The sequence below is a fragment of the Numenius arquata genome, chromosome 2, assembly GCF_964106895.1.
Source record: "Numenius arquata chromosome 2, bNumArq3.hap1.1, whole genome shotgun sequence".
In the NCBI taxonomy this organism is placed as follows: Eukaryota; Metazoa; Chordata; class Aves; order Charadriiformes; family Scolopacidae; genus Numenius; species Numenius arquata.
The window spans coordinates 34,719,356-35,007,713 of NC_133577.1; the positions used below are offsets into that span (position 1 = coordinate 34,719,356).

General features: G+C 41.5%; 2 protein-coding genes across 4 annotated transcripts; one reads left to right on the forward strand and one right to left on the reverse strand.

Moving 5' to 3' along the window:
* The first annotated feature begins 697 nt into the window (after window positions 1-697).
* On the forward strand, window positions 698-190,372 carry DAAM2 (dishevelled associated activator of morphogenesis 2). 2 transcript variants are annotated; one of them, XM_074144494.1, is made up of 26 exons: window positions 698-846; window positions 66,792-66,994; window positions 91,245-91,334; window positions 111,368-111,442; window positions 118,534-118,628; window positions 126,098-126,431; window positions 134,726-134,836; window positions 135,871-135,974; window positions 138,163-138,229; window positions 139,162-139,279; window positions 140,648-140,786; window positions 142,235-142,293; window positions 142,711-142,895; window positions 143,851-144,168; window positions 151,016-151,123; window positions 153,908-153,940; window positions 157,497-157,603; window positions 166,469-166,553; window positions 168,280-168,386; window positions 169,101-169,189; window positions 169,950-170,118; window positions 171,888-171,995; window positions 173,447-173,507; window positions 178,063-178,194; window positions 186,171-186,341; window positions 188,330-190,372. In XM_074144494.1, exons 2-26 carry the CDS (start codon window positions 66,821-66,823, stop codon window positions 188,543-188,545), a joined length of 3,255 nt encoding a protein of 1,084 aa, XP_074000595.1. In that variant the 5' UTR covers window positions 698-846; window positions 66,792-66,820; the 3' UTR covers window positions 188,546-190,372. The 2 variants fall into 2 exon arrangements, with proteins under 2 accessions (XP_074000595.1, XP_074000593.1); XM_074144492.1 differs by lacking the exon at window positions 698-846 and adding an exon at window positions 9,847-10,205.
* A 16,235-nt stretch (window positions 190,373-206,607) lies between these two features.
* On the reverse strand, window positions 206,608-237,533 carry MOCS1 (molybdenum cofactor synthesis 1). 2 transcript variants are annotated; one of them, XM_074167876.1, is made up of 11 exons: window positions 237,381-237,533; window positions 228,988-229,120; window positions 228,135-228,302; window positions 224,326-224,490; window positions 219,478-219,539; window positions 218,082-218,193; window positions 217,654-217,766; window positions 216,446-216,556; window positions 215,525-215,645; window positions 214,009-214,071; window positions 206,608-209,965 (listed from the first exon to the last, which is right to left on the reverse strand). In XM_074167876.1, the coding sequence occupies exons 1-10, from the start codon at window positions 237,513-237,515 to the stop codon at window positions 214,016-214,018; spliced, it is 1,176 nt and encodes a 391-aa protein (XP_074023977.1). In that variant the 5' UTR covers window positions 237,516-237,533; the 3' UTR covers window positions 206,608-209,965; window positions 214,009-214,015. The 2 variants fall into 2 exon arrangements, with proteins under 2 accessions (XP_074023977.1, XP_074023970.1); XM_074167869.1 differs by having other exon boundaries at window positions 206,614-209,965; window positions 214,024-214,071; window positions 237,381-237,494.
* Between the last annotated feature and the right edge of the window lie 50,825 nt (window positions 237,534-288,358).

Below are 288,358 nucleotides of genomic sequence, written 5' to 3' on the forward strand. Positions count from 1 at the left end.
AAAGACTACAGTTTCTATGAATAATCTTAAGGCACCCACGGAGGAATTGACAATTTTAATGATGTTTCTCTTAAAACAGCTTAGTTAAATGCCATGGGAAGCAAACAAGGAAAAGGTCGCTTTAATGGTATTTCCTACAACGACAGAACAGCAGCATTTGTGGAATGTCCTGGAGCACAATCATTTGGCTTTAATAAAAAATAATGAAAAAAACCCAACAACAAGAAAATTAGCTGAATGATAAAAGTAAATAATTCATAACAGATTTCCTCCTAAGCCTGGAAGTCATCTGTCTAGAGCAGCTGATACAAAGAAGCTGAAGCCAATAGTTCTGCATCAGCTGAAAACCATCTTTGTATATGTTAATCACACTCTGTGCAGACAAATTTGTTTCTTTTTCTCTGTCAGTGATCGCTTATGATCCCCAAACTCAATGTGTAGAGCGACCAATCAACGATTTGTCTACAATGCAGATGCAATCAGTGTTGAAGGTACAATGGTATGTGTGAGATACTCATGTTGGGTTTGATTTTAGAGTGTATTAAGAGCACTGTTGAGTGCTTCAGCAAAGAAGCCTTTAAGTGTGTTCTTGCCTTTATGTGCCCAAATAGTACCTACTACCTTGCATTTTCTGACAAAACATTGGAGATGCACTTTATATTGATAGAAAGCTAAAAGGAACTATTTATTTGCAGTTGTTTCTCCAGAAGACCATCTCTACAGTCAAAACAGCTGTACTAACTCATCTGAAGGTGGGCTCTTCCTACGCGGTGAGGACCTGAACTGAACACAGAGACGTACACAGAGAGAGAGAAGAGCAAATCAGAAACCACACATACCATCCAGGTTAGTTCCTATTTGCATGTGGGGAGTGGGAGAGGAACAGAATACCAGGGAACAGGATTTTAGGTATTGCTATTCTCTTAAACTTCTGTGATGTTACCTACATGCACCATGCAAGAAGAATCTTCCACCTATTGCAAGGTTGTTTTCAACTTACAGCAACAGTGCCTCACTGTCCCCAACTACAGACAAACCAGGTGTGTTTAGAAGCAACATATATACTAATAGCATAAATATTGTAACCTCCTACCCCATCTGTTCTCTTTACCACTTCAACAGAACAGAATTTGTATCCAGGCTGTGCTACAAGTGTTAGTCATTCTGTTACTCAGTCTGAGGGCCAGCATATGAACTTGGTTTTGATTATAAGTATAGTCTAAACTGGAGGCATTTGTTATATTAAGTTAGTAAATAAGCTTATTGCAAATGATAGTTTAGTGATGTTCTTGATTTTATGCTCTTTTTCCTCTTTCTTTCTTTATCCTGTCCTTCATTCTTCCAGAGTGGCCACCAATTAGAAGAAAACTAGTGTCAGCATCTTCCTCCTTGCTGCAATTTAGAATCCTTCAGGGCTTTAGTCTATTAAGAAGAGCTTGTGCATTCAATTTGTGCTTGAAGCCTAATTACACCTAATGTCTCATCCTTTTCAGTGTCCTTTCAATTTCTCTCCTAGTGCTTGCAGCAATCACTTGCAGAAACAAAAGAGTGTGAAACCTTTTCTTCCTATGGGATTTCCACTTTACTGGATCTGAAATGCTGTGAAGTCATGTCACCCAGTTCCCTGCTGCCATGCACTCTACAGCAGTATTTACATGAGTGCAATGGGAGTGTAAAATGCGGCGGAGTTAAGGTGGTGCATGCTTCACCCTGATGTAAATGAGTACACCAAGCAGCAGGGCGGTGATGAATCAGTTGTCAGGGCTCAGGCTCAGTCATACTTCTGCTGAAGTGAGCAGTAAGTTTCCTGCAGTTGTCTCCATAGGCATGATCCTGCCCCTCTGTCAGTATCCCCAATAGTTCCCACAGCTGTTAGAACCTCACAGACAGCCAATACAAAAAAATACAAATGCTAAACTTCAGATTCTGTTACCTGAAACAAAGTAGGGTGTTTTGCTCACAGCTCCAGTTCTCTAGCTGTGTATGAATATGTATTCAAGAGGAACACATTTACTCTCCATAATTTTAAAATATTACCATTTTACATCTGTGAAGTCTTCTTGAAAACTGACTGATTCATTCTTGATTAGCTACATCCCTCAAGATGGTCACTTTCTTCTCTGGCATGTGCAGTGGTTCAGGAGCAATGATTTTAGGAGTCCAGTTGCTGTGCTTAAATATCTTGCACGGAATCAGGGCCACTACCTAGTTAAATATGTGTTGCTCTCTTGGCATATGCCAAGTCTCCTTCTGGCTCAGACTACCGCAATGGAATTAAACCTTGCAGAATCTGGGCGTGCCCTTCTTCATAACCCAGTCAACTGTTTCACAAAGAGACCAATGTTTTTTTTTGTCTCCAGAGCAACTCAATCTTTCTGGTAATGACACATGTACTACTTAGCACCCCACTGAAGCACCGGCACTTTGCGTTCCCAGTGAACTGAACCATCCTGCCAAGTACAACAAAGATGGCTTACACCTTTCTTCTCCCCTGTCCTCACCCTCACAGTCAAGCAGATTTCCAGGAGACCAATTCAGCATCCTTTGCCTAGAAGTAGGGAGCCACCTTTCCGTAGGAACTTTGTCTTGTTTCCAGGACTCTTAAACATACAGGAATTCCTGCAAAGAAAGTCAAGTATTCTCCAGGAAAGTGTGTGTCACAAAATAGGACAGATTCTATGTGATGGAGGTTATGGCCAGGAAAAATCAGGGTGGGTTAACAGTGGCGTAATTAAGGGAAAAAAAAACAACCAACAACAAAACACCAAAGCCAGAATGAAGAGCTTGGCCATCAAGTACTGAAACAAAATGTCATTTGCAATTAATTGCTATAATAAGGTCTGCTGCCTTCCTAATTGATTCCAACTTCTTACTAAGGGATCAGTGCTGCTAATTAGTTTGCATGTAAACTTCAGAGGACATGAATAATCAGAGTTTAGCAAGCCACACCAACCGTAACTAATCCTTCTAGCTCTTCTGCAAAGAACACACAGTAAGCAAATGTTGTCCTCTGCCCAGTATCACAGATGGAGCCAGGACTTGTTGCTCCAGCCCTTTTTTTTCCACTGAGATGCTACAAAGCACTCAGAAGCACACAGAACTGGCAACCTTGAAGTCCCTTTCGAAGGAAGTGAGTTTCCTAGGTGGAATAGGAGCAGTGTGATAGATCTGTCACTGGTGCTATAAAGAGGATATTAGCAGGAGCTCCCTGCCTGCTAAGCAGATGTTTCAGGATCCATGAGTAGCCAAGTATCATTTACAAAAACCCAAGGCTGTTCTAAGTTCACATCAGAGTCTTAACATACCTCGATTAGCTTATAGAGCGCAGAGTCACAAGGACCATTAAAAAACTGCCATTACTTCTTCACTCTGGTTTTGTTCTAACTGGAAGTCAGAGTAAAAGGTCTGGCCTAGACCCTGTATCAGGAAAAGAAGTAGAAGTAGCCTTTCCCTTTCCCTGTTCCTTTGTATAGACATTGCTTTGATTATTGTGGAAGTCTCTGAGGTCTGCGTGTTCATGGCTAGAGACTGACTTTATTTCTGACTGTTTTAAAGCTGTATTCTTGATTGGAACAAGACATGATCTAGATCATCGCCTAATTAAATGATGGTCAATACAACATCAGGCATTTCCTAAACAATTCCAAAGTTTAAAAAAGCCCACACATCCCTCCCTGCCATGCAACCAAACAAATCCATACATATAAATCAGCGAAATAAAAGGAAAAAAAAACCACACACCATTCAGAGCCCAAACTAATTTTAAAATTATTATTAGTCAAAGCCTAGTTTGCAGTGCAGCCCAAGGTGGTCTTTGGATTTTTTTCAAAAAGGCAAGAAAAGCCTTCAAATGAAAAATGTTGAGGAATGTTATTATACAGACTTTTGTTGGAGCAGCTGCCTAGGCAGCTCACTCCAGCCCTCCTTAGTTCAGCTATTTAGTATACAGAGCCAACAACAAGTGGTTACTAATGTTTGTGATACAGATCTCCTGTCTGCATGCTGCACTTTCTGGAAGGTGACTATTTGCGAGAACATAGATACCCTTTTTTAAAAAAAATATTTCTCTGGAAGGTGAGAAGATATATACAGAATAGATTCATAGATTCATAGATCCATAGATTGGTCCAGACCGGAAGGGACCTCCAAAGGTCATCTAGTCCGACCTCCCCGCAGTCAGCAGGGACACCTTCAACTAGACCAGGTTGCCCAGGGCCTTGTCGAGCTTCACCTTGAATATCTCAAGGGAAGGGGCCTCAACCACCTCCCTGGGCAACCTGTTCCAGTGTTCCACCACCCTCATGGTAAAGAACTTTTTCTTAATATCCAATCTAAATCTCCCCTTCTCCAACTTAAAACCATTGCCCCTCGTCCTGTCACTGCAGGCCTTTGTAAACAGACCCTCCCCAGCCTTCCTGTAGGCCCCCCTCAGGTACTGGAAGGCCGCTATGAGGTCTCCCCGGAGCCTCCTTTTCTCCAAGCTGAACAACCCCAGCTCCCTCAGCCTGTCCTCATAGGAGAGGTGCTCCAGCCCCCTGATCATTTTGGTGGTCCTCCTCTGGACCCGCTCCATCAGGTCCATGTCCTTTCTATATTGAGGGCTCCAGACCTGCACACAGTACACACAGTACTAGTAATAGAAGTAAGCATTCAAAAAATTATGGGGAAAGCAGAGGAAGACTCCATTTTACAAATCAGTGCCGTCTATTTTGCTAACTGAAAAGCAGGAATAAACTGAAAGAATCTCAAGTTCAGCTGAGTTCTTTTTTTTTCTGAAAGTCTGGTCTGTTATTCTCGAGAAAGCATTACGAGTATGTTCAAAATGGTCATAAGGTGTTAGATGAGAACACAACCCAAGTTCCTTCAAGGCAGACAAATGAAGTCAAGGTGAAGTTGCTGGCTACAAGTGTTTACAGTAGTCAGGGGCTGGTAACTATCTTTAATTGCTGGCAGATTAAATTTAATCTAATTCTGGCTCATTCTGTCTCCCTTGCTTTGAGGGATTTGGGTTTCAGTTGGGCTGTTATCTGAAAAGAGAGTTGCACTTTCAAAATGTTTGACAAATGCAAAGCAAAACTAAAGGGAGAAATGAGACAATTTCCACATTTTTTTCTTTTTCCTTCAGATGGAGTACTCTCTGACTTTTGCTTTCTAAGAGCTTGTAAACCTTCTTTCTGAAGAGAAAATGTCTCTTTCCTCTTTCCATAGCTGTTACCTGAGTTGCAGCAAGTGGCTTTTCTTTTGGTCTTCACTGTTCCCTTGTCAGCAAACAACTTGTGCAGACCACTCACTAAATCTTGACAAATACAAGAGAGTGGGTTAATGGGCTTGAGAAGCCAATGAAAGAGAAAGAGCTTTGAACAGAAAATACGCAGGATGAAATTGAAATGTGCCATCTCCAGAAAGGTCCAAACCAACATCTTACATCTTATGATGATGGATACAGATTTTGATGTAGTTGTAGTTGACAAAAATTCTGTGGTGTCGGCCACTTTTTAATATGGAAACCAAATGTTTTTATTTAAGAACAGTCGGTAGAAGTAGTTTGATAAGTAGTACATCGATTTGAGGCATTGTCAAGGAACATTATCTTCATGTTGAAGGCCATAACTTTTATTAACTGCACAACTCTTACGGATCTGATAAGGCTTAAGTTCTAGGAACCAATTTATTTATTTTTAACCATTTTTTTTTCAACTGAGAGAACAAACCCACCAAAAATAGATGTTTGTGCTGGGTTTGTATTGGCAGCTAACTAAAACGTATTTTTCCATGGTGTCAGGAATGTTGCAGAAAAGGAAGTGCACCAACAATACATCAGATGCAAGCTAACCTTAATAACAATAAGTAAGTTCTGTCACAGTTTCACTCAAACATTTGCATGCATGCACATGTGTAAATGCATATATGTACACAGAGGTGTGTACAAGCATTGTGATTCATTAAATGGAAAACAACTTTGCAGCACGAATAGTTCTAATTTTTAATTAGTAATGAACATTATTTCACATGAGCATTGTCCAGGTCCCTCCTTTTTTAAAGTTCAAAGCAAGTTCTCAAACTGTTGTATTAACACATTAAAGATGTGAGTTAGGATGGAAAAGCTTTAATCTGCAATTTATATATCCCTGAATTGGAGGGTAATTCCATTCTTATTCATCAGGAAGTCAGTGGGAGTGGAATCCAGCCCTTAGATCTGATGATGTGGTTTGAACCCAAAGTTAAAAAATAATTTTAGAAGAATTATATTAACTAAAAGAACATATATGCATGTCTGCATTGTATTGACTATATATGCCTCATTTCATCCCCTCAAAGACAGGGGACAGAATTTCTTGTGGCTTTGATAAGTAGTGTTAGTGCTGGTTCCATCACCATGTTACATCCGATGTCAGTGTACAGTAGTAATACTGCTCTGTGTGTCACACTCAGGAGATGCTCAAAACATTGTGTGGCATTTCGGAGACTGGGAGACGTGCAGAAAAAATCTTTGTAGGGAGGGTATGAAAGTCTTGCTGGTTCTGTAGCCTGTGGTGACTGAGCAGAAGTCTTTGACCCTGTAGCTGCACTGGGTGGTGGTGTCAGGCAAGGCATGCAGCCCAGCTCACAGAGCTGTGGTGTTTAATCTCATTGTCAGATGGAGCAGGCAGCCTGGCACTGGGTCTCCTCTCACAATGGGCACTTTTGTTGTTAGATTACTATACCCCTGTCCTTTTGTTTTGACAAGGGATCTAACAAACAGTTGGTATCTCCAGAGGTGGAGCAACATCTCACAGAAGCTTGCGCTTCTGCGTTCTATAAGGAATCTGTTTTTGAGTAGCAAATAATCTATTTGTTTTGTATGTCCCTTTCCCCTTGTCTTTTCACTCATTACTATTAAGGGCCCTTATACTATAGCTTTTTGGTTTCAATCTTGGTCATCAGAACCTAAAAATTCTTATAGAAATAGGCAGGTGAATTCTTTAATGGTCTTATTCCTAAATTCAAAATGAGCTGCCTTTGTAAGCATGTTTGTGCGGCCTTGGGATGTAGGCCTTAGGTGATACACTGTTTAGAAAAAGAAACAAACCTTTTTTCTTTCTTGGTAACTTTGGCATAGCTCTTGCTGTCCCCTATGAGCTAAGCCACCGAAATAGCTCCTATTAAATGTCACCTCTTGTACAAGGGGATTGCTCTGCAGAATCAAGCATTTTTGCAAACTGCAATGTTTTTCAGTTTGCACTGAGGTATCTACAGTTCAGTATTTAATAATAAAAAGCTGGTTTCTCTGTCTGTTACTAATACAAGTGTTGAATTACATAACAACATAGCTTAATGTACTTTTTTGTTATTGGGGAAACAGAGTCACAGAAAGAATCAGAGATTTATCTAGTTTCATTTACTGCTGATGAAATACCGAAGCATGCAGCAGAATTCAAATTCTATGTCCTTTATTTTATTTAATATACCACACATTTCTCCTACAGCCAGTAATAGAAACCAGGAGTTGTGCTGTAACCATTAGACAATGCTCTGTCAATGTCAATCCAGATGCTGCAGTGAGGGGGGGGGGCAGCTTTCACATGGGATTATAAGGAGTGTAAGGAGCAACATATGTAAGGAACAGCGGAGACTCTTTTTTTATCTTAACATTTATGGTGGTTAGATCATTCTGGGCTAATGGCACAAGCCTGTTTCCTGCTGGGTACTTTCCTGTGTTTTGCACGTTCTTGTTTTGTGCGTGTGGAGCAATGGAGCATCGCTTTAGCTCTCCCCAAGCCCTGGTTTCTCTCCATCGTTGGTGTCTTTGCCATTCAAATCCCCATCCACTGCAGCACTTTACCCTGTTGTCTTGTAGACAGACTTCGCCTGTTTTGAACATACCAGAATAACCTTAGCTGAGGCATCAAATGGATGACCAGCTTTGTCTTAAAGATGAGTGTTTTGTTAACTTTTAACTAATGAACAAGACAAGGGCCATTTATCTTGGTTACACTGTGTCATAATAAATGGTACAGTGTGGTAAGGTGAGAAGGGAGACAGTGCCAGTAATGCAAGCCTACCTGACCCTTGTCCCTTGGCCTGCTCCTGCAGGTTAGTTTCTAGGGCTGGGTGCAGGTCTCTGGCTCCAGAACCTTGGCTGGAGAAGGAGAGGGAAGCAAGAGAAGAAATCAGTTAATTCTTCCCACCTCTCCTTTCAGCTCTTCTTTCCTCTTCCAATAAGAAACTGAGAGTATAGAGAGGAGACGGGGAAACCGAGACAGTTAGGTGGAGCTCTGCAGTGGAGATCAGCTGCAGAAGTACCTGGCATGCAGAAGAGGGAAACAGGGAGTAAAGGGGCAGGGACTTGGAGGATGAGATGCAAAAAGTAGTAGGCAGACATGTGAGTGGAAAGTGAGGATTAATAGACTAATGGAAACGTGTGAACAGAGGGGAGGACTGCTGGAATTATAAAATCTCTTCTACTGTGCATCACATGTAGTTTACATGTGTAAATCATGTAACTTTCCCATGTAAATCATCTAAATCATAAAACTTTCCCAGGCTTTATGCTGAGAAAGGCAGGAACATAGTACAGCTCATGCTAGAGGAACGCTGATGGGTCCCTGTGGTTTAATACAAGGCTAATTATGCTGAAGATTATGATTTAGTAGTGTGGCTAAATGGCTACTTTGCTTCAGGATGGAAGGTATGCCAGTAGTTAGCGGATACCTACTGAGCCTGTTTGTGAAGGACCATTCGCATTAAAAGGGCTGGATTTACCTTTTGGGTTGTACCCATGTCCTTTTACCATAGGACCAAAGAAATAGAAGTCACATTGACTTACTAGCAGTTTGTACCCGTTCTGTGCTTATTGTACATTAGGGTATGAGAAGGCAGAGAAGACAGGACAGTGGTGACTTGGTCTCATCTTGTTTGTTTTAGCCTGCCAGTTTGAAGGTGATATTTTTCCTCTGTAGCTTGCTTTCTCTGGTTGTGCCATTAAATATATACATATTTGTATATGTATGACTTTGCCTTGTGATATGTGTTGATTTGTGTTGTCATCATGGGAGTTCAGTTGGTGTAATGATAACAAATGACTTGCATGTATGGAGAGCAAACCATATACTTCCAGGAGTTTAAAAAGAGAGAGAGAGAGATATTTTGCAGATGGTGTTACTATCTCTGAATCTCAGTGTCACTGTTTAACAGAGGATGCGGTTTCTTTACTGCAGACAGCAACATACACGAGGCAGACAACTCCCCCATATTAATCTAGCTATTAATATCAGATATAGTTGAAAGTGAAGTCAGAAAACAGAAAGCATGCTAGAAACAGGGGTTTACATGGGATTAAGGCTATCTGGAGAATGACTGAGGAGGGAGAACTAGGAAATGAGGGCTTTTTATTTAGTTAAGTCATATCCTCTCCGTTACAGGGAATAAAAAAAAATCTCTTAAGGTCAAAATGACCCGAGTTGCCAGGGGCTATCCCTAATTCTAGTGCCGCTGCAGCCCGGGGGCTGGGGATGCTGTGCCGCAATGTAGAGCACGGAGCAGGGGAGCGGGTGGAGTGGACGCATTGCACCCACCGGGGTCCCCGCCGCAGACCCAGGGTCCGCAGAGACGCGGGGCTCGGCCGCTGTTGCCTCCTCCTTCGCCGTGTCCGTGATTCCCACCCACGGAGGGTTGCGGAGGGTGTGAAGGAAGCAAAAAGAAAAAAAAAAAAAAAACCACAACCGCAACACCTGAAAGCCTCGAATGAGAAGCTGTGTCGAAGAACGTTGTTCTTGTTCCCAAGGCACGTAGGAAACCGCCTCGTGTTGCGATGGTTATCGCCCGGGTCGGAGGCGGTGAGCCCACCCCTCCCGCCGCTCCGGCTCCAGACGCCGCCCCGGGCAGCCCCGGTAGCTCCCGGTACTTGTGCGCTCCTGCCAGGCCGGAGCTTGTCCCTTTAAGAAAGTGCAGCACAGTAGCAGGGGCCGGCCCTGCCTCCCGAAGCCTGCAGCGCTGGAAGCGGGGCTGGGGAATGGGAAGCAGTTCCTGGTCTGGGTCCGAGCGAGCGCACGCAGCCGCCGCCGCCGCAGCAGCAGCAGCCGTCAGCCCAGCTCCTCTCGCTCAGCAGCATCCAGCCCGGGGATCAGCGCTCTGCCTGGCTCCCTGACACGGGGTGGACGTTCCTGAGCACTGAGCTCAGCTGCTGTAAAAAAGCAAGTAGGAAAATATACAGCTGGATAAAATTGGTAAGTCAAACTAAAGTCACATCCTCCTCCTCCTCGGGCTGCAGTTTTCCAAGTCTCTTAATTTGTAATGTTTTTTGCAGGCCGGTTTTTTTATTGTCTTCTAAGCAGAGCAGCTGGGAAAACATGGAGGCAAAATAAAAGTGTAAAAAAACTTTGAGGATTTGTCAGCGTTTGTGCTCCTATTTCGAAATCCTCTTTCCACATTGACACTTTGCTGCAGGAGTGGGGAAGGGGAAACCAGCAAGTGCTTTTGTATGTGGGGGGAAAGAAAGCTGGTAAGAGCTGTAATTGGCTTTTCTTGCGGAGATGATTAAAGAGGGAGATTTGAAAAAAAAAAAAAAAAGACTTTCAAAAAGCTTGGAGGGACTTGTCATTTACTTTTCCAGAGCAAAACCAAATCTCGCGTTAAGCAGTTTTAAAACGCACTGGGATGTGTGCAAGAGGAATAATAATCTTTTTAAAACTGCGTTATCAGTGGAAGTCGGGTGGCAAAGTATTGCCGAGCAAATGTGTATGTTTGTTTAAATTTAACTAAATACATTGGCAGCTCTGGAAAAGCAGAGGCATTAAATGCCACTTTCTGTGCATCGGACAGAGGGCGCTGTTGCTGCATCTGGCATCACCCTCCCTGAAACGGGGAGTTGGTAAAAATTCAAGTGAAGAACTGAGTAAAGATAAGATGTTTTAAACAATTAAAACAGAAATTATGCACACGTACAGAGAGCTACAGTATATAGCATCCAGTTAGAGCAGTCAATATTTTTAATTTTTGTTCCCTTAAGTTGTGGGGGTAGTTTTGTTTGTTTGTTAAGTGATGATCTGAATTATAAAGAAAAAATATAAAGTCTGTTGATCAGCTTCAGAAATTAGACCCTCGATATGATCGTGTTATCTTTTCTGGAATGTCTTGTGGGGTCAGCCTGGCTAAAGAAGGGGAGGGAAAGTGTGGAATCTCTTGACAGAAATGTTACTTCAGTAATGGTGTGGGAGATGAGGAAGAACTCTCACTCAGTGTTGATCAAGTTTCAGGCTGGAATTTGACATCTGATATGGGAACATATCCTTTGTATCCAGCACAGATGTGTAGCAGAGGATGGAGATCTATAAACTGCATAATAAGACCCGTAAACCCTAATGACTGAACTGCATATTGTCAAGTTGTTTGGGGAAAGGGGGAGGCACACGTTCAGGCAGGCATACAGCTTTCTTCATAGAAATCCCAATACCACTACTGGTACAAGAGGCTGATAATTGTGCCGTGTTCTACCCATATATAATGAAGAGTTAGAGAATACAGTAAAAGACTCTCTTTACCTGTGTGTATGTTTATACTTGCTTACGGGTATCCTGGTGTGTATAATAATATTCTGCTGCTTTGTGGAATAGCAATTTGAATTTCCTTGAATCAAAGGCTTTAAAAGGAACGAAGGTATTATTTTAATTATTGCACTTCTGTTGTGAGTAGAGAAGGGTCAGAGCTGTCAAGTTCCTGTCTGATACAGCCTCTATTAGAAATTGGTGTTTCTGTTGTGATCTGGGGCTTTGGTTGTGCCTAGAACAACAAGATGTTTCTGTCTGGCTTTTTTTCCTATTACTTACAAATCACGTGCAGTGGAGTGGAAAGATTTGCAAGTTTTGAGTCCTTAATGTGAGACATGCTGGGCAAAGCAGATTAAAAGAACTGAATGACCATACTGAATGCAGTCATTCAGACTCCTAATTATTATACCTCATTGAAAAGTTTACACTGCTACTACCTCTGCTGAATCAGTGGAGTGTGTGAGCAGGAGTCAGCTTTCTTACCTGCAAGAGACAGTAAAAAAGTTATTGTGAGGCAGTGCATCCTTGGGATGTTAGGAGTTTTTCAGGAAAAAAAAAAAAAAAGCCATTTCTTTATAGTCCTTAGGATTCATTAGACATCCAGGTATGAAGGGCCCTTGGAAATTATTTCCCTCTTCAGTTCATCTCTGAACTAGCAGGCACCAGTCAGATGTCTGATTGCTGCTTCAGTAATTTATTGAGGAATATTTTTCACTTTCCTTTAAGCAGACTACTTGATGGGATTACTCAGTTTTCCCTGTGTATTGTGCAGGACATGCTGGACCCCTGGGCAGTGGAGCAAGTTCATTGAGAATCATAGAGCTATCGGACATCCTGAGACATATTTGACCCTAGCAGATACTTGTCTTGGTAGAAGGCTAATTTATTTACTGGAAGTGTGTCTTCTCTGCCATCACTCATCAGTTGCATCTCCCCATGTATTTCATTTGTCTGCATGACATGTTTAATATGGTAGTTGAAGTGATTTCAGTTCGGTTCTCTTAGCTGCCTATATTTCAAATTAGAACATTTGCTTTGCAAATGGAAGAGATAGTTTGATATGCCTGATCCTATTTTTACTGTATTGTTTGGAAATTCACTTTAGTATGTGTTTTGTTTTGCCCCTGAGTGTTTTTCTTTGAGGTACTTTGTACCTGAGTGTCCACACTGTAGGACTGTCCATGGCTGATGCTCAGGTCATACAGTTAACTCCTTCAGAGTCTCCAAAACATTAGCTTAATGTGACACGTGTGTGATATTTAAAATGTGAAGAAATCCTCCACCTATATTTATGCCAAATTAAAGAAACAGAGCTTCCTTGAATATCTTTTTTCATTAGAGACTACTCTTTTTATCTGCCAGTAGACACAATGTTGACGGTGCTATGAGTTCTGTGCCTGCTATTGGAGTGCTTGTCTACTACTTGCTTACGCTGACAGTAACTCTGTTGAGTGAGTCTAGCCAGAGCAAGACTCATGCTTACTCAACAAATTACCAGTGGTTTGGTTTTGAATATTATCAGTTTTGGTCATTGTTTTGCAGAGCTTCAGGTTCTTTTTGTTAATTCATCTTTGAGCATCTTATCATAGTCTACTTAATGAAACCTACTGCAAAATCCTTTCTCTAAGAATGTTTCTGGCATCATGTAGTACAGGACGTTACCACAGGTTATGAAGGTGTGTGATGCTCACATAGCTGAGATGTATTTGGCCTTGTTCTCTGTTGTAGGTAAAGCCTCTTTTTGCTTTATATAACAGAAGCAGAATCCCAAACCTCAGTTTCATATCGAAGACTCGCCATGCTGACAACATAGTACCCTGCCTTGTTCTTTGATAACATATTTCATAGACAATTTTTTACACTGAACAGGGATAGATGTGGTTTTATGTCTGATTTATTTGCCTGTCTCTACTTTTGCAATCATTTGGAATGCCACATTTTCCATTACACAAGAGATATCTTTATCAGTATAAGTGGAGACCTCTCGAGACGTTGTCCTGTGCAACATCAAAAATGTTGACTTGTAGAGAAGGTGAAGGAAAGTAAATAAGATTTAATAGCTCTGAAGGTGGAGATGGAAAGGAATTATTGCAGGAATGTGTTCCCCAAAGAATAATTTCAGTGGAGTAGATACCCATATGCAGCTAGTACTGATTCTTCCAGACAGAATACCTCAGATCTGCCAATGCTCATGTGCATGAACATCCTCCAAGAAATTAATTCATTTCCATCTTCACATATGTACAGCTGTCATCTTGTGACTGAGACAGCTGATGACTGAGCTGTTCCTTTTTCTTATCGGTAGTTCCAAAGTTATTTTCTTCTTAATCAGATTAATCAGAATCTGTGGAAAACTTCAGTCTCTCTTTAATGTCAATCCATTATTGAGAGTATTATTTCTTAAATATAAAAAATAATGAACAAGAAGAATTAAAAAAACTTTCAGGCACCCTACCAGTTTAATTATACTTACAAAAACGTGGTAGTGACCTAATGTATCATTAAATAATCACATTTAAATACTGCACTGACCTTGCCAGCCAGTAAATCAAAGCAATGGTGAAATCCCTTTTGTTCTCTTTGCTACACCCTGAAACCTGTGAAATCATCTTCTGAGCACATAGCAAAAGTATGTATCGAGTTGATGTGTTTTGGAGCATGAAATGGGGAAAAGAGGTAGGAATTTCTAGATTCCTAGGGACCAAAAAAGGCCTTGCTGGTATCCCCCCTTCTTTTTTTTTATAATTGGTCAGTTCAAGAGACCATGGATTGTGAAGATTCCATATGAGAAGAAAAGACAAAGTGGCAGTTGGCATTGCTGTTATTTAGTATGAGCTGCAATTCTTAGTGCCTTCATTGGGAAAGATAAGTTTTATACTCAGGGCCGTTGCTTACCATCTTGTAAATTTGTCATTTTGGGGAGGGATGGAGAGGGTAACTGATTCACAGTGGAACTGCTGACTTTTAAAGTGGAGCATAGAGCAAACTCAATTCTGAAGTCTTTGCATCCTTTTTAATTTCCTGCTCTCATGCATTGTGCAGTTTGAGAAACTTGACATGGTGAGAAATTGTGGATGAGCAGAAGGAGCATCAAATAATGAATTCTTTTATGCCATGTGCTGTATAATACAATATCCAGGTGCAGCAGGTAGGCCAAGGGCCCCCTTTGCAACTGCCCTTCCCAGTTCTTTTCACTGGTGCTTCACATTTTTTTTAAACTGGGCATTCTGTCATTTAGCCAATATGATGTGTTAGCCAGATTGTGTGTCTAGCTCTGCAGCCTCTTTCTAGATGTATCAAGACCTGTAACTTTACCTACATCTGTCTATTAACTGGCACGATCATATAGCTGTGTTTATTTTGAAATCCATGGAAAGTACTTGGAGAAACACTGTAATTTCATTTCTTCAAGAGAATCTTTTCCAGCAGCTGATGAAACCCAAGTTCATGCCAGATGAAAAGCTCTTGTGTTATCATCTTCAGTTAATTAAAAAAATAAACCCTAAATCCCTTACAGTGGCAGTTTTATAAATACTCTGTGTGTGCATACGCCTGTGTGTGCATGCCTACACTAGTGCTTCACTCTCCTGTTGACAGCTTGTGCCTTTGACAGCAGGCTGGGCATTAACATACACTTTCAGGTACAGGACTCAAAGATGCAGGGATGCAGGGGATGGATGGAGGATTTTGTTTTGTTTTGATTTTCTTTTTTAATACATCTTACTGCAGTTAAAACAGACACAAAATAAAGTAAAAGCTTCAATGTTCGTATCAAAATGGTAATTTTTTGGTTTTGAAGAAAACACGCTAAAGGCTCAATTTTATATTTTCATAGGCAACCCTCCCCCCCGCCCCCCCACTTTTCTGGCAATTTGATGCTTTAGTAAAATGAACAGTAACTTGATTGAGCGTGCCTAATTTGTGTGTGCTAAAAGCCAGGAAGCTAGGTTTGCTTGAATAGAAAGGTGCACTGACAGCTGGGGTGGAACTACATCTTGGCACCCACATCTATATTAAGTGCAGATCCCAGTAAACTGAAGGTTTATTATCTTTCCAAAGTCTTGGACAGCTTCACTGGTGAGTTGGATTTCTTTTGTTTTCATTTTAAGAAGGCAAAATTAATTTGGTTTGGGTGAAAGCTGTTAAGCTGACAGCCCTGGAAGACCACAGTCCCTTTGTTCAGCCACAAAACAAGTGATGCCTTGGACCGTGGCTGAGTCAACTTCCCCAGTGCTGCTCTCTCGCTGTCCATTTTGGTCTAGTCAGACGATCAAAACTGAAGTTCAGCGTATTTCTGTTCAATTTCATTTTTTTGGCCAGTGTTGTCAGGTTGCCAATAAAGGCAACAAAGGCCTGACTAGTTAGAATTGGGATGGCTGCTTCTGTAATTTGTTTAGGTTATGCCAACAGAAGTCCTTGCGATCTTTTTGTTTCAAGTGACAAATAATAACGTGACAAACTCACTCGCTTATCAGGACAGCTTTGATCAATTCATTTCACATTAACATCCATCAAATGGGAATGGGTTTTGTTCGTTATCGAGAATGGATTCAGCCTAGTGACCTGGTGGAAGGACGTACTGTATTCCATTACCAACCCCTGAATCATTCAATCACCCAATGCAGTTTTTCAGTACTCCACTTGCATTACTCAAGCCCTGTGTTTTTAGGCTCTGCATTCTTTGCCCGATTCAGAGGCCCTTTGGAAAGTTGCGCGTGGGCTTTTGCATTAAGCTCATCTAGAAGTCAAAGATTGTGAACTGCAGACACTTCCTTTCAGACTGGAAGGTGGGACAAAGGCACTAGGTATGACAGTGGCACAGAGGTTGTGGTAGTAACTACAAGGATATGTAATAACTTTAGCACAGACTAAACTTTTTGGCAGGATTTATATTTTTTAAAAAAAGAGATACTGGTTTAAAAAGTTATGCAAACTTTGTATTTTCATGTTTGTATATATGTCTTCTTCCCTTTTTAATGAGATTTAAACAATAGCTGTCTTTTAATCATATTCTTTAGAAAAAAATATCTTTGATTTCTGTCTATGGAGCATTTGGTCATAAAAGTACATATTTGTACTGGAAGCTGCTTTTCACTCTTTGTGCTGGTTATTTTTTAATTGCACATAACTCAGGTTATAGAGCGAAACTTGGCCAGGTAGTTCCAACTTCCTGTTTCTTGTTCACTTCGCTAACAGTTCTTTCATCGTCTAATACTGTACAGTGTTTGGATTGGAAGCCCTTCGGGGATTTATTAATACTGAACAACCTTTTTTTTTTTTTTTTTTTTTTTACTTAAGAAAATACCCGAGAACAAATAATGAGTTCTAGCGATGTTAGGTTTTTAGTCAATAATGTTGTGCTTTTGCCAACCATCCAGTGTCATGCTTAAGGTGGCTGACTTGTAGGTGAAATTAAAATGGAAAAATGAAAATGTACTCCAGCCAAGTTATTTTTCCCTGTTTCATTTATCTTTTCAGGACACCTTAATTAGCTGGAAAGAAGGCAACTACTGCAGAGCTTTGACTTTGGGCGCAATAGAGAGAGAACAAGAAAGTGTGGCTGTCAGTGTTTGGAGACTTAGGCTCGTGCTTGCTGCTTTGACTTTCTTCATATCCCAAGGCCCAGACAGTCAAAATAGCTCAGAGTTACATTTTCAGTTTCTCAGCCTGAGAACCAAATGACATTAATAGTCAGGCATCTAATGTGCAAAATTCTTTAGGTAAATATAGCATCCTGTACCTCAGCAATATTTGGACTCTCTTGAAAGGCTTGTCTCTCATCTTTACTCAGTGGTTAACAGGAGTCTTTCCATATTTCAAAAACATTTGCTAATCTGCACAGGGTGCTGTAAGATGCTTTATTAAGAAAAACTTTTTTTAAATGCCCTTGCATGTTTTAAAGTTATTTCTTTGGGAACTAGAGCAAAGATCAGCGGGACTGGAGTTCCAGTATAGGGTGCTTGCAATATGGTTCGTTTTCCAATCCAACCTCTAAGTGGTGGGGTTTGTTTTTTTTTCCCTTCTAAAAATTTACTTAATTCACAAACCACTTTGACTCTAAAAATGTGCTAAACCAACAGGGGACCAGGACATCATTCTTAGCACTCAGAATTTCTTCCAGGACAGCAGTAATAGGAAACTGGTAGGTTACCAAATAGGTCTAGTGACTCTGCTTCTGAGGACCACTTTGTATGGAACACAGCTGAAAAACCACTGGAACAAACCAGCAGCATCAAAAGAACTTTCTGCATTAAAAATTTATGTTCTCTTCTGCTTCCTCAAATCTGAGGGATCAGATCTGGTAAACAGTCTTGGTGTGTGTGGACAGGGTTAGATAGCTACTGCTACACAACAGTAGGTAGTAAACAATGTGTATTTAAGAATATGTATTTGGATGAATAATAGTATATGGAAACGTAGGTATGAGAGTGATCGTTGCTTTGTAGCTGTACAGTTTGAAGGGCCTTAAGTGGATTTGATTCTACACATGGCTGCGTGTGTGGAAGGGATATACATGAAGTTATCATGCTACTTGGTTTATTGAGCCCCTTATCCCAATGTCTGAAACTGTGATTTGTTATGCTGTGATATGATCCAAAATAGAACCACAACTCACTGTAGCGGGTTCTTTCAATCCCCTGGGAATGTTTGTCTGGCTTAAATGCATGAAACTGAAATGTGTAATACAGAGCTGCAGCTTATAGATCAACACTGACTCCATTTGTGGGAATGAATGAATACCTCATGTTTGATGTGCTACAGGAGAGTTCACAGATGACTTCTTATGTTACAGTACTATATTTTTCATGCTTTTTCAGCTTCATGTGTTTTGCTTTTTCTTCTGTGTGTAGAATAGGGTGGTATTATCCTGGGGTTTTCAATATAGAAATAGAATGTGAAAAGATTTCTCCCTGCTGACTCTTTAATGGTTTCAGAGATTCTTTCCAGTAAAATTTTACTTAAGTCTGAAAAAGACAGGTGATTGTTTCTATACCCATCCACACATTTCACAGCTATAAAACTTCTTTGTTTAACTCGGATTCTTCCTGAATGATTTGCTATTTTAATTTTCTCACTTATCTACCCCTTTTTACAGTTCTTCTGACAGCTTTAATCCCTGGATGCAGGTCTGCAAAGGTACCTTCTCACAGTTTAGTCTAATGATTGCATGATAGGTGGAAGGGTTCACCATCATACTGTTCATTGCAGGTGGTCATAGTTATATAGAACTTTATTGCTGACTCATTCTTCTCTTATGACCCAAATTTTTACCTGAATATATCAAAGTCCCTACGGGTGGATACATTCCACTCAAAAAACCCCTATAAATTTGCTTAATAAAGAGAGCAGACTCACCCTTATATTAGCTGCCCTGCTAATATTCTGGTTTTATTGGACCTCTTCTCTGGATTTTATTTATTTATCCAGTCTTAGCTTAGTAGGGGATGAGGTGTGCAAAGCTGAAAGAGACCTCCTGAGTCACAGAGTACAGCATTTCTGTAATTGCAGGAAACTATGTTGCAGGATTCCCTTCATAAATTTATCAGTGTCTGTCTCAAAATTAAACAGCTTTTGCTCCTGTTGTGTCCTATTGGGAAGCCATTTAAGAACCTCATTCCTCTGGTGTTTAGAAATCTGCTTCTAATTTCCAAATTAAATTTGTTTGTAGCCACTTCATGCCCATTTGGTTTTGTGCCAACTCTGGTCTTCAATAGTTCTTCTCCTTTCTTACAATCTTCCTCTGATCTGAGAGGATTCTTGACTTTCTCTCCTTCTGTTTTTCCCTAATAAGGGAAGATAATTAAAATTATGCTTCGCTTTGCAATGTTCTTCATCAGTGTAACCGTGCCTTGGTTTGATAAATTCTTTAGTCCTGAGAGCTTTTTAGTCTTTCCAGTCAGTTCTCAGACAGAAAGAAGCAGGAAAAGGTGGCTATTCACATTTTACTAGATAGGCAGAGAATATATGTAACTGTCTGTTAACTCTGGGGTCAGGAAGGTGAGATGGGGAGCAGGAGAAAGTGGCCTGCCTGTTTTTGCACCTGTTAAAAGCATTCACTTTGGACTTTGTGAAGAATGACTTGGGTTTGAGGATCTGGTGCCTGGGATAGGCAAAGGCATTGATCCAGTCCAGCTCTCCCATCCCTCTGTAAAACCTGTTTGAAGTGAGCCAGCTGATAAAACTTTTGGAGGGAATGCAGCTCACAAATTAGTTTTTCAGGGCAACTTTCCAGCTGTTTCCTCAGAAGGAATGAGCAAGCAGCTCCCAGAGCCCCAGACGAATGCCTGGGATCTTTCTTCTTTGGAGCATGTGGAGAGTCCCTGAGAAGAGCTGAGAGTCCGGGGGCTGATGGGGAGATGAAGCCAAAGGCCTGTAGTGGGAACCTCCTGCTGTCAGGATCCCACGCTAAGCTGCAGCTGAGGGCGGGCATGGCAGGGAGAGAGAGCTAAGTAAGGTTTGCTGTGACCTTGATATGTTCCCATGCTGCTTCCCTCTCTGGGCAGTGCTCAATGGCATCATTTACAAGATTCCTCTAGCACCCTTAAACTCAGTAGAAAAAAAACATGTGTCCATTCATCATGCTACTGTACTTTATACTATACTTATCAGCATGATACTGATCTTAAAATCATATGATTGAGGTTAGATGTCTCTTATAAGACAGCTTTTAATTTAACGGAGTGTATCAAAACCAGAGCTTTTTGCAGTGAAGTACCAGACTCGGTCAAACTGTCTGAAGTTTAGGGTGGAATTTTGGGGCAGGAGGACAAAGGATGGAGAGAAGGGAGAGCCAAACAAAAGACCTGGTTCCTGGATTAGAGCAGATAGTGTGAGAATAGTGGGACTTCAGTTTGGATCCATCAGATTAAGGAGAATACAGATGTTCTGAGCTCTTCTGAATTTGGGGTCTGTATTTTTCTGTGTATGTTTAGTTATTTTTCATTAACAAAGAAATTAAAAAGTGGTGGGTTTTTTTCTTTTTTTAATCTCCCCCCCTGCCCCACTCCATGATACAAAGGCAAGGGAAAAAACATTTCTCACCCAGCTCTAAGTAGAGCAACTGCACTCCAGGAAAAAGATGTTGCAATATATCTTTAAAATTCAGCAGGACTGGAGCTAGTATAACTCTACCCAAGCAGTTTTTCCTATTTACCCTGTTTTATTGTTTCCGCTGCTTATGTGGTTAGGAGGTATGTACACACAGATATGTCAGCTTGCTGTGTTGTGCACTGCTTGTATTCCCTCTCCGCCAGGAGTTTACCAAGTAAGATAGCTCTGGAATCCTCCTGGAATGAAGGTGCCTGGGACTGGTGCAAAAGAATATTTCGGACTTGTTTGCTGATCAGTAATTCAAGGTAACTGTAGTTTCTCTCCCCCAACAGATCTTTTTAAACAGTTTTAATCATTCATTGCATGAGGTGCTAATTCTCTGGTGACCATATGCAAATATGTTTTAAATTGCCTTGATTTGACTGTATGCTAAGAAGCAGAACTTTTCTCTTCCATCCTACTGATCTCCGTCAGGAAGAGTCTAAGCTTACAGGTAAAGCATATCTCTAGTCAGTGGCAGCACAAACTGAGTAGAGCTAGCTGGAGGTGCCCTGCACCTAGTAGATTTTTCAGAGCCCAGCATATTCTTCTGTTTTTATGACAGGCCCCTGTAGTCCCTCATTGGTTCTTTGTTCATTCATAAAGTACGAATGGTAATGATCGGCCCTACCTAAGAAAATAGGCTTTTCTTACAAAGAAAATAGACTGGTTGAAAATCTTTCAATTTTTGGACTCAGATTATATCCTTATACTCTGATTGCATTTTGTGGTGGTCTCCCAAGAAGAAGTGGCATTAATTGTACTATACTTACACTTCTGTTCTCTCACTGAAAATGTGGGACAGAATTGTGAGAGGATGCCTGACCGGGCTCCCTGTGTTACCCAGGCACTCCTTCTCCCATGGAGGTAATGCAAGTTCCATGCAGCTCCCATGGTTCAGTCCAGGAGGCACAGTGAGGACTCTGGGAGCTCTGTGTGTGGGCAATAGGTGTTAAAGGAGTTCTCAGGACACTAAAAAAGAGGACGGTCCTTATGCTGTTGGTGCTTGGTCAGTAGCACTTAGGAGGCTGAAGTTCAGCCACTCACCCAAACGCGGACTTTTCCTGGGGACTCTAATCAAACATCAATAAACAGTCACTCACTGTTCTCTCTTTTTGGCTCCTCACTTACTGCACAGAAACTGAAAAAGAGGGTCATGACAAGCAAAGGTTGCTCTCTGAGTCCTGCTGGTGATTCTTGTTAGAGTTCCTTCATCAGGATTAGTTGTACTTTCTCCTTCCAAAATCCTAGGGAGAGGGTTCATACTGGACAGTCAGAGCCAGAAATAAATGTGCTTTTAAAAGGCAATAAAATGTCCATAGAAGGAAACAAATGGCTGGATTCAGCTTGCAGGAACCACAAAATTCTTTGCTATTACCTTCTGCCCCAACACTCACCCCTTCCCAGCAAATGTGACATTGAATACATTTAATAGGCTCAAACTTTGAAGGCCTGATGCTGAGAGTTCCTTCTATCTTTTCTTTAGTGTCTTAATAAACATATACCTTTGTGATACACTGAGCATACTGTGCATAATGCTGTAAGGCTCGCTTGCAAATGCAGTTCAGTTGTTTGTCTGCAGCGCACAGTTGTCGTTCATTCAGAAGGCCAAGGCAAATGACCAAAATCGTCCTTTTCCAATGAGGTAAAACTTCCAGGAAGAAAAGACATACCTGAACGTTCCTAGGCATATGGTAGCACTAATGCTGGGCAAAGGGGAGTCTTCAAAAGTAATGCAATAGGTGGTTTAAGCAATGATGAGGAAGAAGAGTAGTCTGGTTTGAGAAGAAAACATATACTTTTTAATTTAAGAGGTCCCCAGATAATGAAAGTTTTCTGTTGTGTTTTTGTTGGGTTTTTTGTTGGTTTTTTGGGTTGGTTTTTTTTTGACCATCTAGCATTTGATTCATAGCCTTGACGTAGCCTGAACAAGAACCTGATGGTTTGTTTTAAAAGAACAGCATCTCCATTCACCAAACGAAGTTGTAATGCTTTAAATTGAAAGGCTAGTTAAATTGTCAAAAGAGAGTATTATGAAAGTTTCATTGTTAAAGAGGCTTTCAGTCACAATGATGGTTTTAGTAGCATTGTTTTTAGACTGGGATGATTTGGGGGTTTTTTGGCTCTCTGAGATTTAGTTTCCAGGTGATTTTTGTCCTTCTGTTCAATGGGTATCTTTCCATTCTGAATAAGGACATTTTGCTAAAATGTTTTGGTCCATGCCCACCTTGTTATCTTTCCCCATTGTGTGTTTGAGATATATTCATGGGAGCTTTGTGCACAGCTGACTGCTTGGTCACTTCTGACGTGCTTCCTGCTAACACCACCAAAGGCATTTAATGTTTGTAATGTAAAAGGCAGGATTGTCCTTGACTTACTGACAGTAGTCAATGCCAAGTCTGGAGTCAGAACGATTACAGCTGTTATCAGGTGTGGAGGAAGGAAAAAAAATTCTTGGTGGATCTTATGCAGGACTTTATTTAATGTGCGCTTTATAAAGATCATTCCTCTTAAATACAATCGAATTTCACAGTTAGATGGGAAATGGACTGGATCTGTTCATGGTGGCTAAGGAAAGAATTGGCAGTCAGACAAAACTGGTAACAATCTGGTTCTACTGATATGCTTTAGAGCTTTGCCACTGACTATTCTGACTATTTGTTATGCAAGATTGAAGTTTAGATGTTTAAAGATTATTATCTTCTTGATAGATTTTGTGAGTCTGACATTTAGACCTTGCTTTTGCTTGAAAATATTTCTACAAGGATCCCTGAGCTTGCAGTATATGCTTAACACATAAGACAAAGATCCAGAATATACATAGCACTGTTGTTAGGTTAGGAAACTGCCTTTTAGCCTGGACACTATTCTGATTTTTCTTATGAAGCAGGAATATTGGTAATTCTGGAAATGAACATGTTGCCATTTCAACATTGTACAGATGGGTACAATTTCCTTAATTAAGTTCTCTTGTAATCAGCATGTAGTTGTGCCTCTGATCTTTTTTTACTCATTACCAAGTCTTAATTTGTAGAGAGTTTCCTTTTTAAGTGGTTTTAAATGGAGTTCAGCTTTCCTGTGGCAGGCTGCAGTGCCACTTTCTGGGCAATGTTTGCTGGATCTTTTCTTTATCAACATGAAGTATACCCTGCCCAACCTGTCTGAACACAGTCCGGTTCTGGGTGTGTTCTGTAACCAGAGAAGTGAAAAATGATGGTACTTTTACCCTTTCTTACATATGAGTAAATATCTCTTAGTGGCATCTCTGGGCCCAACCTGAAAAAAAAAAAAAAAAAAGAAAAAAAGATCTGTCTTATCCCAGTTCCTTTCCACAGCCTCAAAGCAGCTCTTCTTCTTTCCCTCTTGTTTCAACTTTAAACATAATTATAATTTAATTATAAACACGTTCTCTTATGCAGAAAGAGATCATGATGAGTAACAGATAGTACTCCAGTCTTACCTTTCCAATGCAACTGGCAGGAAAAATTATGCATTACTGCACTCTCTGGTCATTCCTCAAGAGAATAGCAGAGGGACTTGGGAATCCTGACTAGATGACTGTATTCTTGGCTTTGGGATAAGGTAGGAGGTAGTTTACCAGTTAGAGCAGGGGATGGGTTACTTGGATTTCTTGTGCATTGAGTATATCCTCTGTGCCTGTGTGTGTGGTATGGCAGAGCAGTGTGTGATTCTGAAGACTGACTCACTGAGTAACTTTGGTGAATCACCTAACTATTCTGGGTGGAATCCAGACCTCATCAGAGTCAGTGCCTGCACCCTTATTTTGGCTTCTCTGAAAGTCTATTCTTTCTCAGTCAGTGAGATTGATTTCTATGTAATCATTTGGGGGGGGGCTAGACTTTTATCAATCGGTCATCTTGGCTCTACATGTCACAGACGCATGGGGTATTTTCCAAAATTTGACAGTCTGCTAACATTTGTTTCTCTGTCTCTTCTTTCTCTCCCTGCAAGAGTGGGTAGCCTTAAACTGGTGGATCCAATCCATCAAACTAGGCAGAGTTCCTAGGATGAAAGAAATATAATGTAGCAATGCACTTCTCCATTGGCTTCATATATTTCTATTTCTGTGGATTTAAATTTCATTTAAAGTGTCCTCACCTTCTTTGTTGCTTCCAAAAATCTTGAACTAGATTTTTCCCTTGTCACGTCTCAGACATCGTCTTGCCTCTATGGCATTTTTGTCTTGAGCTACCCTCTGCTGAAGTTTCACAGGTGTCAGATTCCCTGCCAGGCAGTGGGAGAAGGGTCTTTGAGAGCTCTGCCTCTGAGCAGTACCACAGCTTTCTCAGATAACTTACTTGTCTGAATTTTACAGCTTTAAAATACATATTCATCTCATGCATGTTTTTCCCAGGACTGTTATCTCTTGAGTTCCATATTCTTCTGTTCCTGACTGACTCTGGCAGTCATTACCTTATGGTTTATCATTTGTCTTTGATCTCATTCTCTATTTTCAGCTGTCTGTTCTTTTCCAGGGGTTATCTTTCATCTGAACTTGAGTAACTACCAATTTTTTGCTTTTCCACATTTAACCTTCTGATTGGGCCCTCTTGAAGTATTTGTCCTCCCAGAATTTCTGGCTCTGGTTAGTCTTCCATTATCACCTTTCTTGCTTTTCTTCCCCATTTGACATTTTTCCCAGATTATGCTTATCTGTTTGTGCATTCAAGCCTCCTATCTCAGCCTTCCGTGTGGAGGAATAGTATAGATTTTCCAGAAGTTCATTATTCCACAGGAAGAAAATCCCCTTTCACATGTCACCTTCTGAGACAGTCTTCTCTTAATCTGAGCTCCTAATTCTAAGGCAGTCTGTGATACAATAGCTGAGAAGTATCTCTGCTGTGATGTCCCACCAAGAATGAGTTTGAATAAAAAAGAGCTTCTGAGAGCATCACTTGAGTGGATGAAATTATAGAGCTTGATGATTTAAACAAGCACTTGCTCTAGTGAACATTGCTAGAACATAAGCAGTAATCTTACTCTTGGCCATTAACTTTTCATCCTGAAGTACTTTACAAACAACCAGTTAATTTGGTGACATGGCACTTATCTGTGAAATGAAATTACTGCCACTGTAGAGAGGCAATACGAGTTGACTCTGTGCCATGACAGGTACGGTACTGAATACCTTACAATCTCCTTTTCTTCCGTCTAACCAGTAGTATGCATGTTAGCTGATGATGACATGAAATTATGGAAAGCAACAGCAACTTACTGGTGTAGTATTTTTACACCACTGTTTAAGACAGACCTAAGCTAAGTTTAGTCTGGGGACCTTAGAAATCAGTGGCAGTAAAGCTGTGGTGTCTTGGACTTGGGAACATGTTAGCCACTTGGGTAAGTAACCTGACTTCTAAGCAGGCTTAGCTTCTGCAAAAGGCTCTGCTGTGGTCCCTCAGTGTTGTTTTACCCAAGAAACCTAAGCTAAAGTTAGAAGGACAGGGCTTCATGTGCCACAGTCAGACCTTTCATTAAAGCTAGAAATAACCATGATTTGTCATATAGGCAAGTGGGTTTAAAAATACTTCACTGTCTTTTTTGGGGGGACATATTTCATACATCTGTCTTTGCATTTCCTTACTCTTACTCTGCATGAAGAGTCTCTTGTTCTCTGTACTCCTGTACCTTGGTTCCTCTATGTACCTGTATCTGTGCACCTCTTTGTACCTTGAAGCTTCAGAGACACGAAGGGCTATGGTCAACTGTGGCATAACTCCTCTGCAGTAGCCTAGTTTCACCTACCTAGCCTATTCACCAACACTAACCTCTTCATCTAATGATTCAAGCTGTCTCAGCTTCTCTGTTGACATAGCAGGAAATGTATGGAGGAGGGTTAGAAATAAGTCACTAGAGGTCGGCAGAACAAAGGAGTGTTCTGCATAAACTTCCGTGGTCTAGACTTAAAGACTGACAATTGGAAAGCGAAAGATGAAATAACCAGTCTGCTTGTTTGGTTCCAGCTGTACAATTAAAAATCATAGTAATATAGTCACTATAGTCCTGCAAGTAGAGAATCCAAAACCAATAGCGGTAAAGCTGAAAGAGCACAGACATGAGCACAGACATAAATGCCCAACCAGTCCTAGGGACAGTGTGAAGTAACTTTGGTGTTACTACTGGACAAATGTCACATTGAAATCCTAACAATGGTAAAAAATCAACTGCATATCTTTTTAGCAATCTTGGTCCTTATAGGTGGTTCTTCAGGAAGTAGAATCTAGGTTGCGCTCAGCTGGTTGTTAAGACTCAATTGGTCTAACTAAATCCTCAGTTGAGTGGTCATAGACTCATTAAACAGCCCAGATTGGAAGGGAACTTGAAAAATCATCTGATCCAACCTTTTTATGGGAGAGGGAGCCTAGATGAGGTTATCTAACACCCTGTCCAATTACATCTTGAAAACCTCCAGTGGTGGGGACTGTACCACATCCCTGGAGAGGTTGTTCCAGTGATTAATTGCTCTCACTGGGAAAAATGTCTTTCTTATATCAGAAGGAATAGGTCTTTCATTTGTATTTGATGTCTGATTCTGGTAAACTTTAAGAATTACAAATGGGTCTCTAGACTTGCTCTTTTCTTCTTCTGAATATCTTTATTCCTGTGCAGATTTTTTTTTCCTTCTCCCAGTGCTGAGAAATCCTTCAAAAGACAAAAATGTCCTTAAATCTTTACCAAACTCCTGGATGGTCAGAAGCTGCATTTTCTTTCCCTCTTCCCCCTTCCCTCTTCCCCCTTCCCTCTTCCCCCTTCCCCCTTCTTCCTCCTTCCCTCTCTCCCTCACGATAGCAAAGGTCATGAACAGCATATAACTGAACTGAGTGAAAGTGAAACAGTTTAAGCAGTGCACATCTCTTCCCTAAACAATGAAGGGTGCTTTTGGAACTGGCTGGTCTGCAAACATCCCCTTGATCCTGAAAATTGATGTCTTTATACAGGACCTTATATTCTTGGATGTTTTGTTATGTTGTTTGTCCATGATTCTTGCAGTACTCACCAGTAACAGTGAAAATGTTGACCAACACCTTTACATTGTGCCACTAAATGCAAAGGTCTTAAGAAAAGGCTTCAGCTTCAAACTTTTCACATTAAGAAAACCCTAATTACATGTTGGGTGTTTTTTTTTTTTAATATGGCTTTCATATCCTCTCCACTGAAGTTGTTCCAAAGCTGCCATCCTCTGTAGAAGTGGCATGGAAGTGATGACATGCCAGGGAGACGGGCATTAAAAATAGCATGACCCAGGGATCATTCCCCTTCTCCTGTGGCATCTGAGCTTTAAAAATTGTCTGGATTCCTTGCAGTCCACAGGCTTCAGAATAAAAGGGAGTTGTCCTCTTTAACTGAGCTTTGCTCAGAAGACAAAACAAATGAAAGTGCTGCTTGTGTGATTGAGACCAATGCGTCAAGTTGGAGAATCTGATAAAACTGTTCTTGTATTTAGAGTTGCTCTTGATCCCTTGATAATCTGTTCTTTTCCTGTCTGTGCATGTGGCTAAATATATTTAGGAAATAATATCTGTCGTCAGTTTGCACTTTTATCTGAACATTTTGGTGGCACTTTAACCCTGCTTTAACGAAGCAGGAGTTTCCAATAGTAGACCTGCAAGATTGGCATAGGTATTATTTGGTGCATTTAGTTTCTCAGTGTTTGAAGCAATACATAGTGTTTCATTTTGCTTTCAGTCTAAGCCCCCCAAACCCACCAAAAAACAACCCACCAAAACTGCGTGGCTGGAAACAGTGTTGATTGATGAATAACTATCATCCTTTAGCTGGTTTGACAATGAGGAGTCATAGCTTCAGAGAAACCTTTCTTCCCGGCTTCCTCAGGCTTGCCAGTGTAATGTTAGGGTTGCCAGCCCAGGGCTTAAGATGTATCAATATTTGTCAGTGGTAGGGTTCCGTAATATTTGATTTCTGCTGGGAGTTTCTTGCCTGTTCAGACTTGATAGAGATGACAAAGTCATTGTCTCTTCCTGCTGCAGAACATTTGTTAGCTGGAATAATTTCTTGTCACTACAAAGAAAAACCAGCTTTTAATTCTCTGCCTGGAATTCTGGTGGTGCCTGCTGAATGCTGCTTTAACGCCTGAGGCTCCTATCATTCTGTTGGTGGGTTAGAAGTTGGAGGGACAGGATATGGATCCTATGGCACAGCTTTGGGAAACTGGAGAAGATAGGTTCTGTGGTTTTAGGGTCATTGAAAATCTTAGATTGGTAGCAGCACTGAACAGACAGAGTAGCTGTTCACGTTTCCAATCCTTTGTTTCATCAGATGGTCGAGAAAGCTATAGAAAATAATTAATGTCTGTGAAGGAAGACCCATCACAGAAAAACACTGTTTGAGTTCCAATTGAAGCAGTCAGTGGCTTGAAAGCATAAAGAAGCCATCCAAGACCCACAGCGTCGCTTCAAAGCCCCTCAGTTGATGCTGTCATATACAGTGAAATGTACATAATCCTCTCCTGTTTTTATCAGAAATGACTGGATTGCATTATGAATGTCAGAAGTCCCAGGTTATTAATACAGTGCAGGCAAACTGGATAAGAGCCTGAAGAAGCGTCTGTCTTCTTCCACAGTAATCAAATGACCTCACTGTGGTTTTGACTCTGCTGGTGTTCACAGGAACACAGATTCCCAAGATTTCTCTTGGAGGATGGTTGTTCTGCAATTAAAGCATCTACATACCTTTCAGGATCTCAGTCTTCATGGTTTAAGCCAGTTTTGGTAAAAATGCCACTTTTGCTTCCTTAAAAAAAAAAAAAGAAGAAGAAAAAAAGCTAGAGGTGTTCCTGGAATATACTATGACTTCATGTCGGCATGAGGTGCCAACATGCCATGGAATGGAAGAGCAGCAAGAAAAATGGCTTTTGCAACTTGGGTGGTATTTTCTACATGAGAAACATCGCTCTTTTCTGACTGCCAAGTTATTGCACAGGCTCTAAATCTCTGATTTGTATACAGAGACGAGGTAAGAATTGCATGTGTGCGAACTTGTGTTTCTGCCTTCATCCTGCCTGATCAACATGTGTATGCCTGGGTATGCCAATAGGCATGCAATCACACGCTTTTCTCCTGGGCTACATGAACACATACTCATGCTCTTCATCATGGATCCACAAGCTTCCTAGCGTGATGCTGTGCATGCACGTCATTGTACAAACCCACAACCACATCCAACTCTCTCTTCTCCTAAACAGTGGGAACAGACAGTTTTTATTTTGAGCAGAAATCATGTATCTGGGACCTTAAACATACTTTGATGTTTTTGCTGTTTTAAAAAATCCTTACTCAGCTGCTGTGTTGTGAAATGTGGCTGTGTAAGAATCTCCTTACTGTGAAATATGAGGATTTTTTTTTTTTGCTGGTCAGCAGTGGGATTTTGTGACCTCCATTTGATATCTGTACAGTACATCTTGTATGTGTGTGCTAGGGAGACAGCACAGTGCCTCCAGGAAATGCATTCTTTTGCAGTGGGCCATATGGGTAGCTTTGCATTTTTATGATGAAGATGGGAAGATAAGGTTTGTTGCTTGCTCTTTTTCCTTTCTTAAAACTCTTTTATTGCGTTTTGTCCTTGCACGTAGTTGAGGCATCCTTAAAGCATGCCTGAGATAAAGCAGAGCTTAGCCCCTTAACCAACATTTGAAACAGACTGCTGAATTTTTTGAGGTGGCTCCCCAGTTTAGAAAGACTAGCTTTTCGGTCTTGGGTATTGTTAAAAAAAATTAATAGCAAACATACCAGCCTAACCTCAACAGGTAGGGAGTTGGAGACCGAAGTAGTTTTCAACTGTATCAAGATGAGTCTAAAGCAAATATAAAAAAAACCCCAAGTAGTCTTCTATCAAACTGCATGCAGGCACTCGTCCTGTGTTTCTGGCATGCAGAGATCTTAGGATATCAACATGAAAATGATAAGCTCCTGATAAAGGAGTAACTTGGCTAGTTACTTCTTCCCACTCAAACGAATCCAGGTGCTGTATGGAGAGAAATGTTCATGTGCTAAGCCATTATATTTCAATAGAAAATGGGGAGCTTATGTGGCAACTTGGAGAGTCTTCCTCAAACTCAGGGGAAGTAATTAGTACTGTAATAGCACAGGAGGCTGGTTCTGGCCTTTGTCTTACAGATATTACCAACTGTTGCTTAAAGATAGGCAAAAAGAATACTGCACAGCAGATGATATAGAGAGGATAGTGCTATACCAACTTTGAGAGGAAAAAAATCTGAGATCTTTACTCTGCTTCTAAAGTCTTCTTGCCTGACAACCAGCTACCTACCTTAAGCATACACCTGTGTAATTTGGGGACCATTTCGTTCTTCAATCATTATTTCAGCCCCACTTCATCCTCCTTTATTCAAATACATTCTCTATGGAGGAACTGCTGCCCCCAGACTAACAGTCAGGCTCTCAGTCTCCCACTTAAAGCTGACTGTGGATAAGAACTACATAAAAAACCTCCCTTATTTCTGTATCCTTGCTTTCCTATCCATGTCCCAAATGGTATTTTGCTGTCTTTCTCCTTACAGGAGCAGTGCTTAAATCTGTGTCTAGCTACCTGGAAAAATGAGCTTTCTGTGGCTGCTTCCCCCTGCCTCCCCGCCCGCCCCCCCCCCCCCCCCCCCAATTTTATAAAGGGAATCTTTTCAAACTGTGCATGAAGTGAACACAGAAAACCAGAACTCGTAGTTCTCTAGGACATCCCTGTTTTCCTCATTGAGAGATTTTATTACAGTTGATAATCCAGGACATTTCTGGAGACATATTCACAAGTTACTTGTACAGCCAAGTACAATGTTCTTCTCTGTGTTTTCTTTAACCCCTCCCTGGTTCCACTGTACCTTCTTTTCCTTCTGGCTGTGGTGGGGCCCAGTATTTTGGGACCTTGCATTGGCAGCAAGTTCAACAGAAATCAATATTAAATTGGTACAGAAACAGTGAGGTTAGAAAGTCCTGTTACAGTAGCAAAATGTAGCAGTTTAACAACTGTTGTGCCAAAGGGGACCAAATAGTCGTTTCAGCTGGAATCTCATCTCTAATGGAAGCCAACGCATACTCCCCTGCATTCCTTGCAGAAATAACAAGGGTAACCGTCCCTGCTCTCAACTTTTGATCAACTTACATCTTGAAGAATAATGACTTTGGCAAGGGAAATAGAAAAGCATTATGCTGAGGAACGGATGAGCTAAACTTCACGGTGTTACATCCTCTTCATCCTATACAAATCACACAGTTTAAGATTCCCATATTTCATACTTACTAGTAGAGATAATGTTTCTTGTCCTGTGTTCTGGAGTCATTCAATATAGTTCCAGTCTAAGGAAAACATCACCCCTTTTTACTTTGTTTTTTACTTTTTTTTTTCTTTTTTTCAAGATAAGAAAGATGGTGGAGAGGACATATTCTTCCCAACTCCTGTCAGAGGTTATTTTACAGTCCTGAAGGCTACAAATACAGTTAATTGAAACATGGCTTTTATAGCTTTTATGCGAGTTATGGTGTCTACCTCGCCTCTCTAGATACTCTTCTTTTCCACTGTACACCCATTGAGCATGCAGAATTTCTTTGGCCCTGGAAATACTTGTCTGTGGTAGAGATCACAAAGAGTTTGTACCAGGCAGAGTGGTGGAGCCTACTTGCTGTTTCTGAGAGAAGAAACTACATCATTACTAAGTGAAACTTAATGGGATTCAGGTGACTAGTACCAGAGTGCTTAGATTTGTTCAAAAGCAAAGTAAAGGAAGAGACTGTATCTTTCTCAGAACATTGAATAGGGATTATGATCAGTCTGGAAAATGAGAAGGAATTGCCTGAACAGGTCAAAAGGAAAGCCGCTGGGTTCAAGTGGTGTTGATGGGAACAAAATAATGGCATAATAAAAATTAGCGGAAATTAGCTACCAACCTAGTAGTTGGGTCTTAATGACTGTAGGCAATTTTGAGTCAAGTTCTTGGCTCATTTACATCTTGCACCTCATTGGAGGCCAAGGGCACCTTTGAAATACTAAGAAAATCCTGCTGAAGGCCAGCACGTTTGTTCTTCTATGACTGAGCAAAGAATTTGGCCAGAGGTATCAAACTTGCAGCTATTTCTTAGCTTTGTGGTAGCGTAGATGTTTTCTGATTGCCTCGGTCACAAATGCTTACTAGACTGGGAGGAAAATTATATTTGAGCAGGATTCCTAAATGTTTTCCCTGCAACATTTGAAAGTCACAGCTATCTAGACCTGATGAACTGCTATTTGGTGATCTACCAGTGAACTGGATCTACCAGTGAAGTCAATGTTTGCTAAGATGTAGAAAGAAGTCTTGTGGTGAAGCTTGTATCCTGCAGATTCAAAGTTGTGTTACATTTACACAAAGGCAGGAGACCTTTTAGAAGTACTCCAGTACAATGAAATGTCTTGTAGTCTGGAGGGGGTTTTGTTTGTTTGTTTTTAATCTTTTTTCCTTTCTTTTTTTTTTTTTGTTTTGTTTTGTTTTCTTGAGGCTCACTGCTTCACCCCAATCCCCTGCCTCTGAAAGGGAAAATCCAAACAACCCTGGCTTGTCTGCTTGGATCTTGTTTGTCCTTTCATGTTTAGAAGGTGCCCCATGCTAAAAGATGTGCTACTTTCTCTATAACTGAGCAGTCCTACCACGCCGTTATACTACTGCTGGGAGAAATTCTATAACCTGTTTTGGTGATGGACAAATTCTGGGTTTTGGGGAAGGACATGAGAAGGCACTTGTTGGGCAGAGAAGCTTTCATTGCTGCTGTTCAGTATAGTGGAGGTCACAGGATGTGATTGTTATTGTCCCTTCTGGGCCCTCCTATGAAAAACAGTGAAAAAAAGACTAGTTTTCTGCATTACCTGGTTAATTTAAAGGAAACTGGTGTTCAAAAAAATGGGCCTGATCTTGACAGTAGAAGACTTAAGTTCTGTTTGTAGGTCTACAAATCCTGCTCTATATAGTTGTAATTTTTTGATTTCTAATTCTGTGAAATAGGGGAAAGAGAACTCCTTTAAGCCATGACCTGAGACTAAATTCACTGATGCTGGTAAAGCATTTACTGATCCTTGTGTAAGGAGGGTCAAGTGGAAAGCTTGATCCAGAATTTGAGTGGTTATCAAATATGATTTGATGAAGTGTCTTTGGCTGTTAAGAAACATCTCCCGGCCTTTTGTAGATGGGAGTCAGAAAAAAAAATAATTATACCATGCAGTGACAGCTCTGTTTCCACCTCTATGAGAGAGAGTGGGTGAGAAGTTGTTAGGTGAGATTCTGCAGTTTGTGCTCTACAAGAGGTCAGGTTTGATGATCCTAATGGTCCATCCTGACTTTGTTTTACAGGAATACCTTTCCATCAGGTGCTGGGGAATGTGGGCTGTGCATTTATCCATATAGCAGGAAGCTTAAAGCTGAGTTATTGTATGAAACGAATCATCTCCTGAACATTAATCATCTGTATTACAGTGTTTAAATTCTTGGAATGGAGGACCTTGTGGCATAACCCTTGTGTGTGTAGATATTGTAACCAATAAGTAGCAGTGCTAGTCTAATTTGGTGAATTTGATGTCTAGTACTTCGTATTAATTGAATTTGTTCATCCCATTATCCACTTGTCCACTGTGATACCATTCTGAGTTGTCCAGTATTAGCAGTATTTTGGGAAGGCGTTGGTATGACTATATGATCATAATCAATAGGTTCAAAGGCAAACTCATCCCTCTGAGGTGAACGATGGCTGTAACTGAGAACGCAGAGCAAGCATAGGAGAATATATTTCAGGTCACAGAATTTCTGATGCTTTCTCTGGGCTTGACGCTTGACCATAGAAGTTGTTGCCAATGCAGATTTGACTAATTCTTTGTAGCTAAGCTCCAATGGGGAGCAAAAGGAGAAGCTGCTACTGCTCCAACAAACTTTCAGTATAAAGAAGCTGAGGATCTGATACAGGAGAATTTGTGGGACCAGTACTACTTTAAGAAGAAAAAGCAGGACTGGGTTTGTCTTATATGCAAGAGATGTTAACACTGTTTTACCACTTGGAAGGGCAAAGGACTAGTGTTTCATGAGCCTTGTCCAAGTGGGATTTCAGGCTGGACAAGGCTTTATTGTGAGTTCCCCAAACACTTTCTATTTAAGAAGACTGTCCTGGTGCATAACTGTTCCAGCACACTGCTTTGGTGGAACGGAGGGTTTAGCTCCAAGGTAAGCACTTGCTGGCTTCCAGTTTCCTGGGGAAAAATGTTTTTCATTCAGTACTGAATTGCGATTTACGCCTAAGTTCAGTAGGAAGGTGGAAGTGAATATTGTGCCGGTCTCATTTCCCAGGGCTGAAGAAGGCAGACATGCCACAAATGAATCCCTACCCTATCTCCTCACTCACTCACGCAGCCCTCTCTGACTGTGGAAGCCAGGGACAGATGAAGCCTGAGTAGTCTCACTCTGGAATGTGCAACAGGGCAATGGCATGAAAACATAAGCATATCTTCATCCACGGATAGGCTCAAGATATAATGTTGCCTCTGCTCTCTCCTCATATTCTTTTGAAAGACTAATGTGTTCTCATCACGCAAAGATGGTGGTCAGGGATGACAGGATACAGGAAAGCAGTGAGGCTTTCCGCTTGTCTTTGAGGCTGTACCTGTTCTGCTGGTGACGTTATGTACTTGCTTTATGCTTGCCTGGTAGCTTTAGGATGTCTGCAGCAAAGAGCTTTTAAATTGCCTCAGTGCCTGTCAGTGGTGGTCAATCCAGAATTTCAGTGGTTAGCATGAAAGTATATGACACTGAAAGGTAATGAACTGCTGTAATACTTCAACCTGCTCCCCTGTAGAAGAATCTACCAGTGGAGTGTGCGTGGGATGCCTTGTTTAGGGTGGCTAGAAAGTAATTAAATAAAGAATATTTCCATTTGAAAACATAGAGAAATACAAGTTAGGGAGCCAGATGTTGTTTCTGCTAACACTTGCTGAACAAGAGTGAATCCAGCTGCAGTTTTCCTAACGCCATCTGCCATTGCCTTTTCAGAAATGAAAGAGTCCTAGGCCACTATAGTTGTTCCAGCACTTATATTCTAACTGAGAGGAAAAAATGTTCTGGCTTGCTCTGTCATTGCATGGACCTGTGATGCACCTATCTTTGTCTCTACTCATGTACCACCACATACTGCTGGTTTTGGACAGCTTATTCTATTTGCTTTTCTCCTCTGCAAAATCTCGGTTCATAAAACAAGCTAAGGAATGTTGACCGGGGCTGCTACTCTGACAGCTGTGTGATATGCTGCTATCTTGTGTGTGAGGAATATGCATGGAGTCCTCCAAAGTTTGTGTAGACGTGATCCATGTGCCTTGTGAAGACACAGGGGAATTATGTTATAAGTCTCACTTTCCAGGAAAAGTAGGATCTAAGTCCAGGCTTAACTTCTGCCTTGCTGGCTTTATGTTCCTTTTGTGTCTTTCATCCTCATAATAACTAAAAGAGATCTTAACTGGAAGTTTTGGCCTGTCATTATTAAGCAATTCTGGGGTAGAAATAAAGGAGCTGTAGCCTAAGAAGGGAGGGAGGAAAATAGTATCCAGCAAGTACAGCAAAACACATTTTGATTATAACACAATGGGTTTATTTTGTAATTGGACCAGAATACAACAGATATATTCTTGGTTGTCCTTTGTTCAGACCCAGAAAGACATGGTGATAATCAGAAAGCACTGATAGGTGTTCTGTGTGCTGTATAAAAATGCTTTTGAGTCACTCTTCTATTTACTTTGCATGAATCTAGGAATCACAAAATCTTTCCCTGCAATCTTACAGAACGTTGGGGTTGGATAGTCCAGGATTAGTTGTTTAGGGAGCTGGAGAGAAGTGCACGTGGCTTTGGCACATGCATGTAAGATGTATCTTACAATGCTGCTGGCCACAGGGGAATTTCTGTGGGTAAATAAGATTTCTGTCTCAAGGGCTGTCCATATGGCCCCTTTCACCAGCACTAATTCCACTTAGATTAACTGCACAGCATGAATATGGGTCAAAGCCTGGATTGTTGGGAGAATGAGTTCCTGCTTGCAAACTGCTTCCCGCAGAAGTGCTTGTTGGCAGCTGAGATCATAGTGCTCACACTCCTCGCAATAACCCACTTTGAAATGTATTTAAAGAGGGGGTCTTGGCAGTCCGCTTGCTGCTTTTTCATACAAAGTGCAGGGCCTGGTTTGTAATCCCACTCAGCATGTCGAGGTATTTGCTGCTGGGCTGTCATCTTCTCTGACTTTACGTAGCACAAGGCAGGGCATCTGCGTTTGGACCAGCAATACTAACCACTTTGGGTAGCATTTTTCCCCTTACTCTTCAGCAAGAGGAGAGGACTACTCTTTGAAGTACTGCATTATTTATTATAGAAAAAAAACTGCTGGGTTGTTTCTGTGAACACTATGTCCTGACTGCAAGTGGTGAAAGGAGATAGAAAGAAGGAGAAGGGAAGGTACAGATCTCATGGTGTCACTGGCTCATGTGTGTCCGTGGTTCCAGTGAAAATTGCTTCTTGCTTTTCTTTCTCCTTTGCCTACTCTACTGGTGGCAAAGTCCCTGCATTGCAGTCAGTCATTCCTGAATCTGCGGCTAGTTTGGTTGTCTCCTATCGTGTCAGGATTCCTTAAGGGGGAAATATAAAGCTCAGCCATAAATGACCTGCTTTATAAAGTGGATCAAAGCTATCAGGTGAATAAACTCTTTTGGGTTGGGGTTTTTTTTTTTTTTTTCGTTTGGTTTGTTGGCTGTTTTTGTTTTAGTCTGAAGTGATCTTCAGAGCCCAGTTTCTTCTCATGTGTTCTGAAGTTTTTCCCACATTCATTCCTACTGTTCACAAAGAGAAATGCCTTTGACCCAGACCTGGAGGTGCTTTAAGCACAGGCTACTCTAAGCAGTTAGAAGTATAGGTCAGAGTCTAGAACCTGCCCACGCTGCAAGGAGTACAGAGGTGAGATTGTTCCAGTGCCACTAGCCCTCCCATGTTTGTCACCAGTCTCTTCCTAGATAGACATAAATAGACAAATTTTTAACAATTGACTGGAAAATGAGTATAAGTCGTCACAACACAGGAAACTGCATCCCTTTAGATGCTGATGGCGGGCTACAAGGACCCAGTAACACAGGCATGGTTTTGATGTGAAAATGCTTGCAGCTCGTGTAGCGTAGGAGGTTTACATGCCTATTTCTGGGACTAATACTGCAGTACAGAAATAGGGGAGACAGTGAAACAATTCACTGGAGCTAAGGGCCTCGTGGACAAAGAATACAAGGCAGGTGTTTGCTTCTTGCCTCTGCTACCAACCTGAGTTTGGACAACTCTCCCAATCACATTCTGCTTGCACGTACAGTGCCCCCCACCTCCACCTTTGTAGATTAATAACATTGAGTATGTATCGAGTAGCTTAAAATTAAAGTGGACAGAGCGAAGGTGGATGCAGTTTTGAGGAGATGGTGAATCGCTCACCTTTTTTCTGGCCTCATGGTCTTGTGACATTGTGAAGCTTCTTCCCATCCTCTGCCCAGTTCCATTCAGTGACACAGGGCAGGGTGTCCACAGTGGAATTGCACAGGCTCCAATTTGCTTTGGTATCCTACCTTCCAAGCAGTGCAGACACAGAAGTCAACATTTCTGAGAAAGTTTTGTTTACTTATTTTAATACATGCAGAAAATATGATAGCTGCTTGTGCTGCACGCAGTCACACTTGCAAAGGGATTCCTGGCAGTTGTGAGAAGTTGGGTAGAGAGAGGTGTTCTAAAAATCTGAATGGTTTGCATGGCCTAGAAGATGAACGGTCTTATAAAATAATGTATTTCCTATGCATAGTTGTAAAACACATTGGGATCATTAAAGGACAAATATTTTGGGGCTAGTTTTGCTTTGCTTTCTTTATGAGAGTGCACTTTTTTCTGAAGACTTCTACTGCTGTTTTGAGACCCCCATACTAGGAACTTCCTTCAGTATTTTCCCATCTCTTTCTCCTTATGAATGCAGGAAGCACAAAATATTCTTCTGGCATTTGAGCTGCAGTTATTTTGAATGGCTCCAAACAGAGGGAAATGTGTTTCTGCGGTAGTTGCTGCAGAGAAAGAATTTTGCTGAAATGTCTCTCCCCCACCGCCCTTTGGTGGCTGCAGAAAAGAAGCCAGTGTTTGAGGCCCCAGCTCTGTGCATCTGCTGGATCAGTTTAGGCCAATTTTCCCCCCTCCCCTTCCCCTCTTTCCATTAGCAAACTAGATATAAAACAGAAGCCATTGGACAAATAGGAAAAATGTGTAGCAGAGGAAGCCCTTGTGATTAGGGAGCTGTTAACCAGTTATTTCATGTCCGGCTTTCAGTATATTTATAAAAATGATGCTATTCAGTGACACGTTGAATTACTATAAATGGCATTGGCTCGGTTGCTTTCTCATGGAAGCCAACTTGCACTTTATTTTTAACTTGGGCCCACTGATTATTTTTAAAGTTAGTGTACTATTTGTTAAAGTGGTAAAAGTGGCAGGCAAAGTGTGGGCAATATATATCAAATTTGCTCACGGTCCGTCTTGCCAGTGCACTCCAGAGTCCTACAGAAGCATGTTGGGAGAAAGCGGCTTGGTCAGTGTCTGTCCGTTTGCTGCTTGGCTCTTCTGGAGACATGGCTGATTGATGGGACTAGTAGCAGCTGCAGTATTTGTGATGTGGAAGCTTGTCCATTAGGAGCTGGCTAAACTAGTAAACTCCTCCTCCCCTTTTTTTCCCACTGATCACCAGCAGCCATCACATCGTTACGTGTGTTTATAATGTCCTTGTTGAGACTTCACTGTGTGCACATGGTTTAAATCAACGGCTTCCCAAATACGGGGAGCAAAGGCACCAGTACTCCCTACCTGCCTCCAACAATGTGCTTGTAAACTTCAGGGACAGGGAGAAAGAAAAATACATCTCATGGAAAAGCGCCAAGGGAGTTCTGAGTCTACAGTTCACACTATGCTTTGGACAAAAAGATGAGTCTTGCCTCATGGTCTAAATGTGGCTTAGGCTTCCATACATTTCTTCTGGAACAAACTTCACAGAACAGAAAATGTTCTGCATGGCATTGTGGCACCTGAGGCAGATTCTCAAAGCTGTCCTTTTCATATTGAGGCATCTGGCAGGTCTAGTCTACGTGATGAACAGTGGCTAATAACTGACACCTATAAAGCGGGAAGGACACCATTGCAAGCCTAGGACACAGGTCTTATCTTCCTTGCTTTATTTAGGGGTTAGATTGCAGCTCTCATCACTCTTGCTGGAATTTCCAGATAGTCTTCAGGGCTATCACTATCAGTAAATGAGATACCTGTGGGTCTAAAGCATTGTACAAAACTGTCTTAAAGGCAGCTCTAGCCTGGGTTGCCACTTGGGGATGAGAATCTTACACAAGTGCTAGGGAGCTCTTTCCATGCCAATTCAATCCTAAACACTAAGCATTCATTCCAATGGCACAGTCTTCTGGTTTCCAGTTATGTTACCTCAAGGATCAAGACTTGTACAGTAGCTTTACTGTGTATAAAATGGCAACACTTGAAATCTAGATTGAACTGACCACTCAACAAAATATTGTCCAGCACCGGAATTTTGCAGTGGGACAAACAGAGTACACAAGCTTGGTATATCTTCCCTTCTTTGCTCTCTCTGATTCTGAGAGATCCAGTGCATCATAAAAAATGTTGCTTTCAGAGCATTCCAGCCTGTCCTTGGTAGCCATCCAGTTTGTGTGTCTTGAGAGATCCTTCTTCATAATATTTACATTCAGTATTCTGATTGGAATGGAGAAGACCGCATTTGCTCATACATTACTGGGGTGAGAAATGGAGAGTTTCTAATCATACCACAGGCCAGTCTATTTGCTAACAGGCTGTTTTCTAGTCTGGAAATTTTATAACCTGCTTAAATAAAAAGAAGTCTCTTTTGACTGAGATTTAATAGCAAATACATTTGTGATGTTTCCTCTGATTATTCAAGTATTGCTATTTAAGTAGGTGAAATATGGTTAAGAATAATTGAAATTATTTTATTTTGACCTTTCTTTAGTTTTACTGCTGCTGTAGTTGGCAGCAGAATTTAGTCCTTACAACCATCAAACTGGAAATGGCTTTGCCTTATCCATCTCTCAATTTTGTCATCTGCTGGGTGGAGGGATGATTATGTTGCTTTGAAATTCTGTTTACTAAAGAAATAAAATCCTTTTTGTGATCCATTACCCTTTCCTTGCTTGTTGTATTTATTTGCTGACTTGCTGATTCCCTTGATTTAGTAACTTTGTGATTGTAAAGACCCTTCCAACATGTTCACTACTTGCATGGACTGACTCACTAGAAGGCGCTCTCCGACATTTTGGTTAGGTAATGGAAGTGTAAGAAAGAGGAAAGAAGATAAAATAAAAAGTCAGACCATACTTGGTTCAGCATCCTGTTTGTAACCCAGCATGGTTGCGCTGGAATCCTGCTGATGGAATGTCCTGACATTATGGTGTTTATTTCCACCACAGCCCTGAAATGTAAACAGGACATCGTTGGATGCTAATCCGAGGGACAGGAAATGACTGAGAATCCTGGACTCTTGGGCTATTGGTAGGACACAAGGAAGTGAATTTTACAGGAGGACTGGCATACAGTACCAGCAGTGCACTGGACCCCGCGTCAGAGGGAGTGTTTTCAGGAAAGGTGCCTGATGTATGTTTACAAGGAGGAACAAAACATAGCACTAGTGACAAAAGAAGTGCATCAATATACGCAGCAACTTGCAGGTCATTTGGCATGTTAGGGCACTCTGAGCATCCCATCTTAACGCAATGAAAGATAGAATTTGCCTTGAGCTTGAAATGTATACAGAATCAATGGCAGTGTATCACTGTGGTATTTATTTTCACCTGTGCCTTATAACACAAGAGTGAATTCAGCTGAGGAACATGAAAGTAGCAGGGAGGGGGCCATGTAGTATCTCTTACTCCAGCCTTAAAGCCCAGAGGGCATGGATGGGAGGTCATAGCTAGAGAAGCATTGGTTTAAATGGTTTGATGCACTAGAAAGGCATCTGTGCTTTTTTGTAGGCAGACCTAAATAAATTAATGGAATGAGGATGGTACTGAACTTCCAGTCATGGCTCCCTCCCCCCCCACCCCGAAATGGAAAGGGGCACCTGCAACTTATATGAGATGGTGCCTGCTGTCTGCATTTGGGAACAGGAAGATGAGCCACGACAAAGCTATTGCTACATGTTGTGGGGCGCTTGAGACTCTCATTGCTGCAAAGAGGGTTGCACCCCACTTTTATCCTATTAGAAGACCTTGACTCTTTCAAGGAGCAGCTGCTAATGCCTCCTCTGTAGCACCCCTTGTAGTAGCAAAGACAGAACTGTGTTGTAATGAATATAAAGGGGGTCCTTTACTGAAGTTGCTGAATGCATACAGACTCTGTAATTCACACTGACTCTCCAGCTTCCAGACTGGCTGACTGCTGCCTGATGTTGCCACACAAGGTCTCCCTAAGTCTTGGTCTGGCGTCTGTAGCAAGAAAGCGACTGGCTAAAGAGAAAATGAATCAAGTTTTCTGTGCTGTGAGTGTTGTGCACTGTTTTTTGTAGTAACTCTCCACGCACTCTGCTGGACGCCTTTTGCAGGAAGGCATAGTTTTATGGTAGGCATCATCTGGCTGTTTTCACGAGCATCTTGCTGGCACAGCATTGATACTTTTTGAACGAAGTCATCTGAATTGTGCCTCTGCTGTGCTGCTTGGGCTAGGTTTCCATCCAGATCTGAAATTGGAAATTTATTACTTGGAACTGGTTTTTAAAGGTGAAACTGACACCGGTTTCTTATTACTTACCAAGTCCTGAGGGCAGAGTTACATTCCTGACGCTGCTGTAGGTGTTAATGATTTCATCAACTTGAGAAGCACAGAGCCCTGAACTCTGCTCTTGGCAGCTAGTAAAGAAGGGAAACTGGCTTTCGAATATTTTGTTTTTAAAGTTGTTTTTTTTTTAATGGTGTTTACATTAGCAAACTGGAATTTGTGGGACAGACTTACAACTGGAACTAAGAGAATTTGTTGACTACTTAGTTCTTAGAAATCAAATCAATAGTAAAGCCTCAGTAGGCTGCTGAAACTGGTCTTGCCAAGGACCTCTGAAGTTGCAAAAGAACAAGAATCTGTGAGTGGGCCTGCTGTGGATGCAGGCCTAAGAGTTTCATTTACTTGGTATGTTTTCTATGCCTCAGAATAATCAGGAAGGATACTATTATGCAGATCCCAAGATTTTTTTCTAGATTACTTTCAGTTGCATGCAAATAGCTCAAAAACCTTGCTCTAAATCTGGAGAGATTTCAGGATGTGGTTTTTTGTTTTGTTTTTAGAATACCTTCTGTCCTGTGTTGTGCAGGAAGATGGCATTGGGAACAAAGACAGGGATTTAAAATCAGAATTAACTGACATTACTCTGGGCTCTGCCGCTTACTTGCTGTATGACCTTAAACAGACCATCATTCTCTTCATACCTCTATTGTGATATCCTTGTGCCTTGCCAGGTTGCCATGAGACATAACTTGTTCTGTTTTAAACTTGAATAACTCTTTCAACCCAAGAGCTTGCTGTTTTTCAAGTCACCACAGTACATGTGACAGATTGCTGCAGAGGCAGTAAATGGAAGGTTACAGAATTTAACATTGATTAATCCTAGGTATTGATGGATGAGACTCAAAAGCTTATCCTGTAATTATTTATAGAGGTGCTTAAAAGGTGACTTGTTGATCACCATTTATAATGAGCAATACGGAGAACATTCAATGATAGCATTCTCTAATCTGGGAAAAGTAAGTGAGGGCCCAGGCTCTGGGAATTGGAACTTGGCAGATGACGCACAAATTTCTAAAGTGAGAGAGAGTTTATTGAGGGTTGTGGTAGATTTTTCTACTGCTGGAAATCTTTAAATCAAATGAGATGCCTATTGAAAAGTTATATTCTACTTCAGGCAGGAATTAATTTATGGCAATCCTGTGGCCTGTGCTATGCATGAGGTCAGACTAACTGATTGGTACAACCCTTTCAGCTTTATAGTTCATAAGATTGTCTATCAGATTTGTGAGTGTAAGTCTCACTGAGGTCAGTGGAAGCCAACTAAACCTGAGGCCGGAGTTTTACACTGCCTTCTGTCCTGGGTCTGGCAGGGATAGGGTTAATTCTCCCCAGGACCTAGCAGGGACACAGGTATTCCATCCCATGTGAGTCATGCCCAGGGGGTAACAGGAGCTAGCCGGGGAAGGGGAGGGGCAGGAAGTCATCCCCCAGGGGAGCGGAGCGGTCGGGGGGCGTCCCGGGTGCGATCGGCAAGCGGTGGTATCGTACTCGTGGCTGTGTATTCCTCTGTCGGTGTTATTATTGTTGTTGTTTCTTGTTCTCCTTACTGTTCTGTTAAATTGCCTTTGTCTCAACCCACGAGTTTTTGCCTTTTTCTTCCGATTCTCCCCTCCCGGCCGCGCTGGGGGGGAGGGCCCCATCTGAGCGAGCGGCTGCCACGTGGTCCTTTGTTGCCGTCTGAGGCTAAACCACGACAGTCCTTTTTGGCGCCCAACGTGGGGCCACTCGGAGGGTTGAGATAAAAACAGATCTGACCAGAGTGTGCTAAAAGGAATTTGTTATCGGTATTTATTGTATTATTTACTGGGGACAATGTTGCTTCGTTTGTTTTCATGGCTGTGTTATGTAAACTCTTACATGCTCTATGTACTCCCCGTGATGATGTTTATCACTTCTGGGAGAGGGATCAGGATTATAATTTTGCTGTCCTGTGCGATATCAACTTATGATATGATAGCATCACTGTTCAGATGGTTATGTTGGGTTGTTTATTTGGCACTGCTTTCCTGCCCATATCTCGGGGAATTTATTAATAAACACACTGAGTCTATAGGGGAAGCAGGGGGGGATGCTTTTCCCAGCTCTTTCACCTCCCTTTTCTCTTTCGTGCTGGATATGCCAGTTTTTGAGAATTTTGAATACTCTTGGGACACGCAGACCAGCTTGGTCCTATTGCTCGGTCTCCTAAATGTTTTTCAGTTTTTGTTTAGGGTTAAGCAACTATTTAAGACTACCACCCCGAGATCTGCCCCAAGGCTGGAGAGTCATGGATGGCATGGCATGTGGGAGAACATGGGCAGGTATCTAGAGAGTTTTTCACCTCCAATGGTCTGGGATTTCACCACCGAACAACTACAGAACCCCGATAAAGTGATAGAATATTTGAAAGGAAAATGCTGTGGCTATTCCAGAGAGGCACGACTCACTGCATTGTGCTGGGCCCTGGCCAGTATCTACCAAGCATTGCTCAATGGTGCGCAGCATCCTCAGGAGGAAGAGATGGAAACCAGGCTGACAGGCAGTGTGGCTGCTCCGGCCCCTGCGGCAGGCGCGGTGGCTGCTCCGGCCCCTGCGGCAGGCACGGTGGCTGCTCCGGCCCCTGCGGCAGGCACGGTGGCTGCTCCGGCCCCTGCGGCAGGCGCGGTGGCTGCTCCGGCCCCTGCGGCAGGCGCGGTGGCTGCTCCGGCCCCTGCGGCAGGCACGGTGGCTGCTCCGGCCCCTGTGGCAGGCACGGTGGCTGCTCCGGCCCCTGCGGCGGGCACGGTGGCTGCTCTGGCCCCAGTGGCAGGCACTGCAACTGAACCAGAAAACCAACCTGTGCCCATATCAGTTGCCCCTATCCAGAAGAAGAAATACACCAAGAAATCAGTTCGCTCAGCGAAGGATGACGATGATCCAGGGTTGTCACGAGAACAAGAGGAAGAGGCAGAACCAGAGATAATCACTCGATCCCTGTCCCTGAGTGAGCTGCGGGACATGCGAAAAGATTTCAGCCGACTTCCAGGTGAGCACATTGTCACCTGGCTGCTCCGGTGCTGGGACAACGGAGCTGGTAGCTTGGAATTGGAGAGTAGGGAAGCCAGGCAGCTGGGATCTCTGTCTAGAGAGGGGGGCATTGACAAGGCAATTGGGAAAAGGACATCATAAAAAGGACTGTCGTGGTTTAGCCTCAGACGGCAACAAAGGACCACGTGGCAGCCGCTCGCTCAGATGGGGCCCTCCCCCCCAGCGCGGCCGGGAGGGGAGAATCGGAAGAAAAAGGCAAAAACTCGTGGGTTGAGACAAAGGCAATTTAACAGAACAGTAAGGAGAACAAGAAACAACAACAATAATAACACCGACAGAGGAATACACAGCCACGAGTACGATACCACCGCTTGCCGATCGCACCCGGGACGCCCCCCGACCGCTCCGCTCCCCTGGGGGATGACTTCCTGCCCCTCCCCTTCCCCGGCTAGCTCCTGTTACCCCCTGGGCATGACTCACATGGGATGGAATACCTGTGTCCCTGCTAGGTCCTGGGGAGAATTAACCCTATCCCTGCCAGACCCAGGACACCTTCTTTTACATCCTTCATGCTTCTAGCCTGTATTCACTTGTTGCCCAGCTAACACATGGAAATGTCCTCCTGAGTTACCTTCATCTTCTCATCACTGCACGGTGCCACTTAGCTTCCTGTGTTCCAATCTGCAGTACTTTCCACGTGTGCCTTAAAGTTGTGGGTTACTTCTTTTTTGTATTACTTGTTTTCTTGAAATGGGAATTGAAAAGTGAGAAGGTTTGAGCGGTTCTAAGAGGCAACATGTCAGGTTGTGGACACAGCTCGACATTCCTGCTCTGCTGTCCCTTCGGCAATGATGGTCACAGGGCATTCACATGTACTTATATCTATGATTTTTTTTTAAACTTTGTTTTTCCCCCAAGCATTGTACCATTCGAAATTGTTCAGTAAAAGAAGAGATCTTTGATTGCTGAGTTGCTATCCATGCTTCACACACTTCTCCGGCAAGTCAGATGGATATCTGCTGTTAATTTCCCCCCTGTACGTTATGGCACAAGGCAAGTAGCCCAGTGGATCTTGTTTATTCTGTCTGTGTGCTATGCTAACTGTTCATAGTGGATGAGGCAGCTCAGGGATAAAGGAGAGCTCCATATTCCTGACCATACTAGCAGCTAAATGACTGCTATTGCTGAAGGACTGCAACTGGTAATAGCCTACAGGTGTTGAAGCTGGAGAGGATCCCCCCCTGGCTGTTTGAGTGACTATTCTGAGAAGACAGGCGAGATCTTGGTAAGCGTTCATCTCCTTTACTGACACTGGTGGTTAGACTTTCGAAAGAGCTCAGTATGTCTCATGCAAATTTTTCCATTAAGATTTTCCTATTAAAAGGTCTGTTCTCAGAATTGCCAAATTTTGAAGACAATATAGAGTTTCCCAAATGTTTCCACATTCTTATGATAGCTGGATATTTCAAAATTTGTTATAAATCACACCAGAAACATGTATTTATTTGTAACTATTTCCTTCTTCCTTTTTTTCCAATGCTGCTGAATGCTATGCAATCAAGAGTGATAAATTCTTCTAAATTCTTTTCTCTGTCCTGTTCTTTTCAGTAGAATGTTCAGTAGAATGAGAAGAGACATTAGTGAAAGGGGAAATATTTTTGTTTTTTCTTTTCCTTTTTTAAAAAAAAAATAATCCCAAAAGGCATCCATAGAATTCCCAACACTGAAATAGCTTGCTTCTTTTCCAAATGATTTTTTTCTATTTCAAGAGAGTTCTTTTTACCAGCTCTTTTCAATAAGTTGCACTCTTTGGAAATTTGCTTCCTGTTTTGCACTGAAATGGAAGCTGGATAGTTTTGTGAAAATATGGTCTTGGTGGCAAGGGCCAAACTCTCTTTAAAACTAAATTCTATTTATTGAAATTCAAGTGTGTCCTGTACACGCATGGCAAGTGAAGTTTGCAGATTATACGTATAACCCTCTTCTTATAAGCCACAGTGGTGAAGGCGGCTAGGCTGCAAAGCAGACTGATAAGATCAGTGCATTTAGAGAGAGGATTTCCTGCACTTCCTCTAAATAGTAAAATGTTTCTTTTATGGCATGCAGTTGAACAGAAAAAGCATCAACTAATTGAGATCTTCTCTTCAATTAATCCCTGTTTTGAATGAATGCCCCGAAGGGCCACATACAACTCGGAGAGGCCAAGCTAGCTGTCTTTGCAGGCATCATTTCAGGTAAGCCTTTAGAACTGTCAGGCACTAATTCCATGAGGCTGCAACGTGGATGTGGCTGGATAAGCTCAGCTACTGCATGTGATAGGCCTGGCCCCAAGGGAGATTGAGCAATTCTGCTGAAAGGAATCTTACTCCCAGCATCTCCTGGGTGTAGTCTACCAGGCGAGTGTCCTGAAGAGACCAAGCAGCTGCGTGGTAAAGGATTGCCTGAAGAGAGAGGACACCTGGTTCCTAGTCCTTGGGGGCTACATTGTTTTTCTGGCATAGGGGTGCACGCAGCTCTATTTTAGGTTAGCTTAAAATGTAAGGGTCGCTTTTGGATTTTCCCTGTCTTTTATGTCTTTAGAGAAAATAATCAAGCTGTCTTGAGGGGAAGCCCTTCTGATTTTGAAACGGTTATGAAAAAGACATCACCCAAGGGCTCTGTTGGAGGCTTATCTGATAGATAATGTCTACAGCGCGGGAGGGTGGCAAGTCGGGGCCAAGTGTACACTCGTTTGGCACATGATGTTTTGGTGAACTGGAGAGTGTGTTTGATTTCAGGATCCTGGGGGAACGGCTTTATCTGCAGCACCGGTGCATCGGTGTGGGAGTTAATACCCTTTCCTTCAGACCTGAATGGGAGGAGGTATGCAGTATTTGGCATACTTTAGGAGAGCCACAGGAAAGAGAATAAAGTTAGAAAGTAGTACAGGATGGAGAACGTGAGGGAGTGAAGATGAGCTGTTTGCTACCGGAAAGCTGTAATTTTCAGCATCATGGTCTCTCTAGCCAAGTTTCTGTGGAGACAGTCCCTAGCACATAAACTGTCAGATGTTTGGGGAGCTACATGCTGCTGAGCAGGAAATCATTCAAATTCCTTATCTTCCACACAACAGGCTCAGGAGAAGTCCTGCCAGAAAGCTTGCACCTCGGCCTCGGGGATTAGGGCTTGACCTCTGGGAAAGGGTTTTCCTGGGGTTTTGCTTACAAAAACTGAATTCAGCTACTTTCTAAGCATTTGCCCTGAAGAGCTTCTGAAGGGCAAATACTAGATGGTAGTGGTTAGCAGTCCTGCTGTGGCTAACATCCCATACTGTTCCCACAGAAATCAGTGGTCAAACATCCACTGACTTCAGTGCAAGCAGCTGAGGCTTATAAAGGGAACAATTCTGCAAAGCACTAAACTTCTGGAGAATTCAAACTCTAACCCAAGGGTGTGTTTTTTTTTTAGTTTGGGTCATCTCCAGTTACAAAGACTTATTCCCAAGAAATGACGTAATGAGACTGTAGACTCGCATGGCTAGGGAATGTCTTGGAGCGGGCCAGTGCAATAGCAATGGCATTACCTGGTATGGGAACCAGTAGATGTACAGGTCCGTTGTGTTTGTCACTGTCACTGCCTGTGTTAATGCAGGGACAGTGTCTATCCTGTGGATGGTACTAGAACTGGGAACAGTAGTTTGATAAGTGTTACCAGTCAAGAGCTTTTCTTTAAGCCTGCCTCAAATTGTGAAATCCTCTGGGGAACCACAGCTTTTAACATTAATAACATTTTTGTTATTAACAAAGTTTGATAAGCATTACCAGTCAAGAACTTTTCTTTAACGCTGCTTCTATTGGTATTAAATTATCTGGGGAAATCACAACTTTTAATGTTAATGACAAAATTGTGTTGTCATTAACATTTGGTTTTGAGAAAGGATGGGGCAGTTACCTAATGCAGTGGAGTAACAATCTGTTGAAGACTCACCTTCCACAAATATGAGGAGTCTTTTTTTTTTGGGTGATTGACACCCTGTCTGTGAATTTTTGTGGTGTGAGAACCTATAATGAGTTTGATTTATGTGAAAATGCGGTGGTGTGTTTATTTCTAACATACCTCTTCGATGCATGGATCTTTGTTCTGCAGCTCGTTCTTGTCTGTAATTAGCAGATATTGGCTAATAACAGAGCTTCTGCAATAGTCTCTTGTCTTGCAGCCAACCTAGATCTGTACACAGAAGTCCCCTAAATGCTTACGTAGAGCAGGGGCTTTGCTGGTAAGAGGACTTTTGAGAAATTTGCCTCTTTGCCGAAGAAAGGTGCATTCTTTTCAGTGGTGCCCAGTGACAGGATAAGGCAATGAGCATAAGCTGAACCACAAGGAATTCCATCTGAACTCACAAAATTTTTCACTGCGAGTGTGGCTGAACACTGGCACAGGTTGTCCAGAGAAGCTGTGACTCCATCCTTGGAAATACTCAAAGCCCAAATGGACATGGTCCTGGGCAGCCTGCTGTAGCTGACCCTGCTTGAGCAGGGGGCTTGGATTAGAGAGTCTTAAGAGACCCCTTCAAACCTCAACTGCTGAGATCAATATTGCAGCATTTTCTTAGTAACCAGCTACATGCCTGGCTCAGCCTTATCTCAAAAGCAGCAGCTGGACTCATGTGAATTTGTTGTCACATCCAGACTGTGAACCACTTTCTAGTGCTTTCCCTTTCTTCAGCTCCACAAGGTGTGTGGTGTGTGTCTTTTGGCTCTTGACCATGTGAAAGTTTTCGGCGTGTGGCTTCTGGGGCCAGGAAGTTGGGCTTTTCCAGAAAAGATTCTTGGTAGTACACATTGCTTCTAAATGTTCTCTTTAATCCCCTTTGCAGACCAAAACTATACCTTTTTCTTAAGGGGGATATTTTGACTCATCATTTCACACTTGCCTTTTCTTTCTCTCTTTTTCTCTGCCTCTAGTAGTTGCTCAGAACTCGTTTATCAACTTCTGAAAGAAAGGTGCGTCATGGCTCACCCCACTGCTACCTGCTCCAAGAATTGTTCAGTCTGCCTCTTAAAGAAGACCTGTCAGATCTTTCTTGTTAATCTGGGGATTGTTTGTTTTTAGTTTTACACTGTAGTGTTTGCAAAGAAAGAAAACTCTCTTTGTAAGTGCATGAAAGAAGCATCGTTCCTTGAAAAAGACATATAAAGTTTCTTCAGTGAGGCTGAAAGCAATGTTTTCATTTTTTGTCTTCCCTTCATTTTTTTTCCCCTTGTTCCATATATTTCATGTAGATTATCCTCTACTGCCTGGTAAAAAAAATGTGGACTTGTAACTTTTTCTACTACTTTTCAGAGATGGACAGAATAAAATGTGTGGTTTGGGATTCTAATGTCTTTTTACTGGAAAAATATGGATGGAAATATAAAATGGGGCATTGGAGCCTTGTGAGATGGGGCTCTGTGTGTGTAAAACCATTGTGGGATACTTGAGGGAGCCCTGATCACATCTCACTCAGGCTTTGAGGGGACGAAGGCACTCCAGCTATTCTGCTGAGCTTATTTCAAAACCCTCAGGTTGCATCCCCACCAACTTCTGGATCTGATGAGCCAAAGTGGTTAGTCACCTCTGCAGCTTTGTATGGATTCCTCCCCAATTACTGCTTGGGAAACCACATTGATGAAGGAAGGCGGGGTGTAGCACACCAAGCCGGGAGATGACTCAGTACAGAGGGATGTACGTACACATAATTATTCTTTTCTGCACTGGATAAATTCTGTTTTCTTTCAGGACCATTGGGATGCAGGTGGTATGGAGAGAAAAAAAACAGGCCTGGACCTTCAAGCGGGACTTGTTTAAGGAAAATTTTAGCACTGTGACCCTAGTGGGGCTGTGCATCCAAAATACTGGAGGAGAGCCATAAAACAAACCAGCATAAAATAAACTTGTTGTACATGTTTTAATACTTACGTCCCCAGCTACTTTTGGTGTGTTTATCCAAACATTGTGAGCTTTTGGATCTGTTTGGTGGTGGGAATGAGGACAAGGATATGAGATAGATATATATCTATGCGGACTGTAGTAAAGCTTTGTTTTAGGCCCTCTATCTTTAAATCTCCCTACTGAAGTGCTTCCTTGGATGGACGAAGATAGGAAAGATGTGTTGCAAAAGTCTGTGCTTTCAGTAGTGTAATAAAGCTGCTGGAAGGGAATTCCTTGGACTGGTTGCAAATCCTCTCACTTTTGCTTTATCTAGAGGGGACAGAGAGCTTGAACTAAGGTGGAGTATTTGCTACAATGGCTGTCGGTGGAGTTTAGAAGAGGGGGCAGAAGTCTGGACTGAGGCTGTTTCATTATTTGCAGATAGGGAAGAAAGGAAAACTTGCAGAAAGTTTTCTGGTTTTCTGGTTTTCTCTTTTAGAACTGCATTGAGATGTGTGTGTTTGGTTTTCTGAGCCTGGAATCATTCACTGTGTAGAAACACCTTGCACTGAAAACCAGGGATAAATGACCAAGCAGCTTCCACTGTTTGGAATTTTGACTCATCTTTCAATAGTCAGAGCTTAAAGTATGCGTTCTACTTGCCAAACTTGTTATTCATTTTTAACACGTTTATTCGTGGGTTACCTGCGGGAGCTTAACTGACCAGCAGAACAGGAGGACATTGTTTTACTCTTTGCCAACTGACTGACAGTGCCTCAGGTTGTGAATGCATGTATGCTATTTGTGGATGGCTAATGCTGAACTGCTTATGTGGTTGGTGAGCAGCACCTGAATGTCAGTGCACTGGCCTTGGATTATTTCCTTGGGCTTGTCTCAGAAGTGGTAGGCAGGTGAGAAGGATTTTGTTTGATGGACTCCAAAGCTATAGCTGGTGAAGAGAATCCGCCAATAGAAGTAAGAAAATAACATAAAATGTTCTTTTGAAACTTACTGAGAGACGTGCAGAACACTGGCATATCCCAACAAGTTATTCAATCAGTGAGGGAAAAAGTCTGCATCTAAAGTCACTTTCCCCTGTACGTCTTGTGTTTCATTATACTCTCCAGAGTGAGTGCTGCTTATCTACTGCTGCTCTGTGACATGTTGAAAATCTATGAGTTAGGAGGAACAGTGAGCAAGCTACTTCTAGGTCTTTGCTGACAGGGGTGATGGGGGTGCAGGATGGATAGACCTGAAGGCTGTTGCTGTGCAGTCCATGATGCACAACTCTCCACTGTGGCACTGTCTGGGAAAGGGGCTGAGCCTCTGCTCCGGGCGCAGAGAGAAACGGAAGCTCTGACTTTCTGCACAGCTTGAGAGCAGCTTCTGCTTAGTGGTGTCAGTGCCATCAGTTTCTTTCTAATTTGAGGCAAGCTGGTTGAGCTGTTATAAGCAGCGTGGAAGAGTATTCCTGAGTAAAGAAGGTTAAGGGGAAGCGTGGAAGTGTAGTTGAAGCATAAAACTGCTACTGACATACAGCATATGTTGCTTTTCTGAATCTGTCGTCAGACACTTTCACAGAGTTAGGATTAAGGATGAAAACTAAACCTTTTTTGAGTACAACCACCCTGGCAAGAGGTCTGTGCAGCACTAACCAAGTACGTATATGCTTTCATGTTCCAGTCTGAGGTATTACCACCAATTTATATTTAGCTTTCTGCCTCACTGTGTTGCCCACTTCTTGAAGTGGAGTGAAGAAAACATTTTTACAGCTCAAATGAAAAGGTGTTTTATCTTTAATCTAACCATTCATTTTAAATCTCAGTTGTTAAAAGAAGAAAGTTTCTCTGCCAGCTCTGCTCCTAGCACCATCGGATTTTCTTTCCTTTTTTTAATGATAGCAACTGCATGAGCAAATGCAGTTAAAAAGAGGCATTCATACTGGCGGCTACAGAAGTTTGTGTATGACTTGGAATACATTCCCCAGGAGTCAGGAAATGATGATTTGGATGCTCTACTTTGACTTTGCTAAAATCAGCTCAAAAGACCTTTGGAGAAAATGAAGTATTTTGAGGACTAAAAAAAAATAAAAATATCTCAGGTGCCCACCTGGCACAATTTCACCAGAAATGAACTGAGTCTGAGTTCCGTTTGGAAGAGTTGGTCTCTTATTCTATGAGGTTACATGTTTCTGTTGGAATTAATAGGAGTCTGTTATACTCATGGAGACGAAACTATATAGGGAATGTATGTTGTTCACTCATCTGAGGAATGAAAGGCTCTTGTAAAGTCTCTATAACCTAATTCCAATAGTATGTTCACCCTGGCATTACTGCCTTGATAAGCCAAATGGAATTTTGAGGATACCTTCCAATATCTTTCTGAAGAAAAGGATAAAATGCTTTTTAGCTTTTTTTTTCTTTTTCTTTTTCTGCTGACTTTGCCTACATAAATATGACTTTTGGGGGATTCCCCGGCAAAGGTGTGAAATACTTTGCTTTACAGAATATGAGACCTTTAGTATCTGATAAGAAAGAGTTTTCCTCTGACCTCAGCCTAAATATTTGAAGAACTGAATACAAAGGCATAAATTTATTTTCTTGACTGAAACTGGTTGAGGCACTAGCATTGCCTCCACACCAAGGTCCTTCCACAGCACGAGACTTGCTATAGTACTCCCACAGAGCACAGCATCCTTCCAGTTAGAAAACTGATCTTTCCTCTTGCCCTTTGCTCTATTTCCCGTGTTAAGTGGTTTCCCTCTATTCAGCTATTTAGTAACTCAAACTCAAATTCTGGTCCTTAGAGACACTCCTTCCAACTTGGAGAAATGCTTTATTTGGTCCGGAGTGGTCAGTTAGAAGGGGCAGAGAGATCTTTTTTCCAAGATATTCTCAGTGTCAGTTTCTCTCTATTACATGAATGAGACAAAACTTCTCAAGGTGGATCCAGTCCCAGTACTAAAGTTTTGGGGTTTTTTTGGGGGTGTTGTTTTTTTTTTTTTTTTTTGTTGGTTGTTTGTTTTTCATTTGGGCAATGCTATATTTTATCCTCTGTTGCATGGAGGTTTCTGAGGTGCTGTGAAAATCACTTCCTTGGAACGCGCTTCTATAAGCAGCTTTCTGAAAAACAGGTTGCTTGGTAATCATCATGCTGGAATCTAATGATTGAGAACTGTTTGCCATGCAGTTGTACCATTGCAATTTAAATGGAGAGAAACTCTGACTGTAGGAATATTCCAGTAGATGCTGGATATGTGTCCTGCAATATTGATATGGATACGAAATGTGGTTTGGGAATTAAGGAGAGTTAGTGCTACTATTAGTAGGCCCTGTAGGACATGAATTGTTTCCTTATCATGCATGACCTCTTAAAAATGTAGAAAATTTTTGCCTGTGTTTGAAATCTCAGCATGAACAGGATATTATAAGACCTTGTGGACTTGTTCTTGTCTAAAGAACTGGTTTTTTTCTTGGAAACAAAATAACGTTCCTTAAAATTACTTCCCACACCAATTCCCCTCTCTAGGCTTGCATTGCTTAATGTGTTTAATTCTGAGGTTGTCCCAGTTGAGCTTTTTGTGATTAATAGCTGATAACACTGTAAACCCAGCACGAAGAGCATTTCCTGGGCAGTAGCCATGCTGCGTTTGACTGATGTTAGGGTACAGACAGAACAAGTACTGGGGAAGAGGTCACCCTGAAGAGGTGTGGGCTCAGTGTTTGCATTATACATCTGCTAGTTTATCTTCTTTTCAGACATTTGGAGAGGGAGCCACTTCTCTGTACAATTCTCTCTGTTTTAAGCATTGCCAAGCACCACTGCAGTGTGGTGGACCCTTTGCTTGTAATATATCTGACTGTGGGGAAAAAAAGGTAAAACACAGGGATTCGGTAGTGTTAGTGCCATTTTAATCTCATATTTACTGGTCCAACAGCCAATAGTTAAAAATCAGTGATAGGCTGGCAGCTTGTGTGCAAATTGCTGGGTTACATATAATGTATTTCTGCTTGGACTTGCCATCTAGTCCAAATACGTAGTTGGTCTTGATGTTTCAGAGATTCTGACGTTTTGCTGGGAGGTAGGTGCAAAATGTTGGGTGAAAACTGAGAGTGCTTCCTTATTCAGTTGCGTTTCTGGGCAGCAGGAGGGTCAAATGCTGCTGCTACTTCTTGTTACTGGAAAGACTTTGGTGCTGGTTGGCTGTGTCTTCTCTACAGCAAGTAGAAAAATGGGGATAACAGCAATTGCAGTCTTTCTTGCAGTGGGAGATATTCTTGCAGAATATGTATTTATCTTATAAATGTCCCTGCTTGACATTCAAGACCTGAACTTGTTGTAGGAAGCAATGTATGACTGCTTACTGTCTTTATTTGTATGTATTCCATCCATAAATTTAAAATATAAGATGCAAGATTTGTTTTAAATATGCTTCCAAAGGGTGAGACAAAACAAATTGCAGCAGGTAGTGTTTTGGATAAAGCCCTATACAATCGATCAAATAAATCAGTGCTGTACAGAACTAGAGACAGCAAGCAGTGATATCGGTACATGTTCTGCAAAGACATACATCACTGCGTATAATAATAATAATTTTTGCAGCTCTAAGGGGATAAAGAAGATGGTCCATCTCTAACAGAGGGTAGACTTCTGTTCTATTTGTATATGATGGGCCACCTTTTTGAATCACGTCTAAGGAATGTGTGCACCGACCAAGTGGCTGTTTAGAAGCAGGGTTGGGTTTTTTGCTGTTTTTTTTTTTTTTTTCTTGTAGTGTGCAGCTGTAGTGGGGAGCTGAGGGAGTTTTATACTTGCAGTCTGGTTTTCTGTGGAGTGTGCTCGAATCTTTGTCAACAAGATACAAGTAGCTTGGGCTCAGAAGCTGAAAGAACTTGCTGTATCTTCAGGCAGGCTATTGAATTGCTATAGATGTTAGAAGTCCAGAGATGGATACCCAAACATCCCCTGTATGCAGCTTCTCTGAAGTTTTCTTTGGGTATCTGAACATTCATTGAAGCAAATGACTTATCCTTGGAGGAGAACAGTGTGTTGGTCAGTTACAGTTCTAGGAAATCTTCCCTAGATATACTTTGATACTTAAACTTTTCTTAATCATGAATACTAAAAGGCCTTGATGTGGACCATGACCTCTTGCCATGAGAATCTAGGGGACAAAAACTTGCTATCAGCAGTAGAATAGAGCTGCTAGCAATTGCCACAGACACCACACACTTGTGTACCATGTGCTTCAGACTACATGGATGTGCATCACTTTGTAGAGAAGATCTTCACATTTGGGTCTTTTAGGGGGTTTCTGCCTGTCCCTCCTTTTACTGCGTCCTTTGCAACATACTGCCATTGGCCAAAAGCACCAACTGACCATGCAAGGAAGGTGGCTGATTTTAGGCAGCGCTTTCTTTTCAGACTCTCATAATTGATCACTACTTGTGTCACTCAGAGCATCAACTCTGGAATTTGACCTTAGTATAGATGAAGCCTTGTTCAACCTAATGTCATGAATCACTTAACAGCCTCAAAACCTAAAGCAGTAAGTCAGGGCTCTGAAACTAGCTTTCAGTGTTGGTGTAAAGTCTCCTCTTGTAAATATTACAGCAGCCAGAAAATATATTTTATCTGGATGCCACTTAAAAATACACACAGAAAACAACCCTAAATCCTTGAACAGAACCCTTTCCAAATACCCATTTTTCATGAAGATACGTTAGGTTAAAAGTTCAAAAATTTCACCAAGCTGCTGTCTTGGAATCCAAACCTACTTGCGTAATGTTGAGGTTTCAGGGCATTGAACCCAGAGTATCCCTTGTCAGAATGTTGAACAAAAATAAAAATGCTGGAATAAAATGCTGTATATGACCTTTTCTTAATTTCTATTTCTAGATTTATTTTTGGTGCCAAATTGACAACTCTAGCTTAAAAAATAGGTATATAAAATCAATGACACATTTACCCTCTCTATGCCTTGACATACAGAAACAATCTCCTCTAAGAGGAGACAGCATCAAAATCCCAAGACCTATTCCCTTTGTGATGCATCTACTGACTGTTTCTTCCATTTAGTGACTCACTTAAGAAGCATTTTAACTACCATCCCCATCAGTGGCTTTTCAGTATATGGACTGACAACCACCATCTTTATTATTTACAAGTTCACAGTAACATGTAGAAATATACTTTGCCTGGGGCAATAAGTAGGCAAGTGGCAGATCTGCAGCCTGGAACCTGGCTTTCCGAGGTGGCATTGATGAACACTAGTTTTGAAGAGATTCAATACCATCCATGGAAAACATGTAAAAGTCCAAATGTTGTCCGTGTTGGGTTTTTTCCCAGTTATATGCATTTGCTATGAAGACTGAGTTGCTTTTTCTAATGAGAGAACTTCAGGAAAATTTTACCGGTGCAGGTAATTGATTTGCCTGTCAATAGTGAAGACAGTACTTGTACACATACATCTGTGGCTAGTTTCCAGTGATTATAACCAAGGTGTATTTCCAGTCAAGTTGAGCTTTAATGTCCTGTAGTGGCCCTGAACCCAGTGTTAGAATGGAAATAAATTTTTGTATGCTGTGATGACATCGGACAGCAGATGAAACATTCTTCTACTAATTGTCTGAATAAGAAAATAGCATTTCACATGGAAATAAACTGGAGTTTGGGAAGATGTAATTGGACCTTTACCATTTGTTTGTTTTTCTTGGAGCACACTGGCAGTTCTTACAGATTATTTCTCTCTGAGCAGAGGCACTCCAATGCCCTCAGCTGCTTATTTTGTCTGGAAAAATCAGGCACCCAGGATAACGATGACAACAGCAGCAACATTTTGACTCCTAAATCCTCTGGCAAAATAGTTACATCATGTCTGGAAATAATTGGGCAATGACAGAATGGAAAAATTACAATGACTGAAACAAGGCAGGGAAGCTCTTAGTAATGGGGTTTTGTGTGTTCATTCTTTTGAAGGTGGCAGTTCTCAGTGCTACTGGGAAACTCTGGATTGACATCCCTTGTACCTACACCCCAGTCTTCCCGATAGAAATATTGCAGAGATTTCCAGTCCATAAACCAAGCTTTAGTGCTAATTTGCCCTACCAGTATTCCTGGTCTTTTGACGTAGAGGGTTGAGTGAAACAGCTTGTTCTCCAGATCCCTCTATCCTTGACTTCTTTCTTGAGGTGATTAAAGATTTGGCTCTAGGGTTGGATGTCTTATGGATAGAACTGACAGACATTACTTACTAGGTCCTATTTCAAACCAATGACTTTAAAGGCACTTCACACCTTAAGACCTGTAAAAGGCATGGGACTAGATCTTCCTGTAGAGCAAAATAGTCTTCTGCACTAGAACTGAAGGAGCAATGTGCTGGTTCTGGCTGTCAATGTGTATGTTGGCTTGACTAATGTCGCCATGATCTATTTCATCCTCAGTCTATGAATTCTTATATTGAACAAAGGCTTCATCTCATTCTCCAGCTTCCAAGACACTCTCTCCTGTGAAATTGCATCACAGTGTTGTACCCACCACCAGAAGAAAGTCAAGAAAGTCAGAGGGTCTAAGCTGGGCTCTGCTGTCTATATCCATAGCTTGCAGAAAAGGCAGTTTGGACCTGCTCTGTTGGGTAGCACAGACACAACTTAGACTGTAGTCTTGTCCTGAATTCATGGCTCTGAGATTACAGTGTGTTCTTGGCAAGTCCTAAAAACAAAATTTTGAGCATCTGATTTATTTCAAGAGTAAGATCTGGGGATTGTAGAGAGTGTTTGAAAAGATGTCCTGCTGGATGGTCTTACCCTCTGTTATGACTGGATGCTGGGATGGCATCTTTGGGGTTTGTTGGCTTCTTTCCCCGTGTTTTCTCTTATGTAGTGTATTTCCCACAAGCTTTTACGATCACAGCAATTTGAAGAAGAACAATCACATAGAATCATAGAATGATAAAATTGCCTAGATTGGAAGGGACCTTTGTGGTCATCTAGTCCAACCGTAAACCTAACACTGACAAAACCATTGCTAAACCATATCTCTAAACGCTGTCTACCCATGTTTTAAATACCACCGGGGTGGTGCATCAACTGCTTCCCTGCGCAGCTTGTTCCAATGCTTAATAACCCTTTCAGAGTAAAAATTTTTCCTAATATCCAATCTGAACCTCCCCTGGCACAATTTGAGGCCATATCCTCTTGTTCTATTGCCTGTTGCTTGGGAGAAGAGACAGACCCCCACCTCGCTACAGCCTCCTTACAGGCAGTTGTAGAGAGTTATAAGGTCTCAAATGACATAACAAACCAACCCATGTAGTGAAGCTAATGCTGTGGTAGGGGAAATCATTGCATAAATTCAATTATTTCATAAAGTACAAATTTATCCACACTGGATTTGCGGATGCTGCTAAATGCTGCCTCTACAGCAGCATCATTACTGGGGTGTGAACCATCATGTCCTGGCCAGATTCCAGTTGGGTGATTACTTTTTGCTCGCCTACTCTTTTTATTACTATTTATGTAGTACTGTAAGTCTACTTGGCACTGTATAATAACTGGTTTAAGCAGATAACTAAGACCCTGCACTGGAGAACCTACAACTTCAGTGCCACAGCTGGAACAATGGAGTACAATACAACAAAAAAAAAACATACTGGTTAAGTATAACACAACAGAAACAAAACATACACAAAGCGTGGTGCAGTCTTTACAGCTTGCGTCATGCAGTAGATGTCTCTTCAGAAGTTTTTTTTCTCCTTAATATATGCTTTAAAAAAGTTTTGCATTTTGAGGCATAGGAAGGGACTACTAGAAGCCACTCCAAGTCTAAGAGTTGTCATGAAAGAAAGTGAGGATATTGCAACGGAACAGTGAAAAAAATGTAGGACAAAACCAAAGCCAATAGAAAAGAAAGAAAAAGAGAACTAAGGCTAGAACTGGAAAGTGTCGATCTTCTCTGCCTGTATGAAAAGCTTGTTTGGTTTTTTTTTGGGGGGGGTGGGGTTTTTTTGTTTTTAAATAAAAGGGAATGGGGCAATCTTTAGTGAGGTATATGAATAGAACAAATGTGGTCCATGGTGAGGAAGACAGGAGAATTAGCCTTGGTAACAGTCCAGACTTTCTGGACTAATTTTACTGAAACTGCAGTGCTGCAACACTGGAAAACTTGGAAGAAAACTGGGAGGTGGCAAGGAAAGGAAGATGTTACTCCAGATTACCACGCTCAAACCAGAAAGGTTGCTTATATTTAGGGGCATGCAGTCCCGTTAGATCCACCGCCATGAAGGTTTGAATTGTTGGCAAGTTTGCTTAAGAGTGGAATTGATAAGTTAGGATGGGAATCTGTGGTACAATAAGCGCTAAGCGAAATGTATTCCTGCCTCCAAAATTGCTGTTTAGTTGGACATCTCTGCCTCCCCTCTTAGCCAAATACCTTGTATGCTTAGACACTGAGGAGATGAAGGACATATGTATTGTGGATAAACACTTAAGTTGTGAATTTTACTTGTTTTGTTGGCAGTTTAAGCTTCTTAGCCAGTAAAAGAATGAATGGATTGTTCAGTCAGCTCTGTTAGGTATAGAAAATTATTAATCTGTACTTGATTAAAAGGTGGGGAAAAAAAGGTGGAAAGAAATAACAAATGATTTCTAGCCAGATTTATGATACTGACTCTAAATGCTTTGTTGCTCTCTCCACTTTGTATTTTGAATCTTGATTTGACTGTGTTCTTTTAAAATAGCTTTTCTATAAGTACAATTTGGATTGATAAATGGATTGGGAGGAACACGAGGAACCTCTGGTATCTCTTTTCTGTTTTCTTTGGTTGTTCAGGTTTTGGTTTTGTTTGGTTTTTTGGTAGAGGATTTTTCCCCTCATTCCCAGGTGAAGACAGAGAAAGTGTTGCAAACTAATCTTTCAGAAGGGAAAGGCCTCTTACAGTTCTTCAGTTTTTTTTGTCTTGTCTTGGTGTCAGGTGAGAAATATTGGATTTGTGAGCATTAACAGACTAACATTAGTGGTCATTAGTCATCCAGCACATCCTGAGCATCCTTAAAGTATTAAAAATAAACAGATTTTTGACAGACACGCATTAAGTAGGTTCATGGATATAGTTACAGCTGACGGTCTTCAAATAGCCCTTGCCTTTTCTCATATCTCAGGACATATTTCCTAGGCAATAAATGAACAAAAATTAAAAATTAAATAAAGTACTAATAATATATAATACTATGTATATAGCAGGAGACAAGCTTTAGATCTGTGGAATGCATTGACATTTTCAACCATCTCAGTTTTGATGGAATGGTGTGTAAAACAGAGCGAGGCTGAGTGCCTGGGCTGGCTTGTGAAGTCCTTATTCCACCTTGAGATCTGCACCCTTATTTTGATGTGTTGTGGGAGGGAAAATCCGTGAACTGGCTTCAAAATGCAGAGTGCTTTGCAAGCTGAGCTCTCTCTTCTGGTGGAACCGGTAAGCATGGGCCATGGCTCACCAGGACTGAGTGCCCGTCGCTGCCCAGGGCCCCGCTCCTTTTCCAGGATTTTCTTTCCTGTGAGATGTTGATCCATTTTGGCTCTGATGCCTTCCTGTCCAACATAGTAGGCAGGTGCTCTCTTCAGGAAGGATGACCCTCCTACCTGAAAGAAAGGTTTTAACTTTGTGGAGTTTAAATAGTTGGTTCTTTTGTTGCTGTTTTGTGCCCTGGAGATCAGGAAGCTCTGTAGTATGGTGACAAATTCAAACCAAAGGAGCTGGGTTACTACTGCAGATGTAACAAAAGGATTGCTTCTCTGCCTCTTTCCCCATCCCCCATGCTGCAATTGCTTTATATTGTGTCTGACATCTGCCACATTACATGTGACATACATGGAAAGTTCCCACGGTAATTGGAACCTGCCATGAAGCTCATAGTTTCACCATTTGTGTGCTGGAGAAGAAATGTGGTCCAAGGGACTGAGCATAAGATCAGTATGGAGCTGTTTAGTTTTACCCAATGTGTATATTTTGACAATTATGAGCACGGTGCTTATTTTCTCCATTTCATCATCAGTAAGCAGTGATGAAGGTAGCTGTTATAATACCATGAAGTTCTGGTGGTTTATTATTTAATAGTTGAATAACATAGAGATTTAACTTGGATTTGGGAGTGGGGGGTGAGTTGGCTTATGTTCCAAACCAGACCAAATCCAGGTTTCTTTCTACTTCTGTGACAATATATCACATTTATATGTTTTATACTGCCATAGAGAAAGATACAGATTGACAGGGAAATGGAAGTGATTTTACTTTGTTTCCTCTCCTGTTAGAATAAACCAGTGTGGACAGCGATTCTTCATCACACATTTAGTCCCATTCTTCCCACTCAGGTGAGACCTGTGGCTACATCCACTGATATTGTGTGTCTGCTGATGATCAGTGGAGATACAGCTCTGGAAGTGAGCACATCAGTGTTTTCCGTTAATGCTTCCTTATGTTGCAAACTGGTTTTACAGGACAGCGTGTGTTTAGTTAGCCCACAGAGTTCTCTCTTTCTTCTGTTTTTCCAAAGGTGATGATACAAAAGTAATTTTCTCTATTTTAATTGTAGTTGTGCTCTGGCTGTTCACTGTGGTAAAGGACAGGGTAGTGAGATAAAAACTGTGATAATCAGCTCTCTTGCACAGGAGAGCTGCTGGCCTAGCAGTTGATTCAGGTGTCTTACTCTTTGTGGAACGTTGCTTACTTAGGATATGTTTGCTTGAAATTATAATTTCTGAGATGAGAATGAAGAAAAGAGTAAGACTAAAGAAACAATTTAGAACCTGCAATTGAAAGAGGATCCTTGTGTACAGTTAGCATGGATCCCATCCCATGTGGCTAAACCTTCTGATAAGATTTGGAAAAATTGCATTAGCTTAATTATGTTTGGTCACTGGGCCAAATGGTTTAGAAATGAACACGTACACCCTGTCAGAGGAAGAGGACGTTGTTATAATTAGACCTCGGGCAAAGTTCCAGATTGTGACTCCTGACCTGAGCCGACCCACAGATGGGGCTGGTGAGCGAGAGGGGGTGTCTATGGGGAGCGGGTGTGTGGTTAGCTATTGAAATGACGGCAACTTGTTTATGTTGTGCAAAAGGCTAAAACAGTGCAAGGGAGAAGAGCTGTGGGAGGGAGTTATGTGTAATAGTGGGATTCCCTCCAGAGAGAGATTCCCCATTGATTCTCACTGGAGGTATATATAGAAATAGATGATTGGACATGTTTCATTTTTACAGTCACTTTACTTGCAAGAAGTTGGAAAGCAATAGAGCTTTTATTAGAATAAAAAAAAAAAAAACTACCTGTTGTTATTTTCATAAATTCTTATGACAACTTTATTATCAGTACCTCTCAGAAAAATGAAATATGTTCTTTTCTTCATTTTCTTTGTTGCTTCCCCCCCATCCTTTGGAAGCACGTTTCCCCCAGATTTGGTTCTTGACAAAGAAAAGGCAAAACAGAGAAAAAGAAAAGGAAAATATTATTAAGTTGGAGGCTATTAGGAAAAATTTATTTTGTTTAAAACTGTATCCACCAGCAAAAATCAAGGAGTTGTAATTGATTCTTAAATAGCATAAACAGTGCAATTTAAGTAAATGTCCCTCAGCATCCGTGACTGGCAGGCTTAATGTTTAGAAACACAGTGCTCCCATTTAGAAATATTAATTCATTCAGTGATTCAATTCTAAAATACCTGTGCTGGATTCCGCTCTAGCAGTCCTCAATTGTTCTTACTTTAAAAGCGTCTAGACACCTCACCTATCTACAGTTACAGTGTTGTGGCAATACAAAAGTGGCATTTCACCCCTCTGTGTCAGTATGAATTTCCTGTATGCCACTTATAGATGGACCTGGAAAATGCCAGTGTTAAGAATATGAGTTGGGCAATGGAATGATGCTTTGTGAAACTGAGGCAATACAAGTTTACTCTTCATTTGAGCTCTGCGTGCTTTTGCAGAGTAGTAAAAGCTGAGTCGCTTTTCTGAGTTTCTCAAGTATGGATCTCAAGGAACAGATGCCAATTTCGTAAAAACACCACAGGAACAAGCACTAACTTGTGGGTGGGGTATTTTTTCAGTGTTATGGATGAAGAAGGCCTGGAGACTCACTGTTCACATCTTTGGTGAAGTTACTTAAGATGAAAGCTGAGTCATGAAATGTCAATACAGGACAATCTGTGGTGACCTGATCAGGGCACTACTTACCCTGTAGAAAATGTTGGCCTCTGTATCCATTCATGTAGTACTCATTTCCTGGTAAGGTACCTTTTTTGGAGGAGTGCTTACCAAAGTCCTTACCTGAGCTCATAAAAGAAGATGTCATGGTCCTATCACTTCAATGTCTCAGCCAATTTTTCCAAGGAGGTTTCATTGTCCATGCCCCAGATAATTCTGGTTGGTTTGAGGAAGCCTCTAGACAGGGGGCCAGAACTAAGTTACAACCGAATTGATGCAAATTTACTTATATTGTATGTAAATCAGTTTTGGCTCATTGATTTGACTTCTTTCAAAACAAAGTTTTGTCAAACTAATGGGTTCAAGTGTCATCCACAATTACCATAAAGTCCCTGAGAAGATGGTCTGTGGTGGACAAGTTCAACTTCTGAGGCTCTCTTGTGAAATCTTTTAAGAACTGAATCTCTTAAGTCTCCACCACAGAGAGGAAACAGAAGTTGCTGTGCATGTTGTTGTGCTAGATTTGAGGGCATTTTGGTTTTTCTGACAGAACCAGTGTCAGAGACAGGTTCCAGGGTTAAATTGGCCTTTGGCATCCACTGATGAGGAGAATCCAATGATCTTATGAATGTGCTTTTGAAGCCAGCTCTAGGGGCATGGCGAGCAAAGGAAAATGAGCATGCCAGACGGCATGGGCATGAGAGCTGCAGCTGAATCCCCTCCAGTGCGTAAGAGGAGGTGGTAGATAAATTAATACCAGCATAAGTAGGGCAGGTGATTCCTGCCAAACACATAGTGCCACAAGGATGTAGTTTGGCTGGTTTGGGATTTTTTTTTTGTTGCTTAGTTTTTTCTTAAGTGAGCATGCTGATTTCTACACAAAAAGTCCCTGGAGAGCTTCTGTCTGGGTGCAGTATGTTAAGTCCCACTATGCAACTGATGTCCTAAAGGTGCTTTTCCGAGCACAGCTACTTAGTCTTTATGAGAGCTCAAAGCAGCCTTGTTCTGGCAAGCAAGCAGACCAAAGCACTGCGGGGCAGGTTGAGGCAGCAGCTGCTCCGATGACAAAGCTCAGCTGTGTTGCTGCTGATACAGCATCCAGCATCCTGCGGTTCAGTTCACCTGCCACCTCCCTCCCCGCTCCCCTGCTCCACGCCCGGGGAGCCAGGCTTCCCAACAGGCTTTAATTATTTACTCTCTAAGGATATGGCTTATTCTGCAAATTAAGTGAAAAAGTTAAGTCCTTAAAAAATATAACACAAATAAGCCCCTGAGCTGTCAAACAAGAAGTCCCTTAAAAGGGCAAAATATGCGGCTCTCTGTGGACTGCACAGATCCCTCCTTTCAAACTGCTGGCAGGAGACTTCCTGTTTGGATGGGCCTCTCACAAATGGTGTTGTATGGTGAAATCAGTCACTTCCCAGCCTCTCCTTCAGGCTTCCTTTTGTGTCCCTTTACACTCCTGATACCAAAGCCCCTCAAGCCTGGGTCCTGTTAAGATGGGATCTGGCAGCTCAAATGTAAATCTGAAAGCGTGCGTTGGCGCTGTGCAATTTCTCCCCTGGATACATAAAGCAGCCCAAACTAGTTACGTGTGTTTGAACACAGGATAGACAAAGTGGTCCAACTGCGATAGTGCTGTCCATAAAGGGATAAGTGAATGTTTGGTGGTCTGGCTCCAGGGTGGTGGAAAATTGATTTCTCCTTCATTGTTTCTTTGTTTGTTTAATTTTGATCAAACGGGATACCTTTAGTGGATTCTTCCATTTATTCTGCGTAAATTCTCCAGGATATGCTTTTGCTTCTGATGATACTTTGGTTCCTTTACTGTAGTAGTGAGAGAAAGGCCAATACTGGCGTTCAACGGTAGCATTCAACCTTGGCTACTGAGCGTTACTGATAAATCTACTTGCTGGGAAATCCCACACTGAGTTTGTAAAAACTTTTGGAGAAACTTTGGGAGAAGTGATTCTACACTGCCCTACAAGAACATGTTAATGCCATATTAAAGCTTAGCGACCTTGTCTAGCTTGAGTGTTTATTTTGCTCTTTCATGTCTTAGATCCTTCTGTCCTCTCCCAGCTGTTACACTAGTGATAAGCATTGTAACTACAGAGAGCCGCACAGATCCAACAGTCTTATCATTTAATGTCCTTTTTTTTCTTTTTCTTCCTGCAGAACATGATCAGAAGATAGCATCATACAACATGATCATGGCACCCCGGAAGAGGAATCGTCATGCGTTGGGGTTTCTTTGTTGTTTTGGGGGTAATGACCTCCCTGAAATCAACCTCAAGGACAATAACCCCCTCCAGTTCCTTGAGTTTTCTGTCCCGATCCCACCAGCAGAAGAGCTCAATGCCAGATTCTCCGAACTTGTGGTAAGTTTCTGCTGGCAGATTGATATATTTTAGGAGATTAATGAACTTCTCCCTTCAAAGGAGGAGTAAAGGGACATAAGGGACTTTTTTGGGATAGGAAAAAGACTTCTGTTGAAGCTTCCCCCTCCCAGTCTTCTATGAGTCTTTTCTTCTTATGAGAAAATCGGCAAATGACAGGATGGATGGCAGTGGCACTGGGTATAAGTACAACAAAATGCTTAAATATGCTTATTTATTCTTACAAGCCTATGCAATTGTCTAAGTGTAGGACTGGGCATATTAGAAGGAACCTCAAAAGTTCTCTAGAGAAAAAATCCCTGACAGTCACTTTCTTGCTAACTTCTGATAAAATCTGCTGTATAATATAGTGCAGTGGAAAATATCAGGGTTTGTGGGTCTCTGAGATAAGGATGATACTGTTCTGTTGATCAGTAACACAGTGCTGGTGAGGTACAAGAATCAGGTGACCATGCTAATTATGTTTCATCTGCCAGCTGCCTCTGAACCATGAAATGGTGCTGTTGCAGCAACAGACACAAACAGGAAGGCAAGCAGTTATTTCAGATGAACTTTGTTGTTTGCTTTTGTGGTAAATGTTGCGGATCCCAGTAGCAGGCACTTGCTATTTGTGCCTGGCATCAAATGACTTCTCTGTCTTTGCACTGTTGTCAAGCCCACAAGCAAAACACAGGCAGAGGTCATAGGGCTGTGATGTTTTGCAATCTGCATCGTAAAGGTGATACCCATTTGATGCAGTTAATGAGCTGTCTTATTACCATTCTGAGATCGGAGGTTATGTAAAGTCACGTAAGTGTATATATGCCTGAATGGTGCTACTGAGATGACAAATAGAACAGAATATTGAATCTCAGAATTAGAGGAATTTGCCAGTAGTCTTTCTACATTACACTTATAACATTAGCCCAGTAAGTTCTTGTTCATTGGCTTCAAAGTGCTGTAGGAATGAAAATAACTATATAATTTGGATATGCAAGTGGAGGTTAACATATGGGCAACTACAGTATGTCATACCAAACATAGGGACAGCTATAGTTTGTCAGATCAGTGGTCTGACAACCTATCCTGGGCTCCTATTTCAAGATGGGGTCCAAAGCAGATGCCTAGGGAGGAATATAAGATGTTGCCATAGGGGTGGTCTTTTCCAGGATACTCTCTAGCCCTCTAACAATTTTCAGCTCAAGGACTTTCTCAGCCAAAGTTGCTTTCTGTGTACGTAATACATTGGTATGGATTTCTTTTCCATTAACTGTTTCCACCTTTCGTAGCACCCATGACAATTTTTTAGCATTTGCAGTATTCTATGGCAGGGGTGTGGGAAGGAGTCAATAGGATTTGCAGCTGTTTCGGGAAGAATAGGGTGTGCAGCAGAAGAGAGTCTACTTGCTTCTGACTAAGTAGCACATGAGGAATCTCCTTTTACGGAGATATCTCACAAAATTCTGGTCTATATTTAAGACAGTTTGCCTTTTATGTGAGACTACTTGAATTCCTCTCAGAAAGTGCGGCTGTCTGACTGTGGTGAATTCTGCTTAGTGGCAGGTATCTCTCAGGAGTAAAAGTGTAATCTGTAATCTGCTCTGCTGTCGATTTATTTGTGGATACTGCTTAAGTATTGTTTTTCACATGCAAAGCTTTAATTGCTGTATCAAAGCTCAGCTCTCTCCAATACTTCAAGCTCCGTTGAAGCATTCAGTCCAGCCTTCCTGAAGACGTCACCAACAGATGTGCTTTGCTCCTGAACTTGGCTTGCTAAAACTTGAACTTGTTTACCTTCGGGTCATACTGAGAAACCTGGTTTAGTTGCTGCTGGGCTTTTGCTTACTGAGGAGGATATCAGTTTCTACAAGGAGTTTGAGAGTTTGTGGTTGCATAGCTTTTTTTTTTTTTTTTTTTATGCCTGGCAAATACTGCTTTCCACATGCTTGTAGCAAAACAGCTCACAGCTGCCTTATGGAAGTCTATTAAACAGTATGATTTATAATGGTTTTGGTGCAAAATTTAATGACAAGTATACATGATGATCTGTAAAAATTTTTGGCCCCTGAAGTTTGTGAGTCGTTGGTCTATGCTATAACTTATTAAATGTGCTGACAGCCTGTAACTGGCATATACATTTCAAACAGATGAAGCCATTGAAATGAAAATAGATCATATTCATGTTCTTATTTTTAATGATAGTACCCTAGCCATCGTTTCATGAGTAGTGAACTGGGAGAGAAAAATGCTATTTTTCAGAAGGTTAATGATGTATATCACACATTTTTATGAAGCACTCAGATAGGATGGTGATGCATGTCCATAGGAGGTCCTGGGTAGCAGGTAACATGAGAGCAAGTTCGGGCTTTATGAGTGAGAGAACCTGGGCTAGAAACCAGGCTGGCAGAACGCAGAATTCGCCTAGAAGGACTACTTTGTCCACAGGCCCGGGTTAATGCATGCTCTACGAGACACTAAAATACAACAGGCTACATCTGTATTGACAGCTCAGATGAGATTTTAATTGGATTAGAAAGAATCAGTCTGTAAATGCGCCAGTGTAAATCAGCGACCTGGAAGTGCCTGCAAGGGCTCTGTGCTGTGTACCAGTCTCCCCGCTGCTTATCCACTAGGGTCTAGTCTGCGTGCACTTGTACTATATAAAAAACAGATTTGAGTGTAAAGCCTTTTGACCCAAATCCCCTAGCAAAATGATGACCCCAACATCATCTGAGATCTGTAGTGAGAAGAGCATTTGTGTTAGCTCCCTAAAGCAGGCCCAGGAGGTATAGCCTCATCTTGCCATCTGCTCTGCAAAGGATACAATGAAACATTGGTGTGCTTGAATGAATTTTTAAAAGCCTTATTTTTCCCCTTGTTGCAGTTAAAATCTGGGGCATTTCCCCCTATAAGAGTTAATGACAAGAAGAGCTAAGCCTAGCAGTGCTGGAAAAGCCTCTCTTGTGACGAATTTTCCAGTCCAGTAAATATTCACTATGTTTCTACCTGCCTTTCTGAGGAAAATGGACATTTTCAGGGCCAGAAGCATGCCTTCTCTTATTCTTGTGGTCCTTAAATTAATATCATGAAAAGTGAATTTGGAGATGTCCATTTTGCAAGAGGAGGAATTAGGAATGTGTTGGGATCCTTTGTTTGTGATAGAGACACAAAATAGCTCCAGAGCTTGCAAACTTGCTTGTGTAGACTCCAGACTGAGGCAAATATATATGTATGGGCTGCTCTGTTTAGAGGATGCACCCAGGCAAACCAGCTGTGTAATGGCAGCTGCCTAACTGGACTCTTACCAAGGCAGTGGTTGTCAAATGACAAGTTGATGTTGATTTCAGCTGAAATATCTGCTCTTGATGCCACTCAACCAGAAAAACAGTTCTAGGATGGATCCCAGGCATTCGTGTTACTTGAAGCTGAATGCTGTGTTTAGGTCTTGTCTCCTCAATTAGAAAATTAAAATAGAAAAAGAAAAATACTCCTGATGTAGGCCAAATTCAGTCGTGATTTATTTCATTGGGAACGTGCAGGGAGTAGGTCTGAAAGAAGACTGTGGCTCAGGGTGATTTGGTCTGATTTTGCTTGGGCTAAGAGACAGGAGATGGACTAGCTCTCAGGCTGTCTGCTGGCAGTGATTGCCCTGGGACTAATGCAGTGGTAACAGTACAAGTAAGTCCAGAACAGTACAAAAGTGTAGATGCACAGGACGCAAAGCAAATGAATACTTGTGACCATGAGCTTTGCCCCTCAAAGGGCCACTTTCATGCATCCAACTCAAAGAGGACAGAACAGCTGGCTTTAGTGCCTCTCCTTCAATGAACAGGCAAGGAAGAGAAGCTCTAGAGAATAAGGTGTGTGGAGTGGTCTCGTACCTCATAAATTGTAAAACTGTCCCTACCTAACCATCAAGGCTGTTCTAGACAGCATCACTTCTGATTTCTTCCTCAGTCTCTCTTCTTGGTTGGCACTGTGTATGCTACCATGTAGTAAAGTGCTGCTGCAGTTGGCAGTCTATTGGTGGGTGCCAAGCTGGTTTTGTGCCTGCTGGCAAAAATAGCTGTGCTAAGAACATGTGTTTTCCTTGTACAGATTTATTGACTGAACAGGAATTGCAGAAGAATCTAGAAGAACTATTGCAAGGCAAGGGGAAATAATCTTTTTCATCAAACAACATCTCTGTGTTCAACTTTGTTAGCAGTGGTGTGTTCTTGTCACAGTGGATTCTGATTCCTTTTGCTCAGTATTAGAATCCTGGATTCTTCTTGTTGGTTAAGGATGGTATGCTGCTTGACACTAAAGATTTTGCCATCTAGATCTCTCTTACACCAGCAACCTGATACCAGATGTGAACTCAGACCATCCTAAGAAGGGTAACTTAAACGCTGGAAATTCAGGGAAAGCAGAAAAATGTAAAGAATGCTATCACAGAGGAAAGAGCAGTGTAAAGAGCTTGTGCTTTTATTGTTTCTCTTTTTGTTTCTTTTGTTAGTGGCTCTCTTGAGATGGTCATGGTATTTGAGAAAGTGGAGTTCAAGATTGTCTATTTTAGGATGGAAGGTCCATGGGGAAGAAGTGGAGTTTCAAAGTTGATCATATTATTATAGTCTTCAAGCTTGAATTATAATATCCTTGTCTGAGTTACCTGCACCACATCAGATTCTTACACTGGGAAAGATTTGAGAAATGCTTACTGTTATCCCTCGTAACTTTGGCTGCCTTTGAAGTGTTCTGATACTTCGCTCAGGTGGGACATTGACTGGATTCTCCTGTCATGGTTTATTTCTTTTACGTTGCGTTTGAACCCATTTCTTTTTCAGTTTTGGTTTGTGGGTTTGTTTTGGTTTGTTTTTTTTTCTTCATCAGAGTTCCTAAATAAGGGGGTTTGTTGACTTTATAGATTCACAAAAGCTTTTTATCCATATTACTATTTACCATCCTCACACTCTTTTCCATTTATGCCACCAAAAGTACCAAATTAAGTTACATAATTTACAGTTCAGGAGTAGCATAAATACTTATGAACTCTGTATTTGAAAACTTCAGAATTATCCAGTATGTCTTTTGGCCTGCCTTTGTGCTTCTTCTTGTCCATTGAAATGACAGCTTCATATGATGTCCCATCATTCTTTAGTTGCCAAAAGCGGTAGGTTGCTGCTTGGGTGAGGCAACATACACTCTTCTCTTCTCTCCTTTCTTAAGAGATCTAGTTTTCTGACCTTACTGGGAAACCCTAGCTTTTGATGAAAAGAAGATGCACATGGAGCTGCTATGTGTTTCTGAACAATGAGGCCACTGAAAATCAAAAATGTATTTTCCCTTGTCGTATTAGCTGAGTGTGATGAAATAAAGATTGAACCAAGTGCTGAATCAAGGGCTCTGTCCTTCCCTTGGGATCAAACACCTTCAGTGTGTTCAGCCCATGCTGGGAACCATGATTGAAACCTTAACCTTGATTTCTGTCTGCAGTGCTCTCTAACACCAACCACAAGAATGTGGAACTATGTTCCTTCCTGACATAACCCTAAACTCGACTCTTAGTCTCTCACCTTGTCACCTCTGATCCCATAATATTTAGTAATGGCTTCCACAACATCACAGTCGGCTCGATTTCTGAATTAAAGATGAGCTAGCTCAGGTTTCTAGCTGGAAATAATGGCAGTAACTATGACAGTAAATAGAAGAGAGAAAATGAAGATCATGTTAATTCCTTCTCCTTCAGTCTCCTTGGAATAAGAGCTGTACAGAGGGACTCCCATGAAGGTGAAAAAAATTAGGAGTCCAAGCAGCAGAGGCAGCAACTTGGTAACCTCTGAATACTCTGGTAATTTTTGTGACTGTGACTAGAACTTTTAATGCCTTGTTCCACCTGAGGAAGGAGGATACCTGTTGCTTTACTGCACCTTTTAACTCTTGCCTTTTTACTCTGTCTGCTCCCACCACATGCATCTCATTTGATTTTTCTGCCAGTTAAGCTAATCACTTCCTAAGTAAATCAGTGTCTTCATCTTGTCCTCAAACAGAACTATGGAATTAGTGTGAAATTTTCTTCTGTCACATATTTTGCTGCGCTTTTTTGATTTCTCAACCCTCTAGACAAGTAGTTTGCCGGCACTTCCATGCCAGAATGCTGAAGAATGTGAAAGGAGTTTGTTGGTCTACTCCAAGTACGCGAGCCATCCACACGACTGGGATCTTTGCTAGTCCTCTCACGACAGAGACAAAGGAACAGTGGGGTCACCAGGGACACATTTCTAGTAGCATTGGATGAAGTGATCAGTAACAGAAGGCTTGGGAAATCTCTGCTCTTTGCTTACTCTGTGACATCTCTCCACATCTGTTCCTTCTCTACTTCCACAGAGCATAAAATTCAGTGATAATAGTCTCTCTTCCCAGAGTAAAGTTGGGGGGGGGAGGAGAAAAAGGAGTTTTATGCTGAAAGAGATTAAGGTACAGCATGGAAGTATCTAGAATTCATTTATTTATTTCATCAGAGGAAGCAAAACAATTTCTGAGCAAGGCATCAATTTGGCACATACTGGATAACACACCTTCATCAAGAGCCACAGGGATATGAGATCCCAACATAAATAACTGTAGTAGCAGTTTCCACTGCAAACAGCTGACTTGAAAGTAGCACGTTTCCTTCATGCTTAGTTCTCTCTTGCAGGCCATTTAATGTAATGGATACAACATAAACCTCAGATGAAAAATAGGCTTCACCACATTGAATAAGTGCTCCCATATATCACCAGTCCCACTCAAGCTTGCCAAGTCCTAGCTGTGGTAGTGTTTGTGAGGCCCCTCTTTGGCTCTGCAACCTACAAGAGTACTTATGGGGTAAAAACTACAAGAAATGCCTCCATTGTGGGCTTTCATGTGAATATAGACTGCCTTAAACATTAGTCAATGTATGTAGGCACAAGAGGGCATCAGCTGTGTTTCTCTGTGTGCGTTGATGGGCCTGGAGAACAAAGTTCTCTATTTCTCCCTCAGCTCCCTTGTAATACTCTGGGGAACAAATACACAGTGCTGCCTCTCTGTCTCTTGGCTCTCAGTGCGGAGCACTACCTTCCCAGAAAAGTGTCCTCCATGTCTGAATCTTATTTAGTCCTTAGTTTCTCACTGACAGTTTGTGGCTTAGAAAGACATGCATTTTAGGTCCTCACTTCAAACCTCAAACACATGTTGTATGTATTGATAACAGTATTTAATCACATTTGAATTCAGGCATGTTGCCAAGATTTGAGTATTTCAGTTTCAAATTATCAGTCTTCTGAGTAATTCTGTCCTCTTCCTGCGTTCTTTTTAATACAGGGATTTAATTTCTGTGTCACTTGCCCTGCATGAAAATCATAGTTTCAGACTACACCTCTGCCAGGCCTGTGGCTTTCAGCTGTTGATCAATACAAATTTCTCTGCAGCCAGAGTTTAAAAGTGCCTCTATGCTGTCCGTAAGAGGAAGTTCTTTTGTTCCCTGTGCCCATCCCCTCTATGCTTTTCTGTAATGAATGATTGTGCCTAATTAGTCAGGAAGGTTGTGTAGCGCCAAATGCAGTTAAGATCTTGGGAGGTTCTTCATGGTTTTTTTGCATATGATGAGCTTGGACTCCAGCAAAGTAGGAGGCCTTGGCTCAGTGGAGACTCCCCACCCCAATTATTGCTTCTGTTCTCTTAATGAGAATGCACCAGTGGAAGTTGTAAGAACATGCTGATGATGAGACGAAGCTGGATTTTTCATGACCAGAGGCTCATATCCAGGAAGAAGACTTAGCATCATCATTGGAGTAGAAGACACTGTCTCTGAAGGCAGAAAAATGCAAAGCTTTGAGGCATCAGATTGCTTTCCTCGCTGATGGCGGCCAGGCCACAAAAAAATTCCTTTCTGTTCGGTTAGTTTATAGTTGTCAGATTAACTTTTTTTATGCATTCAGATGCACTTGTCTTCTATTATAATAATAGCAGAAGTACTGGGTGGTTTAAGATTTCCAAAGCAATTAGGGGACTGAGGCTTGGGAGGCAAAAGCTGTTCATGGTATCGTAGTCTGCCTAGTTACGCACAGGTGTTCATTTATATCCAGCACAGTTCTTCAGTCCAAGATTGTACATACCCAGGATACTTTTTTTTCTTTTTAATTGTCCATATCAGGATACCTTTTTTCTTTTTCTTCCTGCTCTTCAAAGAGAAATTTTTCATAACATTGGGTCTGCTTTACACGTGTCCCATGTGCAATACATGTGTATAAGTCCCTGATTTTAGTGCACATATCACTACAAACGTCTTTCTATAGTTGCTCCAAGTCCCAGTACATAAGAGGTATTACATTTCAGGCTTCGTGGCAGACACAGCTTCCCCCTTCAGAGACTCACCTATATATGGACTCCTGTGATAGGGGCAGGCTTGTGGCACAGAGTGCAGCACCAGCACTTTGTCTCTCTAGGCTTCCATCCAGTAGGTGCAGCTGGTTGGCAGCTCCCAGCTCCCCGAGCAGCTGGGTAAGAAGCAGCAGTTGCTTTGCTGCAAATGTGTGAGACCCAGATGCTGTGAGAGGAGCGTGAGATGGGAGCCAGGTCTTGCACTCCGTGTCTGAGAATCAATAGGGTTGTGTAAACAAATGTAAATTCAGATCTGGGCTTACATGCCAGATTTTGGGTGTGAAGAAGCTGGGGGAGTTACCAAAGTACCTATAAGGCTTTTGTGCAGGGATACGCTCTTTTGTAGATCTTGTTGCTTTCTATAAAGCTTATGGACAGATCGTTATCTGACATAAAGCAGTTCAGTTCCACTGAAGACAGTAGTGGAGTTATATTGTTCTACATTGCCTGAAATTTGGCCTGTGTGGTTGTCGTGGTGATTGTTGGCTTCTGAATGCCACAAGCAGAGCACAGTGACCACCTTTTTGAAAGGTGGGGAAGGTAGTGGTCATCATGGGAATACCTGAAGGGAATGTTTGCATGTGTTCTGAGTATGATTTACTTACAGTAGACATGAAACACCTGAGAAAGACCTACTTACTGGACTACATGTTTTTAACAGGATAATCCTGATGTTCCCTAATGAGGATATGCATGTAGTCCATCTAGGGCATAAGAGGAGAAGTACTGGATTTTGGACGCACAGCAGATATATAGTTTGGAATGCAAAAAGAAAGGATAGAACAGATCCTGCCACTAGAGAATGGATGTGCTAAGATGTCAATCTTGTGTCCTCCCTCTGTTAAATGCTTGGAAGCTGCATGATATTCTATCCCCTAAGCCATTGACAGGGAGGATGTGCTTACTGTTCAGAAATCTTGTGTCCACATGTTTCTAATACCTTATCAGCTGATTTGATAACACTATCTTGTTTTGGCATAGCTGCAAGTAAAAGAACAAAATAATGTAAAACTCTATTATGGCCTTTTTCTTTAGTAAGACATCACTAATATTTGTATGGTTTTTATGTTGCATTATGGCTATAATGAAGAGCCAGGAACTTTCTGGATTGAGTCTGAAGGCTGCTAAAGTGATAAAACACCGAGATGATATTGATAGTAAGAATCATATTTGCTAGCTGGAAGGATCAAATTAATTTATCTTTACTTAAACATTCTGGGGCTTTTGCAGCTTCACTTGGATGGATACGGAGTAGACAATTTCCTACCTTCTCCTAGAATTGAAGCAGCATTCTCATATAGTTCCTGCCATTTTGATGCCTGCTGACTTAAAGTAACAGGGTCTGCCCCCTCCAGTAGAAACAGAGCCAGCAGCAGCCATACAGGAATGTCCTATCACTCCACTGCTTTGAAATGGCTTCTCTGAGTATGATTCCTGAGCTTCTGCAGGTTTCTATCATTTCTTTACTTCTCTTCATTAGTGTCTTATGTCATTCAGAGCTGTATTAGATGACTTACAATTCTATTAAGACCTTATTCCTTACCTTCTAGAGAGGATATTTGAATCTAGATTTGGTCAGCTGGGGAGAGGTGGGAGACTGTTATGAACCAGGTTGAAAAGGTCATTTGGGATGAGACAATGACCTCTGGAGATGCATCTGGGAGAAATGGCAGAGGAAAGTACCAAATCATGCAAAGAGCATGATGGCCAGATTGTAACTGGACAGGAGATTGTGATAAGGAGGGACAAAGTTTTCCAAAGCGTTGAAGAAAAAGACACAGCAAATGAAGTAGCTGTGGTGCTGAAGGCAGAGCAAAGAAAGGGTGCAAAGATGGAGGTGACATGGGATGAATGATAGGCCAAGATGATCTTTTAGCTATTCTTTTGGAAAAAGCAAGCTTGTATGTTGATGAAGGGAGGTTGAATGACAGTTGTCTGTTTCTTCTGCGGCTCACAGAAGACAGGACAGATCTGAGATGTTGTAGGAGGTATGATTTGACATTTAGCCTGATTTGAGCAAGAAAGGAGGAGCCAGGTCCCTGTGATGATGAAGACCTTATAAAATTTATAACAAAATAGCAATGTAACAGTAACCACCTGCAGCTAGGGAAGCAGTGAAATTTTCCAGTGAGGAGGAAAGGTTGTGAAAAAGGATGGGATGCAAGTATTTTGCAGGATAGGAGTTATCCCTGCTGAGGTAGAGTGTAGTTGGGGTTTAGTAGGAACTGTTAACAAGATAATTGAAATGAGAAGTAGATAACAGTCATGAAGGATCATCTGTTTAATATGTTGATTCAAATTAGTTTCTGTATTTGCTCATCTAGGAGCAATATATCAGATATAATCATTGCTCAGATACCATACAGCCAGAAGGAGAGTTGGGGGAAAAGGGTTTAAAATTATGTCATGCCTTTGTGTCCTTCTGTAGGCAGATTGTGTCTTCAAATAGTGCTCAAGTTTGTTTATCACTCAGGGGGCCTGTTAAGGTAATCTGGGATGGCTCTTCCAGTGTTGGAGGGAGATAGCCTTTTCTTGTCAGGTACCTGGTCTGCAAAACTCCGAAGTGGGAAGCACAAGGTGTCACAGGTGAGGCTGAGTAGATGGAGTAGCACCTTTTTAGGGTACAAAGTTTTCAGGTCAGCAGTTTCCTGGCACCTTCCTATGCACTGGATAAAGAGGAGCTTTTGGTGTCACTCAATACAGGAGATCGCACCAGGCTGCCTCCACAGCAGCTCTGTCTTTGGCGTGTATTTTCCTGAGTACAGACTGATGCATTCCACTTGGAACATCACTGACTTGGGGCTTTTAATGCTAGGTACCTCGTTTTCTGTAAAAGGAGAAGTCTGTAAACTTGCTGGGAGGAAAACATATTTCAAGAGCATTACCTCTTTTTCCTAGGTACCCGTGCAAGCTTATACAAATAATTTCATGCAATTGTGAGGTTTTTTCCCTAGTGGGAAACTGGGAATAGTGATGCTTCTTAAACCAGTTTTAGTATAGAATTGTAGCCAGATTAAAAAGGTGCTGAAAAGATGCAGCACCTGTAGGTTACAGGCAGTACAGGAGTCTTCCAGAAGCAAAACATATTGTATTTAAGATCTTGGGAGCAAATCTCTACTACTGTCTCCTGTCATAGAGGTTGCCCTGCTCTTATCTACTTGTTCTTTTTTTTAGCAAGAATCTGATACAAGACTCTAGAGCCTTCCTGGGCAGACTCTCCTTTCTTTCACATGTGCTGTATGCAAAAGGACCCTAGTCAACATCTGTATATTCTATGCACTTCTGTGTGAAAAAAACACTTAAGGGCATCTTTTCATTTTGAAGTTTCCCATCATTTGTTGACCACATAAAGGGAAAGGCTGCCCAGACTAATAAGGCAAACACCTTTTGAAAAGAATTTTGCAGCACGCACAACAATGTTATGCAATGGTTTACTAGGTGGAGGTTTGAAGAATAATTTCTCCAAAGGAAATTACAAGGGGAAAGCAGATTGCAGTTTCCCTGTTTGGAAGGTTTCCAGGGAGATCCCTGAGTCATGGAAAATCCATTGGGATTGCTTTAGTGGCTGTGTTTCAGCATTACATCTTGTACAGAGAGCAACAGCTGGATGAGTTTGTTGGTCGGTGTAAAGTTGTTGGCTTCTACATTAATGATGCGAGAGATCTTTCGGATTACAAATACTTAACCAGATAATAAATGCAATTATGATTTGCTGTTAGGAGATGAGTTCGTTCTGCAAGGCAAATACTCATCCTTCTTTTATTCCTTTTGCTGTATTTTGAGAAAGCTTCTTATAATTTATTTCTTAGAAGTATTTAGAGAAAAACATCTTGGCTGGTATTTTCTTAAGCCCAGTGATGTCAGTGAAGTAGTTGCTGTTCTGATTATCAGAATGCTTGAGCAATGAGACAGGACAGGGTGTGAGGAAATAACTAAATATCCTGTCATGCCTTCAATTCAGTGTTTGACTATGGAAATACTCGGTTTATGTGAGTGAAGAGCATTGGGGAATTGCCCTCCATCTCACCCCAGAGGAGATAACAGAAGCCTCATATATGGGTGGTTTTTAGCTGGGCTGGACTGATTAGTAGTAAATACAGCTCATCTCCATTTATTGAAGTAGAAGATGATAGTAAAAAGGGGACTGATAGATTGCTCAGTATATTCTATGTCTGAAATTGTGCTGTAGACTGTAGAACCTGTGTTATAGGCTGTCTAGTCGAGAGGTTTAGTCTCTGTTTCAATTTTAAGCAGGTAATTGATTAATATTTTGCACTGGTATAAATCCAGAGTAAGCCCACTCAGTTTAATGGAGTTAGGGACATTCTGATCTCTAGTTTGCACTACTAAATCTGGAGTAATTATTCAGAGAACAAGAGAAGAACTAAAGCCAGCTCCTGGTTTCACTTCTATCTGGGTAAACCTGAACTCATGCCAGAAATTATGTTGATTTATTGGAGTTCCTTTCAGTTTACCCTGCATATAAATTTGAGCATGTGTGTCTGAGCTGCACAACCAAAGCTTGATAAGTTAATTTTGCTCATTTAATTCTTAACTGACCTCTCAGTTCCTCCTGCCCTTTTACGTAATATTTTATCAGAGATTTAAAGGTCAGCCAAGCTCTGACTTATCCTTGTTTTCCTCCATAGGGGCATATGACAAATAGGACACACACAAGAGGATAAAGCTGGGAGGAGAGGAGTAGGTGGCACTGATGCCCCTGGAAATTCAGCCTGCCTTTGGCACAGGGCTGCAGCAGCAATTCCCAGCCCACATTTTGAGGGTTGAGCCAGCAGGACTGTGTTTGGGCAGGAAGCTATCAGAGAGGTGTGTGCCTGTGTGCTTTGGCACAGTCCAAGCTGTGAATTGCTCCAGCGTAGGAACCTCCTCTGAACTCATTAGTATTAAAACAGAACAGAGGAGACTTTGTAGGGAGGGAGAGGGTGGGGAAGCCGGAAAGGTAGCAGTTTAGATGGCTGTTTCCTAATAACCTTTCCCACACCTACCTTCCCATACAGGGTCTCATCTAAAGGACCTTGGCATGAAAAACAAACCCTGGCACAAGGAGGGGGAAGGGCGGGGGAAATGAGGGGAGGAGAGGGAAAGGAAATGGGGGGGTGGGGTGGGGTGTGAATGGGCACTGTGCTGAAACAGCAAATTTTATTGTTATTTAGTGTTATGTTTGGTGATACTAGAAGCTCTGTGTGAAAGTGCTATTTGATATACTGTGTATAATCAGAATGCGGAGGTAAATGTGGTAGTTGCCCTAGAGGACTTGCAACCTGTCACAGCAAAAAGATATATCAAGCAGAGGTTTAATGGCCTCAGTTCTGTTTGGTGTTTTCTTTTAATTGACTGGATAGTGGAATACACAGCATACCTATTAACTTTCCAGGTGTCACTAGACTGCAAACACTATGGATACGTTAAAAGGTAAGCTTAAAAGAAGATGGAGAAATTGTGTGAAAAAGGATGGGATTCAATGGGGACAGTTGAAACATGCTCCTTTTAGGAGCAAGTCTGGTAATGCAGAATGGGAAGCAGCCACGTGGGTATACTTATTCAGAGAAGAAACTAGGGATTATAGTAGATCATGAGTGAACATAAGTCATGCAGGTTTTGAGGTTTTTTATTCAAAACAAAACAAAACAAAAAAGCAGTCGTTGTCTTCATGGAATATATGACCAGGAATGCGGTCTGGAAGATGCATGAAGTAATCTTTACACTCAGCGTTGGTAAGGTCTCAGCAGAAACACTGTCCCCACTTTTGAACAGTGCACTTCAAGAAAGATGTACTTGGACCGTGGAGAGCCCGGAAGTCAATTAGAAGAGGAAGGAGAGGTCCAGAGAACATGACCTCTAAGAAAGACTGAAAGAGCTGGACTTGTTTAGCCTCAAGAAAGAAGACTGTGGAGGGACATTACAACAGCCTTTAATAGGCTTGAAAACTGTTATCAAGAGGAAGGAAAAAATCTGCTCACCATGTCTGTCGTTGATAGGGCCGGAAGTAATAGGCTTAAATTGCAGCAGCAGGGATTTAGATTAGACACGAGCCTGACTATTCAGTTTTCATCCCCATCCCTCTCACTGGGTTCATTCCAAATCACTGGCATCACATGCAGCCCACCTTAACAGAAAAAGCAGTGATGATAGTCAACTGTTTGCATTATTGTCCTCCTATACCCACCCATATCTGTGGAGTGTCCTTCTTGCTCTGCCCATATTGTAGCCCTGCCCATATTGTAGCCCTGCATATGAGTACATATCTAAGCCGTGATCTATGTCTCTCTCTCTCTAAACATCTGTGTGTATTGTTGCATAAACAGGTACTGGTTTTCCTCATTCTTTCTCTTTCTCTTTGGCCCAGCAGATTGTTGTCTCATGCAGGCAGTTTGCCTGTGAAGGGCAGAAAAATGAATAGCAGATGCTGCTTCTAGTGGCCTGTGAAAGGGCTGCCACAATAAGTCTTGCTGGTTTTATGTACTTGCGCTGTCAAGTCACAGAGAGCTTTGAGGAGTAGGAGAGAGACAAGAAACTTCTCCAGGAAGCAAAAAAGGAATTAACCAATGATTAAGGAGGAAAAAAGGAAGCAGTATATTGGGGGGTGTGTTTGGGGCTGAGAGGAAGGGATGTTAATTGACTTTCTGTGAGATAAATTTCTCTGCCAAAAAGCAGTGCCCTTGATGGATGAAAGCCTTACTCTGCTGCTGAACCTTGAGAATGAGTAACTTCTGTGTTGGAAGAGTAGAAGAGAAACACATCTTCCAGTATGTAAACATCAGGTGCTTTCTGTCTTGTACTGTTATGACTGAGAATCAAGAGATTTGGGCCCTTAGTACTGAATGGGTTTTAAAGCCACAACTTTTTGAAAAAAATAGAAGAAAAAATAGTATAATGGGAATCACAGCCTTTTGTTTGTCCGCTTTTCTGCTTTACAGTCAGATCTATGGCAGTACCTGAAATGTAAACATTGCTTCCTATGCCAGCAGTCTGTGTGAACAACTCTTGTGTGCACAGTCGTTTCATCATGCATGAATTTATCAATAAAACATTGTAGGTATGGGCAGATGTTATGTGATTATGTCTTATGTATATAGTTCTTGCGTATGTAAGGCGCAAGTGGCATACGTATCTGCACAGACACATACTATGTGTATGCAATTGCATGGAAACCCAATGATGTTTTGCAGTGATCTACCTAATTCTTATCAATTGGGAAACATCAAAATGCTAATCCTTAGCCTCATATGGCGTGTTGTTTCTGTGTGCTTTACAAAGGCTGCTTTTAATTCCAGGGGCCAGGATGAAATGGAAGAGTTTGAGGGGAGGAAAGGGTTTATTTGGGGGGTTATTTTGCTTTTTCCTTGTGGGTTTTCAGTGGACTTGGGACATGTATCAGGTGCCCAAGTAAGAACTTTTAACCAATTTGCTGCATGTGGAGATGTGCTAGCTGTGTGGGGAATAGTGCTATTGCCTGTTGAAAGAGCATCTGCCATCAAGTTGTGCTGTGGGTACAGCCATGCAGTTGTGCCAGGCACAGCGCTGAGAAGGTAGAGATGGGAACTGCTCGTTATCTAGAGAAGGAGGCTCTGTTTCACTCGATGCCTGCCTCAGTCACACTCCAGTGTTTGCAGTTACATATTAGGTAAAACCTGTGAAATGTTTCTCTTTTTCAGGGAGCTTTGCTGAGCAGTACTTTTCTTGCACTGCTCATTGCTCCAGTTTGTAAGTGAGTGTAGGCAGTTTGTGCAGTCGAATGAACCTCATTCACTGACAGTTCAGACAGGCAGTCTTTCAGAATGTCTTATCGACCTACTCAGTATTGGAAATGCACACTCTTCCAGCAGGATGCCTCTTACATGTCAGCCTGTTGAGCTGGATTGAACAAAACAATGGAAGGAAAACTGTAGGGGAACAATCCTATACTGTCCCCTGGAGGTGGACACAGTGATTAAATAGGGAAGGTTTGCAAAGAGACTGAGATCTGAAGAAGATTAATTTTTTTAATTTTTCTTTTTATTCACTCACTGACGTTATCTCTGAAGCAGCTTTTTGGACAGCTGCCTCTGGACCTGTAATGAGATTGTCTCCACTCCTCCCCAATATCCCTCCCTGGTGGGCAGAGACACAGCTCGAATGTGAGCCACCAGACTAACCTGTTTGTTATTTGCCAACAGAACCTGGCATAGGCAGTATGAACTGGAAAATAAAGGTTCCTGGGACTGTTGTTAGTGTAAGAGTGTAGCTTTCAGGCAATACAAGTCACATGTTAGCAATGTAGTCCTGTTCACTTGTTAAAGCTATAATAGCTATGCTGGATTGGATTCTCTATTGCAAAAACTTGTAGCGTGCTGCTGACAACCTCCTCCCTGATCTCTTTCCACTGCTTCCTCTTCCTCTACAGTCCCAGAGTAGTCAGTGCCATTTATCTTATGTCAGCTTGAGTTGTACTTCAGCATTGATTTACCCACCATCAAGTGTTCTCTCAAAGGGATTGCACGTGAGTGTGAACCTTCTCTGGGGCCTGGATGCTGGGTTGGATCCCGTGGTGTGTCATAAGCACTGTTTACTTTGTACAAGATTTAAATAAATTCATCCAGGGCGTAAGGCCGTCAGCTGTGCTATGCCACTTGGGAGCATCAGTGGAACTGGAATATGGCCCTTTTGGGCACATGGTGACAGACATCTATAAATGACCTTGGGGAACCTGAGGCAACAGGTATCATACTATAAAGGGAATTTATTATACTGGCAACATTGGATTATGCTTCATTCTGTAACTTGGGTGGGTTTGATACTGTTAAGAGACTGAGAGAGAAGGACTGATGAGGTGGATAATGAAGAGTGCATTTATGCATGACAGGGAAGAAGGGTCAAAGGGAATGAGAAAAAGATTAAACAGGGGAAAACAGAAAAGGTAAGTGTGTGGAAGAGAAAGGAAGAAAAGAAGGAATGGGAATATAAGATTATTGCATTCAACTAAAATTCATACAGTGCAAGGTCATATCGTAAAAATGAACGTACCCTTGGAACCTAAATTTTTGAGGTGAGTATGCAAGTAAATTATTCAAATAAAGAGTCTTCAAATCATGAGGGTTTTCTAGAGTGTGTAAAGGCATCCTTATATAATTCTTATTTTCTCAGTTTTGTTCCCGATTGAATGACTCACAAAGTATCATTAAGGATAATACTGGTGTGATTGAGCAAAAGGAAAACTTCGCAGCTGTGCAAAAAACTATTTGCAAATACCAATGCTATCCCCATCTTGAAAGGGACATTAACTCACCTGCATGACAGAATCATCCGGTTTTTTTGAGGCAGGGAGTTGGGAAGTGTTTGACCATCTCCAGAGTTTGCTCTGTGGCTTTGTACTTGCAGAGCTTTTGCTCAGCCCTCTGAAGATTTTGGTGCTGGTCACATGTCAGATAGCTGCCAGTCTTGTTTGTTCTGGAAATTCTTAAGTTTACATGTTGAGTTTAACAAGAGAGAGTAAAGTTTGACCTTTCTGGAGAGCTTTGCGAGTTTGTGCCATCTGAACATTTGGTTCCCGTGGTGCCTGTTGATGCTGAGACCTGGCTGTCCTTTTGCTTGATCACCCATCCACTGCTAAAGAACCAAGCAGTGCAATACAGCTGTAATCAGACAGCCAATATACGCATCTCTAAACAGCAAAAATGATGAAGCCTATTTGCCAATGTATTATGCCTTAGTGTTTGATTCTGTGGTGTAAAATAAGGATTGATTTCATGCCAAAGCTATTCCCTCTGGGGATGGTAAACAGATTTCATTCTTTAATAATTCTTTAATAGTTGCCTGAATATGTTTGTAGGCAGAAATAAACATATAAAAAATGAGAATGTGTTTTTAGATGTCATTAACTTCTCTCAGTCATAGAAAAAAACCCCACCGTTACATGTGAAACGCAGGGCTGGGATGGATACTTGTAGAAGGGATGTGCTTTCAAGAGCGCTGGAAGAGACACAATTAAAAGTGTAACTCAAGTATCTGTAGCTGAAACCACAAGAAATTGATGAAACACGATGGGTATCCAACTAAACATAAGAAAATAATCAAAATCTCCTCCCTCTCCTGGCAAAATATTTGTTATGCCCATATTAATCAAGTTATTGCCTGCAGTAAACAAAACATATCATGTCAGAATTCTGTGCCGCATCGTGCTGGAAATGCTATACATGATTCCTTAAACTTTTATGAAGACAAAACAAAACCAAAAAACTAACAACAAAACCGACCCCCATAAAAGACAACCCCAGCCTTTGAAGGCTGGTTGGTTGGTTTGAGTTGCTGGTTTTTGTCTTTTACAAAATGAAGCAGCTGTCTGACCTTAAGTCAGTGGGAAGCTCTCTGGTGACCAGGAAGTCTGACAGCCAGTGGAACTGGGACAAGTGGAATGAGAAACTGGAACTGAGGAAATCTCCTGTGAGTGTCCAAATATCCCTGGAGAACCATGTTTGGGGTTCTTGGTCTCCAGCCTTCTGACTTGAAGTCAAAAGGTGCTGGAGCCCCAAAACCCTGATGCTCTGTGTACTTATAATCTTACCCCCGCTGTGGCTTCACCGTTGATATGTTGAAAATGAGAAGTCTCATTGTGTCTTTGAGTATCTAAGTTTGCCTTTCAAACCATTTCAGGTTTTCCCCATTTAAATTCCAAAATTCCTATGGACTGTATAAGCCTTCTTGCAAGGCCAGGTGAAGTAGACTAGTGAAGGAGCAGCTATCCTGTGATAAGCTTTCCACAGATGACTGGATGGTAGAGATGCAATAGACTTTTCAGTACAGAGATGTTGGTAGGCATTAATGATTCTCCTTCAGAGAGGCAGGCATGTTGGTAGGTGTTAAAGGTTCTCCTTTAGTGGTTCTCTCTCCAAGTGAACCACTCTTCTATATTCCCAAAATATTACTTTTTCTCTATAAATTTAATTTCAAATCACTAAGAAAAGTGCTGCCCTGCCTAGGTGAGAAATACTTTTCTGTTCAGCTTTTTCAGGGCTTTGAGTGATACCGTTATCGAGCTGATGGCTACCCAGCATCAAATCCAGCTTTCACACTTCAATGAATGTTCCCAAAAGCAAGGGACATAATGTGATTTTAAATCCCTCAAAATACTGGTTTTATGTTTCCTACCCATTCCTCCTTCTTCTTCCTTTTCTTTCTCTTTGTCTCTTATTTCCTTGGGTTGTAGCCATTTTGAATGGAGGCCATCTTCCCTTTTGGCCTGAGAACTGGACTGGAAATATTTGAACCTCAAATCCAGCTCCAGTATATTTTAAATGTTTTATCATTGAAATTCAATTTGTGTAAGTAAAAAAAAAAAAAAAAAAAAAAGAATGCCCCCATGAAAGTGAAATTAGCTCAATGTATCCCTCTCTCAGTAAATAAAATAGGAAATAGATAAAGGAGAGAAACTTAAGGAATATTAACTGGAGGTACTTTACATCTCCCTCAGGCCAGCCTGGCAAATGTCTTTTTAATCTGTGTTTGATGAGAACACTTGCAACTTCAAGTATTTTTATGAGCCAGGAGGCTGATCACCATTGTGCAGGGTCATGCTGGCATGAATTGCTGGAACTGAGCCACCCATCCAAGGCACAGAAGAGGAGTTATTACATTTCTGTTGGGAAACTGGCTCAGGTGATTGAGGAGAGCATTTTCCCCTCTTTGTTCTGACCGACCATTTTTTCTTGCCCTTTACATTTGCTCCCTGGGCGTTCGGTCACGTCAGCTTCCTTAGCCTGGCTCCAACCCCAGTCTTGATGACTGTATTCAGAGTTTGTATTTCTTTCCCTCTCCTGCCAACCTTTACAATTCCTTTCTCCTTCGATAGCTGCTTGCCGTCACTGAGCTAACTCTAGGATCTGAAGTTCTACAGACTGACAGATCTACCTCTGTTGTTGGGTCAGAATGACCTATTCATGAACCAAATTACCCTTCTGAAATTTATTCTTTCTGTTGTTCCTCCTGCTTCCCTCCAAGGCAGCAAGTTTCCTTATGCGCTTACTGTTAGGATCCTGAGTCAGAATAGCAAAACAGTCTGTCTGATCCAGGATCTTCTTTCTCAGCTAGATCCAGGGATTTCCTGTGCAGTCACGGTGGTCTTCTGATCTTCTTCTATAGAAAGGGGATAGGAGAGGAAAGATGATTTGGAGGGTTCCTGTATTTTTCAGGGATGTCTTGGTTCTTTATAGGGTTGGATTTGATTAAGGGAGGGGGGTGTGTGTGTGTGCATGTAAGCCTCTGGTTCTTCCCACTCCTTTCTTCCTCTCAGTGAAGGAGCACACTTGCTGAAGACTAACTTCGGGATAGGGTGTTGAAGAGCTTGACTGCTGCTTTGCATCCTGGAGAAGGTGTCTCTTTCCCTGCATTAATATTTTGTTTGCTACCTGCCCATCTGACCTGGGGGTTAGAATCCAGGATTTTGCCTCCTAACAAAGACAAACACTAGCTATTCAAAAGGAAGGGTAATTCATCCTCCATGTCCTTTTCTAGTCAGCTGTGTTTGGGTTTGCCTCTGGTGATCATGTTATGCCTGGAACCCTAAGCAGTTTCCTTGTCACTGTGCTAACTGAGCTAATGTGATGACTTCTAATGTTCTTCCGGTTTAATCTACCCTCCAGAGTCAAAATAAAGTAAGGTGTGGATGCACATTGCTCCCACTGGATCTTCCATCCTTTCAAACTACCTTTCTAGGCTTCTGTCCTGAAAAGAACGCAAAATTACATGACTGGAAGTTGCATATTCGTATTGCCCCGTTGAAAAGTGCTCTGTATGTCCCTGATACTGCAGGTGTCCAAGGCAGTGTCTAGAAACTGCTAAGTGTCAGCATCTTGCCCTCTGGGTGGTTTTAGTGAATAGGAATGAATAGGAACCATTTTGATGAAATGGTTGTCTGGAACTATATGGTTTGAGATCATCATTCAGGTTTGTGCACAGCTTCTGGGAAGAGCTTTTGCTGCTTGTCTGGTCTGCTACCAGACTCCAGAAAGAACAGAATGAATTAGAAAACTGGGTTAGTTGTTCTAGATTAAAAGAAAGAAAGAAAAAAAAAAAAAAAAAAGCGCAACTAAGATCATTAAGCAGTTCAATAAAACAATCATAACTTTTTAAAGAATTTAGCTGAGCCCAGCCAGCTCACTTCAGATGTGTATTCTGGCCTCTTTGGTGGTTCTTCCAAACCTGGCATTTTTGATTGCCTGTCTGCCCCTCCTTTCCCTCCCACATGCTTGACCTCCAACAGAATTCCTTCGCTTGTCTTAAGACCTTACATGTCGTTTCATTCTCCCTCTCCCCCCAAGAATGTGATCCTGGCCTGAGCTTTCTAATTGTGTGTAGCAAGGATAAAACTCCTTGCCTCGCTTGGCTGCCCCCTTGTTTGGAAACTCACCCTAAACATTTCCACATGGTTTGCACTCTTCTTGCACAGCTAAAATTCTTTTTTCAGAGGTTTTTTGCCTTTAAACTTTTTCTTGTTTAAAAAAACCCTCCAGCTTCTTCTACCTTGGGCTGCTGGCACTGACCTCGCCTTGTTACTGTTTGCATTTCTTTTGTACCTTTTTGCAGCTGAAATCTCTATGGGCTTTTAAATCTGTCAGCAGCCGCTACCAGGCTCAGTGTGCAATTTAGCTCACTGTTTTCACAAGTTTCCCAGCCCTGAATGCTTTCCAAATGAGCCATTGTTGGGCTGAGTTAAAGAGGTATTGTCTCTGCTTGGGCTAGGTTAGTGTGGGTGCCAGAATCTGCATGTGTAGCGTTCTTAGCACTGCAATGTCATTTTGATATTGGACCCCTGGACACTTCCTTCACCAAACACTTGCAAATATATAGGAAAAAGAAAACCCTGCCAAAACTGATTCATTGAAATGTTATTGGAAGCTTGTATTTATATTGCTGAAACTCTCATTTAGACATCTTCGGCTGTCCCTGCTCATGCAGACTGCTTGCTATGAAGACCATTCTTATTTGTTTAATTCCCATTAGCACGTGAAACTGACGGCTGTGATTGGAGGCCTGTTTTGGTCAGCATTGAATAAACACAGAGCAAGTAGCAATCTTTGATGATTTTAGAGACATATTGTATAGGAAGGGAGTCTATTATTATCCACCTTTTACAGAAGAGAAACCAAAGCTGTGGAATTTGGTAGTGTATCCAGAGGGAACTTGTGACAGAGTTGTGAGTCAGCTCCAGATCACAGCATTATAGAATCATAGAATGGTTAGAGTTTGAAGGGTCCTTAAAGATTATAGAGTTCCAACCCCCCTGCCATGGGCAGGGACACCTCCCACTAGAGCAGGTTGCTCAAAGCCCCATCCAGCCTGATCTTGAACACTTCCAGGGATGGGGCACCCACAACTTCTCTGGGCAACCTGTTCCAGTGCTTCACCACCCTTACCGTAAAGAGTTTCTTCCTAGTATCTAATCTAAATCTCCCCTCTTTCAGTTTAAAACCATTACCCCTTGTCCTATCACTACACTCCATGATAAAGAGTCCCTCCCCATCTCTGCTGTAGGCCCCCCTTCAGGTACTGGAAGGCTGTTATAAGGTCCCCCTGGAGCCTTCTCTTCTTCAGGTTGAACAGCCTCAACTCTCTCAGCCTGTCTTCATAGGAGAGGTGCTCCAGCCCTCTGATCATCTTTGTGGCCCTCCTCTGGACCCGTTCCAACAGGTGCATGTCCTTCCTGTGCTGAGGGCTCCAGAGCTTGACACAGTACTCCAGGTGGGGTCTCATGAGAGCAGAGTAGAGGGGCAGTATCGCCTCCCTTGACCTGCTGGCCACGCTTCTTTTGATGCAGTCTGGGATGGGGTTGGCTTTTTGGGCTGCCAGCATGCACTGCTGGCTCATGTCAAGCTTCTCGTCCACAAGCACTCCCAAGTCCTTCTCCTCAGGGCTGCTCTTAATCCATTCTCCGCCCAACCTGTATTTGTGCCTGGGATTGCTATGTCCTAGGTGCAGGGCCTTGCACTTGGCCTGGTTGAACTTCATGAGGTTTGCACGGGCCCACCTCTCAAGCCTGTCCAGGTCCCTCTGGATAGTATCCCTTCCCTCCAGCATGTTGACCATGCCACACAGCTTGGTGTCGTCAACAAACTTGCTGAGGGTGTGCTCTATGCCGCTGTCCATGTCTCCAACAAAGATGTTGAACAGCACTGGTCCCAGTACTGATCCCTGAATTATCCTTCATTTTACAAACGTAAGCTTGACTAGGCTCTAAAAGGGTGTGTTCCACTAAACTCAGTTTTCTTAACGGAGACTGAATTTGCTGGTCTGTTCAACCTGATGTGATGCTGTGTGGAGATACATCCTTTGTCTGAAACACTGGTTGTCTTGCTGGAGACTGTGTGGTTCAGAGGACAAACAGTTCAACCTGTAGGTTGCTGTTGACATTACTGACACTAGAAAACTGTCTCCTGACCTTTGTTTAAAAGATACAGTGGTTTCACAGTTCTGATTCCACAGAAGACCAAGCTGGTACTGCAGGCCAGGAAAAAGGTGTATTGAAGTTTTAGCTTTTCTCTAAGAGTCGTAAGGAGTGTCTGTGTCACACAATCCAATGCTTTGGGTTTTTCACGTCATGCCTTTCACGTGATCTTCCCCATCCTTGACTAAACATTAGTAATGGAAGTTTGACATGGGAGTTGTTCAGGCTGCCTGTCCTCATAGGTTTGCTCTGACAGGGAGCACTTGAAGTAGCAAGGTAAAAATTATGAGACCAATAGTCTTTGGGAGCCAAAGTTCACTGCCTTTTGATTGAAGGCTAGTTAACATACCTGGTCCAGGTTCCTCTCAACCTACCAGAAGTTACCAATGTAGCTGTTGACTGACTTTTTTCTGTTGTTCTTTTTCACAATCCCAGGATGAATTGGATCTCACAGACAAGAACAGAGAGGCTATGTTTGCACTCCCTCCAGAGAAGAAATGGCAGATTTACTGCAGCAAAAAGAAGGTATAGCTGTTGTCCTGTTTGAAGTAACTCTCCAATACATTCTGTGTGCATGTGCATAGTTACTGATATACATCTAGATTTGAACTGTGTATTTATCTACTATTTACACAAGAACATGATTAAGTGATGTAAGGATTTTTATCAGCATGAATGTGGCACAATTCTCATATAACTACTGTATGCATGTGTGACCTGCAGAGAATGTTCACAAGTTTAAATCATATGTTGTCCCATTTTGAATCCTTTACATGTTTGGTTTTGGAGTTGTTTTTGTTGTTTTTTTTTTTCCTTTGAGCTGGAAGAAGAGCTATCATAGAAATGTTTTAAAGAATTTATAAAAGCTTTTGTAAGTTGCTTAGAATAGAAAATGTATTACTGAAATCTTTCAGAATGTCTTCAAATATCTGTAAAGTATGTAATAACAGAGATGTCTTAAAACTTGGTAGTCCAAGGTCTTCTAGAGCTTGTAGGAAATGTTCCATATTGCAGTGGAAAGTGAAGACAACCAGCTCCTATCAATTTCTATGTAACACTTCTCTATTCAAGGTCTTAAAATTTCTGACAAACCAGGGAGAGGGGCACTACAGAGGCTGATGTGTCACATTGAGTGTTTTGTCACTGGCAGAAGGAGGAACAAGTGAATTGACAAGTTGTATCACTCTTGCAAAACTTGTAAAAGAGGAATTCCTGCAGGAGTGGTGGTATAAAAGTTTTGCTGCTCCAGGAAGGAAACAGTCAGAAACAAAGATAGCCCTGACAGCATGTATTCGTTAACAAAAAATGTTAGGCGAAAAAAGGTGTGGTGAGTTTGTTGGTTAGTTTTATTTCCCAAATGTGCAAGTCATGCCATGAGAGCATCACTGTTTATACGTAAGTCTGCATAACAGAAGCTGAAAGAGTAGGTTTAGATTTCAATGCTGAAGATGGCAGATTGAACCCCTGATGGTGGCGATGGTCCTAAGGTTGCATTTGATGCCTTTCTTCCATAGAGTCATAGAACGTGTTGGGTTGGAAGGGACCTTTAAAGGTTATCTAGTCCAACCCCCCTGCAGTAAGCAGGGACATCTTTAACTAGATCAGATTGCTCAGAGCCTCATCAAGCCTGACCTTGAATGTCTCCAGGGGTGGGGCCTCCACCACTTCTCTGAGCAACCTGTTCCAGTGTCTCACTGCCCTCATTGTAAAGCACTTCTTCCTAATGTCTAATCTAAACCTACCCTACTCTAGTTTAAAACCATTACCCCTCATCCTATCGCTACATGCCCTTGCAAACAGTCCATCCCCAACTCTCCTGCAGGCCCCCTTCAGGTACTGAAAGGCCGCTATAAAGTCTCCTTGGAGCCTTCTCTTCTCCAAGCTGAACAACCCCAACTCTCTCAGCCTGTCTTCATAGGAGAGGTGCTCCAGCCCTCTGATCATCTTTGTGGCCCTCCTCTGGACACACTCCAACAGGTCCATGTCCTTCTTGTGCTGAGGGCTCCAGAGGGCTGCTGAGGTCTCCTCTCCTTGGGAGAAAAGTGGGGGGGGAATTTAGCTTTCTTACCATGAAAGCAAAACTCAGTCAAACCAATCAGATGGGTGCTTTGCATGTGTGTTGCTTTTGGCTGAAATGCATCACACAGGGAAGTTAATAGCAATAAATTAGTTACAGTGCCTGTGAGCTACCAATAATTCAGGAAGTACGTAAGAGCAGTCTAGGCTCAGTTGTCTTTGGTGTTCCCTCCATTCTTCTGCCTGCTGGTACACAGAGCTTGCAAGTGGAGCGAAGGTGCAGGCTGCTGTGATTAATGTCTGCTTTACATTTTTGCTGGCTGGCTCAGCTGGCTTTTTCAGCTCTGGTGGGAGAGGATCTATTTGTAGCCGTCTTGGAGAACCACACATTCCAGCTCCTGGACCAGTCTGCCTTGACGGGAAGATTCAGACTTTAATAGGCTTTAATGCATTTAATATGTTGGTTGGATTCAGTACATAACAGACCTCCAGAATTAAAGAAGTTGTGTTCTGAAAAATCTTTATAATGCATTTATAGCGCAGCCTCAGTTAGCTCAACTCCAGATATCCAAAATGATGTACTAACTGGAACAGGATACTGTTGCCAGATGTCTATTCATTACATTGTAGATACTTTCAATTACTTGAAACCTTAACTGTCCAATGTTATTCATTGTTTCCCTCACAGGCAGGCAGATGATGGGTGATGACATCTCTCTCTCTAGCCTACTACTTAATCCACCTATCATCGTTGATTTACAGTGACAGATAAGCTTGTTGTAGGCTTCCCTTTAGAGGAGAGCTGTCTTTTCCCTGAAGAATTTGTAATGTAATTTTAGCCACATAGGGCCCAGTTCCTCACTTGGCAGAATCCTGTCAGCCATCCAGGACAAGCCCCCAGAGAGCCCTGTCTTGCGTATGTTGGGTTCTTTGAGTTTCCTGGGAAGCGAGGGCTCTACGCTTTGTAACGTGGCAAGTGAAAACACTATGAGCTAGAAGGTCAAGAAGTGCAGGTTGAGGCTACTGCTCACAGTCATTAATCTCGGATACCCTTTCTAGTCTAAAAGTAACGGAAGGTCAGAGCTTCCTGATTTGCTCCAAAGGTGGTGAGATTAGTAGACTATCTTAAGTAAACAAATGTCACTTGCCAAAATGAAGATCAGTCATTGTTGTAGGTGCACTGTCCGTTTATCTTGGCAGTTAGTTAGACTTTGGATATAATCTTTCTATGGTACTTGTTTCCAAGGTGGTAGCAGAAAGTCATTATAGTATCAAAAAACTCATTCCACCTGTTTCTTGTACCAAGCATTCTTGAAGAAATGGGGGAAGACATGTATATCTGTGCATTTAAAGTTCTATGCCAGGGGCACAGCTTGCCAGTCAACGTTCCACAGTACTCAAAGGAGATTCAGTTCTGGATTGAAATTCCATGATTGTGGGTAATATCTCCAGAGGAGCATTCACACAGTATTATACAGGCATGCTTGTGTTGATCATTTTTGGCCACTCTATGTTCATATCTGAAACCATTAGTACTAAAAAAAAATCACCCATGATTTGATCTAAAGCAGTAGCTTCAGCTAGCAGCTGTAGTGAATGCTTCACTCTCATTTGTGGAGTAACTATTTGCAAGGAATTAAGGTTGCTATACTGGAAAATGTTAACGTTCTTAAATAACTAAAATGTTCTTAGTCTCAGCTGTCCTCTACCTTGCCATTAATGAGTACAGAATGGACAATGAGAGATGCAGTTGTCTTAATTTGCATCAGAAGAATCATTAGTCAGTCACCACTGGTGGCACCCTGACCCTCTCCTCAAAACACTAGTACTACATGGTTTAGATTGCCTCTTTCTCGGTAGTATTAACTTCCCCTGATACCGTATTGAGTTATAACTAAAGCTACATCTAGGCAGAATACATATGATGATATCCTCCCCCAGTTCAGGTACTTTATTATGGTTTTGTTTAGGATAATCTTCATGTCTCACCATCAGCTGAAATTCAGGCTTAGATAAAACATATAATCCCCTTCTGTAATTCTAATTCCTTCCTGTACAATTGTCTAGATTTCCTACTAGTTATATGTTTTGCAGGAATTAGATTAAGCACTAGACCATGGTTTCAGATGTATTTATTTGTAAATTTCTGGTGTCAAGGTTTAGAAAACCACTGTCATCCAGTGCAGTTTTACCAGGAGCTGGTACTAAAGTACATAATCTCATTAAATATTGAACAAATAATGATATGAAAAGAAAAAGTTGTCAGCTCAATTATTTCATGTGTAAATGAGCTCATATTTGGATCCCAAAAAGGGTAGAAAATGCACTGGTTCAGCACACATTGCTTTGGATGCAGTCTGTGTTTGTAAGAATGAGGCCTCTTTGTGCGGGCAATAGCTTGTTGCCTTCTGTACAATCCTACAAGTTCTTAGACTTATTACTATTGGAAAGCAAGTCAAGTTGTTTTCTTTTTATGGCCTTTCCTGCCTCCAGAGACTAATTTGTAAGCCTTCAGTTGAGCACATTTTAGTAGGAAGCACACGCGTTTTGCAGAGTAAAACCAGTCAGGTTTTTTTACTTGTGTTTCTTTGAGGGAAAAATTGGTAGCAAATCTCTTTCCAAATTATAGTCAAACTGGACTAGCTGTATCATACAGCTTCTCTCAAAATGAACAAATCAAACTGACAGAACACTCAATCCTAATAACTATGTTGAGCTTTCCTAGGTATTTTGGGGTTATTTTGTACTCTTCTGATTTTAGTTGTACCTTAGAATACCTGCTTTAAGTTGATTGTGCTTTGCCTACTCAAGTGAGATTATTCAAACTCAAGTAGTGAAGCAATAATCAGCGCACTGCAACTTTCCGGAAAGAGGCATTTATGGCATCTGAAAAAAGGGTATATGCTTATAATACTTAAATTGATTATATTTTTTTTCTATCATGGGAAACAGATCTAGAGAAAGGCTTCCTCATAATAGCAAAATAGGCTTAAAAAACTGAGAAAAATTTATCTGAACCAAACACTATAACAGCTAATATGCAGAAAAGAAAATTTACTTATGATTCCATCCCCTGAAATTATTTTTTTTAAGATTTGTCTATTATATTTTTCATCTACCTGATGAATAAAAAAATTTAGTAAACTGAATATGAGAATAGGAGTCAGGAAAATCCTTGGTTCTAAAAGTCTTTGATATAAATAGTTGTATAATTTCAAAGAACTTATCATTATTATGTTTATATGTAAATGCATTTCCCTCTACCTGAAAGAAAGAGTCGCTAAGTTAGGAAACTTTGTGCCAGTGTTCTGGCCATGCCATCCTCTCACAACTTTTCCATGCACTATATGAACGTGGTTTGGCTGCATACAACATTCTTTTTCCCCTCTTCCCCACTCCTCTTCCCCACTCCTCTTTCCTCCCTCTTTCCTCTTTTCCCTTTCCTTCTTGAAACTGTTCATTCTGTTTCCTTTCTGCCCCTATCTGTCTTCTAAGGTACTCTTGTAGGAATGGATTTTGTGGTGAAGTCTCTGGATTCGGGAGAGCTCATTGCAAGGAGCAGGAAGGATGGAGTGGAAGGCACGTTTGTGCATTACGCAATCACTAAAGAGTCCGGGTCCTTTGGACTGAGGTTGCAGGCCAATGTCGAAGCCAGTGAAGCTGAAGTCCAGGTGCAGAGCACCCCAGATGCCCTTCTAGAGAAGGTTTATGTCTCTCCCACAAAGCAACAGCAGATACTGCTGCATCACCTTGTGTTCAGTTCCCTTTTCCTAAATTGAGGGCTGTCTCCAGCCCTACATTAGGCTTCAGAATGCCCTGGGGAATCCTGGCCTTAGTCAAACTTTAGCTTTTAGTGGTTTTACTGCAGTCTTTTTATACCATTTGCAGCTCAGTTTCACAAACTCCCACTTTGGTCCCATGCTGGCTGTCTAGTAATGACGAAGATAATGTCTACACGTCAGGTTTTGATTTTTCCTTTCTTTGAGAGTTTCTCTGAGCTTTTCCCTTCAGGTTTGCATTGTCAGCAGAATGTCACCATAAAAAGTATAGCTTGATATTGTGCAGCTGGATACAGAGTAAGATACTTCTGTCCTCTACCCCCATGCCCACACCTGCCTTCAGACTCTTGCAGAGTTGTAAGCAAAATTTGCAGTCCAAAACCAGACTATATTACTGCTATAAAACCTGCTTGAAACCCAGCTGCACTTCCAGCTTCTAGAGGGTGAAATTCACCCTGTGCCTTGGATTCATCCTCCTCTTAATACTTTAAATATAAAAATTAATTCATATGTACGATATAAATTCATATATGTATGTGTGTATACTAAAAAAAAAAAGAAAAAAGTAAATCCGCTGGAGGAATCTAAGCTGTATTTGTAGCTTTTGATAAAATTACTTTAGCCTAGCAGGGATGACGCAGAAGATGGAGGCAAATGTAAAAGCTGGAGTCCTACCTGCCTTTGGGGAAAACTTTAAGAAGTGAGTGAAAGTTCCTGCACCTACTGTTTGTTCTTGAGTTGCTCTGTTCTCTGTTTTTGCTGTGAAAAGGCAGTTATTTTTCAGCTAGAGTGAACTTGCAGGGCTTTTCTTCCAAAACCCTGAGGTCTTTTCTTTGCATTTAAGGCTTCATATGGAGGCTCTGTGAGCAGGAGGCTGCAGTACATCTGTTGTATTTAGATAGGAGTTCTGTAATTTGTGCTGTAGGAAAGTATTCATTTCTTTGGGTTCCTACTTTAAAGTAGGAGATATACATGGAGATAGTCAGAGGAAGATAGATATTCCCTAAAGAAGAGAGGAAAAGGATCTTCATCTGGTCTCATTTAGTGATACAATACACCAGATGAAGATCACACCATTGTGTTGTCTGAGTGTGGGTTTTTGGGTTTGTATTGTCTGATCTGAGCTATGAAAGCCCTTTGGGGTTCATCCTTTCTGTATGAAGAGTGCCAAGCACGTGGTTGTCTCATAATAAATGAAGTGGGTGGTTTGAAGTTGTATTGTTTTCAATTCTATCTTCTTGCAGTATTTTTTCCTCTTTGAAATACTCTTGGAGTCTGTTATTGATTTGGAATATTAAACTGTTTTGTTATGGATTTATAGTTATAAGGAGTATTTAATGTGTCCCTTTAAGTTCCCTTCTTTAGAGCTGTTATTCCACATGCTGTGTCTGGGAGCAGCAGACGTGAACACACAAGATGATTTGCTGCAGTATTTGAGAAGCCATTTGTAAGGAGTCCCGGTTTGATGAGGCTTGGATGTGACTTTATGAGAGTTTTTCTCCCAGCTTTGCATGAAGTGTTTAGGGGGGGGAGTATGGGTGGGTGCTTCTCTTTCCCTGGGAAGTCTGAAAAACACAGAGTAACTCTCACAGCACATGCAATAGCCTAAAAGCAAAAGCAGCTGGTAGACAGTAGGAGGCTGAAGAAGCTGTGTCAGACTTGGAGCGCTTAGCGCAAGTGTATTGCTGGCTAAACAATGAGGATACCTGATGACCACAGGGCACAGCCCTTGCAAAGCCACATTGGAGCTGAAGAATTAGACTTTATCTGAAGTCTTTGGTCCATAAGAAAATTGTTTCTCTTCCTACCAATGCTTTAGAAGTTTGTGGCAGGAGTTCAGCTCTTCAGTCAACATTTTAATTTAATTCAGTATTCAAACCTAGACAATGACTTGAACAACCTGATCTAACTTTGAAATTAGCTCTGCTTTGAGCAGGTCCCTTCTGCCTGAGGCTCCTTCCATCCTAAATTGTTTTGTGATTTTCTAAGCTGACCATAAATCAAGCTAGGAAAGCAGCTGTACAGCCCTGTAAAGAAAGGGGACAACAGTAAGGCTCTGTGCAACTTACTATCTCCTGTGCTACTGCTGTGAGACCAACTCCTTGAAATAGGCTGTAGCAGAAGATGTTATTTGGTTCCCTCTCAGTGCCTGGAATCCATGGTTGCTTTTGGTCTGAGTGACTGCATGACTTCCTTAGCTCAGGAGACTGCTGATGAAACAGTCTGAAATGTGGAATTTCTCAAATGAATTCTCTGAAAATAGACTTGCTTTCCGTTAGCCTATGGCTCAGTGGAAATCTCATAACACTGGTAAATCACAGTGGGAGGATTTGCCCTTTGCAAACCGCGGCATTCCTTCAACTGGATGTTTGGAAAAAGCCAGCAATTGTGGAGTTAACTTGCTTTTTTCCCACCAGCATCTGTTCCTTTTTTTGTTAACAGAATGACTTCATGCTCAGATGTTTGGGATGATTTGTTAGCCTGACGCTGACATTGGGTCATTCCAGTATCTTTAGTCTAGGTATGGAAGACAAGCACATGGCTTCAAAAATTACTTTGTTAGAAATGCAAGCAGGCTTTAGAGCAGTAAATTCAGAAACTCTGGCCTATGACAAGCACAGGACATAATGGGAAGTAACAAAATGCAGCAAGACTCACTAATGCAGCAAATGCACACATTTCCAGATTAGTGGTATACTTGGGTCTTTTCAGTGTGAAAGACTGCAAAAAGTGTTTGATTAATGGCACCTGTTAATGTGTGTTGAGGGCTGAAGTAGTAGCTCCCAAATTTGGGCAACATGGTTAGTACACTGTAAAACAAGGCCTAAAACAATATACATTTCCTTTTACGTCATGTAATGCAGAGAATGTGTTCTTGCTGGAAGAATAAAACTTGAGATTTATATAAGACACCATGTCATTCTTTTATAGTTCCAAATAATGAATTTAGTTTTTTTTTTCTCCTCTCACATAAGTATAAATTTGTTGATATTGACCCCATGATTCCTTCTGTAGGTCAGTGTACCTAAGAACAAATACTGGCCATTTTGTATGGTTTATCATTAATTTCCTGTAATTGTGTCTTCATGGGCTTTTTCCTTGATATTTTCCTTTCTATAGCAAGTACTCCAAAGTGGTTACTTTGAGAAACAATATAGGAGGCTTAATGATGTGAGAGACTCCTCTTAAAAATATATTTCTTTTCTTGGAGTCACTCTTGTAGTGTTTTAAAGGATGAATTCAGTGTCAAGGAGGCAAAAATGCTTGCACAATTCAGCTGGTATACCATTATTACAGACTGGAGTCAGGATACCTAAAAGACGACATTGTAGCAGACATAAGAAGAGATAAGGAGTTTTTAAAAATCATTCATTTTACTTGGTTTATGTTTTCCATGCTACAATGCTAACAGTTATAGACTCATTTATTTATCTTGGTGTAAGAGGTTATTTTGGGTCAGGGCCTTGAAATTATATATTTATTTATGTATAATTGAAAAGTCTTCTCTTCCCCACCCCCCCATGGGAACGGGATGGAATATTTTTAGTTTCTTCCTCCCTCTCTCTCTCTCCAACAAGAAAGCTTAGCTATTGCTTAGAAAATGCCTTCCCAGCTCTTTTGTTCAAACTGCTGAAGACATAAACGCCATAAAATTGCCATGGTATTTGCTATAGGTATTCTGAGTATGTAGGATTTGGGTGTCTATCTTGCAGTTCTGCATTTTTCAGGTGTGCTACTAATGGTCCAGTTGAAGTTAGCACTCAACACTTCTCAAAAATCAGGCCCAAAATAGTCCTGAGTTTATACAATGATAGTTGGAAAATTGTCATCATCATGCCTAATGCTGTGTTTTGCATTTGGCTTGCATTATGTGGGAGCTTGGGAGAACTCAGTGGGAGCAGATTTGACCCTACCATGGAAAAAAAAAGAAGGAATAAAAAAAAAAAAAAAGAGAAAACATTTATCCAGCTGTCATCCTACTAGAATGGTGTAATTTGCTGTACTTAAGAACAAAAATAATGGTGAGCAATCCAATTCTGCTGTATGGGAAGTGCGTGTAAATGCTGATTCTGTGATTTAGTTGCTGTCACTGCATTATGTTCTGTCCTTGTCTGTCCTCTTGCAAAAATTCTGGGTCTTCACAATCTAAGTATGAGTGAGTCCTGCTGATGGTATGCAATAATAATAATAATATATACTGTGTACAATGCAGTTCTCACCGTTCAGATTAGTCTTAGGTGAATAAGCAAGAGCAAAAATATGTAAATGACTGGTGTATTTCTCTGGTATGTGAGAAGCAGATTTGGCACAGACCAGGGCTCACTCTTCTCTGTGTTCTGAATTTCACTGAACAGTCACCAGCCTTTCAAAAGCCAGTGAATACTGAGCAGGAAGAGTTGCTGAATTCCCTGTCTTTGCAGTGAAAAGTTTAGAAACAGGCACAGTAATGAATTGTTGCCAGGGTCTAGTGATAGCCATGAAGAGGAAGAAAGAAATTTCCTTCTACTGTTCAGGAGAATTGTTTAGCATTCACTATATTCAGGTGTGACAGTTTCAGCTGCACACCTGAATCGAGGAGAAAATCGTGTTGTCTTCCATGATATTCAGTCATCTGTTGAAAGGCACCTGGCATCCCAAACATTTTGCAGGTGTAACAGGTGAGAGAAATGAAGGCTGGGAGAAAGGAAACAGTTTTACCTGAGTTTATGGAAAGGAGAGAGAGACACAAAGCAACTGAATGATACACTCAAATACCAGGTTAGCAACTTAAAAGCCGTGGGCCTCTCAGTCTATATTTATTCCCTTTGTTCAGCTGTCCAACATCTCCTAACTTACTGGGTTTTTTAATAGTGACTGTGTTTAAATGAGGGAGACAAATAGAAAATACATGACTGCTTTGACTGTCCAGCTGTCATCGCTCTTAGGAAAGGGCCCAGAGTAGAAGTGAGCTGGAGCAAGCAGCGGTGTCACTGGAGAAACAGACACTAGATGGACATGTTGTGGACAGTGAAGAGAAACCTTTTAGAGTTTGGCATTAACAAATTCTGTGTGTGCTTCCAGAAGGACTTGTCCTAGGTAGCTGTGCTGGCTCTAGGTAGGTGAGTTCTAGGTAATTCCATGTATCTTTGAGCATGGTTAGTGGCATTTCATTCCCATCATCAAGCAACATGATTGGGTGATTACTATGAATGGTAGGTGACTTCATTTTATTTAGAAAAGATTGTAAGTGGTTGCTTGCTGCAGATAAACAGAGTAGGACAAAAAGATAAACTTTCAGGGCAGGCATGTGGCAGACAGGAGGCCCAGTTATGCAGGCTGGGCTCTTCTGTGGCTTTTCAGATTGCATAAAGAATGCCAGGAGGAGAAGGAAAGGAAGTGAGGAAGGAGACTGTCCAACTGACGTAAATACTGGTGGGGTAGGGATACAGTTGAAAACAGTGATGTTGGAAAGGGAACAAGGTAAGATGGGTGGGTGAGGAAAAAGTCCATTTCTGTATCCACAGCATGTTGACTGTAAGCGGAAGAGGGTCAATACTAGAAAGGAAATGTACACGCAATACTTTTACATAACACAGAATAAAAAGTAGTAGGGACAATGCAGAACTTGGATGTTAATGAAACAATAGAGTACGTCCCACAGCTGTTTAGGATTTGTTGGGATAATGACAGATTGTTGGCTTCACCTGCCACAGGAATTACTGCAGAACTTTGATCCTGACGTTAAGCTTGCCACAGGTTTGTGGGAACAGAGCTCTGTTTCAGGAGTACAATCTAAGGCCACAGCCACACACCTGGAGAGTGGGTTGTGTCTATGAGACATGTTGTCTTCTCCTGAAGACCTGCTGAGTAGACTGATCATGAACTGACCTCCTGACTGGTAGGATCCTCCATAGTGGACATTTCCCTTCACCTCCAAAAGAAGTATACAGAATGGGCTGAGGAAAGGTAGGCTTCTGAGAACTTCTTCATTGGGAGTGCAGGCAATTCATGAATTGCCTTATTTAGCAGCTCATTATTTAGATTATACACTTATCAACTGCAAAATATCAGTTGATTGATTTGGGGCTTGTGAAAAGTAGAGTATATGAGAGGTTTTAAACATGAGTATGGACTTCAGCTAATAGGGCAGAATGATCTTTAGGCAGCAGTGAAGTCAGGAGAACATATCCAACAGGAGATCAACTTCTATGACAGCAGTAAAACATTCAGTGGATGAATAATGCATAATACTGGGAGACTTCAATTTGTCAAGTAAGCTTTGTCCTGAGGGTTGAAGGTGCTGGATAATTCAGTGTGGCTTCAGCTGTACGTTTTAGTAGTTCTGTAAATATAGGAAGAAGTTATCCTCTTGGTCACTGCACTATACCCATAAGTTAATGCCTGGTGGTGGGTGAATCCCCATCCTACAGCAGGGCTAAATATGTTTGAGGAGGGACAAGCACGTTTGTACAATCTGTAAATGACAAGAGGAAGCTGATGCAGTCAGTGCTGGCAGCAGTATACATCTGTCTGTATTGAGGAGGATGATAACAAGCCAACAGAAGAGGAAAGATAGGTTCTTAAAACTAAAAGTGTATTATGCAACCCTGCTATAATTTAAAGTTCCTTAAAATGGGATTCTCTCCATCAGTAATCTATAGTAAGTCTTGTGCCAGACATGGTTATTGTAAAGCTTAATCTTGGTTTAAACACTACAAATATACAGTTCATTAAAATCAGTGGTTGAGACTTATGAGACCTTAGAAAAAATTAATTTTTATCTTCAGCTCATAAGACTGCACAACAACCTTTCCGCCTGTCAGGTGTGGCATTCCAGTCCATTTTCAGTGAGAAACTATGTATCTCTGTGTGTATATGCAATGGATCTGGCATATTTGCTGGAAGATAAGAAATAAAGGCATGGCCCTCATCTCCATTAGACTGATACCAATTAGAAGAAATTAATTTGAAGTGGTTTTGAGTGTTGGATTAGGTTGGAAATGACACATCATGTCTATACAACTTCTGGAGTTGGTATGTCTATGGGTGCTTGGGAAGCCAAACAAGTGATGGATGAAATAAGCAGTTCAAAACAAAGCATGTATTTAACTTTATTTGAAAGTTTTTTAGCCTGTGATAGGGCAAACCATCTTTCAGAAATGACTGTTAGTCTGTTTTAATTTCTAAAGGCTGGGGAATTTCAGCAGCATTGAAGCTTCTCTCAGCATTATGAAAAGATTTCTAAGAAGGAATCCTCATCCTTCATAAATGTATTCCATTTTCACTTTCATGCTTTTAGACTTTATTATATTTTGTGGCAGTGAGTTTCACAGTTTGGCAGTATAAGAAATTTTGTGATATAAATAATAATATGAAGCCTTTGAGTTTTCCTTTGAAAGGCTGGTTAGTAACCAGCATCAGAGGTCATTGTTAGGTCTATCAAGTTACTGGCAGTAGACAGAGATCAGGCTAAATGAAGCAAAAAAATCAAAAAAAGAAGAAAACCTCCACCCTGTGGTCCGTTAAGTAGAATATTCCTGTGTCATAATCCAGTGAACTGGAAGCATGTATGGCTATACCTGACCTTTATGAGAGGCAATTAGAACTCCCTAGTTGCATGCTCCAGCTGGCAATTAATGAATATTCCCTTTTAATGACTTATACAGTAGACTGCTTTTGTGGCAGAAGGGTTATTATCTGCACATCAATAGCTTAATTCCAGGGAGAGAAGTAATATTTGTTTTTCTCACTCCGGATAAATTGTGCTTAAAAGGCTTGGATATAGCTCCCTCCCCCAAACCCTGAGAATATTTGTGTAAATGCTAGTTGTGGAGTCTGGGAAATGGAGTAGTGACCACATCTGTGTAGTGAGTGGCTCTGTCCTATGGTCTGTCCTGTTTCAGAATTAGCATCTCTTGGGACATGGTTGGCTTATTGGCTTAAATGTATTTTAGCTCCAATTCTGAATTAGTATTTCATCCCACAGCAGATCAAACACATTTTGTGTCTTTTAATGAAAGGCCTTTTTATTCATGCAACTTTGGCTGCTCTGAACTGAGACATAGCCAATAGGATGGACAGTGTGTTAATGAACAGGTAGATGTTTCTTTGAAAGTTGAACTTCTTGGAGTGAAGAAAAGTCAGTAAGTCAGTCAGTCATGGAAAACGTGGAGAACTGTGATTTGGATGAGAGTGCAGTACAACTTCAGTGTGGATTGATTCTTGGCTGTACTACAGATTTCCTGTGTAACTGGGAGCTGCGTAATTGCATCCCGTTTTCCCTGTTTCTGCTGATCTCACTGAGGGAGAAACTGAAAAACCTAATATGTGAATTTCTTTAAGGACCTTTGACAGTGTAGAGTGCAAGGTGTTACAAGATTGTATTGTATTCAGCATTAATAGCAGATGTTGCGGTAAGCCGAGTCTTTTTTTTTAAAAGTCTCTGAAGAAGAAGAGTAGCACTTGCAGGAAATACAGCACAAGTGACAACCATCTTCCATGCTCCAAGCAAACAAGAACCCACCTTGTTTATAGTGGCCAGGATATTTGTGTGGAGAGCAAGGACTGTGCACCTCACTTAGAAACAGAGCACGGACAGGAGTCTGAATCCTGCACATCCCAGATGAACATTTTACCAGTGAAGCTGTTGTTCTGAAGAGTGGGGGAGGGGAGGGCTTCATCCAGAAGCAGAGAATCTGTATCCAGCAAAGCTTGCATCTCAGCTGATGTGAGTTATGTTAACAGGTAAAGTTTCAGTGAACTGGCATTAAAAAAAAAAAAAAAAAAACCAAAAAAAAAAAACAAAAAAAACCCCACACCTGAAAAATCCCCAGATACTTGTAGTCAGGTTCCCAATTCCCGTTGCCATTTAATGGGAAATATGAAAAAAATAGCTACAAGGACTTACTCGGTATGAGAAATAGCATCTTTCACTTTTTCTTAAAAGGTAGTAGTTACTTGTAATGACTTCAACTCCATGATTTATATTTTCTGAACTGGATGTGATGATGCTGACCCTTCACACCGGGTAAAATAAGCTGTCTTTCACCTCTGTGAGGTACTAGAATGATGCGTGCAGGCTTTTGAGAAGAGGAACCATGCTGGCCTTAATGTGGCTTTTGCAAGAAAATACAATTCCTTATGACCTAAATATGAATTTCAGCATGCGGTGTCCGGACACTATACAGTGAACAAGCTGGAACAGGAATTTGTATTACAGTAGCCTCATTTCATATTCTTCATCTGTGTTTGCACACTGTTTTTATTGGTGTAGAGAGGAGGTCAATGAATGGTGGCATAGTTCCTTGGCCAAGAAAGATTTTAAACCCACATTTTGCAACAATTGGGTATGTGGCTTGTTCCTATTCTGTTCTGAACAGTGCAGAGCAGTAAGGTTGGCTGTCTGCAGTTCTGAAGAGATGGGTTTGAGAAGGAAGTCAAGTTGCCGATGAATAGAAGTCATCCTAATAGTACCCATGCTTGTTGTGTGACACCAATAACATACAGTGTATTTCTTGATGCATCTGTTCAAGGAGGAAGTGTTATTTTAGTTTGCATGTTAGAAGGCTTCATGAGGCATCAGCCCTGGCAATTTATCACAGGAGCATGTGTGCAGGTAGTGGCAAAGTGCATGTAATGGTTGGACACCCAGAGATGCCAAGTACCTGCTGGTCCCAGGGCGTTGGGATTTCAGAATCAGAATCAGAATCAGAATCGTAGTGGTTGGAAGGGACCTCAGAGATCATCGAGTCCAACCAACAGTAAAAAAAAAAACAAAAAACAAACAAACAAAAAAAACCAACAAAAAAAAAAAAAACCAAAAAAAACCACCACAAACAAAACCACCACCCACCACCTGAACACACAACACAACAACCAAACCAAAAACCATCACCCACCCACACAGCACCCCACCACAAACCAGTAATCTTGGACACTAGAGCATGCCCTGAAGAACCATGTCTACACGTTTCTTAAATACCTCCAGGGATGGTGACTCCACCACCTCCCTGGGCAGCCCATTCCAATGCCTGATAACCCTTTCAGTGTAGACCCTTTGTCTACATTGCATAAAAACAACCTGATATACATAATAGTGGAAATAAGAGAGTGCAGGATTCAGTGTCAGATCAGTGTCTGTTTCTAACTCTGCCAATGATTTCCTGGATGTGTTTTAATTTTCATGTCACCATATATGTCTCCAGGTCTCCATCTGCAGGACAGAAGCCTTGTAAAGTTGCTTATTTTGTGGATGTATTTATTAATGCTTTGATGTGCTCAGATTTTCAGGACACACTCTAGAGAACTGTTCAATATCGTCTGGGGTCTGTTTGGTGCAGAGTAAAATACTGATGTTTCATCGCTGGAAACTGAAATCCAGTGTTTGCCACAAAAGAGCTTCGATGCTGGCAGTTACTGTTCAGGCTTTCCCTCTGCTGTTTCTTTCAAAACTGAAACCACCTTGAAAGAAGCACCCAGCATATAAACAGTGTCTTTCATTTTCGTGATCCACTCAGCCATGAATATCTGGCATTTCCACGTGATTTCTGTAACACTAGTGTTTGGTACGTCTTTGTAGAAAGTTTTGCAACAAAGGCAGTGGTCTATAAATCTTTATTATGTCTGTTATGGCATTCTTTGTATTGCAAACACTTGTCCCACTGGCATGGCATCCACTAAAGGTCTCTCCTCTCCAGAGGACAGCTTGCCCAATGGATCAGGTCTCCCAGGATTCGCAAAAAGGCTCTAAGGATCAGCTGAGCTCTGTGCACAATACTTATGTTTTATTTTGTTTCCTTTTGATTGGTTCAGATGGTCCAAATATTTGCAGAACTCCATTAAGTCCTATTTGGGATGAAGTCATAAGTTCCACTTTACACCAAGGCATGGACCCTGTCCAAATTAGTGTCAAAGCCTATATAATACCCTGGCTATATCGTAGGCTTGTATAGTATCAAGATCCTGTTTTCACAGCAGTGACATAGTTGTTACTCCAGTGAAGAATGATATGGCCCCTTATAAAGTCCACAAGCTGACGTCTGTTTTTTAATGTAATATTTACACTATTCAAGGAGCTAAAAGAAGGCTTTGCTTTAATAGATTCCTTCAGCTAATGTTTTTCCTTATACAGATGGGTTATTGTTTCCAGCTTTTGATACCTCTGTGGCTTTGTATATTAGGGCCCCATTTTTGGTTTGGCTTTTTTTTTCTTTTTTTCCTTCTGGAGCAAGGGAAGGGTCTTGCTATTATCATTAAGTTGCCTTGCAGTTTTCTCTGAGGTTTTAGTTGAGGGTCAGAACACTGAAGACACTGAAACTAAAACATTCAGAAAACCTCGGCACCCTGTTGCCTCCCTCTTCCCCCTGCCCTGAATTGCTTTCTGCGTTTGACGTATCTTCCTGTCTCCAAGAGGAAACATGGTACAGCAATTTCTTATCACAGGCAGAACTCACATAACTTAAGCAATGAAAAGGGTTTTTGCCAATGGCTCTGATGCTACAGGCGTGAACTTGTCTCTTTTTTGAAAATATTTCCCAGATGATTGCTGTAAATAACACTGTGCCACCTCATGATTTCATGGGGCTAGATAAAAATCTACATGTTCATCGCAAGTATAAGTAGCTTTCTGGGGCTTCATAATGGAAATAGAGTGCCAGGTTTTAAGTACATAATCACATTTATTTTAGTGATGTAAAACACACATTGGCAGCCATAAAATTCTGGTCTGAATAAGGAGTGTGGAGGACCACTGAAATTAGATGGACTTTTCTGCTTAAGATGCTTCTGGGTCAAAAGAACTTCTGAAAGTGGGGATTGCATAGTGGAGTATCTGCTAGAACTTTTTTAACCTCAGCAAAGTACAGCTTCAGTCTAGGTTTTAGTTCAGGAAAAAAGCTTACGCTTGCAATGTTCCTCTGAAACCATTTTTCTCCCAATTCTAATTAAAACCAAAATGAAAACCAAAATGTACAGACTCAGAGTTCGGACCAATTTGTAGGGGACAGAGAATGGTCAAAAGCAGGATATACCAAGGACCTTATCTCATTTGGCAAGCTAACCACATATACAGATATACTTTACAGGATCAGAATCTTCTTATCTTTGATTCTGATTATGAAATTTCTAATGGCTTGTGTTCAGGTAGGAAATTATTCAGAATTCTGATTTTTTTTTTTTTAGTTTATCAATCCTGATGCTATTCATCCTACATGTCTAAAGTAGACATCTAGAAAGGTCAGTTGCAGCATTCTAGCATTTATGTTTTTTTCCCCCTAAAGAATTTTAAGGAGAAAAAGCATTGTTGCTTGTTTTGGGGTATAAAGGATAGATCCAGGCAGTCCTTAATTTACGTGTGTTTGTTTCTTTAGTTGGAGTTCAGAATGGAGGCAGGGGATGTATAGGGAACATATGTATGCCCTGTTCTGACAATGTTCTTGTGACTTGTACTCTGCAAAAAAAATTACAGTTGTCACTTGGGCTTTTATAATTCTATACAATGAAAAATTTCACAAGGGCGTATGAGCACACCTTGCACTTCAGATTGCTGGCTCAACCTCATTGCCTCCAGAATGACCTTACTTCACTACCTCTGGATTAGCTCTCTATCTCTATTGTTCTCTTTGTGTATGATAAGATTATCTTATAAAAATAATACTGTATTTATCTATGGTATGTTTTAATTTATTTTTCCATCATCAAGGTCATGTATTGACTTTTGCACAGGAGGCTAAGGTCTGCTGAGTGTGAAACTGTTGTCAGAGCTATGATTGCCATTATATATTCACAGAACAGGGGCAGCAGAAGGCAGTCAACCCATAACATATAGTCTGGCAATTCTAACTGGCTATTGGTAGGGAGCTGCGTATTTCTGTAATGTGCCATTTGACATGGATTTGGGTCCATCACATTCCTGCTGAGTGTGGCCAGGAAGGGGAAGTAAGGAAAATCAGCAGAACTTCTCACTTAATTTGAGAAAGGTCACCTTGTTCTTAATTGCACCACTTATTATCATGAGGTGGTGGGTGCATAGCAGCTGTGGATGCAATTGGTATCTCTTGCCACTTTGTCAGCCTCTCATACCTTTCATACAGCGGTAGTCTACTATATGATGCTGTGTTTGAATCTTCTGCACTTCTTAATTGTTCAGTTGGATGCAAGGGCTGAATCAAGAGTTGTGATCTGTCCAGGATGTGTCTGTACTGCAGTCCTTTGCTAGATGGGGACAAGGCTGTTTTGTGGGTGTCATGAATAGAGATACTCCTTTGGTTTACATTGAAAGGTCAGTGGAACAAAGAGCGGGGAAAGAAAGATACAAGTCTCAGTTGTGATTTTGTTTTTAATTCTAAATATGAAGTTTTTGATTTGTGCAGAATTGTTGCCATGTCTTGGTATGTCACCTGGCAGGCACTTGTCAGGTAGTAAGGTGTTTTCTGAATGTGGCTCAGCAGGCAGCATGTAGACGTATTTCGGTATTTCTCATCTCTAACCCAAACAGTGCTGGAGTAGCTGAGGTACTCTGATAGACCTGCATGTTTAATATTGCTCTCTGTATCTTCCAGAGTAACTCTTCTAGGATGAGTAAGCATTCATACACAGACAACATACACCTTTGGACATCCTTAGGATGAGTCAAGTGGTTCAATCTTTTATCATGTGCTAGGAGTCTTAATATGAGTTATTTGTAGTTTATAATGGGAGATTAGAATCCTAGAAACCAATCCTCATTTTGTTGGTGACTGTTACACCTATCTAGAAATAAAAGACTCATTAGAATGAAATCTCATTTCCATTGAGCAGCCAAGGAACAAGAAAGAATTGGTTCCTGAATAGGGTTATGTCTTCCTTTACAGAAGTTGAGCTTGGTTGAGCTTAGTCTAGTGAAGATGATTTCAGGCGGTTTATTTGGATTATAGAAGGATTAATACTACTCCTACTGTAATTGAGGGGATGCTGTTCTGTTCCTTTGGATGTTCTGAGGTTGTGCTTAACTTTTTACAGTAGAATAGAATATTTCATTTGGGAGAGACCTACAATGATCATCTGGTCAAACTGCCTGACCACTTCAGGGCTGACCAAAAGCTAAAGAATGTTATTAACGGCATTGTTCAAATGCCTCTTAAACACTGACAGGCTTGACACATTGTCCACCTCTCTAGAAAGCCTGTTCTAGTGTCTGACCACCCTCTCAGTAAAGAAATCTTTCTTCATGTCCAGTCTAAACCTAAACCACTTCTTCGTTTATCACAACAAAATGACGCAGTCTTTTCAGCTTCTTTTCAGGTTCCTTGACTTGATTTTTTTAATTATTTTTTTTTTCACATAGCAAATGTTAAATGCTTTTGTTGGTAAATCCCAATATCACTCCAGCAGCAGAGAGGCAAAATAATTTATAAGATCTGACAATATAAAGCTACAAAATGTTAACCTGTTTTCTGTATATGGGCTATCCTTCTACTTGGAAACATAGTATGTTTAAGGGACTGAGATTTGCTTCTTAGATGCCAAAGATAACTGTGTCTTGATCAAACTTTATTATTATGTGTTCAATAACCTTAGCTGAAAGGGGATTCTTCTTATCTGACAGACCATGGTGATAGTGCTAACATTAAGCTTTCAGAAATGTTTGTAATAAATGCTATAAAACACATGTATGTGCATTATACAAGAATATGAGGGGAGATACCATAATAAAGAACAGAGCAGTGAAGAATCCCAGGAGGTTCTACGGTGGCATTTCATTCTGTAAAGGCTCCTTGTGTAAGCTTGTTTAACTTTCTGTTTCAGGAACAAGAAGATCCTAATAAACTCGCTACCAGCTGGCCAGATTACTACATTGACCGCATCAATTCCATGGCAGCAGTAAGTTACCTCTCCTGCAAAGCCAGGAAGATTTCCTACCATAGAGATGTGTCTCTTTAGGAAGAATTCCACAAAGGAGAGGAAGGTCAGCCCAAGTGCATGACTGATTTAAAATAGGACTTTGGAAAGAAGATGAGTAGGTGTATTAAGAAAGAGCCCTGCTCTAGCAGAAGAACAGATTAGAAAGCACTGTAAGCATTTCCAGTTCTTATTTATACAATGCTGAGCATTGAAGGCAATCAAATTAGATTCTAGAATCAGAATGTAGATTAGATTCTGGAATTCAGAACTGGAGTAATGAGATTGGCACATAAATATTTTTAATCAGCAGCTGTGAAGGCTGTCATAAAGTATGGCCCTAACCCTCACATCTCTGCTCATTGGCACTGGTCCTGAAAAGAAGGCACAGAAATGGCTGTGGGCCTTGTTTGAATTCCTGTACAATTAAGCTGGCTTTAAACTGTGGTAGACCATAATGATCTTGAAGAGATTGTCATGCTCTTTAGTGTTGTTGGAGCACAAAGGTAGTTCATCTATGACCCCTATTTTGGACATTTTGAGGAATGTTAATGCAAATCTAGCTTTCAGCACATGCACACACTCGTGCTTGTGTCTTGGCAGGACTAGCCATTCTGAAACTGTGACAATTGAAAGCATCTTTTTCCAAAACTATACTTTTAGCTGCAGTTAGCATTTTTGGAGATCTGTGTGTCATTTGGGCCAAGTAGAGGTGAAATAATTTGGTTCTTCAAGAGGAATCTTGAGTGCAGCCTGTAAGTGAGGATTATATGAAATCATGGACAAGAGGGAGCCAAGGCCCCTATTTATCCCTTCAGAATAAAAGAGCAAGAGAATATTTGGTGAATCAGAAAAGCAACTATTTGTAAACTAGGTAAAGTTTTGTTATGTGGTTTCAAATTGATTTCTAACTAATTACAAAATAACGCTGAGGTTATTAGTCCAGTAGAAGAATTAAAGAAAAGGTAGTTGTTTATGTAAGATAATATCCACTTATATAAGAGCAGATAAATAGAGGAACATAAAGCTGTAAGACCTTAGACATCAGATAGAAGCTAACAAAATATTTGAGGAAAACTTTCTGTAATTATCCTTGTTCAATAGCATTATACATTCTCGTGGTTTGGGCTCAAACTAGGACAATAATATGTCTCTTCCTCTGAAGCATCCAGTAGAGCTGGTTACCAGCAGAAGCAGAACACCTGCATATAGCATCCACTGATCTCCTTTGATATGGTAGATTTGTATTTTGAAATTAGATCCTTTTACTGATTTTATAGCCAAATTTTGCCTCCAGTTATTCATGTGCAATGTCTACTCAGTCTTTTTTGGCAGTTGTGCAGAAGTGATGATAGAATTCTGTTTCTAGCATCTTAGGGAGCACACCTTATTTGTTCACTTGTGCTTTTATGTTTGATATCTAAAGGCTTCTCTGCACCTTTTGTATCCTGATTATGAACTATAAAATAATTTCATAAAAATAATGCCTTGATGGATGCTAAATGTGTCAATACTGATGCATTTCTCATGGTGAAATATGTCTTGCTCAGTAAAAAAAAAATCAAGATTTACAAGTTGTTATAACTCACTGTTAGAAGATAAAAGAAAAACTGCTTTCTACTGTGAGTCATGAATAACCAAAATGATCACCTTCCTTCATGCCAGATTTTCTTAGGGCAGAGTAATGAAATATAAAGAATGTCGACTTGTTTTGAGAAAAGAGGTTGAGCTTTTGTGACTGGCATGGTATTGTGCTTTGATTTCCTGACTGAACAAATTTGCTCTACAAGGACCATTAAGGAAAAAAATGAGTATGAAACCTTGCGATGTCACTGAGCCAAATACTTCTGGTAGGATTTGATCCAAGGCCTTTTGAATCCACTGAAAGTTTTTCCATTGATTTCAGTGTCTTTTGGATTGGGCTTTAAATGATCTTGATGTAAACCTGGAGTGAATATGTACACGCCACTATTGTAAATCTGGAGCAGTTCCATGGAATGAGACTATATTTTGGCCTATGTTTCTAATTTTAAACATGTTTTAAGAGCACCAATAAACACCAGCCCCGTAATGTTGTTTGCATGCCTCAGCACTGAATGATTGATAACCTTTTATTTGGCTTCAAGCCTCATGATTTATTCTTACGCTTGAAGTGTTAAGAAGACACACTGGGGTTAAAACCCCTGCTTCTGATTTACCACTTAGTTGCCTCCCTTTTAGGCAGGTGAAACTTAGTTGACTTGATTTCACAGGAATTGTATCAGTGGAAAACTGGAGTAATCCAGCTGAGAACCAGCTCCAACACACTTTAAAAGACATGTTCTATTCATTATTATTTAGACCTCTGAGATTCTTAACTTCCAAACGGTTATTTTGGGTCCCTTATAATTTCAGTTCTAAATTTAGTGGTGGGGGTTTTTTTAATTTTTTTTTTTAAACTGCATCCAAGTGGAGTTGGCTCAGAAGTGGTGAAAGAAAAACATGTTTCATGTTGCTTCCTGACACTGTCTAGTCTATTTCAGTTTGCCTCTCTTGGGCACTATCAGGTATTGCGATATTTTAATTAGAAATATTACAAGAAGTATTAGAGTTGAAATGGTAGCAATAATCAAAAACTGTTAAAATGCCTTAAGTTCTGTTTTTTTTAATAAAATTTAATCTTTGCATCTCCTATGAATTAACTGCACAAGAATCTTTTTACATGCGGCTTTCACATAGTTTCCTATGTCCTTTTGTTTAATTATGAAATTATTTTTCATATATTAGCTTGGCAAAACAGTTCTCTCTACCCGCTGATGAAATGGAAATGGCACCTTTATCGTGCTGATATCATTAAGTATCTTTCTGTGCATTTCAGCAGTCCAAGGCCCCTGTACTCAAGGATCATTTTCTCAGAAGACCCTCTGCAGTGTTACCCCGTCATATCTGCCCCTCACAGATTATGCTTGAGAGCAATGTGGTGATTCCTGACATGTTTGACATTCCCTACTTGTAACCTTAGACCACTATGTTAGGAAGCACTTTAGGTCACAGATTCCTGATCCAGTTCAAGAAGCCACACGTTTTAGGCACAGTTCTGTTCCCACAATCGTTTCTGTTGCTGTGACTTTTTAGATTTTAATAGTTTAAAAACTTAATTCTCACAGGAACGTATGACAGTAAAACTGGATCTCTTTATTAGTCTGTAGTGTGCATTTCCTGTGGTGGGACTGTCCCATCCTTCACGTAGCCTGACTGAAAGGAGGAAGCTGTAGATATGTAGAGGCCAAGTAGATCATTGGTAGAGTATCTTCTAGACCAGTCCTTCAAAGAAAGGGACAGCTGCTAATGATGTCTAATTTAGAAAGAGGAGCCTCCAATTTTTTCCACTTTTCTGATGTCTACATGCTATAAATAATACTGGTGATTGTGGGTGGGTTGCACACCCACAGTCAGAGACCATTTCCATTGTCAAGGTCATTGTCATCTTCTGCTGATTCATGAACACACAAAACTTCTTTTCTTAAAAATGCAGCACATGTAAAGAAACCTCTCTGTGCTCCTCCTGCCCTCCTCACCCTATGATACTGTCTGCTTGGCAGCACAAATAAACACAGACCTCGCTTTACTGGGAGGAAAGCTTCTGACAGTGCTGTGTGGCTTTTATGAGCTTGGCTGTGGATGCATTACCAGAGAGAGACTTTCAGGTGAACAGTAGTTGCAGATCCAGCTTTTCTGGAGAGATGGCTTGGTTGAGAGTATGAGACAGGGGTCAAGATTAATAAATGCAGGTGTAATCAGGCCCTTTTCCTTTCCTTTTCAGAAAGCGTTTGTTCAGGGCAGAGCAGCTTCACACGATGTTAAAATTATATATCTTTCAGCAGAATTTAGCAGGTAGATGATAACTCCTCCGTCTGGGTTAGGTGACATCTATGTTACTTTATATTTGTTTGCTTTAAAGCCCAGTTTTAAAGAATTAACATCTATTCGTAGTTTATGATTCATAGTTTATTCTCTTAGTTCAGCCTTAATGTAGATAGAGATGTGGTGCACCTTGAATTTCAACTGACTGGTTCCTTTGAAGAAATGTTTTAAAGTAGTATTGTCCAGGTATGTCTTAGGAGGCATGCAATACAATATTTTTTAATCAAATTTTTATTTTAATTTTAGTGAGGTTTATTTGTCAAGTGGTAGTGATTTCAATAATGATAACACTTTGTTAGTTATAATTTTAGACAAGACCTGAAGAAAGATCTTGGACTATAATGAGAAATCAGAACATCCAGGTTGCTTTTTCTCTATTTATTCTATTTGCTTCTTTCTTTTTTCATTTCATTTGTGTGAGACTGTTAAGTAAAACTAGGTCCAACATACAGTGTGTTGCTGATGCTAGTTCATGCCCTTTTTTCCTTTTTTCCCCCCCTTGCTTACACATACATACCGTCATTATGGTCCTGTATTTTCTTTCCCAGACATTTAGGGGAACTAATAGCCATTAGGATAAGGTGTGGGAATTAATCCGTGCTTTTTAATAAAATTAAAATATTTCATTTTAAATGGAGCCAAATTTTCAAAAGCAGTTTCTTGGACTACCTGAAGGTTTACACCTAAAATTCCATGTGAATGATTGTTTTCACAAATTCGTTTTTTTCAAATTGGCAAATCAATTAACTAGATGCTATACTTTCCTGGGTGATGCACTTCATCTGGAAAACTTTATATATGCAAAATGTGCTTTTAAAGGAGAGTGTTATGTATACCACTTTTTAGGGACCAGATAAGAGCCTGGCACTGTTTTGCTTCCTCTTCCTAGTATGTTTGTTTAACTGATAGTAACTAGCTGCATCCTCAGCACAGCAGACATTAGTCCTCAAGTGTAGTTTGTAGTTCAGGAAAGCAATTCACCAGTCAGCCACATTAACGAAATCCAGCCTCAAATAATGACAGTTCCCTCCCCTCTGTCTCCCAGGGACAGTTATGTTTTCTATAACTCTTGCCGAGAAAGCTATTTCATAATACAAACGCGTGACCAGCCTGTCTTTAGAGAGGGCATGAGGATTTGAGTTCCTGGCCACGCACAGGAGTGAGAAATGAAAGGCTCTTGGCTTCCTGCAGCTTTAGAAAAGGGGTTTTCTATAATCACCCTCTGTTGTAAAGGCAGGATTATTTGTATTTGTTTCATTTGGAAATGGGCCTTTTTCACTCTGAACGAAATACTGTTGAGCACCTTCCTACCTCCATTTGCTTTCCCCCCACAATGGCTCAGAGGAGAAATTAAGTCATTGGAGGAATGGGAGCTTTTCAAAGGAGCGCTTATAGGCCAAAGGAAAGATGACCAGATGGGCTGTCACCCAAGAAAATACAAATCAAGCCCCAAATCACACCCCAGGACTCTGCCATTGAGATTCCATAATGCCTGTACAGGATTTCTGTTTATTTTTCGAAGAGAGGGATCATATATGGCTTGGCTTAAGCATTTCAATTTATGTTTCTGGCTGTCGGGGGATGCTGGCAAAAGATAAAACATCATCAGCTCATTTTCCATCAGTAGCGCTCTGTCATTCCATTAGGGCAGGAAATAGCTTGCTCTGTTACTGAGTGAATTTGACTTTAGCGTGGATCAGAGAGAGGACCCCTAGAGTTAAACACATCTCCCTCTGCCAGCTGTTCAGCATAAGACAGCAACGGCATGGAGCCAAGTGACCACCCTCAGGATCCGACATGTGTTGGCACCACATGGTTTGCAAAAGCAGAGCAACATGGGAGCAATTCCAAGGGAAGTGAGGTGTTGGGGAGTTAGGGGTGGGGGGGGAGGGCGGTTAAAGGAAGTTTCAGTAAGAGGAAGGTTTTCTTTGGTGCTTGCTGAACAGGAAAACGGAGACTTAAATATTTCGCTGTAATGGGCCATAATTGTAGCTACTCAGATTCCACCACAGAGAGGTATAATATCAGATCACTGATAGATGATACTAGTTTAATCAGGTTATTCATTTGAGAAGGGGTTCAGAGCTGCTTTCCAGATACCACTGAGTGATATTCCCCAGAAGTCCTGCCAATAAGAGAGACATTTATCCTCTCTGTTTTACAGTTAAAGTGACTAAGAAGGCATAGCTATAGGCTAAGAATTTCCAGCATTGAGTCTTGACTTCTTAAAAAGTCACACATTGAAGTTTTGAGCCTGAATGGTATAAGCGATGGGGACTGCAGAGTCTTGCTTGACATTACAAGATTGCAGTGGTGCTAAGTGTAAATCTTGAACCCTGATTTCCTGATATACTGCTTTTTAAGTAATGTTTTCTGACTTTGAGAATCACATTTTTTGCATGCATTCCACTCATTGTATCTCACTAAATTACAGTGACCCACAGCATCTCCAGTTCCCGTTGACTGCAAGCTCTACTTATCTCAAGCTGCTTGCTTACACTGTGTCGGTGTGCTTCAGTTTACTTATTAAAAAATAGAGACAGGGATTTTATGATGCTCCAGCTTTTTGCAGTAAATGTTCCTAATCAACAAGGGCAAAGTGTATAAGGAAAACCAGTCTCTTAAACCCAGTGATATACTTTGGGTGGGGAAGAAAAGTCAAACTTAGATGTACACAAGCTGTAATTCAGGATACTTGCAGACTGTTTAGTCACTTGAAGAAAAAGCTTTTATGCTTTAAAACCTGACACATGTGGGGTTTTTTGTCCCCCCTCCCCTTCCATCTGTCAAATCCCTCCAGCCATGTCAGTCTAATAAAAGATATTACCTCTCCTCCCTACAAACTTTGCCTCACATATCCATAGATTACCACAGCAGATCACTGTTCCAAATTAGGTACAATTTTCTGAGGACATACTGGCAAGTATGATTTTTGGGGGGGTAATCTGAAACCCTATTGCCAGTGTGGCAAAGCCAGTGGGCTGCTGCCAGTCCACATCAGCAGCCTCATCTGGATTCAGTTTTGTAGCTGAGGCGCTGCTTTCACAGTGAGAGGTCAGCAGGCACCTCTGCATGGCTTGATAGGAGAGTTGTTTTTCATAATTCCTGGCCTGTCTCTTAGCTTCCAGGCAGCCCGAGCTGTCCTGATTGTCATCTTCTTTTCTGAACAGATGCAGACTCTCTATGCTTTCGATGAAGAAGAAACAGAAATGAAAAATAAAATAGTTGAAGACTTGAAGACAGCTCTGCGGACTCAGCCCATGAGGTAATGTTGTTCATCTTTCATCACAATTCACTGCCTCCCTATGGTCAGATGTGACACGGGAAAGAGTGGCAAGGACAGAAACTTTATTGTCTCGCCTCACACAAGCCTCTCTGATATTTCAGACAATCCACAGAGAGCCCTACAGTCCCTGGTCTGAACCTGCCTAGTTGGGAGGGCACACTAATGCTGAAGCATGTAGCTTCAGGAAAATAAAAGACAAAGTCTGCTGTGAGAAACCTGTGGCAGATCTTTGCAAACACAGGTAATGACTATGAAGATTAGATTTTAGACTTCATAGCCCCCTGAATATCCCACGTAATTTGATTCATGTTGGGGAAAATCTCAGCGTCTGAATTCAGGCTTCCCCTTATCTTTAGTAATGTGAACTGTTTGGTACAAAGCAGCTAATCCATCTGACATCACCTGGGTTGGCATTCTTCCTGTTCTGTGTGTAACTGTGGCACAGAGAAACATTAAGAGACTTTATTGTGTACTGTGTCTTTGAAGGTAAGGTCATCTTTGTTGTTCTGGGAACAAAGCTCTGAACAAAAGCAAACTAACTAGCATAGAAATGTTTTCCATTTAACACTTAGAAGAGCATTGTGCAGAAGTAATACTATAGCTGATATGAACTCAGGAATCACTCTGTCAAAAAGTTTCTGGGCGACTTTGTAATGAGTCCAAAACAGGCCAAATGTGTTTGCATCCACATATGCTGAAATCACAGTTCCAGAGAGGTTCAAAAAGGGTTATTTTAGGGGGAACCTAACCAAACAAATTAAATATATAAACAAAAAACACCCAAATAATTATCTCAAAGAATTTACATTGCAATTATGTTGACTTGAAATGAAGACGTTTCTGGGACTTATTGCAGAGTTAAGTGCTGATTGTGCTTCTCCCCTTCATGATGTTTAAAACATTGACTGCATGCAGCTTCTCGCCTCATGGCAAGTATGAGGTAGAGCGCATCAGCTTAAACCTCAGGATTTTACCTCTTGTTATGATGGGCTGTAAGAGAGCACAGAGCCAGATCCTGGTGCTTCTCTGAGGCATAAAGATTCATCAGGCTCTGGTAACTTTAGCGTGTGGGTAGAGGTGAGTGCTGTTAACATGGAAGTGGAGAAGGAGTGGCCTATATTGAGGCCTAGCCCAAAGGGATAAGTTACTGTTTGATCCTGTTTGTTGGTATCCACAGTAAAATGCAGCTGGACTTTATGTTAAAATGGAAGCTAAGACAACTGCCAAACTTCCAACTCTCGCAAGGATTTTGAACCAAAGTCCTGTGCTGTGGAGATTTGATGTAGCAGCTCTGTTACATTAATGTGGAACTGGTTTGATGCTTCCTCTGTGAAAGTGGTAGCTTTCATTGAGCATAAGCAGAGCAGCAAGGCCTCTCTGCTATGTCCAGCTAAAACACTTCCGTGGCGACCATTGGTCGTTCTCTGTCATTTTGAATAGGACAGCCCAGCCTCCTTGTGAGAGCAAGGCAAAAGAGAAGAAGAAAGAGAAATGTCTTTTGCTCAAAGCCCTGCAAGCTTTTTCTGCTCAGACCTATATTGCTTCTGCTGGATTCCCTTGACAGCAGCCTGTTGCTTCATCTGTTTATAATAACCCTAACAAGCTTCAGTACAAGCATCTATGAGCTGCCCTGTAAAGTGTTCTCTTCTAAATCGCTGGCGATCGTTATGGGGCTTTTTTTCTTTTTTTTTAAATAGTTAAGCCAAGCCAAATTTTGAGTTAAGTCCTACGTCTCAACTAATTTCCAGCGACTCAATTCGTTAGCTGCCAAATGGGCTGTATGCCAATACCTGATCAACAAGCCAATTTCTTCTTGATGGAAAGGTTGCAGTAGAGAGGCCCTCGGCTCCATCAAATCCCACTCATAAGCAGTACTATACCCAAGCCTTCAAAATACTAGTCTTTCTAGTTGAATTTGGACATCAAATCCTATTTTCCTTGCCACTTCTGTTCATCAGGCCTCTGAAGAAAATAGAGACCTAAATTCACACAGAATGGACTGTCTGTAATACTTTTGTGACTGTAGGGTACACAGGGGCTCTGACAGCTTACCAATAGGCTCCTCTGCTTGAATTCTCTGATCTAGGGGAATCAAAGGAAGAAAAATGCATGTGTTTGGCTCTGTGTTTTATTTTACTGTAGAACCGGGTCTCTCTTAGTATAAAATGCAGAGTAATTGTACTAATCTGCACCTCTATTCCAACCCACCAATTCTAACAGCAATAAAAACCAAAGCAGACCTTCCCAATCTCAAGTTCCTCTCCTCTTTGGAGAAAAGGTGATAGAAGCATCCCTGGGCAGCTAGTTGGCCCCATTTGAGCAAGTGCATTTTTTTCTGAAATAATAAAGACAGGTTACTTCCCAGCACGCAGGAGCAACCCCAGCTTTAGAGAACAAAAACCCCACATCTGCATCTTGTAAGGAAACACATTTTCTTTTAGGTTTGTAAGAATTTAGGACTATAAACAAGTGTGATGACAAACTGTTGGACAGAAGCAGTGAGAGAAGAGCTTTTCTTTTGGTATTTTAGTGCCCAAAAATGGAGGTTCAGAAGTGCAGCAAAAGTAAAAACTTACAAGGGACTGGAAAAAAAAAAGATCACTTTTTGGAACCCCAGAAAAATACCTCCTTTAGTCTGAATCATCACTAACTCTCTTTACTGTCTGCTTTTCTCCTTTTGTTTAACTCAGGTTTACCTCCTGTTATTTTTGTTTGATTTAGCCATGTTGCATTCAAGTACATACTAGAGATGATCATTTACGCATCCAGCAAGCAAAACCCAATGTGCTGAATTTTTCAGCGGTTCAGTAGTTGTCTGGATGATGTGCGCTCCCAGATTCAAAAACTGATGCTGCAGGGAAGTGTAGCCTTAGCTGTTAACAGGGTGGGAACATCCTGCTCTCTGCACACCCACAGCATATGATCTCTCTGTCTTTCCTGAGCTGGATCAAGTCTCACAGGGAGGCTGTCCCTCTCTATGCTTGGAATCCATCAGTGGGTCATTACCTCTCAGGCTGCACCGCATCTGTGTTTGGATGAAAGGTTTGTTATTAGAGCTAGCTAACTCATTCTGATCAGCACTCTCTAAAACTTGAAAGACTAAGAGGCGCCCTGCCTTTTAAAGTGTGCTAAACTGGTCAAGTGAGAGTCTGAGGTGAGGTTAGGCTTTAATTTGCTTGTTTAGCACCTATTAAAACACACCCTGCTTTATTTACACTTGAGTTTTTGAATGTGTTAGCCAGAATGCATTGGCAAATGTGCTTAACTTTACACCTTCCAGTCTAGAACAAGGCCTTATTTTACAGCCTACAGGACGTATAGGATGGCAGTTCGTTATACACAAGTATATTGTGAGGAAGAAGGTACTTTATTTGTAGGAGTTGTGTATGTGCACAGGCAAACACCACACACACACACATCCCTGCTTACAGACATACAAGATGCACAAACACCAAACAGTGTGAGAATTATGGCTCTCAGCCTCTCAGATAAACTCCCACTTATTTTTCTCTGCTGTACAGACATTTGCGCGCACACACCTCCCCACATACATGCTCACACCAAGCAAATTCTCCTACTTAGAGTGTCTGTTGGCTCAGAAACTGCTGTTGCCATTTTTTTATCTTCCTTTTTGCATGATTTCTGGCTTTTCCGGAGAATAGTGAACTAAATGTTTTGGAAAAGGAAGGTGAAAATCATCATTTGATTTTTGCTTCTGATGTCAGCTGAAATGGAAAGGTACTTGATTTTGCTTCCTATTGAGTAATGAAGTTTACTGTTTGCTCTCTGGACTAGGAAGAGTGCAGGAAAATCCCGACATTGTTTTAAATTATGTCATTAATCAAGGTCTGTGACACACCACTTTCCTGCGCATGCCTCCTTTTTGGAATGACCTCATCCAAACAGTCTGAGAAAAATTGCTCTGCCAGTGAATTTAGTAGGGATTGTACTTAATTGGGACAATGTGACTTTTGTGGGTTTACCATTTTTTCACATGGTCATCAGAGCAGGCTAAAATACATGAAGGTTGTAATGCCTTGTATGTCTTGTCATAAGACCAGGTGTTCCATCTGAGAGTATATTTAAAGGACCCTTTGTTCAGCTGCTTCTTTAGGATGTTTTTCTTTCTGTCATTAGAGCTCCATATCTTCAGAAAAGTACGCATCTAAAGTCTTCCCTCAGCCCTGGAACTGGAAAGAACAGAAAAACATCAGCTTTTTTTGTTCCCCCCTTTTTTTTTTTCTTCTCCGTCCCCTAAAAGATGGAGGGAATAGCTAAGGTATAGGATGGATTCATAGAACTGAACTTTGGAGGTGAGGAGGAGAAGGACATTTTAAACTAGTTCCTCTACAGTAGAGGCAAAGAGCAACTCTGCTCTTGAGGCCCAGGGTTAGAGAAATGCTCCGAAGTCATTGGTACCACATTGGGAACAAGTTGAGTTTGTGCTTATTTTAGTTCCAAATGCTTCTTTAGCAGCAACTCTTTTAGCCATGAATGCACTCATTTTGGTCTTCTTTGGCATGCTAGCAGCTAAATACATTACAAAAATGAAACTAAGTTTTAATCTTTCTATAATCAGTTTAAATAACAAACTGCTTTGAGTGAGTTACCAAACTCCTGGTGCACAATGTTGATCCCACTCTCTGGCCTGGAGGCAGAGAGGCTTTTGCTCCTATGATTTGTTAGCGTAGACAAGATGATGCATCCAAAGAATGTGCAATCAGACCTGTGTGAAACTTGGCAGATTGTCTTAGCAGGGTTCAACTAAATCTTGTTTTCATTTTTGGTGTGCATGTGCTCCTGTATGTGCTTGTAAGCTCTGATATTCACTTTGAAATTGATTTTTGAATGAAACCCAAACCTCAGACTGAAACTCTGTTGAAAGCACCAGGCTTTGCCACGTTTCTGGTCAAACTGCTGGCCCAAACAAGCTGCAAGTTGGCAAATCCATCAGCATAGTGAGCATAGCTTTCAGGTAGGCCCTGAAAACTCCTGTGTGGTGTGGGGTGTAACCACCGGAAGACCATACATACGTCAAGTCCATATGAGCCAGGAAATATGTAAGTATGGCTCAGGTTTGTCTTGCTGGTGCAGAGACATGAGCAGAGGCCAGAGCAATTCAGTCTTTCAGTATGGTGCTTCCATTACTGATGCATACTAGGAGCAGCATCTCACTTAAGGATAGAAAAGAGATAGGTAACACAATAGGAAGTATCCAGCAGGTAAGAAGAGGGGCTGGGTAAAAGCAAAATGACACAGACTTGGTATTCTTAATTTGTTACACAGGTGGCAATTGTTAACAACCTTTTCATTTGTTTGAAGCGTCTTTCTATATTACGCTCTTTAGACTGTGGTCATGGACATATTACTGTTGGTGTACATTTTGGTAGACTGAAAATTCAAATGTAATTCACATGGCTTTGCATTTAGACATTCTAAAAAAGTGCACCTACCTGAACAACCTGTTAGAGGAGGCAGGAGGTAAACAAAGGGATCTAGAGAAATTATTTGCAGCCCTTTTCATATCTTTGAATCCCCATTTTTAAGCCTGGGAACTCTAAATGACACATGGCTAGAATGATTGGTTTTAACTGACATATAATTCCATTCATTTCTATTGATTTATCTAGGAGGCTGTCTGCATGGTCTAATTTGACCCATCTGGATTTTTTTAAACCTGGGTTTCAACAAAACCTTAAACTTTTCCAAGGACTTTCTCCTATATTGTTTTCATCTTCAGTTTCCATAATCTTAACCTGAAGACAGAGAAATTTTATGGTAGAATACGATAGAAACACAACTCTAGTGTCGTGGTTTCAGCTGAATTTACCGAAACCAGACCAACAGATGGCCCTTCCCCCCCCCCCCGCCAAAAAGAGAGAGAGAGGAGAGAAAGAGATAAGGAGACTCAGAAGTTTAAAATGAACTAAACTACTTTAATGAAGAATTAATATTAAAATAAAAATAAAGAAGAAAATAATGAAATAGATACAACATATACAAAACTGTATCAAGCTCTCAGGATGACAGTCACGTCACCAGCAGGCACTGGGGAAGTCCCAGACTGGACTCAGTGACGGATGGGAACTGGATTCCAGCTCTGGAGTCAGGAACACGCGGATCGGGATCAAAGGCAGATGAACAGACAGAGTCCTCTCTGGACGTCAGCCATCGCAGGAAGAGGGCTGACCCTTTGATCCCTCAGCTTTTATACTGAGCATGGGGCAGATGGGATGGAATACCCCAGTTGGTCAGGTTTGGGTCACCTGTCCTGTCCGCTCCTCCCCCCCGATGTGACCCCTCTACGTTTTTCTGTTTCCGACCCTCGAAGGGGCAAATAACGAAAATGGGCTGCCCTTGGTTGTTAAGGCAGTAAGTATAAGCAAGGGCCTCCCTGCATACCATTCCTTGGCATGGAGCACAAACGTTGGCCTTATCATTCTGAGAACGAGCAGTTTGCTCGTTGGAACAATATGCCATTAATTTCAGACAATTAGAAGAGGCTTAGCTAAGATGCAAAATTACAGAACAGAAAATTGGTTCGGTTTTACTTCAAACCGGGACATCTAGTAATGTCAATAGTCAAAAGAAACCTGTCCTACTATAGGTTCAGTCTTCAATGTGTCATTTGGTAGCTGATTAATTCTGTATTTCTTCTATTTATGATGTTTTTACTGTACATTTTGCTACTGTAGGTTGACAGTGGACCTGTTCCATCTTTAATATACCTCCTCAAACGAAAAAAACCCCAATCAAACAACAAAAAATGCAGCCAAAGCCATTATAGGAGCTTTGCCTTTTACAGTAGAACATGCACCTTTTAAACTTTAACTTTATACGTTCCTATATGTATATCACGGGATCAGAGTGTGAAGTCAGTCCAGCTGACAGACACAGTGGTAATGAGTTTGCCTCTGTCAGTGTACCCGCTCCTGGAGGTGGCAGCCTTATAAGTAGTATTGGCTAAAAGTTCGACCTAAGTCTAAAAATGGTTTTCAAGATAATCTGAACTCATGAGTGTGGTGATTAGTCTCTATGAAAATATATCTTGTGTGTATAAGCATGTGTGTAAGATGCAGCAATTTGAAAGAATCCATTCAGCATTGAAAATGCAGCAACTATTGGGGTGGACCACAGCAGATGTGTGGTGGTAACTGCAACAAAGAACACAGAGACCCAACAGTGGGGTCATAAAGTGGTAGAATATACTTACCCTGAAACTGTGCGACACACCATTATTAGCTGGTCTGTTTTCTCTCTTTTTTGTTTGTGTGCTTGTTTTGTTTGATTTTTCTTAAATGCCTGGGAATTATTCTGTGAACTCTAGGATAAAAACTAGCCAGCTTTTACAGATACAGGGTCGAATAATATGGTATCATTTGAATAAATTGTCTTTGGTCTACTTTCCTTATTTTTCCTACCTGTTTGTTGTTTGGGATTTTTTTCAGGTTTGTGACAAGGTTTATTGAGCTGGATGGCCTGAGCTGTTTGCTGAACTTCCTGAAGAGCATGGACTATGAGACCTCAGAGAGCCGTATACACACATCCGTTATAGGGTGTATCAAGGCACTGATGAACAACTCCCAAGGACGGGCTCATGTCCTGGCTCATCCAGAGAGTATCAACATCATCTCCCAGAGCTTACGGACTGAGAACATTAAGACCAAGATTGCTGTGCTGGAGATCCTAGGAGCTGTCTGCTTGGTACCAGATGGTCACAAGAAAGTCTTGCAAGCCATGCTTCACTACCAAGTCTACGCTGCAGAGAGGACAAGATTCCAGGTACAAGGAGAATACTTTGCCAGAAATACCCAGTATGATGAATCTCTGCAGGGGGTGATTTTTACAATGCATGTATTGCAAACTTGCTAGGTAATAAAAAGGAAATACTCATTTTGTTTTAGGAAGGGCACTTCTTCATATGGATTATCAGCGTATATACTTTTTTTTTTTTTCCAAGACCCGATTGCTTGTCATTAATGCTAATGTAAAATCTCCTATGTTTTACCTTAAAATGGAGGCTTGCTGTGTTAAATGAAAGCTGCTAATTCTGTTCCTACTCAAACCTGATGGTATTTCTGGGGTGGTAATCATTTGTTCTACCCTAGAAGCCGAAGCCACAGAATTCCAGGAGCCTCTGTCCTAATTTTAAGGCCTTAAATTAGTAACAAACAAGTTGTGGATTAAATAATAGAGACAGTGGATTAAATAATGGATAGTGGAGGCACTTCAGTTAACACTTAGCAATCAACTTGTGAATTGTCACCACTTAGCAATTGTTGGCTCAGGTATCTCCCATGCAGGACACAGAAGGGTATCTCAGTCTCAGAGACCTTGAGCTAGGTCAGTAGATCATTGACAGGCTTTCATTGTGGATACTGCTGGCTGCTATTAGAAGATCCTCTTCCTGGTGAACTGAGCACCTTTACAAAAAGATATAACAGAATCTGTTGCTGTGTATGAAGCTGTAGCTCCTAAAATTTTTTTGCTCTTAGGTGAAATGATAAGTGCGGTGTTAGGCCAACAGGTCCTGGATCCTGTTTTCTGTCAGCCATTATCTCCTGCCTCCTCCCCAGCTAATGCATCAGTGGATTTGGGGCTACAACAAGCAATGACTGTAAAAGCGAATGGAGAAACAGTCTGTGCTCATGAACAGTAGCTGCCAATGTTTGTTGTTTGGACTGAACACACTGGGATTCACTGACTGTGACTCAGACCTGAGACTGGTATGCAGGAGATCTTGGTTTGGTATTAACCTAGACGTAGCATTGCCAGGTCCACCCTTCTATGTGCACTGCCCCATCCAGCTTGCTCTCTAGTAATTATCTGAAATGGAGAATCCTTCCTGAATTAATCTGACATTTTTGTATACCTTGGAGACAGGTGGCCTTAGATGCTCAGCAAAAAGCAGTGGTAACTCACAGCCCTGGCAACGGTTGTGGTCCTGTGTTAACTTCTCCTTACTTGACCAAGTGACTCTGCTTAATAAGCCCATGTGGAAGATAGATGCTGAGTTTACTCAGTGTCTCCTCTTTGGGTCCTCGCTCTCTCTTTTTTTTTCTTTTTAATTGGTTTACAATTTACTGAATAACTGATAAGTCATTGCAGGACAAAGTGTGGTAGCGCAGGTCTGATTGTGAGCTTTTGAGGAATCTGGTGTAATGATTTGCAGATGCTTACCAGCTCTCACATTCATGAAAGAGTACTTTGCATAAAAGCTTGCTTTTGACAAATGCTTTTCTACTGGGGAAAAAAATTAAAGATAAATGGATACCGTCTCTTCTTTTCTTGCTTAAACAAAACAAAAAAAATCCCCACCAAAACCCCAAAATGATTCAGTAGATGGGATGTGTTCTTGTTTGCAATTTCTAACACTTGTGTCTAGATGCTGGAACGGGATTTTCCAGTACACAAAGCAATAGCTTAAGTTTAATTTTGAGGAGGTAAAGATTCATTCAAAGACATTCCTCATCCATCTTCAGTCATTTTCATCTAACAGAGAGACTGGGGATTATTTTAAATGCTGATGAAACAAATGTGGTCATGGTCTTCCTTACATTTTAGTGGAAGGTTCTCTGATGCTCTAGGACTTATCAGCTAAGAGAGTGTTATATCTCTTTGCCGCTTGCTCTCCCACACCTGTGTCTCAGAACAGTCTTTCAGCTCATTATCAAGAGAAGCATCCAGTGTAACTTGACTGTGGGAGGCCATTTTAAGAAAAGGGTGACCTGATAACTCTTATTCTATGCTTTTACTGTAAACTTCAAAGATGTGGTGTACAATGAAAGCCAGTGAAAGCCTTTTTTCTTTATACTAGTCCTGAGTGTAATCTTCATAACCCAGACTTTGCAGATATCTTAAGAGATCCTTAAGGTTTCAAACTGAACTCTTGGGTATGTGTTTCCTGTAGCTTGGGCAACTAGCAGCATCACTCAGTGTATTGAAGTGTCCAAACAGTTTAGATCTTCCAGCTTTAGGTTGACTTTAACTGGCCACACCTAACCACTTTTATATTGAAAGTGATCCCCCACAACTGGAGATCTGGCAGAACCAAAAAATGAGAATTCTTTCTGTGAAAAGTAATAAAAAATGAACTAAACTGTAGGAACAGGAGAAATATACTTTGAATGTGCAGAGTAGGAATTTATTCCTTTAGCACTGTGACTTTCTGGTTCATTATTGCAGACTAATTCTAATGGGGCGGGAGAAGGAAAACAGGGAACTGTAAAGGTACGGGTCAGTCTTTCTCTAGATCTAGCTCTGTAATACAATGGCCAAATTAGAGATACAATACCTAAGAGGAGAATAATTTCAGATGCTCAGTTTTGGAAATTAGACTCAATTCTTGTGAAGTAAAAAGCATAGGGCTTTCTGGAAACTGTACTGAGCTCACTTTTATCGGAATGTCCAATAAATAATTTACAGCTAACGCTGACCTCTGACAACATCAGTGTAATTGTTGCTCTTCCTTAAATTGCCTTCCTGACAACAGCGCCTGGTAATATTCTTCATCCCCTTCAGCCACCTTGCTGTCAATTTATCCCTCCTCATCTGTGAAAGCTGGCACTTTGTTTGTATAGTCTGTGTTTGGATTTATTTTCCCCTCTTGCAGATTGCAGTAAATCTGAGTGTCCCACTCTCCCTACATCATCTGTGATGACCAGCACAGTACTTTGAGGAATCAGGAGGTAAATGGAAGAAACACTGTTCCAGATCTATTTTTCCCCAACACAAATTGTTTTCTTTTTTTTTTTTTTTCTCCTTCTTGCAGAGGAATATCATAGTGATGAATAAAATTTTGGGTGCATGGCTCTGCTTCTACTCCTCTTTGTAAGAAGGAGGAAGAGAAGTTCAGAATTATTTACTGGCAACCATCTAAAACTTGAGCTCGTGGATAACTTGCTGATGACAACTTTAGATTGAACACTGGTTATTTCCAGTTTGCACGTGCTGAAGTGTGGTGGAGTGATGTGGAGATCATGTATTTAACACAGTAACATAAGACATGGCATGTTTTGTTGAATGTCAGGAGTTACTGCTGGTTAGTGTTCTAAGCGCAATTCTTGCTACCTGGCATAGCTAGACAAAAGTAGTCAGAGGACCCAGTAGGGAAGGAAAGCTACGACTTAAGATACAGTTCTTACTAAACTTGCATTGGCTGTATCTTGCTATAACTCCTACTATTTGAATAGGGAACTTACAGTTTTATGCTAGTCTATCTATCTAAAGCCAAATCCAAATTACATTGAGATTCCTGAGTGATATAAAGACTTGTAATCCAAATTAATTTAACTAAATCGCACCAGGTGATACCAGTTGAAGACCACTAATCAAACTGCTGAAATATTTTGGAAACAATGTCCTTGGTTTTTGATGTGTTCTTTTTTTTTAAATTGAAGTTAATGGAAAATACAAATAGAACTTTTATGAATATGAAGGACTATCTCCTTAACAAAATTTCATATTTTTCTCTGAGTGGAAACTCTGATGTAAAATAATGCTTCTTTCTAAATTGCTGGCATTTACATAAAAATGACTTCAATTATCAATCTAATCCTTAAGTTCCAAGAGGAGTCACTTTAAAGCTATGGGAAATTCTCCAGAACTTACTTACTCTTCTTTGTTGCGGCTTCAGTCTTCACTCAAATGCCTTCTCGTACTACAACTTCACCCTATATCTCTGCTGTTCAGTGTGTTCACAGGTCTATCGGGATCATCTTTGTCTTGGTACTTGCAACAAGATTCTATACTTTATGTTCATGTCTGAATTCATATTGTGGCTATTCCTATTTTCTCATATTTGCCGCAGTGTCTTGCCTGAGCTGATCCCTTTGCCTGCTTTAATCTTTGACCCTTCTTTCATGCTGCCCTTCTGCCTGGAATAATTCTCACTTTAATGTCCAATAGACAGCCTGCAGTTCCTCTTTTAAGATATTCCTTGAAAACCGTCCTCTTCAGAGTAGTATTCCATCTTTACTCAAATAGCACAATAATATAAAGGCATGCCTTCAGTCTCCTTCCTGAGGCAATCTGGAAAAGCTCTGTCTTTGCTTCATCCAATTTTTCTTTGAAATACGCTTCTTTGCCTACAAATTCTACTCTGCCCCTTAAAGAAGAGAGATGAAAGAAAACATTGGAAAGCCAGACAATAAACCATCAAAGCAGAAATGTGGAATTAGGAAGATGAGCCCTTGGTGTCCTAACTGGGATTCTTTTCCATCTGATGTATTCAAAATTGGCACTAGTGTAATTTTGTCACTGGCTCACTGTGTGACCATGAAACCATTGCTTTATCTTGAATTTCTTAGGTCCTTTTCTTGTGAAGATGAAGGTTTCTAAAATGCCGTGAAAAATGAGAAAGAAGAGCCTCTGATTTCAGTGTCATTCATGTCTGCATTATCATATTTATGACTGGTTTCCTTTGTGAAAGGAGCATAATCTTACTCTTCCCTAAGTTCTTGCCTTCCTGATACTTATTATGCTTGCTGCTTCCCCTCATTGCTCCTGTGGAGTGAATGCCTTATGTTATGATATTGTAACATGTTGTACTTTTTAACTTGCCATATTTTGAGTCAAAATGATACTGCAAAGTCGTAACGCTGCACCAGCCCAGAAAAGTATACCAGGATGTTCCGGTGCCCTTCCAGCCTAGTTTACTGTCTGAAACACCCACCCGGCTCGGGACACCTGTGGGGAGAAAGTTTTCCTTTTAGTCTTGAGAGAGCCTAGGTGTTAGATACTGTCTGAAAGGAGCTGATTTCACTTGCTGATGAAAATATTAACTGGGCTGCTTTGGGCAGAACACCCTCATTTTCCTCCTTAATGCTACTAGAAAATTTGAAGGTTGAGGTGAAGGAATAAAGGAAGTTTGATATTTTCAGTTGAAAAGGTGGAGATTAGGAGCATTCCTTCCAGAGCCCCCTCGCCTGGTTTGTGTTAAACACCGTTAGTACAGACCATAATCTGCAGGGAGAAATCTGATCAATTTGGAATTGTAGTAGAGGAGCTAACAAGGAACAAATTAAAATCCTATATTCCCACTTGATTTGCTTCTTCCCCTCAGGGCTCATCCAAAGCCTTTTGAGGTTTGCTGCAGATTGAATGAAACCCTACTGGATGTCAGTGATGAGGAATAATGGGATTAAACAAGCAAAGTTTTGCTTAAATAGTAGGAAAAACCTTTACAACCAAAAGATCAATTGGGCCACAGAGCTGGCTGCCAAGAGGTGTGGTGAAATCTTTTTCACAGGAAATGTTGAAGTGAAGACTTGAACCACAGCCATTTGAAAAGGGTTAGAGATATTGGAGTTTGGCCACAGTGTGTGGGTGTAGACTCTGATCTTTAGGAATTGCATGAACTTGTAGTGTTTCCTTCTAGAGCTGAACAATCACATGAAGATGTGCTGCTCTTTGATTAGCTTAGTGCAACCCAGAGTTTTTGTTTCTCTTGCCCTGAATTTGGCTTGGCCTCCACTGCATTCTGCTCCTGGTCCAGCCTTCTGAAATGGGGGATAGAAAACTTTTGTTAACATCCTTCAGCCTCTCTGGATGCTGTATCTGATATGCTGTTGCATAGAGTCTACCGTGTTCATAAAAGTCTGTGAGAACATATGGTAGGAATGAGGCCTCTGAAGAAAACCAGCAAAGCCATCCTTGGTTTTGATGCTTCTTTAGTAATGGCTACTTAAATTATTCCAAGAAGATATATGTGCTTTGGATTTCAGTGTCAAATCTGACAGTAACAGAACTAAATTCTCTCATTTCTTTGACTTCTGCTTATTTGTCAAGTTGAAGAGTCAGGTTTGTTGGTGAATTTAAGGACCTCTTGAATAGTCTCCTATTGTCACTGTGAGACATAGGATGCTGGACTGGACTGACCCTCAGCCTGAATTAGTAGGGCATTTAATGTATTTTCATGTAAGACTCAATCCCATTTCTAACAAAATGGGGGAAGGGCTGGTATTTGGCCATAATATAACTACAGGGAAATCATGGATGTGATGGAAGTTCAAATGCCAAGAGTAGGGACATTTGCAAGTGCCAGTGGGGCAATTTAGAAGATGCAAGAAAAAGGAGTTTATGAAATCAAGCTTGCTTGATAGTGAACGTGCTATGCTCGGATACAAGAACAGCTGTCAGTCGCAGTGTATGATAGATCAAAAGATTTTTATACAAAAACAAGCAAAGGGTTTGCTTGAAGCCAGGAGGGTATTCTTTACCCTGGGGAATGCACAGAAGGATATTCCTCCTGTTTCTTGAGGCATATCTCCATGGTGATGTCCGTTTTCTACAGGAAACAAGATAGACCTATGAAACTGATGACTAGCACAGGAAAGATTTTGCTATGAATGAACACTTTCAGTAGCCACGGGCAGAATACTGACTAAATAAAGGAAAATGAGCTTCCTTACTCAGCATCATAGCTTCAAAATTTTATTTAGATGGATCTGCTGAGCTGAACGTTAGAAAATTATTTTTGTCTCTGTTGTCCATTTATGGCCAAAACTTCTTGGGAAGAGTAAAAAGAATTCTGTCTTTTCTAGTGCATCAGCAAACCAAACATATGAGTGCAAGGCATTTATTATTAATGCTCGAGTGAGACACATACAATTGAACTGGCAGATCTCAAGAGAAATTTGTTACTCTTCCAGTAAGGAAAGTCTTCCTTGAAATTATGAACTGATCAGAGAACATCCTGAAGAGGAGATTCACGGTCATCAGCACAAAGCTAAAAGTAGATTTGCTTTCATGGCTAATCAGTTTCTACGCATAACCTTTTCGGTAAATATTCAAGTGAAATGGATCCTAAATAGACTGTATAAGGCACAGGCTACCAACATTATTTGGTCTAGTCTTTTTTCTCCTTTGTCTCCTGATGTTCATAAGAATATAGTGAAATATCTGTAAGTATGTAAAGATTAGATCAAAAGCATTTCTGAGCTAAATACCCCCTGAATGCTAGATATCCCTGCTATTTGGTTAACAGGGAGACATACAGTCTCTGGGAAGACCTTATAGCAGCCTTTCAATATATAAAAGGAGCTTATAAAAAAGATGGAAAAAGATATTTATTTTTTTTACCAGGGCCTGTAGTGACAGGACAAGGGGTATTGAATGGTATTAAACTAAAAGAGGGTAGATTTAGATTGGATAAAAGGAGGAGATTTTTATATGACAAGGGTGGTGAGGCATTGGAACAGGTTGCCCAGTGAAGCTGTAGATGCCCCATCACTGGAAGTGTTCAAGGCCAGGCTGGATGGGGCTTTGAGCAACCTGGTCTAGTTGAAGATGTCCCTGCCCACTGCAGGAGGGTTGAACTAGATGATCTTTAAAGTTCACTTCCAACCCAAACCATTCTGATTCTGAACAAGGAAACTGGAGCTTAACTGCACTTCCAGCAGAGCTGTGTAATTCACCTTTGCTCTTTGGAGCTGTATGCACAGGAGATATTCCTGTTATTTGCGAATCTCTAAAAGGATTTTACAAGAGGCTGGTAATTGTCTGCTTTGTGTGAAATGTTTGTAAGTGAAGGAACAAGGAGGAATCTCCCAACATCCACATGTAGGTTTTATTCCTCAAAAGACAGCTTCTCTTTAGAATTCTTTCTCCCTGTATACGTAAGTGCAATCTATCCTGCTGAGGTCCAAAGAAATAATGAAAGTTACTTGAGTGATGTGAGTAGAAAGAATGTGTGAATCTGATGTTTTTTTCCTGCGTGTATAAACTCCCTGTCATATTTGCCACACAGAGTTAACTGACTGTGACGGACATCATTCTGCTACTTGCTTAGATCGTGTTGGCAGGAACTATAAAGGGCATCTGCTTTTTCTCAAATAATAGCTTTTTGAAAAACTTTTTTTTTCATTAGGATCAGGTGGGCATTTTATTGCTATCAGTATTCTTCATTTGTTTATTGTGGCATGCCCAAAACTGCTAACAACCTTGTCTGAAAAAAATTATTTCTTTAAACAAATATGTAGCAACTCGAAGACTGTGTGCATATCCCATGAACAGTATGCAAAATGGTGCAAGAGATTAGATTATATCCTCTAACCTAGTCTGCTCTTCTATTTCAGACATTGTTGAATGAGCTGGACCGAAGCATGGGGCGATACCGAGATGAAGTAAATCTCAAAACAGCCATAATGTCCTTTATCAATGCTGTTCTGAATGCTGGTGCTGGTGAGGTGAGTCACTGCCCTGAAAATTCCTTCTAAAACATTATGCTTGAATTAATTTACCTTGGAAATGGCTAGTAGATTAAGTCACAAATCTTGTGTTATTGAGTGGATATACTTTGTGGAAAATAATGCTTAATTGTTAATATCAGTCTTGTAATGTCTTCCATATTATTTCATTCCCAGCCTCTTGTAATATAACATAGACTACTTGCGCTGAAATGATTGCTTTGGGGTTTTAGTGTCGGGTTTTTTGTTTTTTTTTTTTTTCCCAAGAACTGCAAAGCATTTACCTCTTAATTCCAGCCTTATAGAAAACATTTTGGTTTACCTTCAGAAATGTTTTGAAATGTTCAATTATTTTGACTCAAAGCCAAACTCAAAATGTTTTAATTTAAAAATGTCAAAGGAGACATTTGAGAAAAGACAGTTTGTTGTTTTTCTTTCATTAACAAGACTTTTTTTGAGGCTGTAGGGTAGTTGAAACTGATTTTGTTTCATTAAAAGTGTTACTTTTGTTACATTGGCTTATCTTTTTTTGGTTGAACCACAACAGAAAACAAGCTCATAAGAGCTTTGTCTGGCAATGTCTGTCTCTATCTCCAGCAGTCCTGTAACATCCCACTGAACAGGTGTCAAGGTTACCAGTGTATATGGTGATCTTATGATAAATAAACATAAAAATTAGGAAGAAGGCTTTATTACTGTTCATCTGTAAGCAGCAGCTGGACCTCTAATGGAGTAGCAGGATGAACACGAGTAACTTTTGTTCTCCATGGAACATAATGGACTGTGCTGTCCTTTTGGCTGGACATGCAGAACTCCTTGTAGGGAAGTGAGGACTGTATTTTTAACTGAAACAGAGGTGAAGATGTTAATTTTTTTTTTAACTTACTTTACTGGAATTAATCAAACTGTGAATTTGATTTTAGGATAGATGATACTAAGAAGGGAAGAACTGAGGTTTTAAATAATCTATTTTTTAAAAAATGTGATTTAAAGCTTTTGGAACCTGGTAACTTGATTTTCCACTACTTTCTAAGGACAATTTGGAGTTCCGATTACACCTACGATATGAGTTTCTAATGCTAGGAATTCAACCCGTCATTGACAAGCTAAGAGGACATGAGAATGCCACACTGGACAGGTAAGACATGTTTTCTGAGAATAGTTATTGAGCAACAGAAAGAGTTCTTAGAAACTCTTCTCCATTTGTGTTTCAGATTAAGCACAAAGCTGTCTCTGTCTCTTCCTAAAACTGACTTCCTTTAAAGACATAAAGGAGATTCGTCCTTACAATTAAAATCAGCAGATGAAGTAGGAAAATTGTAGGAAAAAAATGAAGTAGGAAAATACATACAAAATTGGCAGTGGCTGTGGCAAGGTGTTCCTGAATTGCTTTTCTTCTAAGTTGGGGATGGTAGTTGAAATGAAAAAAAAAAAAAAAAAAATCAAAACAGAAAAAAAAGTTCTAATTCTTTTCTCTTGTAGCAAAACTGGAACAAAAGCCTCTCCTGTAGGAGAGAGGGAAGCCAGTAGTTAATTGACTTCATTGAGACTGGGTATGTGTGGTCAAAGCGCAGGTTCCGAGTTTCCAAGGTTTTCCTTTAAGCTCAGTCTTTTTTGTGATCTAGCTTGTACCACGCCCTCCCAAAGAGTGGCACTGGCACAACTGTGAGAGAAGAGGCGTCTCTCTGGTGGTCAAAGGGGTGGAGGCAGCAAGGAGGCAAGAGAGAAGAATGAGGAGCATCTTCAAACAGCCCTGCCACTGCACAAAATGTAACACTGAATGGCAGCTTCAAATAACTGTGTTAAAAGTTATACAGATAATAAATGTTTTCTCTACTAGCAATTCTGTATTTTGCACAGTAATTGAAGCTGCTAATGACCTTAAATTAAACCCTTCACAAAGCCACATGCTGAAATAAACTTAGAGTAAACAACCTGAACAATTTGACTGAGACACTTCAAGAAGCTAAAAGATCGATGAACCAATGAGGACCCTGGTAAAATCCATTTGCTTAAAAAATGAAGCATTTTAAGGTGTAAAATCAGGGAGCCATAGGGAGTTTACCTTCTCCCATGACCACAGGAAGCTTTGTGGAGAGGCATTGACCTGCTGTCCCTTATTGTCTGCTACTCCAAGCCCCTTCCCACAGAGCAGGGATGATGTATAGGTATCAGATACCTGGGATTTTCTAGATAGACATGTCAAATTTGCCAAAGCACATGGTGAAAAACCTATGGATCAGGCCTATGTCTGCAGGTTTCTCAAGGAATCATTTTCTCAAACATCCACTGCCAGGAGCTGCTACAGGATGATAGAGCTATCTCTGGGGACAAATGTAATGTGCTTGAGATTCTGCACAAGCATCAGATTAGCAAATCTGCTGCCTCTAGCAAAGAGGGGCCTCACATCTTTGAGCAGGTGGAGGTGTATACCTGTGTATTAATGTCACAGGAAAAGATGGCATGTAGTTGTATGTGTCTACGTTTTGCTGTGGAGCCAGAACCAGTAATCTTACTTTTGATCTACAACATTATAACCAAGAAGAGAATCTGACCCATAGACAACCCCTGTTCCTTTGGTCAGTAACAAGGAGTATTTAGGAGGGGTTTAGGGGCACTTTTGGATTTTACAAAGTAACAGTGATGAGAATGATAATGCAGGTCTGAGATGGTTCCCAGATGCCTGGATTACATAGACTGTATGCCAGGCCTATACAGTGGGATGTGACAAAATTTCTCCACATCATCTACTGTGCTCTGGTCTCTGAGCAAGAGAAGTCCAGATGCCATGGTCAAATGTGTCTCTCACCAGGTCCCCCACATCCTGAGAGAGGCATGCTGCTGTGCTCATCAGTGGGCAAAAGTAAAGACAGCTGTGAGCTCTGCTCTTTAACTAATCCACTGAACGCATCTCCGCTCCATCGTGTAAAAGAAACAACTTGTTAATGGTCTAATATCTGGTTAACAAGCACGGCTTGGATTTTCTAGAAATGTGTTATTATTGCAGGCACTGCATTTATCACAAATAGAATATCCCTTTCCTATTTTATGTTTTTTAGCAGCCTTAGCTCAACACAGTGACTCAGCGTAAGGATTAAAGAGCATGTATACCTCAGCCAGCCATTCCTTTTGGCCTCTCACTGACCCCCATGAGTTCCCTTGCATACCTGTCCCAGCACTTCATGTAAGAAAGGCTTGCCAATTTCCAAGTGTTTTAGCTAGAAATGCGGCATTGCTGCTTCTACAGTAACGTGCTTAGTTTAAGTCTGAATTATGCCATGAACATTGGCAGGTTTTGTTTGTTTTGTTTTTCTCTTTTCTCTTAGGCACTTAGATTTCTTTGAGATGGTCAGAAATGAAGATGACCTGGAACTTGCCAAGCGGTTTGACCTGGTAGGTTTTTCTCTGGAGTCCCTGAACTTGCCAAAGCTGAACATCCACTTTGGATGCTTGGTGCAACTTCCCTTTGTGTTCCCTGAAAAAATGATTGACTTTGGTGCTAAGCATGGCTGGTGCTTTTGTTTTTGCTGTTTCTCATTTAGTAAGTCAGGGATCTGTGATGTGTGAACAATGAAAACAATGATCACAAACAGGGCTTCTGCCAAGTATCTTTGACAAAGATTTCTTTTGTTTGGCTGAAGGTTCAGGAGCAGAGGAGGTTCTCAGCCCTGCGCTCATATTCTCTGTCCTGATGATCCAGATATATTCTAGTTTCAGACATCCCCTTTACAGGACTATGGGTGAAGCTTGAGCTCTTCTCTGATACTTTTCCCAAGATTACAGGAAACTCTCCTGAAGACTGTCACCTCAGAGCCTGTGGAGAGGATCAGTATTTCAGATTGGTTGGATTTTAAAGATGAGCATAAAACAAGGACAGTTTCCACAACCTCGAGCAACAGTAAGGGGCTGTAGGGTCTAGAATAATTACAGTTTCCTCTATCTTCATGACCAGCTCTTGCTGCACACCGATACAAAACAACTAGCCCTTTCCTGCTTAGCTTCCACTATTTGTGCCACCACTTTCTAGGAATCAAATGTTTTGCTTGCTCCAGAACAGCTCTCGGTGGCTTTCCATGCCTCCCACCTTTCCAGCCCTTTACTTTGGGGATCTTTTCCATACTGGAGTGGGGATGGCTATGCTGGTCTTAAAGACCCATGTACCTGTTCTTCACCAGAACTTGCAGCTGGACATTGCAGGAGGCTCTGCAGAGGTCCAGTTGCTGGAAATTTGCCTGTCTCTGTGTTGATCAGATCTCTCACAGTTAGGCTTTCACTGTGCATGTTTTTTCTCTTACTTGTTTTTTCCCTACCTTCTCTATCTTCAGACCCACATTGACACAAAAAGTGCCTCTCAGATGTTTGAGCTGATCAAGAAGAGGTTGAAGCACACAGACGCCTATCCCTATTTGTTATCCATCCTCCAGCACTGCTTGCAGATGCCATGTGAGTACATCACAGTTTTCCAGAGCAAGGGGTATTGAAGAACTGGGTGAAACTTTGGTGTAGGTACAGGGCCACAGACACACACCGCCCTTGTCTTCCATTCAGAACTTGGCAGTGGCTGAGGGACTTGGTATCTTACACTGACTCCATGTAGCAGATTTTTGTCGCAATACTTAATGCAGCAGCTTGACTTCTCTGCACTTGCAAGTAGCTGAAACATTCCAGTTAGTCACGGACAGAGCCTTTAATGATTTTAAATTAGAAGTTTTAAAAAAGAAAGAGCCCTTGTGCTCTAGATCAGGGAATTCCCAGAAATAGATACCATTTGGAATATTAACAAAATGTGCTGAGGAATTTTTCTGGTGAAACAATACAGTTCTGAAAGCTGTTCTGTCACTGGGAAATTCCACAGTAAGTCTTCAGGCTGCTATCTCATGGCAACGCATCAGTGGAGAGCTCCTGAACTTAAACTGAAAATTAGCATTGGCATTTGTTTTCAAGAGAAGTGATAGGAATCTTCTTGTTAACTGTAAAAAAAAAATAAAAATCAGTTATGCTTGCAGAGTGTAGCAGCTGAGGAAAGGCATAGCAAGATCCCTAAAGAACTGCCTGCCTTGATCCTGTTAGTTATCAGGTGCTGGTCGTCATTACTTTCAGCTATACTTGAGGAGTCAAACTGTGAATGGGAATATGAGGGAAATGTACTGTGGTGTGCCTTTTCAGAATGTAACATGGTATGTTTTCATGCACTCATTAGATTCAAGTGTTGCTATTCACAAATTCAAGCAGCTGTTTGTCCTAGTGGTCAACTTGATATTACTCTTCAAGGCAGTACTTGAGTTTTAGGTATCAACCTGGATTTTTGGTTCAATTTCTGTTCTTTCTCTCCACGCTTTTTGGTTATGTTTGTATGAATTTTTCCTGCCAATTGAGTTTCACTGACCTGCAGATAACTGAGCATGCAGATAGAACATCTGATTGTTTATACAGTCCCTGGTCATGATGTTACTTAGGTACCAAAAAAAAAATAAATCCTGACATCAAGCCACAGAAAATACTGAGTAACAGCTGTCACAAAGGAGTCACTGCTGTAGGCGTTTAAAGTGCAAGTTAGAGCTAATCTGCGAAAAGGGTTGCACAGCCTGAATGTGCTTATTGGGCACAGAGTTGTCCATGCCTGTTATGTGCTGTTCCAATATGCCAGGTGTTTGTAAATAATCTGTTAGCAACACTTCAACGTTAGGCTTTGTGTTCTATACTTTAGTGTGTACAGAATTGAGACGGAAGGTGGAAAAGAAGTCTGTTGGCAGGTCTGTGCACTTTGGCATGAAAATGGAAGTTCTTATGGGTTGATCTATTTCCATACAGATAAGAGGAACGGAGGAAATTTCCAGCAGTGGCAGCTGTTGGATAGAATACTCCAACAAATCGTTCTTCAGGATGAACGAGGAGATGATCCAGATATAGCTCCATTGGAAAACTTCAATGTCAAAAATATCATTAAAATGTAAGCAGCATTATTATTGTTTATTGCTATATGCAGGTATAAGTATATGATAAGTATGCAGGTGCTTAGGAAAGAAAATATCATATCTGCAGACCTTCTTATTTTAACTTACAGCTTCTCATTGTCTTGTTAGTCTTCTAAATAGTTTCCTTCTAATGGTATCTTAACCAGACAGTATTTTCTAGCAAAGTCTTTGCCTTTGTCTTATAATTTCTATTAAATATTAAGAGCAGAAAATAAAAAAGCAGAAAAAGTACCTATGATATTATAACAAGGCTTCCTCATGTGCCTTTTTCATTCAGAATGTTGGTGAAAGCTTTGTTGATATTAAAAAGAATAATAATAATGTGGTCATCTCTACTTAGATCTCATTCTTCACTAATGAGCATATAGTTTAGAAAGATTTCAAATAGTGGAAAGCAGCCCCCACCTAGCACACAAAACCTTTTACCTCTTCATAAAATATTTGCATGCTCTCACCCACAGACTTGGCTGAGGGCACTGCCATTATTTTTTCCCATAGGACGCATCATTTGAGAAGTCTAGCTACATGAGCTGGCTCTCATCTCAACTTCCCTGTTCTCAGTCCTTTTTTAGCCAAACTTTTGGACTCTTCATTCCATCCATCTACCTCTGCAGGTAATTCATGGTCCATTACCCTTCTGAATTATCCACTGAAAAGAGCATTTTATAGAATATAAGCCTCATATGAAACCAAATTCTCCTGTACTGAAAATCTTACAGTCCCCACTGTTACAGGCATGAGCCAAAATCAAAACTGTTTTCTCATCATGGAAAAAACACAGTGGTGTTGATCTCTTTCTGTCTGTCTGAATATCAGACTTCATTGTAGACCTCGTGCCTGATCTTCCCTTTCTACTTTCATAGCTACTCCTCATTCTGCATATCTAATCAATCCCCAGAATGCCCTGCATATTTTCTGTCAGTAATAGGAAATAGTTTTGCCAGTATGAGATACGAGCATTGCCTTGTTACTGATATATTACCCAATAGATAAGCATCCTCCCTCCTTGTAAGAAAGAAAAAATAGAACCACAGGGAGTATAAAAAATGATGGCAATATGGTCTTGTATTAAGGATGGGGTAACTTGTAACTCACAGCAGCTATGATTATTTTAGTGATGATTTCTCTCTTTCAAAATAAGTAGACTTGGCACTTTGAGGACATTACCTGAAGACAGGAACGTATCAGGATATTTTCCCCAGGCATTCCTTTATCCCTTTTCAGGATTTCGAGCCATCACATTTATATTAGCTGTTGGCTATAGTAAGGATCAGGATCTAGAACCAGACTGACCACTGGTATGAGCCTGTATAAACATGTACATTCACCAGGTTGCCTTTTGCTGATCACTACACGTAATGGCCACTTGCATTTCAGCCTGGGTAGCTCAGAACAAGTTTAAATAATCTGATTCATCTTTCAGGCTGGTGAACGAAAATGAAGTCAAGCAGTGGAGGGACCAGGCAGAGAAGTTTCGCAAAGGTGAGTGCATCCTCTGTGCTTGGGGAGGCAAAAGAGGAGGCAAGAATTATCCCGATTCAGTCACAGAGCAGCGGGCAGCAGAGCTGGACACAACTCTTCCATTCATGGACAAACCCTGCTTTGTTCCCTCCAGTACATTTTGTCTCATGGTGATCAGTTTATGTATTTCATAGGATGGGGCTTCCCTCAGTCCTCACATTAAGTCATTTTACAGTCAAAGTGAAACTTGGGCATTGCTGTCTTGATCACTGAAGATCATTGTCAAGACAGTCAGACTCTGTTTACTTTTTCCTACTCTCATTATACATCCCCAGCTGAATGAACAGATTTGTCAGCTTTATTTCAGCATAACCTGCATCTCTTTGGGAACTGTTTATGAGCTTTATTTCATCAGCCCCACTTGCCTGTTCCCCCTAGATCATGCCGAGCTGATGAGCAGGCTAGAGAAGAAGGAGCGGGAATGTGAGACAAAGACCCAGGAGAAAGATGAAATGATGAAGACACTGAACAAAATGAAGGACAAGCTGCAGAAGGAATCCTTGGAGCTGCGCCAGACCCGGGACCAGATGAATGACCTGGTGGCTCAACTTAATGAGTTCTCGGTATGAGGCTGGGACTCTTCCCGTCCTTGTTTAAAGCCTGCTAACTAGTGAATGATGAACAAAAGCACATTATGAGTGAAACACTTTCTATGGTCAGTACAGAGAGAGTCTGTCTAGCCAGCTAAAAACAAGAATACTTAGAAACTGCTCAGCTTTGAGGTGAGACCAAAATCCCTGAGCTGATGGTATAGAATAGATAATGCATGAGCTGCTCCATTCCTTCTCCTCAACCACTTTCCTTGCAGGAGCTGCTGAGTGTGGCCCTAGCCACACTCTAGCCGTAATTTTCACTGCTGATTGGAGTGGCCCTCATTGTTACTTCAGTAGAATAGAGAGAAATCTCCCAGACACGAAAGTAAATTTAGTGAAGAAACAGGATTTCCTTCAAGAGTGTCTGTACTGCCTTGGAGTTCTGCAGAAGTGACATTCGCAGCTGCTTCCTTCTGCTCGGTGCTCCTTCTGTCCCAGCAGCGTGTCTGAGCCTCAACTCACTGGGACACAGCCCTGAGAAGTTAGACACTGCAGCAAGCAGATTCATTCCCTCCTCCTCTTTCCCACTTTGCATTAGTATGGGCCTAATGACAGCTATTCTGTATTTCAAACCCTAAGGTTTAAAACCCGGGAGTTCAAAAGTTCATAAGATTGAACTTTTCTCTTTTTTTCATACATAAGGAGAAAATAATACATTTTGGCTTCTTTTACTAGCTTTCTGTTTTTCTGAGCCATTTATGGTTCCTTTTTTCAAGCTCTTCTCTACAACTTCAAGGGCTTGAAACTTTCTCTTAAATGAAAGCTGAGATTCCTCCCTTTATTGCATGGCTTTGAGTGCAGGAGTCTTTAAAGAAAACATCAAATATTTTGAGACTCGTAATAAAATCACATCAGCTGGCAACATGGAGTTATTGTGCCTTTTAAACTGTTTGCTTTCTTTTTCTGTGTGTTTTTTATTTTCCAGCAAGGGGGCAGCATTTCCTTCCCACCTCCACCACCCCCGCCTCCAGGTGGCCCATTATCTTTGTCCTCTTCTCACATGTCTGAGAATTTGCCTCCGCTGCCACCTCCTCTGCCTTTCTCCAGCTGTCCCCCTCCTCCTGCTCCACCACCACCTCCAGGAGGACCTCCTCCCCCACCAGGAGCACCACCTTTCTTCAGCATGGGGATGCCACCACCTTCAACAACCACCTTCAGCAGCAGTGGCACTAGCTTGAAGAAGAAATCTATCCCGCAGCCTTCACACCCACTGAAATCCTTCAATTGGGCTAAGCTCAGTGAGGTAAGAAATTGCAGTACTCTGAGCAATTAATTTACTTTCTAAGTATAACTTAGTTTTGATTAATGCCCTGAAGTGCAAGGTGACAGAAGCGAGTCATATTGTGGCTTTCCTTGGGCTGAGGTCAGTAAGAGTCAGTAACTGTCTTGAGGGAGTCTCCCCAGTTCTCCAGCAGTGCAGCATATCTCCTGTGATGACCGAGGTGCTGGTTAGATGAGCAGTAGTCAGTAGATCTGGGCATGCTATTGGTTAGGCAAAGCTGTAGTGGGACTGGATATGTAAGCCAGAGCTGGACATCTCCAGGACTGGTGTGCCAGAGTTGCCCTCACTTTGCATGTCAAGAAAAGGATGGGCAGAGCCAATGTGGACAAAACATGGTGAGAACCAACTCCAGCCTTCTCTACCCTGGAAAGAGCTGTCACCAAGGAGGGAAAGGTGACCTGATTCTCTTCACCATTTGGTCATGGCCATGAGGGAAGTTGCCCTTCTCTTTGCATGGTTACAACTCTGTCTCTTGGCAATAAAACTTCAAATTGGTAATAGAAACAGAGGACTTGGATTCTTCTTGTTCTGTTACCTTGGTTGCCTCTCCTTCCCCTCCACTTCTTTCTCTTCCTTCTCTCTCTTCTCTTCTTTTTTTTTTTTCCCTCCCTTCCCTTTAGATCTTAATTTTTTTTAACTGATTTAGAAAGAAAAAAAAGTGTCTGTGTTGAGTTTGGATGGCTGCCTAGAAACCCAGGTTCTCTTTTAGACTGAAACTCACCCAGGGCCCAACTTCGGCATTTGGAATGAGTGTCCAGGGACCTCTGGAATGCCACAAGAATTCTCTCTCCCCCTCTCTCCTTTTCTTTAAAATAAAGTGAAGTGAAATATTTGCTGCACCGTCTGTGCTTGTCTGTCAAGGCCACGTGGGGGGTGTGGGAGAGAATGTAAGGATGGGGATTTATTTTCCTTTGCAGAACATGGGACTTAGTGCTCTGAGGAAAAGAAATAATAACTAATATATGTATATATATGAATGTATATAAAAAAGAGAGAGTCACAGGTGTTTCTGTTTAGTGTACAGTAACTGTAGGCTTATCCTGCCCTCTGGTTAGGAGTGAAGGCAGCTGTGCTAATAAAATTGAAGACCTGGGTGGTGAGGTGGGTAAAAGATGCTATTTTGAGGAAGGCAGAATAGTTGGGAAAAGGGGCATAAGAGGGTGGGGGCCTCATTTTGGGGTATTTGCCAGTGTTAGTGTTTTGACCTAGTAAGGTCTCTGCAAAACTGCAGAGGTTGTAGTGCAGACACAGGTGGCTTGCCTTGTTATTTGGGGTGCACTTTGATATGGAATTATTTAATTCCACTGACTGCTGGAGGTGGCCATACATTTTGGCCATCATCATCAGTTATCCCAGATTCCCTGCTTCAGTATTGGGCATTTTCTTTCTGTTCAGTGGATATGAATCCTCTGAATGCACAGTCACAGGTGGGTTGAATGGCCTCATCTTGCCTTTTGTTATCATTGCAGCACTTCTGTGGTGTTTTCCTGAACTGCCAAAGTAGCCATACGTGAATGAATGAAGACTCACAACAAGCATACTGGCTTAGAGCAGTGTATCTTGAGTTTTTGAGCATGGGAAACTGAGGCCTGGAAGTGTGCATAGTATTATTGTGGCTTGTGGTAGTGTTTAACTTCCAATTTCCATGAATACAAGTTTTCCCCACAAAAACATTTTGAGGAAAAATACCTCTGACACCATGTATATATTTTTCTTTTTTAAAAGACCGGTCTAGTTAGCAAAGAGCACAGACATGTCTGCACCGCACAACACAGCAAGGTGAGGTGACACAGCGCTGGAAACAGAGCTGTACACAAACTTAGAGCTGCAGCCAGGTCAAATGTGTTATTCAGCTCTTGGGTATCTCTGCAAAATGTTTAGACCATTCTTCTCAAAGCAGTTAGTACAGAGTCTCTCTCCTAAACTTTCTTAAGTGTGAAGATAATGCCAGGACTGAGGCAGCCCACATGAGAGCCAACCCCTTTCTGTCCGTGCAGCCTGCCTCAAGGGAGTGAGTGAAAGCCAACAGAGCCCGAGAGGAGTGTGGACAGGGCTCGCCCAGAGGGATTTGTCTGCAATATACTTTTTCAGTAGCAGAATCAAGGCTGTTCTCCAGGGCACTTTGTACGACACCTTTTTTCCCCAATGCTGATACTGTCTTTGGAAGGAAAGAACTGAGCTGTTGGGTGTTAGGACAATGATCAAATATATTAAAACTCTTAGCAGTTGACAATAAAAGATTGTCCACAGTTCCCATGGGCAACACGAAAAAAGGTTTGACTGGAAAGTATTCATGCTTCTAACAAGGAAACTCCGACAACCCGCTAATTTCCTTTGAGAATTAAAGATTTTGTACTAGCTTTGATGTGAGCTGACAATCAGTGGCAAAGCCGTTTAGATGCGTGGATGGGCTGAGTTGCGGTGAAACCCTTCCACACCACAGCTCCATTCATACAGCACTGTAGCATTGTCTGTGAATTCCATTCATACAGCACTACAGTAGTGCTGGTGCCAAGGATCTCTGTTTTTTAAGAAAAAGATATTGCAGTGTAACCACTGTAAAGTCCTGGAAAGATTCCTTTCTTTGTTTCTGGACAGCAAGTGGAGTTTGCTCTCCCACTTTGAATTTTACACAACACCCAAGGTCAAGCAGGGACCACACATTTATGGTTAATCCAAACGATGGAGTAGTTTGAAGCACACTGGAAGTATGGATTAATGTAATTACCTCTCTAATAAATATAAACGTATTGATTTGAAGTTACCAGAGTGAATCAAACCAGCCTTTGACTATGCTGCTTGTTATGCTGCTGGAGAAGAAGCTTCTTGATAAGACTCAGACTGGTAATGATTCTAGTCAATGATCTGAAATGGGCTTTCTTTATCCAGCCCTAAAATAGCCCAGGGTGAAATAGTCTCAGAAGAAAGGTATTTGTTCTATGTACCGTATATGGTTGGAAAAAAAAAAAAAAATCAAACAACAAACACCAACCTCCCCCTCCCCCCAAAAAAATAACATAAAAAGAAAATGTTCAATTTGACACTTAATTTTTTTTTTTTAATGTTTCTGTGATGTTATTGATGATTCTGATAACTTTCTTCCTAAAAGCAGCCTGAGGATCATGGCAAACAATGATGCAGGACTGCTGCCAGAGATTCAAAATTAATGGAAAGATTTCTACAAAATCTCAGTGTGAAGCTACTCATAATAGCCTTGGTGGTGACTGGTCCTACAGTGAGATAAAACAGCTGTCTCAATTAACAAACATGCCAGAAATACAATTTGCTCAAAGTGGATTTTTCTTACACTGAGGAAAGGATCTGATATCAGGAGAGAAATCTTAAAAGTACACTTTGTTCATATCCCTTATTCAGATTCATAATGGAATTATGAATCCACTTGTTGAATAAGGAATTGGCTGGATGGTTGAACTCTAAGAGTTGTGGTCAAGAGCTTGATGTCCAAGTGGTGACCAGTGACTGTGAGGTTATTAAGGCATGATGGAGTTTTGTGGCTTGCAGAGTATCACTATTTATCTTTCAGGGTAAATAAAATCATCTGTTAGATGGAGCACAGGACAGCTTTATATGATTTGTAGCTCCATGAAACACTCTCATTCTCTAGTCTTGGTAGGTCTCTCAGCAAATTGAGCTTCATTCCAAAGGGGGAATGACACAACTGCAGCAGCTACAGTGAGAAAATTGTTAAATGCAACACACCAAAAACTGAGCCTTGTCAATACTTGTTCTGATAATAAGATTTTTTGTTACCTAGTATGTGCTACCATTTTGGTAGCTGGGAAGCTGGGAAGCTTTTGGAAGCTGGGAAAAGTCGTTCATAGAATTTGCCTCTCAAAGGCGGCTAAAACTTTGCAAAGCAAAGGAACTACAGATCTCGGAAGATTTGTAGAATGAATGAATAAATAAATAAATTTGGGGAGAAAAGCATGTTACAGATGAAGTGACCTTTTTTTTCTTTTTTTTTTTTTTTTTTTAAGGAGAGAGAAAAAAAGAAGAAATAAATAATTTATTCTTAAATTCTTATTTAGGGACTATAAATATTTTTTGTGGTGCTGAGGGAATCATTTGTCAGAGCAACCACATTATGCAAGTCTCTTTCTCTTAAAATGCTCAGTCTCGCTGGCTGATGACAAGGAACTATCAGCCAGTTAATCCATAACTGAGTAGCAAGAGCTCAGTGTAGGAAATTATCTGGCAGCAACATGAAATTTTCAAGGGCAGAGCTTAGGTAGAAATAGAAGGGACAGCCCCATTGCAAGTGTTCTGTGTAACAAAGGTTTATAACTCTGCCTGCCTTGTTTCTTGATTGACTGGATTAGCCCTTTTGGTGCTAAAATTGGGTTGCTTGGGGTCAAAGTTCTGTTTGTGCACACCATTGCAATGGGTGCTGCTTTGGAATTTGTCTTTCTGCTACAAGTAGCATACAAACCATCCTGTACAGGACCAGATTCAAACTGGGTCTTAAAATGGATCTGAATTGAAATGAGAATCATTCACGGTTCCTTGGATTATTTTTCTGGGAAAGTATGGACAAGAACTACTCTCTGCAATCCCCTTGTGAGTCTCAGAACTGCCTGTTCTGGCACCTCTGCAATTCATTTGGATGAGCATGTTCTGAAGGATGTTTTCAGTGTTCTTGCTATTAGTGGGGAAACTTCTCTCCTGTGAGAGTTTTGTCAGCCAGACAGGTAGATGGGCAAGACTGTCATGAGTAGCAGTCTCTTGAGTCACATCCAGCCTTCTGCCAAACACAGCATATAGCTTTTTGGCATCCTCGGGGCTCTATCCCAATGATGACTCTAAGGACTGCTCCTGAAGTCATGTCCACTGCCTCCTGTCAAGAAATATTCTTCCATTTCAGTGTTTGATGGGACAATCTGAAATAGCAAGGAACTGCTCTGCTGCTCAAATACATCCCTCAGGATTTATAATTCAAGGTTTATAAAGCCAGTCTGGAAATTGAATGAGAATGAACACTCTGCCTGGATGTTTCTGGCTAAGATTGGCAGTAGAGTCCAGGGTTAGGATAAAATGAAAATTAACTTTGTCTCCTGTTCCTTGGGCTGAGATGAGCCTCCCAAACTGGTTTGTCATGTTACAGTCACAGGGTCATGATAGTTTTCCTACTATGGAAAGAAGAGCCACACTGATTGCAAGGCCTGATCCAATTATATGGGTGAGCTTGTTCAAGGATGGGTGCTGTTCTCATCTAGAATATGCTTTCACTGTAAATAGCACTGCAGACACCTCTCCTTGCCCTCAGGCACTCACAGGCTGTCTCTGGAGGGAGGGTGTTGGTTTTCCTCCACAGTGTCTGCCCTGCCAGGAATTTCCTCCAGAACACTTCACACTTTTATTTCCCCTCATTTCATCCTCCCATCAGGTGTTTTTCCTTGCTCCTTGAGCCTTGTGGCTTAGCACATTTCCCTCATTCCTTTGATGACTGTGAATGGGAAGTAGAGCCTGTTCCTAATTAGTTCTGATAATGAAGTGTTAATGCACTTTTCTGTGTAGGTACAAGTCAGGTACTTCAGAGCTGCAGCCTGTATGAGGGTTTCATTGCTTTTGCTTGCTGTGCTTGGCTTTCTCTGCATCAGTGTTCTGCTGGCTCTTCATCTCCTGGGCTTTGCTTAGGTCTCTTTGCAATCCCTTCTGTCCATTTCCTTTTTCTTTGAATCAGCACCTTCCTTATTTTTCCAGTTAATAAAGTACAATAAATGTACACTTCATTAACTAAATGAACTGAAAGATAGTGTTGTCGGGTGTGACGAGCAAGTTTTCCTTTTGTGAATGGGTAATTGCCCAAAGCTGGTCCCACACAACGTTCACCTTAACAGTCAGTAGGAAGAAGAAGGTAATTCAGTCTTTGTGTCCTCTTCGCCAGGCAGGACATCTATCCTGAAAAAGTCAGCAGGAGACCCCAGGGCCTTCTCCTAGTTTAGGATGACTGCTGATTAGCTAATTCACATACTACAAGAACTTATTTGGTCCAGGGTTGATGGACAGCAAAGTTGGAGGAGTCTGTGCCTGTCTCCCTCAATGCTAATCATCTGCCAGGCAGCTAGGATCCTTGGCATTCAGGATAATGTATCATATAGGTTGTGAACATTTCCAGTGAGTGTGGATGATGCTCTTCCAGAGACCTGGGTACAGTGTGTTTCTGTCTGAATCAACGAAGAACTCATGTAGATAGGGGAGATCAGTTAGACTTCAAAGACTCTCAGAGCCTGAAAAGTAAAATAAAAAAATATATCTTAAACTACTTTCACAGACAGGCAGAATGAAAACCACACGACCTTTGGGGTTTACAACAGAACCTGGCAAAATTTGCAGAAGGGAAGATGTGTCTGGGGTTTGTCATGCATCAGGGCCCTTCCTAAGCATTTTCCTCATGATGGTAACACTTGTTTCAGCATGACCACAATCACTGTGTCAGACGGATGGCCACTCTTGAAAGGAAACGTACTGTGGGATCGTAGATATTGCTTGAGATGCGGTCTGCTAGTCTCGGAATGTGCCCTTTCATCAGAGGGTTGCTGTGATGAAAAATACAAATTACTCAGTATGTTTAAAAAAACCAAAGAAACCCCCAAAACTATTTTTTTTTCTCCTTTGACTCTTGAAACAAAGCATGGCCTCTAAAATGACAGCAGTAGTACATAGGAATATGGCCAGTGAGCAGGAGAGAATGGTCTGTCCAAATGGGATTGGATGTTTTTAGCTAAAAGCTTTTGCTACCTGATTAAAATATGACCTTTTGGTTTTTGTTTTTTTTTTTTTTTTTTAGGAGAGGATCCATGGCACAATCTGGAATGAGATTGATGATTTAAAGGCATTCAAGGTACTGGATCTAGAAGATTTTGAAAAGATGTTCTCCGCATATCAGAGACACCAGGTAGGGATGAACTCTTCCATACCTTGTCTTGAATTTCTGGAGGAGGAAAAAACACGACAGTGATCTGGGCCCTTGTCCACCTGCAGTCGGGCTGCATCCTTTGCTGCTCTGCCATTGTACAAAAAATCACAAGACCAAAAGAAGTGGGGAGGACATATAGGGCAGAGTATAACCTTCTGTTATCAGCATACTTCATGCTAATGGGCAGCTCTCAGAGACAACAGCTCCCAGCAGGTAATGCTTTATTTGATCTCAATGGCCACTGGCTTCCAAAAGCTCCTGAGCTTTACATTCATGCTTGATATCTATCTTTCTATTTCTCTCATTCATCCAGAGAAAAAGTCTGTAGTTGTCTGAGTACTGAGCAAGGTGACTGAATTAGCTGTCTTTTGCTTTGTCTATTTTTTCTTGAACAGCCAACTGACGCAACTGGCTAGATGACAAAAACTGTCTGAATTACAGATTATAACACAAACAGCATACTTTAAAATCAGCCATTTATTAGAATGTCTTTTTTCCCTCCTCTATTTCTTGGAAAGCCTGTCACTTTCAATCTGTCTGTCTCCGCTGAGTGAGATTTAGCAGGAGAGAGATTGTACTTGCACTTCCTGAACTCACCCAGCTTTCCTTTGCTTTGGAATATGTTTGGAGAATTTCTGTCTTTTGTACTCTGCAGAACTGGATCTTTGCTCTGGAGTTTTAGGAAAAGACATAGATCTGATTGCCACAAGCAGCCTTTATGATTAAGGCTTACAGTGATAATGATTACTTCATTGTCATTATGATTAACCTAGTACCTTAAAATTAACAAACAAGCTCCTTGCCTTTGGACTTTCCACCTGTTCCTTTCTCTCATTTTCCCATCTAATCCAATTAATATAATGAATAAATCTTCTGATTTACTAACTCACAGCCACCTAAATAAGCATCCCAACTTGAACTGTGGAGAATGTGATGTTACCCGTTGCATGATGAGATTTCATTTCTTGTTCTGCTCCTGCAAAATCGCTGTTGCTGTTTCAGTGGGTCCCTCTCTCTTTCTGTGAATCCCATTCCCTGAAACAAGAAATTAGTTCATAAAGGGGAAGAAAGGCACATGAAACTTCAGTGCTGTTACAAGGTTGGATTTAGACCCTGTGCTAAAAAGCTTAGCTATGGTGGTGAACTCCCAGTTGTCTTGCAAGTAGCCTGACTGTCTGACTGTCATCTGTGCACATGAGTAGCCATTGCAGCATCAAGGTGCCATTCCAATGTTTCAGGTGCAAACATCGCAGTTTCCTCACTAGAAATAACCTTGCAAAGGCTTGCTTCCTTTGGGCTCCAAAATCCAAAGCCAAAGCTCTCCTGATCTGCCGACTCTCAGTTAGAATCATAATATTTATGCCTGTGTTACCAACCACTGAAAAGCAGCCTGGCCTATTCAACCGTAAACTAACCTGACCCTTACCCCTGCCCACTGGAATGGAGCCATCATCGCAGTGACCTCAATGGGTCTCAGAACGGTTCTCTCCCAACCTCATTAAACACACTTTATGACAGTGGCTCCAGACACTAGAGTATCACTTATGTAAGCTACTTGTGGTTTTGTGTGGTTTAGGAGCGTTGCTGCCCTTTCAGCTTTCATTGAGGGGTTTGTGTTGTTTTTTTCCCCTTAAATATTCCATTGTTATTACTTTACGTGATACTTTCTTTTTCATCCATACTCACTCCAGTGTGAACTGGATTCCAATCAACAAGTCCTCATCAATTTTCTTAATTTTCTTTTTCTTTTTTTTTTTTTTTTTAAAGACCAGGCAACCAAAACTGCTTTTGAATCAAAATCTTATGAGAACTTTTCCAGTTGATTCACACTTAGTCTTTTCTCTTCTTTTATTTTTGGAAATACTCCGCTCTGGCCAAGTATGTGTTTATACTGGGTTTGTGACTTTTAAACGTCGTCCAAATGTCTTTAAAGAAAAATGTCAATGCAAAGACCTACTCTTTTGCATCTGAAATGTTGAATGAGTACAGATAAAGACATTTCTTTCTTTGCTGTTATTAACATGATCTTCATTTTTTTTCCAGTTTCTCATTTACATTAAACAATTTTTCTTTCTTCTTCATTTTTTTAATGACAAAGGGTCTCTTCTCCTCTCTCAAGTTCAGTGTATTGTTTTTGGTGGCTATGAGGGAAAGCAGAATTGTCCGGTGCACAGAATGCTGGATCAAGAATTCTTCATATACCTGGTGTTTTCCTGGAGTATGGAATATGTTGTGAAATAGTTGGAGTCTGTCACCCAGTAGTGCTGTAAGGCTTCTTTGGTGGTTACAGAGTGCTTTCAAAATACTTGGCTATAAGTTGCTAAAGGGTATGATATGCTGTTGAAAAAAGTTGTTATTAATAATGGCAAACTGTGCCCATGCTTTAGGAGAGGAGAACTGACCCTCAAGTTTTAGTCTTGGAAGTTCTTTCAGTAAGGCTCTGGACTAGATTTGTAAAGGTATTTAAGCATTATCCTTGTTAATACTTCAAGAGCTAAGAGATTTATTCTTTGGAGACTGAATTTATTCTTTTCAGAAAAGACCTAGAACTCTTAGTTCTGCAACATCTGCTGATTTAAAATATGCAAAGAAATGCTAAAATACCTTTGAACCATCTGGGCCAGTATTATTTGCTAAACATTTTATTCTCTTAGAAAACAGTGTGTGTCTAAATTCAGCTGCCTTGTTAAACTTGATGTCTTTCTCTGTGACTAATTTTTGGCATGTTTCCTTCTTCATTATTTGCGGCTGCTGCCTGCATAGGACCTGCTAACTAACCCCTCCTCCTGCAAGCAGGTGAGTATAATTGTCTGCCTCCGAATCCCCTTCAGTGTGTGGGAAGGTAAAGTCCTGCACTGTGATGTCATGGGGACACAACTCATCTCATGCTACTCTTTCATATGCCCTTGCACCTCTGCTTTCTGGATGGGGAAGGTGGTACAAAAAATTTCCTTTAGTTGTATTAGCTCTGTGATAGGAAGTAGTTCCTGTTCTTTCACTTAGTTATAACCTCACTGTGGTTTCTACTGGTGTCTGTAGTCCCCTTTTTGATGTTCCTGAGGAAAAAGACCAGGGACAAAGTAGAATGTGAACATGAGCTCTTCCTTAACCAAAGCAATAGTTTCTCTAGGGGAGAACAAAAGGGTCTTTCAAGGCGCCTTCACTCCCACTGTTTCCACCTATGGTCCATCTGCTTTGGACTTTACTGAAGTTTCCAGGTGTATTCACCAGCCACAGACCACCTTATAAAGAAAATCTTTCTTTCTGTAGAACCAGAAGGCACTTTGGTTGGGCAGAATGATTTGTGCCAGCTGAGGAGAAAAAAGATTAGATTGAAGGAAAGCGTACTTCATTTCAGACTGCTGAAACCCTCAGAACATTCAGTGAAAGACTGAAATGGTGTTTAGAAGAATTAGAGATATCAGACTGCCTGCAGGTCTTCAAACTGGCTACCTCTCAGTTTATTCATCCTCTTAAGTGAAATTCTTGGCAACACATTTGGGAAGAGCAATGCTCTCAAGACTGTTGTTCAGATGTCCTCACAAGTGTTTCTGGTGGCTTCAAAAGAAAGCAGTCCTCACCATGAGTGCTCAGGGAATTGTATTTGGAAAGTCTGGTCAGGACTTCTGCCACTGGGTCAGGCTAATACATGGCTCTGGGCCATTTACTGGCTTTCATCATGGTAGCATGCATCATGAAACATGTCTATATGTTAGAAATAGTTCCCTGAAGTATTTATAATTACTTGAACCTAGGCTGCTGCCCTGATACCAGACCACATGTTCTGCAGCTAACCAAAATCAAACTGTATTTGAAATATGGCAGCAATATGATGAACACATTTCACGTGTCTAGTCACCCCACCAATGAAATTTTGGGTGATTTTTGAATTTTTAATTAAAATCTCAAATCTGAAATACTCTTTGAAGCTTATAACATAATGTTATCCCAGATGGAAATTTGGCAAGTAATGATGGAATAAAACTTGTCTGTCAAGCTGACAACAGCTCCAACTATTCTTGCTTTTTGTGTTTGGCCTGTCTCACAAAAGCTAGTCACTACTGCCCCCTTACTCATCTCTTTGTATGTCTAAGAAAATGCGGATAGTCCATACACAATCTGTTTTCCTTCAGCTAAGCTTGCAATCTGGCTTCAGTAAAACCTGAGTCTTCATCTGCTTTTGCTTACACACAACTCCAGTATCTATAAATATCTCTCTCCTTAATATGAGTTGAAGAGAATATATTTTTAGATGAGACTAGCCCACCCTTCTGACCAAGGAGTGGGCCACATCTGAATAGTTCAAGTTGTTCATCTGTATTGAACCTTGTGGGCTGGGGAATTGGAAATGGGATGGAGACTATTATATCAATCCCTGTTGCACAGCTTTAGGGGAAGCCATCTAAACCTCCACGCCCCACACACACTCAAACCCTGAAACAATTTAGTTTTCTTCCTTGGGATGGGTGCTGGTTAACACTAGCCAGGTGTGCTTGTCTGCAAACATTAGCTGGTGAGGGACAGTGAAGCTTTTAAACCAAAAGCACAGGCCATCAAGTACTTTTCTTACCAAAAAAGGCTGCCTGTCTCCCCATTCCCCCGTCTTCCTCCCCACAAGATGAGGAAACTCATGAAAACTTCGACATCTGTACATGCCAGATTATAGTAGGTGTGCCCTGCTTTTTGGTATTGTTAGTTATTCTCTCAGAAATAAAAAACTTGCCCAATTTTTCCCTTTTTTTTAGAAATGCTATTTGATGTTATCAAGTAACACTGCAATTTTTTTCTGCCAAGCTAGACACTTCGGGCACATCCAGCAGAACTATTGCGTGCGTGTCCTCAGCTGGTGCAATGTACCTGTTTATAAATGCTACTTAGCATTGGTGGTGGCTCACTGCAGCACATATGGACATGGCTGTAGGAATCCTTTATATATCCAGGAGCAACAGCTCATGTAACAGCAATCAGCTCGTTGTAGCTGATTGTACTAAGAGCTCAAATGACAGCCAGCAGTGTGAATCTATGTTTTACATTTAATTCTCAAATATCTGGGTGTCAAAATCTCTTTGAGTGGATTAGTCATGCTGATATAAGTAAGCCCTGAGCTGCAGAACCTTGAGTCCTGAGACTGAATTCTGGGAAGCACCACTGTATGCTTGCCATGATCTTACATCTTTCCCTGGGTGTCTGCTGTTGACCACTCTCAGGGACAGGATACCACAGTAGATGGACATTTTTATCTGACTAAGCATACTTGCTGTTATGTCCTAAGAAAGAAATCACATTACTAATTTGATGAGTTCATTCAAAGCTAGATTATACTGGTAAATCTCAAAATAGCAAGGCATGAGAATATGGATATCATGGAAGGGCATTTTTGAAGAGGTTCCAGCAGCAGTTAGCTGGGAAAATAAAAACTGTCCTGTTTCCAATTCCCTCTTCTCTGTTGGTAACTAGAGAGCTATTATCCAGGATTAACACCTTTTATCATTACTTCTACTTCCCATTAAGGAGTGGTATTAAAAGATAATCAAAGTAACTACAGAAAACCAGTCTCTGGAAGTGAAACAAAGGTCATGGCTCTGGTGTGTAGGCAAGACTAGGAGACAGAGGCTTCTGGACTGTCAGACTGGGTTTGCAAATAGTTTCTCTCTGTATATTGTGACAAACGTTTTGGATGGGGATTTTCCAGGCTTTTTGCAGGTGATAAGTTCGGCAACGGGGATATACAGAGAACCTTGAAAAAGGGCAGTTTCTATAGGATTAAAGGTATTAATTAATTTGAAAAAGAGAGGCTGGTTCAGATGTAGATGTTGACCATTTAGTAAGATATATTTAGTAAGATAAGTGTCATCTTGCAGTTTGTCTCTCTCATATAATACATATTGGTCTGGTCCAGTAGCAGTGTTAAGACACGATGGAAGGATTTTTCCTGATTGTGCTCCAGCCTTTCAAGAGTAGTGTATCCCCTGCAGGAGGCATCTGCTGAAGGACATGCTGTGACACCAGTGGGCATTACCATAATGTGTGCAATTTCCCTGTCGTGCCACTTTTGCACAATAACATAATAATAATAACATACCTGTTGGTAGAGTGAGATCAATAGGTCAGAATCAGGTCCAGTATTTGGAACCAACGACGATCTTATAGGTGGTAATGAATGACTTCTGTTTGTCTAGTAATACAGGACCTTCCTACCTGTTTTCTGCCCTTCCTGTTTCTGTTTCTCACATGTGGGTGGATTTTCCCAGATTGGGATGGGTTTTGTTCATTACAGTCAGCTAAGTCTATCAGTCTTGGGTGAGAAATATGATACTGATTGTTTTCCCCTCTCCTTTTGAATTACATGCAGAAAGAGATGGGTTCAACAGAAGACCTTTACCTCTCCACACGAAAGGTGAAAGAGCTCTCTGTGATTGACGGCCGGAGGGCCCAGAATTGTGTCATTCTCCTTTCCAAGTAAGTGTGCTGAGCCTTAGCTCACAGGGTATCCTGTGGTCAACGTAGAGGCAAGAGGGGATGGAATTAAGCAAAAGGGTATGCTTCTTTTCTCAGCTAGACCTGCTGTCTAATACCAGCAGAACTTCAGAGAAACCTCTCCTACTGTGTCATAAAAGCACATCTCTCTGAAGTGTTAGCTCGCTTAATAAATGTGCACACACACATTTTCTGCATTAAATAGACATACACACCAAAACGTTTCTGAAGACTCAACACCAGAAAACTATCAGTACTCACAGGCAAATGAAAGCGGCTCATTGGCAGTCCTTGCACTTCACTGTAAGTGATGTGTTCCCCATGCTCAGTGTATGTGTATTTGTCTCTGTTCTGTATGGTTTTTTTCTAAATGTTGCTCTGAGCATCTCCCTGGAACTACAGCAGAGCTGAGAGTGGTGCTCATCTTTGTTATTTTTGACTCTTGGTGAGAACAGTTAATGTAAAAAGAGATATTCAAGAATTAAGTCTTCTATTTGTAAATTAGGTTTTGGAAGCCAGGAGTTGCCTGCTCCTGAAGTGATTCTAATGCCTTCAAATGCTGTGACACCAGGTCCCTTAATATGCTTTTCATGCCTTTCTACCAACATGAGTACTGGGCTGAGTGTCTCTCACTAAACATCAAATTTGTACAGACACTGATCCACCTGAGAAAGTTGCCTTTCCTGCTAGTGAAGGGACAGCAGGGCTGGAGACAGATCCTAGGAAAGCTGTGGCAGTATTGAGCAATGGAACTGTTTCATTGATCAGTAGAAAGTGCGGGTTCATATGGATGTGATTGCTCATCTGCTCTAGCAAACTAACAGTTAAAAAAGTTGCAGCCAGACCACCAGGACTGGAGTGAGTTCTTTCCATTGCTCCCATGGAGACTCTCATTATGCTACTTATGTGGCATTAGCCTCCATGTCAGCAGGACCCCCACCATCCAAACCAGCGATGAGGGAAGGCTTACATTTCTCTCTCTGCAGCAGTTGCCAACGTGTGGCTTTGCTGGTGTTGGCAGCTGGCTGCAGGCTGGAGCAGAGGAATGGGGAGGCACAGGGGCAGCAGGATTTTCATGCTGTTTGACAGACCTGCAGAAGTGTGTCTGGGGTTCAGATTAACAAATGTGAGCACGTGGAACATTTCCTAGAAAGGGTAACGTAATGTGTGCAGGTGGCTGGGCTGAGAAGGATGCAGGAAGGTGGTCCATTACTTGGTATGACACTAGATATTTGTTTGTAAAAATCTTCTATCTCCAAAACAAAAGCAGTGTGGATGGCAGCAGTACAAGTTTTTCACCATTTACCTCTGCTACTGTGCAAATCTGGCCCATTCTTACCTGAGAGAAATCCACTCTAAACGGTGAGAGAGAAGGGACAGTCTGTGGTTTGTCTGTACTTCTGCTGCCTCCAGCAAAGTGGCATTGAAGCATGAACCTTGTACTTTAGGGTACACAGCATCTGTTTGCTTCAGGTGTGCCATGAAGCCAGTACACCTCAAGTTGCTAGTCTGGACTTAAAACAGAGGTGAAAAGCTTTGGTTTGTGACTGGCAACTTCTCCACTACGAAATACCCTGATCTTATTGTCAGCTGGCCTGACACAGATGATAGAGATTTGGAGACTGAGCTTGCTGTCCCTAAGGAGCCTGAAGTTTGCATTGTGCCGCATTAACTTCACTGTGCTATGCAATGGGAAACACCAGTCATCAGGGCTATCACTGGCTTAGATCATTTAATGTTTGTAATAGATAGTGTTACACCCAGGATATCAGAAATATCTTACAGCTTGGCCCAGAATTGCTATTCCTCCACAAACTTCCCTTTTAAAGGCAACTAGAAAAACAAAATTGTTTCGGAACTAAAATGGCACCTCTACATTCATGCCTTTTTCTGCTCTTTGTGCTTATATGGTTCTATTATTAAAGACAGCAATTGGGAGGATTGGCTGCAGACAGTAATTGAAAGAGGTTTATGACCCCTTTGCAGTTTTTTTCATTTCCCTGTTTCTTCCTCCGTTAGGTTAAGCCCTTATGGAGAGACACTCCTAGCTAAATCATCCCTGGCCCTTGCTGCTCCTGCAGCGCACTTTGCACATGTGTGTGTGGGGGTGTGCACACACGTGCAGTGAGAGGGGATTTAAAACTGGTGACAAACAAAGAGAGTTTCTGCAACCCTGAGCTTCAGCCCCAGCTTTCAGGTTGCTACAGTGTCTGCCAACAGCTGTTTCCAATTGACTCTTACTGTGCATATATCCCTGTAGTTTATTCCCCCTTTGTTTACACTAAACTGTCCTGTCCTTTAAAGTAAAATAGCTGCATGGGTTGGGTTTTCTTTCCCTCCACTACTCAAATGTTTTTGTTTTACTAACACTGTGTTAAAAGGGGTCAGGCAGAGCTCATATTTCATATGGTCCAACAAGCCAAAACCTAGCTAGAGTGAGAAATAGATGTCTCTTACTTTCTTTTGCAGTGAGACCAGAGCATGGTAGACTGAAACGAGATGAAAATTGAATTGCTAGCTGATTTTTGCTGACAGTTAACAGAATCGTAAGCCTTCCTCCCCATTCTCATCTCTGTTTTTGTAAAAAAGCTCTATTTCAACTACTTGATAGCAGCATCTTTCGGTTTTCCTGCAGTGGAAGGATGTAATTGTCCTGGTTTAATGGAATCTGATGGATCCAAAACAAAGCTCTGTCCCATAGGCCAACTGTAAAGGTTTGAATAGGCACAGCATCAGTTTATCTCACAATATTTCCAGTAGGCCATAATTCAACCAGGACCTATCTGTCTGTGGTGAGTCCAGACACCCACCAGCTTCAAATCTGGCTTTCTTAATGGTGTTTCCAACATAAAGTTATTTCTGTCACACTGGAAATCTGCTGTCCTTCATGAATTTCCTGACGTCTTCAATTTCTACCAGGCTGGAGATTTACTGTCAGGCTTGTGTGGTCTGGAAGAGTCATGCTAGATCCCTGTGTTTCCCTGCTTTCACCTAGCAGCTGGAAATTTCTCTGACCTCTCTCGCCAGTATGGCTTCTCTCTGCCTCCTTTACTTTAGTAATAGGTAGTATTTTTGCTGCCGTAATGCTTTTGTTGTACCATATCTCTAAATGTTCTTGTAGAACATTAAATCATCCTTAGAGAACATGCCTAAGGCATGTATCTCTTACTGCCTTTCTCTGTGAAATGCTCTGGAGACGTCCAGTTCTATGAGACACATTGCTCAGAAGGCAGCTGAACATATACTTATGGAACTTTTTTGTGCCAGATATTTTGCATGAATTCCAGCAAAATAATTATGTCAGTGTTCTTCTGAGATGTGTTTGTTATTCCTGTGGCCCAGCTAGTCAGCAGCAAACCTCTCAAGAGGCTGGAAACGGTACGGGTGCTAGCAAAATACTATAAAACTAGTAGTAGCAGAAGGCAGAATCCGACTATACAAAAATAGTTTTAAATGCGAATATGACAGTAGCTAGATGCTAGCAGGCAGCTTCACCAAATGTTTGTGGCTTTCGTGATTGTCGATTCAAATATCTGTGAATAAGGGAGAGGAAAAGGGACTCATGCAGTATTTCCAACCAGAATACTAAAGAGACCAAGTATTTTTCTCACATAGCTGTGCCTCCTCAGTGCTTCTAAACCCTTTCAGTTCAGACATTAAGAGAACAAGCTATTCAGCCAATGTCAGTCTCCATGTACTGCCTCTGCTGTGTCCTCAGTCCCCGTGTGCCTTTCTGTATTGCCATGTGACAATACAGTGTTCACCCCTATTTCAAGGTAGATTCCAAGCAGTATGGTATTTTTTGGTACAGATAATATCTTGATACAGAAACAGCTCATTGGACTTAGCAGTTCAGTTCCTCAGTGTGCTGTCTTAAAAAATACTAGGCAAATAAACAATGCCTCTTGGGATCCTGGAGACATGTTCTGTTTTTAAGTTAGGTCCACAATAAATGGCTTTACCTGCTATTCTGAGTATCATAAACCCTAAGGTTAAACTGAGCATGTCAGTCAGTGCCATCCTGTCTTAGATCACAACTAGGAACCAGTAGGTAAGGTTGTGATAAAAGATGAACCACTGTGTCATCAATATGTCACTGGAATTTGGAGATTCCCAAGTTTGGTCCTGCTTTGCTCTGTTTGGTTCAGAAAGACAGCCATCCCCAGATCCTTCTTGGTAGGAAATTGAGAGTATTTGAATGCAAAATAGCTTGGTCATTCATGAGCTTTTGCGGAAGGGAAGGGAAGGGAAGGGAAGGGAAGGGAAGGGAAGGGAAGGGAAGGGAAGGGAAGGGAAGGGAAGGGAAGGGAAGGGAAGGGAAGGGAAGGGAAGGGAAGGGAAGGGAAGGGAAGGGGCTAATTCTTTATGCACTTGGCAGAATACTTTCACTGTGAAGTGGTGAAAAGGCACTGATGGATTTTTTCCCAACTTGTTGATATAATGGTGTAAGATGTACCTAGTAAAATATCCCAACTGTTGTCCCCAAAAGGTTAAGGCACTGTCTTCTTCACTGATGAGATGAGTTGGCAGCTGAGATAAGAGGATGTGAAAAGAGTGGCTGCACCTTTCTGTCTTCTGTGTGAACCTGCAGTTATACCAGCCTGGCACCTGAGCACTTCTGAGAATGAGGAAACATCTCCTTTTCCTGCCTTTATGGGGTAGTGACAATGACTATTCCCAAAACATAGATATTTATCAGCCTGTAGATTGGCAGTTGTACAGAGCCTTAGGAGAGCTCAGGAGCTAGAGAAGGCTTATGTCCCAGTCACAAAGTTTGGGGGTAAATTGACTACTAGCCTGTGTGAAGTGAGTTGTGAAGAAGTCTGCCATCAGTAGCAGCTAAGCTTTGGGTGAGCTACACAAACTGGCCTTAGGATGCAGCTAAGTATCAGTCAGTGCCTCTCACTGTCACAGCTACTACTGCTGGCATCTTTTGGAAGCACTGTGGTTCAGTTTAGTTTGAAGTAGAAAATGACTGTGATATGTGATAATCAGGCCCCTTCTCCAATAAAATGGAAGAGTGGGATTGTGATCCCTGTGGTATGGGAGCTTAATGTAGCTGCAGTGAAACTTGGGGTTCTCTGCTAGTAGGCAAGCATGCTTCTTTCTCAAAAGCTAAGCAAGATCTAAGCCCATGAAGTAACTCACTTTTTCCTCTGGGGGGGAGATGGTTAATGAGCAACAAGTATTCTGTTTTCATCCATGGGAGGGAGGAATGAATGGGGGAGGTTACTGTGAGTTAAATCAATGGGTATATTTAAGGAGGAAAAATGAGCGAGCACTGGATGTCTGTAAGGGAAGTTGATGTAAAACTGCAACATGTCTCCCAGGCATGTTCAAGAGTCAGGCTGCTGGCTTGCTCCAAGAGGACGAAACAATAAACCACTTGATGTTTGCAATTGAAGCTGGTGTTAAATCAGCCGAGGTGTCCTGGGGAGATTAGTGATGAATTACTCTGCAGAGTCAATAGAGATTATTTATGAAGCCAGAGGGGATAGAGGGAGGCAGGCTAAGTACCATATCAGAAGTTATTTGGTACTTGTTGAGCTTTAACATTGCTTGAAGATGACTCAAGCAGTTGGACTTCCATACGCTGCCACCAGATGTAATGGGTGAGGGAAGAAGGAGGGAGGATTCTCAGTAAAGATCCTTTTCCCTCCTCATCTGACCACTTTCAGGCTGCTGTTGAACAAAAATAGTCAATATCTGCACTGTGAATGAATGTGCTGCAGCTGAGGAAAGGGGCACTGTGTTTTCTTTTGGTCAAATTTACTTCCTGAGTCCTGATGCCAGGATCTGTGAATTGGTGAAGTGTCAGGGAGAGAGAATACAGCTTGAATCATATGCTGTTCCGAATTGAGTTGTCTCCAGCAGCTGGAGGAAGAGTGCCTGTATCTGCAAAGCTTGTAAGAAAGTCATTGCAGACTCTCTGATAGATAGTGAAATGTAATTTCTCTAGTGTAAATTTTTGGGCCATAATTCCACTTTAATTTGCTGTCTGTCCCATATGAGTTTTAGGCTCTGAGGGATGCCTCTATTCAGTTCTAAATGGAAAGATTTTACGCATCTGCTTTACGTTCCTCTTTAATCAGTTCACCTGTTTCTGTTTAAAAGCAGCACATCTGTTTCACATTACCACTGCCCATCTTTAAGATCTACTGCATGGCTGGGCATGAGTTTTGAAAATACAAGAAGAATCACTTGATTAACAATTCTTAGGCCAGTTATTCAGCCAGTTTTCAAGTGGGAAGATCCTTGTTTTGTGCTGTTGATGCTTACAACTCTTGAAATCATCCTGCCCTATAAGAGGAACAAGCCCACTGTGGAAGAGTAAGATTCTTTTGCTGTAAATCCTTCTGTACTTGTAATTGGATTGGTAATAATCTAGAATGCACACCTGCAGGCACTGCAGCCCCGTTACAGGCCTGTAAGTGGGTAACTTAAACTGCTTCTCAGCAGGGGGCTGGCATGCTTTCTCCTTCTCTCTACTGTGGGCTAAACCATTCAAGCCAGATGTTTTTCTACTGATGGCAGGGCACAGAATCATCCAAGAAATCAAAGTGTTTATATAACTGTTCTTGGGGCTCTCAATTGTTTTTGAACAGAAGATATTTTCAAGTGTATTTAGTGCTGATGAATAGCAGCAGAAGAGTTTGAAGTCCTCAGGCTCCTGGATAGAACAGCAAGATCAGTAATAATGTGCTACACCTTCTGTTGAGTTGATGTACCTCAGACCTGTCTGTTTGGTCCTGTTTACTGCATCCTCAAACACACAGAGAAGTACTTGCACTGTGTAATGGGGTGGTCAGTGTAGTGATTGCTCGAGTTATTTGTATGGAAAAAACATGAAACTCGCCCTCATTCTTCTTATCTTCAGTGAAAGTGGCAACAAAAAAACCCCCACCCTGGCATTCATGGGTTGGCTTGTTGTGTCCCCTCTGACAGACTGTGTGCCAGTGTCACAAGGCAAAGCTCATTTGTGGACTCCAGATTCTGGGAAATGTAAAGGTGCTCTGTAAAGTAAAAATAACCAACAAAATGTAGCACTTCAAAAACTGCAGGCACCAAATTGTCTGGGCGTGTGTGTATGTGTTTGCTAGGAGCCAGGCCCACGCCCACTAATATGCTTCTCAGCCCTCATATGGTCACAAGGTTTGATAAGTTCAGAGTCACACCATGGACTTTACAATTCATGATTATTAAAAGCCGAAAGAAACCCTTTGGTGTTCAGATTGAGACTGTAGAGCTTTATGCAGAACCCCATGTACTGAGGTTTTTTGTTTTGATCCTGAGTCAAACTGATGACCTAAAGTAAAAAGTTTCCAGCCTTTTCATTGTAAAACTTTGAATCCTTATATCTCATCCAAGAGTGGCCCAATTATGTAGCTTTTCTGGAAATTCAGTAGCTTTATCTTACTTGGTTGGTATCAGTTTGCCCTCCTTGTCAAAAGCAGACACGATGACCAGCTAGGAACCGAGTGAGAGCAATTAGTTCAGAGGTGTAATATTTAAAAGCTTTTGAATGTCTGCTGACTCATATTTTAGTTTCCAGCTGTTGGTTATATTGGGCAACATTAAAATGTTTTAAGTTTCTTAGATTTAGTAATATTTCCTGTCTGTAAAAATAAAACTCTTTCTTTTGCTTTTACCTAGTTCCAAAAATATGATTCTATCCAAATGGCAATAGCAATGTGAAATTTCAACATGGAATTTCTTAGCACTGAAGGCAAAAACATTCTCCCTCATGCATCATCCTGTCTCTCATTTATATTTGCATTTTCTCTTTCTGCTGTTAATTAATTATATTGATTGTAGAAAGTCCATGGAGACTACAGACTTCACTCCTCAAATATTTCTTTTCACACTTTCCTGTTTCAGTCCCAAAACTGAGATTTTTCTTGTGGATAGCCTTTCCTTTATGGTTCATTTGGTCCTCCCGTACTCTCCTGAAATGACTGATGGGGGTGTTATGGCTTGGGGATGGTGGGGTAGAATTTGTCACTTGTGCATTTCTTTGTTGACATCTACACTGAGAACCATCAAGTTCATTTCATGTAATCTATCAAACAGCCTCTCAGTAATCACAAATTTTGACTCCTACTGCTCTGTCCTGGATTTCAAGTGGAGATCTTGAGGTTTTTTAATTGATTCTGTGTTTTGTTGTAAATGATGACCCCTACTCATTTCACACAGATGGACAGGATTAGGTGGGAAGCAGAGTGTAATTTTAATACCTCAAATAATATTAATAAGCTTTTGTTTTCAGAGTTTGTTTCATATTGGATATGAAAAACATGGATACATGGATGCTTTCAATTCCTTCTTCAGCTGTGACTGCTAATAGAGTGAACTTACCAAGCACAACCAGTCTTCTTACAAGAAGCCCTTTTCTCAGAGCTGTCAGGGAAAGATCAGTCTCATTGCTTGTTACTCTGGGAGATGCTTTAATATTCACAAGCTGTGGTGTTACATGGGCTGACAGTCACAATTCACATGGATTTGAGGGGTTTTACTGTAGCAAAAGAACTTGATGAGGGAGGTATCTGATATGGGGGAAGTTGGAAGCACTTTTGATCTATAAGGACCTGATTGTTCTTAATCCTCATCTAATTTTTGATGTGTGTTTCGTTAGCTGAGCAGGATAAAAATATACGATCTATAAAATCTCTGCCTTTGGAACTGATACATTCATCTTACTGAATACTGTAGAATAGCTTCTACTTCATAGTAGAACTTCCCATGGTTCTTTTGTGCCTTTTTAGTGCAGCTTTTCAGGCTTTCTACTTTCTGAACCGTCAGAATCACTTAAGCTTTGCACTAATGGTACAATGTTGATATTGTTGAAAGGCTGAAGCTGTCAAATGAAGAAATCAGACAAGCAATCTTGAAGATGGATGAACAAGAAGACCTAGCGAAAGATATGCTTGAGCAGGTGAGAAAGATTACAGTCAAATATATCTTATTCTTAAGTCCCTCACTGCCTTTCACCTGAAGTGAGTGGGTATATGTACTGGCTCTGCTGGTATGTGCGCAGACCTGAACTTGGCCCTGTCGTGTCAGCAGAGCTGTACATGGGAGCATGAGAAAAGTATGTTTCCCAATGTTGTCAGATATTTCTCCCTCATGTAACTCTATTTGTATCAGGTTGATTTCATAACAGTTTTCTCTTCTTCATCCAAAATATGCATGATTACCGTTGATATGAAGTTTCCTTCCATGGCCTCTCTTCTCACCTGTGACTTTCCCATAATTTTTCCCATCTCGTCTTTATACTGCTAATTTTTTGTTGTTGTTCTTTCCTCTTTCTTTTCTTTTTCTTGATCTCCCTTCTCTGCCTACAGCCTTTCCATTGGGAAATGCTGTGAACCAGGCCATACAGATCAATGGTTAGAGCCGGAACTGGAAGTGATCTCGCATGTGTTTAGTCGTTTAGATGCGGTGTTGGGGGATATGGTATAGGGGAGAACTTTGTAGTGTAGGGTTGATGGTCGGACTCGATGATCCCAAAGGTCTTTTCCAACCTGAATGATTCCATGATTCTATGATTCTAACTAGAACGGTTAGAAAGGGAGTCAGGGCCTTCTGTCCCCTGCAGTTGGTTCACTGTGTAACTTGTGTGGAAAAAAACAAAACAAAACAAAACCCAACAATTAAACTGCCATTGCCCAATTTCCTCCATTTATAGAGGGTGAAAGATGACGTTTCGACCAAAGATGCATATGATGAAATTTCTTAGGAGTGCACAAAATGTTACAATTCTGAACTGCCTGACAAATGCGATTCCTCCTTTGTGTGCAGTCACAGTGTTTAATTGTGTACAAAAAGCTTTTCCATTTTGGAAATTTATAGCCTACTTGTCCTGTTATCTGAATGTTCACAGCTGCTCTAGAAGTCACTGCAAGCTTCTGATGCTCCACACCTTTGAATATCACCTATTTGAGAAGTGGGATAAATTATTATACAGTGGTAAAAAGCGAAGCGCTTGATATGCCTTGTGAGCAGTTTTTGTGGGTGTGCACTGAGGCTTGTGCATGGCAATATTTTAAGCACACTAAAGCACAACTACCACCAGATATGTCAAAAATCTGTCAAAGTATGAGCTTCTAAGGTCAGCATATGAATAGCAGCCAGTGTCACACAAACATCCAGTCACTTAGTTATTGTTTATTGTTTCAGCAGAGTAGGGCAGACCCAAGAGAGAGATAGATGAGGCTTTGTGTGTGCTCCAGGGTAGGCACGATGGGTACTTCACACTGAGCGGGACACATCCTGCTCTTGTTTGCACCAATCTAAGCTGCAAATAATGCTGTGGGAATGAGAGTTCTCTCTGTACTTCCCCTTGGGTAAGTTGCAGTAGCACTTGGCATTTTGGATTTAGAAATGGGAAATTCCCCATAGAATTAAACATTAATCTAATGGGGTCAGCGAGGGATAAAGACAGAACAGCAAGCAAAGGTTTAAAAAGGTCAGTTTTGTAGCCACAGCTGCACTTTTTTGAAGTTACGGTCACACGGCTGAGTCAATGTAATGCTTCCCCATGGTAGCAAAAAATCTGAGGGCCCTCTCTGTCTCCACCAAGGTTTCCTTGTGCCTCTCTTTCCCTCTCTCTTTTTTCTGGATCTCTCATCTCGGTGTTTGGTTTGTGTCTGTCACTCTAGCTGCTGAAGTTTGTTCCTGAAAAGAGTGATACCGACCTGTTGGAGGAGCATAAACATGAAATTGAGCGTATGGCCCGGGCGGATCGTTTCCTCTTTGAAATGAGCAGGTCTGTTTGATACATTATGGGAAAGTGCACTGAGGGCTTCTTGGAAGCAGCTGTAATTGTTATTGAAAATGGATCATCTGGCACTGAGGGGGAATGTGCAAGAGATTGCAGGCCAGCATTATACCCCGCATTTGCCAGAAGCCCACAAATGTTACAAATGTTTCCGTTCGTTACAGTAACTTTTTATTGATGATGAGCACTCTCCGTGCTGTCATTTAAGGACCAGTCCCCTGATGGCAAGCAGAAATCTGCCTCCTCTGCCTGAAGTTGTTCACTTAAAAAGGAATTCAGATCCAGCTATCAGATGTAGGGTAGCCAGGGGTCAGGATTTCATATTAGATCCCTTTTTCCATTCAGCTATCCCATCTCCTCATCCTTCTTTCTTGTTTCAACTTTGCTACAACCCCAATCAGGATTAACATCTTGTTCTGCTAGTTGAGATGCAGACAGCATCTCCCATGAACCATATTTTGAGAGTAATGGGAATTCTTCCAGCTTCTTTTCAGTTGTGATCAAAACATGCCTTAAGGTCCTCCATTTTCATAACAAGGTTGATTATGTAGCGTTAGAGGTTTGAACCATGTCCATAATCCCATGCATAGGCCTTGTGGGACTCAACATCCAACCATTAGATTATGTGGGCAGCACACTGGCCTGGGGGGCTTCAAAATACGGCTGCAGTTCAGTGTTGGCTTTCCTCTACCCTTCGTGCAGGATTGACCACTATCAGCAGCGGCTGCAAGCATTATTCTTTAAGAAGAAGTTTCCAGAGAGGCTGGCAGAAGCAAAACCAAAAGTGGAAGGTATGGTTACAGCTTTTGCTAAGAGTTGGGTAGAGGGGCAGGGAAAGTCAAGAGAGGCGTGTCTTCAAAGGAGGTGCTGTTACATGCGTGCTGTGGTCGTAGAGCCAGTGACTCCAAGTCATGTCGTGTGCTAAGAAATGAATTCTGTCTGGCACTCTTCTTGCACCCGTTGACTTAATAAAGTCTGTTCCATGATTGTCATGCTGTAAAGATGACCTGACAGACGTCACAGTGTGCTACCAGGCTGTGCTGAGCTGAGCTGCCAAAACCTTTCTGTGCAAGGCCTTCCTTTCTCAGCCTGGAGTCCTTTGCACCTTCCCTCTCCATGGGGCAGTTAGAAAAGGTGCCTCAGGATGGTGGCGTCCTGGGAATGGGTAACTTGCAAGGAGGGGGCGTGTATGGCTTCAGTGCCGCATCCATGGTTATCACAGAGGAGAGATGTGTGTATTCTACTCTGCATTTCCAGGTGAGCTCAAGCCTTCGCTGGCTATGGTTTTAGAGTGTGAGGTCCAAGAGAACAGCCTTGCCTTCTGATTTCAGAGGAGCATCCTACAGGCTAGATGTAGTGCATCTTCCTTCCAGTTGTCCTGGTTCTGAGCATGTGGGTGCGGGAAGGACAGTACAAACACAGACTGTGTTGCAGCATTTGCTGGGCAATAGTCAGATGGGCATTTTAGGGTACTTCAAATTATGGGCCCAAGCATGTTAAAACCACCACTGTGCAATAACCTGTAATGTTTTTTTTTTCTCTCTTTTCAAGCCATTCTTCTGGCATCCAAAGAACTCATCCGAAGCAAGCGTTTGAGGCAACTCCTGGAGGTAGTTCTGGCCTTTGGAAATTATATGAACAAGGGCCAAAGGGGAAGTGCTTATGGCTTCAAAGTCTCCAGCCTGAACAAAATTGCAGACACCAAATCCAGCATAGACAGGTAGGCTTAGAAGGCTGTGAATGAGTTAGTTACTGTGTTGCTGCGTTTCTTATCATAGTAATGAAAGTGGGTTTTATTTGTTTTTAGCCCTGTAGACCATTTAAAATGATGTCTTATTTGGCATTTAAGTAGTGCTTTTCACTCTAAAAGATCCTGCAGCAGTTGAGACCACCTATTAAAACAGCACTCAAATTCTGCTGTTTCTTTGGGTAATGCACATCTGTTGTTGGATTGTTTCTGCAACACTATGCAAAGATGACAAAATGTAGTATTTCACAAATAACTGCAATAAGTTTGGGGGGGAGGAGAATTTCTATGGAATTTGCCCTTTATACCAAAGTGTTATGGCCATGGTTATGCAAAAAAGAAATCACAAAAAACTCTGACCACAGTTTTATGTCTCCTGTGAAACATGGCATATGTTTCTGATGCAGGACTGTCATAAACTGGCGCTCTACCTACAGCAGTAATGGAACCAGAAGGTGTGGCTCAGAGAGACTGAGCCTGGCTGTATCTAGAGTAGTTAATGAAAATAGCTGGTTTGGGGAAGGTGGAGCTTACTGTTCATGGACATGGGCTGCAGGTCTTTATAGTGCTACCCCATGTTTTGCCCCACATCCCCATACTGGTTCTGGAAATTAATCCAGCTGTGACTGGGGAGAGAATACCACTTTTGGGCTCCAGCAGCACTAAGGTTTTCCTTGGAGATCTCCTATACTGGTTCTTACGAACTTGCATCTTCCTTGACTTGTGAGACCTACTGAGACCATAGTTGTGGTGAAATGACTTCAAACTGTGGCAGAATGAATAAGGGCAGTTAGAAGCCATAGGAAATTCATCCCTACCTAACGGAGTTTGAACTAACAGAGTTCTGTTTTGACTACCACGATGTCCTTTCTGTATTCCAAGGCTAACACTTGTGTAGCCAGTGTTGAAAATTTTTTTGCCTTAATGTAGCTTAGCTTGATTTTCCATGTATTAAATGTCCTGTGCATATTCTGTTGTCTCACCAGTCCCCAGCTCCCAGGCTCTAGTCTGTGTGAAGCAGTGGCCATCTGCTGTCTTGCCTGTCAGTTAACCACATAACACCCACTGCGAGTAGCTGTTATGGCTGGCTGTTCTCTCCATGTCCAAAATTCATCATTTTCTTAAACCTTCTCCTGCATCTCTAATACATCTCATTTCTACTCACTCCTACTTGAGCTGCCATTGCTTTTGTGGTAGTGAGCCTGACCACTACTCAGAAGTATAGCTCTTTCATTACTGTAGGAGTTTTCTTTGCAGCTTCTTCAATCTTCAAGAACCTTTTCCTCATCTTAGTTAACTCTTAGGTTTTTTCCATATTGCCTCTGAGAACAATTAACTTCTCCCTTACAAGTTAATGTCACTTCAGTACTATTAGATTTTATTCTCGGAAGTATCTGGGGTCAAATAGTGTCCTGTGTTACACAATTTTCTTTTCTGTTACACCATCTACACAGATGAATGGAAGGATGCTGATGCTTCCAGAATAAATCCAGGCAAAATATATTGCTTGAGGTTTTAGGAAGGATGTTCATAAAGGACTAATTCATTTCAGTCTGTGATACTTTTTTTTTTTTCAATAACAGAGCTTCTAACTGCAGATACATTGTTCGTTTTGTTCATTCAAAGCTCATTTCCTACCTAAATATTTTTCACTGATATGTCACAATCCTCCCACCATCCTTTTGCTTCTCACCATCATCTTCCTTCTCATTTCTCCCCTTTTTTTTTTTTTTTTATTTTAGGAACATTACACTGCTGCACTACTTAATTATGATCTTTGAAAAGAATTATCCAGATATCCTAGATATTCAGTCTGAGTTGCAGCATCTTCCAGAAGCAGCAAAAGTCAAGTAAGTCCAGTGCTATTGCTTGTTCTCTGAGCTAGAGTTCCCAGTGATTTCAGTTAACTTAATGATCAGTTTTTTAGTTGCTGTCTTCTAAACTCATGGCCAGACTAGCAGCTGAAATGCCTTTGCTCACATCCTTGATGTTATTCAGATGTACATCAACAGATAATTTTGGTCCAAAAACATTTGTGGATAATGAAATTGACAGCTTTACTCAGATACACCTATATCTATTTCTGAATCAGACATTTTAACTAGACTGGTTGTTGTTTGTAACTCGCTCATCATATTCTATGGTTATTCATCTAAGTAACATGCTATTTTTTCTGGATAATTGACGATTTGTTTCTCAGGCAAGGCACAGAGACCCTGTTCCTAATGATCAGGAAGATCATTCAAACTTTTGCACAAATCAGTCTTGCACAAAAATTAGAAAGCATCATACTTTCTACACAAATTTCAATATATTTTTTCCCTTTCTGTTGGTGTTTGTGGAAAATAAATACACATGCAATCCTTCAAAATACTAGCATTTTTTTCTTTCCAAAGCACTGCTCAAAAATACCTTTACATATTGTTTGCCCAGCCATGATTCTTTGTGTAGGGAACTACTCCAGCTAATAAAAGATAAGTAAAAAGTAAATGTAGGTTCACACTTAAAGGCATTTATTAAGGCTTTAGTGGTGGTTTTGAGATGTAAACTGCTACTAACAAATACTTGAAGGAGACGCCTGCTGACTCACAAATAGGCACTAACTAGTTACCTGGAAATGAAAATTCTTTTTTTTTCATACAAGTCCTAGAAAAAACCTCTTGTTTGTATCTGATGAGCAGAAGTTCAGTACAACACTTTTTTCTAGGGAAGTATGTATTAACATGAACAGAAGGGTTATATGTTCAGTTAAAACATAAGCTTGCAAGGACTACCATATGCTAGAAATGCAGATGGAAAAAAACAATGTTTGGACTGTGAGGAAGACAAAAATCACATGTAACTCTACTGCTAATGGGATTTAGTAGTTAAGTCGTTCAAGAATCATATGTAGATATAATCTGAGACCCCAGTAATGTGTGTGCTAAAGCTGGGGGCCTTGGTTATGTGTCAGCTGATGATTGCAAGCTGGCCATGTGGCATATGCGCCTTGCTGGAGGGTGAGGCTCAGCTCACAGGGCAGATGTTCTGAGGGCAACCCCCCTCTTCTTCCCAGGAAAATCCTGATCTTCAATTTGACGACAGGCGAGCAGGGTCTGCCTCATCTTACATCTCATACAAAAAGCAGCACAGAGCATTAACAGACCCCCTTCCCCTCCTTTCTAATCATCTGGCGTGGCTGGTGCCAAAGGCCGGATACCAGACTTGATGGGCCAATGGTATGTTCTGCTGCACAGTTCCTGTATTCCTGTGTAACACTGCTCTTTTTGTTTTATCTGCTCTGTGTCTGTCTCCTGTGCAGCCTGGTAGAGCTGGAGAAGGAAGTCAACAACATAAAGACTGGATTGAAAGCTGTTGAAGCTGTAAGTATCTGAAGGTTTCCAATGTGCCATACTTAAAAAATCTCAGTCAGAATCAAGGACACTATATATTTTATGATAAGAGAAAGTGGCTTTCTTTTTCAGTTCCTTTCCATTCCGTTCCTGAATGCATTAACCAAGAAAAAACAAATAAAAGCTTCTCATGTTGAGCTCCTGCTGATGATCTTAGCAGACTTAAGCCTAATGAAAAGCTTGTTTGATCTCAGTCTGGAAAGTAAAAGGACAGTTTGACAAATGGCATGGACTGAAAGAAGAAATAAAATTCTTGCTCTTTCTTACTGAGGGATGGCTGGCTGCTGAACAAGTGTTTCACATGGCTCTTGGAGTAGTAGTAAACAGGTAGCGCACTGTTATATGCAACCCTAACCTATCCTAAGCATTCCTTGGGAAAGCAAAGGGAAAAATAGACTAGTTAAAGATGAGGGAGCTGAGTTGGCAAGCAAAGTGACAATGGCATTTTTTCCTGCTATTAATGAAAGCCTTTTAAGATGGATTTAGGTTGCCTGTGTTCAGTTTGTACTTAGGTAGTGCAGAGCCTTCCGTCTCAACAGGGAACAGTACAAATGCTGCATTGATGCAGTTGTGTGTACTGAATCATAAGAGTTAAAGATGAGGGATGGGTCTAAATGCTCCCTGGAGTCACAAGTTTGTGTGTCAGCTGTGGTCCCCCTACTTGGAAGCCTCCTTTAGTGAATGTGGTGGGTTTGTTCCTGGGGCAAGACTTCACCCTTCCTGAGGCAGGAGAGCACAGAGTGGGACACCATGTTTGGTAGCAGGAGGTAGGAACTCTCATATTTGACTCTTGCTTATGCCATTGTCATACGTGTGTGGCTTTGAATAATGTGTTTGCTTCCTCTCTGTGAAATGGCAGCTACAAATACCTGCCTCTCACAAGGGCTGATGTGAGGAAAGTCAAGTTAGTGTTTGCACACAGCAGTTGAAAAAGTAAAGATTAATAAATTCACTGCATTGTCTCTGTCGCTTAACATCTCCCATCGTCTGCACAGATAAATGTATGATGACCCTAAGAACATAATTCGCTCTTTCTACAAATATAGGAACAAAATCCTATGTTCAGGTTGGTGCTGGCATCTCTTGCCTGTTGGATATACTAAGGCAAGGGTAGTGCTGAGAGACAAGGCCAGAGGCCTTCAGAACTCAAGAAGGTTCCTGCTGTGGTTAGCTGTTCTTTGCCCTTTCAAACAGGGTTTTGTTAGCCACACTTTTCAGTGTCCCTCTGTCTTCAGGATATTTCACCTGTCTTTTTCAACTCATGTCAGTTTAATGCTAGTGGAGCATTCCAGATGGGGAGCATTCTGCATTGGAAGTGCTGGCAAAGGGACCAATTGCATTGTCCCCATTGACCAATTGTTGGGAATTGCACTGGGTGGTTTCTGTGCGAGGATTACCTATCTACAAGGAACTAGCACAGGACCCTCCAGTCCTTCTCATCCACTATGAGACAGACAATGATACTTCATTTTCCTTTCACCTGGCCTGAGTTTGGTTCAGCTCTGGAGGGAGAGGAAGGGATCCTTGTCCTGTCAGCAGCCCCCAGTTTGGGTGTCTCCAGCAGTTCATCATATAATTAGCCAGTGATCCTCCTGTGAAAAAAAAAACAACTTTCCAAACCTTATTTCTGTATTGTTGGAGTAAGGCAGAATGCAGCAATGAGAAGAGATACTGCTGCATACATGGAGTGCAGTGTTTGGGAATTAAAAGCACCTGTAAAGGGAAGGCTGACATGGAGTTCATGACATGAAAAGAGGCTCAGTTTTGGCTGGGACAGATGATTCCCCCCATTGAAATATAAGTACCTACCTCTGTTTTGCTTTCTGTGTTCATGTTATTTGTCCTTTTGCCTTTACAGCCATTTTTTCTTTTCTTTCACATACACGGGTTCCACAGGCAACCTGTTCTCCCCATTCAATCACCATCTTCTCTCCACAGTCTTCTCTCTGCCATGATATTTTTCATCTGAGGCTGCCAGCACCTCCCAGTCTACTTGCTCAATTCGTGGTTTTCTGGCGTGTAAAAAGCAGCACTGTAGCAACAATAGAAGATCACTGTCAGGTGGAAGGGGGAGGAGGAGAAGGTGTGATTCTTGATTCTATTCCAGTGTGTTCTCACCACAGCCTTGGCTCCAGTGACTAAGAAGTTTCTTCAAGGCCCCTTAAGAATAGAAAGCTAAAAATAGTTTCATAGTCAGATGTTCTTAAAGTTACTACTAACCCTTTGCCTTCCTGGACGTGTAGCTTCTTTGTAAAAATAAGATGTATTTGTTTTCAAGACATGCATGCAGCTGTTGCCTTTGTGTAGGATGCTCCCAGAAGGACAGCTAAGTAGCTTTTGGTCCTCTCCAAATGAGGAAGTGAATTCTGTCAGCAGAGCCCTTCTCTCACACAGGAAGGAGATGATAACCACCGCTTGAGAAACCACTGCCATGGCTGAATCATTTCATCTCTCCAGAGACCAAGCAGCCCAGCCCTCCAGGGGCAGTGCTAGCTTCTGCTGCTGTGCTGTTATGACTAGTATAGACCATTTCTAGAAGATAGAGGAGTTTCTTATTCTCTGGCATCACTCTTGGGCTGATTGCATAGTCATGCTGGTTACTTGTGTGGTTTGCTTTGTTTCTTTTGGAAGAATTATTCTTCAGGGAAGGACTGAATTTGAAATTGAAGGGCAGACCACCTAATCTTAATTTTACTTTGAAAGACATTGCTCTCCAGTAAAGGTCCCAAATGCCATAGCTTTCAACAGTGAGTAGGATGACAGAACTGTTATACTCACCTGCTCGGGGAGGCAGGGGAGAAGGGGGATAGAGCAACTTTCAGGTAAAATTAGCTTAAAAATTAGAATGGGAAAGAGTGGCTGAAAAAAATATGCATAATTCTTAGAAGCATGTGAAGTGATGTCTCCTGTACTTGTAAGTTCCAATTCAAAGTGATTGTAACATAGAGACAATTCATTGCAAAGTGATGTAAGTGACTAGTGCTCCTGGGACTGTCCCTTGTGATGTATTAGGAAAACCAGTGGAGAAGAGGATGTAATATAAAGCAGGGGAAGTAGCACTTCTTTAATGTGGACTTTTCTCCAGCCAGCTGCTCTTTGCTTTTCCTGCCCCTTTTCTGCCTTGTGGTCTTTCTTTGTAGTGGTTACGTTCTCTTTCCAGCTCACATCAGACCAGAAGATATATCACATCTGATTTTAGACTGTTGATGGCCAAAGTCATTCTTTGCATTCAGCAGCACTGCGGAGAAAATCCCAAGGAGTTTCTCAGCGTACATGCTTATAAACCTGCCCATTTGGCTCTGTGAACCAGTATTTTCATGACCAGTAACAGAGAGCACCAAACATGCATGTAGTTGGAGTTGCAGCCAGCACAAAAATATTTTTTTCCAAAGGGAACAGAGGGTCAGATTGTAACTTGACCTGCTGTTTCATGCTGCTTTCTCTACAGAGAAAGTAAGACTTTATCATTCCCACTGATTATCCAGCTGAGAATAAAGATGAGGCCCAGATTACAATTTCATTGCCCCCATGAGACTGTCAACTGCACACAAGCCAAGCACAGGCATGGGAGACTGCCAGTCTTACCATAATTTAGTTGTTTTGGGGAGCTCCATAGCTCTTTCAGTGCCACAAGCATGATGAATATTGTAAGGGAAGAGATAGCATGGGTAATCTTGGCTTAAAACTAAAAAAACTTGAGCCAGAAAGAAAGAATTTACAGTATTTTTTTTTCTTTCTGTAGGTAGTGGACAAGCAGAGCTTAGCTTCCTATGGATTTATATCTATCTTTTCCCCCTCCCTCCCCATAAATCTTTTTATCGCAGTAGCCTGGTTTATAACTCTGTGACTTTTATGACATCCAAGCTAATGCTTATTGGTTAGCAGGGTGCTGGCAAATGTTGCACCTGAAATCTTTCTGCTTGTTCTTCAGTAGGAGAATCAATTTTGATATCTTTTTGCTGCCCACCTAGTGTTTCTCGGAGAACTAAAGGTGAGATCCAGAGCTAGGGACTATATAGGTTATTCACACATGTACACATTTCCCCAGGTATACAGCCTTTTGAGCCACTGTGGGAAGAGAATACAGAGGGAAACTTCCTATTGAAAATTCCAAATTCACTTGCTACACAATCTACATTCTCTATTATTTGTCATTCTTCATAGGAACAACAGAAAAAAAAAAAAAAGCAGCATTTCATGTATTTGATGCTTAAATCATGAAGTTGCTTTAGAAATTCAACATATTGATGGCTTTCTTGGGAGTGGTTGTTGTTTGAGGATAAAGGGAACCCTAACTGACACCTTCCTTCATCCCACCTTAACCTTCCTGCTCATTCTGAAAAGGCAAAACTTTTGACTTAGTGAGAAAGTAGTTTCCGAGTTACAGCTCTGGATGAATGCATGCGGAGCAGGATCAGAACATGCTCTGCACTGAGTGAAATAGATGGGCTTCCCTCTTCCCTTCCTTGTCAGCAAGGAATCTTTGATGCTTGTCTGCCTATATCTCTTATTTCTTCTCTTTCAGGAACTGGATTATCAGAAGAGACGAGTGCGGGAATCAGGGGACAGGTTTGTTCCCGTCATGAGTGATTTCATCACCGTGGCCAGTTTCAGCTTCTCGGAGTTAGAAGACCTTCTCAATGAGGCTAGAGACAAGGTAAGAATATCTTTTGAAGTGTTTGGGGTTTCACTGGCTCAGTAAAAAGCCTGAATCAAAATGGAAGTAGCAATTTCAGCTGCTGGGACTGTAGCAAAAACTACAGAAGAGGGTTCTATGCTCTTGCCCACTTCTTGCTAATCTTCCTTAACATTATCCATGTGTGGCATAGAATTGCGATGGCAACGTCTGTACCAGGATACCACACTGTGCCATGGTGTGAAAGGGACAGCCTTTAAGCAGCCTCTCAAAAACAAGTCCTTTGGTGATTAATGATAGTGACCTCATATCTTTTACCTTCTGCTTCTGACTTGATCCCGCTCTGCTCATTCAGCTGGGAACATTTGTGCTTCGTTTCTTTCCTTTAAAAACTCACCTCTGGGTAGTTTGGTAACCCTGAATACCTGATATTTTCCACTTAGGCTTCTCTGTTACTGCTTGTATTTCATTGCAAGGATAGAAATCCCAAACATGTATGGTTTGTCCGGATTTCTTGGATCCCTCTTACACAGCCAGCACCATGTATGTGTTACTCTTCAGGTGATGCTGTGATCATTCTGTCCTTTCACTGTCTGCACCTCGATTCCCAGATTTGTACAACTAAGGAGGAGCGTGTTCTTTGCTGACGATTGGAGTCTGGCACTAATCCCTCTGCCTCTCAGCTGAATGAGGAAGAATTTATATGAAAAGATCATAAGCATATGAAAATGTTTAGAGAAGAGCAATGTCTAAAGTAAATGATATGTAATGGCAAATCTGCCCTTGTTGGCTGGCATGTTAAAAGTGCTTGGCTTTATGAAGCAAATGTGTTATTTCTTTTGGATTGAATTGTTTCCACTGCTGGTGTCAATCCTTGCAGCGTTAAGGGACCTATTGCATTATTAATGAAGCCTGTGCTGTTAGGTTGGTAGGCCTTAGATTTTGAAGGATAGACAAAATGCAGGCTGAGGCTCTGAACAGTAAGACTCCTCACTCATCCAGTGGCTCTGCAGTAATGTCATGCTGTAGTTCAAAAGCATTTCCTTGCTGTGGAGATAAAGTTGGTAATACTGACGTGCAGCTGTGAACACCAGGGGCTACTGATTGTCAGCTAGAGGTAGCTGCCCTGGCAAATGCCAGTGGGCCAATAGTTGTTACGATACTCAGAAGGCAAAGCTGAGCAGTCTAACGCTTATTAATGTTGTAAGGAAATTTTGTGGAGAATAACGTGTCCAATTTTTTCATTGTTGGCATGTTGCTTGAGAAGATTCAAACCAATTCCAGCATAATATTGTTCACACCACACTGGCTTTATAATCCCAAACCCAATATTTTACATTCTATGCTTCCACTAAATTTACTGAGAAAAGCTAATTTTTCTATGGTTTGGGGGCTTCTGTTTTATGACAGGATAAATTTTTTGCCTCCATTATAGTTAGGTGTACATTTCTTGAAGCAAACTCATTCTGTCCTTGGCTTAGAATGCCCGCTTTTCATTCAGTGTTATAGATGGTGGTCCTTTCTTTTGGCACAGTAGGGCAAAAAGTCCAATGTGGTTTCTTTACAAGGTCAGTCAGGGGTTAAAAAACAGCAAGTGGTACATGTTCAGCACTGTAATGCAACTTTTCCTGATCAGGCATTTGCAGGAAAAATACCGTTCTTTTGCTTTAAGAATAACCAGAGAATCTCCCTACAGATGGACCAATATGTCTGGAAGTTGTTGCATGCTTTTTTAGACACAGCCAATGTAAAGCACTCAACATAAAGAGATGTTTTACTTTAATGACTATAACATGCTTAGGAAACATTTTTCTACCTTCTCCTAGCACACCCTTACTATGTTTGAACATATGCTGTTCCAACTTCTGCTCAACCTATGGCTTTGGTTCTTCCACTGGCAAAAAGCTGCTTTTGGACTCCTAAAAGGGAACTGTCTGTCCTTACCAATACTGAGCTATTTCTCATGTTTGCCTCATATTATTTTTCCCCTCTTTTCTTCCTCTTTTTCCTCTTTTTTCTTAAAAAAAAAAAAAGAAAGCTGGAAATTTTCAACAAACCAGATGTGCTTTGCAAACCCTATAACATCTTCCAACCTCAATGGGCTCTCTGTTTGTTGAATCTTTTTTCTTACCATGGAAACCTACAATATTAGGTTTATTAGCCAATTAAAGGAAGAGAGGGACCAAGACATCTGATTATCCTGTTCTTTTTTGATTTCTCAAAGCAAAGCAAATTGAAAACATGATAGTGGGAGAGAGAGGACTTTTAAAAATATCCTAATGAGCCCAGGAAGAATTGGTCTGGTTCACAGATTTATTAGTAATAATGAAGCCCTAGTTTTAACAGCTGGAGTTGGATATCCTTCTAAATATAGATGTGGCTAATTGATTGCCATGAGTTAATCAGAACCACGTTTTCTCAGCTGGGATTTAAAACAATACAAATTATCTTCTCAAACCTGGGAAGTTTTTTTATTTTTTTAAATGTCTTTAGTATTAGCAAAAGTAATTTCTGTATTCCTTTACGTTATGGAAACAATCCATTAGCAAGGTGTGGTGCTGACCTTCTCTGTAGAGGATATTTTTCACAATCCCATGCAGTACTTTTTTTTTGGCCTTTTTGCTTAAACAGGACCATATACAGTTAGTGGCCATGGGGAGGAAGTGATATTTTAAATTTAAAGGGCCAGGTTGTCAAACCCAGGCATCCATGTTTGCAGAGGAAGCCTTGTAAGTGTACTTATCTTCATGCAGTAAACAGATGGCTTGGTTAAGAACTGATTGAAAACTTAGACTGACTCTTTAAACAGGCTCCCTAGCACAGCTGTTTCTTGTTCTTTTTGTGTTTTTCTCACTTTCAATGCCACTTTATAAGGGAATATATAGATTAGATCAAGGGATAATGTTTTCTGCCATTTCTCATAAACTGGAAGGTGGGGGCAGACGAAAGTGAAATTCTGCCCTGGAATCCTTTGCCAATTTTTTTGTGTTCAAATAGATGAAAAAATGACTTTTTCACATCAGAAAGAACAGAATGGGGTTGAAATTTTTTTGTGAAATTTTTTCCCTGTGGGGAAAGAATGAAAATACCCAGGCAGGGGAACAGTGACCTCCCCTGGTATGAATTCTGTTATTCTACTTGAAAAAGGTGACATTTGTCCTATATGAATCTATACAACATACTTAAATGTTGACAGGTATGAACTTAGATTGGTAAACTGCTTCACAGCTGTTCTAGTTTGTGCTTGGTTTATAACAAACCTGAATGTTTTGTATCTTCCTAGAACAAAGTCTGCTTAGTCAGGTATTGCCAGTCCTATGATGAATATCAAACTTAAGCCTCTCTATAGGCAGTGGCAGAGAGGACCTGGGCAAGGATGATGAGGAGGGTAGGAAAATTGTCCATCCCCAGACTTTCTCATGACAGCTCCTCTCCAGCAGGGTGTTTATCATCATAAAGACTGCAGTTCAGACTCTGCACATGTATTTAATAAGCTTAGCACACATAGTTACTGGTTTGAAGAGCAGTAAGGCAATGAAAGCCAAAAGCCACTTAAGAAAATAGTCATTAATAGCAGAATGCTATGAAGCACACAGAAATACTGTGGTCCAAGAGCCAGGTACAGGCTGTGCACTTCAGTGATTCATTTTGGAGAACCAGTATTTTCTGTCAGCCACTGGGGCTAATGAGTAAGGAAGGGATCAGGACAGAGACTGAGGGAGTCAAGATGGGGTATGTTACAAAGCACATGGGCAGGCACCACAGACTTCTGTCAGAAATAGCCATTTGGTAAACAAATTACACAGCTGTTGTACACCAACTTAGAACGCAGATGCTTCAGGGCAGGTTGGCATCTAAGGTATCAGAAATGTTTATAGCACCCCTATCTTGATTTTGGGCCTGCCAGAGTCACTTTCAAACTCCTAGGAGAATCCTATAACAGCATTTAGGTGCAAGGAGAGCTGGGCCCAGCCCTCCCTGAAATCGGCTACTTGTCTGAGGAAGACAGTTCATGTTGCATGGCTACATGGTGTAATTCATTTCTGCGTTGGCTCTTCCCGCAATAGCAGACAGGACAGACAGCAGGAAATTTTTATCATGGCTGTTTTTCCTCCTCCTCATAGAGCGCCGTTCCTGCCATTTCCAGAGCTCTTCTGCCACTGTTTAACATTTCATTGGCAAGCACAGCAGAGAGTGTGTGCGCTGCTGTCCCGCTTTCCCTCTCCTTGCTAAAATGGCTTTTTAAAATAAACAACTGTCTAAATGATTTGCTTTGGCAAAAGGATGAATTCAGTGGAAAGTTTGGCAGAGGAAGCGGAGCTGGCACTGATCTTGTGGACCTGTTATATCATGGAGCTCGGGGGCCCTTATGGTGTGGAAATGAATTTTTTAATGAAAGAAAGAGATACCATCCTGTATTACAGTGGAAAACCTGCTGAAACACAGTTTTCCATCTTGCTTTTGCCCATGTCATCTGTCCCCAAATGACTTCAGGAATAAGTAGGTTTCAGCCCTTGTTCCACAATATTACAGCACGTCACAAAATTCTGGGAAGAGTTTTGCATGTGTGAGGACTTAACTCCAGATTCCACAGTTGTGCACAAGAGCAGGTACCGTTTGGCGGGGAATCTCTCCATGGAGCAGTCAAGTGATTTGTGCAGGGTGACACAAATCCTGTGGCAAAAAGCAGAAGAGAGGGCTGGAGTCCAGAGCACCTCAGTATGCCCTGAGCAAGGCAGACACTGTGGTTTCAGCCACTGTGGGCAGGTAGGAGCCCTGAGTTTCATACCGCGGCAGTGGAGGCTGCATAACAGCTCACTGCCCCTTGTCCCAACACCCGTGCTTTGAAAAAGTATACATGATTGCAGAACCAGAGCTATGGGAAAGAGAGGTAGTAATAAAAGCAGAGGGATCTGTTGCAGTTTAAGCCGTGAGAAGACAGCATGGCTGTCTTCGCAATAGTGCATTGAATTGATGTAGTGCCCTACAGATGTGAACAACTGACTTTTTGCTGTTTCCTGTGTCAGATTAGTGGGACAACACCTTCTGTTCTGTAACGAATGGAGAAAGAAAGGCTCAGAGAAGGGAGCATGAGTTCCCAAGCCACATCATGGGCAGAGTTGGCAGCAGAGGCTGGATATCCTGACTTGCCGCCTTCTGCTCAGTCAGCTTTTTTCTGGAGGCGGTAGAGAAAGAAGGAAAATAGTTATTTCAATGAACTGCAGATTTCTCTGTTGTAGTTATTTTTGTACATCTAGCTCACAGATTTTTGCTTTTCATCTTTCAGTGCTTTACAGTAAGTGATTGTGACCTACTAAGCCATGTTACAGGGCACCGAAGCTGGGCTGTTCTCAGCCTCCTCCTTGCTACAGACTATAACACCTTATACTCATGAGTGTCTCTGGAAGGTTCCCAGGTTGCTGGGTCTTTCCAGCACAGCAACACCGTTCCTCCTCTGAGTGGCAGTGGGGAGGCAGTGGCGGTAGCCCCTCTGCCAGTGTGACAAGAGCTAGCTGCTGCTAGTAGTTGGGTGACAGGCCATGTGCAGAACATTTGTAGACAACACCACCCTCTAATGGAGACTTCCATGTATGTAGGATCCAAGAACCCCAAGCAAGGACCACCTCTTTTTCAGCCCCCAGCCTCCCTAAGAGACTAGGAAATCCCTGTGGGCATTCATGGGCTCAAACCCGCTTGGATCCTGTGTGCCTCCTCACTCACCTTTGCTGTGCACAGGAGGAATGCAGGGGATGGGGGCAGTGCAGCTTTTGGAACAACAGCCATCTCCTGCCGGCTGCCCCTGGACTTCAGGCTTCACAGGAGCTGGACAAGCCTTCCTTCTAGCTGGTAGCTCTAGTCACTGTTCTTAATTTGTGCCTTGTTTTCAATTTTCATGGAATTAACCACAAGTTAAATAGGAAGAGTTTCCAGGTAGCACATCTCCTGTGAGCAATGAGTTTCAGGTGCTCTGTGTGCTCAAGCAGCGGTGGCAGTGCCTGTGCTGAAGTCTTTCTCTGGCACTCCTGCTCCCCTGGCTGACTGGCACGCAGGAGCAGGCAAGCAGAGAAAATATAGCATGTGGAGATGCTTTATCTCCCTCTGTGGTATTGAGAGCCTGTATTCTCTCTGCTAAAGAGTTGATGCTGGTCAGTGTGGTTTAGTGCGAGACTGCTGTACCCTCCTAATATTCGAGCAGACTGTGTGTACATTATGTATAGAGAAAATACATATATATACAGAGAGGGGTGGGGAGAAGGAGTAGGTGTTCATACTTGTGTGTATGTGTCTTCAGAGGTTTCAGAGAAAAGGATTTAAAAAAGAAATAAACTGTTGCTGTTTCCATACTCTGAAGTCTCTCTATAACTTGCTGCTGTAGTGCTTCCTTCAACTCCTGCCATGTTTGGTAGCTCAAAGCAACTTGCATTTCTTCCAACACTTTTTTTTTTATTTCCCCAGATACTTTGGGTTTCTTTGTTTGTTTCTGGCTGAGAACGCAGCCTTTTTAAAGAAAAAAGAAGCTATTGCTTCAAGCTGCTTTGTGGGCCTGGCAGGGAAAGCAGAGGAGGGGAGATGCTGAATCTCTCAGGCTGTGCCAGAAGGAAGCTGCTTTCCTTGGAGATTTCTTCCCCCTGCAGTTGGCTGGGAGACATTGTCTATGCTTTACATGGTACAGGGCCAGAGGGGTTTATAAGACCTACTTCCAAACTCATTTTTCGCTTGGGATTGGAGCCTGGACTGATCTTACTGTCTTCCATTCTGCAAGAGCACCCAACTAAGGAAAGGGAAGCTGGGCTGTGTTAGTATGAGCTGAATACATGCACAAGAGAGTTTGAAGGCAGTCCACAGCCTGGGAGCGTCTGGGTTTGGTTTGGTAAACGTTGAGGTCTGTAAGGATGCTCTACTGGTTAGTGGTGGTGTGTTAAAGTTCTGGCAGGGAATGCCAGGGCAGTTGTGCATCAGGGCACCACGGCCATCAGGAGTGTGTTGCTGGTGCTGCCTGTTGCAATACAGAGGTGCATGAGTGAAGGTAGTTGGACAATGATACTGCTTTTGGATGTGTACACTTACATAGGACTCAGTGGACATGTGCGTACATGCTGTTGACAGACTATATGTGTATGCATTTGAGTGCGTTTTGGTGAATTCGGAGACATGCTTGTGAGTGTAAGAGAGCAAAGAAGAGAGTACAACTACTGCAGGACTGATGTCCAAGAGCCAGGGGTTGCTGTGAATTTACCATATCCCAATCAGGACTGCCCTGTGACTGAAGTCCTGCCAGTTGGCTGCCTCCACTTGCATCCTGCAGCCTCAACATTTGCCTTTTAAAATAAAAGCCACTTGTGATGTATTCACTCTCTTTTAAGTCTGCCCGGGAGCCCTGGCTGCTTTCCTTGTCCCTCTCTCATACCATGTCTGTCCATAGTCTCCTCTCTCCCAGGCAACACCCTGACTCCAGAGTGATGGATGACATGGCAAAGGGCTCCTGAGAGGACAGACTGTAGCATTATTGCAAAAAAAACTAACTCCAGCCATTTAAAATGTGGATTTGAGGGGAAAGTGGAAGGGGAAAGGATGGGCTAAAACTACTCGTTTGGTAGTTAGGATGGACTAAAGCTACTTGTTTCCCCAGCTAACTCACTGTCTTCCATGCTGCTGCTGCCCCACAGCTGCAGCTGAGATGTGGCTGGATGGTTGTCCTCTGAAATTACTCCATCACCCTCAGGCATTGAACATGAGGGGAGTTTTAATAAGTGGGCAGCTAGTGCTCTTCAGCACGGTGTTGCCCAAAGGATATCCAGGAGAGCAGATTCTTCAGGGGAAGAAGCACCTGCCTTTAAGGCAAGGCACTTCTGTTGCCGGGGGGTAGTTTTCACTCTCGCTGCATGAATGCTCAGAGGGTATTGAGTTACATGTGTGGTTACTCATAATCGTTCCTTGCTGTCTTCACCAAACTGCCTGCCTAATTATTGCTCTTGTGTTTTCTGCCCCCTTGACAGTATGCCAAAGCACTGAAGCATTTTGGAGAGACCGAGGGCAAGATGCAGCCAGATGAATTTTTTGGCATCTTTGACACTTTCTTACAGTCGTTTGCAGAGGCCAAGCAAGATCTGGAGAATATGAGGAAGAAAAAGGAAGAAGAGGAGCGCAGGGCACGCATGGAGGCCATGGTGAGGACCTGGGCACAGGAAGGTGTTTCCTTCCACTGCCTTTTACATCTCTCGAGGACAGCTGAGATAGCCAATTCCAATGCTCATGTCCTGTCACTCTTTTATGTCCTTCTCCCTGCCACCTCTCTTTGGCATCATTCTCTTCACAAATGATGACTTTTTTCCCATTGGCTGTCCTGTTAGTTCTCATGGACATACTGTTTGGCTCCTAAGTTCCCCTCTTTTGGATTCAGATACCAAATCCAGCCCTGCCTGTTCTGCCCCAGCACTTTGCAGGGGGGTGCTGCCCCTGCCCAGTGCCACACTACCCTACTTTTGGGCTGCAGGCTCTGTTGAAAAGCTCTGGGAGCCAGATCTCCCTTGGTCCTGCCAGCTGGTCAGCTTCCACTCAGACTCCATCATCATCTGCTGCGTGCCTGCTGCCTGACAGCACATGGTGACACAGCGAATGCCCTGGCGCCTGCTGCAGCCCACACTGGCAGTATTTCTTTCTGACCAGCCTTAATGGCTTGATTACTGGGGCTGCATCTGGCCTTGACGTGGCGAGAGAGCTTTTGTGCATCGTTGATTTTGCTTCTGGGAGACAGACGTGTGTGTCCCCAGGGGTTCGTGTGAACCAGCCTCCCCCTCTAACCTCAGCCTTTCCTGAGGCCTGAGAATGGCTCAGCAGTCCCTGCCTCCTTCCCTCCTGCCGGCACTTTAGCCCTGGTTGCCGCCACGGCCCCAGGCTTCGCTGTGGGGAGTTGCTGCTTTAAAAGTTTGCTGTGCCAAAAGCACCGGTTTGTGCCTTTCAGAAGAGGAGAGAGAGGTAAAATGCCAGGATGCCAGCTACCTTACTGTTGGACACAGGGGTACAATGCCAGGACTTAGGCTCTAGTTTCCTCTCAGCCAGTCTGGAAACTGCGGGAGCCTGCTGTCAAAGCACTAGGATGGTTTCGTAGGCCTCATACACCATGAGAGAGGTTACAGTTTGCTTATGGAAAGCAATGTGGTCCTGCAAGATGGGGCTAGCATGCAGAGCAAAGGACCCGCTTCCTGTCAGCTGCATCCATCCCTTGCCATTTCCACTAATCTTGGAGCTGAGCAGTGGAGGGGGATAACCAAGCTCCCTGGAGCTACTCTAAGGAGACTGAAGGCAACATGTTGACAGGTGGACCTATCCAATGGTTTGTAAAATCAGCAGTTCTGTTTCATCGCTCTTTGTGTTTATAACCAATTTGTCTTTCCAGAGTCAAGGCAACGTGCCTTCCTCTTCCCATCACTGCAACATGCTGCTTCCGTCCAAACATGAGCCGTTTGGTGGATAGAGTTTCTGTTGATGTTTTGATATCTCAAACAATTTTCATTCTGCAATGTGTTTAGCTTGTGGCTTTCTGTGGTTTTTCCTTTCTTCTTTTGCTCCTTCTTCAGGACTGCAGCCTTTCTGCCTGTCAGTTTAGCTAGCTGTGCCCCAAGGGCAAAGCTCTTCGTGACTGTAGTAGTGACCGTGGTTTGTATAGACACATTCAGACTTAATTTTAAACTCACTAGGTTAGGCACAGTCAGCGTAGTAGGTGCTGCCACACTAAGGTCACTGCAGCCTGGTCCCAGAAGCTGGGTAATTAATTACCTGTGCCAGCATCCCTTGTAGGCTGTCATTTGGCACAGCTACTCTGATGGCACTATTCTACTGTAAAATTAATGCAAAACAGCAGCAGCGTAGACAGATCCCATGTGTCCTATTTGCTCCAGAGTGGTAGTGCTTTGTGAGGCAAAACATATGATGCTACTCATTCCTCATCTTCTGCTCTCTGCTTGCCTGTGCAGAAGAAGGGAAACCCAGCATGGTTGCCTGTTGCTCTTGGCACAGGTTACGGCCTTGTGGATAAATTCCTGATCTCTTTTTTTCCCTGAACTGTACTGATGCATCTTAGCTGCTTCTTGGCAGTGTACCTACTGATCTGGCATCTCAGTTAGCTAATCCTAAAGCTCTGTATCTTTCTCCACAGCTAAAAGAGCAGAGGGAAAAAGAGAGGCGACAAAAGAAAGCAAAAGCTGGAAGCATCTCTGAAGAGAGTGGGGAGTTTGATGACCTGGTGTCAGCACTAAGATCGGGTGAAGTCTTTGACAAAGACTTATCCAAGCTCAAGCGTAATCGCAAGCGTTCGGGGAACCAAGGCTTAGAGACAAGCCGGGAGCGGGTGGTGACAAAGCTAAATTATTAATTACAACAAGAAGAAAACTAATCAACCAAAAGAAGGTGACGAAAAAGTGCAAAACAAGGAAGATGAATGTGAGTGATAGCGCCTGGCTGACAGTTGCCCCGAAGAATTTCTTTGGACTGTGGCTAGAGACGTTACCTTTCCATGATCAGCTTTCCTCTCATCCCTTTTCTGTGCTCCTAATTCGAACCATTAAAAAAGTGCCTCTGTGTAGCCAGCAGGGCCTGTGACAGGGCCATGTACAGCTGACAGATTTGCTTCTGGGAGTTTATTGTGTCATCAGAGGGCTCGTGGTGATGACAGAAAGTACTTGGGCCTTGCAGACGTCTGCCTTACAGCTGGAGAGAGAGAATTATCTGTGTGCCAAAGTGAAAACTAGTCATGATCTCCATCTTGCCGATAACAAGCAAGACTAATTTCAGAGCAGCTCTGTAAACACCTGTCGCTTCTTCAAGATCTAGTCTGGCCTTCAGGAGCTTGTCAAGATGTGATTCTCAAGGTTTCCAGTTCCCTTCCAGAAATGGATATTATAAGCCATTGATTAGCACCTGAAAAATGCTTTTGATCTCATGTTCTGAATAGTATTTTTGTGTGGCCTACACTGTCCAAAGCAAGTGGTGCTCAGAAGGAGGCAATCAGGTTCTGGAACAAATTGAAATTCAAGAATCAGGATCAACATAAATATTCTGCAAAAGTATTTTGGATTCTGCTTTTCTAGAAGCAGTTTTCTGGAATTTATTGATAGTTGAGCCTCGAAGCTACGAAATGCGTCTTCTAAGAGAGAAGCCCTGGCTTTTCTTTAGAGTATTAAGCCACTGCCAGGTTGGAATTACAAGTAGATGAGTGTGGAGCCTGTTGTCATTGCTGGAGCATGGGAGGGAAACAATGGCATTTCTAGCCTGTTTGTGCAAGATTTCTCAGTGGAGCCCAATGGAAATCAGGAGCTCCCTAGTATCATCCACAGGTCACAAGTAGCAAAAAGAAAACAGGGTCGCTGGCTGCAAGAAATGAGATTTCTTTTCCACTTGATGCTGGCTGTGACTGCTGTTGGCATGAACTGGTCTTTCTGTCTAGCAGGCCGACCTTCACTGCACAGACCCCACTCCTACCTAGGGGAATCGTGTAACTCAGTAAAATATGAGTGGTGTCAAATGAGAGCTCTGGAACCCACAACCTTTTTCATTTTGAAGGGATCACTTGGGATGAATCAATGGAGAGGTCTCATAATGAGAACTGAGAATTCTTCCAAGAGGACACAGAATTGTGTAAGCCAAGCAGGCTTCAGAGATGGTTTAATTCATAAGAAAAAAACAAATTTGTATTTAAGCTACAAGTATGAAGCACACAGCAAAAAAGCAAAAACCGCATGGCTTTTTTTCCCCATGGAAAGGGATTGGGTTGTGTGGGCTGTCACGGGCTGGTTTTGTTTGGTTTGGTTTTTTTTTTGAATCTTGTCTTCCTTTTTTATTATCTTCCCTGGAGAAAGAAAAGAGGAAAAGAAAGGAAAGGTAATGGATTCTTCCTCCGAGACAGGAAGAAAAGAGACAACATTTAAGAAGAGGGACACACCATCTATAAATTATGCACAATAGTCAACAGCACAAAATGTCAAGGAATCCCGGGGAAGTTAAAAAAGCTCTATCTGTCACTTAAATAATCTGGTTTGATTTTTCTCTGAATGTCACTTCAGGCTCTGCTCCGAGTCTGCAGAATAGAACTTCCTCTGCCATGCACGCTGCCAGATCAGTATTACACACTACCAATATCGGAGAAGCAAACTGTGGTGGTTTTCTGAACACTTTGAGAGTAAAATAATTATGTAAACTATGGAAAAAAGCAAAAAAGTCAGAATTGTTAAACTCCAATGTTTCTTTGTTTACTGAATTTTGAGTCTCCCACCCCAGAATTTCCCTATTTACGACATTCCAGACTGCCGCGCCTCTGTATAATACTCATCGTAAAGAGCTGGTATCTTACAAGAGCTGGGTGCATTCTCCTCCCTTACTATCCCACTCCCCTTCTGGGATTAGCTATTAACAGCAATGCCCGTTGCAGCGGACACAAGCACCTTCTAGAAGAAAGACTGTATTTCATAAAGGTTTTTGAAAGTTGAAGAAAAATTCTCACTTTTTAAAACATTTTTATTTTAAATTACAAAATGGATTTTAGAACTGTCTCTTGTAAATTATATTAACAAGCTCCTTGCTGCTCCCTGAAGTAGACATGCTATATCCCAGCCCTTTTTGTTTGTCTTGTTTTAAAGCATGCCATATAGCCTATGCCATGTAAGCCATATGAGAGGTGGTAATATGTGCCAAATTGGTATACAGTTGAGTTTAGATTTGGATAATCCCTGACTTCCAAAGATGATGCTTTTAGGGATTAGAACATTGTAGGTTTTTTCCCCTCTTTTTTTTTTTCTCCCTGGGTTTAGGACTCACCCAGAAATTCAGGTGTAGTGCCAAGGTCAGCCCTGGTGCAAGTTGATGTGACTCTGTCCAACTTACGGCTGCTTGCTCGCTCCCCAGGTACTTGTTTGCTGAGGCAGACTGTCAGCATGGCAGTGCTGTCAGAGACGAAACACCTCAGGGCAAACCCCTTCAATATAAATACAGCATTCCCCTCACCCTGATATTTGTCAAGCCAGGTTTGTGCTGTGCTTTTTTAAACTGAAGTCACTTTGCTAGGCCACAAATGTAGCAAAAGCAGAGAGAGAGATAAGCCCTCTGTCCATTTGTGTATACAGTTCAACCCCGATTTAAAGAGATCCTGTATGATGATACGTGGCGCTCTGGCCACAGTGACAGTCTGTAAAGAAAGCTGCTGTAGTTTCTGCCGCCTCCTTGACTCATGCACAAAAAATGAGAGATTGTGCAACTCCTGTAAATCAGCTGTGGGATACTTACTGGGATGGACAGAAAGCTCAGAGTCATGCCCCTGATTCATTGCAGCTCAACTTTCTCAGCACTTCAGTGCCCAGACTCCTGTCTTGAACGTGTGATGGTGGCTGAAGGCTTCGCTCAGCATGCTGGACAGTCCACCTTGACTCCATGGTGAATGTTCATAAAGAGGGGTTTGGAAAAGCTTAGTTACACACTGAGACAAGCAGTGGTGACAAGTGGAGAAGCGCATTATTAAGTCTACTGTATGAGATGAGGCTGGTCACACAGAAGATAAGGAAAAAAGTTGGCTCTGATCTAGGGCCTGGTGTCAGATTCTTGCTGAAGCCAAGTTGGTCCTTTCTTCTCATCTCTTGGGTACTGTGAGTGCATCTATGCTTGGTTCTTCATCAGCAGTTGTGGTAGAGTTGCTGAGAAATGAAGGAGAAAGGAAAATCTTATCCCTTGTCCTCTAGTGCTAGCAGAGCCTGAACAGGTAAGCAAGCAGTCGTGAGGTGTGACATTGAGGCATAACCTCTTTATCACACTGAGAGCTGGAGAAGAGCTAGGGTCTGCTGTTGTCCTTGCACCTGTGCCCAGCACCAGCATGAAATCACTGTCTTTGGAAATAAGTAGAGGAGGAGATGTGAGAAAGAAGGGTATAATCGAGGGCTTGCTCTGCTTCCTGCAGAAGTGTAGTCATTGCTAACTTTATGATGAAGTTCTTCACACCTAGAAGAGGAGGTACTTTCTAAGTCTCCAGACTTTGTCCCTAGAGGTCTAGTGCTCACTCACCTCTGTTTCTGTGTTGTTCTTAAGCAGGTTGCATTAGGATGATCCCAGAAAAGACTGAAGAACTCCCTCTCCCTCCCACTCCCTTTGGTCTGGGTCACTCTTCTCAGTCAGTCATAAGCCTCTGGAAATGCTACAAGGTAAAGTGACTTCAGGGCAGCAAGGCCCTTCCATGCCCTGCAGCACAGCTATCGTCCGGGCACCGGTTCCCTAGGAGAGCAGAAGTAGGACTAGTGTTCAGGGGTGAGAGACTCCCCACGAGGGAGACTTACCTGAGTGTCCTTCAGAAGCATTTCTGTAACGTGTTCACAATGTCTGAGGAAGGGAAAGGAATCGCGAGGGGTCCTGGTGGGAGACTGTGGGGCAGGTGTTTCCGTAATGGTCAGCCCCACTGGCTGAATCTTCCCTTTTCTTTAGGAAAGCTCACACTCTGAGCTGGGTTGCATGGGAGAAGCTTGTGTCAGGAGTTTCCGTGAGGGGAAAGGAGATCAGTTGTACAGTTGATGATGTACATGATATATGCAGTTTTGTTTCTGGGTTGGTTGTTTTGGGCTTCTTTTGTTTGTTTGCTTGTTTTGGGGGTTAAATGATTTTTTTTAAAAAAAGGTTTTAGGAATCTCTAAGGGGAACCTGTAAATCTGACACCTCTATTTATTTTGCCTTATTTTAGTTTGCTATGTTTGTATGTATACACTGCATTACAGCAAAGACTATTGAGACCATGCCAGGGCATTACAGCAGCCAGACAGCCGGCTTGGCTATTCTGCAGCAAGCTGAGCACAAGGCAGGGGGATGCAGGTGAGCAGTCTTGGTGTGAGAAGGGAGGGAAGGAAAAAAGCTGTCTCTTTCCCTTTTGTCATAATCACTCTGCCCCTGGTGATCCTGGTTCTGGGAAAGCATGCATTTTAAAGCATGTGGTGAATTGATGCAGGTTGGTTATTTTAGAACATTTTCTATAAAACCTGTTTATTTCTCATCAAGTTAAGCTGCACAGTTGCTCATTCAAACTTCACCCTTCCACACAAATTCTGTCCATGCCAGAGAAACTTGGATACATGGGCAAAAGTGGTTCATGCCCTGGAACTTCTCACCAGAGTTAACACACTGATGAGACAAACTGAGACAGTTCTCCTTCCTCGGAGCTAATATTCCTTCCTATCTTCAAGGCCAAGGAAGAAGGATTTCCTCTACTTCCCCTCTCTCCTCCACCCCAACTCTCCAGATTATTCAGGAAAAAGAAAAATCTTTCCACTGGTTGGTTTTCTACCAGTGGAGTCTCTAGCAATCACCAGGTGTTTGGCCATGGCTCCTTGCCTTCTCTACTTGACATAGGAGATTTCTGGTTGCCTGCCGTCCAGACAGGTAGCCTCCATTGGCCACCTTAGCTTCTGTTATCAAAGGTTGAAGAGGCCAACCTGGGTAACACAATTTGGCCGAGTGAAAATATGGAATTTATATATGTGTGTATATATATATAAAAGCTATCTACTACTCTAAGTAGTAGTTTTGATGGCCAGTATCCCCTGAAGTTGGCCAGATTTTGCTTGCTGTGCCTGCTGAGAAGGATCCCATTAGTGTAGCGTGGTGTTTCAGCATCTCTTTTCATGAGGGAGTCTGGGTGCTTCCAAACCAGAGTCTTGTGTTACTGGCGATAATGTAGAATAGATCAACTGTAACCAGTACAAGTTTCTCTGGGTTTACACCCGTGTAATTCAAAGCAGCATCTGGATCAAAACTCTTTAGGCAGTTTCGTCTTTTACAAGATGCTCCACAGAGCTGATGAAGGGCTTTCAGCTGTCCACCGACAAGCCATTTCCCCCTTTTCATGCTTGCCCTTAACCAGGCTCTTTAAAAACCTTTGCAGTTTTAGAATTGTAAGGGGATGTCAGGTACCTGAGCCACTCTGTGCTCAGTGCCTCCCTTCCAAACCATCCTCATACTCCTCCCCTTCAAGCCTGCTCAGCTTGACACCTGCAGGTCACTTTGGGAGGTGCCCCTGCCTGCCAAGCCAGAAAGTACCCTGCTGCTTACTGAAGTAGGAGGTTGTGTGCTACTGTAATGCCTTGGTGTATCCTCATTTCTTAGTCAGTTTAAGACTATAAGTGAATTAAATGTACAAATCCTGTAGTGTCCTTTTTATCTGTATCTTTTTATAAGAATATACTGTAATACTAAAAAACAAAAGCAAAAAAAATTAAAGATATATTGCCCCCACTATGTCTCAGTAAATTTCTTTGTCGTTGCATTTTCTGTGCATTTTGCTGGAGAGTCTTAAAGGTGAGCTAGAATCTGGGTGCACTTTTATGGTAAGCTCTGGGTCTTTGGTCAAGAGCCTGCAGCTCTTTAGGTGACACAGTCACTGCAGAGCTGGTGAGAAACTTCACAGGCTGTTCTGGGGGAATAAGCAACATGGTGGAACAGAAGCACATCCTCCCCATGCCTTGCAATGGCAAAGAGCTAATCATGGAGCCACCAGGTTACCGTATCCAAGGGTGCCCTTAAAAAGAGCATGAGTAAAGCATTCCTTCATTGCTGTTTCAGAACAACAAAGGGAACACAGGAGTTCACTTAAAGAAAAAAAAAATTAAGACATTCCTACTATCTAAGAATTCATAATCCATGTCTGGAGATGACTAGTCCAAGAGGGGAAGGGAGTGCAGGGCTACAGTGCTGCCATAAGCTCACTTAATTAAGTGAGCAACATCCTGACAGCAAGACTCAGAGGAGGAGGAGGGGGCAGGAGAATTGCTTCAAAGGAAGGAGTTAAATAAGGCCAGCTGAAAAGAATCCAGGAAAGCCAACATCAGGAGTGAAGCCTTCAGGGGTGTGGGAGGGGAGACGGGAGAGAAGTTAGACACAGAACAGCAGGGTGAGCAGGAGGCACACAGGGGCTAGGGCTAATTTGTGGCTGAACCGAGGGATGTGCCGAGGAATTCCTTGGAGCTCAGGGGCAGAACCTTGTTTTCATCTTAGATGCAATGTGTGCAGCTGTTTCATTTACACATGGATCCCCCTGTCTCTGTTCACGGAAATAGCCTGCTGACAAAATTCATCCTTAAGCCACAACTTTTCATGTTTATCTTCAGCCCATCAAAGGGCAATGTTTGAACCATGAGCTCCTGAGAAGCTCATGCCCGGCTTCAAGTGGGAGCCTTGCTGGCTGCACAGCACTTTCCTGCAGTACGTGGGTGCCTAGGAACCCCAAACAAAGCCCCAGCTGTTGGTTCTGGCTCTCAGGTGGGGAAGGGTAGTGGAAATGAGCAAAAGTAATCAGGGGATAATTGCTTGCACAGGCTGAGGACCAACAGGCAGCAGATGGGAGTCAGTGTGGTGTGGTAAGGTTCTTGGCTTATATTTGTTAGAAGGTCTCTCAGTTTCTCTATTTTGATCTATTTGGTTCAGGCTTTGCTAAAAGTGTGGCTATGAGGTTCTTCCTTTACAGATGCAAGGGCAGAGGCAAAGGGATGTTTCTGAAATCCATGCATTCCATGAGTGGCAGAGGCAGGATGAAAATGCAGGCACCTCCCTGCCTTCTCTTTTTCTTCTCCTTCTCTTCTCCACCAGCTGGGTTTTAGTAGAGGAGGCCAAGCCTTTGCATTTCCTATTGTTAGAGGCGAAACCCAGTGGCATTTGACTTCTGTCTGCTTTGACCAGCCAGAGAGGTGTCCCTCCTGTATTCTAACAAGAAGATTTTTCTTTCTTTAATATTTTCACTGGGGTTGGAGCACACAGCGAGGGGCTGCTGTTCTGCCCTGCAGGACAGATCCAGCATAGAAGACTCCTTCTGTTTTCCTGTTTGGCATCTCCCCTGTGGTGACGGACTTCCCTGTCCTTGTCATTGCTGCACAGAAGCAAGGTAAGTGACTTGTGGCTTACTCTGGGCAAAACTAATGTTGGGGTTTACCTGCTCTGAATGACTGGGAGTGAGGAGGAGGGTAAGGGGAGCCCTTTGCTCTAGCTGGGAAGGGCTGGACATGTATTATTCACTGGTTTTCCCTTTTTCTTAACATTTGGCTTCCGTTAAAACAAAGATGACTTTTATCTCTGCCATAGCAGACATGGAGCTTTCTGGGAGAAATCTGCTTGGCCCTTTGGGAACAGATTTCTACTGCTAGGAAAGAAAATAATTAAAGACTTTTTTTTCCTCAAAGCCCAAACCTTTGGTTTTCAACATTGTTGCGTTAGATTTTGTTTATTTGTTTGATGTTTCTGTAGCTAACGGGCTTCTTGCTGTTTTCTCTGAGACATAGTTGCTGTTTATCTCTACTTTGGTCAGTCTCGGCACAGATTGCTTAGGGAAGATGAGAGTGATGCTGCTTGTGGAGTCATATAACTCTGCTAAAATGTTTCTTTTTATGCAATTTTTTTGAGATCTGCTGGTCTGTATGAACACCAGCCTGGCAGACTGAATTTTCGTATAAGATAGTGATGTAAAGTTACATTAAGAAAGCAAGATGCCTTGCTCAGATGTGCCTTGATGAGGGAATGAAGCAGAGGAGGAATAAACCAGGGTAGGACATCAATTTGGGGTACCTGGTTTTAATCTTTTTGTTTGTTTCCTGGCAAGGTATGTTTTTGCTGTTGTTATAAAAAAAAAAAACCCAAAACCAAAATAAAGTGTCTTTGAAAAGAAATGCAACTAAGATTCTTCCAAAGGGTTAACCTTTGCTTTTTAAGGACAAGTATTTGTCCTCTTCTCCCAAAGCTGAGCTCCCCTCTTCCTTCCTATGCTTAATTAACGAGGAGGAGTTGTCTGGCTAAAAAAACCTTTCCAGTCATGATCAAAGCATGAAAAATGACACAAATGTGTTGAGGACTTCCAGCTTATTCACTGCCTGTGGGCTGGAGGCTGGCTGAGGGTGAGACGGGGACCTCTGGGCTGCTGGTGGAAGCTGCAGGCACCTCCCGGTGTGTGGGCTGAGGAAACCAGTTGTGGGGTGGGAAGGTTCCTGGGGTTTCCTACTGCATGTGGTTATTTGGGACGAGGAAAGGGGTGCCAGACATCCCCTAGCAGCCAGCCTGCCCAGGGGAATGCGGCACCTCAAGGCCCAGTCTCATCCCCAGCCTCTGCAGCCCCTCCTTCAGGTGACCAGCTCTGTTGACCAGGACTGTTGTATGTCTCTGCAGGGCTGGAGCTTAGAAGATGCTTGGCTAAATAAGATGCTAACCAAGATGCTTGGTTGCTGGTGTAGGCCCTCGCTTGTATGCCCCACATACCAGTCTTTTAGAGATACTATGTCAGGTAGCTACTTGTATCTGTAGATACTTTTTTCTTTTTTCTTTCTTTTGAAATGGTGGAATTTAAAACGAGCAATTAATTGTGCTGCTGCCTTTCTCCCTCCAAGCCAACATTTCTCCCCACTTGGTCTTGCAGAATCGTTGTGTGAGTTGGGGGGTTTGCAGTGAGCTGGAAGCTTGCCTTGAGAGAGCTACATCTTTCCTGCCGTGACAGCATTGAACGCTGGGGGTCCAGAGGTCTCCCTTCATGGAGATAGAATGGAAACGGCTCTTCAGAGCAGTTCCTCCAGTGGCTGAGGCAACCGCTAAGCAGGGAAAGCACAAGAAGTTGTGCAGAGGCTGCAGGGATCTGGAGAGCTGGGCTCACGTTAGCCCTGGATGTCCCTTCCCATGGGGCAGGCAGGGAGGTGAGTGTGTTAGGAACTATGTGATGTTGCTGCCTGTCCCTGTGGAGAGGAGGGCTCCCTTCTCTCTGTGTTCCTTGAGGAGGTTTTAAAATATTTGGGGGGGAGGGGGACGACAGATGGATGGAACAAACTGATGAAACTGTGATTATTAGGTTTCTTAAGATAATAGGGTCTTGTGTCTGAGGGACCTGGGAAATAGGGATCCTCACTACTTGTCTGTAAGTAAAGGAACTGGCTTGCTAGTGGGTCTGTAGGGGCAAAGCTCGTGTTTTATCATCCTCTAAAATATCAGGAGGATAGTAAGAATTGGCTTGGATGCCACATGAGAGATTACCTGAGTAATTGTCTGTGGTGAACTCGTAGCTCGTGCTCTGATTATCATACTCTGCCAGTGTTTTGCAATTTGTCATTCCTGGAAAGCCACTGATCTGTGAAGGTGGTCTGTGGACAGTGGCTGAGGAAGGAAAAAAAAAAAAAAACAAAAGCTTTTGCACACTCCATCACCCACACAAGTAAGCAAACAAAATGAATGTCCATCTGCTTAAACCTTAAGCTATTTTTCATTTGGTTATGGCATTGTGGCAATACTGTAAAAGAACAAAGACGGATTTCCCTCCAAGAAGGTTCGGTGGTCACTGGATTCAAGAGATAAGAAATGGTGCTCTAAAGCATCTCTTTGCTACTGCATGTTCCAGTGACTGTGAGCAGGCTCGGTGCCTCGCTGGCTGCTCTTTGTGTGCAGTGGCCTTTGGGCACGATGGGAACTGTCATCTTAGCCCCTGCAGAGTCACAAGGTGTTTTCAGGGGAAAAAGTAGGAACCAGCCTAGTGTTTGCCTGCCTCTGGGCTCACAGTAAGATATTATAACTGGGCAAGAGTTTCCTTGGGTAACACGGACCATGTTTGTGTTCCTAGGCAAATCTGGATCTGCTCTTACTTTGTAGAAGGAGCTGGTTAGCCCCCAAAGGCAGATTTTTCCCAGGGTTTTCCAATCCAAGGTTTTCCTTTCTTTTGGGCTCCCAAGCAGGAAAATAACTCTTCAGAGCTGTGCCCCATTCTGCTGTAAACTACCCCCTGCTTCTGCTCCTGTTTCCCTTCAAGATCTGAGCCCTGTCCACCTCCCTCTAGTGCCCTCACAAGTCCTTTCTGCTGCCATGACCCTTTGCTTGCCCACCTTGGGAGGATCTGCTGCCCTTTCTCCATGGCAGTAGTAGCTGCTGGAGCTCAAGCACCTCGGGCTCCAGGTGAAGCCTCTTGCAGAGGATTTTCCCTGGTACAAAGGCTCTGGCTCTGTGCTTAGTCTGGCTTCACAGGCAGGTGCTGCTCTAATGAGGCAGGAGTTGGCAGGCAGATCAGATGGCACTTCCTACCTTCCCATTGTACTCCTCGTGTGATCTGCTGCTGCTGTAGCTGCTGATCGTCCTGGGAATGAATGTTAAATGTGTAGTGTTGGCCTTTTAGAATGGTTACATCTTCCCTTGCTCTGGTCCCAGAAATGACAGCTTCTCCCTAAGTGGAGAGGAGGCCCTTTCCACAGCTGGAGCTGCCTCTGGAGTCACAGGGATGGGCAGCCTTTCACTGCAGAAGCAGCTCCAGCACTGAGGCAGCACGACATTGGGACCAGAGCTAGCTGTGGCCTCAGGGATGCTGATCTTGTGCCAGCTCCTGGGGTGTCAGTGCTGGGATGCATCAGCAAGCATGTCTTGGACTTGTACCAGGGTCAATGAAAGAGAGTCCAAATTGCAGCTTGTCCCACAGCCGTGATCTTGTCCTTGTCAGGCAGCTGCCAGTTCTCTATCTGTTCCTGATTAATCCTCTCCCAGGGGGATGCTGACCAGCACATCCCGAAGCGGGATGGGAGGAGGAAGGGGATAAATCAGATATTGAGGCAATCTTACTCTCTAATTTTTAACCCATGCTGGCACCCTAATCCAAACAGGAAGGCAGCAGGAGTTTGGATAGGGATCAGTAGACCTGACTTGGTGCTGTGCAAAGCAGAATGAGTATAATTATGGGCAAGAGGACATAATCACAGAAATAGCTGAGCTCTGATGAGGGACAGGCTCTTTCCTGAGAACTTCTCGCAGGAGTGGTGGCCAGCTCTCTTCCCTTCCTATTCCTGCCTGCCCTTTCCCTCAGCTCTGCCATGAGCTTTGCCACCACTGAATGTCTGCAGCTCTCGCAGTTGTTAGAACAGGATCTGGGCTGTCACCAATGCCTGTGGAGGTTTTCCCTTAGGAGGCAGGGAGGTGAAATCTTCATTTAACATTTGGGAGAAACAGAGGGACAAAACCCACATCTGCTAAAAGCAACATTGTCAATCTGGTGGCAAACATTACCTTCTCCAGGTGCACTGAGGCTTGCGAATCTGTCTACAGGCACTCACTGCTGAGTGCATAGAACAAGGAGAAGACCAGGTTAGTGTCCCCATCTGCAAGCAGTAATTTGAGTGATTTACCAAGCATGACAGATTGGCCTGGCCCACATCCCTATGGTCAGGTCCTCTTGGATCACAGTCCAGGCCTGTAGTGGTGGGACTGTCCTCTTCTTTCTCCCTTGGTTGCAACAAGCTTCCTGGGATGACAGGGACTGTCTTTTGCTCGTAGCTGGGGGAGCAGCAGCTCCTGCCTGTGGTGGGGATAGGGCATGGTCCTCGGGCCACGGGGGAGCCAGCATATGTGCTGGGGGGCAGCAGCTGCACCCCTGACCTTGTCAGCATTTTCACCCTTTTCCCTGTAGCTCAGCCATCCGCATCAGCTGCCGCCTCCATTTCTTCCACTGTTGGTTTGGGTCTGGTTCAGACTTCTTTGCTGTCTTTCCTTGTCCTGCATCTGCGTGAGCCTTCTGGTGCAGCACAATGAGGTTTGGGGCTGAACCCCACCATCCTCCCCATGGCCCTCATGGAGCCACCTCTGCCATTTCTGGGAGCTTTGCTTTCCAAGGTGCTCCCAGCCCCAATGGGGGTGGGGAGCTCCACCAGTGTCCAATTGGTTCTTTGGAGAGCTTCAGCTATATGTGTGTGGAGACATTTTGTCTGAGGGGTGAGGCTAAATCTCGGCCATGGTAAAAACCCTGAAGAGCAGCTCCAGCACCAGCTGCTCCCATGAGCTGATGCGCTCCTTTCTGAGCTGAGCTACTTGCTGATGTAGAGGCCCCTGCAGACGTGTGTCGGGCAGGGGAGCAGGTGCCGAGAGTGTGTCTTGGGGGAAATCCTTGCTGGTGCCATGAGAGACTGGAGAACACTTGAGTTTTCCCTTTCCCTTCTATAAATGTATTTTGTGAAAACAGGTTTCTTAACTTAGGTTACAAGAGTGAGGGGCTAAATGAGCTTCACTGTAAGGAAGAAGCTACCGGTGACACATGAACTAGAAGAAAATCTTGGCTGCGTTAGGTAGGAGATAAGCCTCAGAAATGCAGCCTGTCCTCACAAATTGTGTTAAAGGACTTCTCCTGGCCACACTCAAACCTATGTCGGATGCCTTCTCTCCTGCAGTGGGGTGAGTGCTTTCCCAGGGCTGCCGGAGATGAATGTGCAATCGCTGCTATTAAACCCTCATCCCGTCATAGCAAGCGGTGGCACTCCTAATTTCGGGTAAGGTGCTTGCTCTGAGGCTGGCTTCCCAGAGAGCTGCCTCCCCATGGCTGAGGACACAGGGCATTTTTCCAGGCTCTCCTGCAGCTCGGTGGGGTGGGGGAGTCCGGGACACAGGGAGCCCTGTTCCCGCTGTTGGTGGGAGCACAGGAGTGCTCGCTCGCTTGCTCCCCACTCCAGCCAGCTGGGTTTAATTTTAGAAACGCAGTGCTATCTTGGGGCATCTTTTTCCATGGAATGCAAGTCTTTAAGTAAATAAATAACAGCTTTGTGGAGGTGGAATGACAGCCCGTAACCACACTGCAAAACACGCACCGAGCGAGTCGAGCCCCGTTTTGCTTGCATGTGGAACTACTTTGTACAGTTACAGTGGCTGCACCACCTCCCTCCCCTCCTTCAGCCCCCTCCGGAGCTGGCCATGTGCATTGATTAAAAAGAAATAAAAACACCTTGAAATACCAGCCTTGGAGAAGTGGAAATGAAACTGCCTCCAGCTGCTGGGGTTCAGCTAGAGTTCTCTGGCGTAGGTTTGCAAAAGCCATGGTTTACCGGCGATGGGCTCGCTGTTACTGGCCTTTGCTGCATCTGGGACATCCCAGAGGGATGTGCTCTGAGGCATCCTCAGCGAGCCGGGAGGGAAATAGCAGGCTATAAAGATGAATGCAAGAAACTTGTGTTTAAATACCCCTCCCAGTCTGGCTGGCCAAGAGCCTTCCTGCAGGCAGTGTGCAGTGTGTTGCTGATGGCTGAATGTCCTGGGTGTGTCCCTCAAAGCTTGTTTGCTGGCTGGAAAATCCCACTAAAGCCATTTTACCAGAGCAAGAGCCCATTTTTGCTGCTCAGGTCCAGCAGTTCCGCAATGCCTGCATGGCATCTGTTGCATAAGCTGCCGGTAACCCTGTCCCCCTGAGTCAGCAAGGCGACATCTTCTAAAGCTCCTAGTCCGAGCAAGACCATACCACAGTGGTCTTCTGATGTAGGGACTTCAGAGATGCACCTAAACCTGCAAGATGGAACAAGTGGTGTCAAAATCCCCCAGGCTGCTGGCTACTTGCTTTGTTCTGTTCCTACTGCACATTGCTGCTGCTGCTGGGACAAGATGGTGGCTGAGATGACAGGACACTGTGCTTATAAGGAAATAATATCAGGAGCACCCATCTTGGGTCCATTATGAGTTGGCAATAGTGCTTCTGGGTGCCTCCTCAAAGCCAGAGGGGTGGCTAGACTGTGCCTAATCATGGAGGTATGAGTGAGCTTTGGCAATGGTCTTTGGAGCAAGCGGGCTTGAAATTGGTGTCTGTGGCTTGGAAAAAGCATCGTGTAGCATCCTGGTGCCACGTGCAGACAAGGATGCTTGAAGAGTTTTTGCTCTGGTCTTTCTCTCATGAGAAGACAAGCCTATCTTGTCCTTTTTCCCATAGCCCTTGGCAGGAGCGTTTCTGTGTGAGACTGTTACAGTTGTGTCTGTTTGTTCGGGGCTGGTTGTAGTATTTAGATTCACTGCAGGGACTGGGGATTGCCAGCTGCCCCTCAGCCCTGCTGGTGGCTTCCCTTCCCCACAGGCTGCGAGGGTGGGAGGATTTTCCACGTGGTGTGCTTCTGCCTGCTCCTCCTCTGCAAACTGCCCGCCTAAGCCATCTCCTCTCCTCCTTGGCCTCAGCCTGCTGCTTCCACCGATACCACAGCTCTGGAGAGATTTTTATTTTATATTTTATTAACCATGTGAAGGCCCTCTCCTGTGGGGCCAGGCAAGCTCTGCCCATGTTCTCTATAAGCCCGGGATCAGGGCGGCCCTGGCAGCAGCTTGTCTTTTCCACTGATCCCAATTAAGATTCAGTCTTGGCAGGATGGAGCCTTTCAAGCTGCCAGCTGCAATAGGAGAGATGAGGCTTCAGGGGCAGCAGAAATTATTCCCTTCCCTCAGCTTGGCTCATTTCTTGGATCTGGGCTGAGGATGGCCCCAGGAGTTGATCTGCAGAAGCCAAATGAGCCACACAGAGCTAAAACATTTCCATTCAGTGTCAGGCCCAGGGTGGGGAAGCGCAGCTCTCCGAAGAGCAGAGACTGTGGGTGGCAGCTGGGAGGCAGCGGGAGGGACGGGATGGGAGGGAGGGATGGAGGGTGCAGCCCCAGGCGCTGCCTCGAGACAGCAGCAATCCCAGCCTCACTGGGACTCTGCGTGTGGGGAGGCTTGAGTGCCGAAATTACCCCCTTAATGAAACGGGGTTTCGTTAAGGCCTTGGCAAGTGGCAGGAATGGCAGGTCAGAACTGCGTAGCTGAAACCCCAGATGCTACCGGCCGGGCCTCTGCCTGATGCGAGGCTGCCCAGCTCTGCCGATGCTGATGGAGCTTTGCCACAACGTGCACCAGCTGGTAACTGGCCTGGGGCATGAGTAACGGAGCGGCTGCGTATCCGATAGCATGTGTTATTTTTCCAAGCATAATATTAACACAACTTACAGTTGCCCGACCCTTCTGCTGTCTCCACCTCTTTCTCCCCCGCCTCCTGTTGCTCCTGTCACACTGCAGCCAAGCTGCCCTTGACATTGGAACTAGAAACTTTGCTTTTGCTGGCCTTGTGTCCTTTCAGCTGTGCACCCTGGAAGTGTCACAGGGATAGAAGAGAGTGTTTCCGTTGCATTTATTTAAAGACTAAATTCCTATAGGGCCAGCTTAGTAGTACTGAGAGTTTCTGGGTTTGAGCAAGTTCTCCAGAATTTCAGAATAAAATCTGCGTTCTCTCTGTTGATGAAGCAATTGTTTCTGTAGTACTGTTGCTAATTTGGGGTTCTGGAAGCAACCCTTAAGCCATAATGAAGTGTAAAGCTTTGTTCCATGTAGCAAGTGTTGTGTGGATGGCACCTGGGCGAGCCACAGACACTGGTCAGCTTGTCTGATGGCCATGGCCATGCCGTTGCAGTTGAGCTGCGAAGGTGATGCTGAGCAATGCCTGGTTTGTCGGGCAGCTCTGCTCAGAGCAAAGCTCAGAGGCGTCTCGGGGCACCCGTCCCTCCTGTTGAACTTGCACTCAGCTGCACTTCCCCACTGTTATTCTGGGCACCCTTCGCTCCCTGTGGGAGCAAACAGGGTAAGTACAAAAATAGAGATGCTAAACTGAAAGCCTTCTGAACATGGCACTTGGCAGCGTGAAGGGACAGAGGAAAGTGGAGGTGCCTGGATTTGTGTCTCAGCTGCCGCTGTATAAGCTTGTGACCAAAATGAGAATCTGCTCTTATGACAGGGTTCACCGAGCTCCCCCAAAGCCCCTGCCCATGAAAAAGGGTTCAGCTGCTCCAGCCTGTGCCTTTCCGGGGGGTGTGCCAGGCACATCAGGGTTTGCCTGCCGTGGCTGTGGCTTTACTGTGCTCCTCACATCCACTGGCTGCTGAGACAGGAGCTGAGGCTTTAACCCGGAGCCTCAAAAAGAAAGACAGCTCAGTCAGCCCACTGCAACCAGCGACTTCTCCAACTGTTTTTAGGTTCCCTGAAATGCTAAGCCTCTCTTGGAGCAAGGCTCCAGTAAGTGGAGGGAAGTGAACTGTGTTTCTATTTAACTAATTAGCAGTCCTGTGTCCTGGCCAAAGCACACACAATGTTACAGCCATTTTTAAGCTGTTACATGCCGGCATAACTGCTGCTGAGGCAGCCAGAAGGAGCTGCGAACTAGCGAAGAGCCAAGGAAGGGCCAGGACAAAGGGCCGGATTCTGTTCAGTCAAATCCCATGTAAAGCTGAGTAACGTCAGTGACTTAAGGAGAATTACCGCAGATCACCGGTAGCTTAGAATAGCTAAATTTTTTTTCCTTTTTTTAGTGCACAGCTGTTGTTTCTTTCTGAATAGGAACCACTCAAAAAGCAGAGGTCCCTTCCGAAGGTATTTCAAGCTGCATCTTCCCTCTGTGCCCCACTCTTCTTCCCTCAGCACTTTCTGAAAGCATTCTTCTCTTTGACACAGATTTAATTTCTTTAAGACTACTTAGTGACTAGCTTCTGCTGGCTTCTCCTTTGTATGCCACATGCAATTTTTTCCAGGGCAGTCTGAGGGTGGGGTAACCATCCTCAGGATGTAGCTGAGAAGGAAAGGCAGGCCAAGCTGCCACAAAAGACGCAGGCTGGATTAGCAATGAGCAGACAATAACACACAAATGGGACATTAGCTGGGACAAGCGAGAGTTTCCAGCAGGCAGAAGCTGTGCTGCCCGTGCCTTGCGAGGGCTGCCACGGTCCTGCAGTATTTGCTTTGCATTCCTGTTGCGTTTGGGATGCAGTGTTAGTGGTGGTGTGACTTGTGCACTCCTGGCACCCTTCAGGAGAAGGAGGTGGTGGGCTCAGTGCTTCACACTGTTTCTTTTGGTTAAGTCTTCAAAAACCTGGTTCCAAATTAGGAAACGGCTCTTAGAAAAAGGATGTGAAGGTTTGTGTTATTGTCCTGGGATCAGCAGCACTTGGAGGCTGTACCTGGAGAGAGAAAGCGAGCCCTTCCAGCAGTTCAGCCCCTGTCTCTGCCCTCTTGCAGGGCCTGCCCTGGGGCTCTTGGCTTCCTGTGGGGCTGCAGCCTCCGCCTGGTTACAGTGAACAGCTCTATCGACTGAACTTCCTCAGGTAGGAACAGGCTTTCTTGATAGTAGAAGAGGTGAGAGCTTTCCTGGAAGCTCAGGTGGATAAGGAGGGGAATTTCCCTTAGACTCATTCATGACTCAGGAGGGATGGACTTCTCTACAGGCATGTCCCTGGACCTGTTCCAGCACGTGGTCACCCTGACTAAGTGAGAGCTCTGGAGGCACCAGTTCTTTATGTTACTCTGCAACACGAAGCAGTGCTGTTATACGCATCCACTGACTCAGACCAGGCACGTGGGAGAACCTGGGATAATGATGAGATGACGAATTATGATGCTAAACCTACGGGATTACTCAGTTTAAGAACGGCCAGAGAGAGATGAGTTTCACACAACAACAACAACAAAAAAAAAACCTTCTTACTGTAAGGAATCTATTATTGTGAGTAATCCCTTGCTAATTGCTGACGAATCATTGCGACTTATAAAGGCTGTCTTGTTGCTTGTCCCGAGTTAACTATTCATAGAAGCTCATGGATTAAAACGTAGATGTTCCTTTGAATGAATAAAAAGGGTATACAAAGTAACACAAACTATACTCCATTACAACTAGTGTTTATTAAAAATGCAGTGGACAAAAAAAAAAGCAAGCCTTCAAAAAGTAGTCAGTTCATCAACATGTATTACACCATTTCCCACCCAGCACCACTAAAACATACAGTGCTGTCAGCTCATTTCTCTCACAAAAAGTTCTGTTGACCCATGCTTGGTTCATTATCTATAAATGTGCATAGTTTCAAGACTTGATAATGTAACATGAGCATAAAATGGCACCAAAGTCTGCTTGCCCAAAGCTTCCAGCCACTCTCAACGCAAGTAAGTAGTGAAATGTGCGTAAGAAGGATGTGCGTGGCAGTCGTGTGTATGCTCTGTAGTCCCTTGTATGGTCTCGAGTCCTTTGTGTGAGCTTTACAGCACGACAGCAAACTTCTCAGAAGCCAAAGAATCATATGCCCCAAAGCATCACTTTATTACTACTGAGTATGTCTAGTTTCCTTTTAGTTTTTAAAACTCTCTAGAGACTGGGTGAAGGCAGGGAGGGCAGGGTGTGTTGTGCGTGGTGGAGGGGAATTAAGTGCTTGTGTAAATCAGTGAAGAGGTTACAGACGTGCTTCCTTTTCCTGGCAATTTGTTTCCGTGATGAGTTAGGGGAAGGTTTGGGCTGCAGACACAGCAGCTCCACAGCTGAATATGGTCTCTCCGGTTTGCAGGGCTGGGATTGGTGCTCAGTACGGCAGTGCTATGTCCACTCCTGGGAGGAAGCAGGGGTGTTCCTACTATTAACTTACAGACAGATCTGTGACATAGCAGGAATCAGGACTGTAACACTGACTCCAGGTGTACAAATGTTTATGGAGTTCAGGCACCAAGCTTTCCAGACTCCTCCTCCTTTCAGCTGTAGCTGCTCTGTGTGTCATTGCATGTGCATTATCTTCCAGTGATAATGAATAAAGAATCAAACTAATTCATCTGCAGTGGAAAAAGTGCCCTTTGTGGTAGCTAGTGTATGAGATTTGTAAAGGATTTGTAGTAAAACCACTTGCCTCCTCATCTTAAACCTGTGTTTACTTTAAGTGAGCAGGATGTGTGTGGCAGTGTGGTGTGTGCTTTACTGACGCGCACAGTAATTTAACCTTATTTCATGAGAAGCAGCTACTTGCAAAGTTTTAAGACACTTCTTCAGTAGCCTCTGATGTTATTAGAGCTGTCTTCAACTCTCTGTGCGTATGGAGAGGGAGCACCTTGAATCATATGCAATGTCACATTAGCCATAAGCACTAGAAAACAAGTAAACCAAGTTGAAAACACTGTTTAGAGCATCTAAACTAACATTTGAAAAGGAGCCATTGGCATTAACAACAATGTCAAGTTATTTCTTATTTATGCTAGTCAATTATCAAAGCTATTTAATGCTACGTGACAGTGGCCACTGGTACATTTATGGGAACACTTAAGTGCTCAGAGGCCAGAAAACTTCATGAAAGCAAATTAGAGAAACATGCAGGAAACACCCTGGCCAAGGCAACAGAAACTACCTTACCCTTCCAAGTGGCTACTAGTCTTAAAAGTTTATCTGTCAGGGCCATGCAGGTTGCTGGTTACTAGGAGCTGCACTGTAGGATTCAAAAACAGGGCTTGGTGTGATATCTATTTCTAAAGTCAGGGAGAGCTGATGCCTACCTCTGTCCATGGCATGATTAAGCCCTTAAGCATGCAGACAGAGGGGCCTCAATGTGTTTCAGCACTAAGGTCAAAGTGCTGGAGCATGCTTCTAACATTGTAAAAGATATCTTTCAGATCAGCAAAATAATTCTTCCAAACCTAGAAATCCTCTGTTTCTACACTGTGTTTTGCAGAGTGCTCAGGACAGAGCCAGGCAGCTGCCACCTTTTTTTACCTTTTGAAACTGATAATGGGGGTATTTCCTACTTGCAGGCAAGGGCAGCAGTAGCAATGCAAAGGGATGGGAGCTGCCCCTCTAACCCTGGCTGTTCCACAGTTAAAATCTCTGCTAAGGTAAGGTTCCGGAGCTATGTTCTTGTCACTGCCACCTTCTAAATTCAACTAAGGGGGTCAGAGGGATAGACAGACAGACACAACTCTGAAATTTTAATCCTTGACTTAAAAATAAGTTGCCAAATAATAGCACTTTAAGCACTTGCTTCATTTCCAGAGCTCGGAGTTGCCTGGTGTGATGACAGCAGCTGTGAATATTTCACAGCAAGAAGGAAAAGAAAAAACCAAACAACCTCTGTGGTATAACTAAGAACCTTTGCTCAAGCTCATGATGAGGACACTGAAATCCAGGTAGTGGCAGAGTAGTGAAGTCTGTCCTCTAAAAAACCACATGGTTATCAAGAGGGATGAGTGGCTCCACGGATCACCCAGCAGTAAGCTGACAGGGTAAGGCAAAACTGGAGTTGTATGGGACACCTGCTGTGGTCTCCAAGCCTAACAGCTGAACAAAAGCAGAGGCAGAACATGAGCAGTGGTCACCTGGAGAGCTGGTAGTGTCTGGATATGATTTAGACCCTTGAGAAGTCTCCCCTCTGCCCACCTGTCTTACTGAGCAACTTCACCTCTTCAATCACGATGTCATGAGTAACTGCTTTGCACATGTCATACACAGTCAGGGCAGCCAGGCTGGCAGCTGTCAGAGCCTCCATCTCCACACCTGTCTTCCCCCAGGTCTGACAGGAGCTGCGAATCACCACTGCGTATCTGGCCTCATCCAGGCTCAGAGACACCTCAACATGGTTGAGAGGGATGTTGTGACACAAGGGGATCAACTGGCTGGTCAGCTTGGCTCCCTGAATTCCTGCAATCTGGGCTACTGCCAGCACATCCCCTTTCTTCACCTGGTTCTGACTCACCATCCCAAATGCCTTCTCACCCAAGCGGACCACAGCACCAGCAACAGCACTTCTTCTTGAATCTGGCTTCCCTCCAACATCAACCATCATGGCCCGTCCTTCCTCATCAGTGTGAGTCAAGTTGTCAGAGGCACGAGGTACCTTGGTGGAAGATCCTGAATCCCTGGTAAGGAATCCAGACCCTGGACTTGCCTCTTTGGACTGACAGTCCACAGAAACTTGGCCAACAGGAGAAGCCTCAAGGCACTTTGTGTCAAATGTAGAGCTTGGGTCCTTCTGGAAGACACAGCAGCCTCTGAGCTGGGTTTGTAGAATTCCTGCTGTTATGCGCCACTGTTGCTCTGGGTGAGATCCTGGCAGGAAAAGTTGTCGTGTAAGCTTATTTTTTATTAACGCTTTCCCCATTTGTTTGGGTAAACTTGCTCTCAAAGTCAGCCGACAGCTAAATGTGTGGCCCCACTGTTTTGAATTTGGGGGATTTTGTAGGGCACCTTGGCATAGTGGGAATGACATCAATGCACGCTCTGGAGAAAAAAGAAAAGTAACATGAGAATACATCTTACTAACTGCAAAGCTAAGCTACGTCTGCAGTAGCTGAGAGCTGTCAGAGCACTGCTCAGGACTCTTTGTATTGCCGAAACCTCAATAAGCCTGCAACCATCCACTTTTCTCTGCTCTTTATCTTCTCATCAGTTCCCTGCATTTGCTGGTTTGTTATTACAAACCCCAAGCCTCAAAATACTTATTTCAAGGTCCCTGACAAGAAGAAACAACTTGCTTTCAAAAAGTATCAATGCTTATTGAGAAGCAAGAGCCAAGAAAGCTTATAGGCACATCAGTTCTGAAGAAAAGCAAGTCATAGCACCTCAGCATCCATTTGAGACTGTCCCAGCACCAGTCTTCTTTTGAAAGCCTGGCAGAGTTAATAGGAAATTCTTGCACTGAGATTCTCAACTCCGCCTTTCCAAACACATTCCTGCCAGCACAGGTGGCTGCATTTCCTGCTTTCGCCTCCTTCTGCAGCGAAGGATCATGCCAGCACTTGAGGACAGCAGGGACCTGGAGCACTGCATCTGCCACTGCACCGTCTGCAAGCTCAGAGGGTGGCTCTGTGACGGGAACCTCTCTTATTACTGCCAGCTCTTACCACGTTAATGACAGCTGAAGTTTAAGCACTGGAAAAACCACGCTCCCCTCACTGACAGATAGATATTAGATCTACTCAGAAGTATGTTCCAAGTTGAGCTGGCAGAGCTCCCAGCTGGCAGAGCAGTAGTAAACCCTCCTGCCCCTTTTCACCATTTAATCCCTTGGTTTTGGCATCTGCACAGGGCTACACGCCAAGTGCCAAGACAGAAGGAGTCTTTTTCACATAAAAGAGGTGATTCGTTTTGTAAGTAAAGGGAAAGCAGTACAGAGGTAAGTGGCTAAGCCTTATTTTAATAGCCTCATTGATAAACAGGTTTCTCTTTTTCTGGAGCTCCTGCTTTCTTTGCTCTGAGAAACTTGGAATTAGGTTTTGCTCAAAGCCATCCTTTGGTAGCTCTGGTATTTATCCCTTACTCATGAGTTTTCAGACTGTCCACAAGTGAATCAAAGCAGCTTCCTGGCCCCTCTGCACCTTGCTGAGCTACTTCTGCTGCCCTGACCCACAGGTATCACCCTGGACTGTCCACATGGCAATAACAGATACAGTGTGGACAACCCATTGGTTGTGGCCCCCCACTCTGTAGTTTTGTTTTTTTTTTCAAAACAAAGCAATCTCTTCATTGTTAGCCCCAGCCTGTGCTATAACAAGACCAATGCACTTAGCACCTTTTTCATCGAAAGTACCCTACAAACACTGAAAGTGCCCATTACCGAAGCTTGTCAAAGACAGATTTCATGATTATTCTTTTTTAAAATCACTGCAATAATCTAAAGTCAGTCAAAGGCCCTTTTTTATCTACAGCTGATGGTGTATCCACTAAAATTAAGGTTCCTGCAAGTTTAGTGGTAATGTGTTTACCTTCAGAGGAATAGGATTAAATTGACATAAATGTTTTGAGTGCAACACTGCATTGCTTTAGAAGCGCACAGAAAGTGTGCTTATTCTGCCTTTTGTTCCCTCTCTCTTTATACAGTGGGGCCTAACCTGAATATTGCTTTTAAAATCCAGAAACTCAAAGTACTCCATTCTTCTGTATTCCTTGATTAGCTTTAAAGCTGAAGCTAAACCCTTGGCAAGGTATCTTGTCTTCAGAAGAAGCTGGACTGCAAAGGCAGACAAGTGCTTACTTCCACAGGGTAAACACAAACGGGTGGGAGCAAGGAAGAGAAGTACTGTTTGCTCAAGTACAGTGGTGAGTAAAAAACCAGCAACAGACAGTAATGCATGCAAAGCATCTTTGCTTTTCCTAACAGCCTACATTTTCTTCAAGTTGTACCTAGTCATCTCTATCTTCACCCAAATTGCTCATATACCTAAAAAAAAAATAGATAATGTTTTTTCTACAGTACTATATATAACATAACTGAAACCATCTGACAAACTGCATGTCCTTATATTCTATTACTGCACCTGAAATTCAATTGTGTTAGCTTCCAGCTAGCACAATCTCAGGGGCTGTGGGGGAAGAAGGCAGGAGATACTTAGATTAAGGAGGAAACTCCCATAACTGAAGTGAACCTGTGAAGGTTTGTCTTACAGGGACTAGGAAAGCCAATTAGTGATTTCCACAGCATTCATTAAGTTTCATTATATTAATTCCATACACACACACCCCCCCCAATGACTGCATGCACGCCAGCATTATTTGAAGTTTGTAAGTAATTCAAAACACAGTTAGGAAATCTCCTAATGATTCCCCATGTGTCACAGTGGGATACTCTCCACTCATCTCCAGTCTCTCCACTGGTGCAGTGACTGCTAGCAGTTAGTCTCAAAGGGACAGGGAACAGCTGGGGGAAGACCTGGACAGGCTGCCTCTTTCACTGTATGTCAGACAATGTTAAAGCACTTTTCAAAAGGAAATTGGATAGATCTTGTTTGTAGACATCCAAACATTGCTGTGAATGCTAACTTTGGAGTGTGGGGATTCTTTCAAAGGCATCTTGAAAAATTATGTAGGTCCCAGTGAGCTGTCAAGAGTTTAATATAGTACTTTTCATTTAAAAAAAAAAACCAGAAAATTTTTCCTCATGCAGCAAGTCAATACACACTTTAAACAAAAGTGTGTTCTTTCTTCCTGGACTACAATGCAGCAGTTGCCAAATACAAAAAAAAGAGCTAAAGCAAACTGAGGGAGACAGTCTTGCACCACTGAATCCATTCACTTTAAAACTCAATGTGGAAAATGATAGTCCTTTAAAGGGGGGCATCAAGTTAAAAAAACCTCCCAGTGAAAACCTATTTTAAAAGACCTCTGTAGCGTGTATTTCCTAATAAAGGCAACAGAAGTACAAGCACTAGTGCCTTGGTTTTAAAAAAAAAAAAAAAGCGCAGTTATTATATCACCTGTAGCAAAGACCTGCAAATTAATGCATGTTACCCTCCCAAGGGGTACGTTTTAAAAGCTGTGTTTAAAACCGCTCAGCAGCTAATCGGCTCTAGAACATCAATGGGAGGATGAGAGTTTGAAACGTAACGTTCATCTCTTCGACCTTTTCTGCGTTAAAAAAATGTTGATTTTTTTTTTCTTATCCCCTTGTTGATAAGAAACAACAGAAAAACAATCTCACAATGCTCACTCTTGCAACCATTTCTTAAGGAAGGAAAAAAAAGTATTTGGGATGATAGATAGCGATCTTACAAAACAGGGAAACGGAGGCATGCAGGAGGTAAAACCACACTGAAGATGTAAAACACCAGTAAGAGAACCCCAGCAGTGCCATATCGCTCATGAATAGAGCTTCAAGCAGAAGGGAGAGCTCGCAAACATCTTCAAAAGACACAAAAAGGAGAAGAAAAGTTCTTGGTTCATAGGACTGGTCAGATACCAGATACTACAGTTTTCATGGTTATGTTCTAAGACTTTGCAGCAGTAAGAGGACATTTCAAAAGAACGAAGCCCCAACTTTGAGATTCTGAAGTAAAGAAGTTGTGAGGTAGGAAAACTTACGTTTCTGTCAGGTCACTGGCTCTATATATTATAAGCAAAGTTGAATTTCTTAATCCAGGGATAGAAGTCCATCCTATACCCTTTACATTTATATGGCAGATCTGGTCAATTTCATAAAACTCACCCCAAACTGCCTTTTAAGTTGCTGCACTGTTCTTATTAAGTACAAAGGAAGCAGATAGATAGCAAGTAACATAGGAAAGCTAGTGATCCCTTTGGAAAATGTAATAAACTTTCAAAATTAGAGAAAACAAAACCAGTGCTGTCAATGAGAAGACTGGATAAGGCTTGGTAAATCTTTCCTACTCTTCCACTTCAGCACATTAACCACAACTGCCTTTTAAGAAACCCATTTCTTTGTCTAAACCTAAGCCAGAACCAAACACAAGTTAGACTTAAAAGCCCAATCCACTCTGCTCCCCCAAAAGACAAAAACCAAACAAAATCATTATATATTTATTACGTACTGATTTGTCACCCACCAATCAGGATCATTGGCCGGTTTTTCATCTGGGAAATGTTAAACATGCCTAGAAATAAAATAAGGAACACATAAAAATCCTAGCTTTTTAGGTTTTAAGTCATGCATCTGGTTTATATATTTAGTTTTCTGATCTTCACAGTGCAACCTGCATGCTAGGAAAATCAAAGCTAAATAAAGACTGAGGGAGCTAGAGGAGGGAGAATCTACCATGTTATTATTTAAAACCATAGCTGCCACAACCTCCAAGCATCCAGCTGCTAAAGCTTGATCTGAATTACTACCTATTGATCTGAATTCTACCTATTACAGAATTCAAATAATTTGGTATTATCTTGTTTCTTAACAATAGCATTTAATTGTAGTCATTCTGTGGATAAGCTGTTCACAGTGTTCCAGTTAAAAGAAGTCCAACCACAGAAGGCCCCAAGGACAATACTTGGATTGATTAATACAATTTGGAATAAGGCAGACAATGTCAGGTAAATGCTGCTGATGGCAAAATGCCTTTAGTAAAGGCAAAAACACTCTTCTTCCCCCTGCCCACCCCTCGCTTTCCCAAATCAGAAATTCAGAAATTAATGCTCTAAAAGAAAAGGAACCAATCCCTCCACCCCTTCCCTTATGTTTACAAGGCACTATTTTATCCGAGTCAATGTACTTTGCAAGTAAGTCTACGCTCAGATTTAAAAGCCTCCTTTAAATTTGTTTTATACATCATGAAAAAGGGCAAACCCAACTGTTAGTAATCTGGCAGAATCTGCAAGAGAACAAAAGGGCCAAAGCATATTTTTAGTGTAAACTGGACTATTCCATGATCATAAAGTCAGTTCGTGTACAAGAGGTCAGCATTCCCTGCTGCAGCCAGATTACGAAAATATGGTGAGTTTCAGATGTGACTGAAATACAGTTTATATCAACATAAATTCAGAAAAGACTAATACAGCCTGAGGATGTGACCTTGCGTCATGACATTATATGGACCATTAGATAAGAGGCTACAAATTTTTTCCATACTCAAGAAAAGATTTGTCACTTCTAGGAACATGTTAACCCAGCAGTTGGACGGACAGCTCAATTTAGCTTTAGTACTTATTTTACAGAAAACTAATTTTAAGAAAAAAAGGGGATCCAGTAGTACAACTCCAGCAATTTTTGCTTAGCTTTATGTTTTGCTGTTGGTATCGTGAACAGTGACATTTGCATCTCTTTGAAGACAAAAGTCAGTCCGAAAGACTTTTAGACGGACTGGATTCTAGCTCATGTGGAAAGTTTAAAGACTCAAAACTCACATCCAAATTTTGGAATAACTGCAGGACTGGTATGTTACTGGCTTTCTACTAGGCAATACTCTTATAAGACAGGAAAATTCTTTCCTTAGTTAATGCAGCTTCGTTCAAGCTTTTCCTTCTTTCTCCTGGCAAGTTAATGCATCCCATGGCAGTACCAGGACATCGTGTTCCCTAGTCACTGCGGTAATTCCTCAGGTACAACAAACATACCAGCATGCTGTTTCTTCTTTCTGCCCACTGCTGCTCCAATGATTTGAACCAACTCTTCCTCTGAGGCACCTGACCGCAGGTGATCTCTCAAGGACACTTCTGAATTCCCAAAAAGGCACACCTGCAGCCAACATAAGGACACAAAAGAGGAGAAATGAGAAAGAATAAAATAAATGGCTTTTACAAGTATTTTGTACTAGCCTCAGAGTAAAGACTTTTGAAAAGGCCTACTCTATTGAAGAAGGAGAACGTTTATGGAGATTGTTTTCTTTATCTGTCTTCATGTACACAGACAGCCTGGGACATTTATGTAACCCAAGCTCATTGGGCCTTCAGGCATCTGACATTAGACAGCAACACAGCTGTTGTCAATATCAGGTGACAATGTGTAAGTGCCAATTTTTAACTGAAAACTTTAATTTTCCTCCAGAAACTGTTTCAACGTGGCAGGAAATAGTTATCCCTCCCCTTTCTACAGCCGTTGAGCAAATGTACAGGCTGCTCTTGAAGGAGAAAAGTTGCAAGAAGATGTTTGGTGAAACAAGACAGAATCTTTGTGGAACACCAAAGCCAAGCCCTCACAGCTGCTTGGATCCTTTTTTAATGGGAAATCATCTGCTTGTCACATGTTTAAGACGATATTCAATCAAATAAAGATTAAAAGAAATGTTTATATTTACCGGCCTTGCAACCATGTTTTACAACTGAAGTTAACTATGTTAGCAAAACAGAGAAACCAAAAAAAGATGATGTATCATCTCCCTAACAGCCCAACAAGCTTGAACAAGAATATATACAAGATCGATAAACTGGAGTTAGCTGGTAATTATTAGTCATCTTTCCATTCTACTTTAAATCCCAGCTACTTTTAAAGGAAGAAAGGCTGCATGAAAGCAAAGAGAATCATGTTTTATTACCAACCTTTAGGTTCCCATCTGCTGTTATCCTCAGCCGATTGCAGGATCCACAGAAGTGCTCTGACATGGAGGTGATAAAGCTGATTTGTCCCTGGAAATGTGGCACCTTATAACTCTAAAGAAATACAGACGAGAAAAAAGGATAGTCAAATACAGACTCCTCACTTTTAAAGTTCCACTTGCCCACAGGCATTTTAACACGGGTTTTCCTTGGTTCTAAGGTCACACGAGAGGAAAAAATTAAAAATAATAATAATAATTTTTTAAAAAAAAAATCAAAATTAGCTTTGTCAGGTGTTCCCATCTATTCTGCCCCATTCCTGGAAATTCACAAAGTTGTTATATGTTTGCTTTTGTAGTCATCAACTGACAGGTAATGGCAGTAGGCGTGTTCTTTCTCAGGTAACCATGAGCTATAGATTTATGTAGGCTAGAAATCCCCCATGTGACGCTGCACACTCTAAAGCGATATTGTTATTTCACCGAACAACTGCTTCATCAGGCTTAATGTGCAGACATAGACTGACAAGAGTTTCAAAAGCTGTAAATACAGGACACAAGCCTGTCATTCTTTAAATCTGACCAAGGCATCTAGTAATCATGTTGTATTTCTAGAGGTAAAGATTATGACTAGCGCTTAATAAGAGTCAAACCACATGCAGGTACCTTCACTAAAATCCCAGAACTACTACACCAAGTATTTTTTACTTTGCTTGTCAAATATAAATACTAAGCTTGGGAGAATTCTGGGATTCAGGGCAGGGAAAGAATGGGGCACATTTCACATGAGGAAAGGCTGAGAGAGCTGGGACTCTTTAGCCTGGAGAAGAGAAGGCTGAGGGGAGACCTTATCAATGCTTATAAGTATCTGAAGGGTGGGTTGAAGGAGGAGGGAGCCAGACTCTTTTCAGTGGTTGCCAGTGACAGGATGAGGGGCAACGGGCACAAGCTGGAACGAGGAGGTTCCACTCAAATATGAGGAGAAACTTCTTTATGGTGAGGGTGACAGAGCACTGGAACAGGCTGCCCAGGGAGGCTGTGGAGTCCCCTTCTTTGGAGATTTTCAAGACCCGCCTGGATGCAGTCCTGAGTAACATGCTCTGGGCAATCCTGCTTCAGCAGGGGAGGTGGACTAGATGATCTTTATGGTCCCTTCCAACTCTAAAAAATTCAGTGAAAGAATGGGGACATGCTCTTTGTCTATCCCCATACCTTGGCTGTGCTGGAAGCTTCACAAGGCAATTTCTCCAATTCAGGCCACCGCTGTTTAATTGTATCAAGCATTTCTTTGTAGCTCACCATCTTCTTGAAATTCCATTTATTGCCTAGAAGTAACAAAACCAGCATAACTTTAGACTGCTGATTTTATTTTTTTAATTAGCAAAGAACCACCTTTACATTTTCCACAAATCTCAATTTTCCCTGTAGGTGTCCCAGCCCCAACTAATCCTGCTACTAATCCTTCTCCAGTTTATTCAGGGAAGACAGATAAGCTGCAAAAAACATAGAACTTAAGGCAATTCCTAATTCCCCAAAAGAGCTCACCAAAACTTCCAGAGACAAGTCCATGGGGTGAATAACCACCAGATTCACCTATGTCCAAGGCACACCCTATGCCATGAAGAATCAGGACTGCTTACCATCAAAGGGCATGTATTCTATAAATCGCACATCAACAGGCAGATCCTTTGTGAAATCCACAAAGCCCAGCAGTTCATCCTCATTGAAGCCTCGCATCACCACACAGTTTACCTGCAGGAAAAGCAGACACCTGAAATTAGTGAGTGGAGTATGACTTCCTACCCTCTTACACCAGGTTTCATAGTCCTTGCAGCAGGCAAGGTAGATATAAAGAATTATTTTTTTTTTTTTTTTTTGGAAAGAAAATCTGAGAGAAGTTGGAAGAATTGAAACAGTATAGATGATAATTTCTGCCAAACTTGCCTGCAAGTTTTTGCATCCAATCTAACTAGTTGCCTTGCTGAATGGAAAACTAATACAAGCTAGGTAACAAAGGCATCATCTTACTCATCTAAGGTATGGCAGTTTTTATTGTCTGAAATGACAATTCCCCTTCCCAGTCCTACATTGCAGGGCTTCTGTCAAAGTACTGCCAGGGTGCCTTCTGTGGCACTCTTTTTGTCAGATCAGAGGCAACGCCCGTGATCAGGAAGTGTTCACAGTGCACTCCATAACCAGAGGCTGCAGGATAACTAGCTCTGCCTTCCTCCAAAAGGAGGTTAAAACTGAGTTTTCTGCACATTCCTCATTAAAAATACAAACATTAGAGCCTCAGGTCCTCTCTGCTTTAGCTGAAGAACAGTGGCTAGTTGTGCAGTTGCTACAAGACTCTCTGTTGGCAAGGCAGACTTGTGTGATCAAGCATCACGATTCTTCAGGTCTTTCAGGAAAGCCTAAAATCAATTAATTTCAAGTGTTTTTCATAGCTCTATAGCCTAAGCCACTTAAACATAATAGATCTCCCGAAATACTAGTGAAACTGAAAGGAACCACAGCTGCAGAACTACAACAGCTGAGTTAGGGTGAAGTTTCATGTTACAGCTAAGTTGGTCTACCTGCACCCCCAAAGGAGGACTTCCTTTCCCTCTCTCTCACACTGGTGCTCATCAAAGTCTGCTGGAAGCAGCTGAAGGAGATAAACCAGGAGAAAATTAATGTCTTTCTGCAGGAGAGTTTTCTGCCTGTTAACTCCCTTGGCCAAGTTCACAGCTCGGTAAGACAAGTGCCAAATCGATAGAAGGAGTAGGAAGAGGCAAGCACAGAGCAGGACCACCCTGTAGCCAGCAGCTGGGCGATTGATAGACTTTGTGGCAGTATGAACCTGTACCCTCACCTGCACAAGGAGATTATATGAATTTCCCCCTTTACATCTTGATGTGATCTTCAATATGCTAAAATTTCTCTTCGGTTTTACCAAAAATTATTCACAGAGGGGGGAATAGTGAACTCCTCATCAGGTGAGCTGTATCTTTTAACACAATTTATGTTAAAACACAACAGTTTCACTGGCTTTACCTTAACAGGACGGTAGCCAAGCTCAGTGGCTTTATGGATCCCTTCCATTACCTTGTGAAAGCCTAAGATATAAAAAGAATAAAAAAATATTTTTCTTGTTTAAAAACCGAATACAAAAGGAGGTTATTAAGTAAGTACAAGACAAAAAGATGACAAATAAAACCCAATCTGATTCAGTAGACAGACAGGGCTGCAAGTAAGAAGAGCTGCAAGTAAAGAGACTTCAGTTCTACACACTCCCCCAGCAAAGGCTGCCAGTGTTACCGTAGTCACTGAGATCAATTTTTTAACTGGTATTTGGGTAGTCAAAAAATTCTGGTACGCTTTTCTGCGTCTTTAGACATCCATGGATCATTAGCATATGATTCTCCAGTTCCCCATACGTCAGCTTTTCCTTGTGTTACGTTCTTCTTAAAGGGAGAGGAAAGCATTTGTGAACTGCCTCCATATGCAATGGAGAAAGAATAATAAATCTGTATTTATTTGATAATAATGGCACACGTGTCTTTGCTAAAATAGCAGAATCTCACTGTTCTGAATCAGAGAGCAATATTGCTAAATGAATTTTAAAAGGATCTTTCTAAAGTGCATGTGGAGTGGGAGTTCGGAGCAAACAAAACTTCTTTGATTCCCTGTTCATTCCTGGCTACAGATGTAAAATTGGCTTCCCAAAGCTACTGACTATCCATTAGTTTGAAGATCACAGGCAGCATTTTACAGGATCATGTGTAATTGGTCAGCACAATGTGGGGGAGGAGTTATTAACTGTAGTTAATTCAGCACAGGTATCTTCACCCCTACACATACCTCTTAAGTTTGGAGGAAATATAAAGCAACAATGCAATTTTGGAATTCCAAAGGCCTTTAGGAAAGCCTCTTAATCATCTTATTCAAACCACACCTTCTGTCAACTTTAAATAAGATATCAATTTTAGATTTGACATATTTTTCCTTCCCTGCCACACTCACCAGCTGGCAAAGAAACAAGGATGATTATAGCAAGAATGAGACAGCAAGCTACCAAGCTCTGGGTACGCATTTCTGGTGAGTGGGTGTGCTCAGCTGCCAGCACTGTGTTTGTGAACGTCTCTCCTACCCTATCAGGTACTAGACCAAGTTCTCTTCGTGTCCTGCACACTGAACTCAGGTATGAGAGACCAAGCACTGTAAGAGACTGAGTTCCTTCTTCAAAAGCTGTAGCCTTCAACAGCAAATACTTTACACATGCTAGTAAAAGGGCAATATCTTCCAGAAGTTTGTGCTGACAATCCCTGTGCTGTTCCCAGTCACATTTTTCCTGCAGAAGTCCATCACCCACCTTTCCCTATGTCTTACCTACTGGAAACTCAGATTCTCTAGTGAAGAGATGATATCTTCATTAATCTGTAGGTGTTTTATCAGAAGTAAGCTGTAACTCAATAATATTCTGTGCATAATATTGGATAATATTAATATTGGATATGTTCAAGATCAGAAAAAAAGAAAAAGGACAGAGAAAATTTTCATTTAACTGTTTCCTGACTGGTAAAGGCATAACAAAGCATGGACAGAGAAAAGCAGAAGATACTAACTGTTTCATAAGCCAGTCCTAATTCTAGTCCTGGCTGCAAAAAGAGAGATGATGAGCAAGGAGAAGACAGTGAAACAACTCTTGCAAGCAACTGTTTGAAGTTCCCACTTGTCACCCTTCTCCTTCACCACCTACTTGTTTTGCATGCGCTCAGGAAGTTTGCAGCACCTCTGGTAGCTTTTGTTCCAATTAAGCAAGTTCTCAGACTGAATGTGGCAACAGAGATAATCATACACTGCTGTAAGCACATCTCAGAGCCATGAATGGGATCAAAAAGCTCTGCAACAGTGCAACTTCACGATTGCAGAAAGGTGAAACTGAACTGAAAAGGCCAGGAAGCAATCGCTGGCAAGCAGCAGATCATAAACTCTGCATGTTCGAATACTTGCATGCTTGGGCTCAGCTTGCTGTAGAGGTATAGAACAGGGTTACAGCTCAAAATGGATCTACCTCAGTGTCTGTCCGAGTTCTGCCTCTTACCTCCTACCACTAGCACAAGAGTGTGGTTTAGAACAGCTATCAAAAAATCTCTACAAACAAAGCAAAAAAAGTAAGCTATTCCAATTAACAACAACTACGAGCTTGTTTCCTCTAGAAGGTTTTGGGGGCAGGATGATTACTTAAAATAAAAATTTTAAATTACAGTAAATAAAATAATCTGTAACTGGATTTCATATTTTGATGTTAACTGTTTTCTGTTTTTTCTTCATGGAAAACTATTAGGAGTTCATTTGTTTCGCCATACTTACTGAAACATCCCTTTTAGATCAAAGTCCTTGTGTGGTAATGGAACAACAAAAAGAATAAAACCAAAACATTTCAAAATATTAGAGCAGAAATGAATACTAGATGTCATTGGGTCAAGAAATATTGTCAAGGCTCAGAAATTCTCCAAGTTTTTGTTTGACATTTCAAAATGACAACCCTTCTGCTCTTCTACCCAATGAAAAATTTCAATATTTCCTTCATATTAGATTTCTTCTGAAATCATAACTTTAGCCAACTTTAAAGCACAGAGAACCTTAGACACATCCAGAACAATCCTATGTGGGCCAACACCTCCTAACATTTAATCCTTACCAGAAGAAAGGCTTGAAGCCCATGTTTATTGATTCAATTACAGTACAATATTTTCTTATTTTCATTCTACTGAATAAAAAAAGAAGGGACAGGCTGTGAGACAGGTTAGATTGGTTAACTGCAAGAAACTACTTTTCATTTGTTCATCCCTTAGAATGTGGTAGATGGGGAGAAGTAGAAATATTATAGTCTTCTAATGTGCTTTCACACATCAGTGAAATGTCTGATCATCTCACAGTCATTCCCTTTATCCCAACCATTTAGGAATAAAAGCAGGTGTAATGGAGGTCACCTGCCTGCACCAAAGACACAAAAATTACAGCCTTTTCTTAAAACCCTAGAAAGTTTCCAGAGGAGCAGAAAAAACGATTTCAAGTTTCTTGAGTTCCTGGTTAGCTCCATAATCAGATACATCTTTGCTTTCCAAGGAAGTTACCAGTCTGTAGGAGTCTAAGACCAGGAACCCCTCTCACCTTAATACAGCTATATCTTGTCGCCTCTGGAACTGCCACAGGAGACAGGGTAGCACAGTAGGGCAGGCACTTTATTCTCTGCTCATTCCATACTTGGAAATCTCCTAGTAAATAAAAAACCCTCAAAAACAATAAAAGTGTTTTTACATAATTTCAGCCCTGAACAAAAGAAAAAAACACCCTCAACTCAGCATTACTATTTTTACCTTATCTCCACTTTAAAAAAAATTTACCTATTATCTGGACACTTTATTCTCCTTCTTAAAAGTATTGAGTCATAGAAACTTCCCTGTTCACTCTCTACACCATTCAGCTGATCAATTCTCTTTTTGTGATTAAAGAACATTTTTTCTTTAAAGGGGGAAGAGAACACTTATAAAAATAAAAATTCCCCTCATCCCCCGAAAACTTTTAGTTTACTTTATAAGCAGCACATTCCCAATAGCTTCCAATCAGATACGAAGAAGTTATGGCCACATAATTCAGGAAGCTGAAGGATCAGGTTTGCTCTTTCAGTAGCAAAGGAAGGGCTTGTTTCCAGTGAATGTCACAAACCAGGTAATATTCAAATGCAGAAGGCAGAAGGGAAGAACACAGTCAACACCTGCCTGTGATCAGATACTCCCAGATACTTCTCTGGGAGCCAACTGTGCCATGTCATAACCAGATTAGTATAATAGCCTATGCTGGAAGGATAATACTCTAGTCAGATTTATGACAGGAGCAGATTTCTGCACCATGATGTAGAAACCTGAAGAAGTGTTCTCAGAGAGACTGTAGGCAAGGACACCTTTCTGCACCTGTCAGCAGAACTTTGATTTGATAGCGGAGTGATTCAAATGTTGAAATTACTTCTCATAGCACACCAGATTTCGACACCCCTTGCCCTACATTTATCTTACGTTGTGGCACCATCTAGTGGCTACTTGGGGGCTTTGTCTGAATTATAAGTTCCAGACTGCCAGAGTTACATTATTAGACAGAAATAGAATGATTGAAATCAAATCAGTTTTAGGTTGGAAGGAAGCCCAACCATGAAGTAGAACTTCATGATGAGCTTTAGGATTCATTTAAACAAGAATCTGTAATGCTGGGGACATCCAAGCATTTTTGAAACTTCATTTGGAATTACTAGCTCAATCAGAGAGATGTTACAAAGCTAGCACCCCTCCACAAATGACCTTAGCCATGGTTTATGTTTATTCGTATTAAGAATTAGTGGAGGTAGGGAAAATCACTAATCAGAAGTGAGACCACTGCTAGCATGCCCCAAAAATAACTTTCAGAAACTGACGCTACTCACAAGTTCAGTTCCTGTGGCGTCTTAGTCCCCGGCTGCTAGAGCGGGAACATCTGTTTTTTGAGCAGTATTAAAGAACAGCAACACAGAAGACCAGCACAAGATTTGAAGAGTACTCTTTATATCCGTGACTAACCAGTAACCAGCCAGTTATGGGCAGCTGCAGTCGCAGTCACAGTCCCACTGACTGTGGCAAGCTCAGCATCTTCTAATCCACCAGATCCAACTAAAGGGTCTCTACCTGCCTAAGTGTTGTAGAAAGAAGCAAAGAGTCACTATCAAATAAGCTAGTATAGACTACTTCTCCTAGCCTCAGAAGGACAGCAATTCACTCCCCTCCCAAAATAACTGAGTGTGAAAACATATGAAACATTGCAACATCACTGCAAGTATTAACACAGTTGCCTTAGATGACAAGCCTGTACCTTTCCTCCGGACAATGAACTCAAATTTAGCTGGGACCAAAGTATCCAGGCTAATGTTAATGGCATTCAGTCCTGCCTCCTTCAGCCAGGGAAGCAATCTGGCTAAGTTGATCCCGTTGGTTGTGACAGCAATGGTTTTAAGCCCTTCTAGCTTGTACAGTTGACCTAGGAAGACAAAAAGTAAAAAGAACACTTTAAAAAGAAGTAATTCAACTGTAAATTACACAGAAAACCCAAAAGAAGATTTGTGAAACAAGCAAAAAAATATCACCGAGAGTGTGAGGAAAACAAGGACGATTCTTCCAGCTGTATTGGTTTAAGACATCCATTTTAGCACAAATCCATTTCAAAAGGTATGAAAGACAGTAGTTTATTGCAAGAAAAACTGGTTATAAAGAACACTGAAAATGGTCACTAATTACGTTCTCCATTTCTTAGAGTAAATAGCTTTTTTATTGTTAGAAGAAGGCCTCTGATTTTGTTTGCCTTCTTTTCCTCAATCTTGCTTTGCAAACTGAATTCCGTGTTCTGCAATAATAAGCAGCAAGCCATCCCTTTCACACCTGACATCTGAACTAGCTGCGTTTATTGAGTAACGTTTATCCTACTAAGCTTTACCAAAAAGCAGTTCTAACCCAGAGGTAGCTGCTGGCAGTAGCGACTTTAAACTGCTGAAAGAAATACCACATATACTCCTAACTAATCAGAAAAGGTCAACATATTAAACCATTATAGAGAAACCAAGGCAACAACATCCAAGGGACAAAACACTTGCACTTGACAACTGAAATATTTCCATTACCCACAGTGGTAGCCCAGCCAATTGAAGAGGGCTTACGCAAGACACTAAAAAAAAGGCTAACAAAAGAAAACCACATAAGAAATGGTTAATGTAATTAGATTAGGATTTAGAAAATAGCTGCCTCTTCATAAGCCAAATGCAGAAATCCTCAGCATATCAGATCTCCAGAAGGCAGGCTTTCAAACCTCCAGTTATCAGTACAATCACAAATAAGAAAAAACCCTCATAAACCACTTGCAGAAGCAGAGCCATGGCAAAGTAATTTTCTTTTCTTATTTTCCCTCCTCCCTTCTCTCATAGCCTCCACCCTAATTAGTTGAGAAATATTTGAAGAACCCTTACTCTTGAGGCAGCTTTAATTACAGCACAAGTATTTCATAGTCCCTTCTTCCCTCCCTGTTTTACCTCTATTTGTTCATGTTGATAAGGGCTCTACTTCTGCTTTATCTCATTTCCCAGCTATCCTCAAAATATTCAGCCTAAGCCAGGCCCAAAACTCTGGAATGGGACAAGTCAGGTCACACCAAAGATACTGAAGTTTACAGCAGCAGCATTTTGCAATGTGATTAGGAGCCCTATAAAGACATTTGAAACCTGGCGCTGTAACGAAAGAGCAATCGTTACTAAGAACTAGATTTTTCTGGCATTCACCTTTCAAAAGCCTCCTCACTAACCAGGAATAACCTCTTCCTAGAGGATGAGTGCTATTAGCCCAAGTTTGCCAAAAATTATTTAACACTAGCTACCACTAGCAGCCTAGTCTTTGTGAGAGCATAGGATGCACACTGCAGGCAGACGATAGAATAGAAACACCACTACTTTTATTTACAGCCTCAGAATGCACAAAATGCTCAACCTCCTAACAATGGAGGAAAAAAAAGACTAGCTGCCATACAGGCTTCATTGCTATATCTGTCAAATGCATAAAGGCGTTGAATAAAACCAAAGCCATGCTACAGCCTAAAATGGAAAAATTAAAAAAAGTAGCACCAGCTGCTTAGGTGAGTTAGTGCAGGCAGCAGCTGTTGTCAATGCATCTTCTTCCTCATCAGACAGGACAAGATACAGGATGAGACACTGAAAAATATACTAATATGTGGAACCACCTGTAATAACAAACTGGACAGAAGCCAACTGTGAGAAATTAGAGATGGAGATTTAACACCAACAGGTTAAAAAGAAACAGTTAATACACTCTGCCTCACTTGTGCAAGCTAAGAAGAACAACATTTGAAGTTGCCTGGTTTCTTGGCTTGTTGACCTCTAAATTCAAAAGGGATTAAAGAGATTTCGTAACTTTATAACTCACCTTGTACCCCTATTATGTCTGTTTGCTGACCTTTGGTCACTGCTTTAGCAACAAACAGTACCAAAAGCAACTGATAAAATTATCAAGTAGAAAAGGAAACAGAACAGATGCTGTAATTCAACAGCATGAAACTAAAAGCTTTTATGTCAGGCTCAAGCCACCAAGTAAACCCTTTTAACATTTACTTTTTCCTTTAGGATCAGGAGCATCTTCAAAAATAGACAAGTTTCTTACATGTTCTCCTCCAATTGTTTCCTCAATTGCGCTTCACCTGATTGGGTCCAGAAAAGGTATGTGTATCTACTAATACATGAGCTAACAAGTCTACCCTGTGCCACTTCACTCTTGAAATGTGTATGTTGCTATAAAAACTCATCCAACTGTCTGTCCCCCACCCCATGGAAAATTATTTTGTCAGCAGATATGTGTACTTCTCACACTATTAATAACAGTCTGAATAACAGTCTCCTACAGTAGCTTCAAATCACATTTGTTCATTGAAACAACAAAAACGTTTGAACTTGACTATTAGAAAAACATGGTAATAATAATCCAGCATTAATATTTTTGAATTTTATTGGTATTTCACAGACCATTTTTGGTTAAGAGGAAGGTTTGCTGAAAACAAACCTAACGAATCTCAAATCTATTCAGCATCTGAGATATTGTAGTCAGCTTCTATAAACCATCTAGGAATTCAGATCAACTGTATGCCAGGCCAAACCAATACTTTGTGCTAGGATGGCTTCAATACACATGCCTAACTCAAATTCTGCAGAAAACATTTTTGGGCTGCTTTCTTTGGAAAAGACTATAAAGGTCTTCCAAATACTGAACAAAACAGAGCAGGTGCAGAGACCAACTGTTTGCTGCACTAAAAGCTCAGTGTATTGGTAGGCAGTTACTCTACTTCTAGGACCTTCATCTTCCATATTAGCCTTTTCTGATGTTCAGTACTTCTAAGAGTATGTGCGCAGAAACAGACAAGTTCAGCTGCCCACAATCCACCAAAGTACACCCAACTACCCAGCCTAATCTAACATATTGCCACTACACAAAGCTATTGTAATGTCTGTAACACGAGGCTTTCGACAGGGGAAAAAACCACCTGCCTCAAGAAAAAAAAACAAGTACAGTCAGTCAACACAATACCAATTGAAGGAGATAGACTTCTAAAAATTACCCAGTAATTTATCTTCCATTGAAGTAACAGCCTTCATCAATAACTGTAAAAACATCGGCATTTACACCATTCCTTATTAAACACAAACAAGCAAGTGACATCTGTTGTCAAGGAAACAAAACAAAAACACATTCCCCCAAAAATCCAAAAGAAAACCTGTTTTGTTTGTAAGCACGTATCAGCTGTTCCTCCACAGTGAGGACTTGGTCACATCAATTCTTGATTTTTGACCCCAAGGCTGCATTATTGTAAGCTATTCTAGCAGGTGTCGAATATGAAGATAGTGCTAAGTTCAGCTGTTATAATATGAAGTTCAATCCAAGCAGGAGAGCAGAATCAGTAGTTTTCTGAAAGGAACTACCCTGCATTTCACCATTTTGAGAAAAAGCACTGTTGTTTCATGTATAATTATTCTTCAGGTTGCTGGACTATATTAGTAGGTACTTATAAGCGTACTTCTTGGATCAATATATAGCAAGTCACTTTGCAACACAGTGTATTTATTGGGAACTCACCCACAATATCAACCACATCAGCTCGGATAAGTGGCTCTCCTCCTGTCAGCCGGATCTTCTCTACACCTTCTTTCACAAACAGTCTGGCTAGACTGATTATCTCCTGAGCAGTAAGTAGCTCTGATTTGGGGGTCAACTGAACACCCTCCTCTGGCATACAATACTGACCTGAAACAAATACAGGAATACATGGGAAAAAATAACCAGTAGCAGCTAATCTAATATTGATAGGAAAAATGCACCAACGGCAACTTTCTTTAATGGATGTCAAATGACTCTGCTTTTCTGAAATACAGATAAGACCATACACCAAATATTACAAGCAATCTCCTAATACTTTCCTGGTTTCCTTCAAAAGAAAACCCAAGGCTCACTTGAGGGGTCTCCAATTACAATGGATCCTTTGAAGGAAAAGCCCATCTTACTTCTATCTAATCTGCATTCAAACAGGGACACCAAACTGAACTGGCAATTACTGGGACATTGCCACAAACTTCACAGATGTAATCGTGGGAATGACTAGGTACAAGCTCTCATGCTTACCACACACTTTGTGTATTGTACACAGACACCCTCAAGCACCATCATCCAAGCCACACAAAGTCTGATGAAAGACCTGTCACTCGCACGTGTCTCTGGCAGATCCCTAGGCTTGCTCCTGCTTCCCCATCCCACCAGCAGCTCAGCCCCAAATCAGCCTCTAGCTATCCTTTACCATTACTTTGTGAAGACTACAAAAAGCACAGGGCCAACCCAGCAATAAGTACCCTAGCACAATTCTTGGCATTTGCACAAGGTGTTTCAACCTACTGGTACATAAGAGCTTTCTGCAAGAATGCAAGCAGACACTTACACCTGAGGTTGCATTTCTCAGTCAAAGAAATTCGCAAGTAGTTGTGCTGACGCCCAAAGCTGTCTGTCAAAAAAGCAGAGAAGGGTGCAGCATGTTCCAGTAGAAAGCGTCCTCTTCCTGAGCTTTGCAATTCCTGTAAGGAGAACAAGCAAGTGCTAAATATTTGAAGAGTTATCCTTGCTACCAACTTTATTGTATAAATATTAACTTTGAACTCAACTGATAATTATTATTCAATTTTTCTCCATAGGGACAGAAGCAAAAGAAAAACCTATGACTTTTCTTTATGGTCAAAACTGGATGTTCAGCGATTAACTTTGACACCCTACTTAATTCCACAGAACTGAACTACAATTTTCCCTGTGCATTTTAAGATACAGCCACTTTGCCACAAGTGCTTCAGGCTTTTTGTGCAGAATAGCAGGCAATTTTTTCAATTGTGTGTCTCTTCACTTTCCAGAATCAATGATTCAGGACTGCCCAATCTCACTACAGTCCTCAGATGAATAAAATCATACAGAAGGGTCCCTGCACTTTAGCACAAGAGAACTAAAAGCTGATGAAACTCTGCATCTCTGCTTGTGTCCCTACCAACTTTCATGTGCAAGATATAACATTCCGCTAATAGCAAAACCAAATTATTGCTGTTTCATGATGTCTGTTTCAAGAATAGTTCCAACAAGGACTTTTTGCCCAAATGCACACAACAGAATACTTCCAAAAAGCTTGTCTCAGATAAAATATGATAAATAATATAGGGTACAGTGGGACTGGGAGAGAAATGTATGATCCTGAACACTCTACCTGTTCAAGCCTGCATAAAAAGATTCAGAATTGTAATAATATCTTTATTAATTGTCATGAAGTGAATATTAAAAGTGGTTTCTACTTATAATATTTTCTTTTTTGTTGGTTTTGTTTTTGTTTTTTTTTTTTTTTTTTTTTTTTTTTAAACACAGCGTAACATGTTCTAGAGCAACACAGTTTTCAGGAATTACTGAGTATTTGCCCTCCAGAATGAGGGCTGATCACTTTAGCTATCCAATGAAATATCCCAAATTAGTAGCTGCTACTGGAAACAAGTACAGTTCAAGTTTATAGGAAGCATCTTTAAAACATCACTACTGTCCACAGCAGAACACTGTTGGTTATAGCAAGGTCTAAACGCAGGGAGTCCCACTGCCTTTAGTCCATGACTTTCAAATTACCATGTTATATCTCTATTTTTCTACACCTGTAAAGCACAGCTGAAACCACTCTGCTACTTTTGGAAAATATTGCAATACTTTAAGTGAAACATACAGTAACTGAACCAACTCTTATCACAGTACTGCAGAAAAGCAAAGGCTTACAAACATACTTTAATCAGCTGGCGAATACTTGGTTCAGGCACTACATACAAACGTCCGCAAACAACATCATCCAAACCTTGTCAAGTGTGGTGTCATTTAATCTACAATATCACAGTTAATAAATTAACATTTTATAGGAGGCCAATTTAATAACTCTAACAGAGGCCAGCTGCATAGAATCACAAAACAAAACAGAAAAAACTTGATCAAAATAGTTAAAGGAACTACTCTTGCTCTGTCCTTACAAGTTAAGCACATACAGACACTTAATAGCCAGCTAAGAAAACTGGAAGAAAGCTAAAGCACTCCTGGGCATGCAGCGAACTTCACCTCCAGTGAAAGTGCACATACAAAACCATTTCTGGATACAACGTGTTCACAAAGTTAAAAAAGTGAGGGGGGGGAGAGCAGTGGAAATCAGCTGCAGAATCGTGCCGCAAGTCAAAATCGTGCTGACTAGTCTTGGTAGGCTGCAGCAGGCAAAGGATTAAATAAAATTTGACTTAAATTTAAGATGTAGAATGAGGAACTGGTCAAAATGACCCATTAGCTAGTATTCAAACTGCTTAATTGAGCAAAAGTCATGATTTCCATCTAGTGAAAAACAGACCTGTGAAATCTCCAGATGTACTAAAATTGGCATGTACGGGATGATGCCAAGGGACTGGGTGGAAACACACAGAGAAATGGCCATCATCTCCCTGGCTCTGGTCATCACTAGTAACCATAGGAGTTAATCCTGCACAGTGTTTTGAAACAGCCCTTGAAAGAAGGCTGGAAAACGGTCAGCTAAAATGTTAAGACAACCCAGGTATGCGTCCTTAAAACTTTTTATTCTGAATGCATTTGTAAGAAAGATTTGGGGGTGAGCAGAAGACAAGAGACGGCACCCTCAGTGACCACAACAGCCAGACAGCAAAGGTTATCTGGGGAGAGGACCAGCTTCAGCCATCAGCAGCTGCAGCAATTTTGACTCCAGCTGCGCTAACACCACAGCTGCTGCTAAACTTTTGAGCAGGAGCAGTCTTTCTTGGCAGCCTGGTCTTTCCACTAGCTTTTACACAATCCACCACACTTCTTGATCCAAACAGCCCTGTGGTTAGATAAGATCTCCAAGAACATCCCTGGCCACGGAGGGGTTAGAGAAGATAAAGGAGACAGAGAGTGGCTGTTCAAAGCCCAGAAAGCATCTATTTGCCCCCAATAAAACAGCAGTACCAGTCTCCATGTAATTGCTTTTCTGGCAGAAGAAAGAAATCTTTTTCAGTTTCTGTTTTGTAGTGGTGGCCACAACAGCAGCGGGATAAGGGGCACAAGGCCAGCCCCCCTGCCCCAGGCCTGGCCTTCCCTCCCTGCAGCACCAAAGGTGGCAGTGGCCACCCCTGTGCGGCCTTGGGCGCTGCTCACACTCACACACAGCCTTACATCTCCCTTGCCTCCAGCCTGCACAGCCCAAACAAACTTGTCTGGTTTTTAATCCGCACCCCCCCGCCCCATCCCCCAGAGAAACACTCCAGTCTGGGCACCTGCGGGTTGTTTGTGAGCTCCGCACAGCTTCAGTTTCCCCCAAGAAATCCCAGTTCGGGAGCTTGATGTGTTAGAAATGCTGGCTCTGTTGCACTCATTGTGAGAGTTTCTCAGAATACAAGCAGGGTTAAGTCGAAGAGCCCAGCTAAATATTCAGACTTCATTTCTGCTGCTTCTCCAGTTAGAAAACTTACCCCTGAACAGACTAAATCTTAAGATCTTTTAAATATCTCTGCCAAACTCAGAGAAAACAACACGGAAGTATTTTTTCTTGAAAACTGCACTGTTTTCTGGCCTGGTGGGATTTCTGACGTTCTCTTTCCTATTATTTTGGAAAGGTGTTCACATTCAAGAGGGAAAGCACACGCACGCTTATTAAAATTGTTTTAGCCCATCTTGTAGGAGCACTCCTCTCCTGTTTCTTCCTCAATAACTCATTTTTGCACCTTTTCAGGATCAGGCTTCCTTACCCACGCCACTTGAAGACAGAACAGTAGGAGCCTCCTGCCTCCCCATTTTAGAGTGTGCATTACAATGAAGAAAAAAAGTGAAAAGATGTCCTCCCTGACAGAAAGGAGGTAAGAGAGGGAGGCTTTAATGCTTGTATGCTATGCATGCCAAAACCGCATGCTTTCAAGGACAATTACACACTTAAAGTATTTTCAGGAAGGAGCCATCACTGGAGTGGGACACAGGAGACAACGGTTCTGTTTCTGGTCTGCCATCCGTCTGCGTGGCTGTTAGAGGCAAAGAAGCTGAACTAAAAGGATCACTGGAGGAATAACACTGTCCTTCATTAATTACTCTAAAGTCAACTGTCAAGAAGCAGTATTAAAAGAACAGGCACTCTGTCAATATACTTTAAAGTTCCTGTTGGAAATAACCAACTTTTGCTTTCTTGCTGCAAAATAGTGGGAGTTGGGATTGGGGAAAAGAAAAAAAGGTTTCCAGAGGTACCAGAGCTTCTTTCCACCAATTTCTTGTGGTTTACAGTGATGGGTTTGTCAGGGAAGGAAGAATGACTGGAGATGGAATTTTTAAGCTGTTAGTTCAGTTTCTGTCCAGTTTGATGTCAGCAAGGAGGAACTAGGAAATACTCACGAGGAGTTCAGTAGCATCAGGTTGAGCTCCAGTGGCAGCAGATCCTTTATTACCAAAACTGTCACCGCACCCAGCACTGACTCATGTTTTTATCAATTCCACAGGGAAGGCCAAATATAAAAGATGGAAACTCAGCTGCCTTCCTGGTAACTCAGGGCAAGGATAAAGCACTCTCTCAGGCAGTCATGTAAGTAGGATTTTCCAAAGAGAAAGAATAGGGTAAGGTTAGACCTAGTCACTTGCAGCCTGTGTGAAAGCTATTGGAGCAGGAAGAAAGAAAAAGCTGCCTGCTACAGTTCCCAGGTTACAGCAGAAAGGGTTATTCAGTTCCCTGCAGTTGGAAAAGATGGGTGGCTGTTCGTATTTTAACGTATCAATGCCCAACCACATAACTTTTTCACTCAAAAGGGATGGTTGTAATCACCAAGTCCCCACTCCCTACCCTCCATAGTTGACAGGAGACACTTCTGCACATCAGAGGAGTATGCCCGGTCACACAGTGTGCTTTATCTGATCTGTGAAAAAACAGTTTCACTCTCTGGACTGTCAATCCCATGTTCTATACTAGTGCTGAAAGAATGAGAGCTTAGATGACTGCAGCTAGCAGCTATATTTTGACAAGCTGTCAACCCTTCAGACTTGCCAATTCACCTGTGATTTCCAGAAGAACTCTTCTAACAACACAGTAAAATTGGAAGCTGTCACCAGAGGTATTAATAACTACCAGGAACACCACAAACTGACAGATACTGGAAAGGCTCAGTTAAACACAAGGGGGAAGAGAAGAGAGCTCTTATCTATTTATCAAGCTGACGACTGAGTACTATACTTGCTCTACCCTTCCACCTTCACCTTATCCCCAGTGATATTTGTGCACTATGAAACAGTAATGCTTGCAAACACTTCTTCTGCACAGGCCTCAGGGGCCACCACAACAGCGTATACTTATGACATCGTTCGTGCTCCTGCACTCGCTGGCTCTTTCAGCTCCTGCAATTCTGTTGGGTTTGTGCATCAGCGCTGCTGCCTCAACTGTAGTGCCTAATGCTGCTGTGCCAGCATCAGGGTCACAACTCAGCAAAAGCTCTTCTGTTTCACACCTCACCTTTAATATCTTAGCCTGTAGGAAAGCAGTGACATAGCGTCCTTGTTCAACCTGGAAATTAGACAACCACAGAGGCTGAAATGGGTCTAAATAGGCCAAGTGCCAGAATGAGGTCTCAGCTAAGAAGTCCAAGACAAATGTTTTTCTGAGGGCTCCGCAGCTGCTGCCCAACATTTGACTCCAAACAGCATGCTACAGTTCTGGTTACTGGCACAGACCGTACTGCTCAGGGACTTTGACCAGCTACCCACAAAATGGAGCTCCAGCACACAGAGAATTTCTGACATGACTGGCCAAGAATAAAGGCCATATGAGGTCTTTCTAGACAAGCTGGGCTCTCCCCTTCATCCCAGTGGTGAAGACTTCATTGTGGCCACAGAAAGTTTCAGGTGGTTATGTTTGAATTGCAGGATCTACAGGGACAGATGGAGGAAGTTGAAATGAAACATTGTATCAGGATCCCAAAGACCTTTACTGAAAATGATACATCTACAGCAGAATTAAAAAAAAAAAATAAAAAAAAAATGCACATTTCCTTAATGTTATTGCGCTCAAGCCTCCCTATCTCAAAAGCCCTCCCATAGTCTTCCTTTGTTTCAAAAAGGTGGGGACCTTGCATGTAAAATTCCAGCTTACAATAAAATAAAAACAATTTTTAAAAGTACAAATTACTTTTCCTATTTTACTGGAAAATACAGTTTTGTAGTAGAAATATGTGAACCTATGTGATTTTTTTTAATTCAAGAATATAATCTGGACATGTGTCATCATGTGTACAAGATTAAAGGATGGCATCAGACTTTCCTTTGTTAACTGTGAATTAGTCAAGGAATCCTTGTACACAACCAAACAACCACGAAAATGTTGCTTTCAGAGTGCCTGTTGCTACCTGCCCTTATGTAGTCTTAGAAAAAGGGTCTCCACTCTGTGTACATATCTCTGAGACTGAGAACTGTATCTTAAATACTAAGATACAAACAAAAGGCTCAAACACGTGGACTAACTAGCCCAATAATAAGCAGATCAAGTTCTGGGTTTTGTTTGTAAACAATTTCGCATCAGCTTCCCAGGTACATCTGATTTCACCTTCAAAACGGACATAAATTTTCACAGCCTCAGATTTGCCCAGTCAGGTTACGTGGTCAATACCATTTCACTTCTATAAATACATCAATTTTCACCACATTTCATATAGAGAATATATATGAAAGGCCATAAGGACTTTAAGTCCATAAGGAACTTAATGGACATTCAAAACACAAATAAAAGCTCTTAAGTGTTTCTGCTGGAGGGACTCACTTACCAAGCATTCATAGACAGTGTTATGACAGATAGCAAATGCAGGATACAGAATAGATAGCATGCACACAGACATTCCCCCACGGTCTCAAAAAACAGCATGTAGGAACAGGCTAAAAACACCATAAATTGAACGTAAGTTCACTACACAATTCAAATACAGCAGCTTTACTGATCCCACTGTTTTTCACCTAAAGACTTACAATGGATGGCCTAGGACATAGCCTTTCAATTGTCTCCTGAGGCTTCCGAGTTACAGCGTTCTTCCTTCCACAGCTGGAAGGAATATCTTAAAAGGGGATGAAATACACAGAGTGTAGTGCTCTCTTCTCCCCTTTGCAATCCCTGCACCAAACTGAAATCTCATGAAACTAAACAGAACCCATGGACACTTTCAGGTCCAACCCAGAGGACAGTCAAGCAGTATCCACAATTGTTTTGACTAGCTGAACATCCTGTCATCTGAAAGCATGGTTCACTGTCCCCCATGGCTATAATGCTAATTGCTCCTCTCTACAGATGAATCCTGTGAGAGACCGAGAACAGAAAGGAGCAATGAGTATATTATCACTGCATAGTTGCTAAGTTTGCGCTGTCTTTGCTTTTGCATTAGCTTGTTTCTCAGGCCTTGCAGAGTATCAGCCAGTGCCCCAGCACACTTGTCACAGTTACTATGCCACACACACAAATCACCCATCCCATTCTTCCAGCCACTGTGGCTTTCATCCCCTTAGGGCGTAGGGCTTTCAGAGGTGGATGGTGTAATCAAGCTCTCTCAAAAGTATTCCTGAATCTATGTTAAAACTACTCGATTTATAGAAAGTACTTAAAAGTAACTCTGATCAGAATTTCAGAACTTATAAAAAAATTTCAGTACATATAAAAAAGTACACGGGTTGGGCAGGAGATGGGGAGAAGAAACTCAATAACTTTTCTAGATTCCCGAGCCAAGCAAGCATTCAATAAAGCAACACACAAATCCATTTGACTTTCTGTAAATAACTAAGTGGTAGTGAATGCATTCAATTCTGGTGACACAAAAACCGTCACTAGTAGCTTTAGTCTATTTTCTGCTTGTTAAGGCCAGCCATGCAATTGCAAATAAATCAATAAATCATGACCCAGCTGGGACTACACTGCATGTCATGCCCTATTTCTGATAGACGGTTACAGAACCTTTGCCTTTCCGTGCCGCTTTTTCTCCTGTATTTGGACACAAAAAGACAGAATCCACCTCAGGGACCGACAGTTAAACCAGGAGGAGCTAGATCTGGACAACACCTGTGTTGATTTCATGCCAGCGACAGAACAAACAGGTTCACTGCAAGGCTCGTGTAACCATTGGGAGCACAACCACCGAAAGCTGCCAAACCCCTTGATTTTGACCTAGGCAGATCAAACGCCATTGTATAATCTCTCTTTCGACTGATAGGGAGCACAGAACTGGTTCGGTCCAAGAAACTGAACGACCTACTTACTTCCAAAGTAAAGGTGACATTTCAATAAAGTAAGGACGCAGAATTATATATTACTACATGTTTTGTTGACGCCCTCCCCACATCATCAAGTCACGTTGGCCACACAAATTACCTACCGCTCTGGAACAGGTTGCAAAATTAAGTATTTCTATTAGAAAGCAGGAGGCAGAGTTTCGCCGTTCCCTGACAGACTCCAGCAGCCGGACCCCTGCGCTGCAGACGACCCTGGCAAGGTAGCTCCCCAGCCCACGCTCCCCTCGAGAACCCCACCGGGCCAAGCCTGGCTTATCACGGCTACCCCTCCACAAACTACCTCTCCTTAGTTTTAAGCGCAAAGCACCGGCCCGGGACTCAAAACCCCACACAGGACCTCCGGCGGCCGCACGCCTCCCAAGGCTCCCCCCACGGCAGCGCCACCCGCCCATCACCGGCCGCCAGCGACCACCTTCGGCCCCAAACCCTCCACTCGCCCGGCCTCGCCTGGCAACTCCCCCCCGGCTGGTCCCCCCAGCGCCCCCCGCCCCGCCTCACCTGAGCAGCGGCGGAGGGAGCCCTCACCGGTGCCCCAGAGCTGCAGGCGCGGCCCGGGGCTGCCCCGAGCGCCCCACGCAGAAGAGCGGGGCCACCGCGCCGCCCCCAGGCCACGGCAGCCGCCACCGCCGCCATGGGGCCCGTCGGCCCCCGACACGCGGGGGGCTGCGGCGCGGCCGCCAGCCTCCTACCGTCACACAGGGGTAGGCAGAGAGGCAACCAATCAGAGCGGCCGCAGGTGCGGCGGTGCACGCCGGGAGTTGTAGTCCGCTTCCCTCAGGCGGGAGGTGGGAGCCTCGGCCACTGGCGGCCCGCAGGTCCCCTTGCTACCGAAGTGCCCCGCTAGGGCAGGGGTTCCGAGGAGCTCCTGCGACCCCCGCGTCCCTCAGCAGCCGGGGCAAAACCTGCGCTGGCAAGCTTTTACTGTCAGCTTCCCCCTACCCATGCCTTGGCCCTCTGAAAGCCAGGTGTAGAGCCCGAGGCCTGCAGGCCAGCCATGACTGCCTGCTGCCTTCGAGGGAGACACAGGCGTTGAAGGACTTGCATGCGGGGTACGTGTCCCGGCAGGGACAGTTAGAGGAGCAGGAAACACAGTTATCCTCAGCTAGGGAACAATTCTGGTGGAAACGACGATTCCAACCGCAGTTCTCCCAAAGTCTCAAGTGTGATCTGTAAAACATTGTCAGAAGATGGTCATAGGAACTAAATGGGGCATAATGGGTCTTAAGGGTCATAAGAAAACAGTATTTCAGTTTTCCAGCCTAATATGCTTTCCCCCATGTTCCCAGTGTTTCACAGACAAGGGGCCTTACGGCGAGACATCCAGTGGTCCACCGTCCACCTCCTCTGGGCAACGGGTCTGCAGAGCATGTTTGCCCATTGCTGAGCTGAACTTGAGACACTTGTTCTGAACCTGTTTCACACATGAAAGGAGGGCTCAGGTGCCCAAAGTTTCCCTGGATCCCCTTCCCCTAATCATGTCAGCTACTCTTCCAAAAGGCACGTGTTTCCCTAAGCTTTTACTGCTCTCAGCCTTAGAACTGAGCAGCTGTTGTATTGCTGTAGCTGTTAAAACTCACACCTGTATACACGATGCTGCTTCTATGATAACTTCCAGTTTAAATAATTTTGTTTTCCCTTACCAAATTGCTGTGTCAGGGGTATTTGCATTTGCAACTAGTGGTTGCAAAACTGTTATCGATACTCTGCACGGTCTTAATGCTATAGTGTTTGACCTGTGCAGTACTTGTTGATCTGTGAGTAACTGGGCCTTATCATGCTTGTATCAGCCATTGTTTCACAACTTAGTTATATTTGCTGGTACAGATTCAAATGTTTAGTCAGGTTATACTTAAATCTTTGATCTGTAGCAAAATGCCTTCTTCTGTCCAATTCAGTCTTAAGCATTTAGACTTTAGACTTTATTCAGCCTTTAGGGTGGATAGAAACTAGCATGCAACATTGCTTTTTTTTTTTTTTCTCTCCAAAGCTGAAGCCATTTGAAAAGAAAAGCAGACTTGAATGACCTGTAATGTGGCCAAATACCTATTCTGAAACTACACTCATCAATATGATGTCAAGGTAGTATATATACAGATCAAAACAGTAGAGAGTATAACAAGGCAAAATATTGGTTTTAATTACAGTTTTCAAAGGTTGCAGAAGTAAACTTGATGTTTACATTTACTCTTTATGAACCGTCACTTTTCCCTGTAGAACTGGAATAACCGTAATCAAAGGATTTCCTGAATTTAATTGAACAGCAAGGCTGAAATACAGAAAGCATTTTAGCTTCATATTAAATATAGTAATTGTTCAATTCAGTGAGCCTTTCAATTGCAAACAAAAGTTCAATTAGATGTAAACTGAATAAAGATCAAAATTTGTTACAACCTCAGAAAGAGAAAAAGAATTATCATTTGCTTAATCAGCATTTAAAAATTCTGCAGGATCTCTAGTACTTTTATCCAGTAAATGTTCTTACCTACAGTGAAGTGTCTGGTTCCATGGTTCTATAGTTATTTTACTTAAAGACTATGTCAAGCTTGACTTACATCTGTAATCCAATTGAATATGGTGGGGCTGAACTTAACAGGAAAGTTACAAAATGAAATGTCTTTGCATACTTGAAGCCTTGTGTTTTTCCAGTTTTATCAGTTTATACAAATATAGGCATATCTTATTAAGCAGCATATAAAATCAGCTTTTACACCTCCAAAGGCAACTTCTTCTTCTCAGAAGTAGCTACTGCTTTTTGACAGAAACATTTGCTCAGAATTAAACGAAACCATAAAATAAATATATTGGAATAAGAGCATCTGCATAAGATACGATTCTGTTTTAACTTTACTGGGATACAGTCATGTTATGTCATGTGATAGATCATGAAGATTTTTTGCACTTGTGAGACAGCAGCTGGAGGTTTGATTTCTTTGCTTTTCTCAGCAGCTATCTGAAGTACTAGTACTCCATAAAGAATGAAAGGTTTGAAGTTTGTATATTTAGGCCAAGGTACAATGCAATGTCACGCCGTTGCATTGTAACCAAAGTTGCATGTGACATTCTACCATGTCAGAATAATACCTATCTATATTGAGCTGCAGAGACCACTGTCACTCTGGTGAAGTCCAAGACAGTTGTTCAAGGCAATTCTAGGATCCACAGAAACTCTTGCCACTGGTCTTTCAGTTGTCTTCTAGACATTATGCAGACATTCACTTGTGTTTGGCACAGAATAATTCTGTAGTCCAAATTCCAAAGAAAGAAATTTCCTGCCCTTCCTACTGCTGCCTTCCTTTCTGACTTACAGGAAGCCTAGATTAGCCATGTCTTATTTAGCTTTTTATCTCCTTCAAGATTTTGCTGAATTCACACTCAACGTCTTACAGATCTCATTCAGCGTTCTTGCACATTACCTATCTCTTCTCAAGAGGTGCTGCACTGTGCAATTCGTGAAAGTCTGTGTGCCTGCCAAGGGGCATTACACCCACATGGGCAACTGAAGGGCAGAGTGCAGTCCATGTACCAACATCCTGTGGGAGCCTATCACAGAACAATATGAAAATGCAAAGTGCTGGACTACTTCCAGTGCTATTCATGCTTCAAGTAAACACTGAACAAAGTTTTAAAGATATGTTAATAATGAAATATAATAATAATATTAAAAAATCTCAGTAGAGAGCACAGCATGTGAGCTGGATGCATCTGCCACAATGAATCTCGATTGCCTCATTGTCCAAACTAGGCGTCCGTTAAGAGTTTCTCAACATCTTCCTGAAACTTTGGACTACATGCCTGAACAAAAACCAGGGCAAAGTGGAAGACCTCATCCTGTACTCACGTGGGGCTGGAACACAGCCAGGGCTTGTGTTGGGACTGCAATTAGGAAGACTGCAGGAGTGCTTAGTCTAGTGCAAGGCAAGGGAAAGCCTCCATGTCCACCTTCCTGCAAACTGAGCATGAAATAACTGCTAGGTTTTGCAAAGACACCCGGATTGTTCAGCCTGTTTCTTGCAAGAGCAGAACATAGTCCCTCTCTGCATTTGTTACTAGTGAGCAACATAGACAATCCTTTAAAGAAACTGCCATGAGGATAGACATTTACTGTTAAACTTCAGGGCATATGTGAGGTATGGATTACTAGCTTAAGACATCTCACAGTTGCTCATGAGCTTGTGAGTTTTACTGTGGGCTTGACCTTATAATTTATGTACGACCATACCCCTCTCTCTTCGCTTCCTTCCTTTACATGAAATACCATCATCACACCTTCAGCATTACACAATTGAGAAACAGTAGCACTTTGTGCCCTCCTGTTTTTTATCTAGAAGTTCTGTGAAGTACAGGACAGCTGCTGAGCTTTTGTTTATCTGGAGCAGGATTGCACAGTTCCACCCTTTATGCAACATTCCCAGTAAACAGGCTATTTATGGGTTGACCACAACTTTGCTGGTCTAACTGGGTGTGTATCATGTTTAATTCCTGAGATCTGCGAGAAGAATTAATATAGTGACACACACAACAACTCCATCTAATAAAGCTGAGAAAGACATAACCAAAGTTTAGACAAAGTCGTACATTGTCTCAGTTTAACTCTCTTAATTTATTCTGCCCCGGGCAGCTCCATTTGTAGGTTTGGGGTTAATCTGTCATCTTGCCTACATTTTTTTTTTCATAGTTGACTGAATTCAAGGACATGATAAAAGGAGGTACCTGAATGTTGGAAAAGAAACAAGAGACTTCTTTTGCCTTTCCTACAGGTGACCTGGACTCCCAATGCCCTCCCCTCTCCTCCCATGATTAACTCCTATTCCTCCTTTCCATGTTAAAGAAATCCTGCTTAATTTAATGGAGTGAAGCGAACTGTATTGCTGATACGTGATGTTACCTTACATATCAGCATCACTGACACTCCAGGCATAAGGCGCTGGGTCAGTGGCATGATTCACAGACCTGAGAATTTAGCTGTATTTTGGACAAAACAACTCACGATCTCACTTCTTCCTCGAAGAGCAGATCCAGATTCTTGGTCTCTTGGTCTTCATTTACTCTGAGAGGAGGAATTATGCCTTCCCTGCTCCAAAATAAATGTATTGGTCTTCAAATGAGAAGAAAAGAAATGAGCAGAAATGAGCCCTATACTGGCTTTGTCCTTAAGCATTACCAAAAAAAAAAGCCTCTTTTCTAATACAGGTGCTGTCTTGCTCTCTTGAAGTTAGTCCCTGTATTTGGAACAGCAATTGATTTATTTAAATAGCTGGACATATGATCTTATGAAATATGATGAATATTTCCCATTTAATTTGCTTTGAAGCCAGAAATTTCATGAATAACAATAAAAAAGCTTCTCCATATCCCAACAAAACGATAAGCAGGATCCCAGACCTTCAGGAAGTTGTTTGTGCTGGAAAAGTTTGATGTGACTTGGATATCAATTAAGTTCAGTCAAGGCTCTGAAGTATACCTGTCTTCTCTGTTTCAAAACTAGGTGGTAGTGTTTATAGCCAGGTTCTTAGTCTACTTAGGATAGGATTTATTTTCTGCTTATTTTTTGGCTTATGTCACTGAAACAAGCCAACTTCCAGTCTCCTAACCATCCCATCAAAATAAGTGAAACTGTAACAAACAGCACCCTGAGAAAGTTAATTTGTATCCAAAGAGCTGTATCAACTTAGAAAGTCAGAAAGCAGAAAATGCAACAAAACAAAATAAAACAAAATAATAGAACTATCAGGGCATCTTTGTGGACTGTTGGCATTTTTGTTTTGTAGATGCTTATATCAAAGACTCTATTTTTTCAGAAACTGTTAGGTCACCTCCAGATTTAGCATCCCACGGATATTTCTCTCTCTGTCATTTCAGATCCCCCAGGGCCCTTCAGTTCTGTTCAGCTCTCGCAAAGCACAATAAAGAATTGTGATCAAGCAAACCGAATCTCAATGAACATTTCCCTCTTTCACATCTTTGACTATCGTCTTCTAAAAGGAAGACAGAAAGTTGCTGTTTGCAGATTCACTCTGTTCTCTCATCTCTTCTTCCCAGTCTTTTCTGTATTGCCAATTTCTAAGTTGCATTTCCAAAAAAGGTAAAAATGTAACAATGCCTTGGAATAACTTTATTTGAGTTTTTGGACCGAGGATCATTACTTTGTTGTGCACTGTTTAGTCACTTAGGTGATGGAAATCTGAGATGCTATCTTTAGAGGAGAAGAGAATTCTTCTCCCCTGGTTCCTGCCACTCACCTTCATAACAGTGATTACAAATAACCTGTAAGGTAGCAGAAAAACAAGCCCTTGAGACACAGCTGCCTGAACAATGGCACTCAATCTAACCTCAGAGAAGCCATCAGGTTGGATGTTTTAAAGGTTATGACAACTATGCCCGCTCCATTTGAGAGGCCATAGGCTTTATTTTCTGTAGGAGCAGCTCTTCTAAAGCTTTTCTCTCAGTACAATGGTAATTGCTCAGACCTTGTGACTGGCTAACCGCTGGGCTTCTGAAATACTTTGTTGTGGGGAAATGAGAATGGGTTATTTATTTCACAGGAAAAAGGCATGTAGGGCAATCTATTGGCCCTGTATTTCCTCATGGTTAGTGATGTATTCATTAGGATACTAGGATCCCAGCCTTGGAAATCTGGTCTCCTGACCCTGTTATTTTAACTTCAAATCCTCTGGGTCTAAAGAAAATTAATTGTAAAATAAAACACAAAAGTGGAACAGGCTGATTTAATGCTGACCTGGGTGGGGTCTTGTTTGCCAAAAAGTCTTTCCATCTTAGCCAGTGGAAAGATGTGGCTTAGTCAGTCACATCACAGTGGAAAGAAAGTGGCTTAGCCAGCCAACCTTTACTTTTTTCTTTTTTTCTTCTTTTTTTTTTTTTAATTTTCTTTCTTTTCTTTCTTTTTTTAAGCTTGTCAATTAGAGTCAAGGGTTTTTGTGTTGCTGCTGTTTACAAGTTTGTTTCTTCCTCTAACAGAAGAGAATAATTTTATTTTGATGAAACCTTCCTGTTCCAAAAGACATCCAACAACATTTGGCAGTACTGGCCTGTCAGTTGGTGTCTTGCTGTTGTACAGTTCCTTCATCTCCCCACACACCACTCATGTGATACCCGTGAGGAAGGCTGAGCACCTTGGTTAAATACAGAATGGCAGAAAATGGAGAGAAAAAGAAGGATGAAACAAGAACATAGCAGAGAAGTGGGACTGAGATATCTGATAGTAATATTTACCTTAAATTTCAGATATAGCTGAAAATGACACCTACAATCAAGAAGCCAAGGGCCAAACACTCTTAAAACCTGCATGACCTTAAGTTTCTAGAATGATTTTGTACCTTATCAGTTAAACAGTATAATTGTTCCATTAAACTTCCAGTGTACTTTAACAAAAGATTGTTTTCTCCACATAACTGCAGCTGTCTCTGCAGTGCAACATAGAAGCTTCTGAAAAGCAGCGAGAGTATTTAAGACAGGAAGGGAATAGGTGAAAGAAATATATCAGTCCCAAGGTAGAGAGGGGAATAGATGAAATTACTGCTGTGTGATTTCAGATGTCCACTGTTGGGAATCAACACTCTGTGGATAACAGTATTCTCCTTTATTTTCTTTTTGTCATCCCCCTAACCCCCACAAAAGTTTAATAACAGAATTATAGAGAATTCCCCTCCACAGCCAATCCCTATGTTAAAGTTGCAAAATCACGTACTTAGGGACAAAACAAATAGCCCCAGTTTTGGCATTAATCTCTGCACAATCTTAATTCATTCCCTTACATACTTGTCTTTCTCAATGTTTATTTGCCTTATTATCTTTTCCATTTTCTGAAATTCCTCTCTGAACTTCTGCACACCTGTCCTACACTTCATATCCTTTTTTAGCCTCCTTATTTCTAGTCCCCTCTCCTTTAGATTCATTCCCTCACATCTGCTTGCTTTGTACCTGAGGTTGAGGAATGAGAGAAATGTGTTTCCACATGAGAATCTATTAGTGAGCAGAAATAGATCCTCACAGTTACAGAAAAAAAAAACCCCACTGCAAATATCCCCAGGACAGGTTTGCTGTCTGAAAGGTCAGATGTTCATGAATTTCATTGGTTAGGACCTCTGATTGCAATCCTGAGATGTCCTGTTACTGGTGCCTGAACGATGTCTCTTCTAACTGGATTTTTGTCTTGTATACAATCCCTCTGGCAAAACAGATAATTTATAAACTCATTACCTGTAATTTCAGAAGGCTGCACGTGGAACATTAATTCCAGTCTGTGAATGATTTGACTCTCCTTGTATCTTTCTTTGCCTAGAATATGTACACCAGTCCCAATGACAGTTAATAACTCTATGTAGCAACAAGGACTGGTAACTAAACAAAATAACTTCCTTCCTGGTTCCCTGCTTCCCTCTCAGTTTTCTAAGGAACATTGAATTAATCATTCCGATCAAATCCTCACATTTCATTATAGGAACCTAATTTATTTTACCTTCACTCGCTTATACAACCTTCGGTATACACTTTGTCTTTGGCAAAGTTATGGACAATAGGAAACCTACATAGTTCAGAATCCTTCTCCAGTATTGAATTTAGAACAAGAGGTGACTTTGGGACAAATATAAAAGCAGCTCTATGCCTCGTTTCTTGGCAGTCCAGAAAAACTCCTTTTTCAGTTTACACATCTTCAGAAGGATAACTGGCTTAAAAAGCAGCTTGTGGTGTCAGCAAGGCTTCCAAAGAGTAACTCTACTCTTTTCAAGCTGGAAAACCATCTATACTGTACAACACAGCAGGGCCAGGACCCTGCTAAGCTGAAGCTAATAGAGCAGTTACAGTCACACAGTAAACTGCCTGGATCTGCAGAGGTACCAACTCAGATCAAGAGAAACACAGACATAGTGCCACAGCACCTGCATCCTAACAAAGATAATTTGCGTGCATGCAGCAAAACACTGATCAAATTGTTCTGCTTCTGGAGCTACCACTTGACTGCTAGCTCAGAAATCTCTGTACTGTGCTGCTTGTGCGCTGCTGACGTAGTTTTGGAAGGAGTGACAAGATAGCTGTATCATAGACCAAATAGTCCTCATTAAGGACATGAAATAGGAATACCAGTTTGATTTTATGTCTGTGCTTGCTTCTGCTTTCTCTCATCATTGTAATCTGGTAGATGGGATCCTCCAGCCCCTGGCCCACTGTGCAGCTGCACTGTCTGCCCACTTGTTAATTGTACCAGCATTTCATTTATTTAGCTCCTAGGGGTGATGAACAAGTAATGTTGAAGAGAAACTGCCACAGCACTGTCACAGAGCCAAGGTACATCCTAATGCTTCAACAGCTAGATGTGCGGGAGTCCAGGGTAATAGAATGCAGATGTCTGAACCCTTCATTTCCTGTATTAGGAAAATGATCTGATCACTTTGCAGCCTAGACCTGCAGTGGCACATCAGCTTGAAAGTCCTGAGACTGTGGGTTTGTATTCATCATCAAGTAGGCATTTGGACGTATTCTGGGAAAACAGGAATAGAGTGACCTCCTTGGTTGTTGGTAACAGCACATAGAACTCCCACATGAACAGAAGGATACAAACGAGCACAAGTCCCACTAAAATCCTGTCATACTAAGTCCTTGTGCTAAAGCACTCTATGTGTATAGGGACCTGTGCTCTACACCCGTATCAGAGGAGACAGTACCCAACCTGAAGAACTTAGGCTTGGCAAGGTGTGTGATGGGAGGAAGGCAAGGGAGGTGGGGAAGAGACATAAATGAAAAAAAGGAATGACCTCCAAACCTGCAGTACCTGGCGATAATCCCTGTATTTCCATCCAAGTGGAGTGGCTCCATTTTCTGTAAATCACTAACTAATAGTGAGTCGTGACAAAGAAATGTTCTGGAAACTTCCGTGTAATTTCTTTGTGCTGCCAAAAAATTTGACTGGCATAGAAAATTATAATCTAGAACATAGCCATAATAAGGAACTCCCTTTAAGATAATTATTATGCAAGGAAAATAAAAACTAATTTAAGCCTATTTTACTTTATCAGGACAAAACATAGCTGTAGGATTGAATGAAACATTCTGATCTCTGGCTCATTCCAATCTGTCATCTTCAGTCTATAAACTTGAGTGCCTGGAGAGAGTATTTGGTCTGTTCATTTCTGTATTGACACTTTAAATGTTGTGAGAGTTTGCAGATTTTTCCTGCCATATACTGCCTTTCTTTCTTTCTTTCTTTTTTTTTTTTTTTTTTTTTTTCAGATTTGCAAAAATATGCAAAATATAACAAAATAACATCGAGCTTTTTCTCAGAAATTTCCCATAAAAATTTAGATTTCAGAAAAATTTCCAATGGAATATGCTCCCCCTGGAAAAAGGCAATTCGGCAGCCAGTTCGTTTGCTATTTCAGACAAGCTAAACCATTTAACAATTCACACTATCTGTTAATACAATTGGTGTTTCAGGGGGAACAGAGTCCTCCTTTAAATAGAAAATATAATCTAAGCAGTTGTTTCATCATTGACTTCTGCCTTGTACAATAATTTGCAATCATCTTGCATGGTAAATGACTACATGAATGAACAAGACTACAGAGTACTGAGCTCTTTGATCCAATTTTACTCCAGCTCAAATTAAAAAAAAAGTTTGTCCTTGGATTACTAGGAAGGATATGGCCCTAGTCCTCCTAATTTATTTATGATTAGGATATTAACTCAGACTTGAGGAAGTTTACAAAGACTTTATATAATTCACATGCAGACTGAGAGTCTGGAGAATGAGAATGTGGAGACATTGATTCTAAGAACATATATATTACAACAGAGGTAAGACTAAAACAAAAGCCACTGCCATTTCAGACTCTCTCTGCTTATCTTTCCAACTTATTATGATTACTAGAGTTTTACAATTGTGTTTCACTGCCTGCTGGTACCTCTGTCTTTTTTTCAGATTATTATGACCTCAAATAATCACAGGGGTACTTGTCAGAGGGAAAAAAATGAAGCAATGAGGAGGAAATCTGGTTGGAAATCTTCCCTAAGAAATGTAGTAGGACAGGAAGGGACTTGGAGGATCATTGAGACGAGTCCACTGCTGTTGCAGATGGCCACGACACAAATTTGCACCTTTACTGTTGCTGAGATGCCAGTATAGAGCCAAGGAGCTCTGATGGCTATAAACCTTCTTCTAAGTTTTGACCTAAAAAAAATTGGAAGTAGTTTATGCACAAGTTGATCTCTGTCTTACATACCTCTTTTCATAGCTTTCCATTCATGTGTACCCTTTTTCAGAGCAGATGAAGCACATCTTTTTTAGATTTCTCTTATTGGATGTATTGTTAGGTTTTCCCTGCTCACCCTTTCTCTGCACTTGTTCTGCTATAATTCATTTTGCTCTTGGGCAATTAAATCTGTTCTTACTATTCTTTAGGTGCTGTGAGCCAAACAAGTATTGCTACTTTTTGGCAAAGTCATTCCTGGAGGCCCTCAGCTACAGAACAGTGCTATAAACTCCCAATATGATTAGTCACGGCATATGTTGATCATCTTTCTACATGACCCAACACTTGCACTTTTCCAGAATTAAGGAAGAAGAAAATCCTTTTCTTCACCAGGGTGGCTGGCTAGAGATACATTCTAAGATACATCCTTCCAGCAGCATAAGTCTGAACTCTGCCTTATATATTAAAATGAGTCCTTTCTCAATACATTGGCTGTTGGGTGTCTATTTCCTAACATGATCCCAAGATGTATTTGTCTTTTTGAAGACCGTATCACATTGCTGGTAATAGACAAGCTATGACTAACTAGTAAACGTAGGATCTTCTGTCATTTCATCACTAAGGAACAAGCAATAATGTATGATGTAAATGCATGACCTTCTGTTTTGTGTGATTTAGTTTCATTTCATTGCTATTACTCAAGGCTCCATGGTAATCCAGTTTTTCCTGTCTGATATTCTGTCTAAATTTCCTGGTGCTTTCTAAGTGTCTCTGCCTTGCTCAGTTGTACTGAGTAATGGGTAGTACAGGGCAGCAAAAGCACTATGTTTGTGTTCTTTGACATGTATCAGAAAGGAGGGTAGGGCAGAAAAGCCGTGAATGATGAATAACAACTCAGGGCATAATTTCCTATTCTCTATAATGGTGAAGGTTTTGCAATAGGCTGTTTGCTTGTTAGCAGTTACCCTCACTTGTTTAGTCTGGAAGTGTGAGCTATTAAGAACGGTTAGTTTGGTCCCAGGTCTTTGCCCTGAAATTAATCCAAAAACTTTCCTGAAGATCAGGGAAATTTCGTGACTTATTTGAATGTTTTTTCTTCATTTCTGGAAAACATCAACAGCAGGGCTTGGGGGACCAGAGCTGTCAGGATGCAATCTTGCATTGAGAAGGATGCAATAACTTCACTAAACTTTGGAAAACATTTGTGTATAGTCCAGTTAAGGGAACTCAGAAATCAACATCTAAGTTTCCAAGTCAATAGGAAATGATGAAATGCAGAGCAGCACTACCTCTCCAGTTCAAACAGCTCACCTTGCCATACTGCAAAAATAGCCTTTCAGTGTGCTTAATAGAAATCTTATAACTTTCTGATTAATTGCTAATAGAAAACTTGCCTGGGGAGAAAGTATGCATCTTTTCTCATGTCTGTGGCAGCATTCTTTTTGAGGTCTGAAACATGAGATTTAAGGTGCTGGGACTAAGATTTCTTTTTCGCCTGCTTTTTCTTCCCTCAGCTTCTAAAATAAATCTTCTGAAGCACCAACCAGGACATGTGTGAAGGAGCTAGCTGCATGCTGAGAAAGAACAGGTCCAACTGTGCTAAAGCTGTCATTTCGACTTTTGTGCAGGACCTTTGATAACAATACAGAAAAAAAAGTCCGTACAGTTTATAAGTCTCTCCAAGAAATTTTGCGCAATGGCATAAGTAAATCTTGTATCCATATTACAAAAAGATAAGGAAGCTGACATGTCTAAAATGCCATCTCTAAGAAAAAGAAAACTCCCAAACTATTCTCTGTTCTCTAAAGCATGTACTCCATCTTCCTCAAAGGCATTTTTCTGAGCTCTGAGATGAACATTGACAAAGAAAAACATCAGCTTTCTGTTCTTTCACGATATATAATAACTATTAATGGTATAATGATCCTTCAGTCATGAAGACCTTTCCATTATGTTTCTGGGAAACATATCAAGAGCAATGAAGATACTAATACACCTTGATGTGTCTCCTGCCTGCTCTGTGGAGTTGGCTGAATAACAGGGTATTTGATTTTGTTTAGTGGCTGTAAGAAATATCCCAGGAAAGAAAAGGCAGGCACATTGGTTTAGATTGACATAGAAATGAATATCTATTTAAAGAACACAGAAAAAATGCCATTTTATATAGAGTAAGTATGTTTGTTTTGAACCTCGTGTTAAGAGGGGTGTTTCATTTCTGTGTTTACTTTTTCATTTAAACTTGAAAAATATGGGTATTTGTAATTAAACAAAAATACATTTGCCATGCTTTTGAGAAGTTGCAGAAAATAAGAGGTCATTTGGGAGGGCTGATATTTCTTATCCCTTTCTGGGAAGTTGAAACTGCCAAATTTGATCCAAAGAAATAAATACTTCTAGTTTCCACAAAACATCACAGTTTGGTATACTTATTTGTCAACATTTTTTTAAAGTGCAGCTGTAATTCCTACTGCAAAATAATTTATTTTTTTGGGGGGGGGAGGGGTTGGTTTTAGATTGCTAATTTTTTTTTATTTTGGGGGTGATAACACAATTTTGTGACTTAACAGACACATAGCTTCAGCATGTGTTCTGATTCAGAAGGAAGAAATACCAGTTAGACACTTGGCTCAGATGAGCAATCTTGTACTTAGAAGTGAGCCCTGGACAGTGAGTTCTTTCCACCAAATCAGTGCACATAACTAAACACTGATGCGCCATCCTATAACAGATCAATGAGATAAGCCAACACGCACAGAAGACTTGGAACAGGTCTGGGGAACCATAGATGAAACGATAAGTAGATTTGAAGTCAATACTTAGCCCACTTCTTATTTCAGTGCTAGCTAAATTAAAAAGGTGTTTTTTGAAGTGAAAAAATAAAAAGCAAGTGTTTGCAGCTAGGTGGTGCCATAGGCTTATGGAATCCCAACCAAATGAGTGATGCTTTATAAGACAGCTTCCATTCTACACATGACGCTGTACGAAAGCAAGCTGGGATCTAGAAGTCAGAAACTGCTTGAGAGAGTCAGATTTGCTGTTTGTAGTAATACAGGAATAGTAGTCACTTCAGAATTATTTCCTTCCCTGTGACATCCCCCAAACCAAATAGAAATTACAGTAAGATCCCCCTGTGGAGCAGCAGAATTGAGGTAATAAAGGGAAACTTCAGTGACAGAGAAAGAAATGTGTTTCCTGACAAATACTGAAACTTGGTACGAGCTCTTCATCAAATTCAAGCATAGAAGTGCAAGACATGAAATATGATCTGCCAGAAATGTTGCAGATTGTCTTGCTTGAACTGGAGTTGAACAATATGAAATCCTAGCAGAAATTACAGACACTGATAATTTGCTTTAATGCTTGGGTTCTCTAGCTAGTTGTGCACATGGAAGTACATGCTCTAATGATCCCCTTCTGAGTACTATATTAAAATTTTATTCTTTACCCTTAATAGTTATCCAGTTCTTTCAGTTACTTTTCCTTAACTCCCTTAACCTCCTCAAAAATAGCAAGTATTTTGTTAAGAAACTCCCACAGAGATCTTATGTAGCTGGGGGAAACAGCAAGCTAAGCACGCTTATATGGTTTATTTTCCAGATGGTGTAGTTTCATACCGCTCCTGAGGTTCACAGAACTATTTAGGTTGAATCTTTTCTCTGCTTTCTAGCAATTTAGATTTTGAGGTCAACTTCTAATTTTTTTTACATTATATATGTATATATATGATGTATAAATGCACCATCACTACATGAACGCCTTTGACAGAGCATTTGAACTGTGTGGCTCACCAGCTTGAACCCAATAGTAAAATCTGAAGAGAAGCAACACAATTATTAGAAGGCAGAGTTCATCTGAACTAGGCAACATAATTTTCTTGATTCTCTTTCCACATAACACATGTATCTCTCTAGAAGTCAGGTTCATTTTCTCTGTTGCTCTGGAATTTACTGCAGTGCATGTTGTCACAGTCCCTCTGGAAGTTGTGCATTAGCTGACTAGGAATGGGACTGTATCCGAATTGAGATTTGTCTGAAATTTAGGCGTCAAAAGGTTCAATGAGCTATTGAGACCATTCGTCTTCAAGTGCTACCTAAAAAGTACGCCCATGCTTTGGGCCACAAGGACCCCTAGTGTCTAATCTTGAAATCACTGAGGATTAAAATCTGGGATTTCCCCCCTGCACTAGAGGTGTCTCACAACTGAATTTCTTAGCTAGGGTGCCTTTCCACTAGTTTATGCCTTTCGTTCTCCTCTTGTGATGGAGAGCTGTGTTCTTTCCTCCTCTTTCTACTTCTTCTGCCTCCCTCCCTCCTCTTGAGTCACCACACCCTGTGGAACCATATCATCAGAAGAAAAACAATTTATCTTACTGCAGGTGATCTGTTCCTTACTGTTCAGTACACTCTTTACACTTCAATAAGTACAAGTTGTATATCTTGCAGTACGACGGCTTTTGTGTTTATTTTGTGCTCTTTACTTATTTGTGCCTTGATTATATAGTTCTTTTCTTATAGTGACATTTGCAGTGAAAATGTGTACAGAGGAATTGTATGGAAAATTGTTACCTACTGCTTATCTGTACTGTGTCTTGTTTATTTTTATGCCTTTACCAGTCAAAACTCCCTGAATGTAAAGGAATGACTAATGCCATTAGAAACTCCATTATTATTATCACAGGGAACCTGGGGCAGTCAGGCTAGCGATAGGAATGAGGAAGGTTTCCATTTTTTCCAATCGCACTTGCAAGCTAATGTGTGACAACCAGGTACCTTGATGCCTTACTCAGTGAATGGCAAATCCAGTAGTTTTTACTCAGCCTCTGGAGATGATGTGCATACAAACCTGAGAATGCAGCCCTTCATGTGTCGCAGTAGGTGGGGTATTGCACCTGAGGGCTGAGACAGGCCGCCCTGCTTCTCTTTTCTGTAGTAGCTACACGAGGATGGCCTCAGCCATAGCCAGAGCACACCCTTCAGAAGCATGCTAGCATCCTGCTGGGCCCACCTACGCAACTATCCACCTTTGAGGTGGCAGGATGATGAAGTGTCAAGCAGAGCACATATTGAGCCCTTCTTGGGGGCTCTTTACCACTGTTTAGCCAGTTACTCATCAGAGGATGATGCTCTGATTTTCAGCAGAACTGTTTTTCCACTGTCATCATGCAGCCAGGTGTTGGTCAGATGACTGGGCCATTGGTCATGCCTGGTCTTTCATAATGCACTGCTTTGCACAGGCTTTTGCCAGCTGGTTTGAAAGAGTTAATTGTACATGTACAATTAACTGTCAATACAGAGTAAGTCAGTTCAAGGTGCTCAAGAACAAATGGACTATGACAGTTATTATGTTGTGGTGGTTTTGTTGGTTTTTTTTCCTTAAAAAAGAAAAGAAAAAAGATCAGGGAAGTCTACTGGCAATATGCCCTGTTAATGAACTTCCTTGCTACTCTTTGCATGATATTATATTAATTTTAACTCATTTTTAGTGGAGCTGGCCAAATGCATTGAGTCACTTCAGCATAAGAGTAAGGCAATACCCATTTCCCTACCACAGTGCAAATAGTTAGACTATCTCTATATATTAGGAAGCTTTCAAAGCTAACATGCAGATGCCTAACGTGGAATATGCTGTTGCTGTAGATAATAACCTGAACACTAATTGGAAAGTAGATCCCTCAAATAAAACAAGGGCAATCCATATAGCTGAATCCCAGAGATTTTCCCCAGCATAAGAGCTTCAAGGCATGACAAGTACAACTCTCCTTGCTCCATCCAGCATTTGGGAGTACCACACACTGTGCAGAATAAGCAGAATTCAAACTCAAGAGTTTTTGTATCACATCTTGTCTGCTGCAACAGAGGCAGCTGTCAAGATGACCAAGGAACTGTTACGAAAAGGTAAACTAACTGAAGGCAATCCCCCACAGGCTGTATTCCTAGGCTGCAGGAATACATTAAGAATAGGCAGCATCCTGGTGTAGCACATGATGTCATACCTGTTGTGCCCTCCTTTGCCTTAAAGGACAATTATTTGAAGTCAGCAATAATGGAGTCATTGAAAGACTTCCAAGAATGACTGCTAAGCAGGTAGACACAGGTGAATCAATTGTGTGTTTATAGTTCTTCAAAAGACCAATAAAACTCTGCAAAAAGCAGTTCCTGCTTGAAGGAGGGCATGCAAACACACAAAAACAAACCAAAAAAACTACCCCAAAGAAACAGACATGGGAAAAACTAAAAGTTACTTGCACGATAGGATTCATAAAAAGTGATAACTGTTTTATTTGTATTGAGAGCCAGTTTTTCCTCCTCCTCTAAAATCTTTCTGGAACAGCAGCAAATGTTTCCGCCTTTCTGGCACACCTTTTGAGAGGCTATGAAATCGTTTCTCTTAAATAAATCTTTTGTGTTTTCCCTCCTACTAGAACCCTGGGTTTCCAATGAACTGTGTAAAACCTTCAGGGAATTTTCTACATACATTTTTTAAACACATTCAGAAGTTCCCTGTGTATATATTTTATTAATTTCAACCTTCTCTCTACTACTTCAGTGCAAGATCTTTCTCTACCATCATGTGAGAGCTGAGAACTTGTCTGTATCTTTCCATCTCATCAGCTGAAAAGGTTTCCTAACTTCCTCGCCTGCCTGGCTTTTAATTTCTCCATCCTTCTATACAATTTAAATTCATAAAGCGCTTTGAGATCACATTTACATCAAAGACACTCCACAGGATACCTCTGTATTGTGTTCATGTTCTGTTCATTCATCAAATACTCGCCCACTCCATTTGGAACACACACTATTGAGTTTCTCCCTCCTTTCAAAACACCAGGAGTTAAAGAAAGAGAACCTGCATTTTAAAGCCCAAATGTTTGCGTTTTCAACAAGACACTTCACATTACTTGGATGGTTTCTCCTGTTTATCAGGAAGGTTTGCATCAACTGGAAATGAAAACAACATCAAGCTTCAATGGATTGAGATGGTGACAAAAATTGAAAGAGATACAGAAACCTTTCAAAGACAATAACAAATGAAGTGACACTTTTATCTCCTATCAGTTGAATGACTCTGATGGAAGTCTAATATATTTTCTGTGCCCAAGTCCTGACTAGAATTTTGTTTTAAAGAGAAAAAAATAGTCAGGTTTTGAATGCTCCTTGTTCTTTTTTTTTTTTTTCCAAATTTTCTTGCTCCCTCTATGTGAAAGCCATTTCCAGCATCACATTTTTGTATATGGCCTTCCCTTCTGCCTCTACATGTGCATCATGTAAATTCCCTGGGATCTGTACACACTGAAAGTGCAATAATAATTCAATATTTTATTTATCAAAGTGTGGCAAATGTTATATACTATTATCTCAGCTGGGCTAGTTGATTTCATTTCACCTTGCTTCCTATATATCTCTGAAGTTTTGTTTCCATCTACCTTCCCATTTTGACAGCTGCCTCTAATAACTATCTTTTTTGCTGTAATTCTCTTGTAGGCACAAAGGAGTCCATAGTACATAGGAGCTTATCAGATGCAGTCGTTTGTGTTCCTGTTACCATTCATCTGCTGATGGCATTTTACTTTAAAAAAAGGGGACTGATCAGTGTAGCTTCAGCTTTGTGCAGCATAGGGAAGTTTGCCAGGTACCCTATACTGCACCTTCCATCTTCGTCTTGCAGCACTTCATTATTCAAGTCCAGGAATTTCTGTTGTGGTTGTCTACCATACTTCAGTTGTGATTTTTTCCATATGTAGTATTTTTATAACTCCTGTCATCTGACTGAAACAATCCATAAGCTGTTTTAACCTTCCCCTCCTGTAGATCATAATTTTCATCTCCATTTTAGAGATGGAGAACTGAGGCAGAGTGGAGAGCTAACGAATGTCCCTGTAAAACCAGGGGAAAAAAAGCAGACTAATGCCTTGATTGTGGTCCTGTTTTCTTTATAAGGGAAACAAGGCCCATCAAGAAGGCAGTACACAGACATTTTCTTTTAAATGTCAGAAAAGTTTTCAGTGAGCTGCTGTCAGTAATAAGATGATCAGAAAAAGAGGCAGAAGAAATGAAAACAACAAATAAGGGAAACCCTGTTAATAGCCAGGCTTTTTGGTTTAATAGAAGAATGGCACAAGGAATGACTAGCTGACATGACAGAATGGGATGGGAGTAATTCAGATTTAGACAGAAAACAAGAAGTACAAGGCAGAGTACAGTAGTTTGAATATATAAATGCAACATGTAAGTTAATAATTAGAAGAAAGACAGAATAGTCAGCTTTGATGATCGGAAATGGGATATATGATAGTTTCTTACAAAAATTTGTGAGTTCAGAATATTTCCTTGTTTCTGTGCTAATATGCCTTATGTTTTCCATATTTGTTTCCAGATAAATGGCTGACACTTAGAAATATATGCAGCAGAGAATATATTTCACTTTTAAGTATTCTAGGAATTACTATCAACTGACTTAAAATTCCCATGCCAAAGCACACTCTCACCTAACACAACTCTAAATGACTATGTGTTGAATCACTTGTTGCATATTTAACTTACATTTTTATCTGTTACCACAATATTCAGGCTGGGACTGTATGATGAAATATATCAGCCTGGTGTCCCTAAGCTGTGTAATTTAAAGTAAAAAATAAATTGAAAGAATGAAGCAGAGAAAATATTTTTAGCTGGGTACCATTTATTCTGTTCTATACTAATCACTCCCTGCCTTTGTTAATTAAGTGACTCATTTTAAACACTGTGCTGTTAAACTCGTGCTGCTTAATGCTCTGTGTGACCAGGATCTAGATTGCGTTAGTCATTGAATCCCACAGTTTAGAAGTGACTGAAATTCAACAACGTTCTCCCCTTAAAATAAACACTTATTAATGTACCCAAATAGGCAATAAGAGAGAGAACAAGCTTGATTCTGGTGCAAATTCAATGAAGTCAATGGAATGACCCCTGTGCAAAACCAGCATGCAACCAGAGTAGGACTGAGTACTAACAATGACTATTTCCTCATCAGATCAAAGTCCTAGAGTACACTGCACTGCAATTTGCTGATCTCTTGGTCCATATTCCTCTTCAGGATAAGTCCAGTAATGTCAGTAGGATTTAACACAAATTGTAATGGTAGGAATGCACACTGAGGAATGCACAGCAATTTGCAAAACTCAGTTAGAGACCATTGTGCAAAGTTTAAAACATAGTTTGCAAAGGCTTCAGTGGGTACATACGTTTGAATCAGGAGAAATCACAGAACTGCTTTTCCAAAAACGAAAGAAAGCATCTCCTAGACTTCCCATTATAGACATTGATTCAGGAAGACATTTAATGAATGGTAAGGATTTAAGTTACCTCACTGAAGCCAACGGGCTTGCCATAATGCTTAAAACTATAGACATGTTGATTAGGTATTCCCTCATCAGAACTATTTTACCCCCAATATATATTTGCTTCTTGCATTGTACTCTTGAATCTGCTTGCGTGTGTTAACAAAAGCAATATAATCAGTAAAACACTGGAATGCATGTTCTTTTTCCCTCCTATAATGAAGTCAAGATCACAACTAAATGTTTCATGGCACATCATTCAAAAAACCAACCCAAACCCATAATTGACAGTATTCATTTATTTGAACATAAAACTGAAGACAATTGCAAAGACAGGCTCCCCTTATTTACATGTTCTTGAAATGGTTGAAACTATTTAAACGAGAATTTAAGTATGTCTTGAAATTTCTTGTGTCTTTGCTTCTATCTTGAGATTCATGTGCTTTATCAAATATCACACCTCCTCCATCAGGTTGTACTGCTTCTTGTTGTTGAACAGAACCCATGGGATTCTGTTTAGTATGTCACATGGGTCAGGGAGATGACCAAACCAAAAACTTTCCAACCTCCAACTCTCATACAAGATCAACTAGCTGGAAACCATCCTCAGATTGTTTACTTCTCCTTTAAGCTATTGATGAAGCAGATTCTGCATTTCTAGACTGCCTGGTCTAGCACTTCATTAGTCTGCCTCATAGTATGCAACTCCTTATAGACTATCTAAATCTCTGCTGAAAATACAGTCAACTTTTCTTGATTTCCCTTGGTATATATAAAGAATCTTTTATTCATTAGAAAGCTCATCTCTCTCTCTACATTTTTTTAAAAAAAAAACATGAAAACAAATTCAAATCTTTGAACATTTCCTCATAGTTGTTATTTTCTCAGCCTGAGATTGTTCTATTTCACCTTCCTTAGGCTCTTCACCACAACCATCTTATTTGTTTTAAGATTATCAATGGGTTTGTGATTGCTTGTAACATTTTAGCTGAATATCATGTTTGTTACAAAGAAGGAAAAAAAGGACTTGACTTGCTTTCTCTTAGGCAGGTTAGGCAGGTTTACAAACAGAATGGACTGGTTTCTGGACAGTTTGGATCAATGGGCCAAGGCCAATGGGATGAGGTTTAATAAGGCCAAGTGCCGGGTCCTGCATTTTGGTCACAACAACCCCAAGCAACGCTACAGGCTTGGGGCTGAGTGGCTGGAAAGCTGGCCGGCAGAAAAGGACCTGGGAGTGTTAGTGGACAGCCGGCTTAACATGAGCCAGCAGTGTGCCCAGGTGGCCAAGAAGGCCAATAGCATCCTGGCTTGTATCAGGAATAGCGTGGCCAGCAGGAGCAGGGAAGTCATCGTGCCTCTGTACTCGGCACTGGTGAGGCCTCACCTCAAGTACTGTGTTCAGTTCTGGGCCCCTCACTACAGGAAAGACATTGAAGTGCTGGAGCGTGTCCAGAGGAGAGCCACCAAGCTGGTGAGGGGTCTGGAGAACAAGTCCTATGAGGAGAGGCTGAGGCAACTGGGCATGTTTAGTTTGGAGAAGAGGAGGCTGAGGGGAGACCTCATTGCCCTCTATAACTACCTGAAAGGAAACTGTAGAGAGGCGGGGGTTGGCCTCTTCTCCCAAGGGAATAACGACAGGACCAGAGGAAATGGTATGAAGCTGCGGCAAGGGAGGTTTAGATTCGATATTAGGAAGAATTACTTTACTGAAAGAGTGGTCAAGCACTGGAACAGCCTGCCCAGGGAGGTGGTGGAGTCACCATCCCTGGAGGTATTTAAGAAACGTATAGACATGGCTCTTCAGGGCATGCTCTAGTGCCCGGGATTGTTGGTTTGTGGTGGGGTGTTGTGTGTGAGGTTGTGGGTGTGGGGTTTAGTTGGTGGGTGCTTTTTTTTTTGTTTTTGTTTTGTTTGCTTGTTTGTTTGTTTTTGTGTTGTGTTTTTTTTTTGTTGTTTGTTTGTTTTTTTAATGTGGTTGGACTCGATGATCTCAAAGGTCCCTTCCAACCACTAAGATTCTGTGATTCTGTGACTGATTTTATAAGCAAAGGAAGAAGGAAGTAAAAGAACTAGAACAGGGATGAAAAAAAAAAAAATTCCTGTTCTTAAAAGCTGTATTCCAAAATTGTGCTATCGACAAGAGTCACAAGGCATGTGTATAAGATAACCTGATTTTAATTTGGGTGGCTTTCACCTCCCTCACCAAAGTACAGGGAATTCATAAAATGGTGCATGGTCTGGCGTTGCAGTATCTACCTCTTTTAGCAGTTTTGTGATTTGGTGTGTGTTGAAGACCTTGGTGGTTCTAATTACATATTTGACCTGTTAGGAGGTCTCAGTTGCATGCTTGAGAGATTATGTGAAGGCCTCCATGTTCTCAGTCCAGCAGAGAAACCTGCTACATAATCTACATAAAAACTGAAAGCCAGGATTAGACCTTTTATCCCTTATCTCTAAAGTGTACAAGCCCTTACTGTCAAAACTAAGAGACAACTTTGATGGGCAGAGTTAAAAGTGTTCTTGGTGCCTGGGGCTAGGAGGGGACGTGACTCTAGTTAGAAAGATGACGTCATTCCACAGCCATGGGAAGGAAGTCTGTTAAAGTTGTTTTCTCTTAGTCTGTCCACTGCATGAAGGGAAAAGCACATACTTGTTCTGGATTCTGACCAGAATATGCCTTTTCTCCAACACCTACCATAGAATTTCAAAAACCATGCATTTGTGTCATTAGGTCCTACTCTTACATGCACTGGAACTTTTACTCTCAGGCTAGGATATAAGCAGATGTTGAAGACAGGATGATATTATTAGAAGCACAGGCAAGCCAGCAGGCTTTGCTTTATCTGAATTATAGTGATATATTTATCCCCACATTTTATCATCTTTCACATATCATGAATAAAGCAGGATCTGCCTTGAGAAATGCCTGTTTATCCTGCAAGATAACAATGCTTTGAATTTCTATACAGACCCACATCTAAGGCTTTCAAAGAGCTTTACAAATGTTAATCCATTAAGTATCAGTGTAAGGCATTCCCATGAGGCAGGTGTTTTTAATTACCTCCATTTTACAGAGCAGAAACAAGCAAGGCACAGGGAGATCTAACCACATTATTTGTAAGGTAACAGCAAATCAGACCACAATCAGTGAGAGAACCTAAGTTTTGGCACTCAGCTCTGCTGCAAAGCTCTCTCCCTTTCAGTGCTTTTGATAATGTTTATGTCTTAAAAAAGAAGATGGCAAGGAGAGAAATTTAGTAAGGAGATGAACTGTTTAGATTTTGGCATGAGGTTACACCGTATAAGAACTGAACAGAATCTTTGCCCCATAGATCAATAGTCAGACTGCAGCCCTGAATGTCATTAAGCCTGAAGAAAAAAAAAAAAAAAAAAAAGAGAAGAAAAAATAACAAAAGCAGTATCTACCCATTTTTCCTAAAGGATGCCATAGGAATAGGCCTCACTTCTTCAGCTGAGGCAAGTAGCATGTATGTTCAGAACCAGTCCATTAATCTGGTATCAAGCCTGCCATCAAGAAACACTGGCATCTCCCTAGGTTTTTCCTGTGGCAACCTTCTTAAGCAATTGTTTTTGATGCAGTTGTAGAACAACATTATGATCCCACTCTTACAATCCTTCTCTCTCCCCATGCTATTGTCAGGAGTTTCATATATTCCAGAGGAGGCAGAAGGCGACATATAATACTGTTTATGGTTTTACAAGAAAGAAGACAAAACAGTTTTGATGAGGAAATGGGTTTTGGTTATCCTCTTTTAATAGAGCCACTGTAGGGTTCCTTTTCTCTGATATTTGTTTTCATAATCTTATGGAAAAGTAGATGTTCACATGTATACAAACAACATTCTCTCCTCCTCCAAGGAGTAAGAAATTGCCCTACAGAGCACCTATTTGAACATTCATAGATACATTTTTTCCTGAACTGCTTACCCAGTTCTGTGTGATGGATAAAAAGACGCTGCTTCTTATTTGAAATTATTGGAAACTGATTAACAGAGTATTCAAGTGGAGTTACAAGGACAGGACAATATATCAATAATAAGGATACACACAAGTCTTTCTCAGGTAACCCCTGAACAGGCATGGATGGTTACAGGTAGGAGTACTCCTACCCACGTGAGTAGAGTATTCCTGTCCAGTGATCTTACCAGGGCCTTTTTTTTTTTTGGCTAAGTATCCTGGAGCAGGAACACAAACCCTCTTCTCAGTTTTCATCCTAGCAGGGACATTCGGCATTAAAACACAACTTTTAATAATGTTATCCTTTGTAATAATTCTGAATAATCTTATCCTTTATGATATCTAAAATTATCTTAAATCTCTTTATCTTCCTCAAGTACCTTTCCTGTGATTGAATCACTAAAGACTGCATACCTACAATCATTTTTGCTTTTAGGTCTGTGTCATGATATGTCTTTCTCAGTCCTTTTAATCATTCCTACTATCCAGAATACTTTCACTTTGAAACTAAGTCAAGCACTCTGGTTTGCACAGCACTGCTGTCTCTGAGGTATTTGCCATCAATAGTATCATCATTTGCCATCAACCTGGGCTCTGTAGTCTGAATAAGATAGATGTGTTCCATCTCTCATATCGCATGCTGTTTAACATGGTGAAGAGCGGTCTACTGATAGCGACATTTAAATGGAGTAACATTTGTTAAAATTACTTGCTGGAAATGCAAATCTGTGATCACTTGGAAATTCAAGAATGTCTTTTTGGTGTGTATTATTGCCAGAGAAGAAACACATCTTTGACCTATCTGCTCCAAGAACAAGCCCTCAAGAGAAGTTGTACTAATTGCTGGTAATAATGCAGGTCCAGCAGAATTAACCATCACTACTCACCTGTACTGTGCCTACCTTTTTCAGCCTATATATCTAATCTTCCTTGCCACAGACTTGAATTAGTACCAGAACAACCATTGAGAGATTTTTACTTTGGCAATAGCAAACACCAAGCAGCACAGCATTTGGATAGAATCCAATGTGCACTAATCATGACTTCCTTTACACAGAAACATGTTCTGTCACTGTGTGATGCATTTACTAAGGTGCTCCAAACATGTTTATAAATTGGACTATCCACTGTCTGATCACATCGATCACATATTTAGCATAGGTCTTGCTTGTTAGCTTTAGAGGGCTTCTGATACATAAATGCATTTTTGGAAAATTGGGCATATATACTGATTGTAGCCCTAGCCTTGGTCAAGTGAACTACAGGCATCTCATTTTTGCTGGTGTTACTGAATTCATTGTAGATCTCTCCAGTAGCTGACAGCTTCCCTGCTAGTTGCCAAGCATAATTTTGATGATCAGTTCAGCCCAGGTCTGCAATATATGTCAGGGGGCTGCTGAGAAAAATACATGCAATCAAGGAACTGAAGTATGCCATAATAGAGACACAAGAGGACTGAACCAAAATTCTGTGTACTGCCATCATTCTGCCACTTTCTAACTTTGCACTGGAAAGTTGCAACCTTAATAAAATGCTTTTCACTTCTTAAAGTGTGTAGATCTAATTTACAATCAAGAGAGAAGTATACTTGTTGCTTTCTCAGCTATGGCATTTAAAACAGAGAGCCTGTGCTTTATCTTGTACTACAAAAAACACAGGGCAACAGTTCAAGCATGAGAAGCTCTAGAGAGACCTTTGGAGGAGGTGATGGGCATAGAAGTGACAAATGATTTCCATTTATTTATTTGTCCTCCTTGCTCATCTCTGTCCTGTGTTATTTTTTTGTACTAGAATTTTTTTTTCTAAACATGAATTACCTTTCATTTCACCTCAGTTTCTTTCAGAATTTTAATTTGGACCTGGGGATCTCTTTTATATATTTATTCAATGCTTGATGCAACGTAGCTCTGATCTCAGCTGGGCCCTCTGGAAACTTAAGTTTTAACTGTTGCCTGTAAGATGCAAAGTTTAAAAAGAAGCCCCTTGTAGTCTAGCTTTAGGCCATACAAACAATATCCTTGGAAAAGTGCTTAATAGTCTGCAAAATGATCACTGTTAGCCAAGCTATTTGCACTTACATGGAAAAGAATAAAGATTTGAATGATACATGTGTCTATGGCAGCTACACTCTATCTTCTGTGCTTCTGTACTCAGAGGGACTGTTCTCGTGGGAGTAAGCAGCATTTCTATATTGTAAACACTCAATTTCTAATATGTGTGATTAATCATGCAAGGAAAAATTAGGCAGAAATCCACGTTTGGCTTTGTATACCATTAATCACAAGGCTAGTCCTCCATTTTTACCATGCTGTTAGGACGGGTCTGTTCTATCGCAGTTTGTGAACGGATGCAGAAAGCAAACAAGCACATTCCTGCATTCTTCCAACCTGCACAGTACCTGTCACTGTCATTTGATGGTGATGAAGGTTGGGCAGTGACACATACAGAGCTTTTGAGACTGAACTCTTGTGACTGAGGCCAAAGGCTTGGTGCTGACCGGGGTTGGAATAGGTGACCCTCTTCCCCTCTAGCCCTCCTTATCGCCTCCTCAGTAGTTAACGCTGACAGTTCATCCCCAAACTGCTGGCATGAAGATGCTGTTTTCCCTGTGAACCACTAGATGCCCTGAGATCTCTTTGGTTCAAGATTTCTTTCAGCAGCCAAAACTTACTAGGGAAAAGAAAGGAACAGCATCCCAGCTAGGCTGTGAGAACAATGCCATGTTCACTGGTGGGAAATATTTTCTGGATTAAAGTAATATCTGCTTTATAAATGTATTCAATTCAAGCACTGAAAGGAAAGCAGTATAGATATTAGGGAATTTATCAATATCTCTTTTGAAAGAGGTTGAAAGATGGTTCCTCAGGGCCATGCTGATAGAAGCCAAGAAATTAATATTACAGTGATGGAAATCTCTCAATTGCCCCAAATAATAGACAGTTCTGCAGAAATTTAGCATTTCTGGCAAAGGTATCCTCAGAAGTGCAGAGCACAATAAGAAACAGTTAATACAGTCAAGTTCTGGTATTACTGCACAGTGATACAAGATAAAGTAATGCCACTAATCTCAGTGGAGTTATTCTAATTTACGTCAGCGTTAAATGAAAGCAGAATATGACTCCGAGTACTAGACTTGTGCTGGATCAGAGCTCAAGCCCTCAAGGCATGGGGCATCTTTACCCAGATACAGCAAAGCCCTTAAGTTCACGCTAGCCTTTAATTCCTGCAGGGAGACCCTTGCTGACTATGGCAGGAATACCCTTCTACTTAAGCATGTGTGAACTTTGCTCTGACACAACCAAGCCCTTTAGCACACAGCAGCACAGATTGTGAAAGGGCTGTGATTCAGCAAGCAGGCCCTGCCTTGCCAAACTGCCAAATCTAGATGATCAGTAGAGACCATACAGCATGCTTGTCCTTCAGTTGAGACATAACTGAGTTATATATCTGCTTTTTTTTAGGCATGAATTCATCCTCAATCTACTCAATAGATGCTTTGGGGTAGATTTGAGTGAGGTAAAGATCAGACATCAGTTATTTCTCAAGACATTTAAAGACTGTAGATAAACGTTTGTTATATGCACCTTTATCTCAGGTTAAAGGGTTCTGTCTGAACTAGTGTAAGCTGACAGAGCTTCCTTGACTTCCCTTGGCTTTCTCATGATCTGGGCACTCAGTTTAATGAGGGAGCATTCATCTTCATACTATAGGTGCTTCTACCCAAGCATTTCAGTGGTCTTCACATAGTAAGAAAATGCTGGGAGGCTTGTTTTTAAAAAAGCAGGGCTTGCAGCGAGCAGTTCTGCTGCTCAAAGATACCCAGCAAATTAGTACTAGAGGTGGAAAAACAGAAAAGCTACCTGGACTCCTACCTTTTTGCTTTGAGTGTTTTATGACCCTGCTACATTAGTACACCTGCAAAAGATCACCTTACTTTATTCTCTGGGTTCTCTGAAGAGCTCTGTGAAACAGCTTGAGGCATCCCCACTACAGAAGAAAACTCTTCTGGTAAAATAGGTAAAACTGCTCTCAACTGAACAGTTGTTCCTCATTTCTTCAAAAGCAATCATCACATTATAGGAAGCAGCTTTGTCTCCTATTGCAAAAAAGAATGTTGAGACAAGCTTACCCATGCCAAGTTTTAAGGCATCACCTCTTCTCCTCTCATTTTTTTTCTGATATTAGAATGCATTTGCTCCAAACTGCAGCTTCAGGGTCTTGTAAGACCTCACTTTTCTGGGGAACTCCAACAATAAATCACTAGGCAAGTGGTTCTCAGAATTAGCTAACAGAGAGACGAAACTCAGCCAGGCACAATGTTGTAGTATAATCACTGTAATCAGGCTTGTGAGTTTATACATTATGCATGCACCCGCCTGGATTCTTCTTGAAGTTCGACCTTTGAGTGTGAGGGGTGAAGGCAGCTTAGTGACCTGAGGACTGTATTTTTTTCAGCATGACTCAGAATGGACTGTCCCTTTGAGAAGTGTTATATTGAAATTGTACTTCACAGGGAGTGATTAGCTAATTTAGAAGTTGCTTTGAATGCACAGATGTTGCCTGTTTCTTAAAGAGTTCTTCAGTCCTGAATATGAATGCACTGAAAAGCTTGCTAAGCTAAGGCCTTATACTTGTCACATACAGAGACTGGATAAATTCTTTAATAGAATTATAGAATCATTTAGGTTGGAAAAGACTCCTAGATCATCAAGTCCATCTGTAAACCTCAGACTTCCAAAACCACCACTAAACCATGTCCCCAAGAACCACGTCTACACATGTTCTAAATACCTCCAGGACTGGTGACTCAACTGCTTCCCAGTTCCAGTGCTTGTCAGCCCTTCTTGTGAAGAATTTTTTCCTAATGTCCAATCTAAACCTCCCCTAGCTCCACTTGAGGCCATTTCCTCTCATCCTATCACTTGTTACTTGAGAAAAGAGACCAATCCCCACCTTGCTACAAACTCCATTCAGGTAGTTGTAGAGAGCAATAAGGTATTCCCTCAGACTCCTTTTCTCCAGACTAGGCAACCCTCAGCTGCTCCTCATAAGACGTGCTCTAGACCCTTCACTAGGTTCATTGCTCTTCTATGGACACACTCATGTCCTCATGCTCACTCAGGGTTTCGGGCCAAACTGTTCACAACTCCCCCATCTCCCTCCTCTCCCCAACTTTTTTTCTTCACTTTACTACTGTTCTCCCTTTTTTAATTTTTTTTTTTCTTTCTGAATTACTCGCCTCCCATAGAAGCTTAAGGGAACTACAAGGCAGAGCAGCTCTGTGCTCAAATAGCAGTGCCACACAGATGACACTGCTCTGTAAGTGGAATCACTAGCAAGAATCACAGATAGGGTCTTAAACCCCAAACAACTGCTACCTTTCAGCTAAGAGATTAACTCTGTTCAAAACTGCAGCGGTAAAGTCTTAGCAATTCTAAACAAAAAAAAGCAAATGAAGACTCACCTTTTTCCAGACCCCTTCACCCATGTGACACTGTAGAAAATCACGTTGCCATCCTTATGTAAACCACTTTGTAAAATCTGTTGCTGCTTGTAGAGGACCACATAAAGTATTTAACAGCTCTGATGAGCAGAAACCCTGTTAACTCAGGTATTCCCTCTTAGGGTTTTAATTTGACTACAGACACCTGATTTTATACAAACAAAAGCAAAGGGGGTCTTTTTTCCGAGTTAGAGGGTGCTTTCTACATCAAAAAGACAGAGATACTAGAAGCAAAAGTGAGGCAGATTTTGCTTGACACCCTTTACTGCTAGGAATTAAAGGGTTGTTTTTAACTATAGCTCTTTCCTTGTGAAACGGGTGGTCAATATTTATAGATTTTCACTTTCAGAGAAGGAGATTGAACCTTAGATTCTCATAGGTTTTAATACCAGAATGGACCATAATAGTTAGTCCGTGTGGCTTTCTGTGTCCCAGAGGGTTACTCCATGTGGCTTTCTGTACCTCAGTGGGTTTGGGTTTCTGCTCCAATTTGAGGCAATGCCAGAATCAGAGTAAACTATGTCATCCTGTGATCTGATTTTCTCCTCAAAGGCTTTGCTCAGGCTTCAGAAAAAGCCTTTTTCCATTGGCATTTCACTCATCCTAGGGTGTGCTGGTTTGTGTTCCCTGATTGAGATCTGCTCAGGCAGAAGCTTTTCTCAGCTACAAATAGCTGCATTTTTTATGTATACCTATGTTCCCTTTAGAATGCTTCAGTATGTCCACTATAAGAGGACAAAGTCCAAACTTTAATGTTAGTTGGGAATCAGAAAGTAGGACCCCTTACCTGGAATTAGCCTGGAGCAGGCACTCTTCTGATGCAGTTGTAACGACCACAGTAACATGCACTGCATAAAGCATCTTGTCCATGCCTGTTCTTTAGCCAAGCATAGCACAGCCCTGATCCCTTCTGGATGGCAAAAGCACAGCGGAGAAAACAACGTTGCCTCTTTGGTCATTACAAAAGGAAAGCAATCTTTAAACAAGTGTAGGAAAAGCAATCTTGGAGTATCTGAAAGTGGGGGTCCCAAACAGTCTTACAAAGGAATGATTTTAAAGTGAGTACAAGAAACTAGGATGAGGATATATACATTAAGAGGGAACACTTTAACAGAACAGCAAGAAATTAGAGCTTTTAGGTTATGGGGTAGTTACCAAGGGATGTGATGGAGGCTCTGTTGCACAGGCTATTTGAAAAAGTAGACTAGACAGAGTGCTACTGAGTACACTCCAAGGAACCATCCTGTCTCCACAGGGACCCTGACTGTTAATGGCCTGATTTTCTAAATGTATCATGCGGCCCTTCCTAACACTGACTTTAGCAAGACTTCTGGGTGTTGAATTCTTCAAGAAAATAATGGGTTACTGATCACCAATGACTACATTCCCATTTTGTTGGCCATGAAATCTGTGTTGGATTTTTTCAGTCATGCAACGTGCAGATTCATGAATTTTCCTGGCTGGAGTAGAACATGGCACTCTTTTTGAAGGGCTGGTGTCCCACTGTCTTTTTTTTATATCTGAGGTAAAATAAAGTGCACTAGCAGAAGCACCTGGTATCACCTGCCTCATTTGTATGATGTTTGAGCCACCATCTGCAGCTGCCTGGGGCTAGTAGAGTTGCCATGAGCAAAAGAGGTGGATGCGTTGCAGAGCCAAGCAGGTCCATGGAGCGGAGAGCAGCAGGGCTACTTTAGTTCTGCAAGATTTGCTCTGTCTCTCCTGGGCGGGGAATGGCACATGTGATGCCAGTACTCCAGTTAAATATTTAAATTTCATTTACTAGAACAACAGGGGAAGCTGCAATTATATTTTATAGGGGAAATTATTTTCCACCATGCAGGTTAATTTTTAATTTGTCAGATTTTTTCCTACCCCTTTCTCTTCCCTTAGCCATCATTCCTCTCAAACCTCCATTTTTAATTCCCTTTTAATTTGCTTGAGTGGCAGAGCAAAAGGAGGAGAGCTGGAGGTAAAAAGCACCTAATGAAACACTTTCTGTTTCTCTGTGGAAAGTAGGCTTGGTTTTACATAAATTCTCTGCACCAGACCCTACAGCTTTAAGGATCCCCACCGTTCAGATACACCCACTCCACTACGCACATCCTCTTCAGCATATATGGTTTCAGGCTCCTTGTGGACTAAGCAACATTACTTCCCACCTGCATGTAACAAAAAATAAATCAATCTGCAATAAAGTCAATAAATTAAAAACATTACAAACAGGCCAATTTCTGGGCTATTTAAAATACGGGCTGCTGGTACCCTGTATGGTAATATATGTACACAGAGAGTAGGATTTATGATGGCTTGAGATGCCCTTTAAATATCATGAAAACAAGTCAGTTTCATTTTGTTACAGCCTAAATCTATCTTGGCAGCTCCTGCTACAGCCTAGTTCCTGTTGCAACACAGGGCACTGAAAATGGTACTGCCTGTTTACTAAATGGATTTAATAAGAGATTCTGGTAAGGACAATGGCTCTTAGTTTTTTTAAAAAATGTCTGTAGGTGATACAGAGCTTTAGAATTCAGTCAGTGTGAATAAGGGATTGTCTGAGCTGGTCTAAATGGATGTTCTCATCTCTCTGTCTTCATATCCTAATGTGCATGATCTGGCTTCTTATGCTAGTTCTTCACAATGGTATCTGAGCTGTTCTGTGGAGGAATGAGCATGCTCTACATTGTGCAGATATGCTGCTCCTCCCTGAAACTAAATTAATGTTACCATTTCTTTCCATTCTTGCTTTCTCTACCTTCCCTGAGCAGTAAAGCAGATATGAAGGCTGCAGTATACAGTAGGCAAGAGGGAAAGGCCCGGTTTGGGTGGTACCTAGGAAACCTTTAGATAAGGAAAAGTTAGTCTGAGCACCAGAAATATCTTCTGTCTGGTGAACTGTGGGTTCATCACAGTGTCCAGGCACACCTTGGGGCCTGAAACCGCAGACTACTTAGTATCTTAACAATGTGAAATCCTCACAAGATCAGCCCCAACGGAAGAGCAGAAACATTGACTATTCCTTTTCCTTTTGCGTTTTTGAGAACTTCACAAACGTGAGTTCTGTGCCCAAGTGATGAATACAAGGGAACTTCACTGTAGTGTTTGTAGGACTGCACTCACAACAATTTTCCTGGCAATAATAATTATGTATCTGTATTTCATAGCTGCAGGAATCCTTCCGGAGAATCACTGTCAGAGAGATGTAAGACTCTGCAGGGTAAAGCTCCAGGGAGCGGCTTCCAGTGGGTTAGTTACACTGATCCTTCAGGAACCTTTAAATCACTTGTTGAGTAGGCATGAGTAGACTTCTGCGTTAACCAGAGGTGTCAGCCGGGAGAAAACTTGTGAGTCTACTGTTCTGCAGCGGGGTGGATCCATGCTGCACTGCAGCAAGGCATAGCAGGAGTCAGAGTGCCTTTTTTGAAGCGATTTCTCTGGCTTCATCGTATATCGTTTCTAGATGTCTTCTCTTTAATGTCCCAGTCAGTACCAGAAAAGGAAGAGTGATGCTGTGGATGTAAGGAATTGCCAGGAAAGCAAAGCAATTTTTATAGCCACTCTGTGCTACCTGACTGTACAGATGGCTGAGTCTGGTCTTCATTAACAGACCTTTACAATCATCTGTTAGGTAAATCTACAAGGGGACCAAAGCTACCTCTTAAGAAAGTCCTCACATACCCATCCAGAGGCATGCCAGCCAGATGATCTCTCTGAATGGAGGAAGACCATCACGTGATGATTTTGGCAGTCCATTTAACACTGTTATCTGTGAAGCAGGATTCTGCAGTGAGTAATGTAAGTGTCTGAATAATGGGCAGTTGTAGACAACTTGTCTTTTGGGACAGCATTATCCCATATTCAGAACCTGTAATAAAACCATAAACTTTTCTAGGTCTCTTAATTTATGTAGGCTGTCAAATCAGTATATGGATGTCTTCATTATCTGTGTAAATTTCCAGTTCTTTCTTCAGTGCTGATAAAATCTTAGGTTTGGTGGGTTTTCATGATGTAGTAGGTGTCACAGATTAATTCTAGTTTGTTTTAAAACCTTCTACAATAAGTTGTTGCCTTTACTGCATTGTGTGGTGTTTTTTGTTGTTTTGGTTGGGTTTGTTTTTTTGTTGTTTTTTTTTTTTTTTTTTTAATAAGAATGTTTCCCTGAATTAATCAAAAGTCCAGAGCATCTTCCAGGAGCTACCAGTATGAGACCAAATTCTCAGAATCCTTCTCCATCACAGAGTCTCAGTTCAGGCCAGTGGAGGGCTAGCATGCTGATCTAACACCTGTGCAATTATTCTGTGAAATTAGTGCCTGGGAGGCTTTAGTCGAGGCAGGAGAGCTCCGACCAAAAATCAGGGCTTCAGTCCTCTACTAAATTCTGCTACTTCTTATGTTCCTGGATTATGAAAAGGTGAAATGCTGAGCTTTTTCCACATGACAAAACCTTCATTGCATTTTTAATTCAGATGCAGTGTAGTGTTTCATTTTCAGGAACAAGATGCTTCAATTTTTCTAAATCCAAACACTTTGTTGCAATGACTCAAATGTATCCTTCATTAAATTGTGTTTTCTTTGAGTGCTGCAGTGATTATGATATTTTCTAGAGCAGGAAGAGAATGTACGTCTTGCAAATCTATGTGCTTTCATTGGCTAGACATATTGCGGTTTTTCAGATGCTGGTTTTTTTTGTCCCCAGGTCATATTGATTGAAAATTTCTTCTCAGATCTTCTAGATATTTTTTTTTTCCAAAGCAAACGTCCACTGTAATTCACACTAATTGTCTTCCCTGTTGTCAGCTTCAGCAGTGAAGCTGATGATTAAGTGGTCGTGAATGATTAACTCACAGCCTTTGCAATGATCGCAGTGGGTCTGAGCTCAGGCAGGGGGTCAAAGACAAAGTTATGTCTGAATGGTAAAACTGTAACACATGGAGACCGAGAGATTCAGGTGGCTTCTGAGGAAGAAAGAAGTACAGAAAGAAGCAAATGATTGCTGTGGTAGTATGTGAAGTATTAGTGAAATAGAAAAAACCACTTTATAATGCTGTTGTCCTCTTTTAAGCAACCTGGCTTTATTTCTTAAATACACAAGCCTGGTCTCTATTGTCTTGATCAAATGCAAACAGATAATAACAGGAGAGGCAATTTTGTCCTTCAAAGCCCTTTCCTGCTGTTTTCACTTAACACCAGGGATGTATTGCAAAATCATTTGCCCCATGTAAACTAAGTTTGAAGTTATCTTTTTCCCTCTGGGGATTTGTATTTACCATTAGAGATGTCTGTGACTTGAACTTCCCTGTGTTTATGAATTACCTAAAGAGATCAAAGTGACATTTTAAAGCTGTTAATAGTACCAGGAGAAGGGAGTTGATAGAATGGATAGCCCCGACACCTACAGGCTTTAGCAGGTGAAAACCCTCCAACCCCACCTCCCCACTCCCAGTGAAGTGTGAAGAAAATTTAAGATAAGAAAACTGAGCAGACAATGTGTCAAGTGAAAAATCTGCATCTGCAGGTGCACTGCATGTAACTTCCTATAAGGTTCAGGGATCCATATAACAAACTGATAGTTTTCCCCAATCCTGTGAGATGGCCTAAGTTGGAGTCCTATGGAATCAGTACGTCAGGTGACTGGGCCTGGATCTCAGCCATCATCTAACATAATATCAACTTCACTTTCTTATTTAAAGCTAAAGCTGTTGGAGAAGCTGATCTGTACAGACTTGGGGATATTAAAGCTGGAAGGGATTATTGCTAGGTCCATCTGACTTGACTTTTTGCACAGCATAAACCATATGGTTCACTAATTAAATTCTGTATCAATTCTACTTGAGATATAAAATATTTCAATGGTGGAAGATAATCTTAGAAGTATTGAGGGTGGGGGCAGGATTCATCCATGACTCAGAAGTCAGAGCTGTCATCAGAAAGGAGGGACAGATGGATTTCCTGCTAAAGCAATGATGTGCAGTATCGTCAGGCCTGTCCCATCTCTCAGTTCTTACGACTTTTCTCCTTACTCATAGTACTAATTTCTTGCAGCCATTTTCCTGGTTATAACTGATGCACAAATATGCTCTGCTTTTTTTTTTCTCTATTTACACTGTTCGTCCACTGGCTATGTTCTCTGTGGTTTGGAATAACTCTATTGCTTAAAGTCTCATGACAAACATGATGCTTTTGAAGTGCTGATGGTAAATAAGATTTTTTTCTGGCTTCTTTTCTGACTGTTTCTCTTGTTTCCAGTCTCCACAAGCCTCCTGTATCTTGCATTTGAATAATTTAATAATGACTCACAAATTACTAACTAGATTTTATTACAAAATGGATCAGACTATTAACTTCTCTATGGGTTAAACTTTAGCCAAAACTCAGCACAAAACCTCCCAGTTGCCTATTCATACAATAGTTTGTTGGTTTTTGCAATGTGAGAGGTGATAGTTTGTAACTAGAAACAGGAGATGCATATCCCTTGCTTTGCCTGACTTGGCTTTTATGGATATACCTTTTCAGACTTGGGCTCTCTCCGTGATCTCACAGTGAGGCTTCTTCAGAAACAGTTACTTTTTATTTAGTGAGCAGTTGCATTTATTTTTTCATCTTAGTGCATAATTTAAAAACTACTTCAAAGTTTCCTCCAATGGTGGTGCTTCACCTGGATACTCTCAACACAGGCATCATAGGTGTTATAGGTACCACCCTTCAACAAGTCTGCTTCCACTGAAATATTACTTTCAGTAAGGAAACGTAAATTTTTAGATTTTCTGATGGAATGACATTTCCCTGGCTTTTAATTTTGTCTGAAAACTCAGCACCAAGGTTTAGCACATTGGATGCCAATTGCAAAAGATTTTAGATTATTTGATAGGCAGCAGGATAAATGCCTGAGCTGCCTAGAACAGAGAGATGTTCTGTACTAATTTTAAATGAAAAAGAAAGAAATCACACTTTGGTTGGTGTCAGTTTTTCCTCCTTCTCTTCCTACATGATAGAGCTTTATCTGGCAATACTCTTGAGCCTAAAGTTTGCCTTTTCTCTGTTGGATTGCTGCATTATGCTAAGTTTCCAAGTTTGAAGTACTCATATTCTGTCTTCAATCTGTTAATTTTGCACAATTTGCATCTGGAAAAAAATACATCTTCAGCCCTCACATTAAAAGCCTCAAATTGCACACTAATCTTTTCTCTATTACTATTGACAATTTCATCATGGATTGATGCATTGTTAGATTTTACTTTTTTCCTGAAATACTTAATTTAACTCTGCTTGCCAAGTATGGTACTTTATACACTTCACCTTACCTAATCAATTTACTACAGCTGAATAGAAAAAAGCATTAGATTTCAATAGATAGAAACAATTTCCAGTAATACAAGAAAACACAAATGTTTTCAAATATTTCTGTTTGGTGTTTAGAGAGAATATCCATTTACAAGGATTACATGATGTAGTCATATAGGATGCTCCTGAAAGAATTTCTTCATCAGGACTAACAAATAAGGATATTAACTGCTTAAATGACCTAACAGAGGCATAAGGACTAACTAGATAAGTACTTTCCACCTGCATTTGACCACCATTGAGTCATTCTTGGAATGTGGTGTCCTGATTTGATGTCTGAAGGTAGCTAAATATATTGATAAATCACAGAATTCAGTATTTCTGCTTCTTCATCAGATTTGCTTGCACAAGAATGTGTATTGCAGCTCTTCCTCCTCTAGCCCAGAGCTGGAGAGGTATGCCAATACCTTACCTCATTGCAATTATTATCTTCAAGTAACTGAAGTTTATTTACATCACAGGTGCTTCAGCTGGGGCTCTACAACATGGTAGAAAAGCACTGATTGCAAGGGAGTTTTTTCTTTTAGTCCCTTCAGTTTCTGCTATTGTGGAATCTCTGTCTGTAACTTGAGAAAGAGTTCCATCCTAATTATAAGCATGCCTTTGAAAAACGGATTTCTACATTAAAAAAAAGGACTTCACTACTTTATCTCAAGGAATAAAATCTAGAACTGCTGGCAGAAGTTTCTTTCTTCTTTATGCAAAACAACTGCTGCAGTGGAACATGACACACTTAGCCAGGGTATTATAAATATATTTGTGTTTTTCTTCTTTGAGGCTTTCTCAGCAAATTCTGATGTCTAAGACATTTGTCTTACATCCACATGTCAAGTTTCTTGAATGCTGGAACTAAATTTGGCCTCCAACCTTGACAGTAGTGAGGTAAAGATGCTGTATCAAGTCTGGGTGTAGTCTAAGGAAAAGTCAGTGGAGTTGTAGTCAAAAAGAAGCTGGAATAGAGCCTTCTGTGTGAAGAAAGGCTAAACACAGTGGGTTTTTCAACTTGGAGAAGAGATGGTTGAAGAGGAATTTGACAGACCTCTATACATTCTCAAATAGTGTGGAGGAGGTAGTGTACAAGTGAAAGAATCAGGTAGATGTTCTTAAATTAAGAAATGAAAAGGAAAGTATTTTACATACAACGAAACTGAAAAAGTTTCTACTTCAGATTGTTGCAGGGCCCCAAAGTATAAGTGGGTTCAGAAAAAAACCAGACATATTCATGGAAGACGAATCCACCAAGGGCTATGAAGTGTGAAGATGCAGGTACAATCTCTAGCTCAGGACATCTGTAAACTAGTGATTGCTAAAATCTTGGATGTTATAATAAGGAAGTGTCACTGTAGACTTAGCTTAATCTTATATTTTTCCTAAGTTTGTACTGTTAGCCCGTAATAGGTTCTAGTTCAGTATGGCTACTGTAGTATTTTTATTTTCTGAAACAATACAAGAAGTGTGATTTTTTACAGACTCATTCAGTCTAGCTGTGGTTATACGGGATATACGGGATATACCGTATTCTTTCCTGAATAGTGAGCAGGATTGACAAGGTTGTCTACAAGATAAAACTAGCGAAAGCTTTTTTAAAAAAAAAAAAAAGTTAAAAAAAAAACCACACAAGTGGATTACGCCACCAGAAGCAGCAGCAAGTCCAGCATGTTGCAGGGAAGCTTCATGATGTGAATAATAAATACAGTATACAAGGTGAGATACAGGGAAAGTGCTGTATTGAACAGTCTGATTCCTGATGCTCTGAGTGGCTTTGAAGGTCTGCTGCCAAAATTCAGAATCAGACAGAACAACACATACATTCTGCACAAGAAGATGTGGGATTAAAGCCCTGCTCTGCTTGTCCCTAAAAGACTGATTTCTCTAATGGCTAAGAAAATTTTGCTTATGATTTAACTACATGGACATGTTCTGGGGTAACATGCAAGAGCATGGCAGTTGAGCCGTGGAAGACACTCTTGTTTTAATTTTGGCTGATGGCAGTTGAGAACTACCTCAGGTTATCTTTCTTCATATTAGAGTTGTCTGATGGTTTGGATGTATCAACAAAGTAACATAGCTAATAGGTTTTTGTGCATCAACTAGTCTTCAGTAATTGCCTCTATGCATCCTCTTAGCCTGAAGCAGATGCAAAATAATTCAATTTAGCCGAGGTCTCAGTGAAATATAGCTAAAATAACTCTTGATCCAACACCAGAAGAAAACATCATGCAGAAAGCCTGTTCCATATTCCACCCGTAGCACTGATGCATTGCACTCACAGCCTGGAGCTGGGCAGTAGGTCTCACAAGAACAGGCACAGCTGTTGGGAGCTCTACCATTCCCGTCCATTTGATGGCCAAGGAAAAGGATTCAGTTATCCTGATTCTGCGGCCTCTACTCATGTAAAATGCTAAGATTTTAGGACCAAGATAAGGGTTCTGGGATCTGGAGGGAGGGCCTGAACAGGAAAAAGAGGCCTATCTCTGCAAATAGCTTCTACCGGAAATATTTTGGAACATATCTGGGTGCGCTCAAGGACTGCAATTGTGCCTCTATGTGTGGGCTGATCTGAAGCAATAAGCTCCTGCTTTTTTAGCTGACTGGCCAAAAACATCTCATTTGCCTTTCAGCTATAGGGTACTGCAGAGTAGGATGGGGAATTTTTTCTTTCTCTTTTTAGCTATTAATGACCTAATACAAACTGTAAAAAGCGTATCCAGATATCATGGTTATAAGTGCCTTAAAAGCATCTGTAACGATAAATAATTCAAATGATGATGTTCCTCATGAAGCTTTTAAAGTATATTAACCAGAAACTTATATAACCAATGAAACCTACATTACACACACACATACATATGCAAAAAGTAATGAGTAGATGAAGAAACATATCTGCAAGAACAGAACAATTTTTTTTTTAACTTCTACATTCTTCTAGTTCAGTCACTTGTTCATCCCCTTCCATTCCCCTCCCTCCAGCCAAAACAAGTGAAAATCAAAGCTCCAAATCAGTTTAGAAAATGAGTGTTCATAAGTGGCTATAGTATATAATAGCAGCATTTGGTGTGATATACTACCCATGGCAGAGGATAATCTGTTAAGGAGCTTTTTAGATTGGACATATGTAAGTGTTGCACAGTCACTTGTGAACAGAGTGCTTATTTAAAAAACAAAACAAAACAAAATCAAATATGTTGGGTTCTTTGGATGTAATGTTCATGTGAGGGATCAGAGCTCTTGGACAGTACAGTTAGTTTCTATCCAGACAGTAAAAGGAGTTGCCATTCCAAGGGGCTGTGTGATCTTCAGCTGGATCAGGTGAGACATCCCTATCCGCTGTTCTGCTGAAGTCTTGTACCCACTTACGAAGTGTTTAAATTACAGAACTGCTGGATTAAAAGCAGGATCTTGAACTCACATCCTGGCCATTAGTAATGGATTACTGACTTACTATGTCCTCATTGCTCTATATGTCCATTTAGATATATGCACGTCTGTATGTCTCTATATGTATGGAGAGGTGGCAATTTGCATAAGTCATTAAGTATGACTGAAAATAACAACACCTAATTCTACAGACCATTATCTGAGTGATATATGAGGCTACAGACGTTCAGTTCCCAGCTCTAGTCATTTTCCTTGTATGCTGTATTGGGAAAATACAATGTTTAGGGCTGAGGCTTTTCTAAAGGATACAAAATATCGTTTGAGACTGCTTTTCCTTTCTATCTGCCTCTGTTCACTATCTATATATTGGGCTCATTCATATAAACTTTTTACATCTATTATTTCTAAACAACGTATGTTTCTGCCTGGCAACTAGTAAATGTTGCGTATTTACAGCAGCTTGAAAAAATGTCCCCCTTCAGCATTGATACAATTAACTCTGAATAAAAAGATTATGCATGTTACTCATGAAAGAAAGATACTTCTACATACACACACCCACCCCTTTTTAAATTGCTGGAATTCCCCAGGGAATGAGTTTTGAATTTGTGTGTGGGAGTCCTTGACACACCTTCAGCCTACAATGAAATGAAAGTGAGACCATCTCCTGCCAGAGCCTGGGGAATAGCAGCAGTTGCCTTTAGAGTTATGCTGTGTCTCCACTGCAGATTACATGCATGAATGATCAAGAACCACTCCAGGCATCCTTCACCATCGCCTTGAAGGTTTCTGGACATACCATATTGCTTGAAAGATGGCTGATGTGGTTCTTACTTATGCTTTTTTCTTTTTACACTGCCTGGAAACTGCAGAGAACCCTCAAAGTCTTTTGGTAGCTATTCAACACAAAGGTTGGGTTACAGCCTCTGGCTCAGGAAGTCTTTAAACTGTGATGCTGGAGTGGAAAGACGTAACAGGGGAATGACTACCATAGGCTTGCTCCTCTTTTGCACATGTGGCTAGCCAGTCTTGCTGACAAGACAGAGGACTTGAGGAACATGAGGCAATCCTTATGTTCTAAAGATGTTTAAATTGCACTTACACTCACTTGTAATCTCCATCAGATATCCACAGCAGTGAAACAGACAACTCCTTTAAACATGAAATAAGTAACAGTTACTTGCTGTGCTGTCTCCGTTTCCAGGAACTAACTGGTAAAAATGGACAACAACAAAACATGCTGTAAACAGCTACTGCATATTCTGCCCCAGAGAACTGATGGTTCCAGTATCTCCCAGCAGCATTAACAAAGCATTCGGTGTTGAACACCTGCATTTAAGTTAAGTGATCCTGGGGGCTAATTAATTTCTTAATAAAAAGGTAGAAATAAACTGTAGGAGCAAAACTGAATAATTATTAAATATCTTTCTTTTTTTCTTCCTGTCTTTGGCTTTAGGCTCACAGGAAAAATAACCCGAACACATTAGGAAGCAAGTGTAAGATTGCTTTGAACAAATTCAGTGAGCTTCAGTGTAAGACTTCAGAAAGCTGTAATTTAAGGACCCAGATCTATGCTTTTACTGATTTGTAAGTTTCATCTTTTTGCAGCAATGTGGTCAGAGACACATCTGTTCCAAAAGCATCAGAGGAAGGATCTGACTTAGGCTTTTCACGTGGGTGTATGACAGAGAAGAAACCGGTTCAGAGATCTGAGAGAAAATGGCACATGCAGTTGCTTGTGATTATTTCACTAACACTGCACGCATTGCAGGATCAGTCCTGCCATTCACTTTCCATTCGATCCTCCCTGCAACTGTCTCAAGATTCATTTTTTTCCTGGAAGAAAAAAAGAAAGATATTTAACAATTATTCAGTTTTGCTCCTACAGTTTATTTCTACCTTTTTATTAAGAAATTAATTAGCCCCCAGGATCACTTTCCAGTATTCCAAGTGCATTTTCTCTCTCAGCTGAGAAAAAATTGTGAGGTCAGTTCACGTAAGACCATTAACAATAACAGCTTGAACTGTTCTACAAGCTGCACTCTAAACTCTTAGTGTCTCAGTTTATCTTTTGGTAAATGGGGATAACCCTGTTGACTATCATTTGTGAAACGTGATCAGTGTGTGAGTAAAGTTAAAGAGAGAAGTGCAATGCATTATATGTGTCAAGCACTAGTTTAGTGAAAATTTGCAGAAACCATATTTCAGGATATGTGAAGGTCTCTTGTAAAGTCACATCTAACCAACTCAAACCAACAAGACTAAAACCAGGGATTTGGAGATGAGGTGTCTTTATACAAATATGTCTGTGGGTATCTGTTATTGCGGATGGTCCAGTCCTCTGCCTATAAAGTAGGAATAATAATAGGCTCAAACCAAGGTCAAATTAACATTGCCTGTGTTCGAAGCATTTGGGTACTACAGAAAACCACCTGATGAAGTAATATAATACTGCTTTCCGGTCATGTAATGGGGAGGGGGGGAATGAGGAAAAAAGCAAATACAGACTAGATAGCTGCTTGTTAGTCATGGGAGTCATTTCATTTAATTTAAATCTTCTAAAAGTTCTGTGTCTAGGCTAGTCATCCAGGGAAGGACTCAGCTAACCAGCTGTTAACTCCTACACTGTGCTATAAAAGGAGCATGGGCTGACTAGCTCAGAAGTGAACACCTACACTGTAGACTTCTAAAGGTAGACAAGGTGAATCTCAATGCTAGTTTTCTTATGCAATTAATGCAAAGAGAGAAGGACATTTTCAGGTAGCTTCCTTGGCAACTTCTAACCAGTTCACACTGTTTTGCTGCTTAGAAAAGATTTACAAAGTTTTCTGGCTTGAATGGGTTTTAATGGAACAGAAAAAAGGAACATCCCCAACTTAGAGGTAACTTCAAATGAAAATATGAAAGAATTCTCCTTTCTAGACCCTACATAACTAGAGTTTCCAAAACAGTATTCTACAAGAAGTATTCTAATGTGTCAGAAAATGCCTTCTTGAAAATGGTTGAACTCTCCTGATTGAAACTTCAAATAATGAGCTTATAATCATGAGATTCAGATTAGAAGAGACTTCAGGAGACCTCTAGTCTGACCTCCTGCTCAAAGGAGAGTCAGCCATTAGATCAGGCTGGTTTTCTCAGGGTTTAATTCAATGTGATCTTGAACATCTCCAAGGACAGAGACCGCATAACCTTTTTTCTGATTGGCTGTCCTCATGGTGAAAAAGCTTTTCCTTATTTTCAGTTGGGGTCTCTCTTGTTTCAATTTGTATCTACTGTCTCATCCTTTCACCATGCACCACTGTGAAAAGGTTGGCTCTCTTCTTGATAACTTCCTCATAGGTACTAGGAGGCTGCTGCTACCTGACCATAGTAATTTCTTCTTGAGGCTAAACAAGCCCATTTGGTGTCTCCTCACAGGACAAGTGCTCCTGCTCTTGGACGTCTTGGTGGCCCCAGTGAGCTCGCTCCAGTTAGTTGGTATCTGTCCTGTATTGGGGGCCCAAAATTGGGTGCAGTATTCTAGATACAATCTAATTATTGACAAGTAAGGTGGAAAAATCACTTCCTCCAACCTCCTGGCTGTTACATTAATGCAGCCTAGGATACTGTTGGATACCTTTGTTGCCAAGGCACACTGCTGGCTCATACCCAGCTCGCCCTCTGCCTGGATACCTCAATCCTTTTCTGCAGAGCTGCTCCCGAGCTCATCAGTCCCCAGCCTGTGCCACCGTAGGGATCTTTCCATCCCCATTGCAAGACTTTGCATTTGTCCTTGTTGAATTTACTCTCTGTCCATTCCTGCAGACTCTCCAGGTCCCTTTGAATGGCAGTCCTGCCCTCATGCATATCGACTGTTCCCACCAACTTGGTGTAACCTGAAAACTTCATGATGATGTGCTCCCCACCTCCTCCAGGTCACTGATAAAGCTTAGGATAATGTTCAGGATAACAAATCTCAACCTGGACTTTCAAAGTTCAGGAAAATCATAAGAAATTGAGAAACAGGTCTTAGCATCAAGCAAATCTAATTCTATAAGGTATGGCTAGACATGCCTATTTTTGCTTCATGTCACCTAGGAATTCTGTTGCAGGCATGTGAGAACATAGCATTCTTCAATGCAAGCAAGCTTCACAAAGAAGAAATGGGATTTTCTCCATGCAAGACAAAAATTTGGTATGAATTATGGCAGTTAATAACATAGAGTGGCACAGGAGATAAAAAGGGTATAAAAATACATAGCAAAAAGTGATGGCTAACGCGTCTAACAAAAGTACAAATATAATGGTATGTATAGAAGAAATTTTCTTCTCCCATATAGGATTATTTTTCCTGTTAGGGAAATATGTTTTCTCTGGTCAATAGTTCAGTGTTTTAATGACCACAAGTAATCAGTCACACAGCTTTCCTCTTGCTGGGTTAGAGCCCCGGTGCACTAAGCAGGTCTTCACTACTCTCTGTGTATTGGACATTTCTACCTGCAAAGTGCTAGTGCTGCTTTCTTCCCTAGGCTATCTTCATAGATTTCTCAGCCAAATTGTGAACAAGCTTGACACCATTTAATCAGTAAGTTATTGTGTGAAATCATAGTCCTGTGTGTCTTTCTACCAATACATCACACAAACCTTTCCAAGTTACCCATGGGATCTCTCCAGACATACATGATTGGAAGAAAACATTGCCAGTGGGTCAGAAAGGTCCCAGATTGACTATGGATCTGTCCACTAAAGGGGTGAAATTGCCGTTAGTGTTTGATGGTAACACCCAGGTGGTATCTAAGAGGCCAAACATTTCAGTGTAGTAAATAGAACACCAAGCTTTGTTGGAAAGATAACAGATATCACACATATATAGTCCTAGACATAACCTGTTAAGATTTCTCCTTCTATCCTTATTTTGCCCTCTATCCTGGGTTATCACTACTTAGTAAAGGCTGATTGCCATGACACTTCTCCATCTGTCCTTCTCTCTGTCTAATCAGAGTGGTAAAGCATATATGACCTAGTTACCTTTCTCTCAGAGCAAAAGATATGCACCACTATCTTTACTCTGAAATCAAATCCTTGAGTAAGTTGTGTCACTTTCTTGGTATCTCTTAGTAGAGTACTGGCTTACTGGGAGTCAAGTAATCTCTGCTCTGAGTATTCATTTTAATGTATCTCTCTCTCTCTATGAGCAAAGTATCAGAGCAGAGCAGGTGATTTTATCAGACACAGGCTGCTTGTCACATAAATGACCCTCAGTCTAAATGACAGAAAACAAGATCAAAGGTACCTGGCCCAGAGACTGCTTGGCTTTCGTACTATTAGAGTCTGTAGATCAGACAGGATTGACCAGAGGTTTGTTAAGAGCAGAGAAGCTAGATATGCCATATCAGTGCTGTGGCTGGAGCCACTGCATGTTGATGACCCCTTCCTCCTGAAATGAGACTATCTGCTGGGAAATGGCAAAGATCTCAGCATGGATTAGCACACAGCTGCCTTCCTTAGTCCTTCGGCACGGCTTGGGCAAATAAGATGATCTGGGACAACCCAGGCATGTTAGAAAGCATGTCAGGTTACTTCTAACCATACGAAGAGTCAGGCTTGGGAGCTCTCGTTTTAGATTGACCCTTGCTACTACAGGAGCTATTGTTATTCACAGAAAAAAAATTTCAAGGGTTGAAAAATTGTTGGATTTCTTGCCTTCTACACTTTATTATTATGGAGTAGGCCAAAGGAGAGAGGAGCAGAAAGGTAGGGCTGGCCAATACTTGGATATTACATCTTGCAATTTAGCTTAAATTGGCAATTTACCAATGTGAATACCCCCAAGTGGGCCTTAATGCTGGAGTGGGTGGTTTAATTAGCACTGTGCTCCCATTTATAATTAGATTTCTGTTAGTTCAGTTTGAAGCATGATTTCATAATACAAAATTATTTTTAAAAATCCTGTGGGGATATTCCTGGTAAATTAATACTGTGGACTTTGATGAACTGATGCTTTTAATAGACTGTGGTATTTGGAAAGAATCTAAATCAAAGCAATAACATTACCATCCCATAAAAGTCAATGCCACATGATAATAAATCCACGTGCAAGATGGAACAAGAGTCATAGCATTATTGGAGGAGAATCTGGACTGTCTGCTTCTCTATTTCAATCTAGAAAGCTTGAAAAATTTAAATCTGGTCAGGAAGCATTTTTTTGGTTTTGCTCCCCTTTTTCCAGAAATGGAAATACTGAAAGCTGTCTTCCTTGTAAATTGGATCCCTGCTCCAATGCAAGAATCCTTACAAGCCCAACCAGGCTCCTGCCCTCCAAGCACTCTCCACCTGGTGATCCTTGCTAACCTCACCACCATGGAGCAGGAGGGATTAACTGTAGGTTTGTGTCAATCTGGAAGAAAGACAAACATGTTTTTTGGTAGGAAAAGCATACATTAGGATTTTATTTTTGGTTGCTTTCGGTGTTGAGCAGATTTATCAGTGTGAACGGTCACATGTCACCAGGTGTTGTCCTGTGTTTCATTTTTTGAAGAAGGAGAAAAAGAGAAGGTCAAGGAGAAGATAAAGTGTAGGGGAGCTGGGTCTATTGTGTATTTTCATTAACCGTTAACACTTTACCTGGCATTTTTTAAAAGCATTTGGAGAGATGCCATGAGGAAAACACACAGATGAACAAGATAATGGGACACTGAGAATTTTTGTGTTTTACTAAAGCAATCTTAGATTAAAGGAGCAGTGGGACCCATTGCTTGCTATGGCATGAAGAACAGAGGACTAAATAGCCCTTGCAGATCAGATGGTAATAATAGTAATATAAATAATAGTAATAGTAATATAATGCTAAGTAGTTATTTAAGAAAAAGCAAAACACATGTTGAATTATTAAAATTAATTCTTGTTCTCTGTATTCTTCATACTCCGGAAAAAAAAAAAAACCCACAACCCTATTCGTTGTTTCTTTCCTTCTTACTGAATGATCAGACAAAATATGTATTCCTGGTGCCACCATACATATTTGAGCCATTGCTGCAAAACTGATGATGTTATAATGAACATAAGCATTTCAAAGATCATCACTACTTTCTCCAGCCACACAGGGGCTAGAATGTGGTCAAAGAAACTTAGATAAACATTAGAGAGCACTATAAACTTGCAGAAGTGATTCTTAATTATGTTACAGCCTCTACCATATTTATGACAGCAAAAGGTATTGGCCCATGCATAGAATCATAGAATGGTTAGAGTTGGAAGGGAACTTAAAGATCATCAAGTTCCAAACCCCCTGCCATGGGCAAGGACACCTCCCACTAGAGCAAGTTGCTCAAAGCCCCATCCAGCCTGGCCTTAAACACTTCCAGGGATGGGGCATCCACAACTTCCCTGGGCAACCTGTTCCAGTGTCTCACCACCCTCACAGTAAAGAATTTCTTTCTGGTATCTAATCTAAATCTCCCCTCTTCCAATTTAAAACCGTTACCCCTTGTCCTATCACTACACCTCCTGACAAAGAGTCCCTTGCCAGCTCTCCTGTAGAAAAAATGCAGGCTTAAAACTGAATAGCGATTCATCAGCTGGCATAAATCCTGGCTCATACCTGCAAAAGTATCTTTATCAGAGCTGTCTTATTACTTCCCTGTCCTTTGTTAACCTGCCTGCTGGGTCGCTAATACATATTTATCTAAGTTCAATTTTTTGTATGTCTGGTACCATAAGTCTATGCAGACCAGGTAAATTAAGCTTCCAGCTCAGTGCCTTGGAGCAATCAAATCCCCACTTACATAGGTCTAATTAATAGATAAATAGAACTGAAAGAACATTATGATTATCTCACCTGATCTTCTGCCTGTAATAGGCCTTGAAGATTTCTGGAGTTAATTGTTTATTTCCCAAATGTTTTGAAAGTTTAACTCCCTTTTTGATCATCAGTATTCATGTAACCCCCTATGAAATTAGGTAGAATTTCCTAAGCTTAAATACTTCATAAGCCTCTTCTAACATTTCTTTCTTAAACTTCTTTCTCAGTTTTCTATAATGTCTTGTGGAATTATGACACAAAGTTGGAGAAAACAAGCATAATTTATATGACATTAATTAAAAAAAAAACAGAGGTGGGAACTCTACAACAGCCCCAATAATACTGGACCTCTATTTAGATAACTACTGTTTAAAAAAAGGCTTTTGAATTGTATAGTCCCTCTTACTCTGTAGTCTCTTTTTTCTGATATAAGAAGATACCTACAGACTGCTACACAGTAAACCTTCTTTTTGATGAGCTCTTGGGACCTCTTTTAGAAGGACATGTTTTAATTTCTGTAGCCATTCTCAGGGTTACTCTCTGAGCTTTCTCCAATACTTCCATATCCAACATCCTTACAGATCCCAGAGCTGAATGTGGTCTTGCAGGAAGTGCTGTAAGGCTGCTTAGTGTAAATAGAGGCAATGTAACTGCTCTACTGCTGCTTGACCTGTTTATATGTACGATGGTCTAATGAGTCATTTTATTGGCTTTTATTTCACTTCCCTAATATTTGAGTTATCTGAAAAGCTGAAGATTAATAATTTTGTGTTTATTTCTGAGCCACTAGTTAAAAAAAAAAAAAAAATTACTACATTAGAACATGCCTCATCTCCAGCAGTGGCCAGCAAAAAATGTTTAAGGAAAACTTATAAGGAACAGGGTACATATAAAATGGTTCTTCTCCCAGTTTACACCCATCAAAATAATCATAAGACCTTTGGAGTCTGCAACTACATCAGGCAGTTAACTTAGGAAAAAGAATGAGTCCTGACTGGATGGCACCAATTGCTGATCTTTTATGGAAATGTAATTCACATGTACCTTCTGAAGCTTGACAATTAGCCAATTCTTAATTCCTGTATTATATGTCTTCTTGATTTTTTATAGCAGTAATTTAATTTTAAAACTTGCATGTCATACTATACCTTGTGAAATCAAATTGAAATACGTCTTGTCTATTGTATTTATGTGCTTTTAATTTTTTCAAAGTAAGTTCTGATGTTATCATGATAGGATCTGCTTTTTATAAGATCATGTTTCTTAGAGTTAATTATATTTTGCTCCTTTTATTCTCTTTTAATAAGCTAGACCTGTATCAGTCTTCTATCAGGCTGTGTTTGTAGATCAACGCCAGACTGACAATGGCTCACATAATTTTGTTTCAGTATCCTCTGGAAATCTGCTGGTTTTCCAAGAGTCATTGAAAATCAACATTTAGGTCAAAGAAAACTTCTTAGTTTTCAAAACCTGTGCATGCTAACTATATAGGTCTGCTGATTTAAAGATATTTAGTAATAGTAGTTCTCTACATCTTCTCGCATTGCTGGCAGAAAGGAAGGTGTTGAAAGACCATCAGGTGATGAGAATACATTATCTGTTTTTTCCAAGCAGAGACCAGAAATATTTACTGAATGCATATGTCCCCTGCACATTTTTATCAATGGTTTTATTTTTTCTGGATAGAAATAAGCCAGAACCACATTCATGTTCTTTTTGTTGTTAAAAGCTCTTTCTTGTCTGCTAAATTTCTCAGGCTACAGATTATTCCCTTTATATCCTTTTCCTCCCCCTATCAATTTTCTGTAATTGCTAATATCTGAGTTTTATTAATTGCTATTGACTTTTCTTTTTCCTTTTTTTTTTTTTTCTTTCTTTTTTTCTGTATTCGTGTCATCTTTGTAGCCCCTTTCTCTAAGTCAGATTGTTTTTAAATTCTTTTAAGCTGTGGACAGCAGAAGCAACACCATGACAGAGACTAGGAGTTCAGGAAAACTGTTGGATTAGGTTTTTATGATAATTAGCTGTGTAAATGTGGATTCTGCTCAAATTGCACCCAAACAGTAGCATCTCATCCTTTTCTCCTTGTGATACTTCCTTGTGTTTTAATGTTTTAATTACCAGGAGACATGTGGAACATTACACCCGGGAAATCATAATATTACTTTGTGGAGTTTTCCAAAGACATGGCTTGATAATTCAAAGCATATCATAGCGAGCTTCTTCAGCACCCTGGAATAAACTCACTCACTTAGAATTCAATGGATTAATCTTTTATGAAAACTAATTAACATTTTGCCAGCTGACTGAGCAAGTCAATTCCATTAGGGCACCTTCACCTTTTGTGGCAAGGTAGAAGAAGAAATTATATGACGTTCTGCTGTATGACCATATGAGAAATTAATAAATAATGAAACTGCGAGCATTAAGACCATATGTATAATATGTATATCATCACGTTTACTGCTCTGTGACAATATAAACTTTACTTAAAATGCCTTTCAAAAGCTGGTGAAATATGTTTATTCAGTTTGTGGGAAGGAGCTTCTTGCTTTATTTCACAGGTGTTTTAAGTAGGGAATTCACAACTGAAGTTGTGAAGTTGAAGTTTCTTGTTCAGTTTATCTTTCTTACATGGACTATACAACTAGGCAGAGACTGCATTTCTACATATTGCCATAATGAGCTTGGTTGTTGCTGAACATTTGAATGATTGTTGTCAATGAAAAACTGTTTTAATATACTTTGGCATCTCTCACAAATGACAAAATTGGGAAGTTTCAAGTAATATGTTTCAAGTAATAATAATGTGCTTTGAAATTAAACAGAGCTGTTGCCTATCAGTTACAAAATGGTGTGTAATGATGGTGAGAATGATGTCAGTATTTCAGGTGAGTGGAGAGAGGCTCAAGCTGTGGCATTCAGAGCCTCACTCTAGGTCAGAAGAAGTTCCAGGGATAGAAAGAACCTCTA

Bases quoted from the DNA above. Each gene is read 5' to 3' on its own strand.
- DAAM2 (XM_074144494.1), top strand. From the start codon at position 66,821: ATGATCATGGCACCCCGGAAGAGGAATCGTCATGCGTTGGGGTTTCTT. The intron at 118,629-126,097 runs GTAATGTTGTTC...GATTTTTTTCAG, and splicing joins CTGCGGACTCAGCCCATGAG to GTTTGTGACAAGGTTTATTG. The intron at 186,342-188,329 runs GTGAGGACCTGG...CTTTCTCCACAG, and splicing joins GGGCACGCATGGAGGCCATG to CTAAAAGAGCAGAGGGAAAA.
- MOCS1 (XM_074167869.1), bottom strand. From the start codon at position 228,291: ATGCCAGAGGAGGGTGTTCAGTTGACCCCCAAATCAGAGCTACTTACT. The intron at 217,767-218,081 runs GTAAGCAGTCCT...TGTTACTTCTAG, and splicing joins AGAATACATGCCCTTTGATG to GCAATAAATGGAATTTCAAG. The intron at 209,966-214,023 runs GTGGGTGACAAA...TTTTTTCTCCAG, and splicing joins CCGGCCAATGATCCTGATTG to AGCGTGCATTGATGTCATTC.